This window comes from Miniopterus natalensis, chromosome 1, assembly GCF_054644295.1.
Source record: "Miniopterus natalensis isolate mMinNat1 chromosome 1, mMinNat1.hap1, whole genome shotgun sequence".
In the NCBI taxonomy this organism is placed as follows: Eukaryota; Metazoa; Chordata; class Mammalia; order Chiroptera; family Miniopteridae; genus Miniopterus; species Miniopterus natalensis.
The window spans coordinates 48,188,025-48,444,524 of NC_142081.1; the positions used below are offsets into that span (position 1 = coordinate 48,188,025).

General features: G+C 38.1%; 3 protein-coding genes and 2 pseudogenes across 3 annotated transcripts; 2 read left to right on the plus strand and 3 right to left on the minus strand.

Annotated features, from left to right (window-relative positions):
• Window positions 1-603: 603 nt before the first annotated feature.
• Window positions 604-21,758, minus strand: TEX9 (testis expressed 9). Its single transcript, XM_016224970.2, has 6 exons — window positions 21,732-21,758; window positions 19,840-19,922; window positions 19,291-19,464; window positions 7,549-7,683; window positions 2,099-2,233; window positions 604-1,452 (listed from the first exon to the last, which is right to left on the minus strand). The coding sequence occupies exons 2-6, from the start codon at window positions 19,882-19,884 to the stop codon at window positions 1,375-1,377; spliced, it is 567 nt and encodes a 188-aa protein (XP_016080456.2). The 5' UTR covers window positions 19,885-19,922; window positions 21,732-21,758; the 3' UTR covers window positions 604-1,374.
• LOC148094125 (testis-expressed protein 9-like) lies at window positions 20,526-47,961 on the minus strand. Its single transcript, XM_087813728.1, has 10 exons — window positions 47,948-47,961; window positions 43,715-43,890; window positions 43,333-43,619; window positions 43,142-43,227; window positions 31,195-31,258; window positions 28,958-29,037; window positions 24,133-24,175; window positions 23,291-23,373; window positions 21,732-21,910; window positions 20,526-20,575 (listed from the first exon to the last, which is right to left on the minus strand). The coding sequence occupies exons 1-10, from the start codon at window positions 47,959-47,961 to the stop codon at window positions 20,526-20,528; spliced, it is 1,062 nt and encodes a 353-aa protein (XP_087669854.1).
• Window positions 38,581-39,192, plus strand: LOC107546537 (small ribosomal subunit protein eS4, X isoform-like; annotated as a pseudogene).
• Window positions 47,962-93,522: 45,561 nt separating the features above from the next.
• On the minus strand, window positions 93,523-95,035 carry LOC107546558 (uncharacterized; annotated as a pseudogene).
• Window positions 95,036-105,380: 10,345 nt separating this feature from the next.
• On the plus strand, window positions 105,381-211,485 carry RFX7 (regulatory factor X7). The gene is made up of 9 exons (XM_016224960.2): window positions 105,381-105,546; window positions 163,335-163,368; window positions 184,795-184,877; window positions 186,298-186,420; window positions 197,939-198,055; window positions 199,339-199,423; window positions 200,066-200,273; window positions 203,643-203,938; window positions 205,361-211,485. The coding sequence occupies exons 1-9, from the start codon at window positions 105,386-105,388 to the stop codon at window positions 208,628-208,630; spliced, it is 4,377 nt and encodes a 1,458-aa protein (XP_016080446.2). The 5' UTR covers window positions 105,381-105,385; the 3' UTR covers window positions 208,631-211,485.
• Window positions 211,486-256,500: the final 45,015 nt, after the last annotated feature.

The window sequence follows — 256,500 nt, forward strand, 5'->3', positions numbered from 1 at the left end:
TTTCGAAGTTTTTTTTTCTACATCTGTGAAATATGCTGTTGGTATTTTAATATGGATTGCATTGAATTTATAGATTGCTTTGGGTAATATGGACATTTTAATGATGTTAATTCTTCCAATCCATGAACATGGTATATTTTTCTATTTGTTTATATCTTCCTCTATTTTTTTGAGTGTCCTGTAGTTTTCTGAGTAAAGGTCTTTTACATCTTTAGTTAAGTTTATTCCTAGGTATCTTACTTTTTAAGTTTCAGTAGTAAATGGGATTGTATTTTAGTTTCTCTTTCTGAGAGTTCATTATTGGTGTATAAAAATTCCACCAGTTTCTGGGTGTTAATTTTGTATACTGCTACCTTGCTGAATTCATTTATTAAATCTAGTAGTTTTTTGGTGGAGTCTTTAGGATTCTGTATGTATAATATCATGTCATCTGCAAATAATGACAGTTTTGTTTCCTCCTTTCCAATTTGGATGCCTTTTATGTTTTCTTCTTGTCTGATTGCTGTGGCTAGGACTTCCAGTACTAGGTTGAATAAGAGTGGTGAAAGTGTACACCCGTGTTGTTAGTCAAACTGTTTTTGTACTGAATTTGAAGACCTAAGTTCTACACCACCACCTCATTACAATATTCCATGTACATAAATATGGAGACTAACTTTTCTACACTATTACTGTTCAGAGCTTTTTCTGCATCCCTATTTAGGCTACAGTTCTCTTTCTATGTTTGCGTTTAGGAACTTTACTTGCCTGATTTGGCCAGGGAAATAAGCACTTATAATTAATTGGGTCTCAAGCATGTTTTTCTGAGCATGTGACATCATGGGGAGCAGACAGCCCTCAGAAGAAGCCAACCACTGACCTCAGAATTCCTGCCTCCAGAACTGTGAGACTGTCTCTGCTGTTTAAGCCATCAAGTCTTTGGCACTTATGGAAACCTTAGCAAACTAACCCAATGTTAATATTTATGTGTTTTTAAACATTAATTTTTAATGTAAAAAAGACTTTTTTAAAGCATCTTTTTCTGTCTACTGTAAAGGGTGAGGAATTTCAAAGTATCTAATTTGTCAGTAAGAATTTAAAAACAGAATTTCTCTCATGAACTCATTTATAAACTACAGCTAAATCTCCAGAACGTAAAGTCATTTCTATTCAAGTGCAGCTGAGAAAGGGCTATTAGAACATAAGAAAGATAGCAGAATCAAAGTTAAATTCTTATTTTCTAAAATATTTCCCTTTTCTAATAATTACATGTCAATGTTATATTCCCCCAAACAGGGAATTCTTTTGATTTCATTATCAATTCCAACCATTATAACTTAAGTAAAATGTATATCCATCACACACTGTTGGTTAGAGAGACTAAAGTATTTAGAATTAAGAATTTCCCCAGTCAAGGGCCTTCATAAATTCCTCTTCAGTGAAAGACAGCATCTTGGCAGCTTCAATATGCATCTGTGTTTTTAAAAAAAAAATCAATGTTGTCTAATTTAGTATTAAGAATAAACCACACAACAGGAAATGTGTAAAAGTGTGTATAATATGCTATGTAATTATAAGCTCTGTTTCAGGAATAACAGTAATTACATTCAAGGGTCAGCCTATAGAAGCCTATTTGTCCAATGGTATTGTACCAACCAACCGTTGAGAGACAATATTTTAATACCTAACCTTTGCAAAATGGAAAAGAGGCAGAACCATGAATTCATATCTTCTCACTACCAGCTAACTCATGTAGAGAAGGAAACAATAGTGGTTTGGAATAAATTTTCACTCTTCAGGATTCCGAGAGGCAAACCAATCCTCTAAAATAATTTATTCTTGTTAAATGGTATGTTCTTTAGTTAGGGAGTACCCATACTGTATTTACCAGTCCCATTTTCCACATTACTAATTTACTTGCATGCAAATATCCACTTCCTTGAATGACACATTTATATAAATCTTACATATATTTAATATGTTTAGTACATTTTATGTAGATAAAATTTGGTGCCTAAGCATGTCAAGACAAACATACCTAAAGTAAAAATACTAATAAATATTTTAGTAGAGTGGCCAAATAATATCTATGGTGGTTTTTTTTTTAGGATAGACTCACCTTCTGTCTTTTTAAAACATCAATTAATTTTAATTGTTTCTTGAATCCTATCATTAATTCTCCTTTTTGTTTTTCTAGCTTCCTGTTTTCGGATTTTAATGCTTCAATTTTTTTGTGTTCTTCACTTACTATATCCTACAAAAGGAAAAAAGGAAAAAACTTATAAAAACTATCATCACATCAGTAATAAAAATTACTTTTTACTGAAATATAAAATTTTTGGTAAAGTTTTCTTTGCATTACTAAATTACTGTAACTTTGATAACTTTTAATGATGTTCAAGTCTCTCACATTTTTAAAAAAGTTTTTGAAATAACTCTATTCTAATTCCAGTAATCAACTCTCCAGACAGTAGCAGCTATAAACTCTGGACACAATTTTAAAAGCATTTAATAAGCAGACAGTGGAGGGGATATGGAAGCATACTGATTGAGAGCACTTTCCAGTTCATGTGTCCACAGGGGATAGCCCTCAAGCCAAAACTAACAGTCTTATTGGTGAGGAGTCCTCAAAATCTGCCTGTATATTCCCTTCAAATCTTTGGCAGACACCTAAATACCATGTGCAGGGTGAGAGTCCTAGGAACCCATGAAAAGCAACAGCTATGGTGAAAGAGCTGAGTTAGAGAATTCAGCCACTGCCCATGATAAGGAAGAACGAGTTTGTAATCTTGGTAAAAATTAAATGGATGAGCTCTGAAGCAATGTGGACAATGTGGGAAAAGGATCAGTGAACTTTAAGACAGGTCAGAAGTTATTAAGTACTGGAAGATGTTATACAGTAAGTCCTCACTTAACATTGTAGATAGTTTCTCTGACATTAGGCAAAAAAGAGTAACGTGGTAAAATAGTAAATATTAGACTTAAAAAAACTTCTTTAAAAGATGATTGAGAGTGATGTCAACAAGATGGCAAAGTAGGAAGCTCCAGGCCCTTGTTCCCCCAAGGAACACCCATGGAAACACTGAATATACAATATACAGATTAATGTAGTATTGTGAGCACTCTAGAAGCCAATTCAGCAGCAGCAACCAAGCAAGAACCACATTCAAAATACTAGGAATGTTCTGTAAATGTCAATTAAATCCATCTAATCTAGGGAGTCATTTAGGGTCACTGCTTCCTTGTTGATTTTTTGTCTGGAAGACCTATCCAGTGAAACCAGTGGGGTGTTCAAGTCCCCTACTAGGACTGTCTTGCTGTCGATCTCTCCCTTAAAGTCCTCTAGAAGTGTTTTTTTTAAAATAAATTTAGGTGCTCCTATACTGGGTATATATATGTTTATCAGGGTTATATCCTCTTTTTGGATCAGTCCCTTTAGTATTATGTAGTGACCTTTCTTGTCTCTCGTTATGGTCTTCATTTTAAAGTCTATTTTGTCCAATATGAGTATTGCTACCCCAGCTTTTTTTTTTCATTTCCATTTGCATGGAAAAACTTTTTCCATCCCTTCACTCTCATCTTGTGTGAGTCTTTTGTTTTGAGGTGGGTCTCTAGTAGACAGCCTATATTTCAGTCATGTATCCATTCAGCCACCCTATGTCTCTTTATTGGAGCATTTAATCCGTTTACATTTAAGGTTATTATTGATACTTACCTATTGCCATTTTAATTCTTTATGCCTATGTTTCTCTTTCTCTCTATTTCTACTTCTAATTATAGCAGTTCCTTTAACATTTCCTGCAATGCTGGTTTGGTGGTGATAAACTCCTTTAGCCTTTTTTTGTCTGGTTTAACGGATATTTACAGAACATTCCACCCCAAAGCTGCACCTCAGGTGCACATCAGTAGATGAGTGGATAAAAAAGCCGTGGGACATTTATACCATGGAATACTATGCAGCTGTTAGAAAGGATCTCTTATCCTTTGGGACAGCATGGAGGGAACTGGAGAGTATTATGCTTAGTGAAATAAGCCAGTCAGAGAAAGACAAGTACCACATGCTCTCACTCATATGTGGAATGTAATGAACAAAATAGATCCAGAGACATAGAAGCATGGAACAGACTGAGGGATCTCAGAGGGAAGGCGGGGTTGGAGGAGGGGAGAGGAGAGGTTAATCAAAGAACTTATATGTCTATAAGCATAACCCATGGACACAGACATTATTATGGGGAAGGCCTGGGAGTGGGGTGGATGTGGGGTAGAGGAGGTCAATGGGGGGGGGGGGGGGCATCTGTGTTATCTTTATTGTACAAATTAAAAAAAAATACTAGGAAATTTCATTGCATTTATGCTCACCCTCCTGGGCACAGTGAAAGAAGCCTCTCAATTCCCAGCTCCTCCCTTGGGATGGAAAGAAAAGAGTAGAACTTGGTTGTGATGTTTTGACATATGGGGCTGCCCTGAGGGACTGTTTTCTGTCTCACTTGATGGAATTGTGGCATAGTTTGAATATCAGGTTGGAGGCTGCTGAAAGCTGTGGTGGGCACTACTGGACATGAGGGCTGCAGGGTGTCTGCAGAACCATGGGTGCCTAGGGCCAAGAGACTATAGGCAGAGCAATAAAATACATCATCTAAGGCCCAAGATGCTTAGGAAATGAAGACATTTAAAAGAGAGCTTTAAGACAGAAAAAAAGGAATGGCAACAGAAGTTCTTCCTTATTAGTAATAACTTGAAATATAAATGGATTAAAGTCCCCATATACTAGAATTGATTTAAAAAACAGGACCAACTATATGCTGTCTATAATTCACTTTCAGTCTAAGGACATGTATAGATTGAAAATGAAATGATAAAGATATTCAAAGCAACTAGTAACCAAATGAGAATATGTGTGGCTCTAATAGTATCAAACAAGACAGACTAAGTAAAACAGTTATGAGACAAAGGAGATTATATAATGATAAAAGGGTTAATTCATTAGGGCGCTATAACAATTATAAATATATCTGCACATACATCAGAGCTCCTAAGTATATGAAGCAAACGTCAACAGAACTGGTAGGAGAAACAGCTCTGTAGTAATAGACTTCAATACCCAACTTTCAATAATGGATAGAACAATCAGAGTAAGGGAACAGTAACTGAACACTATAAACCACCTAGACCTAATAGACATCTTCAGAACATTCTCCAATTATATTAGGCCACTAAACAAATCTTAGTAAATTTAAAAAAAATTGAAATTATACAGAGTATCTTTCCTGTTCATAGTATAATGAAATAGAATCAATAGCAGAAGGAAAACTAATATTCACAAATATGTGGAATTAAACAACATACTCTTAAACCAATGGGTCAAAGAAACCAAGGGAATTTACAAAATATCTTCAGGAAAATTATAATGAAAATACAACATACCAAAACTTATAGGATACAGTGAAAAAGTTCTAGGGAGGGAAATTTATAGCTGTAAATGCTTACAGTAAAAAGGAAGAAAGATCTTATATAACTAGAAAAAACTAAACCCAAAGTTAGTTGAACACAGGAAATAATAAACATTAGAGCAGAGTTAATGAATACATAATAGAGAAACTGTGTAGAAAAATCAATGATATCAAGAATTGGTTCTTTGAGAAAAATCAACAAAACTGACAAACCTTTACCTAGACTAAGACAAAAGAGAAGGCTCAAATAACTAATATCAGAAATACAAGAAGGGCATTACAGCTGATACCCCAGAAATACAAAGGACTGTAAGAGAATGCTATGAACACCAACAGGATTGCTTTGTCTCCTTGGTATCTTTTGTAATTCCCTATAAATTTTCCTACATCTGTAAAAAATGCCATTGGAATCTTGATAGAGATTTGCATTGAATCGATAGATGGCTTTGGTAGTATGGACATTTTAACAATATTAATTCTTCCCATGCATACATGGTCAACTAATATTTGAGAAGGGAGCCAAGAATACACAATGGGAAAAGAGTCCCTTCAATAAATGGTACTAGAAAAATTGGATATTCACATGTAAAAGAATGAAACTAGGCTCCTATCTTATACACCCACAAACATGAACTCAAAATGGATTAAAGACTTAAATCTAAGACCAAAACCCATGAAACGCCTAGAAGAAAACTTGATAGTAAATAGAAATATATACACAAAACGTCATCCCACTTTGTTTAAATCGATCATCCATAGTGCAGTCCTGGGGTGGGAAGTTTGTCTTGAACACATTGAAGCTGTTTACATAAAGTTGATGGTTTTATACTGAGTTGTTCACATATGGAGTTACTACTTGAATTTGCAAAATGTCTGGCTAGAATTAGGAGACTCATCTGTCGTCATGGAAACAAGTTTTACTTTCTACTTCTCTAATGTGTGTGCTAAAATAGAGATCAAATCTACAATCAGAATTAGCAAATCCTGACATAATTGGTTATTCCACTTCATTTTCTTCAGACTCCCTTTAGAATGTACCAAATTAAAAATAATACTGTAATAACATGCTAATGACTGGCAAGTTTGTAAAGACTTCCTAACTTGTTCACTTAATGACTTCTATTAATAAATCTCCATCATCATGCCATCATTGATGGCTCTTAAATATGAACATAGTAATACCATACAGTATAAACTATCTCAGAAGATATCTTAAAATGCTACAGCCACTGCAACGTATTTGTCACTGTTAAACTTGTCGGAGGGCTTATCAAGATCAGTTTTGTTCAATGTCCTGTTGTGCTAATTTAATCCAAAATGTACTGTTTTACGTAACAAGGGTGGCTCCTAATTTCATCATCCAAGTCATTGTTAAATTATTAAATATGGTGCTAAGGGGGAAATTCCAATGGAGCATCACTTTCAGCTTGACACAGAACCTAAAACTAATAGCCAATATTTATAATGTATAAAATGTTTTCACACACATCGATATTTGAACAGATATTTTAGGAATTGAGTGGTAATTCTGTCAGTCATTTGCTAGATACTAGGAATACTACAGTGATTCTCACAATGGTTATCAAAATGTTATCTCAGAACCAGTGGCATCAGCCATCATCTGGGAGCTTGTTAAAACTGCCCTCTAGGCCTTACCCCAGACCTACTGAAGCAGAAACTCTGGGGGTGGGGCCCTGCAATCTATATTTAACAAGCCCTCCAGGTGAACCAATGACCTGTAAAATAACCTCTTGTATTATATATTAGAAAATTGAGGCCAAAAAGGATAAAACAAACAAGATTTTTTTAAAAAGACTTCATTTATCCCAAGATTAGAAAAGTGTCTGGCATATAATATGGGCACAAAATAAAGATACTTTGGATGAAAAAACTGAATGAATCCTTCAAAGAGTTGCACTATCACCCACTTATAGCAATTGCCCAAGCAATATAATCCTACCTACTGAAAATGTACATACTGATACTGAATGTATTTCTTCTGAAAAGAGAAATTTTTACCATTACAAGAATTATAATTTAAAAACTATTTAGTTTTGACTCTTGCATAAAAGAAGTTACCAAAGGTGATCACTATCAAAACCATTCAATTTTTCCATACCTTGTTATTTTGCCTTAATTTACTTAGCTCTAATTTATACTTTTCTGCTTCTTCTAGAGCTCTATTCAAGCGAACCTCTGTAGCACTCTGGGTAGTTGCAGCTTGTTTTTGTAGTCGTCTTTTATTTTCTAATTCCTGTACAGTAAAAGAAATATACATTTATAAATACATCGTAAGTTCCCACTATTGGTTTGCAACATTTTCCATTTCCATATTCCTTGCTTTCTCTGAAATTTTACACACACACACACACACACCACCACCACCACCACGAGGCTGAACACTGAGTGATATAGGTCTCAGAGAATTCTTACCCTGAGTTGGCATTAGAAAAATATATCTTTAAAGATATAGTTGCAAATTAAGCTTTCAAATTACTTTTGTTTTGAATTTTCTGCCTCTATTATTGACCCCAATATACAATATACATGCTCTTTATATTTATTTTTATTAGTCACTCCTTTGGGAACCACCCAAAACACCAATGTAAGACACAGACTCATAAAATACTGTGTTTGTGTAAACCTGACAAAATATATCATTTAAAAAAATATTTTTTAAATACAAAGCATTCATCATTAGCCTTACAAGGAAGTCCCAATTCTGAGCAAAAAACAGCTCTTCTGGGTTATTTTCCATTAATTGGAGTGGGTTTAGACCTGCATTTCTGCAAATATTCTAAGAGATGCTGTTGCAGAGAATCTATAGGTCACACTTGAAGAAATATGAACAGAGGATAAACTCCCAAACTCCACCATAATCTGGCACCATCATCTCATCTCCTGCCACAGATGTTACCTTTGGCTCTATCAGCAGTACTTGGATCTCTCCCAAACCACCATATTTCTTGCCTCTGAGCGTTTGCTCATGCTCTTCCTCCTGCCCTGATCCCTTCCTACTCCTCATTTTTACCTGGCTGGTACTCATCCTTTAAGACAGCTAGGGCCATATACTACGGTTTTACCTCCTCCCAGAAGCCTTTCCTCACTATGTTCCTCACTATCCTCCCAGGTTAGATTAGGTAGCCTTTCTTCAGAGCTTCTATAGCATCTTGATGTAAATATATCATAGTACCTTTGTGTGAAACAATCTTTCCATTTTGTTTGTTCCCCCCGCTATAGTGTAAGCTCCTTCAGGCTAGGAACTGCCTTTATTTCTATATTCCCAGCACTTTAGTGCCAAAAGGCACTAATGACATGTTTACTGAATGGAATTTATTTTGTAATACTTAATCTTCTTTGCATCACTTACAATGCCTAGTACAGAGCCTTTTACAAAGAACATAATAAATATGGAATTGAAGTTATGCAGTTAAAAATGCAGTTGTCTGTTTTCTTCTTTTGTAAGTTTTTCTCCTGGCTGTATCAGTATGCTTTATTTGAAAACTGATCTCCCTGGCTCTGAGTAATTAAAGGGAAAACAAAACAAAACACATGCTGCTCTTTATGTAGGTTTCTAAACAAATCAAACTGTGTATGGATACCATCTGCTATCACCAGCCTTCTTCACAGCTTTCTGGGTAGTAGCTTACACTAAAAGCAAGTCTCATTTATCTCACTGTTCACACGGAAAAGGCAGAGATTCTCATTAACTACAATGTTCACAATTCTTGGTGACTATAACCTACTTCACAGAAAAATGAAAACCATCCTTCATCACATGATGTCCTCCCTATCCCTGAATCAATAATGCCCACCCCCTTTCTTAGGAGAAGTTAAAAAGAAAAAGGATAGTCAGAAGAACAGTAAAGTAGGAAATTAGGTTTTCCCAAATAAGTAAATCCACTACAGAAAGGAAAATACTTATCAAAACTTGAAAACATTTCTGTTTTCAATCATACACAAGTACTTTTTACAAAATGCAGACAGGATACCAGTACTGTTATGAGAGAGCTCGCATCCTGAAAATACTCAATGAAGTAAATCTATTGTTACAAAAATTTAGTTTTCATATTGCTAGAAAAAAATTTTAAGAAAATCTTAAGCCCTGAGTTTTGTATTAGTTTTAAAAGAAAAAGCTGTATAGCTTAAAGAAAATCAAGTCTAACTTTAAAACTCAAATACTATGAGATACAGGAAGAAATAATTTGTCATTCTCTCAATTTTTAAAGCATAATGCACTACAAGAGGACAAGAAGAAAAAACGGTATGTATCAGGAGCACAAGACAAAATGTTGTAAATATGAGTAACACAGATTGCCACAGAATTCAGAAGAGGAACAATCAGATGTGGACAAATAAGTAATCAGATAAGGTTCTAGAAACAAGTGGCTAAGGAACAAAACGCAATAAACTTGGCATCTGAAAACCTGCCAGCTATGGTAGACTCAGTTTCTACATCTGAAATTGGGAGTAATAATATATTTACTTACTCAACACATTTATCAAGCACTGACTATGTCCTAAGTACTATTCTACACAACAGGCACATGATAATTAACCAAAGTTCCTCCTCTTATAAAACTTGAATTCTAAAGGAAGAGACAGATGATAAGCACATACATACATACATACACACACACATATGTAATATCTGGGATAAGGGCTATGAAGAAAAATAACGAATGGGAAAGAGCAGTGAAGAAGGGGCATAATTATTAAAGATAAAGTGGTTAGGGTAAGGCTTCCAAATGAAGGAAAGATTCATGTAAAGATCTGGTGGAAAGAATTACAGACTGGAGGAGCAATGAAGACAAAGAGGCAGAAATTCATTTAGTACATTAAAAGATCACCTAGTCAGGGGTGGAGAACCTTTTTTCTGCCAAGGGCCGTTTGGATATTTATAACATTCATGGGCCATACAAAATTATCAACTTAAAAGTTAGCCTGCTATATTTGGTCAAACATTTAACTCACCACTAATGTGATGGCTAGAACTGCTTCTCTTTGGCGAGGACTTGGCAGGGCCAGACCAAATGATTTCGCAGATCTAGGTGGTTAGTGTGGCTTCAGCTGAGTGACATAGGCACAGTGTTGGATTTTGAGAAAGTAGAAACAGGCAGGGGGAGCTTAGGTGGACCTTGTAATCCCTTCCTAGGAGCTTGGATTTCATTCTGAATGATATGGGAAGCTTTTGGAGGGTTCTGAGTGTGTGTGTGTGAGTGTGCACACGTGCATGCGTGCGCGTGGGGCGTGTATGTATGCGTGTCATGACTTAAGTTTGTTAAGGATTACTATACTACTGTGGTATTGCTACTGAGTGTAGGAATACCAATCTATGAGGTCACTGCAATGGTATAAATGAAAGTAGCTTAGCCTAGAGTAGAAGTAATGAGTTTTTGAGAAGTGGTTAATTCTACATATTTAGAAGACAGAATTGGCAGGACTTGATGGATTAGATATAGGTGCAAGGAAAGAGAAGGATCAAGATGAAATGTAGAGAGTCCCAGACAAGATGAACCCAAAAGAGGCCCATACCAACACATAATTAAAATGCCAAAGGTTAAAGACAAAGAGAGAATCTTAAAAGTACCAAGAGGAAGGCACTTAATGATGCACGAGGTAGCTCCCATAAGACTGTCAGAAGATTTCTCAACAAAAACTTTGCAAGCCAGAAGGGATTATCAAGAAATATTCAAAGTGATGAAAAGCAAGGACCTACAACCAAGATTACTATACCTAGCAAGACTATCATTTAGAATCAAAAAGAGACATAAAAGACTTTCCCATACAAGAAAAAATTAAAGTAGTTCATCACTACTAAACAAGTATTTTTTTTAATATTTTTTATTAACTTTAGAGAGACAGGAAGGGAGAGGGGGAGAGAGATAGAAATATCAATGAGAGGGAAACATCAACATTGATCAGTTCCTTCCTGCACAACCCCTGCTGGGGATCAAGCCCACAACCCGGGGAAGTGCCCTGACCAGGAATTGAACTGGCGACCTCCTGGTACATAATGGGTCAATGCTCAACCACTGAACCATGTTGTACACATAATAACTAAACTAGTATTATAAGAAATGTTAAAGGGGCTTATTCAAGAAGAAAAGATCAAAAACATGAATATTAAAATATAGGAAAGAAAAGAACTCTCACTGACAAAGTCAAACACATAATAAAAGTAGTGGACCAATTAACTATAAAAGCTAGTACAAAGGTTAAAAAGCAAAAGAAGGAAATTATGCATAATTACCAAAAGTAGTAAAAAAATGACAAAAACAAACGTAGAGGGGCTGAGTAAAAATTGAAGTGACATCAGAATGTGTTCAAACTTAATGGACCAACAACTTGAAACACACTGCTATCAACATAGCTTGGTATACAGGAAGCAGATGGTAACCACAAACCAAAAATCTACAAGAGATATACAAGAAATGAAAGGAATCTAAACATAACACTACAGAAAGTCATCAACATACAAGAAACAAGAACAAGAGAATAAGAAAGGAACAGAGAAGAAATACAAACACAAAAGAAAACATAATATAGTAATAACTACATACCTACCAATAATCACTTTAAATGTAAATGACCTAAATGCTCCAATCAAAATACACATGGTGGCTGAATGGATTAAAAAAAAGCAACAACACAAGACCCATACATATGCTGCCTACAAGAGATCCACTTCAGATAAAAAGAAACACACAGACTGAAAGTAAAGGAATGGAAAATGATAGTTCATGCAAATGGAAACCAAAAAAACCTAGGGTACCAATACATATATCAGACAAAATAGACTTTAAAATAAAGGCTGTAACAAGAGACAAAAAAAGGGCATTTCATAATGATGAAGGGATCAATACAACCAGACGATATAACTCATATAGAAGCACCTAAATATATATAGTGAATAATGATGGGCATAAAGGCAGAGATGAGTAGTATTATAGTCATAGTAGAGGACTTGAACACACCAACGACATCAATGGATCTATCATCCAGACAGAAAATCAACAAGGAAACAGTGGCCTTAAATGACACATAGAGCAGGTGGGCTTAATAGGTATTTTTTAGGATATTTCACCCAAAAGCAGCAGAATATGTATTTTTCTCAAGTACACTTAGAACATTTTCCAGAATAGACCAAATGTTAGGATACAAAACAAGTCTCAATAAATTTTAGAAGATTCAAATCATATCAAGATCTGATAACATGGTATAAAACTAGAACTCAATTACAGGAAAAAACTCAAAAACATCTGGAGGCCAAATAGCATGCTACTAAGTAACGAATGGGTTAATAAGGAGAGCAAATGAAAACGAAAACACCATGACCCAAATCTATGGGACACAGAAAAGTAGTTCTAAGAGGAAAATTCATAGCAATACAGGCCTACTTCAAAAAATAAGAAAAATATCAAACAATCTAACTTCACAACTAAAGGAACTAGAAAAAACAACCACAAAGCCCAAAGTGAGTAGAAGGAAAAAAATAATAAAGATCAGAGAGGAAATAAATAAGAGAGAGTCTAAAAAAGCAACAGAAAAGACCAATGAAACTATGAGCTGTTTTTTGAAAACATAAGAATTCAGTCAGACTCATCAAGAAAAAGGACCCAAAATACATAAAATCAGACATGAAAGAGAAGTGACAAATGACACCACAGAAATACAAAAGATTATTAAAAAATAATATGCCAAGGAATTGGACAACCTGGAAGAAACAGAGAAATCCCTAGAAACATGTAATCTTCTAAGGTTAAATCAGGAAGAAACAGAACTGAAACTGATAACTACTAACAAAATTCAACCAGTAATCAAAAAACCTCAAACAAAAGCCCTGGGCCAGATGGCTTCACAGATGAATTTTTACCAAACATTCAAATTGTGTTCCACAGTGATTGTACCATATTTTATTCCCACTAGCAATATATGAGTTCCAATTATTCTATAGCCTCAACACTTGATATTGTCAGTCTTTTAAATTTTAGCCATTCTAGAAGGCAGAAGTAGTATCTTACAACAGTTTCGTTTGTATTTTCTTTGTAACTATTGAACTTGAGCATCTTTTCATGTATTTTTTTTTGCCATTTGTATATCTTTTGTGATGTGTCAGTTCAAACCCCTTATTTTTGTTTTTTCTAATACAGGCATTTAAAGCTGCTTAACTGCATCCCACAAATTTCAATAGTCCTTTTATTTTCATTAAGTTCAAAATATTTTCTTTCTGATTTTTCTGGATTATTGGAAGTGTATGGTTTAATTTCTAAATAATTATGGATTTTTCATCTTTCTGTCAATTGATTTCTAATTTAATTATGTGTTGGAGAACCCACTCTGTATGATTTCATTCTTCTAAAATATGTTTTATTTTTATGGACCAGCATTTGGCCACTCTTGGCGACTGCTTCATGTGTACTTGAAAAGAATATACTATACTGTGTTGAGTGTTCTATAAATATGAATGAGGTGAAATTTGGTGATAGTGTTGTTCAAGAATTCTATATCCTTATTGATTTTCTAGTTGTAATATCAATTATTGAGAGATGGGTGCTACTGCTGAATTCTCTGGCTAGAATTGTGGATTTGTGTTTCACCTTTCATTTTATCAGTTTGGCTTCATTTATTTCCAGTCTGTTTTGTTGTTCATACATTTAGGATTATAATAGTGTGTTTATTTTATTTCTCAATTACAGTTGGCATTCACTATTATTTTATATTAGTTCAGGTATACAGCATAGTGGTTAGACAATTATATATTTTACAAAATGCTCACCCCAATATTTCAAGTACCCACCTGGCACCACACATAGTATTGACTACACTCCTTTTTAACAAATATATATTTTTTTGACTACAATAATATTGACTATACTCCTTTTTAAAATATATATATTTTTATTGATTTCAGAGAGAGAGGAAGGGAGAGGAAGAGAGAGACAGAAACATCAATGATGAGTCATTGACTGGGTGCCTCCTGCATGCCCCCTGCTGGGGGATCAAGCCCAAAACCTGGGTATGTGCCCTGATAGGGAATCAAACCTCAATCTCCTGGATCATAGGTCATTGCTCAACGGTTGAGCCACGCCAGTTGGGCTACATTCCCTTTTTCACCCAGCCCCCCCAACCTTTCTCCAATCAGCAACCATCAGTTTGTTCTCTCCATCTATGAGTCTGTTTTGTTCATTCATTTTTAGTTCTTTAGATTTCACTTAGCATAACAGGTCCATCCGCATTGTCACAGATGGTAAGATTTCATTCTTTTTTTATGGCCGAGTAATATTTCATTACACGTATGTACTACATCTTCTTTATACACTTATCTGTTGATGGACACTTGGTTTGCTTCCATATCGTGGCTATTGTAAATAACTCTGCAATGAAAATAGGGGTACATGTATCTTTTCTAATTAGTGTTTTTGGTTTCTTCAGATATGTAGGAGTGTAATTGCTCGATCATAAGGTAGTTCTGTTTTTAATTTTTTGAGGAACCTCCATGCTGCTTTCCATAGTTGCTGCAACAATCTGCATTCTCACCAACAGTGCACTTTTTATCCACATCTTTGCCAACACTTGTTTTTGCTGATTCTGTTGATAGACATTCTCACAGGTGTGAGGTGATATCTCACTGTGGTTTTAATTTGCGTTTCTCTGATGATTAGTGATGCTGAGCATCTTTTCATGTCTATTGGCCACCTATATGTCCTCCTTGGAGAAGTGCTTATTCAGGTCCTCAGCCCATATTTTAATAGTACTGTTTGTTTGTTTTCGTGTTGAGTTATCTGAGTTAATATACATAATTGTTTAAATAGTTAGCTTTTGCAGGTTTATAGAAGGATCTTCACCAAACACAAGCTGTTTTTCATTTCTGTGAACTGTACATTGAGATCTTTTTCTAGAAATATATAAAATAAATGGAATTAACAAAGAAAGATTCAATCTTGAGTTCCATATAACCTAGGAGAGTTATTATGCTTCTCTGGCTCCTAGGTAGATAAGGATTCAAGCTGGGATGTTTAGAGCAAATGAAAGTTTTGCAAAAATCTTCAGATAGTCGTGGCCAGCGTGGCTCAGTGGTTAGAGCGTCAGCCCGTGCACCTAAGAGTCATGGGTTCAGTTCTGATCAAGGGCACGTACCTGGGTTGCAGGTTCGATCCCCAGCCCCAGTTGGGGCACGTGCAGGAGGCAACTAATTCATGTGTCTCTCTCACATGGATCTTTCTCTCTCTCTCCCCCTCCCCCATTCCTTTCCACCCTCTGTAAAGCAATGGAAAAAATATCCTCCAGTGAGGGTGAACAACAATAAAAAAATCTTCAGATAGCCAGTGTATCATAATGACTTAGTACAGTCACTGTGCACCAAAAGTTTCACATATTTAACTCTAAACAGCAATGAGATTTTGGAATAGCTGTGTGTTTAAGTCCATTTAATTTGGTGGGAGTGGGCAGTTGGAAAAAAATCTACATGATTTGAAGAAAAAACAGAGACTTTGGAGTCAAACACTGTTTGAATCCTGCTCTGCTACTCCTATACGACCTTGGGCAATCTCCTTAACCTCTCAGGCTCAGTTTCCTTTTTATAACACGTGTTTTGCCTGGCACATAGCACTCAAAAAATGTTAGATACTTTTCTGCCCATACAAAGGTAGAGTTATAACCAATGTAGTCCTTTGGGAATATTAATCTATTGCTACAGTACAGGATACAATGGATAAGAAAAAGAGAAAGGACATAAAATAAGCAGTAAGGAGGGTCAGAAATAAGCTAATAGTAGCCTGAACCAAGTAGTGAATGGCAATGGGAATTGGAAAGAAGAGATGAATGAAAAACATGAGGAAGAAAGAATGCACAGGATTAAGTATGAGGGCGAAGAACAAGAAAAGAATTAAAGACATAAACAAGATTTCAAGATTATGTGAGACTAGAGCAGTGATACAACCAGAGCTTGGTTGTGTAACAACAAATGATAAAGTATCAATACAAATTAAAACAGTTGTTTCCCAGATACAACAGCATTTTTTCCTTAGACCACTTGTCCAGATTTCTTAGACCAATAGAAATATAATATGAACCATAAATTTAATTTTAAATTTTCTAGTAGCCACTTTAATAAGTAAATTTAAAAAATATATATATCTTTATTGATTTCAGAGAGAGGAAAGGAGAGGGAGAGAGATAGAAACATCAATGATGAGAGAGTCATTGATCGGCTGCCCCCTGCACGCCCCCTACTGGGGATCAAGCCTGCAACTGGGGCATGTGCCCTGACCAGGAATCGAGCCCTGATCGCCTGGATCCTGGGTTGATGCTCAACCGCTGAGCCACGCCCGGCTGGGCAGTAAAATTAATTTTAATACTATATTTCATTTATCCCAATATATCCAAAATATTATTTCAACACGTAACCAATAGAAAAAATACTGAGATTTTATATTCTTTATTCTCTTTTATGTTTAGTCTTCAAAATCTGATGTTTATTTTAAACTTACAACATGTCACAATTTGGACTACTCACATATAGTGAATGGCTACCATATTGGACAGCACAGGCTTAGAGTATTAGATACTATAATCAATTTTTATTTCCAGATGAGTAGGTAAACAAAATTTGGTAATGTTACACTACTCAGCAACAAAAATGAACATACTACTGCAACATGGATGAATCTAAAATGCTTTATGCTAAGTGAAAAAAATAGATTCAAAAGGCTACTATGTAATTCTATTCTATATGACATTATGGAAAGAGCCAAAAAATAAGAACCAAAAACAGGTGAGTGGTTGCTTGAGGCTGGGAGAAAAGGAAGGACTTGACTATGTTCGCAAGGGAATTTTGTGGGATGATGGACCCCGTTTTATATCTCATAATTATGGTGATGGTTACATGACTCTGCATTTGTCAAAACTTACAGAACTGTATAATAAAGGAGGTGATCTGTTGTAAATAAATTATATTTCAATAAATCTGTTGCTAAAAAATATATTACAGCCCGGCTGGTGTGGCTCCGCGGATAAGCATGGACCTATGATCCAGGAGATCTCAGTTAGTCCTGGTCCCGGCTCGGTCCCCAGCAGGGGGCATGCAGGAGGAAGCTGATCAATGACTCTCATCATTGATGTTTCTCTCTCTGCCCCTCTCCCCCTTCCTCTCTCTGAAGTCAATAAAGACATTTTTTTTTTTTTAAATGTATTACCTGCCCAGCCGGGCATGGCTTAGTGGTTGAGCATCGACCTAGGATCCAGGTGATCGGGATCTGATTCCCAGTCAGGGCACATGCACGGGTTGCAGGCTTGATCCCCAGTTGGGGGTGTGCAGGAGGCAGCCGATCAATGACTCTCTCATCATTGATGTTTCTATCTCCCTCTCCCTTCCTCTCTCTGAAATCAATAAAGATATATTAAAAAAAAGTATTACCAGAAGATAATGCTAATTATACAAGACCAAAATATTTTAAAACAGACACTTTTATATGAACACCCTAAAGAGAAGTATGACAGTCATGAAGAATGCATATTTTCTTACTACTAAAATCTCAATACATGTTATGTTACATAAATTTTACCATCACTCAGTCTTACAAAGTAACACTGTATAGTTTATTTTTATTAACACAATGGTATGTAATATAAAAATTCTTAAGTAGGATAATTTACTTAAAATATATTCTCCCCATAGATATGACATCAGAAGCACAAGCAACCAAATAAATTGAACTTCAAAATTTAAAACTTTTGTGCTTTAAAGGACACCATAAAGAAAGTGAAAAAACAACCCAATGAATGGGAGAAATATTTGCAAATCATATATCTGATGAGAGACTGTATCTAGAATATGTAATGATATCTTACTACTCAATAATTTTAAAATTCCATTTCAAAAATGGGCAAAGGACCTGAACAGACATGTCTCCAACGAAGGTATACAAATGGCCAATACACATATGAAAAGATCCTCAACATCATTAGTTATCAGGGAAATGCACCTCAAAACCACAATGAGATAACCACTTCAAACCAACAGGATGGCTATTGGAAAAAGGTAATTAACATGTGTTGGTGAGGATGCAGAGAAAAACTGGAACCCTTATACACTGCTGATGGAAATGTAAAAATGGTACAGCTGGTTTGGAAAAAGTTGGCAGTTCCTCAAAAGGTTAAATAAAGGGTGAACCTATGATCCAGCAATTCCACTCCTAGGAATGTACCCAAGAGAAATGAAAACATCCACGCAAAACCTGGACATCAATGTTCATAGCAGCATTATTCACAATAGCCAAAAACTGGAAACAACTCAAATGCCCAACAACTGATAAACCGATAAATGTGTCACAGTTATACACTCCATGAAAAGGACTAAAGTAACGGTATGGGCTACAGTGTGGATAAACCTTGAAAACATGTTAAGCTGAAGACGTCAATCTCAAAATACCACACATTGTATGATGCTATGTATATGAAATGTCCAGAATAGGCAAATCTATTGAGATAAAAAGTACATTAGATGTTGCTAGGGCTGGAAGGGTTTGGGGGAAGAGGAATGGGGTACTTGGCTAAAGGGTGTGGGTGTCCTTTTGGAGTGATGAAATGTTCTAAAATTGATAGTGGTGATAGTTGCACAACTCTGTGAATACAATAAAAGCCAATGAATTGTACCCTTTAAAAGGGTGAGATGTGTTATATGTGAGCTATAGCTCAATAAAACTATTTAAAAAAATACTCTCCTATATATGGAGAAAGAGTTTTTAGTCAATACTGACAAAATAACTAAACACTCAAAAGTGGTGTCTATACGAATGTGTAACTTTACTGTTTGAGTGCATCTTTGGCATTAGGTCAGGAAAAATAGCAAAATAATTACCCTTTCTACTGAAGACAGCTGTTGCTGTAATCCATCATATTTTTTGTTTGCTTCTTCAAAAAGAGTTTTATATTTTTCTGCTTGAGACTGTTGTAAATTAATTGTTCGCTGCTGCCTCACACAATCTTCCTCAAAATTTTTTACTTGAGACTTTAAATCCTGAATTTCAGCCTCCTATAGTTATGAAATTATAGATTATGTGAAAAACGCACATGATTTGGATTAAAATATAAAGCAGAAAACAAAAAGGAACGTCATATAATCTTTGATTTTCATCTTCAAAACTGGAAGTCAGATATTTTACTTGTGCTTAATAGCTTACACTTTTAAATCTACTATAGAGAATTATAATTGCAAACAAGTATTTAAAATTCTTTAGCTCTGAAAATTCAACATCTTGGAATAAAGTTCAGTATTCATATATAATTTCTGAATTCAAAATTTAACTGAATTATATTTCAATGAAGCTATTTTAAAAATTTAATCATAATTGCTCCTAAAATGTCTTCTAATATTAGGCATGTATATTGAGAGGTTTTAAAAACTAACCTTTTTATTGCATTCACATACAACATTATCCAATTCCTGCTGCATAACACGGAGTTTGGCCTTCAGAAATCTGATCTGTGCTTCTGTGGATTTAAATAATTATATGTATTGCCTTTCACTGAATCGAAGACATCATCATTTGTAAGAGAGACCATTATATTATGAAAGAACAAAAATGCTCAAGATAGGAATCCAACAGGAGATCCCTGTTTGGGAAGACTAAATACCCCTAATATAAAGGTAAATGAACAAATCCACCCAACAGAAATAAACTTCACATCTCAACAGTGGAAACAAGTAAAGAAAGTGGGGGGGAAAACAAAACCACTCCTGAGAATTTGAGCCACAGGCAGTATTCACATAAGTTTGCATACACACTTCCTGTTCCAAAGCTCTTCCGAAGTGTGCCCAGTGTTACGGAGCTGATGAACTATGGTTGGCTCTAACCCACCTAGATCTGTCTAGCCTCAACTCTCCTTCTAGCTTCACATAACTTCAGGCTAACAACAATAGAAGGGGAATGATAAATTCAAAACTGTGGCTTCTGCAGTAGTTGGTCTCTAGGGGAAAAGAAGGAAGAAAGAGAGAGCATGATTTTTCCTACTATCTCTTTCCCCAACTTTAGGTCCACAGCACTAACCTCCCCATCCCATTCCAACTTTTGTCTTACAAAGCAATCTATGCTGCTAAACTACTTTTTGATCTTTTCCTCCCCCAGGTAACCCTAGGCAATCACCTGGAATAAAAGAATACAAGAGGAGACACCTAGGCTAAAAATTCTCAAGAGAGAGGTAAAAGTGGCGGAGAGGTGATTTAGCAATGAGAAAAAGTAGCAATTTAAGGTAGTCTGTTTGTGCTGGTTCCCTGTATTTGGAAGGAGGAACCCTGTAACAGGGTCATGGTTCACTGTGTACAAGGAACAGCTAACATCAGACCACTGTGTCCTTGAAGGTATCTTAACAGAGACACAAAGGCAACTTCCTGCTTCATTTAACTTCCCTCCTGCAACTAACCCCATAAAGCTTGGATAGGTCAATGAACGTAATAGATGCATAAATGTATTGCTCTTCACTTAGGACTAACTAGCATGCATCACAACAATCATTATACATATAATTGTTGTGATTTTCACAGAATCAGAGAATTTTAAAGCTTATAATCATCTAATACAAACTGCTAAATTTTTAAACTCAGATAATGCTATTATAGAGGGGCTAAGTAACTTGCCTGAACTCACAATTAATTATAGCTCAGCATTAACTATGTACACACATACACTCAACTGTCTTACCTTTTGTTTACAATAGCATTTGTGACTCCTCATAAACATAACAATTTTAGAGGCATTATTAGTAACTAACAATGTTTTTAGATTATCTAAACTTAGTATTATTTTTCTCATTAGAAAAATATGAAGAAAATGAGTTTATAAGAAAAAAAACTATATTAGAAAATTCATTTGATCATTTTACCTGATGTTAGTTATATCTATAATTCATTTATCCTTTTGCCTGTGTTAATTTAATATGCAATAAGTAGAATACAATAATGGTAAGTGAAAAAAATTCAAAGAACCATGTGTTGTTGTCTTTAATTTTAATGTTTTAATGATTAGCTTTGGAGCATTTTAACATTAGTTGAAGAGTGGTCAATGAAACCAACACCATAAAAGTAGAGACTAATTCAATGAAACCCTACTTACCCATGACCCATTTTCAGTAATTACTGACTCATAACCAATTACTTTACTTATAATTCCACTCATTCCTTCCACCACCATGTCCCATTAGATGATTTTGAAACAAACATATCACAATACATTTTTAAATGCAAGAAAAAGTTCCTACATATGTTTTTCTAAGTAATTGTGATATAAAAAAAAGAAAACCTACCTGTTCCAATGTCTTTACTAACACCACAAAAAATATCATCATCTATATAATCAGGTAAGCCTGCTTCTTCTAGTTGCCCTTCAATTTTGCTAACTGTTTTTGCAAGAGAAAAGTCTGAGAAATCCTCTGGAATGGCAACATCATTGGCAGTTTGTACATCAGAGTGTTTCAATTTTATACTAAAAAAGAAAATTACACATATAAATGTACATTATATATACTTTATATATATTAAAAGAAGGTAAGACTCAGAGATATGACTTTTATCCAAATAACAAAGCATATCAAAGTTACTATAAATTTTAAATGTGATGAAATCTATAATTGATACTTTCAAAGACTATACTATAACAGACTTAGTAGACTTTCAATCTTTATAAATCACACAACCACAGAGCTAGAGAAGGCTTTGTGAGGCTAGTTTGTTTGAACACTGCCTCCAAACAAGTGAACATCAAAAATAAGAGTTCTAAACTTGGCTTCCTAGGTCAAATCTAGACTGGCTTTTAATTTTACGTGCTGCTGGAAAAGAACTGTAAAACTGATAGCACTCTAGCCATAATTCTGCAAACACTAAAGACTAATACCTCGAGAAAGAATCACAGAATGAACAGTTATTAACTCAAACAATATTTTTTTCAACCTAAAAAAATACATTGTAACCAGGATCAAAGTCGACCAAAAGGTTGGATTTACTTTTGACACATAAGCAAAGGCTTCTGAATTCTATTTAGGAAAACCTTTTCTTTCCAAAGTAAGCATGAAGTCTAAAAATAAGATAATCCTCTACAGTTATGTATGTAGTATATGTTCTTTTTCTTCAGTTAATCCATTTTAGATTTTCTCTTCCTATCCTTTCATTCTATTTTTTCTTTTATTGGAAAAAAAAGTTATTTAGCCAATTAAAAGACAAGAATTAAAGATTTCTCCCAAATTATAATGCAATTAGGAGTTTGGGTAAGAAATAGATATATAAATTTAATAACTTACTGTGAATAAGAAGCTGATTGGTACAACCCACATACCCTCTTTTTCCAGAAAGTCTCCAGCCCAAAGAGCCTCGTGAGTCCCATTTTATGCTTAAAATACTAAGATCAGTCTTGAATTCTTTCTTATCAAAAGCAATAGAATGTAAATTATAATTACATTATAGTCTTATTTACAGCAAGCCAAATAATTCTATATCTGAATATATACAATAAAGTATGGTGCCCTGTTAAATGCTCAAAAAGTATATAACTATTTAGTCTACTTGAGAGAACTAGGCAGAATATAACACCTAGGTTCTAATCACAGTTCTAAAAAAATATATCACCAAAAATAACATTTAAAATTTCGAAATGTACTTTGTTTAAGAAAATATAAAAATTAACTGCTGTGAGACATTTCTGAGTAGAAAATGTTTTAAATTATTGAATGTGAATAGATATAGACAGCGTAGTTTTGTATACTTGGAGATAAAAAAAATGGGAGAAATAGAAAGACCTTAATAATTAAGAATGATGATACTGTAAATTACAAAATTTAGAAAAAAGTATACTTTTAAAACTGTACTATACCTTGAATTTGTTTTCCTTCCTTTATTTGCAGAGTATAGGTTTCTTTTAACTTTGTTTACTGGATCAACATGTTTGGTCTTTGGCTACATAAAAAGAATTTAAATTATTGATTAGATTCTAACCATTTGCCAAAGAAAGCAATTTCATAATACACAGACTTGCTAGTTTGCTATATAAAGAATTGCTATTTTTATGAAATTAATCAAACAGTTTTTTTAAAATTCCAGAATTGTATGGATGGAAAAGACCTAGATATCATTAGGACCAAGAGATTTCAAGATAAGGCTATGAGGCTCAAAGATTCAAGGACATTTAGCTAGCTGGTGAAATGTTAAATTGGATGTTCTGACTCACAGAATTTAGTTCCCCTTACTGATTACTCCCCGGACAGCGTTCGTGTATACTGTTACCTCGGCCTAGATCCCTATGGGTGGGGAAGTTATAGACCACAGTAAGCTCAGTACCTACAAAGTGATCTCTACATGTAAATATTTAAATGAATGAATAAACCTTTTAAATCACATTCTTTGTAAGTGAATAATTTTCTTTTTCAGATCATCTATCTAGTAAATTTGGGCTTCAGAGAGAGAAAATATCCTTAGGGTTCAGATTCATTTCATTTAGAATTTTTTCTAATGAAGCTCCAAATTGTTCAGTGAAATTATGAGACAAAACCAAATTCATTTTATGAGCAAAATTTCATGAAGACATCTCTTCCGAGTATCAAGGCTTATATTCTATTTCTAGAGTCATACGCCTTCTCTGTTTTGTCTAAGAAAAGCTTTTTAAAAATCTAAATTTTACAGAATGTAATTACATTCACAAAAAGGTTGATTTTATACCTGAGTTTCTGAATATAGATGAACTGTCCCTTCGAACAGACCTCTATAGACCAAAAATAAACATACATTAATAATAGATGATACTAAGCTGAGACACAATAAAATTCAACAGCAACTATATTTGAAAGGAAAAATATACATCAAGTAGACTTTGCTATAATTCTAGGTATGCATATGTTGATTTATTTAACATGAGTAGTGTCACAAACAAGAGAAGTGCTTTGGTTAAATAATTCACCTTAAAAAGGTGGTACTCAAATCCTCCGACAAGCACATCAAAAATACAACTAAACTCCCGAACAACCATCATGTAGAACTGCCTGAAATCTAGCTGAATGTAAATCCTACAACTAGAGATTTAAAGAAGGCGGAAAATCGAGACTAGTGGGGGGGGGGGGGGAGAGGGGGAGAGGCGGAGATGTGGAACAAGCTGGTCCCACACCCTCCTTTGGTGGATAAAAGTTGGGAGGGATATCACAGCTAGGGAGGTCGCTCCTGAGGAGTGAGGGGCCCCAGACCCACACCAGGTCCCCGAGCCCAGGGTTCCAGGGCTAGAAAAAGAAGTCTCCATAACTTCTGGCTTTAAACACCAGCAGGGAGTCCTGGCCGACGTGGCTCAGTAGTTCGGGTGTCATCCTGTGCACCTAAAGACTGCTTGCTCGATTCCTGGTCAGTGTACAAGCCCAGGTTGTGACCTTAATCCCCAGGAAGGGGCCTGCGGGAAGCAGCCAGTCAGTTTTGCTCTCAAAGTGATGTTTCCTTCTCTCTCTCTCTTCTGTTCTAAAAATCAATTAAAAATTAAAAACAAAACAAAACCCAGCAGGGATTGTGGCTGAGTAAGACCAAGGCTGCTGGAGTCCCAGGCAGTTCCCCTTAAAGGGCTGGACTTACTCGGACTCACTTCCTCTGAGCTCCAGAGCTCGGGCAACAGCTTGAAAGGAACCAGCCATATGGGGAGGAACTAAATTATCTAGCATCAGGGCAAAAGCTTGGCTGAGGGGCAGTGTTCTGTCAGATAAAAATGCAGGCAGAGCCCTGGCTGGGTAGCTCAGTTGCTTAGACCTCATCCTGATTCACCAAGGTTCCATCCCCAGTCAGGGCACATACAAAAATCAACCAATGAATGCATAAATAAGTAGAACAACAAATTGATGTTACTCTCTCCCTTTCCCCTCTCTCTAAAATCAATGAATAAATTTTTTTTAAAAATTTAAGTGCTGGCAGAGGCCACTGTTACTTTTCTGAGACCCCCACCATAGAACTGGCAGGTGGGTGCCATATCTGAGTTTCTATGCTCACACTGTTTGTCCCACCCTGGTCATTCCCTGAAACCCTGTCCCACCCAACTTGTGAGCCCATTCAAGCTGTTTCCAGTGGCTTTTCCATATGAATAGCCTATCTTGGCCCATGCTTCGGACTTTCATAAAATGTCTCCAACAAGCAACATATGGCCTCAGTATGCCCCATACCTCTAGCTGAGGGACCCCTGGCCCGGAACTAGCAGCAGCCAGCTTTGGTTCACAGCTTAGTCTTGCCAGGGCACCTCCAAGCCCAGCACAAGTAGCAGCCATCTACAGATCACTTTGTAGCTCATGCTGGGTGGCCCCGGGAAGAACACAGGTGGAAGCTGACCTTAGCCTGCACCTCTTGGGAGGCCTGAGCCAGTGTACCCAGTGGACAGCTTCAGACCACATCAAAGCACCACCCAACCACCTCCACAAGTGACACACTCAAGGGGCAGACTCAGTAAGTCTTCTCTGTGGGGTGGGCCCCAGCACAGCTATCCTCCATGGTGGTCAGTGGTCAAAGCCAGTCCTTGCAGTCAACTGGCCTGGGGGGTAAATCCCTTCCATTGACATGCCAACAGCAATCAAGGCTCAACAACAACAGAAGGGTGGACACAGCCCACACAGGGGGGTTGCACCTGAAGTGCCCACCTCAAGTAAATGGGGAGGCAATACCACTGGACACCCACTACATAAGGCCACTCTACCAAGCCCAGGGGACATAGCAGCTCTACCTAATACATAGAAACAAATACAGGGAGGCAGCCAAAATGAGGAGACAAAGAAACATGTCCCAAACGAAAAACAGAACCACCCTCCAGAAAAAGAACTAAACAAAATGGAGACAAGTAATCTATCAGATGTAGAGTTCAAAACACTGGTTGTAAGTATGTTCAATGAACTCAGTAAGACCTTCAACAAAGAGGAAACATAAAAAAAGAGATAGAAAACATTAAAAAAAAAAACCTAAATGAAGAATACATTAACTGAAAGGAAGAATACATTACAAGGAATCAACAGTGGAGTAGATAAAGCAGAGGATCAAATCAGAGATTTGGAATATAAGGAAGCAAAACCCCTCAATCAGAACAGCAAAAAGAAAAGAATCCAAAAAACTGAAAATAGTGTAAGGAGCCTCTGGAACAACTTCAGTGTACCAACATTCGAATCACGGGGATTCCAGAAGGAGAAGAAATAGAGCAAGAAATTGAAAACCTATTTGGAAAAAAATGACAGAAAATTTCCCTAACCTGGTGAAGGAAATAGAGATTCAAGTCCAGGAATCCTTTGTGCCCCTTTGCAATTAATGCCCTCCCCTCCCTTGAACCCCACACAACCACTTATCTGATTTCTGTCCCTGTAATTTTAACTTTTCCAGAACATCAACTAAATGGAATCATACAGTATGTACAATTTTTTGGTCTGGTTTCTTCGACTTAGCATCTATATTGATGCTTTATCAGTAGTTCATTGCTATTTATTCCCAAATAGTATTCCATTGCATGGATATACCATGATTTGTTTATACATTCACCACTTGATGGATATTGAGTTGTTCCCAAGTTCTAGCAATTATGAATAAGACTGCTATAAACATTTGCATGCAAGTCTTTGCTTAGAAATATATCCTCATTTTTCTTGATTAAATAGCTAGAGGAGAATTGCTGGATCATATGCAATAATTATTTCTGAGTACCTGAATAATGTCCCAATATCTCAAGTCTGAGCCACATATACTGCCACTTAAGTACATTTCTTTTTTGTTTCTAAGCTCTCTAATGTGTTTAAATATTATACCCTAAATTAGTGCTGTGTTAACTCTCACAGCCTGCTGCTTCATCTTAGAAGACTGGGAGGATCGACAGCTATTTTAATATTTAAACAGTAACAATTTAGATCCATCACTCTTAAAGTTTCTTTGCTGGTATAACTCTCAAAAACTAGTGAGTTTCTGACTTATTTGATTCCAGTTGGTTCCATGTGCCATTAGCACACCCACAATGCTTTCCAAGACTCTATGTCTTTACCCTGAACACCTCCTCCTCCTCTCCCCGCCCTCCTCCCGATCCCAATTAAAAAATGGGTTGTTTGAAGTTGTCACACTTCTATGGGGAGACTATACCTACAGTTAGATCTTTGCCATTTTATCCAATTGGAAAATTTCACTAGGTGCCATTTAGTATGATCCTTGCCTGGAAGAACCTTAATCCACTGGAAAATGTTATCCATAGTTGGGAAGACCACACTTTTAGTCTGACCTTTGCCTCAAGGTTGGGCTTTAATAGGCTTTTGCTCCTCGAAGATTTTCTAAATTTTATCTCAATTTTTGAGGTCCAAAAACAACTAACTCTACAAAGCAAGGATAATCAAAACAGTGTAGTCCAATTAAAAAATGGGCAGAGGCTCTGAACAGACATTTTCCAAAGCAGACATACAGATGGCCAACAGGTACATGAAAAGATGCTCAACATCACTAATCATAAAGGGAATGGAAATCAAAACCACAATGAGCCCAGCTGGAGTGGCTCAGAGGTTGAGCATCAACCTAGGATCCAGGAGATTGAGGTTTGATTCCTGATCAGGGCACATGCCTGGGTTGCAGGCTTGATCCCCAGTAGGAGGTGTGCGGGAGGCAAGCAATCAATGACTCATCATTGATGTTTCTCTCTCTCTCTCCCACTCCCCTCCTCTCTCTGAAATCAATAAAGATATATATATTTTTTAAAAACAGAACACAGTGAGATAACACTTCACACCTGTTAGAATGATTATTATCAAAAAGATAAGAGATAAATGCTGGTGAGGATGTGGAAAAAAGGAACCTTGTGCACTGTTGGTGGGAATGCAAATTGGTGCAGCCACTATGGAAAACAGTGTGGAGGTTCCTCAAAAAATTGAAAAGATAACTACCATATGATCCAGCAATTCCACTTCTGAGTACTAATTTGAAGAAAACAAAAACACACATGAAAATACGTATGCAGCGCCCTATGTTCACTGCAGCATTATTTACAATAGCGAAGATGTAGAAACAACCTGAATGTCCATTGACAGATGAATGAATGAAGATGTGGTATATAAATACAATGGAATATTATTCAGTCATAAAGAAGACCCATTTGTGATAACATGGATGGACCTTGAAGCCATTATGCTAAATTAATAAGTCAGACAGAAAAAGACAAATATCATATGATATCATTTATATGTGGAACCAAAAAAAAAGGCTCATAGATACAGAGAGCAGGCTGGTAGTTGCCAGAAGATGAGGATGGGGGGGGGGAGGAAATAGATGAAGGGAGTCAAAAGGTACAAAATTCCAGTTATAAAGTAAATAAGTCATGGGGATGTAATATCCAGCATAGTGACTATTTAGACTTATTGTGGTGACCATTTCACAATACATAACTATCAAATAATTGTTGTATATCTGAAACTAATATGTTATATGTTGATTAGATCTTAATTAAAAATAAAAACAGTATTAAAGCATTTACTCAGTTTAACAAAAAAGGCATTTGAGAGTTTAAGTCACTTACCTTAAACTGTAATCATCTTCCTCTTCATATGATTTAATTTGTGTTGAAATAGGCCGAGATCGTACTTCTTGCTGATCTCTCTAGTTAAATGAGTAAAGATAAGTCATATAGGAAGAAAACCCCACAAAAGTAGGATTTATTCAAGTGCCTTTCTGATCCTTAATCATTTCAGAGTTGTTCACAGCTTCCATTAAATGAAGGCACAGGATTTTAAACACCATAGTATGAAAATAAGGTCTGTAACAATGTAGTTTCACCTTTCATCCATTCTGGGTTAAGAAAGTCAATTCTAAGGGGGAAATGTTAGTGTGTCAATGCCTTTATATGATCTTATCCAACTCCTGCTTCTACACTATGTTAGAGTCTTCCATCTTGTGTAACATGCAAAGGAAATTAGACTCACAAGAAATGAAAACATAAATGCATTTAATGGATAGAAAAACTTGTCACAAATCACATGAAGCTTCAATGTTAAGAATACCATGAAAATGCTAAAAGAGAACTAAGTAAAATCTTTCGGCAAAGATATATCAAGGAATGAAAGTGAATAAAGAAATATTCAGTGTGGAAAAAAATTATATCCATTAGCTTCTGTGGAGGCAGGAATGCCCTCTCCCCTTTCCTACCCTTTCCCAGTTTTCTACTCTACTCATCTTTGAATAAAATAAATAAAAAAATAAACAGGTCCTTATTAGAGGGCTCTTAGAGCAGAATACATAATGAATCCCTCATTCTATTATAACTTTGGATTTCTTTGTTCAAGTATTTTCTGGCTTTTCAGACACTGGTAAAAACTAAACAATGTAATATAAATATTTATTTTTTTAGTGAAATATTTAATTACACATGCAACTAACAAATCTGCATCCATTATCTAAATATATTACCTGAAATGTTATATATGTATTTACGTTTCTTATTCTAAACTAACAAATAATGATGGATATGTATAAGGCCTTAAATTAAAATATTGCCTCTTCTTTCCTGCCCCCATCAGCTCCAAGATGGGGTGGAGGGTGGGGTTTAAAAGAATTATGATTAAATTGGAGTAAGAACTTTAAAAAAATAAGGTTGAAAGCAGCCACTTTATTACTCGAAGGCAGGGGTAAGGAATGTCTGGCCCTCGGGCCACATACAGCCCATGAAATCATTTGGTCTGGCCCTGCCAAGGCAACCACAGGCAGGACTTGAAATTCAATAAATCTAGGAGCTTTTTTCATAGCTAATTTTTAAGTTGATAATTTTGTATGGCCCTCAAATGATGTTATAAATATCTAAATGGCCCTTGGCAGAAAAAAGGTTGCCCACCCCTGCTCTATGGAATGCTATTATGTAATTAATTAATAATGGGAATTATTACTATTAATTACTATCAATTAATAATGGGAATGCTGATGCTTGAGGATGGATGTTTAAAGCAGGCAAAGCCAATTGGTACCCAGAATGGGGCAAAATATGCTTACATTGTCTAGTGTTATAACCTCACACTATATTTTTCCTAACTATAAATCTGATTATGGTCTAGCCCTAAGAATTTAAGTTATTGCCAACTGCAGAATTTAAGAAACAAATGACCATTCGAGTAAGAAGCAAATTACTATCTGATGATTGTTATCCTTTATACAGCTTTTGCCCAGAGATCATTTTGTTTCTTTCCTTATTGAATTGCCAGTGTTAATTCTACATAGCTACTCTCAAATATTAATCTTAAAACAGTGGGACAATTCATTAAATATTAATGTTCTTTTAGATGACTGGACATCTAAATAGAAAACACTTTCAGTGGCTTTTAGAAAATGTGTGCTTATCAAAAACACACTGGTGTTGCTCAGTGGTTAGAATTTCAGCCTGCGCGGAGAGGGTCCAGGTTTAATTCCAGTCAAGGGCACATACCTGGGCTGCAGGTCTGATCCTAGCCCCAGGTTAGGGTGCATGTGGGAGGCAACCAATCTATGTCTGTCACATCGACGTTTCTTTCTCTCTCCTCCCCTCTTCCATACTCTAAAAATCAATGGAAAAAATATCCTCACTCCTCAGGTGAAGATTGAAAAAAACAACACACAAACGTGCATGCAAATATACACCTACCTACCTATACATATATTCATGTCCAATTTGTGATAATTCATTGAGCTGAAAATTTATGCTTTGAGTACTTTTTTGTATATATGTTATAAATCAAATTAAAAAGTTAAAAAACTAGCACTTACATGGAATTACTAATAACATTTACTTACTATTGCTTCCTCAGCTTGTCGAACCAGATCAGCTGTTTTTGCCTCCAATTCTGCATTTAAACGCCTAAAAGCAGAAAATAATTTACTAATTGGAATATACTGAAGATTCTAACAAAAATAAAAATAAATTTCAGTAACTACACTTTAGCTAATCAACAAATTCCAAAACAAACACAACTTTTTATTCTAAAATTAACATGATATTAGAACACTTATCTCCAACTCTCCATGATTCCTCCTTTTTTGTGGTAGAAATTCAAACAGTGTAACTCCTATCCTCTCGCTGACCCTCACTTCAGGTGGAAAAACTTACTTGAGAATACTAAACTGGTGGGTTCAACTCAATGCCACTCTTCATCTTCTTGGGGATGACCTCCAACTGGGGACAGGAGTGGGGCAGGGTGGAAGAGAAGCCTGCTTTGATTTTGGGTGTTGATGTGACATTTTTATTATATTCCCTTCTATTTTTCACTTACAGCATATACACAATTTTGTACTGTGTTTTCCCATAATAAACAGAAGGAATATGCTTATCTCTTTATAATTAGTGCCTTAAATGGATATAAAATACTCTAATGAGTTGAAGTTAACATAATGTACTAATCTATTCCTATTGTTAGTTCAAGCCCCTTTTTTACTTTTAAGGGTAACACTATAATTAACATATTCAAAAGCATGTAACTTTTTAAATTCTATTCATAGAATAAAAAACTTTCTAGACCATCTAGGATCTTTTGAAGTTATATGAAGAAAACATGTTGATTTCATTTTAAAAATGAGATCTTTTGCTGTTTTGTTCCCCACCCCCTTATGTGATTCTGAAGTAACACAAACCACTTATAACACCAACCCCCCACCCCAGCCAAAGAAAAAATAAAAATGCAGTAACATATCCCTTCTTAAAACAGTCCAATGTTTTAGAAAATATTTTTACATCTTACGATGAATTAATTCAAAGAAAAATATCTAATAAAGACAACGTTCCATTTATGATAGCATTATCTGAGTTTTCACATTTCCCTAACAAGAACAATCAGAAGCTTCTGGTGAATATAGTAGACCAAGATGACTCAGAAGGCTTTTCTTCTGCTCAAAACCCATGGAAATGCTGGATATAAGGTAATGAAGGCTATATTGCTAAGCTCAAACTTAGGCAAGGGAAATAACCTGGCACCAAAAATAAAGCACCAACTAAAAGTGAGAACAGTTAACAGAACAGAAGACAAAACAGCTTAACAGCTAAAAAATGATGCATGTGTGGGAGTCATGAAGAGCTATACCTATTAAACACAAACAAAAACACTACCCATAACCTTAAGTGAATGAAAATTAAACTACAGCCACTTGTAGAAAAGAATCTCTTGTGAGTAGTGAGAGCATACAGGAATGTGGTTCAAGTTTTTCTTACCCAGATGGTATAGGGACTCTAAGCCAAAACTTTAACATAGACAGTTGGCCTAGAACCAGTGAAAACTCTGATAAACCAAATGCAAACAATCTTTAGGGACATTTACTCATCTACAACATACAGAACTCTCTCAGAAAGTAAACCCTGCTAAAGATGACAAATTGCCTAAAGAAACAAGTCACCAAGAGGGACAGTAAGATGCAACGAAATTTGTACAAGAACTGAAGATAAAAGAATAATTAAATAAACATTTTCATTTAAGAAAAAAACACCAAAGAATAGAAACCATTAGGCAAGAACTAGACATTACAAAAGAACATTGAATATGAAAAAGAACCAAACAAATTACATAAATGAAAACACAGTCATTGAAATACAAAACTGACTCAATGGATAAATTAAACAGAGTGCACTGAGGAGAGAATGAGTGAATGAATTAATAGACAGATATGAGGAAATCACCTACAAGGAGGTACAAAGAAACAGAAAGAGCCCAGCCAGGCGTGGCTCAGCGGTTGAGCATCGACCTAGGATCCAGGCGATCTGGGTTTGATTCCTGGTCAGGGCACATGCCTGGTTGCGGGCTCGATCAATGACTCTCTCATCATTGATGTTTCTATATCTCTCTCTCCATCTCCTTTCCTCTCTCTGAAATCAATAAAGATATATTTAAAAAAAAAAAGAAACAGAAAGATAAAAATACAGGAGACAGATTAACATCCACTAAAGACAGACTATATGACAGAGACAGATTTATATCTACCTAATAGAAAGTGCAGAAGGAAATCCCAGATACGGAGGGAATGTCGATATTTGAAGAGATAATGCTGAGAATTTTCTACAAACGAACAAGATATGGATCTTAAGCAGAATTAAGAAAACAAATCCACACCTGTATACATCATAGTGAAACTGCAGTACTTCAAAGATCAAGAGAATATTCTTTAAAATACCAAAGCAAATATTTAATAAGAACACAGTCTACCAGCAAGATTATCGAAAAAGCTGAGAGAGATGGCTCATCAACAACTCTATATTCCAATGGACAATGAAATAATATCTTTAATGAACTGTGTGTGGGGGGGGGGGGTGTAAAAAAACTGGCCATCTAGAATTCTATGCTCAACTAAACTGTCTAGAATAAGTGCAAAGTAAGAAAATTTTCAGAAAAGACTGGAGAATTTAAGACTCAAACTTTCACAGAGACAAATAATAAAGGGTCTACATTTCAGGAAGAAAATTGAACCTGGAAAAAAAAAAAGTCATGATGAGCAGAGAAATGAGAAAACATAGTAATAAATCTAAATTAGTACAGGCTATAAAAATAACAGGCAGGGGTATTCAAAACAAAGAGGAAGTAAAGTAGTATCTAATATCTAACTTGACAGGGAGGAGGAAACCAAGTTAAAGTAGTCTAAGGTCTTACCAAACCAGCAAAAGAAAAATGAAGACAATATAAACTCAAGAAAGAAGAACAAAGAAAAGGGACAGTAAATACAAAACACAAAAAATAAGATGGCCAAAACAACTTCAAATTAGAAGCAAAACAATATAAATAAATTCACTTATTAGAAGGCAGGAATTATCAGATGTGATATAAAACAAATAGTCTTTAAAGGTAAATGACATAAAACGTTTGACTATAAAGGAATGAAAAAAGATATTAACAGACAAGAAGAAAACATAAAAGGCATCCAAATTGGAAAGGAGGAAACAAAACTGTCATTATTTGCAGATGACATGATATTGCAAAGAGAAAATCCTAAAGACTCCACCAAAAAGCTACTAGATTTAATAAATGAATTCAGCAAGGTAGCAGTATACAAAATTAACACCCAGAAATCGATGGCATTTTTATACACCAATAACGAACTCTCAGAAAGAGACACTAGGAAAAAAAAAAAAAAATTCCATTTACCGTTGCAACTAAAAAAATAAGATACCTAGGAATAAACTTAACTAAAGATGTAAAAGACCTTTACTCAGAAAACTACAGGACACTCAAAAAAGAAATAGAGGAAGATATAAACAAATGGGAAAATATACCATGTTCATGGATTGGAAAAATTAACATCATTAAAATGTCCATATTACCCAAAGCAATCTATAAATTCAATGCAATCCATATTAAAATACCAACAGCATATTTCACAGATGTAGAAAAAAAAACTTCGAAAATTTATATGGAACCAAAAAACACCCTGAATAGCCACGGCAATCCTGAGAAAGAACAAAGTTGGAGGGATCACAATACCAGATATCAAGTTATACTACAAAGCCACTGTAATCAAAACAGCCTGGTACTGGCACAAGAACAGACATACTGATCAGTGGAACAGAACAAAGAGTCCAGAAATTGACCCATGCCATTATGGTCAATTAATATTTGATGACGGAGGCAGGAACATACAATGGAGTAAAGACAGTTTTTTCAATAAATGGTGTTGGAAAAATTGGACAGATACATGCAAAAAAATGAAACCAGACCACCAACTTACACCATACACAAAAGTAAATTAAAAATGGATAAAAGACTTAAATGTAAGACATGAAACCATAAAAATCCTGGAGGAAAACATAGGCAGAGACATCTCTCATAGCAATATGTTTGCTGATACATCTCCTAGGGCAAGAAAAACTAAGGGGAAAATGAATGGGACTGCATCAAAATAAAAAGCTTCTGCACAGCAAAAGAAACCATCAACAAAACAAAAAGGGAGCCCACTATGGGAGAACATATTTGCCAATGACTCATCGGATAAAGGGTTAATATCCAAAATATATAAGGAACTTATACAACTTAACAAAAGGAAGATGAACAATCCAATTAAAGAAAGGGCAAAGGACCTTAATACACACTTCTCCAAAGAGGACATACAAATGGCTAAGACACATATGAACAAATGCTCAGCGTCATTAATCATCAGAGAGATGCAAATTAAAACCACAATGAGGTATCACTTCACACCTGTCAGAATGGCTACCATCAACGAGTCAACCAACTACAAGTGCTGGCGAGGATGTGGAGAAAGGGGCACCCTAGTACACGGCTGGTGGGAATGCAGACTGGTGCTGCCACTATGGAAAGCCGTATGGAGTTTTCTCAAAAGATTAAAAATTGACCTGCGATTTGATCCAGTGATCCCACTTCTAGGATTATATCCTAAGGAACCTGAAACATCATTCACAAAGAACTTATGCACCCCTATGTTCATAGCAGGACAAACTGCAGTAGCTAAGATCTGGAAACAGCCCAAGTGCCCATCAGTAGATGAGTGGATAAAAAAGCTGTGGTACATTTGCACCATGGAATACTATGCAGCTGTAAAGAGGAAGGACCTTTTATCCTTTGGCACAGCATGCAGGGACCTAGAAAGTATTATGCTAAGTGAAATAAGCCAGTCAGAGAAAGACAAGTACCACACGATCTCACTTACATGTGGAATATGATGAGCAAAATGAACTGATGAACAAAGTGGATCCAGAGACATAGAAGCTTGGAACAAACTGAGGGATCTCAGAAGAAAGGTGGGGAGGGGGGTATGGGTGGAGAGAGATTAATCAGAGAACTTCTATGTTTATGGGCATTGCCCATGGATGCGGACATTGGTGAGGGGGGGACTTGGGAGTGGGATGGATGTGGGGTGGAGGGGATCAGTGGGGTTAAAAGGGGGGACATCTGTAATGGTCCCAACAATAAAGATAAAGAAACATAAAAATAAATAAAATAAAATTACTGTGAAAATGTAGTTGTGCTAAAAGGACGAAGAAAAACCTAAGTATATTTTGGAACAACACATGAAAAAAAGAACATGAAGCAAAATTAAAAAAAATTAAATCAACAAAAATAATTCTTCAAAAAAAAAAGATATTAACAAACACTACATAATAATGAAAGGAATCATTTATCTAGAGGATTTAAATAAACAATATATCCCCCAAACAAAAATGCACACAATTACATGAATATTTTTCAATTATAGTTATATTTGATTTTAGTACCTCTCTAAGAAACCAATGCAGCTAGTAGAAAAAAATGGTGATATACTGATGTTATGGACATGAAAATTAATTAGCTTGACCTAACAGTCAACAAATAATACACTTTCAATCAAAGAGTTTTTAAAAGTGAGCATGTACTTGATCACAACTAAGTTTCAAAAGTTTTGAAAATCAATGTTATATACTTTCTGATTACAGTGCAATTAAAATAAATTTTAAAATAACAAAAATAAAACAAGAAAACAAACATGTTTAGAAACTAAAAAACATACTCTTTAAATAATCAATATGTAAGTCATATTTAAAACTTTAAATTACCACAATAGAAATACATATCAAAACAGGTCCTGCAATACATATAAGCAATAGTTTGAGAGAAATCTCCAGAAATTAAATTTATTAAAAAATAAGAACAAAACCAAAAATAAATCCACCACAATTAGAAGAGATAAAAACAATAAAGAGAAGACTAGTAAATTTTTTTTAAAACATAGATTAGCAATAAAACCAAAAGCTAATTCTCTGAAAAGACCAATAAAATATATAAACAATATTGGAATGTCCCCAAAGTGTGTATTGGATTACAGACACGGTCAAGATTTAATACATAAGAGATAATTAGAATAAATTTACTCTAATATATTTTAAAACATATTAAATGGACACTTTTCTAGAAAACCATCAAACCAAAATTTATTCTAGAAGCAACAATTAATAAAGAAACTAAATTGACAAACAAAAAAAGCCCACACCACACTGATTCACAATTTTAATCAAAGAGCAGATGGTCCCTGACAACAAAAAGCTTTCAGAACAAAATGAAAAAGGAAAACTATTCAGCTTATTTCATGTGACAAGGATAATACTGGTATCAAAACCAGAAAGGAAAAGAACTAGGAAAAAAGTGAAAGGCCAATTTTACTTTTGTTCAAAAACCTACATAAAATGAAAGCAATCAAATTTAGTAGTCTTTATTTTATTTTATTTTATTTTATTTTATTTTATTTTATTTTATTTTATTTTATTTTAAATATATCTTTATTGATTTCAGAGAGAGGAAAAGAGAGTGAGAGAGAGAGATAGAAACATCAATGATGAGAGAGTCATTGATGGAGCCCACAACCTGGGCATGTGCCCTGACCGGGAATCGAACCCCGATCACCTGGATCCTAGGTCGACACTCAACCGCTGAGCCACACCTGGCCAGGCAAAATTTAGTAGTCTTTAAAAGAAAATAAGAAATCTGTCTTTGTAGTGCAGTATGTTAAAACATTAAACAAGGGGGATAAAAAAAAAAACCCACATACTTCATCACCTAAATTAATTTGGGGAGGGGGAGAATGTTGATAAGATTTAACATTCATTCAAAGTAGGAATTAAGGGAAACAGCATCCTTAAGCCTGATAAAGGAAATCTACCAAGACTCTACAGCAAATCTTAAACACAATAAGTTACTAAAAGTGGAGCTCCTTAAAAATCATAACCAAGATAAAGATATTCACCACCAGGTTTTCGATTCCACATTGAACTGGAGGTTCTAGCCAGATCAAGATAAAAAAACAAGATGCATGAGAAATTGTAAGGAACAAAACAAACATAATTTGCATATGATATAACTGTGTTTATCAAAAATCCAAGGACTCTAAAGAATGAATGACAGTTAAGCAGAGAGGTTGATGGAGACTCAAATATGGCACCTGCCTGCTGGCTCAGTGGGGGAAGGGCTGAGCAAAGGAACACGCCTCTGCCAGCACTTCTGTCTGGGAAAACGCTGCCTCTCCAGCTCTCACCCTGATGCCAGACACCAGTTCCTCCCCTTATGTCCCTGATGCCTTTCAGAGCTGCTCTGCTAGCACTGGCACTCAGAGGGAGTGGATGTTACACTCCCAAGAAGCATCCACAGTCTGTATCAACTCGGAAGCGCTGAACACTGTAAAATCTGACTGGTGTGTCTGCTCCTTGCCCACTGATCCCACAAACTGAGAGAATGTCTCCCTTTCAGCCTTTTCCTGAGGTACAGACTTATGTATGCCCAGGCAGAAGATGAAGTAAAGGAGATGGCATGCAGGTGTTCATTAAGATTGTTAGCGAGGTCTGAACTGATACAATCTACTCTGCTGGTTTTATGGATATCAGCAGCATCAACAGAATTTCTACTGTTCTATGACACCAAGGGTTGCTTTGCTGTTCACTGTATTGTACCTGAGGAGGCCACATACAAGTTGTGAGAATGAGAAAAATCTTTGTGGGCACAAAAGGAATCCCTCATCTGGTTACTCATGACACTCACACCATCTGCCACCCTGATTTCCTCACCCAGGTGAATAACAGTTCAGACTGATTTGGAAATTGTGTATGGTGATGGCCAGAGACGCTAACTTGGGAAGAATTGGTGTGATCACCAACAGAGAGAGACATCCCAATGTGGTTCATGTGAAAGATATCAAAGGCAATAGCTTTGCCACCCAGCCCTCCAACATCTTTATTATTGGCAAAGACAGTTTCTCTTCACCATGGAAAAAGATATCTGCCTCACTACTGCTGAAGATAGATTCAAGAGACTGGCAGCCAAAAAGAGCAGTGGATAAAATAATCTATAGGTGATATAAGTGAAAAAGTTTTTTAACTTAAAGAAAATATGGCATGAAAATGTAATAAAACACTCCATCTAACAACCACAGAGTACACATCCTTCTCAAGCTCACATGTAACATTCACTAGGAGTGCCCACACTGTTCATAAAATACACCTTACAATTTTAAAAGAGTAGAAATCATATAAATTACTATGTTCACATAACATAACTGAATTTAATTAGAAATAAAAAAAGGTAGATAGGAAATTGCTAAATATTTGGAGATTAAACAAAAAAACATATAAGTAACACATGGGTCAAAGGAGAAAGATAAAGAAAATCTAAAAATATTTTTAACTAAATGAAAATAAAAATACAATTTGTCAAAATCTATGGGATGCAGCAAAAGCAAAGCTTAGAGGGAAATTTACAACATTAAATGCATATATTAGAAAAGAAGAAAGATCTAAAATCAATAATTTAAACTTCTGTAGTAGGAAACCAGGAAATGAAGAAAAATTTAAGCCTAATAGAAGTAATAAAAATTGGAGCAGAAATCAATGAAATTTAGGACAGAAAAACAATAGAGAAAAATCAATGAAACCAAAGGCTAATTCTTTGAAAAGATCAATAAAATTGATAAAAGCCAGGCTAACCAAGAAAAAAGAGAGAAGACACGAATTATTAGTATTACAATTGAAAGAAAAATCATCACTACTGATCCCATGGACTATAGGATAATGAAGGAATACTACGAACAACTTTATGACCACAAATGTGATAACTTAGATGAAATGGATCAATTCCTTGAAAGACACAAACTATCAAACTCACACATGAAGAAATAGGTAATACGAGGAGGCCTATATCTATTGAATTAATTCAATAATTATAAAACATACAAAGCAGAAAGCATGAGGCACAGATGCTCTAACTGGTGAACTGTACGAAATATTTAAGGAGGAAATGATACCAATACTCTACAATATCTCCCAGAAACCAGGAGCAGAGGGAATATTTGCTAATTCTATGAGGCTAGAATAAAGGTAATACCAAAACCAGACAAAGACATTACAAGAAAGGAAAACTACAGAGCAATACCTCTCATGAACACAGATGCAAGGATACTTAACAAAATATTAGTAAACAAAACCAACAATATATAAAAAGAATTAAAAAATAATTATATACCATGACCAAGCAGTATTTATTCCAGGTATGCAAGGCTGGTTCAACATTCAAAATCAATTAATGTAATCACCACATTAACTAAAGAAAAAAATATATAAATTGATGCAGAAATAGCATTTGACAAAGTACAATATTTATTCATGATTTTTAAAAAAACTCTGAGAGAGAACTTTAAGAAGGTTTTGCCTGGTTTTTCTCCAGACTTCATGCACCTTTTCCCACTGCTTATTTTGCTTTGTATCCTTTACTGTAATAAGTCATAGCCATGATACAACTAAACAAAAAAATAAAAATAAAAATGGTAAGCAGAGCTGATGATCTATATCTATATAACATAGTGTTAGGATCAACATACAAAAATCAATGTTCCTACATATCTAACCAATTAGAAAATGTAGTAGGAAAAAAGAGCCATTCATTAAAGTAACAAAAACTATAAAGAACTTTGAAACAATGATATATGCAAGACTTTTATGTAGTAATATGATAAAATATTATTAAAGGACACCAAAACACCCATGTTTAACTGGAGGTATACCATATTTGTGGAAGGAAAGATTCAATAGCATAAAGATGACAGTTCTCTGCAAATTCATCTATAAATACAATGTAATTGGCATTTACAGGCAGGGGGTTAGGCAGGTGCGGGGTGTGTGTGGAGACTTGCCCTACCAGTTATCAAGACCAATTGAAACAGATATCACATTATCTTACTGTTTAGCTCTCTGGTTTTATGATAAACACATGAAGCTCAGAAAATCTATGGACTTCATTGATAAGTATGTTCCTTAGTCTATCCTCTCATTGATTATTTCCTCCATTTCTGTATTGAAATCCTGGAAAGTCCTGTGCTCAGGTGATTGAAAAGGCATCACAACATGCATAACACCAAGACAACATGTGGCCAAAATACTGTGTTATGAACTCATATTCTTGCCTATAAGGATGGCCAAAGACAAATGCCATATGATTTCATTTAGATGTGGAATCTAAAACAAAACAACAACAAACAAAATGAAAACAAACTCATAGATGCAACCAACAGATTGGCAGGTAGCAGAGGGACAGGGGTTGGGGGAGGGAGTAATTAAAACTTACAGTGGTGATCACTATGTAGTATATACAGATAATGAATTATAATGTTGGACACCTGAAATACATATAACGTTGCATACTAATTTTACAACAATTTAAAATAAAAGAATGGCCAGACACTTTACTCTTTCTCCATTGCACAGAAGTGATCTACGAGCTTCAGTCAGAGCTCAGGAACTACTCTGTTGAAATGCCTCAGATCTGCACACTGCAGAGTACAGGCAACAGAACTAGTAACACCTGGGCGCCTTTACCACAAAACAACTTTTGCTAAAAGAGAACAGCTCCTGTAGATGTCTGCCTTTAAGCAGGACCATATCCCTAATCACAGCCCACGCCAGATGCAAATAATACCCTTAAATAAACAAAATTAACCTAATCAAATCAGGTATTCAGTGCTATCTGGTACGTGATGAAAATAACTGTTTTGGGCTGAGCATAACTGATTCAGAATGTACATGGACAACAGATCCATTGCTTAAGTACACTCTTAAACTGGAATAACAAACCCATTTCATCAAATAGAGAGGGATGACTATGTTCCTACATGCTATATGGCAAGTTAGCATGTGTTTCGTTCATCTAAAGAGGGTACACATCAGTTTTAACTTTAAATATGCTTTAAATTAAAGTACAAATTACATGGTAACTCTGTTTAACTGTTTAAAGAACTGCCAGAATGTGTTCCAAATTTCAAATGGAAGTAGTTACTTTAAAAAGAAAGTGAACTAACTGTTCAAATATAATTTTTTTTGTAAGGGTATATACAATGGTAAATAAAAGACATGGTCTCAGACCTTGTGGAACTCATCATCCAAAGGAGGAAAAAGACAAAAAGTAAACTAACAAATGAATATATTGGAACGTTATGCTAAATGCCAAGAAAAATTAGTAAGACAGTAAAAAAAAAAAAAAAGAATGGGAGGCTACTTAGCATAGTCAAGAAAGGCCACTCAGCATTACAGGTAGAAGGCATGTGTGACTGCCCTCAAGGAAAAAGCTGGAGGAACTAAGAGAGTGGAGAGTGGTAAGCAAACAGGAGAGAGCACACGGTCCAACAAGAGGCAGGAGCCAGATCTGACAGAGCTTTCGAAGCGCAACATGATACCACTGCAAAGTTTCAGGCAAGGGAGTGATTCACATGATCAAATTAAAAGATTACTCTTGGTATCTGTGTGAAAACTGGGGGATGAAGAGTGAAATTGTCCAAGAATGAAGACACGTGTTGTGAGGACAGTTCGTAATTACGCTGAACAGATAAGGAATGAAATCCTTCTCCCAACTCCACCAAACCTGGACAAGAATAGTAATTCCACATGCCCTGAGAAACAGGCTTTCAATTTAGACACCAAGCCGAAAAGAAATCTACACACGTAAACGCGAGGAATTTGGAGTTAAATGGAATTCCTTAAACTAGAAACTGAACTGTTCGTGGCAATTCCGACTATCCAAACCACGTCTAGCAGTAAATCTGATTGACGGACATGCTCGCTCGGGTTAAATTAAATTTTCGCTCACTTCAAACACCTAGGACGCAGACGCGCTCAAGTTAAAAAGATGGAAGAGAACGCTGGGCAGTGAGCGGTCCCAAAGACCCAGTCACCAGCAAAAGTACTTGTAAGCAGCCTCACTTAGGTGAAAGAAAAAAGGAAAAGCCGAATCGCCAAATTTCATACTTATATTCTTCCTCCTTGGCGAGGAAGTCCCGTCGAGGAGTGGCAGGTTGCTGAACGCGTGGCGGGAGTGGAGTCCCAGTCCTTCTCTGTAAAAGACACGGAGACTTTCAGACCCAGAGTTAAAAGAGGTTCGGGGTCCTTGGCCTGCCCGGAACCTAGTCTCTCCCCCTGGAGCCTGGGGTTTCACTGACCCTGACGCCAAGACTGCGCCCCGCCATCTTCCACGACCACGACGCCGTTACCGAGGCAACGATGTAACTTCCCGCGAGAGTTAGTTCGTCTCGGGCTTCCTCACGCCCAGGGCGCCGACTCCGTTCCCTCCGGCGCTCAGTCTGAGAGCCGCTGGAGGCGGGGCGGAGCCGGAGGGCGGGGGAGGGGCGGGGACCTGGGCTCCTGGGCCGCTCGGGCCGTCCGCGTGGCCAAATTAGCGCGGAGCTACGCTGCCCCGGGAACCTAAGGCACCGCTGTGCTGCGTGGACTTATCAATAATTAAGCTGGCATGGAGGGGTTTCAAACAAAGAAGGCAGGTCCGTTTCTAATACTCGGTGGGAAGCCGGGTAGTGAAGCCCCTACTCTGCTGTGCAGTCAGTCGGCTGGAGTTTAAGTCCTGGTTGCGCCGCTTACTAGCCTTGTAGTTAGTCTTGGACAAAGCCCTGTACCGCGAGTGCTTCGTCTCTAAAAGGGGAGTAAGAATAGTGCCCGGCTCACAGCTAGTACGAGGAGTGAATGAATTGTGCCTAGGAATGTGCCTGGAACACGGTGAACAGTCAAAAACGCCAGTTCACTCCAGAGTCCAGAGTCCACCTTCGCATTTAGGGTCACCGAATCTTCCTCAGGGTGCTAGAACCATTCAGTGGGGGAAATCATAGTCTTTTCAACAAATGCTACTACGGTAAGTGGGTGTCCACATGTAAAAGAATGAAGTTGGACCCTTATCTCACACCATGTACAAAAATTAACTCAAAATGGATCAAAGACCTAACTCTAAGAGCCAAAACTATTAAGCGCTTCCAAGAAAACACAGGTGTAAATTTTCACCACCTTGAATGAGGTAATGATTGATTCACGATGACACGGAAAAACAAGCAACAAAAGAAAAATCAATAGACTGGACATCAAAGTTAAAAGCATTCTGTGTTAAAGGATATCAGAAATAAAGTGAAACGACAGACCACAGATGGGAAGAAAAATTTGCAAATCTTTTATTTGTTGAGAGACCTGTGTGTAAAATATATAAAGAGCCACTAAAACTCAAAAATAAAAAGATAATCCAAGTAAAAAATGGGCAAGTATCCTGAATGGGCATTACTACAAAGAAGATATTACAGATAGCCAAAAACAGGTGGAAAGTTGCTCAATATCATTAGTCTTCAAGGAAATAAAAATCAAAATTACAGTGAGATACCACTTCACACCCACTAGGATGACTATGCAGTAATAAAAAAGATAGACAATAACAAGTGTTGGGGAAAATATGGAGAAATTCAAACTTTCATATACTGTTGGTGGGAATATAAAATTGCAGCCACTGTGGAGAACAGTCTGGTAATTTCTCAAAAGTTTAAACATAGAGTTACAATATGACCCAGCAGCCCACCCCTAGGTGTATACCTAAGAAAAATGAAAACTTATACCCCACACACAAAAAGTTGTACACAAATGTTTATAGCAGCATTGTTCAGAATAACCACAATGTGAAAATAACTGATCATAAACAGCAATGGGTAAGTAAAAAGTGGTATATTCATACAATGGAACATTGTTTGTGCAAGAGGCAGCAGGAGGTAGCTGATTGATGTTTCTCTTTCTCCCTCTCGCTTCCTCTCTCTAAAAAAAATCAATAAAAAATATTTTTTAAAAACAAAAACATATTTGTTGAAATGGAAACACTCAGTGGATGGCAGATTAGACACAGATAATTTTTAAATTGTAAACTATCTCTGAAAATTATCCAGAATGAACAGAGAATGATAAGAATATAAAAAATATGAAAGAAATGTCAAACAATTATAGAAATTATAGAAAAAGATCTAACATAGAAAATAATCAGATTTCAAGAAATGAGGAGCAATATTTCAAAAGTTAAATGCTTAGAATTTTCCAGAATTTAGAAAAGACATGAATGCACAAATTCAAGAAGCACAAAGTATCACAAAGAGAATAAATTTTAAAAGCTATTCTGAGACCTGTCGTAAAATTCAACACACACACACACACACACACACACACACACACACGAGATCTTTAAAGCAGCCAGAGAGAAAAAAGACAACCTACCAAGAAATAGACTAAAAGCAAATGTTTTAATAGCAACAATGGAAGCCAGACCAGTAAAATAACGAGCGAAATCCCAGGATAATAAGCCCCATTATAATGAGAATTTGGATCAAGTATTATTGACAATTAATCACCAATTAATCATTAATGATTGGCTGCCTTCTGTCTAGCCCTCATTTCATATTGGGTGGGATACATTTTTATCTTCTGAGTGGATGGATTAGAGGACATGGAGGAAAGGGTAAGGCTGGGTGAGGAAAAAGCACCCTATATCAGAAAACAGGGAGAGTCCTTTATTGCCAGTATTTTTCCAGCCTTATCTTCTTTGATTAGACTGCCTAAATGGGCCCAAGCTTAATTAGATTACTATAAATGCTGCCAGTATTCTGGAAGTTCTAGCCAGTGAGACAGGATCCAGAATTGGCACCAGCCAAGACATTTATTTTGAAGCAGACAGCCACCACCAAGTGGTGCCAAACCACAACCAGGATGAGCAAAGGTTTTAATTATAGAGTCAGACCACTAGAACTACTAGCCAATCAGCTAGACACACTCAGATGACTCATTTCTTTAATTTTCACAATAAGCCCACTTTTCTCTTTATGCAATTGAAAATTTTCATCTTAATTAATCTTATAATGAGGGGAATTTATTATATCTTCAAAGTGATTAAAGAAAACTTCATTTGGAACGGTGCACTCACTAATTCTATATTGCAAGAGCGAGAGTGAAATAAAGATATCTTCACATACATACAACCTTAAGATTTACCACCCACATACTCATACTAAAGGAACTTCTAAAATATGTACTTCAGGAAGAAATAAAGAAATACCAGAGGAACACTTTGAGATACCAGAAGAATGGTAAACAAATAAAATGGGAAACATGTATGTAGGTCTAAATAAATCATTTCTCTAAAGTTCCTATTAATAATAATATCTACTTTGTAAAGTTTTTTAAAAGAAGGATTGGATTCTTATCAAACTGGGAATAAAAGAGAACTTCTTCAACCTGATAAAGGACATCTCAAAAAACATACATCTAACATATTTAATGATTTTAAAAAATCAAATGCTTTCCCCCTAACATGAGGAAAAAGACAAGGATTTCTACTCTCACCACTCCTATTCATAATCATACCGAAAAACTGATGATTTTATCCTGTGCAATAGATAATCAATCAATCTTGGAAAGGAAGAAATAAAATGGTCTCTATTCACAGATGACATGATTGCCTGTTTGGAAAATTCCAAAGAATCTACCAAAAAAATCCATGGGACTATTTAGTGAGTTTAGCAAAAAATAATTTTTTAATTAATAGTAGTTCTATATGATAGTAATAAATAATTGGAAATTAAAATTTTAAATGCAGCACTATTTACAATAGCATCAAAAGAACATGAAATGCTTAGGTATAAATGCACCAAAATATGTGCAAAATCTATATGCCGAAACAGCAAAACACTGATGAAAGATACAAAGACCAAATAAATGGAAAGATATTCTATGTTCATGGATTAGGAGAATATATTGTGAAGATGTCAATTCCCTCTATTCAACATCCCAGCAGGATTTTTGTAAAAATTGACAAGCTGATTCTAAAATTTATATGGAACAACAAAGGAACTAGGCTAGCCAAAACAATTTTAAGAAAGAATACCAATGTCACAATACTTGATTTTAAGACTACAGTAATCAAGACAGTGTAGTACTGACAAAAAATGTAGACACATGGATCAATGGGAAAAAAAGGAGTCCAGAAGTAGACCCACACACTTTTAAAAAGGTATAGAGGTGCAAAGACATTCAATGAAGCCAAAGAATAGGTTGTTAAACAAATATTGCTGGAACAATTATAAATCCATCTGAAAGAATTTAACCTTGATCCATATTTCATACCACATAAAAACCAATTTGGCAGTGTCTTATAAAGTTAGACAGACATATAGCTGCCATACAACACAGCAAGCTAGGTAATTACCCAAGACAAATCAAGACATGTCAAACACAAAAGGCTACATACTATATGATTCATTAATATTAAATTCTGCAAAAGGCAAACCATAGTGACTGAAAGCAGATTGACGGTTGTCTGGAATTGGAGGAGGAAGGAAGGCCTTGACTGGAAAGGGCCATGAGGAACTTTTAGTTGTTGGAAGTGTTCTATGTCTTCATTGTGGTTTTATCTAAATGCCAAAATTCATTACGCTATGCATTTAAAATAGGTGCGTTTCATTGTAAGTGATTCCTCACTAAAGCTGGGGAAAAATAAATTGGTTAAAATGTCACTAAAAATTCCTCATATTCAACTTGACTTGTTTGAATCACTTTTCATCTAAGAGTCATAGATGTCCATCCCTCTCCATGCGGTATTATCTTTTGTACTGTCAAGTGTTGGTTGTGCAGCACTTACTAAGAGTGCTCTACTACTTTCTCCAGAATTTACTTTCATGCTTCTGACACCCATTCTGCAAGTTTTGATGTGAATGTTCAAGCAATGATAATCCCATTGCTTCTGCCACTTACCTAACTGTGACCATAAGTGCCTTCTGACTTCAGATATTTTAAAATGTAAAGAAAAATAAGGACATCTTAGTATTGAAATGTGATAGAAGCAAATAATATTTAAATACTGGTGAAATGAAACCTTTTATTATTATGCAATAATCTGTCTATCTTCAATAATGAATGTGGTTTGTCAGTTTTATCTGATATAAATATAACTAACTTAGAATTTTTAAAAATATACATATATCTTTATTGATTTCAGAGAGAGGAAGGGAGAGAGATAGAAACATCAATGATGAGAGAGTCACCATTGATGGGCTGCCTCCTGCACACCCCTACTGGGGATCAAGCCTCAATCTGGGCATGTGCCCTGACCGGGAATCGAACTTCGATCTACCAGATCCTAGGTTGATGCTCAACTGCTGAGCCACACCCGGCCACGCCTAGCTTAGAATTTTTTTGATTCATTTTCTTGGTCTATCTTTTTTCCCATCTCTTTACTTTTGGAGATTGGCCCTGCTTTGACAATTCAAGGGCTCTAAAGAGCCAATGTCGGTGTTCAGCAGAGCCAATAAATGCCTGGTGGGTGAGAGGGAGGTTACCTCACAGAGCAGCAGCAGTACCTTTAAGGTAAGACTTGTTTGTAAATACCAGAGAGACAGCTCTAGGGACTCCCAGAAATATCTGAAGGACACTGCAGAAGTGGGTAATGTCCTCTGTAAGCAGGCATTGCAAAAGCAAGCAACATCTGAGTATTAATGTAAGAATGATTCCTATCTCCAACCCCTACTGATATAACTCAGGATAAAAATGTGTGAAGTATAGAAGTGTGTTTAAAAGCCAGGAAAGATACCACTAAAATGTTACCTTTGGTTATCACAAATGATTTTTTAAACCTGTATGCTCTAATTCACTGCAAAGAATACATACATACTACTTTTGGAATGCTTAGAATGCAAAAAATAAAACAAATATAAGGCTACCCATCTAAAATACAATGGAAAGATTAAGCAATAGGCAGACTGAGAAAAGGCCTCTGGATTTGGCAAGAAAGAAGTTCCTGTTGGCTTCAGAAAGGATATTTGTTGTAAAGAAGGAGAATTAGAAGCAATGTTACAAAGGAATGAATGGAAGTCAGTTACTACAACAATATGTTTGAGGAATCTGGTGCCAAATTATGGTTGCATATTGCTTTTGAATTGGTCCATACCCAAAAATCTGAGGCTGAGGCCGGACCAACTGAATTGCCTCCTGTGTCATGTGGCTTCTTTATGTGTCACTTTAAACTTTTACCACATTATCTCTTTTTGTTAGATTCTATTTTCAATAAGTCATTTAAAATGACTATTTTAATCATGGTCAATAATTTCCTTTAATAATTACTTGATTCCTTTTACATTAATTAACCTTAAGAAGCTGTTAGTCACAACTCAGAAAGCCGTAAGTTGTAATTTTCAAAAGTGCTTCTTTATTAGGGTACTGGGATGATTTTATATTTCCCCCAATAGTTTCACAGAGATATCAGAAATTAAGTAATGATTGCTATTTTCATTTTTTTTTACTTAAAAAATATCCAAAGCTAAACATTTCTTTGAGGCATCCATATGAGAAGTGACTATTCATTTTTCACCATGGCTGTCATGAAGGGTAATAGCCAGAACCAAAACCAACAGCATATGCATTAATATAATGAAAACAAGCAAATGCAAACAATATAATAAATCAAATGTACATTAAAATGTACAAAGTGGTTATAAGTGGATAAAAAAAAACAAGGCCAGTCTAGTCAGGGCAACAGAAGAAGGATTATGGAACCAACTCAATTTATCTCTTCTTGGTTATAAATTTGGTTAAAAACAAACAAACAAAAAAAACTTTAAATTTATTTTCAGCTTCAGTTATCAAAGAACTTTGTAACAAATTCATTTAGAGAAAGTTCTCACTTTCTCTTCACCTATAGAAAAAGCTACTGTTATTAAAATACGGGTTATCTCGTGAATAATTTTTTATAAATGTAGATGCCTAAGTAAAACCCATTCCTTTATTGAAATGAATTGCTTTAGAATTATTACCAGAAAAAAAATTTTAAGTTTTAAGAAACAGACTAATCCAATGCTATAGAAAATTCAACTTCCTGTAAAAGTCATGATGAATACATAAAATGAATAGTTAAGAAAAAAAGTTTCCATCTCACTGCTGTCCCTAAACATGTTTAGACAATCTATTTTGGGAGGGAGAGATGATTTCTGGATGTTCTTCTTCAGCAGATTGACAATTGGCAGCAAACAGCAAGACACATTCACACCCCTTATTCTTTGCTATGTATTTTTCAGCAGCTGTTCCCTACCTTCAAACATTGTGTAATTAATGTCAGATGAGGTCAGGCAAGAGTGTGTTAAATCCTTCCTGAGCAAAAGCAGAGTATTAGCTGTAATTATTCAAAATCTTCTGTCTATGCCAATGTTTATGGGCAATAATTATTAGATCTGGTTGCAAAGCTCCACCATACTTTGATCTGTCATCCCCCAAATGACAAAGGTCTCCTCAAGTCCTGCCATGATAATACCAATTTTCTGCTGTTTTTCAGATAATCCTTGTCTGCCTACTAAATGACTAAAAGAATTGGCTGTAAGTCAAGCCATAGATGACACACATCTCTCACAGTGCCTTTCTTGAATAAGGAAGTACTTTGTGATAACAATGCTTTTGATTACTTCTACTATAAATGGAAATTGCAAATTCAAAACTAGTTTTCCATAATTGAATTCTACAAATATTTGAACTTTTTATATAAATTTATATAAAATGCAGAATCTCAGGCAACACCCCAAACGTACTGAATTAGAATCTGCATTTTAACAAGGTCCTCAGGAGATATGTATACATGTTAACATTTGAGGAGCACTGTTCTGGGCTTTTTAAGATTGTAAGGAACATTCTCATGTTATTTCAATTAACAAGGATCTATTGTTAATATACAGATGGCAGGTCAATAGAAGAAATGCAAATAGTCTTAATAGCCATACAGCCAGGCAATAGAGAACTGGAGTATCATTATGGAAACAACATAACTCTAGCAATCTGCTTACTTTATTTTATCAGCAATAGTAGACTCTCATTGCTTCCAATTCTAATGCTCTGCTACTCAGTTACTATCTTTACTGCTACTGTTCCTGTCTATCAATAATAATGAAATAGCCCTTTCATAGCAGGTGTCTCATTCAAACTCCTTAAAAGAAGTCTCTCTTGGTATTGGCCAGTTATTAGGCATAATGACACCACCCTTAGCCAAAGATAGGCTCACTCACCTGCTTGCCAGGCTGTTTGCTACCTTTGGGCCTAATTGACTATAGTTATTGTATTGAGATCCTATAAACCTAAGCATGGGACACAGCAAAAGAAGTTCTGAGAAGGAAGTTAATAGCATTAAAAGCCTACCTCAAGGAACAAGAAAAAGCTCAAATAAGTAATTTAACCCCACAACTAAAACAATTAGAAAGAGAACAACAAGAAAAGCCCAGAGTAAGTAGAAGGAAGGAAACAATAAGGATCAGAGCAGAAATAAATGACATAGAGAATTAAAAAACAATACTAAAGATTAATGAAACCAAGAGCTGGTTCTGTGAAAAGATAAACAAGATTGATAGACCTTTAGCCAGGCTTATCAAGAAACAGAGAGGACCCAAATAAATAAAATCAGAAATGAAAGAGGCAAAGTAACAATTGGCATCACAAAAATACAAAGGATTGTAAGAAAATACTTTGAACATCTATATGCCAACAAACTGGACAACCTGGGCGAAATGGACAAATTTCTAGAAACATACAATCTGCCAAAATTCAATCAGGAAGAATCAGAAAACCTGAATAGGTCGATAACAACTAATGAAATTGAAGCAGAAATTAAAAAAACTCCCAGCAAACAAAAGCCCTGGACCAGATGGCTTCACAGGTGAGTTTTACCAAACATTCAAAGAAGAATTAATACCAGTCCTCCTTAAACTATTCCAAAAATTCTAATAGGAGGGAAGGCTTCCAAGCTCATTTTACATGGCCAGCATTATCCTAATTCCAAAACCAGATAGAGACACTACAAAGAAAGAGAATTACAGGCCAATATCCCTGATGAACATAGATGCTAAAATCCTCAACAAAATATTAGCAAATCAGATACAGCAATATATTAAAAAGGTCATACACCATGATCAAGTGGGATTTATTCTGGGGACACAAGGATGGTTCAATATTCACAAATCAATAAATGTGATACACCACATAAACAAAATAAAGGATAAAAATCATATGATCATATCAATAGATACAGAAAAAGCATTCGACAAAATCCAGCACCCATTTTTAATAAAAACTCAGCATAGTGGGAAGAAAGGGATCATACCACAATGTAACAAAGGCCATATATGACAAACCTACAGCAAACATCATACTCAATGGGCAAAAAGTAAAAGCCTTTCCCCTAAGAACAGGAACAAGACAGGGTTGTCCACTCTCACCACTCTTATTCAGCATAGTACTGGAAGTCCTAGACACAGCAATCAGACAGGAAGAAAACATAAAAGGCATCCAAATTGGAAAGGAAGAAGTAAAACTGTTATTATTCACAGGTGACATGATATTGTACATAGAAAACCCTAAAGACTCCACCAAAAACTGCTAAATTTAATAAATAAATTCAGCAAAGTAGCAGGATACAAAATCAACACCCAGAAATTGATAGCATTTTAATACACCAATAATGAACCCTTAGAAGGAGAAACTTTTAAAAAATCCCATTTACCCTTGCAACAAAAAACATAAGATACCTGAGAATAAGTTTAACCAAGTAGGTTAAAGACCCATACTCAGAAAACTATAGGACATTGAAAAAGGAAATAAAGGAAGATACAAACAAGTGGAAGAATATACCACATTCATGGATTGAAAGAATTAACATCATTAAAATGTCCGTACTACCCAGAGCAATCTACAGATTCAACCCAATCCCTATTACAGTACCAATGGCATTTTTCACAGATCTAGAACAAATATTCCAAAAAGTTATATGGAACCAACAAAAGAACCTGAATAGCCACAGCAATCTTGAGAAAGAAGAAAGTTGAAGGGATTACAAATACTGATGTCAAACTATACTACAAAGCCATTTTAATCAACACAGGTTGGTGTTGGCACAAGAACAGGCATATAGACGAATGGAAAAGAACAGAGACCCCAGAAATCTACCCATGCCAATATGGTCAATTAATATTTGACAGTGGAGGTAAGAGCATACAATGAAATAAAGATAGTCTCTTCAATAAATAGTGCTGGGAAAATTGGACAGGTACATGCAAAAAAATGAAACTAGACCACTAACTTATACCATACACAAGAATAAACTCAAAATGGATAAAAGACTTAAATGTAAGTTGCAAAACCATAAAAATCCTAGAAGAAAATATAAGCAGTAAAATCTCAGACATTGCACATAGTAGTATTGTCACTGTATACATTGCCTAGGGCAAGAGAAACAAAGGAAAAAATAAACAAATGGGACTACATCGAACTAAAAAGCTTCTGCACAGCAAAAGAAACCATCAACAAAATGAATAGGGAACCTACTGTATGGCAAAACATATTCACCAATGATATATCTGATAAGGGTTTTATTTCCAAAATATACAAAGAACTCATACAACTCAACACCAGGAAGACAAACAATCCAATTAAAAAATGGACAAAGGACCTGAATAAAGACTTCTCCAAACAGGACATATGAATGGCCAATAGGCATATGGAAAAATGCTCAATGTCATTAATCATCAGAGAGATGCAAATTAAAACTACGCACAACAAAGTTATTATGCCCTATATCACAAGGATCCAAATATTTGTTCATCAGTCTTATGTAAGCATAAGGAAGAACTTACCTTAGGTGGTTGGAGAAACTGAATCAAAGATACTTACGGAGGTATTTTTTCAAGCACTCTTATGCAGTATGAAGTTACAACACAGAGCTCTATCTTCAGAGACTGACTGAATATCTTATTTCAAATTTTGGATGGAGTAACTAAAATGTTTCTGCATGAAAATCTTACTTTTTCATTTTAAAGCGATGTATTTCCAATGTGACAAATATATTTGCCACTTTGGGGTAACCCAATATAAAGCCTCACATGGAGAGAATACTGAAAACAGAGATAATAAACAAGAATAGAAGTGCTATCAGCCACCGCATTGTCAAAAGAATAAATTATTTAAATAGGTTTATACTAATGAAAGGCACATGACAAAGCTTGGAGTATAAATGCAGCAATTAACATCTGGGTGTGCCTTTAACACCTCATTACTCAGCACTTTCCAACTCACCCCGGCCTGGGGTTCCCTTTAAACCTGCACATGCTAACTTCCTGGAAATGAAGTTTATTCCCCCAAGTATTGAAATGGCTTCTTTTCCAATCTCGTTCACCCTTAGAATAGCTTTAAGCTCCTTTATAAGGATAACTTCAGACCTAGAGCTTCAGTATGTACTTACCATGCATCCTGTCCCACTCGTCTAAGTACTGAGGCTGAGAACAGTATCAAAGTGCCTTGTTAACAAAGCTACATACTGGGACCAAAAGAAACCTAAAGGAAGCATTTTGTATAACTGATCTTGGTACTTTAGTTGAAATACTATTTTGAATGAAAGAAATACACAATGCCAAATAAAACAGCAGTTCTCTCTTTCACTCATAGGATAATATTAATCCAAGCTTTGTGACTACATTTAAAATGATTTCAGGAAACCAGAAACTTTTTGAGTTCAGTATTTTGTCAGCTGCTAAGTCTGATTGCTTAAGACATTTCACGAAACTAAAGTTGATAACCTCTAGCTAGGTCTAATTTTTCGCCTAAAGACCCATCTTCTGGAGACCTAAAGATCCATCAAGGGTTACCCTGCTCTCCCTTCATTCTTCTCCAGTCAAAACAATATTAACGTAATATGCAGACACCACCACTCTGGCTGCATTCCAACTTTTGTGCACTTTTAGTCCTCTGCTTGTGACAATTTTTTTTTTTTTTATGTTCAAGTAGAACTACACACTTGAACTGGGGGCAAATCCAGACTCTTTTGCCTACAGTCGGATATCTTCTCTACATGTGGATGGAGTTCTAAGCCTCTTTTAGTAGCTTTTTGGGCTGAAATGTTCAGCAGTGATGGTGTCCTATCATCACTCCATTATCTCATTTGAGAGAGGCTTTTCTTTGCCTTTTATCGCAGACAATAAACAGCAACCTGGCATGCATTTTAGATAAAGTCACTTTGGATCCATGATGTCCTGCTTGTTACTATAATGTGAAATTTATCTTTCTTAGAAAGGTACACAAAATGTGAATAAGACTGACTCAGAAATCATGGTTAACGACCACAAATCGTTTTCATCTTCTTTTCAAGAGAGAGGGAAAATATTGTGTCCTAAGTGTCTGGGACTTGTTAGCGTATGAAGGGAAAATTGACCAAGGGTCTCCTGAAACAGTGACCCTCAATGAGGCTATGGAAATGTTTTATAGTTGCTGTTCTTACATTTTACCCACTCTACTGCCACATGTGCCACCAAGACTTTCTTTAAATGCTCATCATGTATCAATAGTAGCCTGGTCCTGACTTCAGCTATCTGTTAGTTAATTGACTACCATCTAAACACTTACCCCTTCCATAGGTATTCTCATTTTAGCTAGGGGCCTTTTAAGGACCAGTACAAGCTCAAGGAGATCTTGTGTAATAAATATATATATATATATATATATATATATATATATATACACACACACACATACATACATATATATGTATATATATATATGTATAACAAAGTATTTAGCCTATATACTGATCTTGTAGTAGACACCAGGGATTTAAGGATAAACTAGGGTACCTGAGCTCAAATTCTTATAGTCAGTTGGAAAAGAAATATGCACAATAAACAGATTTGACACGATATCCTATGAAAGCCCAGAGGAGAAACACCTAACCAACACCTTGGGTAGCTAACTAACTTTCAACACTGTTTGAGAAAGTAGTGTCTTAACTCACTCTTGACAAATGAACAGATGTTCTTTTGGCTAAAAAGAGAAAAAGGGGGCTCAGATTCTGGTATGGCTGAGTCATCTATTGGACTAACACCTTTGCACTTAAGTTCAAATTCTGGACACAATACCAAAAAAAAAAGACACTGGAGGGAACCAAAAGAAGATAATTTATGATAGGAAAATTATACTTTGGTGAAGGTAATGACGTGGAATAATTTCCCCATCTTTATAGCTTTTAACCTGAGGGCAAACTGTAGTTGGCACAACACAGGGTAGCTAAGACTCTGATAAAAAAAAAAAAAAAAAAATCCATAGTCTTCCAGGAAGGAAGAACCAGAGAGCAGCTTTGGGGGCAACTGCAAAAGACCACAAGAGAGGGAGAGCCCAAAATTCTGTGTATAAACACTGCCTGAATCTCTGACTGACCACTGAATTGCACGTGCATGGATAGGTTTCAAACTGATTGGCTATTGTTGGATGGGATAATAAATAAAGTAATAAATGAATGAGGATGATTTTCCAGTGCCAGTTTCTGTAAAGCAGTTTCTTACTGCCTAGCTTTCTACTTCCTCAAAAATCCCTATACTCCGTCTTGTCCCATTTCTAGTCCTGTATTACACTGAACTCCATTGCATCACATTTAGGAAATTCCTCGAACATCTGTGTTCTTTCCAACAAAAAGCTGAGCTTAATGATTGCCAAGTTTGGTGCAATCATTTTCAGTATCTCTGGTCTCCAGAAGGTCTGAAATTATCAGAATGTTGCCATACCAGCGATGGATACATTTTTGGATTTTGGAAATCAAGCAGCCTCTACAAGTATTAACAGCTTTATAGCTTGAAGACCTCCTGCTGCATTGACTACTCAAACTTTGGAGGCTACACTCCTTTTGGAATCACTCTTTTCCTCCTAGAAGCATCTGTGTTCCCCTAGGTATCAATTCTTTGAAGGCTTCTTTGGGTAGCTCTTCAGGGGCTACTTTTTTATACCTTCTCTAGCTCATTGTGCTCTATTTGGATCACAGCCCAGGTAAAATGAGTAATGAGGATAGTGCCCGATAATTACTACAGAAAGGCTCCCTGGGCTCCAGCTCTGAAGCACTGCCACATTTGTTTCGGAATAACACAGCCAAGTGTCTGAGCCAGGAGCACAGATCTCTAGCACAGAGACCTCAAACTAGACTAGAAAAGTATTCCCCTTCTGCATCTGCACCATGGAGTTAATGGAGGGATAAAGTAAGATTTTTCTTTAAATTCTTTTAAATGCTTAGAATTGCAAACTGCTGCGCATTTTTCTTCAAGGAAGAAATTAAATAGATGAAGCAGGAAACAGAGGTGATTAGCCTGTCAATGGAAATATTAAAAGATGAGAAAACAGAACAAATTTGTCAGTTCCTTAAATAACCAGATGAAATAATTAGAGCTAATTGTTCCTGAATTATCTAGGTATGACATACACTCAAATCCTTTACTTCTGGCTTTTTTCCTTCCTTCAATTTTACCTAAGGCATAAAATCTGAATTTCATATGTCCCTTTGACAAGCATTATCTCCTTCGCCGCTTCACCTATGGTATGTTGAACATAGCCTACACAAATTATGACAATTAGCATTTGCTTAAGAGCATGAAAAAGTAAATATATCCATGGACTAAAGCAAACTATAGTAAAACCTCGATATAGTATAGTAATTCAGGCAAAGAGGTGCCCATTAAAGCCAAAAGTTCATTATATAATAAAGTAGGTTTTCTGAATGTGTATGTTAAAAAACTGACAAATTAATTTACCTGTTTTTACTTATGTAGACATGCTTGTGTGATTAAAATTAAGTATGTATGAAAAGTTTAATTTCATGAAAAGTTTTCTATATGTATTACAGAAATTTAAAATTTATATCGAATAGGTCTGGTAAAAGTGTGCATTCACCAGTCACAGAGAGTGAACAAATGCACACGGCTGGGGCGTGGCTTAGCGCTGCAGGAACATCTGCTGCAGGTGTTAAAACTGCTGCAGCAAGTCATGCATGACCACAGAACCAATCACCGAGAGCAATGCAGTGTAATCACGTGTTAATCATTTGCCGAACATTGTTTACCAGCTTTGACTCTGGGATTTAAATATGCATTTGTAGATATGTAATATTTATGTCGGCAAAAGTATTACAGTGTTTTTTCCAAAATATGGCCTAGTCACTACAATTTGTTTAAAATAACAGTGAATTAATAACAAAAAAATAATCTGTTAATTTAATTATAAGCAATTACTATCTCCACATGCATTGCAGACATCCTAGAGAAGAATATCTGGTTGGGCCATAAAGCATATCCCAAATGAGTTATCAATCAATATGGTCAGTATGAGGAATACTGGGACTAAGGTAGGAGAGAAATGGGTTGGGGAACTTGAGATCCTAGACAGCAATCCAGAGTAGCAAATACGGAGTAGGATGGTTTAATTTTGGAGATAAAAGAGAGGCTTTTAGGGGTTTCAAGTGCTCCTTTCATGGATAGGCTACAATCATTTTAAAAATTTAGAAAGGAATAAATACTAGCCTGGGTTCCAGGAACCACCATTTACAACCCTGCCTTCATCCATCCCTGACAAGAGGCAGACACACATCTTAGCCTAGTCACTGTCCAATTCTGGCAAACTCCTACAACCCACGTGTCCCAAAGAATGAAATCAGATGCCCCAGTCCGCACTTGGGCTACACCTCCCTGCTGCCCTCTCAGCTCTCCCAGGCACCTTCTGCCGTCCTCAGTTTCATTTGGACCCCTTCTTTTGAATTGAGGTCCCTCACTAAATTTGTTTCCCTAGAGAAACCCTGAGAATGTGTTAGTATCTGTTAGATATCAAGATACAGAAAACTCTATGAGAGGGCAAGTAGGTAATGTTATGTTAGGGAGCCTTCATTTTGTATTTGGCACCGTCATACATCCTGATTCCCACTTATGGCGGGCATGCCACTCAGACTAAGTTACCCGTTTCCCCTCCCAGGTTAACCCTGTGGCCTTTTCACATCGTGAGTCAGAAGGACAAGGCCCCAAAGCCAGCACAAACATAGAGCGATGCCGCAACAACATGCTGTGCAGCTGAATGTCTTTAGAGTAGCACTTGTGACTCCAAGTTTTCCTTACTCCAAAGCTATTATTGGTTTATCCACTGTCTTTTCTGAGTCTGCCTCCTTCATAATATTGCCATAATCTGGATCATGTTATCTCAGCCTTTGCCGTATCTTGGTGGTTCCTTTGTACAAGTTTTCCTGCTACTCACAACCAGGCAGCTCTTTGTCTTTAAACCACCACTGAAGGGATGGGGCCGGCTGACACATATGCCGCGCATGTGCTGCCACTTCTCCGGTAATAAACCAGGAAAACTCTGACTCTAAGATACAGGCTCAGAATCTTTCTTAACACAATTCTCCAGGCACACATTACAAGTTGATTGGCATAGCAAATCCTGCCCCTGCTTTTTAACCCTCACCTGACGATATGTTTGTTGTTTTTTATTGATTTTAGAGAGAAGAAGAAGAGAGAGGAGGGAGAGAGAGAGAAACATCGATGTGAGAGAGAAATATGGATCAGTTGCCTCCCCTCTGTGCCTCAACTGGGGACTGAACCCGCAATCCAGTTATGTGCTCTGACCGGGAAGTAAATCCACAATCTTCCAGTGTTTGGGATGACTCTCCAACCGACTGAGTGACACTGGCCAGGGCCAAATCCTGCCCATTTACCCTGATGTGTATGATCACAGCCTTCTTCCTCAACTATGTCATAGAAAACTGCCCTAGCCATTGGCGTCTATGCTTCCAAAATATCTGCTCTTTCACCACTCACTCCTTTTCCCATGACCAAGTTCTCCTAGGAGTGTCTGCATTTACAAGATTACCACTGATGTGAGGAAGAAAGTAAAGAATTCCTATAGATGAATAGATAAAGTAACTAAGCAAATCAATAAACAAAGAAATAAACAAGATGAAGACATTTTCTTTAAATTACATGAGGCTGCCATCTACCCTGCTTACTGAGTAAACTGAATTGGAGTAATGTATAATAGTGGCAATTATGGATGGAATGAATAGTTTATTGAAGAAGAATCTAACTTTCCTGTATTCTTCCAAGTTTCAAGTATATTCTTAATTTAAAAAAAGGAACAAATATTTTCTTATTAGGCTTTGCATACCCTGTATAATAGAAGCAAATGTTTACCTATTACTTTAGTTCAGGATGAATAATATTTCACTATATGGATATACCACAGTTTGTGTATCCATTCATCAACTAATGGGCATTTGGGTTGTTTCCACTCTTGGGCTATTATAAATGATGCCGCTATGAACATTCATGTATAAGGTTTTGTACATGAATATTTTCAGCTCTCTTCAGCACATACTTAGGATGGAATTGCTGTGTCATGAGGTAACTCTATGTCTAACCATTTGAAGAAGTATCAAACTGTTTCCCAAAGTGGTTGCACCACCTTACATTCCTACCAGGAGTGTATGAGCATTCCAGTTTCTCCACATCACCACCAATACTTGTCATTCTCTGTCTTTTTGTTTATAGCCATCCTAGTGTGTGTGAAGTGGTATGTCAAAGTGGTTTTGATTTGCATTTCTTTGATGGCTAATGATGTTGAGCATCTTTTTATGTGTTTATTGGCCTTTTGTATATTTTCTTTGGAGAAATGTCTATTCAGATAATTTTTCATTCTTAAAATTGGATCATTTTTTCTTATTATTGAGTTTTAGGTGTTCTGTCTATATTTGATACTCAAGTTCCTTATCAGATATATGATTTACAACAATTTTCTCCCATTATAAGTTGTCTGTTTGCTTTCTTTATTGTAAGATGTGTTTCTAGGATAACTATCCAGTTCATCCAAATTTTTATTTATTATTTAATAAATTAAAACTTATTGGCACAAACTTTTTCATAATATCCTTTTATTATCTTCTTAATATGTAGTCTGTGAAGTCCTCTCTTTCTGCCTTATACTGGTAATTTTTGCCATCTCTCTTTTTTTATTTGGTTAGTCTTACTACGGATTTATCAATTTTATTAATCTTTTCAAAGAATCAGTGTTTAGTGTTGTTGATTTTTCTCTATAGTATATTGTTTTCTATTGATTTCTGCTCTTAGCTTTATTTTCTTTCTTCTAGTCCCTTTAGTTTGCTTTGATTTTTTTTTTTTTTGTAGTTGCTTGGAAAATTGATGTTTATCCTGTCTTCTTTTTTGATATATGCATTTAAAGCTATGAATTTCCCCTATGCACTGCATTAGCTGCATCCAACAATTTTTATAAGTCACATGTTCAAAATATTTTCTAATTTATGCAGCAGTTTCTTCTTTGATCTGTGAATTTTTTTAAATTAGTTTTATAAACATCTTTGGGTGTTTTTTTCTCTTTTTGGGAGACATTATTTATTTAGAGGTTTTTTTTTACTTTTTCAGCTTACAAGTTGTACTGATATTTTGTGTCATTTTTTTCTGCCAACTATATGCCTACACATGGGAGGCCATGATGGCTCTGAGCTGTAATACTGAGCTAAATCCAAATCAATTTTCATAAATATAAAGAAATGGATCCTAAGTTCTGGTAGTGGTGGTAAATGAAACAATCAAGTTGAATCTCTGTAACCTTATCATATCACAAGATATAATATAGTATTTTGAATTCAAAATTATCTGTATTAAGACATTTTTATTTTTTTTTAATTGAATTGAGGTGACATTGGTTATTAAAATTATATAGGTTTCAGGTATATGATTCTATAATACATCATATGTATATTATATTGTGTGTTCACCACCCCAAATCAGTCTCCTTCCATCACCATTTATCCTTCCTATACCCTCCTCTACCTCCTCCCACCCCCACTTCCCTCTGGCAATCACTATGCTGTTGTCTGTGTTTATGAGTTGTTGGGTTTGGGTTTTTTTGCATAACCCCTTCACCTTTTTAAAAATATATATATATATCTTTATTGATTTCAGAGAGAAGAAGGGAGAGGGAGAGAGAGAGATAGAAACATCAATGATGGGAGAGTTGTCATTGATTGGCTGCCTTCTGCACCCCCCTGACTGGGAATCGAGCCCACAAGCCAGGCATGTGCCCTGACCAGAAATCGAACCTCGATCTCCTTTATCCTAGGTCAGTGCTCAACCACTGAGCCATGCCTGGCAGGCATCCCTTCCCCGAAACATGTATTAAGTAATATTTCTAAACTGCAAAGCAGCTGTGAATCATTGGCCTTTGAATAAGTACTGTTCTTTCCCACAGTATTTATAGCTTAGGCTAGTAGTACCATTGACCTGGTTTGCGAGGTCAGTGCTGGATGTCCAGGTGCAATTATTGGTTGTACCTTTTTACTCTTAAAGTGTACCAATTTTTATTATAAATTATATGGCTACTCTAATTATATACAGCACACATACACAACATATAACTTACCCCTCCCTATCTTGAGGAAATATGAAGCCATTAGAAACTAGACAGACAAGAAAAGGGGTATAGTGTCAAAGAAAGGACCAAAGTCATTCCTACTATTGACAAGTAAAATTGGCAGCCAGAGTCTTGTAATGCCTTTTGGAGTGGAAACAACATACCCATAAAGGCAGTTCTCAGGGTGGAATTTGACTTTTCACAAATACAGGGACTAATGGAAGGCAGTGGCATCCTCAAGAAGTATGGCTGATCAGGAAGGAGATGCAGGAAGCCATGCAGAATGGACCACAACAGAGACGAATCCCTTAGCCAAAATGACTGAAAGAGGAACACAATGATAATATATGTCATTATATGGCAAAGGCCCTTATCTCCAGCTCTGTGGATAGACTTGGGGTCTATGTCACTTTTGCGAATATTAACTAAAACTTCTCATGTATATAAAAATTTCTGGAAGATCTATCCATGACTTTTAGCAGATTCTTAAAAAGTTCCCAAAAGTTAAGAACCATTGTTTTATGTTTTTAGTTTTGGTATATATTAAAATATACATTAAAAGTTATCTAGTTCTTATGTCAGTCTTTGGGTTTAATCATTTTCAGTACTTCTACCACTAGTTTCATAAAATCTTGAGTTAAATAAGCCTTAACTCAGCTAGAAGGGCCCTACCTGAGTTTTACAATAACAATTCCAATACCCAGAGTGGAGAAAATCAAATAAAAGCATTGTTAACAAAATGTTCTCTTAACATAGCTTATTTCTGCCTAGATGCTTTGCACATTACAGAAGCCCTTGGTAATTCTATACTTTGTAGGATGACAGAGACCATTTTGCAAATAAAATACCATATCAGATAAAGATGAGAGAGATATGTCATGTGTAAGAAAATAGACTGGTTCTGCAATGCCGTCTGAGGACACCTGTTTCCGTTTGACTTTTGGTTTAATTTATTGCTTCTGGGTACTGCATTTTTGTGCTAATTAAACTAGGATGTGCTTGGTTTATATGTTTCTTTCTTATAATAAAATACTAAATTGTAGGCAGCTCTACCTCTACCATTAAGTATCTGGGTGCCCTTTTGAAAATCATTTAACTTCTCTCAGCCTGAGGTTCCTTATCTCCAGATGTGAATGAGAACATTGGATTTTATTAGATGTTATTGAAGGTTCCTTCCAGCGTGGTGATTTTATGGCTTTGTATTTCTAGGAATTCATCTGTGTTTATCATTAGCAAGTTGATGCAACAAACTCTTGAGGAGGAGAGGCACTTTATGCTCATTCATGATGACAAAAAGTGAATAAAAGAAAAAACATTGATTGAACACTTTAGGAAGCTGGGAAGAAGTCCTCTCAGGGAAGCCTTCCTTCTCCCAACTCTTCTCCCTCGTCCTGAAAAATACTGATTGGCCAGATTCCAGGTGTCTGTTTGGACCACCTGCCATAGTAGAAGGGATCGTCATGTGCTAAAGATCTCTCTCTGTCTCTCTGTGTCACACACACACACACACAAAAGCGGGGCATGAATTCTCTATTCCTTCTTATACCTACCAGGTTTATCCTAGCTTGCTCTTTTGTTTCATCTTTCCTGCCACGCAGAAACAAATAAAAACCAAATTCCACTTCTCAGTGAAAGGAGTCTTGGCCTTCCTGGCTTTTATTCTCTCCTGGGCAATGGAGTGCTTCTTGCAGGTCTCCCATTCAGCTGGCCTCCTCTTTCTGGAACATGAAAAGGTCCTGATATTCAGAGGTATGACACGTGCCCCTATCAAGAGCACCAGAACATGGCATATGGCAAGGGGAGGGGCATGTGGGGTTGGAGGCCCAAGTAGGGTTACTATATAATACTTGGTAATCCTACCCTAGTTATATACAATATTCCCCTGAGACAAAAGCAATCACTTCCTGGTTACTGTCAGAATTGAAAATGGGTCTCCCTATTGAACAAAATTATGAGGACTTCATGTCATCCCCAGCCCTATCCCAGCAATAGCCATGCTATAAGCATTATTATTACACGTGAGCTGTTCTCATTCTGACATTTGTGATGGCCCTGAAGAAAATTACCCTGAAGAATGATTACCCCCTTTACTTCATGGCTCTTATATCATCTTATGTGATGTCACTGGAAGTTCAAAATCCAATATATTTCACCCTAGAAATATAAAATCTCTTGTATTTTATTCTAGAAAAGTAACTTTCGGTATGTGTCCTGCCACACAGCATCCAGATCCAAATAAAACCATTGCTATAACCTTTGTCTTAATGAGTTACTATAGAAATATAATTCTTCTTTCTACTGACTTAGGCTGGGCTGCAGCAGTGTTCTGTTCTTATGTAACAGCGATTATTTAAATGCTTAACTATGTAGCTTGCAATCTGAATTCTTATTGCTAAGAACCCAGAGCTTTGTATCTGCTCTTCTCTTGCTTCTATAATGTTCTTAGAGGCCCATACTAATCAAGGCACAAACTACATTAAACCTGCTACAGCCTTATGCACGTTGGCTTAGGAATCTCTTCGTTTACCCTGAAGGTGTTTGCCCAACATCAGCTTCCTCTGGGCTTCACCTCATTCAGTTTCAGGCCTTGCTGGCTTTCCTCATTAGGCTCCATTTAGACATGTGACCAGTTTCTAGCCATTCACGAGACCTCTTTTAGAACCTCAATCTAGGGTAATTGTCTTTAGATAAAAGCCAAAAGGGCAAGTTCAGATAGGTCAGATATCTGGGGGGTGGGGACAGGGTAGAAGAGGGTGAAGGAGAGGAAAGAAATCCAACACAATAGCACCTTGAATGTCAGGCATTTTGCTCTTGAGTTTTTCCTTCAGTCTGACCTTGAAGCGTTGTTCTTTCATCAAGCAAACAGATCCTCAGCGACTTCATTCTGTAGGTCCTCCAGCCACATTCAGACAGATTGAAGTCCTAAGATGAACACAGCTGAGGATACTAAGGTGGGACACCTAACAAAACAGTAGTACTCAAAAGTGTCTTTCTCTGAGCAAATTTTTAAAAAAACCTCCATCGCCATGATCACTGAAATTCTGAACTTCATTTATATTTTAAGCTTCTCCACACATCTGACCCAGAGAAGCCAGAAGTCAGGAAAGGGAGTATGACTCACTTCTCTTCCCTTTCATTGCATTTCTGCTGCTTTCCCCACAGTTTTATAAATTTCTAAGGCTAGAGTGCAGAGAGGAGAGGAAGGTAGGGCTGGAAAATTCTTACTATCTGATGCCACTATTGGCTGCTATTGGCTCCTTTAGACTTGGCAGATGTTTACATCAGGCTTTTTCTCTCCTAGAGGATGTTTGGGTTATTCTGCAAACCCGACCATCATTGTCACCACTGCTGGGTATCTTAAATTCATCTCTACCCCAGCTAGCCATTTGTGATTTGTTTCACACTCTGAGGTATACACGGGTCCATTTTTGGCCTCCTTCTACTGAGGATTCCTCTCGGGCAGGAACTTAGACAAGCCCAGGCTGACTTTCTCTCACGTTATCTACCCAGATCTGATCCTTGGGGAACATCACAACTCTTACTGTGACAGACTGAAAGGGCAGCTACTTCCCAAATTATAGCCATTGGTCAATTCCTCTAAGCTCTCACCCTTTAGATTTTTCTGGTATAATTCTGACAACAGTCTTCTGTGTCCCATAGACTGCAGGGAACACATGTGAAGCTCTTTAAGTGGTTTCCCTAAATTCCTCTTTCTTGCCTTAAGGTAAGAGGGAAGCACACACAACCTCATATTCTTGCCACCATTGTGGTATAATCATTCTTATAAATTTATATCAAAGTATATGTGCATAATCAAAATTTTTAAATAAATAAAATAAGGCACTTAAGGAGCCAAGCACAGTGCTGGGAAGATGTTAAGTACTAAATGAATGCTAGCTATTATTGCTAAATATTAGTTTTCCTGAAAAGGTCATCTATATGATTGTTAAGAAATAGGAAAAAGATAAGTCATTTTTAAAAAGCCTAGCTAGCTACACACCAGTAAATCCATTCCCTTTATTATATTATGTTTAAAAATATTCAGGGCTGTCTCCTGTGTCTTATATTTTTACAACAAAGATGGTATGACGTAGTTAAGGGAGATCAGTACATCTGCAGAGGCAAAGAAAGTTTTACCAAAACATGAACCACTATTAAAGAAAAATTAACCTTACATGGCACAGCATTTTAAAAACGGTTTGCATTAAAAACAAAACAAAGCAAAAACTAAAAAACACCAAGGTGGCAAGTCAATAGAGCAATTTTGGTGCCATCTAAATACTTTTCTGTAAACAAGGTAGAGTATAAATAAAATAAATTGCAATAGCCCTAATTGTTCCCTGCAGATCACACAATCAGCATAGAAGAGACAATTTGGTGGGGATTAAAATGGCTGAAATGATCAGATTGCTGTGTTGTTGTTCATGGCATTCAGGCCCAATCAGAGGTATTCATGCATTTAGTATATCCATACCGTCATTCATTCAAAAAATATGTACCTACTATGTGCAAAATGTTTTCCTAGATCCTGTGATGAATATTAAGAACTATGACACAATAATTGGCCTCAAGACGTGCCAGTCTAGTTGTAAAAGGTAAACAAAGCATGCCGTCTTTCAATTTAGAAATTTTGTGCAAAACTAAGCTAGGTAGAGTGTTAGGTCCTTGTCATTAGTAGTAGCATCTGCTGTTACTGTTAAACTCTATATATTTTCAAATCCAAGATGTCTATTTTCAAGTTTGTTGCTGTTGGGTAGTAGATAAAAGATGCAAATGTTAAAAAATTATTCAAATGATACAAAAGAGTATTTGTTTTTATTTATTTTTACTTATTTATGTTTAATATATCTTTGTTGACTTCAGAGAAAGGAAGGGAGAGGGAGGGAGAGAGAGAGATAGAAACATCAGTGATGAGAGAGAGTCGTTGATCGGCTGCCTCCTGCACACCTCCCCCCACTGGGGATCAAGCCCGCAACCCGGGCATGTGCCCTGACTGGGAATTGAACAGCGATCTCCTAGATCATAGGTCATGCTCAACCACTGAGCCACACCAGCCAGGCAAGAGTATTTGTTTTTAAATACCATGTATATATGCATTTCTTACATACCAGGACACAAGAAATGCCCAATTTTCAAAGACACTAATTTTTACTTCATTAGCTTATTATTTTATTTCCTTCTCCAGTTTACTTCTCCCCACATGGCATGCAATATGCAGAACTTGATAGGTATATTCTAAGCCAGCATAATGGTTGGCCAGATGTCATTCCCTGTTCTCTTTACAGAATTTCTGCAGGATTTTCTGTAAATGTTTCTTCCGTGATATATCTTCCTTTTTGTTTTCTCCATTTCTTACTTTTTTGAAAAAAAAAAAAAAAAGCCTAATCACATAACCCAATAGGAATCTAAAAATCCTTATTTCAGCAACTTCTAATCTGCTACTGAGTTCTTCCCAGACCCATGATTTAACATCTGTGTTCAATATTCTAATCTACTAAAGAGGAAGGGAGCTCAGCTTAACTTGGTTCTTTCAACCTGGGAGAGCAATTAAGGAACAAAAAGAAAAATTGAACTTGTCAGCTTTCTGATTTAAGATCTTTATAATATAGCTTCATTATTTTGACATGAATTCCCTAGATATCGGACTCACCCATATTCAAATTTAAAGGCAAAATCATCCCAAAGACAAATATAAATTACTGGTGGGTTACTCAACCTCTGCTTCTCCTGATACAGACAATTGAGTTGACATTATATTTTACACAGTGAAAAGTGGCTAACAATTAGCTTTTTATGTAGCTTTGAGATAGTGTAGCCCAAAGAGACAGAGTACAGACTTGTTAATAATTCTTTTAAATGTTATATTTAAAATAACTTTAAAATTGGGTCATAATGAGTGATTCTTGAAAAATCCCCAGCTAATTTTAATACCCCAGCTTTAAATAATGCTAAAACACAATGGCTTCATCTTGAAAACCTGACAACCAAATTGATACTAATTAAAGCAATGTGTGCAATTTTCCTGGGGCTCTAAAACAAAATGGAATTTGAAACTCAGCTACAAACTAGAAAGATTGTCACAAAATTAGATAATTAGAAGATTTTAAAAGAAGCACACATGTAATACAGTAGAGAGCAGGTAAATCTACAAAGTATTATATGAAACATCATTTATGTGAATGTTTTAAAACATATAATACCTGAGTGCACTTAGCAGTGATGATGAGCTTCACCCTTAGATATACTGGGGCCTGAATCCAGGATGGGGTTGGAGGAGAAACTGATCCAGTTAGAGGGTTGGGTCATGGGAGCAGCAAGCTAGTGTCCAAATAGCAAATTCACCAGTGACTCAAACTGACATTGAAATGTAGTCCATTCCAGTGGGAAAAGGTATAGAGACTAGAAAATAATGAAATCAGGAGAGGCAATGGTTTTGGATTTCAGGAGCAGAAGTAACAAAGCTTTGGGTTTATGGGGCACAGGATTCAGCTCCTCAATTCACATGAATTTGGCTCAGTGCTCCCGTTCCAAAAGAGTAGCTTGAACTCTGAACAGTTGACTGAGAGAGAAACCCGTTCCAAATAGCCTGGGACAACACAGGGGGAGGAACAAAGGCTATGGCTTTGGGGCATATGAGAAGCCAGGGCATTCCCCAGGCACACAAAACCCAGGCTTAAAGCAGTCAGACTAATCTCACAGTCCAATAGCTCCTGTTAGAATCTGATAAAATATTACCTCTTAGGTACAAAGATAAAAGCAAGGGCTGCAAGATGGTCAGGACCCCGATGAGGCTGAATGTCAGTGCCTTCAAAAGAGCAGGGCCAGAGAAGGCAGAAACCTATGAGTCCAGTCCTCAAAAAGTTATTCATGATGTAGAAAGAACTGAGTGCCCAAAAAGAAATGGTTTGTACTTGGATACATTCAAAAAAGGGTGCTGCTTAATCGGTACATCCAGTTAAGACACTAGAGTGGTGCCTCCCTAAGGATACTTGGTGAATTAATTTTTTAAACCCAAAATGTTATGAAAGCTAGTAGTAATAGCTACATTTACTGAGCACCTCTACTGAACCAAGAACTTATCATAAATTACCTATAATGCTCTCAACAACTTACAAAGTAATTAGATTTATGGCTATTTTACAGGTGGAGAAACAAAGACTCAGAGAGGTACAGTAAATGGTCCCAGGCACTCAGCTAATAAAGTGCTGAACTGGGGCTGCTTCCAGTAAAGCAGCTGAGAAGAAATAGACTTACATTATAGTATAAAATATGTACAGTTTATCACCAGTTAGTTTAAGCCAAAAACTCATTTACATTTATATTTAAACTTACTCTAATAGATGTATATATAGTAAAATGAAAATGAAATCTAGGCTTCACTACTGTGATGTTTTAATGTCGACTGGTCCTTTCTCATTCAGACATTAATGAAATCTTTAGACAATGTCTACCCTGTTCAATCTCTGCCTTGGTTTCTTTTTATCCAGCTTTTTACTCCCACAACTGGTCTACAAACATATTACTCCAGTTCCTACACTAATCTTTAGTGAAATAGAACTTGTGTTTAAACTCTGCTGGTATTCAAATTTCAACCTACATTTCCTGCATGTCTTTGGGTGACACCCAAGCAGGCCATGGAGCCTCCTCCCAGCTATTCTCAAGTATGTGACTGCAACTAATACCCAATGACAGGAAAAGCTAAGGAATGAGGTAATATCGTTAGCTAGAATAATAAGAATTTAGATGGAAATGACTATAGACTCCTTAAAATAATAAAGAAGATGCTATGGATGTCACACTACATCTATTTACAGAGAAGTTTTATTACAAAGGAACATTTATAATTAAAATCTACTATTAACTAGAAACTCAATTTCCAGAGAGAAAAATAGTATAGGCGTTGTAATAAGTAAATACGTGCATCAGATAAAGAAGGCTGCAACTCTAAGGTATCACTGATTTCCAAGCAAAATAACACCAGGTGTGTCAATAAACAAGCAGCACACATGGGATACCTGAAGGGCTAAGGAAGGTCAAAATTAGGGATGAAAGAGAACTGTCTCTCTTTGGTGCAGGTAAAAAGGAGGAAAGGAAAAGCAGCAGCAGCAATATCTGAATGAAGAAGCTGACTTTTGTCAGGGCAGCTCAGATCCCAGGGCCTAGAAAATGCTGGTGAAAATTAAACATTTTTTGTCAGTCCCTTCCACCAGGCCCCCTCCCTTCCAACTCGAGTCAAACGCACTGACAGGCCCTGGCAGGTTTGGCTCAGCGATTAGAGCGTCAGCCTTTGGGCTGAAGGGTCCCGGGTTTGATCCCAGCCAAGGGCGTCTGCCTCCATTGCAGGCTCGATCCCCAGCCCCTGTCGGGGCAAATAAGGGAGGCAACCAATCAATGTCTCTCACTCACATTGATGTTTCTTCTCTCTTTCTCTTTCTCTCTCACTTTCTCTGAAAAGCAATGGAAAAAACATCCTCATGTGAGGATTAAGAAATATACATATTTTTAATTGATTTTAGAGAGAGAGGAAGGAAGAGGGATAGAGATAGAAACATCAATAAGAGAGAAACATCAATCTGCCTCCTGCACGCCCCCTACCTGGGATCGAGCCCGCAATCCTGGCATGTGCCCTGACCTGGAATCGAACCTGGGATCTCTTGGTTCATGGGTCAATGCTCAACCACTAAGCCACAGTGGCTAAGCTGTTTTTGCCTCTTTATAGTTAAACTCAGTCAGAGGAATAAGAAATATCAAAGTAGCCCTGGCGGATATTGCTCAGTGGTTGGAGCATCGGCCTGAGCGCCAAAGGGTTGCAGGTTTGATTTGCGGTCAAGAGCGGGTACCTGGGTTGTAGGTTTGATCCCTGGCCCCAGTAGGGGTGCATGCTGGCGGCAACCAATCAATGTGCCTCTCTCACACTGATGTGTGTCTCTCTCTCTTTCTCTCTCTCCCCCCCTTCCTTCCACTCTCTCTGAAAAGCAATGGAAAAAATACCCTCAGGGGAGGATTGACAAAAAAAAAAGTCAAAGTAGATCACCTGAATACCAAACCCATTTCTCCTGGCTCCTTTATGTATCAACAGTTCTGCCTCTTCATAATGATGGTCAGTTACCAATGCCTGTGTGGTCATTACTTTCTTTGCCTACCAGCTGCTGTAAAGGGACAAGAAACCCAAATGACCAGCCAGCAGCTATAGCTTTAAGTTTAGAGGTATTCTGTGTTCTTTGGTGGAAGAACCCCAACCCCCTGGGAATACAGACCTTTCAACTCACAGATCCTGAAACTTCAAAGACAAGAAGACACATTCTCCAAAGGGTCATTGGGAGTGATGCTGAGCGGGGGCCTTCTGAAGAACAGTGCCTCTTCCACATGGAGTCATCGTTGAGCTAGCACCTCAGTGGAAGCTTTAAGAAGCCATTCTGCCGTGTCATCAGGCTGGGAGCACTGGGTTGTGCTGAATGTGGTGGGACCAGCAGATTCCATAGTCATATGCAGACTGCTTCATCTCTTTTGCTATAACGGTGGATCCTTTGTTCTAAGGAGATACTGTGTGGGATCTCATGTCAGAAAATCAAACACTGTGTGTCCTCAATGAGTAGAGTTAGATTAGACTCTGCGAATAAGAAAGAGGCACTCGTACCCAGGATAGTCATAGTTAAACTGAATCTTTGCTTTGTCAAGGTGAATGCTATCCCATGAAATCAACCTGCCACCAAATCATTGCTAGGAAATGAAATGGTTTCCTCAGGGAAGTTTAATGCTCCTCACAACTATCCCAGGCAAAGACGAGCTTCGTTGGCCGTTCAGCTCCATGCCACACTCCTTGGTCAACAGTATCCCTCTTCTCCTGCTCAGATTTGCAACATCTGTGACCCAGAAGATCTCTCACATATGAATTTAGAAAACTGTTTCAATTTGCACTGCAGTCTATATAAATAATTCTAAATTTATCTAAAGCATATATGTGTATTAAGATCTTTTTAAAAAATTTATTTGGGGCTTCTATTCTCTTTCTACTTTAAATTAGTTCTACCTTTGAATTCTGTTTGCTGGAGAAAAGAAAAGAAAAATAGTAGCCACAGGGTCCTGTCTCCTGTAGTAAACATTGCTTAACCTGCCAAAAACAGTGAAAGTGTGCCATTTCAATTCTTTTTAATAGAATAATTAAAATATCTTAAAAAGTGGGAGAAGGGGCACTTTTCCTAACTTTATCATTTCTTATCCATTGGAACGCCAGCCTTCCAGTCTTAAAGATTCATGCCACATTTCACTGCTGGGCTTTTCATTATGCCTCTAAATTTTTTTAGATTTTTTAAAAGTCTGATTGCAAAGCTCCCTATATAGCTAATTTTATTTCTCTATAAAAGTGTTGGTTACTTCATTTTCCCAATGAAATAATTAATGACTACAGTGATAATTTCATATTTCTAAGAATTGCATATATTTTGAACTATATTCCTTTATAGATATCCTAGTCCTAGTACCAAACTCATTTTCCTGTATTTAAAGTAAAATAAGTTTCTGACTTTGACAACCCCATGTCTGACTCCGTCAAAGCCAGAGGAACCTGAGAAGGCATGGTCTCTCTTTTCAGATTCCAATCTCATATTATCCTCAGCTCGCTCTTGGTCAGATTTAGGTCCACAGTTGCATTTCCCATTATTGTATTATCTACCTTATCAGAGGAGAATTTTTCCTCAGGGCTGGCATGCATCTTCAGAAATCTCTTTCTTTTTTATTATATTCCACAAAAAAGTCCAAACTCGAGTCATTGTAACCCCTAGCATTAATTTGATTTTCCGGTTTTCTTTATACTTTCCACAGAAAATTATTTCCCCCTCAGAAATCTTGTCTTCTTTAAAATTGTATAATATTTTCTGAAGAATCGGTTCCAAAGAAGTTTTGGAGTTTTGCAACATTCTCTAATCAAATGCTAAATAATTCCAACATGATCTAAATGCCCTGTAAGTTCAGAGGTGGGACTGACTGGGATCCATGCTTGTGATGAAATGAAGACAGTATTTCAAGAAAGCAAGAAGAACTGGAAAAACACAAGATGTGTCCAGAGGACTAGTGAACTAGTGTACATGGAGGGTTTGGAGAATGAGACGTGAGAGTTAAATCTGAAATGGCAATGTGGAGGGTTTACATCAGAGCTAAGAATTAGATTATTATTCTGTAATTAAACAGAAGTCTTAGGTGGCGTTTAGGAAGGGAATTGATGTTATTGAAGCTTTATTTCAGAAAGATGTGTGATGGCAATAAGCAGAACTATTAGAAGGAAAACTAATGACAGCAAAAATTTTGAAGTAATTCAAGCATGAGAAAATAAGGTCTTATGCTGACCGGAGCAAAAATGGAAATAATAGATAGATGGGGAACCCATTTCAAAACACAGGGCTTGTTTGGGTATCCCTGAAAAAGGTAAACACAGAATTGCCAGTAATTCCACTCCAAGGTATATACTCAAAAGAATCGAAAACAGTTGTTCAAACAAAATCTTGTACACAGATGTTCATAGAAGCATTATTCACATTAACCAAAAGGTAGAACAGACTCAACTCTTCAAACAATGAATGGGTAAACAAAATGTGGCATAGGCATATGATGGGATATTATTTGGCAAATAAAAGGAATGAAGTACTGATACGTACTTCACGGGTAACCTGGAAGATATTATGCTAAGTAAAATAAGCCATACACAAAATGACCAGGATTGTATGATTTCATATATTTGAAATATCCAGGATAGCCAAATCCATAGAAATGCAAAGCAAATTAGTGGCTGCTAAGGACTGGGGAAAGGAGAGGAGGAGGAGTGACTAATGGCTACAGGGTTTCGCTTCAGGATGACGAAAACCTTTGGGAACTAGATAGCAATCGTGGCTGCACATCATTGTGAATGTACTTAATGCCACTGAATTGTATATTTTAAGATGGTTAAAATGATAAATTTTATGTTATGTGTATTTTACCACACACCCAGAAAAAAACAAAACCAAAAAACAGGGCTTGCTGCTGATTGGAAATGTTAGGGAGGAGAAGGAGTCAAGATATTAGCATTTAAAGTATGGTTGGTTAGAAGACTGATGACACCATAAATGGAAAGAAGGAAATTAATTAGGGAGCTTATTTAGGTGGAAACTATGTGGCAGTCCCCTCCCTACATGGCAAGAGGGGCGGCCGTAGGGGTCAGCATTAGTCTTCTTCTGGCTGGCTTGTTTAATGTGGGTGTTTAACTGTTTCACCCAGTAGTACACGAGGAAGATGGAGCTGATGCCTATTGCTAATCACGAAGGAGGGGACTTCACCTAAATGCTTTAGATACTGCCCCACCCACTGTGAAGGGTGCACCATCCAGATCCCCCTTCATGGAAGGAGTTTTTGCTCCAGCTGGTGAAAGTGCTGTCAGCAGGCAGGCGTTAGCTGTCAGCACTTATGGGGTGTGCCTCAGCTACAGATAACACCTAGTCCAAGGTTATGGGGTTTCTAGAGCAGCCTATAGCCAATGACTCATTACAGGGGTGTATAAAGGCCCTGTTGTTTGGGCTATTGAGCTCCAGAGCTCCTCCATGGGGTTCATCGGGACTGTTGTTTGTGCCTGCAACAATGCGCAACTTCTCCCTCAGCCTAATCCTGCTTCTTACCCCTTCCTTCCACAAGTATTGATCATAATAGCATTCCCTAATAAACACCCTGCACCCTAAACTCCAATTCAGTGTGCTTCCGAGAAAGTCCAGCCTGCAACATTTGGTGCCAGTAGTGGCCTAAGAAAACAGATAAGATGGGGATTTAAAGCTAGTTCATTCACTACCTTCTTGGTACAGATGTCATCACTGGTGGTAAATGAAGCACAGACAGCCTGTGGCAGCAGGAAGCCATGCATTTGTTCAAATTTCCACTAGTGGTGAAGTGGGGTGACATACCAGTGGAAAGAAGTACCCTAGTTTGTTTGATATATCAGACATTAGAGAAATATAGATATAATAGTAACTTCAAGCACAATGGAATTCCATAGCTAATGCTAAACTGGATTGATGCTCTAGAAAAAGGTAAAGGCTGAGAGCAATTAACAGGCAATTGAAAGTCAAGTGGAAAATAGGGGCCCTTAACAGCATATAAAGTGCTTCTCATTTGCTATAGAAGGAGGGCAGAGAAAACTTAGGACCAGGCCTAGGACTTGTCAGGGAAGGTACTTTCCCCAAAAAGTTCAACTTTCAATCAAGACAGGTGTGCTAAGCCTGCAAAGTAGCCCAAACCTCCCTATTCAAAGCTACTACTTTTCTATTGCTTTAAGAATATGCAGATTTCTGCCCCCTGCCAGACATTATGCATCCCTCACAGCATCTGTGAGGTAGGCAGTTGGGACAATATTCTGATGAGGGTCACAGCATAACCCAGCTGGAGACGTGCTGGGCCCAATAAAGACCAAAAGGAGATGCAGGATCCAGCCAACATGTGCAGGAAAGAGCTAGAGAAGTATGCCTGGGGCTGTATTCTGGAGTGGTTGATCAAGGGGATTCGAACAAAAGATTGCGAAAGGGTTTGTATTAAATCCTGAGATATAGGATCTAACACATATAACAAGGATCCCAAGAGAGGGTGAGAACTCACTAATTGGATAGCACCTAGAATCATGGGAAAAATTAGGACCCATAATAAGGGAGGTCAAATGCCAGCATTCTGTAGCAGATGGAAAAAGGGATTGAAAGGCACCAGAAAAGGGGCAGGCTGGTGCAGATATACTGTATCAGACCAAAAAAAAAAAAAAAATCCCTCTAAGTGATTATGTTCCATGGGAAGATCTGAAGGATACACACAATTTTGCAAAACCATGTGGGCTGTGTTGATGAGAGGAAGACAAACATCAGTAAAAAATTCAATGTTGGTTCTGCTTTGTATGCCAGGGCTGATGATGGCAGAGACTATTACACTAGCAGGCTCACTCATGGCAATGGTGATGATAAGACCCCAAAAAGACCGAGGCCAGGTGGTAGTGCTTAATTATCAGAGGCCAGGTAGATACAATTGCTGTAATGGAGGGTGAGTTCAGACTGGCAGCCAAGCGGGGCTGACCCAAGAGTTATGGAGATGGCTGGCAGAATGCAGCATCCCTGGGAGCAAAACAGATGTACAAAGTCAAAGGCACTACTCAACTTGTACCATCAGAAGAAATCAAGGATGCTAATCAGGACGCTGAAGGCAGCTGTCCCAATAAAACTTTCTGATGTTTTGCCCAGTTTTCAAAATTGAGTCGTTCCCCACCACCACCTTTTTTTTTTGGACCCGGAGGATTCCAGCTTCTCAGAAGGAAACATACAACAGCAGAGGAAATGTAAAATCTTCCCCCAGGGGACCTATGGCCATTTACACAGATGCGTGTATACTGGGAAAACAGGACTGTCCAAACATTTCTGGGACTGTTGGATGTTGCTTTAAGATTAGTACAACATCCTGAAGATTAGTGTCCCTGTCTCACATGGGAATCATGTCCAAAAACAGCAGAGGTGCCAGCTGACGAGGAGAGGCATCTAAACTGAGATAAACTGAAATTATGGAGCCACAGTGCATTTCACTAACATTGCTCTCCTAAGTTTTCCCAGTAGTAAATGTCCACCAGAATCCTAGAAGAGCGTCCCTTTGAACAAATTTTAAAAAGTGGATGTGAACAGTGCAGAGGATAGATAGTGATGGACACAAAATTATGATGCCCAGATGCTGTTCAAAGAAGGGCTGGCACCCAGTTACTATTTTGGGGGGGGGGGTTTGGACCCAGCCCTCAGCTCCTTCCAAAATTACCTCAGGTACAGAGAGGTCCTTCACCCAAGGTCATATCCCTTCCCAATGGCATATATCCAAGGACTAATTGACGTTAAGATAAAAGGCCTCACCATTTCCACCCAGAATGAGAACCCTGACAGGCCAATTTACCTCCAGAATTCTCCTGGCATTGACAAAAGCTGCCATCAGGCCTGCGCTGCAGCTTGACTTTGCTCTCTGTGGCAACCTGCTTCTTTTCTTTCCCCCATAGGCGTTAATCACAATGGTATTCTATAATAAACATTTTTCACTCTAAACTCTCACTCAAATTCTGCTTCCTGGAGAACCCAACCTGTAACACCTACCTTCCCCAGATAAAATGGAAGAGTATAGCTATTTTACTGAGATGGGAGTGGAGTGGTTGGTGGTAGTAGAAAATGGAACATTGTTTCCTGGTCTTTACATTTGCTCTTTTTCATATAAGGCTTCACTCTCTAGACCTTCAGGTGATAGTTAGAAGCTCCCCTTCTCTCCCTCACTTTGAAATTTTCCTGTCTTCAACCTACTCTATTTCCTTCTGCACATTCTGCCTCCGCATTTCCTTGGAGTCTGCCATCTATCCCTACAGAACTCACCAAGCCCCTTGTAACTAATGTACATCCATTGCATGACCAAAATTTACCTGATCCCACCTCTATATCACTCTCATGGGACTTAGGGGACAAAGGGAACCACTGGAAACGTGAAGTTCATGCTGTCTTCTGCACCATGAGTAAAAAGTTTTTTTGTCTCTGACCCAGGAGTTTGTGTCTTCTGCCAGCATCCTGGAAACTGTGTCCGGCTGACTTTTAGCATGTGAGTAAGGTTCAGTCAGATCCTTTACTGCTCTTGACAGTTTTGTTTTGTCCCATGGAAAGTGGAGGCAAGAATAAGAGTGGGAAGTGTCCACTCTTGCTGTAGTGGAGATTCTTCAAAGTAACCATAATTAGGCACCCATTTTCCTTGAAGTTTAACTTTAACACAATCTCTCTACACAAAGATTTGTAATTCTATTGGAATTACTTTGATTTTATATATTGCAAACCTAGGCTTTAAGTTAAAAGAACATAACATCCTTGACTTGGGCTAAATTACAAAGCATTCAGACATTAAGTAACAATAAGGGAAACTGCTCATATTGCTTTTCCTGGTCCTCGAGTTTCTCCCTTGATTAAAGGAAGGAGAGTATAGAGGTCATTGTCTCCACTGGCTCTGCCCCAGTGGGAACACTAGTAGTATAGTAAAAATTATGCCAAATTTTAGGTGATAGTTGACAAATACCCAACCAGAAATTTCCAGTAAGCACTTGGATGGAACTTGAGAAAAATGGCAGATACTAGAGATAAAGATGTAGTAGTTTGAATGTCAGTCACAAGCTTGGCTAAGATACACTACTTTCCCCTGCCCTACATTTCAACTTACTTTCTGACTCCATCCTACTGGGCTAGGGGAAAACTGGCCTCTGCCATTCTTGGGGACCCTCTTCTCTCTCAGTTGTACCACATTTTTAGGGTCTTATACAGTGCCGGGGCAAGGAGGGGAACTTACACAGTCCCCACCGGGAGTCCATTGTCCTATCTCCATGGTCCCTTCAATTCTAGAAGCTCTCCGCTGCTTTTGTGTCACTGTAGTGTCTGGGAATCCGTGTTCCATCTGTCTAGGTGCTCCAACAGCCATTCCTCTCTAGCTGCTTTTTTCTCTCTGCTGTCTCCCTGGTGCACTAGCTGAAAGAAGTACCCCAATTTCCAAGCACTGGGCCCCACAGATCTTGTCATTCCTGCCCTCAATCCAACAGAATATCCTTTTAGTCTGAGGTAGATCTTTGTTCCTTCCTGTTCCTTCTGAGACATACCATTTATGCCTGGGAATTTTATTCTTCCTTCCTTTCAACTTCCCCTTTAACTTTTCCTAAGGGCTTATATTTTGGGAATGCAAACACCAAGGAGACTTGTGGGCTATTTCTTCTAGGCTTTCCCTCCTGCTGCATACCTCCTTCGAGGCAATGATCACAAAGCTCCATGCTTGTGTGGGAAGATGAGGGGAAATACAGAGATGAAAACCCCATAGATTCATATCTCAAAATAGCTTCCAGGCACATAGATTTGATCATGAGCTGAATAAAGGTGAAGCCATGAAAATTAATGCAGTATTTTTTACTTTATGAAGTCAAATCCATTGGTCTATCTTGCACTTTAAATCACACTCTGCCATTAAACTTGTTAAACTATTTCAGACTATGATGAATTCACTTTCTTCTGAACTCACAAAAAGATAATTATCACTATTTTCATTCTTTTGATAATAATCATGGACAATCTTGGGACTAACTTTGCTCTACAAATATTCTGAGGTTTTTGCCCATATTTTTTTAATTGCAAAACTAATATGTGTTCATTATATAAAGAATGCATTTGGGAACCTAATTTTGTATCATGTCAGGTAAGTATTTGAATTACTGCTCTTACTGAAAACACAAAAAAAATGCTGAATAAAATACATATGTTTCCATTAAAAGCACTAAAGAACTGACAAGATCACAAAAAACCACCATGCAGCCCAGCCGAGCGAGGCTCAGCGGTTGAGCGTCGACCTAGGATCCAGGCGATCAGGGTTCAATTCCCCGTCAGGGCATGTGCCTGGGTTGCGGGCTCCATCCCCAGTCGGGGGCATGCAGTAGGCAGCCGATCAACGACTCTCTCATCATTGATGTTTCTCTCTCTCCTTCTCCTTTCCTCTCTCTGAAATAAAAAAAGATATATTTTTTAAAAAAAACCCCACCAAGCCAAAATCCAAGGGAAAGCCAAAATCCAGAAGAAGTTACAACAGCAAGGTCACTTTTGGCCTGAGGGTTCTCATTCCTGGAAATCTTGAATTTGGTTTTGGCAAGCTTGTGAGGTGGTGGGAACACATGTCAAGTCCCAAGTGGGAGGTGGGGAGTCTCACAGAAGATTTCCCCAAAAGGCTATAATCTCAGGGTACATATAAAACAAGGAAATCTGCTCTAACTCCCACTTGCAGGGGCCTGCAAGAAACATTGCTTTGGTGCTGAGGAGGAGGAGAAGAAATTAAAACCTTCTCTGAGGATTTGTGATCACACAGCATATCCTTCCATGAATGTGAGCCTGGGCTGTTTTTTTGAACCCTCACTGGAGGATATATATATATTTTTAACTGATTTTTAGAGAGAGAGGAAGGGTGAGAGAGAGAGAAAAAACCCCACATTAATATGAGAGAGAAACATCGATTGCTTGCCTCCCGTACACGCCTCGACAGGGGATTGAACCAGCAACCTAGGTGTGCGTCCTGACTGGGAATGAACCCGCAACCTTTGGGTGCACTTGGTGTAGGGGACAACACTTCAACCAACTGAGCCGCCTGACCAGGATGAGCCTGGATTTATATCACCTGCTGGTCCAGAAATCCTCAAGCCCTGAACTTGTTTTGCGATAGTCACGGACCGGAGCCTGGCAGAAGCAAACACAAGTGCTCTCCGGAGAAGGTACTGTGGTAGGCTGACTAATGCCTCCTCCCCCCAACACAAAAGGTGTCCATGTTCAAATCCCTGTCACTCGTAAATATGTTGTCTTACTTGGCAAAAGGGACCCTGCAGATGTAATTAAGAATCCTAAGACCGGGAGATCATCCCAGATTATCCAGGGAGGCAGAAGGATCAAAGGTGGAAGTCAGAGTCATGGTAACTGAAACAGAGATCGAAGTGATGCAAAGAAACCGTCTTGAGCCAAAGAATGCACGCAGCCTCTAGAAACTAAAAAATAAAGGAAATGGATTCTTCCCTAGAATCTCCAGAAGAAACGCAGCCCTGCTGACAACTTGACATTAGACTTCAGAACTACAAGAAAATGAGATGTGTTGTTGTAAGCCACCAAGTGTGTGGTTATTTGTTATAGCAGCAATAGGAAACATATACAGGTACCTTTATTATAGGCCTTAAAGAATCCCCACCAATAATTTTTGAGAACAATGAGCAATACACAATCAAAATACCAAGCATAGAAAAATAGTGTATAAAAATTGAAAACCAGCAGAAACAACAGAATAAATAAATGTACCAAGTAGTCAGACATTAGAATTATCAAATATAAGTTTTAAAACCCTCTATGTCTATTATGTTTATTTTATTTATTTTTTTGAATACTTGCCCAAGGGTATGTTTTTATTTTTAGAGAGAGAGGAAGGGAGAGGGAGAGAGAGAGAGAAACATCAATTGGTTGCTTCTGGTTGCCTCCTGTATGCTCCCCTATTGGGGATCGAAACCACAACCTGGTTAAGTGCCCTGACCAGGAATTGAACCTACAACCTTTTGGTGTAAGTACAGGATGACATTCTCCAACCAACTGAGCCATACTAGCCAGGGCACTTTTCAGTTATTTTGGCTACTGAGTATTTGAACTTATATGCTAACCTCTGTTAACCAATATCTTCTTGGGAATTTTCTTTCTTTCTTTTTTTTAAATTTATCTTTACTGTTGAAAATATTACATATGTCCCCCTTTATCATCGCAATTGCCCCTCCCGCTCCCCCCCAGGCCTTCACCACACTATTGTCTGTGTCCATGGGATACACATCTATACATATAAATTCTTTGGTTAATCTCTTACAGCCAGCACCCCTCTTCAGGAACTGTCTTCTCATTTGCCTTAAAAGGATTCTATTTTTCCCTTTCCCATTTTGTGACACAAATATTTTTTAAGGCATGCCAGGCATTTAGGAGCCCAGATATTTAGAAATAGCAGCACTTTTACCATGCTCAAGGTAATATGCAAGCAACTCAGATGTCACTCAATCTCTTCAATACCAGGTTTCTATCACACACACAATAACTTTCTTACCAATAACTGAAAAAATGAAAAAAATCCGAAAACCACACCTGGAGTACCTCTCAATTCAAAAAGAAGGATCTTAAACTCATTAAGTCCCTCTCTGAAGCTATAAAGACCAACTTGGCTTGGGGTTCTGGTTTAATTCACTTACTGATGCCCCAACACAAATCCTTGATTGAAATTACTTTAGTAGATCTATGCCAGGCATTAGCTATTCATCTGGTTTTGAAATAACATTGGCTTTTCTAATTAATGCTCACTCTTAGGCATAAAATCAGGGTTGAGAATTTAAATGATTCAACCAAGGACTGACAGGTGTGGAAATTATTTCCAACTCCAATGATTCTGTGATGTCCCTCTTCAGGTAACTTTCTTCAAGACGTCAATTCTCTGAAATTAAAAATATCCTGTTGGAGATATGTTCTTCTATATCTTTGTTGTGTATGAGCTCTCCTTTTCTTATAAATCTGTTTGAAAATAGACAGAATAGGCAGAACAGGCATAAGTTTGCCTTATTTGTAGCAACCACATCCATACATTATTTTACTTGCCTTGTGTAATTTATTCCTTATGCACAGAAATTACATCACTATTTCCCCTCCAATCTTTGCCTTTAGGTAGAATGTTCAGAAGATAGGAGGAGAGTTATCCCTCTGGTAAAATTACTCCTGCATGACATATATATTTTTCAAGGCTTACACAATGTGAGAGTTTAACAACAAAATAAATAACATTTGTCATTTCCCTACCACCAAAGGTTCTTCCTACAAGGTCAGCTAAAGTTAGCAAGAATCATAGGGGGGAAAATGTCTCCAAATTGTCTCTCAAGACTTACAGTCATACTGCATCTACTAATTTGCTGTATACAAACTTAATATTTCTGAGATGTTTGCTTAATATAATTCTGTTAAGAAAAATGTAAAATTTGAAACTAAGGCAACAAAATAAGTATATATCTTTTAAATGTAACACCAAAGCACAAATGGCTCTATCCAAAAATTATTTAACTAAGCAGGGGATTTTGCTTATGCTTGACTATTTATTCTTGATTAGGTGCTAGATTCTGTGAAATTCGGTTTTAAATTTAGATTTCTCTCTAGAAGCAAAGGTAAAGCCAATTGTTATAGTAATCTCTGTCAATGCTAAGTACATGTACAAGTTTTTTTCCACTTGAAAATATATATATATATATACGTATATATATACACACACACACATATATATATGTATAGAAGTTATGGGTAGACTTTAATAGGTTGCACCACGCCAATGTTCCAAATGAAACAATCAGAAAAAAAAGAATAAATGACAAAAATCACATTTTTATAGGCATCAGAGTGATGTGGAAGCAAAAAGGACTGGAAAAATATTCCAGAGAGAAGAGAACCCTTTCTAATAAGTTTATGCCAGCCAGCAATTTTCTTCCCTGAGAAAATTGGCTAGTTCTGGGCTTGGATTAAGGATTGGACTTGGTGCAGATAAAGGGACTAACGTGGGTGAAAGAAAACTGGTGGATCTTTGGGTAGTTGCAGAGGCTGGCATGACAGATTGGAAATTTGAAGAGCCCATACGAATACTAATCAAAAGAAGTGGCAATAGCTGGAGTGGCAATATTAATATCAGAAAATTGAACTTGAGAGCAGGCGTATTTCCTGGGATAAAGAGAAAAATTACATGATGACAAAGGGATCAAATTCACCAAGAATACACAAAAAATACTAAGTGCACATGTGCCTAACAACAGATCTTCAGAAGACATGAAGCAAAATCTGGTAGAATTGGCCCTGACTGGTTTTGCCCAGTGGTTAGAGCTTCGGCGCTCAGACTGAAGAGTCCCAGTTTTGATTCTGGCCAAGAGCATGTACTTCAGTTGCAGGCTCGATCAGTCTCACATTGATGTTTCTCTCTCTCTTTTTCTTTCTCTCTCTCCCTTCCACTCTTTCTGAGAAGCAATGGGAAAAATATCCTCGGGTGAGAATTTAAAAATTTTTTCAATTCTGGTAGAATTGAAAAAATATAGACAAATACAAAATTATGGCTGGCAATTTTAACACTTTTCTATCTATGGTCAATAAAACAATTAGTCTAAGCCCTGGCCAGGTAACTCAGTTGGTTGGAGCATCGCACCAATATGCCAAGGTTTCGGGTTTGGTCCCTGTCAGGGCATATACAAGGATCAACCAATGAATGCATAAATAAGTGGAACAATAAATCAATGTTTCTCTCTCTCCCTCTCTCCTTTCCTTTCTCTCTCTAAAATCAATAAATAAAAATTTTAAAATATACAATTAGACTGAAAAATCAATAAGGAATTAGAAGACCTGAACAAAATTGTTAACCAACTTTACCTAATTAATATTCATAGAATTCCACCCAACACAGCAGATTAGCAAGAATCATTATTTCAAGAAAACATAAAAATTTCATCAAGATAATATTCTGGGTCATAAAACAAATAACAACACATTTAAAATAATTAAAGTCATACAAAGTATGTTTTCTGGTCATAATAGAATTAAAGTACAAAAAAAGATTTCTGAAAAAACCTCCTATTTGGTAATTGAAAAAACTCTTCTAAATACCAATGGGTAAAAGAACATCTTGCAAAGAAAATTAGAAATATTTGGAATTAAATGAAAGTAAAACTACGACATATTAAAATTATTGGATTCAGTCCTGGCTAGGTAGCTCAGTTGGTTAGAGCATCCTCTGGATATGCCAGGGTTGTGGGTTTGATCCCCAGTCAGGGCACATACGTGAATCAGCCAATGAATGCATAAGTAAGCCAAACAACAAAAAAATTGGTGTTTCTCTTTCTCTCTCTCTCTTTCTCTCTCAAAGAAAAACAATCAATAAAAAAATTAAATTAAAAGAAACTATTGGGATGTAGACAAAGCTGTCCTCAGAGGGACCTCTTTAGTATTAATGCTTATATTAGACAATTAGAAAGGTCTCACATCAATGATCTAAGATTTTATCTTAAGAAAGTAGAAAATTTACCTAAAGGCAAAGGAGCTAGTACCAAAAAAAATTGAAAAGAAGAACAAAGTTGGAGGACTCTTCCTACATGGTTTCCAGATTTACTATAATCAAATAATTAAAACAGTATGATATTGGTAAAAGGATAGACGTATAGATCAATGGAATGAGCTGGTCCAAAACTAGACTCTTACATATATAGCTGGTTGATTTTCAACAAAATTACAAAGGCAATTCAATAAAGAATCAGTTGTCTTTTCAACAAATATAGTGTAGAAAAGTTGGACATCCATTTGCAAAACAAAATAAAACAAAACTTCAATCTACAACATAGACCATACACAAAAAATTAATTATAGATATATGAAAAACTAAAGCTATAAAACTATTATAATAAAATACAGGATAAAGTCTTTGTGTCCTTAAGTCATGCAAATCTCATTGATAGATTTCTTAGTTGATAATTTCATGAACCATAAAAGAAAAAATTGAAGCTTTTCCCATAAAATTAAAAACTTAAGCTTTATGAAAGACCACTATAAGAAAATAAAAAGATAAGTGATAGGCTGAGAGAAAAATAAGCCCATAAAAAAGATGACTTACATCAGTAACCTTTAGGAAATTCCAAATTAAAACCACAATAAGATTCCACTACACATTTTTTAAAATGACGAACAAAAAACTTGACAATACAAAAGGCTGATGAAGATATGGAATTTTTTATATTGTCGGTGGGAATTTAAAAATGGTGCCCTAGCTGTTTTTGCTCAGTGGTTAGAGCACTGGCACTCAGACTGAAGGGTTGAGGGTTCAATTCCATTCAAGCTCACGTACCTCGGTTGCAGGCTCGATCCCCACCCCAGTCTCTCTCTCTGTCTCTCCCCCCCTTCCACTCTCTCTAAAAAATCAATGGAAAAAATATCTTTCGGTGAGGATTGTTTCCAAACTCTTTTTATGAGGCCAACATAACCCTGATATAAAAATATGACAAGAAAATTACTAGAAAATTACAGAACAATACTTCTTGTTAACAGATACACAAATTAGAAAAAAATATTAGAAAATAAAATCCAGGGAATATACAAAAGGATAATATATGTCATAACCAAATTGGATTATTTTAGGAATAAAATTTTGAAAGTTAATATAATTCACCTCATTAGCATAATGAAAGTGAAAAACCATATGATTACCTCAACAGATACAAAAAGTCATCCAATTTAATTAACCACCAGTGTATGATAAAAACTCTTAGCAAACTAGGAATAGAGAGAAGTTCTTCAATGTAATTAAGTTTATATACATATAGCCTACTGCTAACATATGAATGGTGAAATGTTTTCCTTTTTAAATTTTTATTTATTGATTTTGGAGAGAGAGAGGAAAGGAGACAGACAGACAGACAGACAGACAGGCAAAGAGAGAAACATCAATTTGTTGTTCTACTTAGTTATGCATTCATTGGTTGAAACTTGTATGTGCCCTGACCGGGGACTAAACCTGCAACCTTAGTGTAATTGGGATGATGCTCTAACCAATTGAACTACCTGGCCAGGGAAACCCATTTGTTTTATTACTTCTATTAATCTTTAGACTCTATGTCCTAATTAGTGCAACAAGGCATTAAACAAGAATTATAAGGTATGAATATTGGAAAGAAGTAAAACTGTCATTCTAGGTGATGTGGTTGTAAACATAGAAAAACTCAAAAGAATATATACAGTGTTAGAATTAATAAGTGAATTTAGCTAGGTCACTAAAAATAAAGTCAACATATAAAATATATTTTATATGTACTTGCTAAAACAATTAGTAAATAAAAATTTAGAAACAATGCTATTAACAATAGCTTTGAGAAACCTCAAATATATAGGAACAAATCTGATGAAAGTAATGCAAGTTCACTAAACTGGAAATTACAAAGCATTTTAGGAAAAAATGTTAAAGATCTAAACAAATAGATATACCATGTTCATGAATTTGGAGACTCAATATTGTAAAGATGTCAATTCTCCCAAAATTAACTTATTGACTCAGTGCAATACCAATCAAGATCTCAGCAGGTTTTTCTGGGGAAATTTATTACTGAATGCTAAAATTTATATGGGAATACAAACAACATATGATAACCAAGAAATCAAGAAGAAGAAATTGTTGGAGGATTTACAATATCAGATATCAAGACTTAGCATAAAGCTTGCTGCAATAATAGATAATAGAACAGTGGAACAGAAGAGAGTACAGAAATAAGCCTCCACAAACAGGCCGGGGTGGGACAAAAGTAGGTTTACAGTTGTTCATATGGAAAATAATGCAATAATTAATAAATAATACGAGAATTAACTGTCTTTAGTTTACCCACAACTGTAAACCTACTTTGCCTAGCCTGTACTGTAACCTGATGCACAACAAAAGTGCCACTGCAATGTTGTGGCAATAAGATCCTTTTTTTTTTTTTTTTTTTTTTAATAAATGGTGCTGGAGCAATTGAATAATTCATATTGGACAAACAGACTTTAACCCTATTTCATACCATTTACAAAAATTAATTCCAACTAGATAATAGACCATATATAATAGTTTCCTGACCCTTATTTTAGAAGATAACAGAAAAATAAGTTTATGACCTTGGGTTAGGCTGTGGTTTCTTAAATAAGTTCCTAAAAAACATGAACCATAAAAGAAAAAATTGATACATTATAGTCCTAAAATTATATTATCAAAAGACACCATGAAGAGGGTGAAACAACAAGACACAGCCTACAAGGAGATATTTGTTGGAAGAAACAAGATGGCATGTAGGTAACAGCTGCACTCACCGCCTCCCACAACCACATCAAAATTACAACTAAAATACGGAACAAACATCACTCGGAACCTCCTGAGATGTGGCTGAACAGAAGCCCCACAACCAGGGAACTGAGGGAGCATCGAGACCGGTAGGAGGGGCGGAGACGCGGGCGGATCGGGGCTGAATCCCAGAGACATGGCCGCGGGCCCACACCCAGTGCCGCGGTTTAAACCCGGGAGGGAATCTCAGCAGTGGGGGTTACCTGGAGGAGTGAGGGGTCCCAGCCCCACAGCAGGCCCCCAGCTCAGGACTCCAGGGCCGGGAAGAGACATCCCCACACCTTCGGGCTGTGAAACCAACGGGGACTGTGGCTGAGGGTCGCAGAGGCTTCAGGAGTCCCAGCAGCTCCTCTTAAAGGGCCCGCGCACGGACTCACTCAGACGCGCTCCCTCTGAGCCCAGCGCTGGGGAGCAGCCGGAAATAAACCTGGGACATTCGGGGAGGAACTAACCTGCCTGAAATCCGGGCGAGAGGTGGAGGGGAAGCTTTCTCCCAGGCAGAAGGGCTGGCAGAGGCCGTTGCTCCTTTGGCGAGTCCTCCCCGCACACAGCCGGCAGGCAGGCACTGTGTTTGAATCGCCAGCACCTGACTCACACCTTTGGCCCCGCCCCGTGATCCTGGAGGCCCCGCCCCTCCCCACCTGCAGGCTCATCCAGGCCATTTCCAGGGGCTTTTCTGTGCAAGTGGCCTCTCAAGCCTCATGCTTAGGACTTTCCTAAAATCTCTCAAACAAGCAGCAGCGGGCTCCATACGGCTTGATAAGCGGCCCCAGGCATGACACTAGTGGCAGCCTGCACTGGCTCATAGCTTGGTCTCTCCTGGACACCTCCAAGTCCAGCACAAGTAGCAGCCAACTATGGTTTGCTGTGCAGCTCATGCTGGGTGGCCCTGGGCAAGGCACTGGCACAGGCTGACTTTGCACCTCCCGGGAGGCCCCAGAGACAGTGCACCTGGTGGTCAGACTCGACCACGCTGGATTACAACCCTACCACATCCAAGAGTGACACACTCAGGGGGTGCACTTGGTGAACACAAAAGCTCCACTGAAGTAAATCCTGCTCCATAGGAGTGTCTCCAGCACAGCAGCTCTTTGGCTGTAGTTGCAGCTGGTCCTCACAGCTGATTGGCCTGGGGGTCAATTCTTCCCAGTGACGGCAACAGCAACCAAGGCTCAACTACAACAAGACAGTGCACACAGCCCACACAGGGGAGCATCTAGAAGGCCCAGCTCAGGTGACTGGGGAGGCTGAGCCACTGGACCCTACAGAACACCTACTACACAAAGCCACTCTACCAATTCCAGGAGACACAGCAGCTCTACCTAATACATAGAAACAAACACCTGGAAGCAGCCAAAATGGAGAGGCAAAGAAACATGTCACAAAGGAAAGAACAGAAGAAATCTCTAGAAGAGGAACTAAATGAAATAGATCCAAGCGAGCTAACAGATACAGAGTTCAGAATTTTGTTTATAAGGATATTTAAGCAGACTATTAGGGAACTAACTGAGAAAATCGATAACATAATAAACTACCAATTTAAAATGAAGGCTACAGGAACTGAAATGAAGAATAATTTACATGGAATCAACAGTAGAGTAGAGGACTCTGAGAATCAAATCAGCAATTTGGAACATGAGGAAACAAAAACATCCAACCAGAAAAGCAAAAAGAAAAAAGAATCCAGAAATATGAAAATAGTATAAGGAGCCTCTGGGACAACTTCAAGAGGCCCAACATTCATATTACTGGGGTGCCAGAAAGAGAGGAAAGAGACCAAGAAATTGAAAACCTATTTGAAAAAATAATGACCGAAAACTTCCCCTACCTGGGGAAAGAAATCAACTTACAAGTCCAGGAAGCACAGAGGGTCCCAAACAAGAGGAACCCAAAGAGGCCCACAGGAAGACACATCATCATTAAAATGCCAAAGCTTAAAGACAAAGAGAGAATCTTAAAAGCAGCAAGAGAAAAGCAGTTAGTTACCTACAAGGGAGCACCCATACGACTGACAGCTGATTTCTCAACTGAAACTTTGCAGGCCAGAAGGGAGTGGCAAGAAATATTCAAAGTGATGAAAAACATGGAACTACAACCAAGATTGCTCTACCCAGCAAAGCTATCATTTAGAATTGAAGGTCAGATAAAGAGCTTCACAGATAAGAAAAAGCTGAAGGAGTTCACCACCACCAGGCCAGCACTACAGGAAATGTTGAAGGGTCTTCTTTAAGAAGAAGCTAATGAACAAAAGAATCTGATGAACTAAATAGATCCATAGACACTGATGTATGCAACAGATGATCATATTTCAGAGAAAAGAGGGAAGGGGGGTGGAGGGTGGGAAGAGATTAACCAAAGAAGTTATATGCATATATGCATAACCCATGGACACAATTAATAACAAGGTGAAGGCCTGGGGAGGGGGGTGGAAGGGAAGTGGAAGGAGCCAATTGGGGGGGGAAATGGGACACCTGTAATACTCTCAACAATGAAGATAAATTTAAAAAAGATATTTGTAATAAATATATATTTGTAATAAATAAAATATATTTGTAATGTATATATACATACATAGATATATACTGCATATATATCCAACAAATAACTCACATCCACGATATCTAAGAAATGCCAACAAATCAATAAGAAAAAGATAAACAATGAAGAAAAACAGCTCAGACAAAAAAAACAAAAAATATGAGTAGGCATTTTATAACAGGGAATATCACTCTGGACATAAGTATATGAAAAGATGTTTCATATGACTGGTAATCTGGGAAATGCAAATAAAAATAAAACCATAATGAAATACCAGTGCACACTCATCAGAATGACTAAAATGAAAAAGACTGACAATATGAAGTGGTGGCACGGATACAGAGCAACCAGAACTGGAACTTCCATACATTAACAATGAGAGTATAAATGTTACAACTGCTTTGACTCACTGGAGTCTACTAAAGTCCAGCAGTTCCAATACTAGGTAATAACAGAAATACCTGAATATGCCACTCAAAAGGCATTTACAAGGCTGCTCATAGCAGTTTAGTTCATAATAGACCAAAACTGGAAATTAACTCAAATGTTTATCAACATAAGAATGCATAAATAGTGATACATTTCTACAATGGAATACTATAAACAATAAAAAAGGAGTGATAACATAAATGAGCAGACATGATATTAAACTAAAAAAGCCAGACATAATAATATGATTCCATTTCTATGAAATTCACAAACAAAATAATCTATGGTGGTGGATACAAAGGAAGAGCATAATGAAGCATTCTGGGGAGCAGAAATAGTCAACATCTTGATCTGGGTAGTGGTTACATAAGTAATAAAGATTTAAAAATTCATTGGGCTGTGTACTTATAATTTGTGTACTTCAGTCTCTGTTAAACTAAAAAAAAGTTTTAAAAATTATAGAAGTTTACATGAATATTTTTTCACTGAAAGATTGAAACACTGAAACAGAGTAAAATATTAATTATACCTTCATTTCCTGCCCCCCATTCCTACTGTCCTTCCTAAAGAAAACCAGTAAGTAAGCTCACTTCCAAATTATTTTGTATGCATTTACATGCATATATACATGCATGTGTATGTATAACATTAAAAACATACACATTCATGCATTATAATTCTATAATTTTATTTTTACACCCTCCAAATACATCTTGCAGCTCTTTCTATGTCTACTGCAAATAAGCATCATTTTTTTACAGATGCATAATATTCCATAGTATCAGTGTAACATAATTGTCAGTCATTTCTCTACTAGTGGCTATTTAGATTATTCCTAATTTTTCACTATTCAAAACAATGCTGCAACAAATATTCTTAAATTTTCTTGTGCACACAAATAAGTATTTTGTTTTGCACTATGAACAATTACTTTCTATTGACTAAAATTGTAGAAACAAAATTGTTGAGTAAAGAAAATTGTAGAGTAAAAAATTTTATAAATTCTGCCAAATTGCTTTATAAGAAGGCCTTACAAATTATTCTAACCAACTGTACATGAAAATGCCTAATTTTTCACACTTTTATAAACACTAGATATTAACCTTTTAAAATTTTGCCAGTTCCAAGGGTAAAAAATGCAATTTGCTGTTATTTAAAAATATATTTCTATTCATCATTGATAATTTTTCTTATTGAAGTGATTATTTATCTTTTGCACACATTTCTATTAGGTTGTTTGTATTTTTCTTATTAGTTTTTGGTTATTAAATATTATGTATATTTCTGCATATAGAAAAAAATATATATATAAAATAAAATATTTTCTCCTGGTTTGCCATCTTTAATTTAATTTTATTTTATCACATGGCATTGGTTAGGACTCTCAATATACAATGATCTTAGAGATTAAAAACATGATTTTAAAAATAAATAACTCAGATGTGTATCACCAATACAGTCTCTTTGAAAAGGTGACTATAGGATGAACTTTAACAAAATAAATAATGACTCAAAGAAGGATGAAAATGTTCCAGAAACAGTGGAGAGGAAAGAAACAAGTTAACTTGTAGTTGTCTAATATGGAATATGCTGAAAAATTTGTAACGAACTTAAACTCTAGATTAGATGTTGGCAAACTTTCTGTAAAAGGCCAGAGAGTAAATATTTTCTGCTTTGTGGTCCAGTTTCTGCCACAACTACTCAGCTCTGCTGCTGTAGTGTGAAAGCAGCCATACTCCAACAATATCTCTGAGAAGATTCAAAATGATAAAATGACTTTCACCAACTGTAGTGTAAAGGGGTATTTGGTCATGAGTCACTAGCCTTCAAAAATAGATTGGGCCTGGCCGGCGTGGTTCAGTGGTTGAGCATCAACCTATGATCCAGGAGATCACAGTTTGATCCCCTGTCAGGGCACCCAGGTTTCAGGCTCCATCCCCAGAAGGGGGCATGCAGAAGGCAGCCGATCAAAGACTCTCTCATCATAGATGTTTCTCTCTCTTTCTCTCCCTCTCCCTTCCTCTCTCTGAAATCAATAAAGGACATATTTTTTAAAAATAGATTGGGTAATATATTCAATTAAAATAATTTTTTCATGGGGGTGGGAGACACTGGTTGCAGAAAAGCTGTAATTATTTAGCCACTTTTTCCACCTGATAATAAATGTGACCCATTAGGCAGTGATCAGTGACAGTTGTGATATTTTCAGTCAGAAAAATTTGGCTAACAAACTCATCCTGTTTTGGAATTCTACCTCCATCCTGTCATACCTCACCCCCTGCCTGCCAAGTTGCCTGTTCAGAGTACATCATGAGCTAACTAACTTTATCAGTTGTTATTTTTCTTCAAAGGGTATTTATTTAACTCAGGGCTGAATTATAATTGTGCAGTAAAATATAGAAACCTTCTCTTGAGACCTAGCTCCTCCCCCAGAACTGTTCTAGCTCAGAGTCACTTGTCCAGTCATGTGACTTTCTCCAGGACACTTGTTCCTAGCTGAAGAGTCCAGCACTGCTGCAAAGCAGTAGGTGGTAGCCCATTCCTAAAGCAGCCCCATCTGTTACTTTGGGAAATGCTGACGTATCCAAAGACACATGAATTAGGGCCATGCCATGCACTTCCAAATATCACTGAGTTGGAGAATCATTATTTTATAAATTATCTGTATGTTCCCCCTAACTTACAGACTTCTCACCCAAATGTATGGGGGTCTTACTTAAGGGAAGTCCCTCTTGGTGAACGCCTTGATTATTTTTAAAGTTTGGGGTACAGTTGAAAGCTTTCCCATATTCACTACATTCATAGAGTTTCTCTTCAATGTGAATTATCTGGTGTTGAAGGAAGTTTGACCTCTGAATAAACCCTGTCCCACAATAACTACACACACAGGGCTTTTCTCCAGTATGAATGATCTGATGGAGAAGAAGCTTGGAGCTCTGAATGAAAGCTTTCCCACAGTCCTTACATTCATATCCCTTCTCTCTACTATGCATTTTCTGCTGTCAAATAAGGTATAAACTCAGAGAAAAAGCGTTCCCACATTCATGACATTCAGAGAGTTTCTCCTGAGTGTGAATTCTCTGATGCTGAGTAAAGTTTGATGTCTGGCTGAAACGCTTCCCACACTCATTGCAAACATAAAGCCTCTCCAATATGGATCCTCTGATACTGCATAAGCTTTGATATCTGAACAAAGGCTTTCCCACATTCATTCTATTCAAAGGGCTTCTCTCCAATGTGAATTCTCTGAAGTTTGATGAGGTCTGAGAAATGAGAAAAGGCCTTCCTACATTCCTTACATCGTACTGTTTCACTTCTGTGTGGATCTGATAATGTTGAATAAAGTTTGAGCTCCTGGTGAAGGATTTTCCGCATTCATTACATTCATAGGGTCTTTCTCCTGTGTGAGTTATCTGATGTCAAATGAGTAACAAACTCTGACTGAAGTTTTTCTCACATTCTTTGCATTGAAAAGGTCTCTCCTGGGTATGAACTCACTGGTATTGAATCAGGTCTGAGCTGTGACAGGACACTTCCCTACATTGAGTGCATTTGAATATCATTTCTCCTGCATGTGCTTTCTGCTGCTCAATGAGATCTGCCTAGTGAATAAAATCTTTCCCACAAGCATTATACACAGAGAGTCTTTCTTTGGTGTGAACTCTCAGGTGCTCAGCAAGGTGGGAGCTCTGGCTGAAGTCTTTCCCACACTGATCACATTTTTAAGGTTTCTCCCCAGTATGAGAAACCTGACATCTAATTAGGTCTAAATTAAATGGGAAGCGTTTGCTGCAAGTCTTACATAGGTGAGCTTCCCCTTCTATAAGCTCTCTCTTAAGTATGAGGTTTGTGCTCAGAACTGGGCTTTCTGCTGATTCACCACCCACCTCAGCTGCCTCTCCTGTTTGGGTCTTTCAGCAAGTAACTGTTACCTGCTTGTAACCTCCCTCCTGAGACAAGAAATTCAGAAGGCTCTGCCCTTCCAGGTTTCCCCAAAGCCCCCCTAATCTGGGTTCAGAGACCCCACTCAGGCTCAGGGGTGGGGTGGGGGTGGGGGTTTCATCATTGTGAGCGTTTCTGACATTGTCTTATGTGGATTTCCATCCTCATAAATTTGCAGTTCCAAGTCACCTTCTTGTCACTAGTTCCTACATCAGAATCCAGCATCCAGCAGTGAGAAGACAGTGCATGATCTGCATGCAGACTTCTATACCTGTCCCACAAGCTTCCCTGCACTGCCACCCTCACACTGTGGCTAGAAGTCAGCTCCAGGCCCTGTCCCACTTTATCAGTTTTTAATACCGATTTAAGGGAACTCTTCCTAGAGCCAGCTAGAAAGCATAAACACTGAACCACCACATTATTTGGCTTTTAAGTCCCTGAAAATAAGAGTAGCTGGTCTCATATGGCTTCCTTTAGGGGCCTCAAAAGGGATGGATATGTGTTTGAAATTCCTATGAATACTTTGAGGCTTCCCAATTGATTATTAACATCTTCCCCGCTCTTTCCTTTTTTCAGTCCTGGGGTTGTGATTTGCAGGGGTTTGCTGTCACACACCTCTGTACAGTCCGAGAGCTCTCTGAGAAAGCATTTGATGAATCAGTTTTCTTTGCTGGGAGTAGGCAAACATTGTTTTCCTTGCCATCAATGGTGCCTATTTCACTATTTGCTGTGCACTAACTTCAGCCTTGCAGGTTTGAATAGCCTTATGCTCTGATCAAAGAATCTCCCAGGACTGCTGCCTCAGGTGAAGTGTGGCTTTGGGTGACCACATCCTGTGCTTTATCAGATTTTAAAGAGGTGGCACATGGTCCCTAGGCTGCTGGCACTTTGGGTTTTCAGGGATCCTGTTGTTGTCAGGGCCCTTGTCCACCATCACCCTATGACTTTCCTGCTCCTCTCTACCTCCCAAGGAATAGAAAGGGAAACTCACATTTATTTGGCACTTACTGTGTGCATTGTGCTAGATATTTTCACAAATATTTTTCATCAAATCCTTAGTATAACTGGGTGAGGTTGTTGTTATCTCCATTTATACCAATTAAGAAACTGAGGCTCAGAGAGGGAAGAATTTGCCCAAGACTACAAATGTGGCAAGTAGTAGAGCTTGGATTTGGATCCTGGACTCAAAGGTCCAAAGCCCAGGGTGTCTCCCTGAGAGTGAGCCTCAAGCCTTGCCCACCCAAGAGTGTGGATCTGAATTCAGATGAGAAACTGGAGGCTAATTGGAGAACATGGCTGACTCTTCTCCTTAAAAGGAATGGGGCTGGCTAAAAGACCTTTAAAACTGGAGAATCGTAGCACCAGAGGTCAAGCTGAATAGACAAAATCTGCTGCTTGGGAAATTTTTGTAGAATCATGGAGATATGTATTTTAACTGAATTAACTAAGTTCTCGGCTTCTGTAGTATTATTATGGATAAGCTATTGAATTTTCTTATTAGCCCCTTCTGCTTTTTCTGGCATTTTGCTTCCCCCCCCACCCCCCCCCCCCCAGCCTAAATAATTCAGTAACTCCATTCAACAAACAGTTATTGTTTGACAACTTTATGGCAGGGACTATGCTATATGTTGGAAATATAGAAGGCAGTACTGGGAGCCAGGGGTGGGGAGGGTAGATACAAAAATCTACAACAAAACCTACAATTACCATATAATGATATAGTGTCTGACATAAGGCAGTGGAAGGTACTATAGGACCACAGAAAGAAGACAGGTAACTCAACCAGGTAAGTGTGAGGTGGGGAAAGAATAAGGGAAGACTTCAGAGAGGATGCAATTCTTGACCTGTGATTGAGGACCATAACTATATGTGTAAGACTCTTCTGGAGGAAGAGAGATTTGTGCCAAAGTAAGGGAGCAATGAAAGCCTCCTCCTGGAGGACTGAGAAGATATATCAGCTGATAGAACTGCATTGGAACCTAAATGAACTTTTAGTTCCTGAGTTCTCTTCAAGCCTCTATGAAGTCACTTGTATGCATGTTCCTGGGTTTCTGGGTAGTTATTCTGGATGTTTCAGAATAAGACCTGGCCAATTATCAGTTCTTCCTTATTTGTGCCCCCTCTCTGAAGCTCCATCAGAAATCTATTCGGTTCCTATGAACCTCTGGGCCTATTGCTCCTACCATTACTAAGCAACCATCTTGCCTTCTGGAAGCCTTTTCAGCTTGTCTTCTCACAGTTTCTGCTTACTTATTGCCACTACTGGATGCTGTTGTTTAATGGTTTCTGAGACCTGCCTTCTCTTATGTGTCTTTCAGCTATTGTTATTACCTCCAACTGCCTAACCCTCTCTTTTTATCATATTCATATTCTCCAAGAAAGAAATCAGTTTGTTAACTAATTACTAACCTATTCTTTGGGCAAAGCACTTACATTCAGCCAGTTCACAGGTCACGGTCTAGCCAGCAGATGGGTTGTCCATGTGTCAGAGCCTGAGCCCTGATCCAACCAGGGGCCCAGAGATGCAGGTAACAAGGATGGAGGTTTACATCAATAGAGCCCATAAAAGGCAGTCTTAGAAGGGGACTGTGGATATGGCAGACAACCAGAGGCTTGGCCAACTCAGGAGAATCACACTAACAGATATACCAGAGGTGCTATAAATGGAAAACAAAATCAAAACCATACCAGTGTTGCCACAATACTCCCTTGGCATAGCTTCAGGTGATGGTAGGGGGAACAAAGGATAAAGAAAAATAGAAAGATGCTGGCAATAAACAAGAAAAAAGCATAAAAAAGACATATCCAAGGAAAGGAGACAAATTGGCCTATTTCATAGGAAATTATCTTTCCTGAGGTCCATAAAAAAAGCCTGGAGACTTCATACTCTTCTCAAATACACGAGGGATGAAATAAAGAGTGTAGTCAATGTGATGGTACCTTCATGAGTCAACTTGGCTAGGCTATGTCACCCAGTTTTTCAATCAAACACTAAGCTAGGTGTTGCTGTGAAGGTGTTCTGTAGATGTGGTTAACATCTACAATCAGTTGACTTTAAGTAAAGGAGATTATTCTTCATAATCTGGGTGGGCTCCACCCAATCAGGTGAAAGACCTTAAGAGCAAAACAGATTTTCCCGAGGAAGAAGAAATCCTACCTGTAGACTGCAGCACCCCCTCCTCCTTAGTTTCCCACCTGCTGGCCTGCCTTATAGATCTCAGACTTGTCAATCGCCACAATCATTTAAGCTGATTCCTTTCAATTATATAATAAAATCATTATAACAAATATTATAGTAAACATATAATCACAATAAACATTCTAATAAATTATTCCATCATAATAGAATCTATATGCATGTACCTCCTACTGATTGTTCTCTGATACAACCCTGCTTTATATAGTGAGTATGGAATCTCAGACTTGGAGTCTGATACCCCAAATTACCTTTAGCATCAACTGTTTACTCCAATTAGGCCAGTTTCCTGTGAGTCTCTTCATGTGCTTGCTCATTTCCTGCTTCTGTTCACACTGCTTTTCCCTTCTGACTTGTCTCCACTCTTTTCCACTTTTATAAACTCCCTTTCCTTAAGCTTTAGCTCTGTCCCATGCTCTCTATGAAGCCATAGCTCCTTTTGCTCTTTTCTTTCTTTAAACTCTCTTAGCAGTCATTAGCTGTGCCAATAACTGCAGTTATTAGTCTTACATACCTCACCTAACACTGTTTTGCATATCGTATCCACAACTAGTAGGTATTAATTTGCAAGTACAAGTTTGGATGTACAAGAAATACCACATTTCTTTATTTTGTTTAAATTAAATTAATTTCACTGCAGATTTAAGTAATCCCAGTTTTAATTCTGCTGGAGTAGAAGGATATCCAATCCCAGTTATTATTGGCCTTCCCTCCCTTCCTTCCTCGGGGAGCACTAGAGTCTTGGAAGATTTATGTTGAGCCTGGAAAATGGGGGAAGATGGACTTTGGCACACTCATTGTTCTGGGATATATGGTCCCTAGAAGCCAGGCAAAACTCTGCTCATGGACCAAGAGTGGCAGGGCACCCAGACCCTCTAGGGCCATCATGCATCCATCTGAGGTTTGGATATCTCTTGGGGGTCCCTCTAAGACAGGGGTGGGGAACCATTTTTCTGCCAAGGGCCATTTGGATATTTACAACATCATTTGTGGGCCATAAAAAATTATCAACTTAAAAATTAGCTATGAAAAAAGCTCCTAGATTTAAAAGCTCCTAGATTTATTAAATTTTGAGTCCCACCTGCGGTTGCCTTGGCAGAGCCAGAGGGCCAGATATTCCCCACCCCTGCTCTAAGAATCAAGGCTGGTGTCCTCACTACTGGAATCCTGACCTTTTACTCCTTTCCAGTTTGGGGAATTTTTTATTTTTAATCCTCACCTGAGGACATGTTCATTAATTTTTAGAGAAAAGAAGGGGAGGGGGAGAGAGAGAAATATCTTTTGTCTGCCTCCTCTACGCACCCCGATGGGGGATCAAACCCACTACCTGGACATGTGCCCTGACCAGAAATCGAACCTGCGACCTTTTGGTGTAAGGGACAATACCCCAATTAACTGAGCCACACTGGCCAGGGCTACAGTTTGGGGAATGTTTTTTTCTTTTCCTGCAATTCCATCTACACAAAACCCTTCCTTCCTTCTCTCTTTTTTTCTTTCACTTGCTCCCCAGATGCTCTTACCTCCTTAATCCCCTAGTAAAATCTCAAGGAGCAAGGAACCAGGAAGGCAGATCACAGGGCACAACTCCAGGGATAATACTGACATTGCATTCTAAGGAGCAGTGGTCCAGGAGGTTTTATTTTAAGTGTGAGTGGTGCATGTTGGAGTTGTCTAAGAGAGAGAGATCCTGTCAGACAACTTCTTTATGCCTGGGAATACTCCCTTGAAACCTGTTTGAAATGGATGGGAGGGAGAATATAAGAACATAAACCAAATTAATGCCCCAATAAATTATCCTGTCACACACTTATTATTTTTATTTGTTTGTCCCCTGTATTTTTATACTTCACTTTAAAACAGATATATGAGCTGATATGTCTAGTGTTCCAATTAGATTATGAACTTCTTAAGTGTTTACCACTTATTTTTAAAATCTTTCTGAAGTCCCAGCATAATAATTTGTACATAATAGGTACTTATAAGTGCCTTGAAATGAAAAGAGTTTGTGGATTACTGACCAGGCTCCACCAGCTCAGGCTGCACAGGGCTGACTTCCTCATTGTAGGGGCTCTAGGATCTTTCCATGGTCACTTTTAGGGTTAGGCAAATATGCTTTTTCTTTACCTGCTTCTGTTCACAGCTGCTGCTGGCCTGAATTTCTGAGATATCAAATTTGTATTTGGGATCTTTCTAGCCTTAAGTAAAAGTAAACACTTCTTTTAAAATTCAGACAGATGATATTAACTTGAACCTTCTTTCATTACTATAAAGAGAATTGCAGGTCACAACAAAAACATGTATGTGGTTCTAACAACAGTGGAAAATTTCTAAGTGAAATCAAAGCAGTACCTGGCATTTATTTTCATAATACCTTTCACTTGAAGCGCCAAGTACATTATGAGAACTTTATCCCATTAATCCTTAGAGATAAGTAAAGGGACCTGAATGAATGGCTTGTACAGATAAGGTCACATAGCCAGGTAGTGACAGTGTTGTTAACAGCCTGCTGCCTTGCCCAGTATTTGAACAGTTAGGCTACTTTGCCTTAACGTACCATTGTTTTAATGACATAATGGAATGTTTGTGCTCTAGCAGGATAATTCATACTTTCACATTATACTTATGTTAGTAAGTATGGCATGGAGATTATTTATCCAAATTTGCCAATATGCATTTGGTTTTGAATTCAGCAGCTTCTCTCTTCTGCAATCTTGCTTTCTCTTTTATTTGCCCCTACTTCTAATGCTATTAAAAATAAGAATGAAGACCCAATCATATTACGGCATTAGAACTTAATATATCATTTCCTCTAGGACTACGTGTATTTTGAAAGACATCCGCTTAGACCAAAGAAATTAACCATTACTTTCTGATACGAAGAGAGATTTTTTGGAGGTGGAAAGACTTCCTTCCTTGTTCCCTCAAGTAATAATAACATGCCCACCCCCCACCCCCCGCTTCATTTCCCTATCCTATACACTTTATTAAGGATCTGAGCACAGAGCTAACACTGGGCTATGCATTATTCACACATCCCACGTGACCTGTCATGACTTCACACCAATATTCATGCTGCTCTTGACCTGAAATTCTCTTCCCTCAGTTCTCTGCCTATTGAACTTCTGTTCATCCAATGAGATCCAGTTCAAATGCTAGCCAAGAGGCCTTCTCCAAACAGCTCTTTTACTCTGAGCAGGACCAATGTTTCCCTCCACTATGTCTCCATAGCAATAGACATGATTCTATTTTAGAGCTCATCATCTTTATAATTAATATATATTAACATCTCTCTGCTCCAAAGAATGTAACCTACATCAAGTTGGGACCAGATCTCTCTCTCTTTCTTTCTTTATATTTTCTGTGCCCAATACTATTATGTATCAATCATGTTAAATATACGATAAATGTATATGCCACAGTCTGGACAGTATAAGAGGTTTACAGTTTCATAAAGGAGACAAGGTTTATAGACATAAGAGAGGAAGACCGCATAATGTATTGGGCTAAGAAAAGTAGATAACTACTAAATTCAACAAACATTTACTAAACGCCTAGGAGTAAAGAATTATGTACCAGGGCTACTAGGATAAGTACATAGTTACTACCTTTGAGGCGCTCACAATCCATCCACCTTGTAGATAGTCTTTGTATGTATGTGTACAGCATTCCTGTGGTTTAGATATCACGTTCCATGTTGTTCCTCAAAACAACCCTGTGAGGTAGGTCATTATTTTCATTTTTATAGAGATGGAAAGAGAGGGTTTGAATTCCCAAGTCTTCTGACTCCAAGACTAAAGTCTTTCTTCCCTACTATATCAGTGTTTCTCAAAGTTTCCCACTTCTGAGTACACTTTTACAGGAAGAATAGACATATTCCCCAGGGTTGGGAAATATAAGCTAGAAATCTAGTGTATAATCTTAAAATTCACGCTTACTCTAATGTTTTCCATTACTTCTCACTGAGTCAAACTGAAGGTCTAAGAAAATAAGCCTCATTGATTCTGGGTCCTTAAGGGACCTTAGTACAGGGTTTCAACACCAGAGGGGCACCCATACAATTTCAGAAGCACATGGCTACACTGCTACCTTGGCTTGGGGTGTCTGGGTTTGGCTTGAGTCCCAACCCAAGATCTGGGGTAACTCCATTGTGTTTTCTTTGAGGTTTTCTCTGGCGTAATTGTATTTACAGCCATCTCTGAAGACTGTATCAAAATTTATACTCTACTCCCAGGTTTTAAGTGAGCAGTAGGGGCTGTCCCTTTCCTCCCTGCAAAGATTCTCATTCTGGCAATAAAATCTCTTCAGTCCAGTACTAACCGCCACCCCTCTCACTGCCAAATGAACCTAAAAGAGTGCCAGATGTCTCCTTCAACCACTTGCTGGTTCTTGAAGGCCCCAAATGCTAAACAATGCCCTCTCTTCAGAATCGCCGCTAGAGGGCCGCTCAAGGAAGCAGTTTTGCTAAGCCCTCTAGTGGCAGCTGGGGTGACATGGCTCTTTTATGGAACCCAGAAAAAACTCAGAAGTTGCATTTGGGAAGCCAGCCTACGTTACACTCGGTAACTAACTTTTTAAAAAACATCTTGGTTCTCAGCTTCCTTTTCTTAAGGCCTTTGCCAGGTCTCAGATACATTACCTTTCTTGGATGAATATCCCACTCCCTAGGCTCTCCCCCTCCAGGGTATGGCAATGTGGAGCCATCATTCTCTCTTTACCAGGTAAAAAGTTAGAATCTGGGGGACTTGCAATTTTCCCCACTGCCTTTTTACTTCTTTCATCTTCCCCATGAATACAGAGCTTATATATACATTCAAGATTTTTTTAGTATAATCTCATTTTCAGTATGGCTTGCAGGTTCTGGAATTAGACTTTCAGGATTCAACTCCTGGCTCTTTTGTTTATAACCGGGTAACTAAGAATGTTATTTAACCTCTCTAAGCTTCTGTTTCATCTGTAAAATATGGAGATTAGTACCTACAATATACAGTTTGGGGAGGAAGAACTATGATAATGTATGGAAAGTGCTAGGTCTGGCACACTGAAAGTGTTCAACAAACATTAGCTATTTTTATTCTTCAAAGCTCCTGTCTAGTGCACAGCATGTCTATTAATCTGGTACAGAAAAATACCATCTTTACATAGGACTCAGGGTACATATGCAAATGAACTCATAAAGAACCTGTATTTCCCTAATGGCTAAGCTGGCAGTTATTTTAGGTTACGGAAAAAGGGGCCTGGCTGTGTGAAACAATCAATGCAAAGGGTATTCAGGGTGCAAAGGAACCCAACAGGCCTGGAATCTGCATGGAGGAGCTATGTTTTGCACACAGGTGTACTTCCTCCCTCCCCCTAAACCCACCATGTATCAGTATTCAGGATGAATCTGGGAGTAGAGTCTGTGGGCCAGGCCTGAGGACACAGTGGTGCAAATGCAAGAGGGTTCCAGGCCAAGGAAGGGAACTGAGCACTCCAAAGGCCAGGAAGCCAAGCCAATCAGATTCCCCACCCACCAGGAGTCTAAAAGGTGGCAGAGCCTCATGGCCCAAAGTCCAAGCACAGCAGGAAAGTGGCCAGAGACTCTTGTCAGGTAGAGATCTGATAGAAACCGTCAAAAAAGTTAAAGCTGAAGAGCTCATAACACCCACGGGCCCACAGAAAGGTCAGTGTGAGCCGAGCAGCTGTTCCATCTGGTGCCAGGGGCCTTGGCTCTTGTCTTCTACACCCCAGCAGTTCAGGCCTCCCTGATGAGCCCCACCTAGAAAAGCCAATTCTGTTCTTAAAGGGAACTTGCTTGTTTCTGGCAGGGAGTCTTCCTCTTAGCGGGCCAAGCTATCTTTTACGTATGAATGGGGGAAAGGCGCAGACAGCGCGTCCAGGGGCTCCACTGGCTCCAAAGGAAGGAGCTTGCGGCCGGAGCCTGAGTCTCCATGTTGCGAGAACTCCACGGGTTTCTTTCAGAGGCAGGCAAGGGCCTTGGCTGCCAGGGACCCTGACAAGCCGCGACTTGAGCTGTGCCTTCGAGCCTGGGTTGGCTTGACAGAGGCACAGAGGAGGGCGGGCATTCCTGGAAAGGGGGTGAGGTGGGGAGGTGAGGGGAACAGCATGAGCAAAGGCACGAAGGAAGAATGAATCTGCTGCGCGTCGAGAATGGCATGGAGACTTCCCTGATTGGAGCCGGGAGTTCTGGCAGGGGGATGGCGGCGGCTATGATTGGCTGGCTGAAGTGGGGCCAGATTTGGAGGGCTTTGAATGCCCGACTGAGGAGCACTCAGCCCAGCTCCTGACTCGCGATTTCCGTTCAAGACCGAATTACCTATAGGGTGGTTAATTCCAACGGGTGTTTTTCTTTGGGGGCTTCTGAAAAGTCAGTTTATCCTCTTACCTGCTTCGGTTCCCTTCCTTTACCCCGGGAGAAAGTAATCCTCGCTTGTGGAGGGGAGGGGGGGATAATGCTGATTAATTTTACTTTTCCTTGCTTTGAAGATGGAAAAAAAAATAATCCCATTTCCACGCCAAATATTAAATTTGGTTTCTCCTCCGCCTCCTCCCGCAAGTCCTCTGGCTCTCGCCAGCACCTCCCCCACGTTTTCCTGCTCTCTGCCACCAGCCCCGCCAGTTGCCTCCCCGCCCGGGCGGCGCGCGTTCCGGGCCCGGCTGGCCCGCGCCCACCCTCCGCACCCGTGCGCCCCCCTCCCAGCCCCCCGCGCCCGCGCTGGGTCACCCGCACACGCCGGTCCACGCCCCCCCCAGCCCCCGCCCGGCCGAGCGGTAGGTGTTTTGCCGTCTCCGCCGGGCCGCAGTGCGGCTGCGCGCACTGGCTGCCTCCGGGCTGGCAGGGCAGCGGCGGCCGCGGCGGCGGCGGGGCCGGGAGCGAGCGGCGGCGGCTTGGGGAGTGGTGTGGAGCTGAGCCTGGGGCTGCAGCGGCGCGGGGCTCCCGGAGGAGGAAGCCCCGAGGGCAAGAAACGAAGGCCAGGCCGTGAAGTCCCCGAGCAGCCATTCTCCTTGGATTGGGGGGAGCCTTGCCCCCCCACCTCGTCTTCAGACGCCCCCTCCTCACCCCCCAGTCCCGGCCGCTGACGGGAGGAGGCGGCGGCGGGGGGCTGAGGGGCGCCGCCATGCCTCTCCCGCGGTGAAGCGCCCCGGCCGTAAGGAGCTTCTCGGTCTCCCCGGTGATGTCCCCCAGGCGGCAGGCGAAAGCGACTCACTCGAGCCCTGGGGTAAAGGCCTAGCTTATCCAGCTTCCTTCCTCCTCCTCCTCCTCCTCTTCCCCTCCCCCCTCCTCCTTCTCTCCCCCTTCGACCTCCCCTCCCCGTCTCTTCCCTCACCCTTCCCCGCGCCCCCATCTTCCCTCCCTCCCTCCCACCCCTCCAGCAACGATGGCAGAGGAACAACAACAGCCGCCACCACAGCAGCCTGATGCCCATCAGCAGCTTCCCCCCAGCACCCCCAACCCCGGGGTGGCTCTGCCAGCCCTTGTGCCTGGGCTGCCAGGGACAGAGGCCAGCGCGCTGCAACACGAGATCAAGAACTCCATCTGGTAAGAGGATCCACCATCGCTGGGGTAAAAAAGCCCAGGCACATTTCTGCTGCAAAGGGGGTGGGGGGCGGCGGGCGGGGAGCGGAGGAGCAGGCTGATGCATTCATTGAATGTGGGTATCCAGGGTCAGATGCATATTTATAGGGCGCCTGGAGGTGTGGGAAATTTGCACCAGCCCTTGGTCTTCTTAGCCCCAAAATGCTTTTACCCCCCTCCTCAATTGTGAGTGCAGATAAACAAGTTATTTGTGGTTTTCACTTTGTTGTAAGAGGAATATAGGTCGAAATTAAGTCATCTTGCGTGAGGATAGCATGAATTTGGGACTGAGGAATGTGAAATGTGTTTACTCCTTTTTGCAATCATACAGGGAGGAAGAAGTGTATTGTGCATTTTCACCAAACAGACATTGTGCGTAGGAATATTAATAGGCAGCACAAAACCTGTCTCTTCCTTTCGGTTGGTTTAGCTGTTTCTGAATGTTTTTGCCTTCTTTATTCTGAGACTAAATTTCTGTTCCAGAAGAGTTCATTCTTTGCATTGATTGTGAAGAAAGGGCTTTTTTAGTATAAGATATTTTAAGGTGGTAGTTAACACTGTAAAGTGACTTTTTAATTTAAAAAGATATCTTTAATTTCAGTGTTGTACCATTTTGTGTGTCTTTTTTACAAACCAGAGATGAAATATCTTTTCCTATTCCTGTACTTTTTTGTGTGAGAATTTCCAATATTTCTGCATTAGATTAAACTCTGTAAGACTGGTGGCAGTCTTTTAATAATTAAATACACTGAGTTAAGTCTATTCTTTTAGAGCCATTGCAAATATTCTTCGAACATGAACTTGCCTGCCTTCTTTTTGTAGGATTCTTCATTAACTGACATCTTTTAAAAACTGTAGTGCTATTTTAAAAATGGAAAGCAATATTTGGAATTTGGTCTAAGAGACTACTTTTAATAGAAGTTTAAAAATAGAATTAAATGTGGTATAAAAAAGCTCTGATTTTAAAAATGAAATCTCGCATGTCCATCATTGAATATGACTACTAAAACATCAACCCTCCTTTTATATTGCAATTTAAAAATAAATGTATCATAAAATAACTTACATTGCAGTACAATATTTACACATTTAAAAACAGTGACAATTTTTAAAATATAAAATTATGGTTTGTTATGTAGTGATTTTCATTATTTTCCTGGTGTGCATCCATATTGTCATGATGCTAATATGAAGTAGGTCAGTGCAGGCTTTAATAGTTTTATAGTACTAACAGTAGTTGGCAGCTGAGTATCTTGCTTTCAGTTTTAATTTGAAAATGAAGTTTAAATATTTTAAAGGTAATTTTTTTTACTTTTGTCAATAGTCATGTTGTGGCAACTTGAATAGGTCAGGAAAATTGTGTGTGTGTGTGTGTGTGTGTGTGTGTGTGTGTGTGAGTATGAGTATGTGACTGTGTGACAGAGAAAGAGGCTTTATTCTTCAATGGCTACCCTCACCCCCTTTTTAAAGCTGTAATTTAAAGGAAGAGATGGTTAAGCTCTTGCTTACCAGAAACCAGAGTGTTTTTACCCCCTATTAACTTGAAGTAACCTAAGTGTCCGTGAAATCATCATTAAATTGAATTTAAGCACTTTGGTTTTTACATGCAGGTAAGGGACATCCACATTAAAAGTGATACTGTTGTAATTTCTCTGATAACAAAAGCACTAAAATCTTTTAAGAAAGACATATTTAAAAAGTTGAATTAGTAATGTATATTTTAATTTATTATGAGGACAGTAGGGGGAAAGGAACCTTTATTTTATGTTTTTAAAATAAGAGTAAGTTGTATAGGCAACTGACTGAAGTGTTTGAATAATAATGATAGTGGAGTGCTCTTTTTGGTAAATCATGTGATTTAGTTATTCTTTCATTGATAATTTATGTTTACACATCCATTACTACTGAACTGCATTGACTTTAATGTGAGAAAACTTATCCTGAAGCAGAGTGTACTTTAGTTTTAGGTACTTGCTCTGAAAAAATAATAGGCAACAAACACCTTAATTCCCAAATGTACAATTTTAATCTTTATTTTTAAATTATAATGGCACATTTACTGGCATTTAATTTTCAACTTTAGCAATCCTACTCGCAAAAATTGTTTCTTGTATTTAAAACCTCAGAAAAACATTAGTGATCATAAACAACATTAGTGGATATACTTAATATACAGTCTCATATCCGATGCTCCACAAGACTGGATTTATAGTATTCATCAAGTAACTATATAAAATAAAGACATTAAACGTGAAGTACTTTCAATACCATCTTCCAAGAAATAGGATGTCCCGAAAAATGTAAATACACTTTAACAGCTGATAGCTCAGTTTTGAAAATGAAATGTATTTTAATAAACACTGCCTTTATGATTATTCAATGTGTGTGTATACATTTTTTGGAACACCCAATATATATGTTAAAATCATTTTTAATAGATAAGATTGCAGTTCTTTAGGTGTCTCATTTTACATTGCTTGAGGCAACAATGCCTTCTTACCAATTTTTTTTTTAGTCACCTGATAATATTCTGAGAGATTATCAGTTTTATTACTTCCTATATCAATCTTTGGTAACATTATTAATGAGAATTTAAAATTACATTAAACAGGAATGTGGCATTTAAAAATTATTAAATGGGTTTTGCATTTAGGTTGATCCCGGAGTATACTGGATTTGCAGATCACAAACATGCCTGTACTTGTTCTTCTATTCTGCAAATATAAATATAGTATGTGATGTAGGCCTTTAGCTGAACAATGAGTTATTTGTTATCTCAGTTCATAATTATTTATTTTTTGTTAAACTAAAATGCTGTTTGATAAAAGCATGCCCATGATAATTTCAAGCATCAGATGAGTCTTTGAAAAAAAAAAAGATTATTCAAACTTGAAATTATGGTACTTAATGAGATCAGAAACTGTATTTCTCAAGAACTGGAAATACGTCTTTTTAAGATAGCTCTAGAAAATGAAGATGCTGCTAACTCGATAGTGGTGTAATATTTGTATAACATATGTGTGAGTACCTTCAACTGACGTCCTAACAAGCCTGCATGCACCTTTCTTGACCTTCCTCATTCCTACTCCATAGACAAAGGGTCCAGATCACTTACACTACTCGCTTGAAAGGAGATTTATTTGCAGAGGTGTGTTTAATACTGAATATGCTGTAAGAATGTTATGTGTATTTTCTAAACAATAGAATTATAATATAAACTTTTCATTTAAAAAAACAACTAGTAACCCATGTCTTTTTTGTAAATGAAGACTCACAGTGACAACCTAAAACAAAGCCACAACCTAATCTCACTGTTAACTAACTTTTCTAACTTACCTTGCACCCCTCTTTGGTTACCCAAAAAAAGAATACCAAGGCAAGTTTTTCTTTCCTCTTCTCTCCAAGTGTCATCACAGCATTTTTAAAAATGCTGTATTTAGTTTAAACAAAACAAAATTTTGAAGAGCTTCTTTTTCTCTTTGAAGCAGTTTTACTTGAAATCCTGATAGAATAAAATTGCTGTGGAAAAAATAGAATAGAAAAAACTGTATTTGCATTCTCTTCTGCCTGTTTGTGATTAGTTATTTTTAAGAATAATCATGCCTACATGGGTGGGAGCAATTAACATATCTTTAATTAGGATATAAGGAATAGACTACAAACCTTTTCCTAGAAATTCAAAAGAAACCCTGATGTTTTATTATAGATAATGTTCTAATACTGTATTTACTCAACAAACACATTCAGGGATTCTTAAAAGAATTAGTGGTTATTAATCATTTTCATTTATGTGACTCTTTTCAAGTAAGACCTTGTAAACCATTTCTTAAAACAGTCTTATAAGATGTGTCATTGTTCTATCCACTTTGTGGAAACAGGTAAATAGAATGACAGGTAAACTATAGGATTCCTCTGATTCATTATTAGACCCTGGAAGCAGTACAGAGACCAGAGCTCCTTGTCTTTATTTAGTCTGTAAGTCATACAGACTTCTGAATCTGGTAGATTTTAGATTTACAATTATAATCAAAGTAGAATTACATATGTGGACCATTTTGGATGCTATCTAAATTCTAATTTAATCCCAAATTGAGCACTTTTGTTTAACTGTCTTATTTCTCATTTACAATGAGCAAAGTATGATTATCCTAAGGTTTACGTAGTGATTCCATATTAGTCCTAATCTTTGTCCCCTGTCCAAGAACTTAGTAGTTTTGTCCTTGGTTCTGGGTGAGGCAGTTTATTAGCTCTGTTTGAGAAAGTTATTGTTTCTTCAACTGCAGTGGGAAACATTTACTATAAAGCTCCTAACTGTAGTTTACTTTAACGGTAGCCCATGGTCTTTATTTTGCTTTAAAGTTTGAGACTGACTGGTACATCAACTGGCTTTCATATATTTTCCATTCGTTGATTGACATGCTATCTGCCCTGAATTGAGTCTTACATACCAAGCACACCAAAGACTTAGGGTGCTTTTTGCTTGTCTATATTGAGGCCAGCTGTGATGGTTGCATCCCAACACTAAGTGTTTCTGATTCCAGAAAGAAGGCAGTGCCTTGTTCTCCTCTATGATATGAAACTGATGAAATCGTCTTCTCTATTGATCAGAAAAGCAAGTTAAGCAATTTCAAGCCCCTTGACTTTATGGTCTTGTTTAGCTTAGGCAACAGGTGTGTGCTTGTAAATAATGGACCAATTTGCTCTCCCCATTGGGAGTTGTCTTTAATGATGTTATGTACAGAACTGATTTAGTTTCTGTATCACTATTAGTTTTTGGTCTTACTGGGGAAAATGAGCTTCACAGTGGTAGAAAAGACAGAAGTGTCTCATTTGTTACGGAACATGCTTTGAATAAAAACTTATGTCTAATCACTTTTCATATTAGACAAATAATGTACATTAAAAGTGTACAAATGAAAATAATTCAAATGAACATTGACAGTTACTCTAATATGAGCACTTTTTGCAAGATCATTGTGTAAGTGTTCGCCTGAGTACCTGCTATATGTGAAGTACTATGCTAGCGACTGGCATTTGAGGAATGTTCTTCACTTGTAATATCAACCTAGGCAAAAATGTGCAATAAAACATCTCTCTTATTCGGTTAGGGGACCAGGGAACGAGGTGACAAGTGCCAGAGTGTTAATTGCGGGAAAAGTAGACCTTAGTTTCCTTGTCTAGAAAATGAAAGGTTTATGTTAGTAGTGGACCTTACAAGTTCCTTTAGGTTAAATTATAACTCTTGTTACTAAATTAATATTGACAGCAATAATAAAGTATACCATAAGCACAGTGAAAACTAACAGCATTAACTAATCACAGGCAATCACTAGAACATTTTCAATGGACCGATTATTAGCATTTGTCAGTCTTCCCTTGGGAAGCCCTGGAAGACTACCTGAAGGTGTTACTCATTTATTGTTACCTTGTGTAAGAGCTCTTTTATGTGAAATTCAGTCTGCAAATATTTATTGGGCATGTATTACATTTAAAGTATCCTAAGAGGAGTTGTTGATTATGCAAAAATATATGTAAGGCTATGCAGTAATCCTTGTTGTTGGGAAGTTTACTAGCTGCTAGTTGAGAGATTGCACTGGGGGTTATTTGTGTGCTTGCTTTGTTTATAAACAGGTGCTCAATTCTTATAAGCACCTCACAGAGGAACTTTTTCCTATAGTAATAACTTATATTTTAAGGCAGGTGAATGTTATGTTGTAAATTTAGTTATATAAATAAGAAAGATGTGTATCCTTTTCAGAATAATTTAGGGCAGGATTGAGCTTCACAACTTTTGTTCATCTAGGGTAGATGTTTTAATGTGTAGTTGTGACAGAGTGTTCTTTGTAAGTACACTCAAGACAAGACAATAAGATGGTTACTACTCCATATCTCTGACCAAACTAGACCACTCTTACCCAGTGCCTCCTTTTCCTCCATCACTTCCTATCCCCATGTCCTTGGTAAGCATCACTAATAAATCAGATTTAGCATTCTCTCTGTATCCAGTCTCTCTGTATCTAGTTGCTTTCTCTTCTTACTCAAGGGTCCTGAGAGTTCAGGTTCAAGATGAGCAGCATGGACCAGTAGGAAGAAGAATCTTCCTGCGCTGGGCAGCATAGTAAACATGGAACAATAAACTCTGAATCCTTAATGCACTTGATTGCTGACTATGAGATTAAGATAGTTAACACTTACCTTTAACCCGCATGAATAAAAAACTAAAACATTTAATTTTTTTCTTGAGACATTCACTTTTTTCTGCTTAATGGCTTATGTGCCTCCAGTGTATAAGAGGAAAACAACGAGGTTTGGTTAATTATGTACAGAGTACCTCTTTCAGGCATCTATTATGGTAGCTTCTATGTATATTATAAAAAGTTGTGTGGGAGGTGAGGTTTTGTATTTGTCATATCATAGAACAAATTGAAAACACAGATATCCCTTGCTTCTTGAATCTTTATTTGGTTTCTGAATTCAAAGAGTGAGAGGTCACAGTGACAGATTGCAATCTGTTATGTCTTGGAATTTTGGGAGACAAGGATCCATATGGTATGAAATACCATCTCCTCCAAATAGCCTTAATTTTTTTTTTTAATTTTAATTTTTTTTTACCTGAATCCATTCATATTCTGGGTTTGGATAGCAAGGGTTCATGTGGCAAAAGGTACTTTCTTACTCATTCAACACAAGATTAACAAATTCACTTGAATTTGAATGCTAAATCTGCTTCATTAGTGGTGCTTACCAAGGGTGTGGGGATAGGAAGCGATGGTAGTACATGATTAACTCCCCCTTTCTTTCTGAAATCTGTAATTTTTAGAATTTGAGCTGTATTATAGGTAAAGCATCAGAACTATTGGTTATCTTAGAGGGTATTAGTCCCTAGGGCTATGGCATTTACATTTATGATATCTAAATTTAAGATACAGGCCTTTTTCTACTTATATTCTTTTTTTTCTTTTTTTTAATTACTTTCATACTTTGATCACCTGGTATTGTCAAGTAGCTATAAGATGAGAATAGGGGATTACTGTATTAAGTGGCTACTTCAGTTTGCACTATCATAACCCTTTTTCTTTGCTTTCATTATCTTGTTTCTCTAATTATGCCTGTGCTGGTTTTTTTACCTGCTACCTTAAAAACCTTTTTCTTTTTTCTACTGATACAAGTGTCTAACTTTAAGACCCAGCTCATGTGCCACTGCTTGAGTGAAACTTGCCCAACTACCAGGGAACAATGATCTGAGTTGTGTAAATTAATTTTTTTCTTCAGTAATGTAGACTGGCCTTATCTGAGATAAGTCTACTTTAGTGAATTTTTACTGAATTAATGAAACATTCCCTATGTAAACATTTCTAATATGTAAAGTTCATAGGAATTCAGAGACGGAATATGCCAGAAATAAAACAGTCACTACATAATAAGTAATTTACAATATGAAAATAAAATATTATGGCATAACCAAGAACTTGCCATTGTTTTTACAGTAGGTATGAAATTTAAAAAATTTAATTGGATAAGAGTGACATCTGGCTTGCAGTAAAGTTGGTGCTTCTGGGAGCTTGGGAAATTTATTTGAACAAGATAAATTTAAGTTAATGTAAGTGAATAACTTCCCTTTGATTGCAGTCATTAAATCTATTAAATGCACATATATGTATATATAAAAAATATAAATATATATCTAAAATTTAACTGTCAGATTAGTAAATGCATGATCCCTTTTTCTGAAAGAAGATATTAGCAAGAAGTGTTTGGCCAAATCCTGTACCCACACGTTTTAAAGAATGAGAAAGTAAAGACTAATCCTGAATTTACAGAATATAATGGTCATTGGAAACTGAATTTAGTACATTTGTATTTTAATGTCTACTACATAGAGGCATAGGAAAATTAAAAAGACACTCACCCAGCTGGCGTGGCTCAGCTGTTGAGCATCACCCTATGATGTAGGAGACTGAGGTTCGATTCTGGTTCAGGGCACATGCCCAGCTTGTGGGCTTGATCCCCAGCAGGATGTGTGCAGGAGGCAGCCAATCAATGACTCTCATCCTTGATATTTCTATCTCTCTTTCCCTCTCTCTGAAATCAATAAAAAAATTTTTTTAAAAAAAGGTAGTGAGACACTTTCTCTACCTTTAAAGCAGTTATCCCTTCTGTGGTAGTTGTATGCATCATCAATTGAATCTAACAAAAGAAGGATTTTATTAAATGCATTGATGGTGCAATCAGTGGTATAAACAAGTACAGAATTAGAAGAGAGAGGGATTCGGTTGAGGACATAATATTTTTATTGGCAAAATTCAAGATGGTGGCCTTAACAAAAAATTGGGATGGGCTGTGGATCCAAGTACATTAATCAGTTTGCTTACTGAAAAGTCTTTATTCCCTCTAGCAGGAATGATATTGAGAATTGTTGATAACAGTAAACCTTGTTAGTAATGAGAATAATTAGAGAAAAATAGCTTAGGGCAAAATTTGCCTGAGGAGTGGGGTTTCTCCTATTTACAGTCCTCTTACCTACATTTTAATGTACAAAGGTGGGTGGGAACTGGGACAGAGGACCAGGAGCTGCTGCTACAGCAGTCTTGGAAGAGGGCTAGGTACCCTGAATTGACTCTTAGTGAAGGACGGCCACTTCATGAAGGGGATCAGAATATTTGGTGTGGGGTCCCTCATGGATCTCATTCAGCCCATATCTCCACTCCTGTATTTCGGCACCTGTGGCTCCTATCTATGTACTTTTCTATTATCAGAGGCAGTTAGTTTTCCCCTTTTGAATTCATCTCTTTTCATGTGTTTGTGGAACTTGTTCTAACACATACTCTGTTTCTGTCAGCGTCATCAAACAGTCCTTTTCCACCAGCTGCTTTTCCTGTGACTTTATACATTCTTATGACGTCCTTAAAGCAGCAGGAAACAACCTTGGAGGCAAAAGTTTTTGCGGTAAAACAGAGTTGATCTCTCAATGACCTAAAGAGCTCATTCATAGTGCTGAGAAAAAAATGTCATTAGGTAAATGACTGAATATTGTAAATATTCATTTTATAAGATGAAATATAAATAGTTAACAGATGTGCAAAAATCTTTACTGTCAATAATAAAAAATAAATGAAGCAGAAAAGTACTACTTTTTTGACTGCTAAGAAAAAGATTGAAGAACCATAGTAGCCATTGCTAGCTGATCTTGTCCTGGGTTTTGCTGTTTTCTTTGTTCCTTTCCCTCCCCTCCAGTCTCTCATTCTATCCTGTTGTACCTTATGTAACCCCACTCATATTTTTGGTGGAGTAGGTTTGAACATACATCTTAAAAGTGTTAACTGTGTTTGCACTTAGATGATAGAACAAGGTATGATATTTTTTACCCTACTTTATTATGTTCTTCAAATTTTTGTGAACGAGCAAGTGTTATTTTTAGTTTGGAAAAATATCCATACAAGTAAAATAATGACCTCGTCTACCCTGCTGCTCTTTTAGCTGACGTCTGTCCACCAGCCTTCCACCCACACACTCTGGTAGATCTTCTCTCTGCTCTTGTCTTTTTTAACTCTTGCAGTCTTGCTTCCTGCTTTTCTTGCCAACTCAGTGGCCCCTTTTCAGTCTTTATCTTTCGTTGTGTCTCTAACGTTTCTTCTTGTCACTATGATTCCTTCGCACTTTTGAAAAATCTCATTCATTCCTTTTTGAGAGCTGCCTTTGTATCAGCTACTCTGCTTGGCATTGGGGATTTCATGAGCAAGGATGAGAACCTCTTTCTGATTAACATTTTATTTTTCCTGCTCCCTTTCATTGTGAATATCCAGACACTTATTTCTTAGCCACCTATTGTTTTTCTCTTTTCACTTCTTGGCTAAAGTAAAAAAAATAGATGGGCTGGCCTTGGCTGGTGTGGCTCAGTTGGATGGAGCATTGTTCCGTACACTGAAAGGCCTCGGGTTCGATTCCGCATCAGGAGGGCACATACCCAGGTTGCAGGTTCACTCCCCAGTTGGGGCACACGTGGGAGACAATTGATCAATGTTTAACTCTTACATCAGTATTTCTCCCCCCCCCATCTAAAATCAATAAAAGCACATGCTCAGATGAGGTTTTAAAAAAAAGAAGAAATAGATGGGCTGAAGAGACAGATCTAACTATATTTACTCATTCTTTCACCAGAATACAAGGAGCTACTGCTGTTATCTTAAACTTGGCATTTTCACAATAAGCCTTCTGCGCCGTGGTGCCTTGTTACCTCAATTTGCTTTCATTTCCAGTTCTACTTTTGGTAGTAGATATCACTGTTCCTTCATTCTCTCAGGCTAGCAATATTGATTTCATGTTTGATTTTTCTCTCATCCCCATGCCCAGTACTTTATTTATTTATTTTTTATTTTTTAAAATATATCTTTATTGATTTCAGAGAGAGGAAGGGAGAGAGAGAGAGAAAGAAACATCAATGATGAGAGAGTCGTCATTGATCAGCTGCCTCTGCACACCCCCAGCTTGGGATCGAGCCTACAACCTGGGCACGTGCCCTTACTGGGGATAGAACTGTGATCTCCTGGATCCTAGGCTGACGCTCAACCGCTGAGCCATGGCTGGCCAGGCCCTATGCCTAGTATTTTAACAAGTTGTCAAGTTTGCATTGTCATTTAAGTTTCTCCTTATTTTTGTATTTACACTCCAGGACCATAATTCAGTGCTTTACCATCTCATTCCTGAATTATTACAGCAGCAACATTGCTGCTCTCTGCCCCAGCCTTCCTGCCCCCCACCTCTACCCACCATTGAACTATGCTGTACATTGCTGCCAAAGTAAGTCTTCTAAAATATCCTATTTCATGTAGTCCCCTTCTAAAAACCTACAACTGTTTCACCTTGTCCACCATGTCACGTCTAAAGATTTCCATCAGGTTTCAATGTCCTGTGTAATCTAGCCCGATATAATCAATCCAAACCCTATTTCTTGCTGTTGACCACCATTTAACTCCACTTTAGTCCAGCAGGCACTTCACTGTCTGCCTTATATTTTGTGGTTCTGCTTTTATTCCTACTTCATACTTTTGTGGAATCTCTACTTCCCTGTCTCCAAATCCTACTTAATCATGTTTTAACCGTTTTTTAAGTCATAGCTCAAATGATGGTACTTTGAAACATTCTTTAGCTGCTCTAGTCCAAATTGGCCTTTTCCTGACCTTATGTATAGTGAGTTCTGTACAGTTAAGCACTTAAACACTCTTAATATTTTTCACTGTGCTGTTTTTTAAATCATTTTTATTTTTCAATTACAGTTGACATACAAGATTATATTAGTTTCAGGCGTACACCCCAGTGATTAGACATTATATAGCATAGGAAGTGATCATCCTAATAGATCTCATACCCATCTGACACCATACATAGTTATTAGAATATTATTGACTATATTCCCTATGCTGTACCTTACATCCACATGACTATTCTGTTACTACGAATTTGTACTTCTTAATCCCTTCATCTTTTTCACCCAACCCTCACACCACCTCCCATCTGGCAACCATCAAAATGTTCTCAGTATCTATGAGTCTGTTTCTGTTCTGCTTGTTTGTTTATCTTTTTTTTTAGATTAAATTGTTGACACGTATGTATTTATTGCCATTTTATTGTTCATATTTTTTACCCTTTTTTTTCTTAAAGAAGACCCTTTAACATTTCATGTAAACACTGGTTTTGTGGTGATGAACTCGTTTAGGTTTTTCTTGTCTGAGAAGCTTTTTATATGTCCTTTGATTCTAAATGATAGCTTTGCTGAGTAAGGTAATCTTGGTTGTAGGTCCTTGCTTTTCATCACTTTGAATACTTCTTGCCCATCCCTTTTGGCCTGCAAAGTTTTGCCCTACTTTATTATGTTCTCCAGTCTTATGGGAGCTGACAGTCTTATGGGAGCTCCCTTGTAGTTAACTAACAGCTTTTCTCTTGCTGCTTTTAAGATTCTTTGTCTTTAACCTTTTGCATTTTAATTTGATGTGTCTTGGTGTGGGCCTCTTTGAGTTCATCCTGTTTGGGGCCCTCTGTGCTTCCTGGACTTGTATGTCTATTTTCTTCACCAGGTTAGGGAAGTTTTCAGTCATTATTTTTGTAATAGGTTTTCAATTTCTTGCTCTCTTCTCCTTTTGGGACCCCCATGATGCGAATATTGGAAGCTTGAAGTGTCCCATACACTCCTGCACTATCCTCATTTTTTAAATTCTTTTTTCTTTTTGCTGTTCTGATTGGGTGTTTTTTTTTTGCTTCTTTATATTCCAAATTGCTATTTTGATTTTCAGCTTCACCTACTTTACTGTTGATTCCCTGTAAGTTATTCTCATTTTATTGTTTGTTTTTTTAATCCTCACCCGAGGATATGTGCATTTTTAAAAATTGATTTTAGAAAAAGAGGAAGGAAGAAGGAGAGAGAAACGCCACTGTGAGAGAAAGACATTGACTGGTTGCCTCCCGTATTCACCCTGACCAGGGATCAAACCCACAGCCTTTTTGGTGTGCAGGGTAACACTCAGATCAACTGAGCTACCCAGCCAGGTTCCCTGTAAATTATTCATCATTTCAGCTAGTTGAACTTCTCACTAAGTTCAGCTATTCTTCCCCTAAGTTCATTGAGCATCCTTATAACCAGTGTTTTGAACTCTGCATCTAGTAGATCACTTGTCTCCATTTTGTTTAGTTCTTTTTCTGGAGTTTTGTTTTATTTTTTCATTTAGGACATGTTTCTTTGCCTCCTCCTTTTGGCAGCCTCCCTGTGTTTGTTTCTGTGTGTTAGGTAGAGCTGCTATGTCTCCTGGGCTTAGTAGAGTGGCCTAATGTAGTAGATGTTCTGTAGGGTCCAGTAGCACAGCCTCCCTGTTCACCTGAGTGGGGCACTCCAGGTGCGCACTCCCCTCCCCCAATCAGGGCTTGTCCACCTTCCTGTTGTAGTTGAGACTTCATTGCTGTTGACATGTCAGTGGAAGCAATTTGTCCCCAAGCAGATTCGCTGCAAGGACTGGCTGCCACCACTATGGAGGATCAGCTGTGCAGAGGCCCGCCCCACAGTGCAGGACTTACTTCAGGGGGCTCTGGTGCCTGCTGAGAGTCCACCCGTTGTGTGTGTCATTTGTGGAGGTGGTTGGGTGGGACCTTAAGTGGTCTGAAGCTGTTCACTGGGTGCACTAGCTCTGGGGCCTTCTAGGAGGTGCTCAAGAGAGGTCAAGCTACGAACCAAGGCCAGCTGCCGGCTACTGCTAGTAGCAGGGCTGGGGCAGCTGATCAGTGACTCTCTCGTTATTGATGTTTCTGTCTCTCTCTCTCTCTCTCTCTTCCTTTCTCTGAAATCAATAAAGATATATTAAAAAACAAAAAAGAAAGGAAAATCAGGCCATTCGTATGGAAAAGCCACTGGAAACAGTTTGGGTGGGCCTCCAAGTTGGTGGGGTGTGATCTCAGGGAATCACATGGAGACTCAGATATGGCTTCTGCCTATCTGCTCTGTTGCAGAAGGGCTCAGAAAAGGAACAATGCCCTCTGCCAGCACTTCTGTCTGGGAGAAGGTAGCCCCTATAGCTCTGTCCTTCATGCCAGACACTTTAGTTTCTCCCCTCAGAGCAAGTGTGTCTGAGTAAGTCCATGCATGCAGGGCTTTTAAGAGGAACTGCCTAGGACTCCAGCAGCCCTCTGTCTCACTCAGCCATGATCCCCACTGATTTTCACAGCTAGAAGTTATGGAGACTTTTCTCCCTGGCACTGGAACCCTGGGCTGGGGGCCCTGGTGTGGGCCTGGGACTGCTTGCTCCTCTTGAGTGACCTCCACAGCTGAAATATCCCTTCCTGTTTTTATCCACCACGGTGGGTGTGGACCAGCCCATTCTGTGTCTTCGCCCCTCCTACCAGTCTCAGTGTGGCTTCTTCTTTATATCCTTAGTTGTAGGACTTTTGTTTAGCTAGATTTCAGGCAGTTCTCAATGATGATTGTTCAGTTTGGTTGTATTTTTGATGTGGTTTTAGGAGGATGCCGGCACCACATTTACCTGGTGGTACTGCTGCCATCTTGACTGGAAGCTTTCCAATGCTGTTTTAATAAACAAGTTCTTTGAGGCTAGGGGCAACACCTTATAAATCTTTCTATTTCTCATCCAGCACTGGTACTAGTATCATTTTTGTCTGCCACATTCTTAGGGGCACTTAATTTTTTTTTACATATTAATGTTTTTACATTTGATATTTTTAATGCACTAATTTTCTCCCAAAACAAATTTTAAACTCATACTGTGTTTTACAGAATAGAGGACTTATAGCAGTTGATATTTTTTTTAATTGCATTGGTAAAACGGAAGTAATCATTTATTTATTTATTTATTTATTCATTATTTTTAGATAGGAAGGGAGAGAAAGAAAGAGATAGAAAGACCAATGATGAGAGAGAATCATTGATCTGCTGCCTCCTGCACACCCCCCCACTAGGGATCAAGCTCGCAACCCGGGCCTGTGCCCTGACTGGCAATCGAACCAGGATCTGCTGGATCTCAGCTGCTCAACTGCTGAGCCACACTGGCTGGGCAAAGTAATCATTTATTTAGAGTTCCAGTTCTAGTCAGATATCTTTCACTGTATATCTAAATTTAAAAATAATGCATGTATCAAGTAAGAGCCATGGTGTCCCTTATTTTAAAAATACTGAGCAGACCACGACTACATAGTTCATGAATAAGTATATAGTAGCATTTAGTTAGGGTTTTATGGACTGGTCAACTGTCTGTGTCCCATCCTATTTCCCGGGATAAACTTGGAATTTTGAAGACTCCCCCCCCTTAACATTGAACTGGAGGTAGCTCCTTTTTCAGGTGGAGGGTTTGACCTGTTCATTTTAGGAGCCAAGACATAAGGCTGAGGTAACTTGCTGAGTCATGACCAAAGCCTGAAGCCAGATGGCAAAGGAAACTTGTGTGCTAAGGACAAATAACGGAGGGAGGTGAATGATTTATCTAGGAAATGAGAAGGGAGTGACTTAAATAGGAAACAATTCTGAGGTTCGGAAGTATTTCAAGTTCATAAAACAGGCAAGTCTGCTGGGGCTTTCTATCTGACATAGAGCCTTTTTGTTTGTTTGGATTTTGGTCTGGTTATCTTTCTTTCAGAGAGGTGCAACACCTTGATAGATTCTCTTTAAAAGATGCCCGGCCAGGCATGGCTCAGTGGTTGAACATTGACCCAGGATCCAGGAGATCGAGGTTCAGTTCCCGGTCAGGGCACATGCCCGGGTTGTGGGCTCGATCCCCAGTCGGGGGCATGCAGGAGGCAGCTGATGAATGACTGTCTCATCATTGATGTTTCTATCTCTCTTTCCCTTTCCTTTCCTCTCTTTGAAATCAATAAAGATATATTAAAAAAAAAAAAAAAATTATTTAAAAAAATAAAAGACCCTATTAGCTTAAAATTGTATTTATATGATACATCACCCAGGAGTTTATTAGAATGTAAATTGGGGGGCTCAACCTCAGGTTTCTGTAACGGGAACTCTGGGGGTGTGACCAGCAGTCCTTGTTTTATTAGCCCTCCAGACGGGTGATTCTGATAGTGAAGTTCGAGAACCACTGGCTTAAAGGATATATCTTCTAATAAACAAATATTAAGCCAAAGAACTTTATGGCGAAATTTTTGTATTCTTAATTCTTGAGTACCTCAGGTAGAGTTAATTAACTCCTTTATTTTAATTTTAATTTGAATATAAATTCTGCTATAGCGTCATTTACACTGCGTTTTACAGGATTTCCTCTAAACCAGAATCGTTAGTCTCAGTGTTTGTATATTAAATGAGTCGATGCATGAATTGATTAATAAAAATTAAAGACATGGTGCATAGTCATTTTGCACTCAGCCATAGTCAGCAATTGAAAGACATCTCACACACACACACACACACACAATACCAGTGATCATGTGTTCAAGGAAGTATGGGATGTATAATCAGAAGTCAGCAAGCTCTTTCTGCAAAGGGCCAGATAGTAAATATTTTTGGCTTAAATATTTTTGGTTTTGTAGGTTATAGGGTCTCTGTTACAACTACTTTACCCTGCCATTATATCAGGAAAGAAGCCAGAGACAATATATAAATAAATGGATCTGGTGAGATTTGTTCCACTACTTTCACGATTTGGCCCTTGGGCAGCAGTTTGTGGACTCCCGTATCCCACTGCTGGGAAAACTACTCAAAGAGTACAGATAACGGTTCTCAATCTTCACTCCCTTTTATTGACAAACAGTGGATGATAATCACCTGCTTAATATTAATTATCTTGTAATTCTCCTTTGGGTAAACCCAGGATTATGTGTAAAGCATATTAGAATGCAAACTGATTGAGAGTTGTATTTCAGGGATACTCCTAACTCACCTCCCAGAGATGATGATAAAGTATATTGACTTTTGGTTTCTAGTCTGACACATAAAGAGTTAGGGAGGCCTCACTCCTGTCATCACAAGGAAAAAATGCTGAACAAAGTGAAAATCAACAACTCTTCTTAAATCCATCAGAGAATTGAGGTCACAGGGCAAAACTGTTGCCTGGAAAACTGGAAACAGACTGGCAGATACAGAGAATCATAGCTTACAAATACGACTAAAGCCCAGGAGCAGAAGCCCAAAGCTAAAGCCACTATAGGCTGTAGTACTTTAAACTATAATTGATGAATTGCTGAAGGCTCAGTGTGGGCTAGCTTGAGCATGTCCCCAGTCTTAGAGAAATCCCCACACTTTCCTGAGTTTTACCTCCAGGAGCCCTACCAGGTTATCCCTCTGAGATGAGAGAAAAATCTATTTCCTGCATGGGGGGAGGAAGAGTGAGGGGCAACGGGAGGAGGAGAAAAGTAACCATTTTGAAATAACCCAGAGCTTTCTCTTCTCTTCAACAAGGCCTGCTTTAAGGGAAACGGTTTTCCCAGAGCCTCACCAACTGGGGAAAGGGAAATACCCAACTCCATCCCTCTCTAGTCTTCCATGTGAGGGAAGGGAAATATCTAATTCTGGCTTACTAAAGGACTAAAACCTAATCACAGGACAGTAGCATCCCTCCGGCCCCCACTTTATCACCACATCAGTAGGGCGCCTGTAATACTAATAGGATTATTGATAAAAACAACCATAGACTCAGACTTTAAGAAGTCTTTGGGGACTCCCAAAGAGAACTTGGGAGACAAAAACAAGGACATTAAAGCCCTGTCTGGGTGGCTCAGTTGCTTGGGGCATCCTCCCATACTCCAAAAGGTGGCAGGTTCGATTTCCAGTCAGGGCACATACTTAGGTTGTGGTTTTGATTCCCAGTCACAGCACATATGAGAGGCAACCAATTGATGTTTCTCTCTCCCTCTCCCTCTCTCTCTCTCTCTCTCTCTCTCTCTCTCCCTCCCTCTCCCCCTCTCTCTCCCCCCCCCCTCTTTGCCTCCCCCCCCCGCCCCTTTTTTCTCCCCCTAAAATCAATACAAAATATATATATCCTTGGGTGAGGATTAATACAAAAGAACAAGACCATTGAAGAAAATTTTAGCCTCAGACACCACAGCTATGGCAAACAGTAAACAGTCTAACTCCTAGCCAGATAAACATAAAACCTCACCCTAAAGGCCTGACTACCTCAGATACTTTTACCCAACGTTTTCTGGCTTTTAATAAAAAAATCACAAGGCATGCTAAAAGGCAAAAGACACTATCAGAAGAGGTAAACCAAATATTGGAACCAGACCCAGATATGACACAGATATTGGAATTATCAGACTGAATTTAAAATCACTATGATTGATATGCTAAGGGCTCTAATGAAAAAAGTAGACAACATGCAAGAACAGATGGGTAGTGTAAGCAGAGAGTTTGAAACTCTAATAAGTCCAAAGGAAATGCTAGGAATCAAAAATACTGTAACAGAAATGAACAACACCTTTGATGGCTCATCAGTAGACTGGATGGACATGACTGAGGAAAGATTCAGTGAGCGTAAAGGTATGTCAAGAGAAACTTTCTAAGACAAACAAAAATTGAGGCAATTTGTTCCTGTTAGCGTAGGTAGCTAGATATTGATAAAAGGAGGGAACAAAGGGAGTCAGACATTATTAAGCTGTCAGACGTATAATAAAACTGGGGAGCATGAGCCTGTTTGCCTCACCAGGAAGCTACAGCTTCACACACACACTCTAGAGGATCACAGTATTACCCTACTAAGGATTATCACCCCTCCGTGTTTTGCCCTATGGTTACTGGATTCTGGGGGCATGGGAAGGTAAGTACATGCACAGTAGAAGTCAGAATGGCACAAGGGGACATCCTTGACCAAAGAGGCCTGTCTAACCTAGGAAAGGGATCATGGGCTAGGGGGTGGACCCATCAGAAGCCCGCCAAAGCTTGGGAAGCTGATTGGGTATTTTGAAAATACTCCTGGTTCTTCCCAAACCTGAAATGATATAATCCCCAGGGAATAAAGAAGGGCTCTCTTTCTCTCCTCTCTGGTAACACTTAACCATGCGGTTCTAGCAGCCAACCAACCTGCAGCAGACCATGCGGGCTCAGTAGGACTAAGCTTTAATATGAAACAGAAACTCTGGACATTGGCCTTTGTTTTGGCCTTGATGAAGACAAGATTGGACTTTTTCCGTGGCAGGAAGGATGGAAATGGAAAATTGGAAACCCAGGAGGGGCAGCCTTTTATTTCTACTCAAATAAATCTTGCCACACCATCTCCCATGCCTGGGTCTTTGAAATGCTTTTCTTGTGATCCTGTGGAAGAACATGATTTCCACCAACAACATTACTAGTATACTTGCTTTGCAAGAAATGTTACAAGTTCTATAAAGAGAAGGAAACTGATATAGGTTAGGACTCATATATATAAAGAGGAGTGAGAAGGAATAGATGAAGATAAAATCTTATATTTAATTGACCTAACAGATAAGTTTGTTGAAAATAATGCTTTTGGTGATTATAGCTTATGGATAAGTGAAATGAATGACAGCCATGCTATAAGGGATGGGGGAAGGAATTGAGCATACATTGCACTAACTGTGTAGCAGTACAGTGTTTGACAGTAGACTTTGATTAGTCATAAAAGAACATTGAAAACCCTAGAATAACCACTAAAGCAATTTTATTTTATTTTTAAAAATATATATTTTTATTGATTTCAGAGAGAGGAAAGGAGAGGGAGAGAGAGAGGTGGAAACATCAGTGATGAGAGAGTCACTGATCAGCTGCCTCCTGTATGCCCCCAACTGGGGATTGAGCCTGCAACCCGGGCATGTGCCCTGACCGGGAATCAAACCCCAATCGCCTGGATCCTAGGTTGACGCTCAGCCACTCCCGGCTGGGCTAAAAGCAATTTTAAAAGGAAGTATAATTGTTATGTTAAGAGAGTAGGAAAAAAGGAATCATAAAATGTCAAGTAAAACCAGAGAAGGCAGAAATAAAAGACCAAAAAAAGAATAAAAGGACATCGAATAGTAAATAGTTAAAAATATAGTACATACTAATCATATCAATAATCACTTTAAATGTGAATGCTCTAAATATACCAAATGACATTTACTGTCAAAATAGATTTAAACAAACAAGACCCACTTGGCTGGTGCTGCTCAGTGGCTGAGCATCAATCCCTGAACCTGGAGGTCAAGGTTTGATTCCCTGTCAGGTCATATGCCTGGGTTGTGGGCTCCATCCCCAATAAGGGGCATATAGGAGGCAACTGATCAGTGATTCTCTCTCATCATTGATGTTTCTATCTCTCTCCCTCCCTCTCCCTTCCTCTCTCTGAAATCGATAAAACATATTTAAAAAACAACACAAAAAACAAGACCCAACTATATGTTGTCTGCAAGTATGTAATTCACAGACTTTGGTACTTCATCATTTAGTAACCAATTACTTGTAACATACTTCAGAACCTTTGCAAATAAATGATGAGGTACTTAAATTATAAAGAACTCAAGGGAAAATGACCCAGTTTTGTGTATAAACTATGTAATTTCCTCTTTTTAGAATTAATTTTATAAGTAATTATTTAGCATTTCTTATGTAGATTCTGATTTTTTTTTAATGGCTTGAATGATTTACATACCATTAAATTCACCTGTTTTAAGCATGCAGTTCAATAGTTTTCAATATATTTACAAAGTTAGGCAATCATCACCATGATCTAGTTTTAGAATGTTTTGATTTCTTTTTAAAGCAGTTGAAAAGTGAATTATATTGACTGGATTAATTAGAAATGGAAAAGTTATTTAATTATATCTTTCTGAAGGTTCAAAGGCAGCAAGAGAGAGAGTTTTTGTTTTACATGTTGATGAGACTTAACAATAATAGGACATGGGTTTCTAGAAACTTAAAAGATGAAGTTGCTCCCAGCTCTTTTTTCTTTTGTTTCTCTAAGGTCTTTCATGTAGTCTTTATCCTCTGTGGACCAGGCTTTCATTACTGTAGATGTGACAAAAAATATTCTTCTATTTAGATACTTACTGCCAAAAAACTTAATTATCGCCTGAATATTGCCTTGAGCTTCATCATAACTGGTCGAGTACTTGTGTGTGTCTTCCTATGATACACATTATTTTCAGACATTTCTATTTCACGTATTTGTAATTATAGAGCACAATGTGAACTGTCATTTTTCTGTAACATTTTTATACAGTGAGTTGATTTCTTAAATTTTCTCTTTAAGATGGTTAGAAAATTTCTCTGCGAAGCATGAACACTTAACAAAATAGAGTTACTTTATTTTAGAAACCTTGTGTATATGACAGTTTTAAAGTAAAAATAATCAGAACCACAAAGAGACCGTCCAGTGGGGTGGTATAAGTCATTATAGTGCATTCTGAAATTGCCTGGGTTTGCCATCCAAGTCACACAACCTTTTGAAGTTGTTTCCTTTTTCAGTAAAATGGAAATAGTAATAGTGCCTACCTCATAAGATTGTAGTGAAGATTAAATGAGATAATTCATATAAAACATCTAGTATAGAATGTGGCATAGGGTAAGTATTCAATAACTGTTGGTTGATATTTTTTAACCACAATGAAATTCAAAGAACTTTAACACACCATCCGTTTGTAAGATTATATGATTACTTCTGATTCTTATTACTGTCTTGCTGTACTGTAATAGAGGGAACCAGGATGATATTTGAAGGAAGAGTTTTCCAGGCTGAAGATACAGCAAATGCAAAGGTTGTGAGAAGGCCACCCCAGGAGACCAAGTGGCAAAAGTATGGTGGAGTGTGACAGTGATCCCAGAGGTAGTGGAGGGGCAGATTTCTGTAGGGCCTTGCAGGTCTTGTAAGCTCTGAGACTTAGGCTTTCATTCTGAGATGGGAGCCACTGGAAGGCTTTTGAACATAGGAGTAACATGACCCAACTGGTGGTTTAAAAGGCTCACTATGCTGCTGCTATGTTGAAAAGAGACTGTAGAGGGGCCAGGGCGGAAACAGGGAGAACAGATTGTGATGCGTTACTGACATTTTATACTAGGGGTGTGTGTGTGTGTGTGTAGAAGATGAAGTAAATACTTCTAAATAGTTAAGTGGTGGTCTCAGGATGTTGCAGTGAGCTATGAGTGATTTCATTTCCTTACACTGTTCTCTATTTTCTAAAAATTTTAAATAAGTATTTTAAAAATCATAAACAACTTGCCATTTTCTTTAAATAGACCTGCTATAAAAAATTATGCAACATATTAGATTCTGATTAGAGGGACATACTTGCATATTAAGTACAGTATCATAAGTGCTATTACTACACTTGAAAGATTTACCATCAAAGAGACTAAATGTTCATAATCTGTTTATTGAAGTATAATAAAGTATCAGCAATTTGGAATAAATGACCTAACTAAATTAGTAAAAAGTGAGAATTAGAATATAAAATATTTTATATATAATGCAATTATTTTAAATAACTGGAATGAAACTATGGATTAGCAATAGAGGTTCTATTTTAAAGACATGCAAATAATTATCATTATAACAACCCAGTAGCCTTACTACTAATGGTTTCCTCTTGCAGTGCAGTTTTGTAAATAACTGTTTTTGAACTCTCAAACTCTTGTTTAAGTAATTGCATTTAGATAATGGTTTCAGTACTCTAGGATTCTGGGATCTCTAATTGGCCTTGTTCCTGCCTTCCTTTACCTCCTGTCCTTTAGCCTGATCCACACTCTGCCAACACTGACACCCACCCCCACCCCCAGTAAATTTCTACTATTCTTCAGAACAGCTCTAAACTGCAAAAGGAAGGAGTCTTTCCTGAATCTTTAAGGTAAGTTAGGTCCTTAATCACTCTCCTCCTAGGCTCTAATTCGTTACCATGCATTACAATTGTAGTAAATTGTTTGCATAATTTCTTAGTCTTTTCTGTTAGAATGTCAGAACCATAAAGACAGGGATTGTATCTCTCATAGACATTTTCCCCAGTGCCGAATGAATGTGTGCTAACTCAGTAACTAGTGTACTTTTAGACTTCATTTGAGGATCTGGTACAATTTTCCTTCTATTCTTCCTCCCACTTTCCACTGTCCACCCCCTCATGTAGTGTTTTAAGTTATAAGTTACTAAGCGTAGAAGTTATAAAGAAAAATAGCAAACTTGTTTTTAACTTTTAAAAATCTTAAGTTTTCTTGATATGTACCATTTTCAACAGGATAAATCTGTTGCTTATTGTAAGTTTTAGTTTACAGATAGCCTTTTCCAGTGTTTAATTTAGTGGTAATATAGACAGTATTACCAAAAATAAACCATTTTATCAGAATTCAAATTAGTATGCATAATTTCAAATTGTTTTGTTTTTGTTTTGAAGTATGAAACATTTTCCTGAAACTCAACTACATATTCCCTTTTTCCCTAGTATGTAGACTTTACTAGTATGTGTTGTTTGTGTACTTGCCTTATAATATAATACTTTATTGTAAAGAAGTGTTCGGTGCTCTTAATAGAGAGTTGTTAAATTTCTTTATAATTTCTCACTGGGGATACAGAAGAGGAGAAAAAACAACTATGTGGTGTCACTGCCACACTTTTTTATTTTTAACCTCTGGAAATTATGACATGTCAGATTAGTGCAGCTGGACTTCTTAATAAAAACCAAGTATGAGGGAAAGTCTGACATATTGACAACCTATGGACTTAGCTGTGATCCTTAAGGCTAAATTTTGGGGTCATCTGGTTTCATTCTTAAAGGTCATTCCTAGAGAATTCAAGATTTAACTATACATTTAAGCTTTTATGTCTATTTCAATTCTTTAAAAGAATCTTTCTTGCCACTTTTTTCCCTGCCTTGGAGAGGGGAAAAAATCCCAGGGATTTTCAGAGTTCTTTTTTTAAACACACACACACACACAGAACTGCAATAAGTTTCTCCTATATAAAACAGATATGAGGAACCTCCAAACAGAAAGAAATCTTCCGTCTGTTCTTTGGTGGTTTGCCACTCTTGCTGCCATCCCACTTCTGGGTGCCACTTTTCTTTGGGGCTGCAGTTTTGTTTTTCTGCTCTTCCTCTTTGGAGGGTATCATATGGTACGTGCACGATTATTTGTTGTTTTTCATTCTGTGTATCACATATATCATGATAAGGAAATCTTTGGGTACAGACTTGAATACTAGTAGATAATTTACATCAAGGTCACACATTTGCACAAAATAGCAAGTCTTAACCCAATGCGCAGGCACTTACAGTTTTTTCTCTGTATTTCTTTCTTGTTCTATCTTTGCTTCTAGCACATTTAAGCCCGGGTTTTCTTTCTCAGTTCCTTTCATCTGTCTTTTTTTCTCTAGTTCTGCCTCGGAAGTTGACATGCATCTGTTTGTCACCCTACCCTAAGCTATTCCTTGCTTTCAGATTCTAGGTGACTTCCCTCTGGATAATTAATTTTGAAGGCCTACATCTGTACTTCCTCTTAATTTTTATAGTTAATCACCAGTTCCTCACCATTCCTTCTAGTCATTACTTTAGGCAGATTCTCTTGGGCCCCAAAATATCTGCATTGGTCTATTACATCCACTTATTTAAATTTGTATTTTATATATGTGGATCATCTAGTCTAAAACAGGACACGAGGCCATTTCCAGTAAATTGTGAAGGGAAGTATTTCCTCACAGACAGCGCTCATGTTAATATAGTATAAGGTGTTTATAGTGGATAATTCAGAACCTCCTAGTTTGTCTCCCTGAATTTTTCTCCATTCCTTTTTATTGTCTTGTCCTTTCTTGTTCTTATCCTCCCTCTTCTTTTGCCTTTCTTGTTCTTATCCTCCCTCTTCTTATCCTCCCTCTTCTTTTAATAAATTATATAATTTATTAAAATGTTATGTCTGCTTTTCTTACATTTACAATATGAGAAGTTGATAGTTTACATTTTTTTAAAATTTATCTTTCTTATAGGTGTCCCATTCCCCCCCTCCCATTGACCCCCTCCACCTAGCTCCCACCCCATCCCCAGGCCTTCACCCATTATTGTCTGTGTCCATGGCTTATGCATATAAGTTCTTTGGTTAATCTCTTCCCACCCCACTCCCACTTCCCTTCCCTCTTTCCTCTTTGATACGACAGTCTATTGCACGCTTCAATGCCTCTGGTTCTATTTGGTTTGTCAGGTTCTTTTGTTCATTAGCTTCTTCTTAAAGAAGACCCTTCAACATTTCATGTAATACTGGTTTGGTGGTGATGAACTCCTTTAGCTTTTTATCTGTGAAGCTCTTTATCTGACCTTCAATTCTAAATGATAGCTTTGCTGGGTAGAGTAATCTTGGTTGTATGTTCCTGCTTTTCATGTCTTTGATTATTTCTTGCCACTCCCTTCTGGCCTGCAAAGTTTCAGTTGAGAAATCAGCTGTCAGTCGTATGGGTGCTCCCTTGTAGGTAACTAACTGCTTTTCTCTTGCTTCTTTTAAGATTCTCTCTTTGCCTTTAACCTTTGGCATTTTAATTATGATACATCTTGGTGTGGGCCTCTTTGGGTTCCTCTTGGGACTCTCTGTGCTTCCTAGACTTGTAAGTCTATTTCTTTCTCCAGGTAGGGGAAGTTTCTGTCATTAATTTTTCAAATAGGTTTTCAATTTTTTGCTCTCTTTCTTTTTCTGGCATCCCCATAATGTGATTGTTGGTCCGCTTGAAGTTGTCCCAGAGACTCCTTACACTATTTTCATATTTCTGGATTCTTTTTTCTTTTTGCTTTTCTGGTTGGGTGTTTTTTGTTTCCTCATATCCCAAATTACTGATTTGATTCTCACTGTCCTCTACTCTACTGTTGATCCCCTGTAAATTATTCTTCCTTTCAGTTACTGTAGCTTTCATTTCTGATTGGTACTTTATTATCTCATTGATGATCTCTCTAGTTTCCTTAATAGTCTTACTAAGATCCTTGAGCATTCTTATAACCATTATTTTGAACTCTGTATCTAGGAGCTTGCTTGGCTCTGTTTCATTTAGCTCTTTTTCTGGAGATTTCTTCTATTCTTTCATTTGTGACATGCTTCTTTGCCTCCACATTTTGGCTGCTTCCTGGTGTTTGTTTCTATGTATTAGGAAGAGTTGCTTTGTCTCCTGGAATTGGTAGAGTGGCTTTGTGTAGTAGGTGTCCTTTAGGGTCCAGTGGCTGAGCCTCCCCAGTCACTTGAGCTGGGCCTCCTAGGTACTCCCCTGTGTGTGCTGTGTGCACTAGCCTTGGTTGCTATTGGCATCACTGGGAGGAATTGACCCCCAGACCAATCGGCTGTGAGGACCAGCTACAGCTACAGCCAAAGAGGTGCTGTGCTGGAGACACCCCCATGGAGCAGGATTTACTTCAGTGGAGCTCTGGTGTTCACCAAGTGTGCCCTTGAGTGTGTCACTCATGGATGTGGTAGGGTTGTAATCCAGCGTGGTCAAAGCTGACCACCAGGTGCACTGTCTTTGGGGCCTCCCGAGAGGTGCAGAGTCAGCCTCTGCCTGTACCCTGCCCACAGCCACCCAGCATGAGCTACACAGCAAACCATAGATGGATGCTACTTGTGCTGGGCTTGGAGGTGTCCAGGAGAGGCCAAGCTATGAACCAATGCAGGCTGCCGCTAGTGCCAGGCCTGGGGCCACTTATCGAGAGGTGTGGGTTATGCTGAGGCCAGCTGCTGCTTGTTTGAGAGATTTTAGGAAAGTCCTAAGCCTGAGGTAAGAGAGGCCATTTGCATAGAAAAGCCACTGGAAACAGTTTGGATGAGCTTGCATGTAGGGAGGGGTAGGGGTCTCTGAAAATCACCAGGGCAGGACAGAAGGTATGGGGTTGCTGTAGATTCAAATATGGCCCCTGCCTGCTGGCTCTGTGGGGGGAGGGCTCATCAAAGGAGCAGTGGCCTCTGCCAGCTCTTCTGTCTGGGAGAAAGCTGCCCATTCATGTCCTACCCTGATTCTAGGCAAATTCGTTCCTCCCCGAATGTCCCATGTTCCTTTGAAGCTGCTGCGCAGCGCTGGAGCCCACAGGGAGGACGTCTGAGTAAGTCCATGTGCCGGCCCTTTAAGAGAAGCTGCCTGGGACTCCAGCAGCCTCCACCTCACTCAGCCACAATCCTCACTGGTTTCCACAGCCCGAAGTTATGGGACTTCTCTTCCCAGCACTGGAACCCTGGGCTGGAGGGCCTGATGTGAGGCTGGGACCCCTGGTTCCTGTGGGAAACCTTCACTGACCAAGATATCCCTCCTAGTTTTAAACCGTGGCCCCTGGAATTCAGCCCAGATTCAGCTCTGAGTCTGTGCCCCTCCTACGGGTCTCAATGTGCTTCTTCAGTTCCCTGGTTGTAGGACTTCTGTTCAGCTAGATTTCAGGAGGTTCTGAATGATGATGGTTCTGTATTTTAGTTGTAATTTTGATGTGGTTGAGGGAGGCAGCGGGTACTGCTGTTACCTATGCCATCATGTGCCCCCGCCCACACACAGTTTTACATTTCTTTATCAGGTTGTTTCAAAGTCTAATCAGGTTATTTAAGAAAAGATGTGATGCACCTTTGATATGAAAATATTATGCAAAGTCACTTAGTAGTGTAGTAGTGTGAGTCAGCCGGCAAGTTTAACAGAGGTGTTCTAGGTAATTGCTTGCTTTAGTCTCCAGATATAAGGCTATCAAATTACAACCAGTTGAAGACAGAGAGGAGTTAAGCAATAAGGACACTTTGGGATTCCTAACCCCTGAAGTGAGATGTGAAATGTTGTGATTTCTTGATGAAAGTTTCAACCTATTTGGATAGAGGTACAACTTATATCTTGCTATATTTAAATAATAGAATAAGTCTCTATAGTTGTTGAAATTCAGTTATTTTAAGGGAATTGGAATGTGTAGTCCATTATTGGTGGTGCAATGTGATGAACTCAGGCAGCTGCTCTCCTGGATGTAGACAATGAACTGTGAGGGACTATAACCAAAATCCAGATAGAGAAATCCAGATTTTTAGGAAATCATTCTGGGTTGTCAGTGCTACAGTATATTTGCTACTTGATTATGTAGTTGAGGTTACATGTGTTTAATCATTGTGATAATTTAAGAGATGAATTACCTTGGCAGATTGAAAACAAAACAGTATATTTCGGACCTGCATAATTTGGCTGTTTTGGATTGCAGTTGTTTTATTCCTTGAGTTCCAAATATATATACACACACTGTGAATAATTATAAAGGCAGTGTTTATTAAAATACATTTTGTTTTCAAAATTGAGCTGTCAGCTGTTAAAGTGTATATACACTTTCTTGGGACACCCTGTATAAAACTGTTACATTCAGTAATATTTAATAATGAAATCTTGTTGGTTACTGTCATTCTTTTTTTTTTATAATTTAGAATCATGAACAAGTGGAATTTCAATTATAAATATGTGGTGAGGGGGCATCACAAATCAGCAGGAGGATTATTTAAAAAATGATATTGCCCTGGCCAGGTGGTTCAGTTGATTGGAGCATTGTTCTGGACACCAAGAGGTGGCGGGTTGGGTTCCTGGTGAGGGCACATATCCTGGTTGCGGGTTCAATCCCTGATTGGAGCACATACAGGAGGCAATCAATTAATGTTTCTCTCTCACATTGATGTTTCTCTCCTCCCTCCCTCTTTCTGTAAAAATCAATAGAAACATATCCCGGGGTGAGGATTAAATAAAATAATAAAAGAAAAAAATGATATTTATGCAATTGATTAAAATTAGAGCCTCAACTCACAGCAGTCCCCAACACAGATTCCATATGAATAAATAGTTAAATGGAAGAAAAAACCTGGGGTGATTAAAAAAAGCCAACCTAGAACAAAATAGCAATGGATTTTTGGTGGAGTGAAAGATTCTTTTTCTATTAGAAATAGTAGAAGACATCACGGAACAAACCAAAAAAAATCTTCGTACTTAAAGTGAAAAACAAAAACTTAGGCATTACATTTTTTTAACCTTCTATTCCAAATTAGAAGACAAATCAGAACAGAATAAAATCTGAATGATTATGCTACCATTAAAAATTGTTCAAGGAGAATAAATGAGTAAGTTCTTTTGGTAGAATATCAGTGGGCTAAAAAACAGCATAGCTACACAATTTCACACACAACCAAAAATATACACATGTGTGTAAACATGCTCATACACACAGTCACACACACATATACATACAACTATAATCATAGAAAAAGAGAATGGGAGAAAAATACACCTAAATATTACATTTCAGTAATGTTGGGAGTAGTGATATGGATGATTTTCAAAGTAATTTATTTTATTTTTTGTATATATTTCTCATGCTTTCTGAAAAAAGCAATTTAATTTAAATATATATTACATATATAACTTAAATTGCTTATAGGATCAAATCCAGACACTTCATAAGTTATTTCCGGCTTTACTTTCGAGCTTATCTTCTCTGTCCTCTTTTCTCATACACAGTGTCTCTACACTAGCACAGTGTTTTTTACACATTTTACAAACATTTTAATGTAAATACCTTTAACTTCTTTCATTTCACTACATGGCTCACCATATCTTAATTGTATTTGGTCTGGCTCTATCATATGTTTAGGTTATATGTCTATCCCTGAAGAATATTCTTGCCTTGTGCCCCATGCCTGAGAGGTGCTTTGGAGTTTGCTGTTCTCTGAAAGGTCTGTCCTATAGGCTTCCATCTCTTTTCCTGGCTTTGGCTTTACCCTTTAGCAATAATGCTTCCCTTTTCCCTCTGCATATTCATAGGCGGCTTTCAGGACCATAATTGGGCCACCTCAGTTGACTGTATTCTTCGCAGTGTTTGCTTTGTTGTTTTTTGCCCCCATTTTACCTTGTGCTTCCAGTACAGTACAGCACTTACCACAGTTTGCATGTACTGTATTTTTTACTGTGTATGTCTGTCTTTCCCAGTAGATGTTGAGCCCCTGATAGGCAACCACCATATCTTATTCATCTTAGTGTCTCCCACAGTGCTATGTTTGCAAATATTTATGGTTTTAAGTTTATTTAAATAATGATTTTTCACAGTTTGAATCACTAGTTAGAAAGATGTTTAGTCCATTTTTACCCATATGCATTTCTTTTTATTTGATATTTAATCTTAGTGCACTATCTTTTTTTAAAAAGAACATTTTTATATCTTAAGTGCAAACCATATTAGTTCTAGAAAACTGCAAAAAGTAATTTATTTCCACTATGTATAAAACATGTCTGTTTTATTTTTTCCTATGAATAACTTTTTTGTTTTTCTATTTTAAATCATTGTTAGTGAATCCTTTCTTAATATTTATCTAATCATTCATTCAACAGATATAAGTATATGCTATTAGGCAGGACTTCTGGGGTTATAACAGTGAAAAAAATAGTCAGAAATATCTGCTTTCATAAAGCTCACATTGTAATGGAAGGAGAAATAATAAACAATAAATATGCTATGTCATATGATGGTAAATTCTCTAAAGAAAAGCAAAGCTAGAAAAGAGGGAGTATGTATGTCAGGGAGAGAATAACAGTTTTAAATATGTTGGTCAGGGAACCCTCACCAAGGTAACATTTGAATGAAGACCTGAATTATGGAGTAAGCCATGTGGTCATCTATAAAGCATTTATTTATAATGATGGGGCCTACATATCCAATAAAAAGAGAATGCTTATTATTTTAATATTACTATCAAGATTCTTTTGTATAGCCATAAAGAGATTCTGTGCCATTTAACATATCATGACTTGAGAGAATGCCTATAATGCAGTATTAAATGGGAAAAGCAAAATATAAAACTAATTTAACCCTAATTTTTAAAAAGCTAGAGGGAAAACTCCAGAAGTTAGCAGAAGTTCTATGTGGGATGGGGGTCTTGGTTTAATTTTTTTAATTGTTTTTTTTTTAATGAGTATAAAGATAGTTTTCAAGAGTACTTAAAATTAATTTTTATATATCTTAACTTCTAGGTTCTGCCTTAATGGAGTAATGGATATTGAGCTTATCCTTTCTCCATAATCAACTATAAAACTGGATAAAATATATGAAGCAACTGGAATTTTTCTTAGCATTAGAGAGCAAAGAAAATTGAGCTGCGATCTTTTGTTGTTGTTATACATTTTGTTTAGTGTTAAACAAATAGATTTCATGTGTTACTTTTGCAGCATGTGGTTTCTACTTTCCATGTTTATTTTTTTTATTTTTTCTTAAATATATCTTTGTTGGTTTCAGAGAGGGGAAAGAAGAGGGAGAGAGATAGAAACATCAATGATGAGAGAGTCATTGATTGAGCCCACAACTTGGGCATGTGCCCTGACCAGGAATCAAACCCCGATTGTCTGGATCCTAGGTCGATGCTCAACCGCTGAGCCATGCCTGGCCGGGCTACTTTCCATGTTTAATATAAAGTATAGAATAGAGGAGTTTTTGTATTTATAGAAGGATATTTTATATATATAATAGAGGTTTTTAAACAAGAGTTGACTAGATAATTCATTCAGCAAATATTGTTTGCTCACTTACTATGAAAAGCACAATTTAGTTCTGACAACCACCAATCTGTTCTCTCTGGGTTTTTTTTTAAAAGATTGCACCTATAAGAGAGATCATAACATTTTTTGCTTTCTCTGACTTATCTCATAGCATAATACCCTCAAGGTTCATCCATGTTGTTGCAAATAGCAAGATTTCATTCTTTTTTATGGCTGAAAAGTATTCCATGTTACAATTTTTTTATCCATTCATCCATTGATGGATATTTAGATTGTTTCTGTATCTTGGCTATTGTAAATAATGCTACAGTGAACATGGGGGTGCAACTATATTTTCGAGCTAGTTTTTTTGTTTTCTGTGGATAAATACCCAGAAGTGAGATTGCTGGGTCATATGGTAGTTCTATTTAAAAAATTTTGAGAAACCTCCATACTGTTTTCCATAGTTGCTGCACCAGGTTGCATAAGGGTTCCCTTTTCTTTACGTACTTGCCAGCATTTGTTATCTTTCTTTTTTATAACAGCCATTCCAACAGGTGTGAAATGCTATCTAATTGTGGTTTTGATTTATATTTCTCTGAGGATTAATGACATTGAGCATCTTTTCATATACCTGTTGGCTACTTGTATGTCTTCTTTGAAAAAATGTTTGTCTAGATTTTGGTCTGTTTTTTAATTGGATTTTTTTGTGTTTTTTGTAAGGGCTCTGATCCCCAAGCAAGAGAAAACTCAAGAGGTGAATATCCTCCGGCTTTCTAAACTGCAGCTCAGGGCTGTAGAACCCAAACAGAGACCAGAAATCTAGCAGGATGGAGGAAATAGTGATTGGAGTACATGGCTGCTGAAGCAAGGGGAATTTGGGATACTAGAAAGGAGGGAGATGCTTAGAGAAGGAACTTCAGAAATCTCCACAGGGGTGCTTGATTCTTTGGCTGAATACTGAACTCCACATTTGCAGAGCAGGTCTCTTTTCAGGAACAACTTACTGGGGTGAAAGTCAACAGGAGATTCTGAAGGTTATGCAGTGCTAAGGACAGAATTTCAGCCAACCAGATTAGAAAGACCGTGCTGAGCACCTTGAGCATTAGCTAAGACCCCAGAAAGTCATATTTTAGGACTAAGGTTAATCTACCCATAGAGTAAGAGCTATTCTAGACTCATTCTAACAAAGCCAAAAACTAGCCTTTAGATGTCTTAGTTGAGCAGCCAGTGAATTAACTTGATGTCAGAACAAAACCTACTTTGAAGGACCTCCAGACCTTCAACAACTAGTACCTATAATGTTCAGCTGAAAAATTATTAGACATATTAGGAAGCAAGAAAATGCAACTCCTCTAGGGGAAAAAAAAATCAATTGGAACAGACCCAGTGATGACAAAGGTGTGGAATTAACAGGCAGATATTTACATTTTTCTCTGGTAAATATGTTCAGGGATTTAAAGGAAAAGCTGGGCATGATTGCTTACTGATAGGGAAATCTCAATAGAAGTGGAAATTTAGATAAGAATCAAATGGAAAATATAGAACAAAAATTCATTATCTGAATGTATAATTCACTGGATACATTTAATGGAAAATTGAAAACTATAAAAGAAAACTTCAGTGACATGAAGAACAAAGAAAAAAAGGAGAGGAATAAAAAATGAACAAAGCCCAGTAACCAATGGTCAGTATTAAAGTGGTAGAACATGTGTGTAAATGGATTCCCAGAAAGAGAAGAATGATTGAAGCAGAAGAATATTTAAAGACACAGCCTTGGCCAGTGTGGTTCAGGGATTAGAGTGTTGGCCCACACACTGAAGGGTCAAGGGTTTGATTCCCGGTCAAGGGCACATAACTGGGTTGCAGGTTTGATCTCTGGCCCCAGTCAGGGCACATGTAGGAGGCAACCAATAGATGTGTCTCTCTCACATCAATATTTCTCTCTCTCTCCCCCTCCCTCCATCTCTCCCTCCCTCCCTTCCACTTTCTCTAAGAATCAACGGGGAAAAATATCCTTGGGTGAGGATTAACAACAACAATAAAAAGAATATTTAAAGATACAATAGTTGAAAGACTTTCAGATTTGATGACCACCAACAGACCTGTGGAGGTCAACAAATGCAAAGCACAGTAAACGCAAAGAAGGGCTTCAGGTTAAATTGGCAGAGTGAGTGAACACTGTGCTTGCTTCCTTTATGACCACATCAAAATTAGAACTAAAGTACAAAACCACCATCGTAGAGAACCGCTTGAAGTCTAGCTGAACAGAAGTCCTATAACTAATGATATACAGAAGAAGCAATGTTGAGACTGGTAGGAGTTGTGGATACACAAATGTGCTGGTTCCACACCCACATGCCGTGGTTAAAAATTGAGAGGGCTATCTGAGCTGCAGAGGTCCCTCCTGAGGAGCAAAAGGACCAGCCCCATATCAGACTCCTCAGCCCAGAGTTTCAGTGCTGGGAAGAGAATCCCTATAACTTCTGGCTGTGAAAACCAGCAGAGATTGTGGCTGAGTGAGACAGGGTGCTGCTGGAGTCCCAGGCATTATTTTTTTAAATGGCAAAGGTTATAGACAGAGAGTCTTAAAAGCCGCAAGAGAAGGCAGTTACCTACAAGGGGGCTCCCATAAGACTGTCAGCTGATTTCTCAACAGAAATTTTGCAAGCCAAAAGGGATGGGCAAGAAATATTCAAAGTGATGAAAAGCAAGGACCTACAACCAAGAATATTCTACCTAGCAAAGCTATCATTTGGAATCGAAGGACAGAAAAAGAACTTCCCAAACAAGATAAAGCTAAAGGAGTTCACCACCACCAAACCAGCATTAAAGGAATGTTCAAGGGACTTGAAGAAGAGAAAGAAGGAGGGGAATTAAAAATATGAATAAAATATAATAACTGCATACCTATCAACAATTACTTTAAATGTAAATGGAATAAATACTCCAATCAAAAGACCAGGGCGGTTGAATGGATAAGAAAACAAGACCCTTAAGTATACTGTCTACAGGAGACTTCAGATCGAAAGACAAACACAGACTGAAAGTAAAGGGATGGAAACACATTTCATGAAAGTAGAAACAAAAGAAAAGAAGAAAAAGCTGGGGTACCAATACTTATACCAGAAAAAAGAGACTTTAAAACAAAGACTTTAATAAGAGACAAAGAACAACCTAACAATTCTACTTCTGGGTATTTATCTGAAGAAACCCAAACCACTAATTTGAGCCCTAGCCGGTTTTGCTCAGTTCTTAGAGCATCGGCCCATGAACTGAAGGGCCCTGGCTTCTATTCCAGCCAAGGGCACATACCTCGGTTGCAGGCTGGATCCCTGGCCCCAGTTGGCGCACAAGCAGAAGGTGACCAATCGATGTTTCTTTCTCTCTCTCTCTCTCCTCTCCCCCCCCTCCTGCCTTCCTTTCCACTCTCTGTGAAAAGCAATGGAAAAAATATATCCTTGGGTGAGAATTTAAAAACAGCAACAACAAAACAACACACTAATTCGAAAAGACATGCATCTTTGTGTTCATTGAAACATTATTTACAATAGCCAAGATATAGAAGCAACTTAAGTGTCCATCAATAGATGAATAGATAAAGAAGAAGTGGTGTGTGTGTGTATAAAATGGAATATGACTCAGCCAGAAAAAAGAATGAAATCTTGTCATCTGCAGCTACCTAGATTGGCCTAGAGAGTATTTTGATAAGTGAAATAAGTCAGACAAAGACCAATATCATATGCCTTCACTTATATGTGGAATCTAAAAAACAAAATAAATGAACAAACAAAACAGAAACAAACTCATAGATACAGAGAACAGAATGATGGTTTCCAGGTGGAATGGGGCTTGTGGGGCGGGGGAGCCTGGCGGTAAAGGTGAAGCAATTAAGAAGTATAATTGAAACAGTCATGGGAATGTAAAGTACAGGAAAGGGAATATAGTTAATAATATCAAAATAACTGTGCATGGCGTCAGGTTGGTATTAGACTTATCAGGGGGATAACTTTGTAAGTTACATAAATGTCTAACCACTGTGCTGTACACCTGAAACTAATATAATATTGAATGTCAACTGTAATTGAAAAAAATGTTTTTAATTGGTAAAAAATTAAAAATTAGAAAATAAACACGGCAGAAGCTTATACTAATGCATCTCAAGTCAAACTGCTGGAAAAAAATCTTAAAAGTAGCCAAAAGTAGAGGAAAGACATTGCATTATACACAGGGGAACAGTAGTAGGAATGAACATGGACTTTTCATCAAAAAGAGAGACTGCAGATGATGGAATATATTCTTCAAAGTGCTGAAAAAAATAACCTGGAATTATAAACCTAGCAAAATGTTTTTCAGCATTATAGGCAAAATAAGATGTTTTCAGATGAGCAAAAGCTAAGAATTCATCGCTAGAAATAATACTAAAGAAGTCCTCAGGCTAAAGGAAACACCTGTCAGAAACAGCTCTAAATGAAATGAAGAGGGCCAGAATTGGTCTTCTGTTAGTAAATAAAAATATTTTTTCTTGTTCCTTATTTTCTATAAAAATTCTATAAAATACTGCCTTCTTAAAACAAAAATCTATTGTGCATTTATCATACATAAAAGGAAAAAAAACATGGCACAATAGCACAGAGGATAGTAGGAAGGCAGGTTGAATTGCATTGTTGTAATATGAAACCATATAATATTTGAAGATAGACTGTGATAGGTTAAGGGTATACATTGCAAGTCCCTAAAGCAATCACTAAACAAAGTAGTGTGGCTAACAAGCCAATAGAGGTGGTAAAACTGAATACTAAAAAATACCAGATGAAGCAAAGCCAACCATGTTAATATTTACCTTAAATGTAAATGTATTAAACACTACAGTTATCAGGCAGAGATTTTCATACTGGATAAAAACCCAAGGCCCAGTTATATACTATTTATAGGAGATGTACTTTAAAGATAGACTGAATGTAAAAGGAAGGAAAAAAAGACATACTATGCAAACATTAATTATGAGAAAACTGGAATGACTCTATTTATGTCAAACAAAGTAGTCTTCAAGACCAAGAGTATTACCAGTAATAAAGAGGGACATTTCATGATGATAAAAGCCAATTCATCAAAAAGACAAAATCTTGAAAATGTGTTTATGCTATATAATGGAGCTTCAATATACATCACACAAGAACTGATTAAACTGAAGGAAGAAATAAAAGTAAATATTGTAGTCTTCCCAGCTAATAACTGAAGTATTATTACATTTTAGCTTTTTATAATAAACTGCAGTATGTTGTCAACCTCTTTTTCTCTGTCATTTATCTTGGTCGCTAATTTTTTATGAGAACTGAGTTTCTTCACTCATTTACATCTGTTTATTCACTGTTTTAATATACATTTTAGGTCTTTTTGTTATCTGGTAGTGGTAAATAGTGAGAATATAGGGTTTTCATAAGACAGATCTAGATTTGAATTCTAGTTCCTCTTCTAGATTTGTATTTCTTTGTACCTCATTTTATAATTAATGTATATAAAATACTATGTATTGGCACTCAATATATGATAGCATTATTATCTGGGAGAGTTTTTTGTTTTATTATTTTTTGGTTTGTTTCTTTTAGAAAGAGGTGAATAGATATTGCCTTCTTGTTGCTCACTGCACATACTATTAAAGTTGGGTCTCTACTTCCTTCCCAAATGGAGAATATCTGTACTTTATTTTGTTATCCCTCCTTCCTTCTAGATGCAGTAGATCTATACACCAGGCTTGCTGTGTTTTCTCGAGTCTCCCAGTTCATGAGCCTGGTAGTACATTGCCCCAGCTGTGGTTTTCCAAATAGGCTATTCATAGCCTAGAGACACTATGTTTCTTCTGTTTTGGATTTAAGACCTAAGAGACTAGTGATATGAACAATAGAAATTGGTCAGTGAATTGTTGAAGGACTGATACCTTAGGACTCCCCTTTTAGGGAAAGTATAGGGAAAGATTAGATTAAGCCTCAGTCATAACTGTACAAGGGAGGAAGGAGGAACAAGGAATTTAGACCTCTTTTAATACGTGAATAATTGAATCTGAGGATTAAACTTTGTGCTATTGCTCAATAGACACTGGTGCTCCTACATTGCTGGAGAAATAATAAAAATGAAAAAACTATGACAAATTGGTTTGGCCTGATAAAAGAATATTGATTACTTCATTTACATGAGCTATTTAGCATTCATGCCTGAATACTTTGCCACAAAAAACAATTGTACATATCATTAAATTTGTGTCAAATTAGTTATAATCAAATAAATTTTATGTATCATCTAATTTAGTTAATGTGTACTCAGACATCCTAACTGGTACTCAAAATTATATGGACATATGGACATTGACACATAACTCAAAATATTTAGTGTAAAAAAATAAAGCATTTGTTTTAAAATAGTCTCTGGATCATTTACTTACACCATCAAGAGAAAGCAATCACACAAATCCAGCGTATGTGACATTCTGAGCTCAACTGTCCTGGATTCTTCAGAAAGTAAACAACATTGGGGAAAACGGTGGATGGACTGTTATAGCCAAAAGATACAAGAGCCATGTACCATGATCTGTTTTGGGATAAAAGCTCTATAAGGCATTCTTGAGATAATTAGGAAAAATGTAAATGACATGCTATATTGTGGAATCATTGTTAATTTTCTTAGATGACAGGATTTTGGTTATTTAGGAGATTTTGCTTATTCTTAGGAAGTGAATGTCAAGCTATTTAGTGATCACGTGTCTTTAAATTATTTATTCAATTACAGTGTACATGCAATATTATTTTGTATTAGTTTCAGGTGTACAGCATAGCAGTTAGACAATCATATACTTTACAAAGTGATCCCCCCACATATTTCCAGTACCCACCTGGCACCATACATAGCTTTTGCAGTATTATTGACTGTATTTCCTATGCTGTGCTTTACATCCCCATGACTCTTTGTAACTACAAATCTGTACTTCTCAATCCCTTCACCTTTTTCACCCAGTACCCCAACCCTGCTCCCCTCTGGCAACCATAAGTCTGTTCTCTGTATCTATGAGTCTGTTTCTATTTTGTTTGTTCATTTATATTGTTCTTTAGATTCCACATATAAGCGAAATCATATGGTACTTGTCTTTCTCTGACTGACTGACTTCACTTAACATGATACCCTCTAGGCCCTTCCATGCTGTTGTAAATAATAAGATTTTATTCTTTTTTATGGCTGAGTAATATTCCATTGTATATGTGTACTGCAGCTTCTTTAAGTGATCAGGTGTCTTAATGTGTATAACTTTTAAGTGGTATAGCAAAATACGTGTGTTAGATATGCTATATATGTGTGTTTGTAGAAAGAGGAAATAAATTTGGCAAATTATTGAATCTAGGTGATTATACAGTTCATTGTACTGTTCTTTCAAAAAAATTTTATGTAACTATTTTTGTAATAAAAAATCGGAGAACACCTCTATACGTTTGGCAATTTAAAAAACACCTTCAGCCCAGCTGGGCGTGGCTCAGTGGTTGAGCATCAACCTAGGATCCAGGAGATCGTGGTTCGATTCCCAGTTGGGGCACATGCCCCGGTTGTGGGCTCCATCCCCACCCAGTCCAGGGCATACAGGAGGCAGCTGATCAGTGACTACTCTCTCATCAGTGATGTTTCTCTGTCACTGTCTCTCCCTCTCCCTTCCTCTCTCTGAAATCAATGAAGATGTATTTTTTTAAAATACCTTCAACAAAGAAATCATGATAAAAATTAGAAAATATTGAGAATTGGTTGATAATGCAAAGATCCCCTATCACAATTTATATGTGTAGCTAACTGGTACTTAATAGAGAAATTTGTATCTTTACTGGCTTATACTAGGGGGAAAAAATTAATAAGCTAAGCTTTCAGTTTAAGGTGAAAAAATGAACTAGAATTAACCCAAAGAAAATAGAAGGAAGTGATAAAGGTAAGAATAGAAATTGATTGAATGAAAAGTAAAATATGATAGGATCAACAACATCTGAGTTAGTCTGTTTGCAAAATCCTGTTAAATGAGCAAGACTCAGGAATGACATATCAAGAAAAAAGTAGATGCAAATAATATTAGGGGTGAAAAATGAGGCATAATTATAGATGCAACAGAGATTAAAATAAGAGAATTTGTAAGCACCATTGAAGCCAGTAAGTTTTAAAAATTCAGTGCCATGGATAAATTCCAAGAAAACTCTAAATTATCTTAATAACAGAAAAACGGATACTCCTTTTATTCATTAAGGAAGTTGAATCAGTTCTTTAAAAACTGCCTACAAAGACAAGACCAAGTCCTAGTAGTTTTATAAGTGAAATCTACCAAATATTCAAGGAAAAGATGATTCCAATCTTTTTTCCCCCCATTGCTTTTCAGAGAGTCGGGGGGGAGGGGAGAAAAGGGGGGGGGGAGAGACATTAATGTGAGAGACATATCTATTGGTTGCCTCCCACAAGCGCCCCAACCCAGGCCAGGGATTGAGCCTGCAACCGAGGTAGGTACATGCACTTGGCTGGAATCAAACCCAGGACCCTTCAGTCTCCAGGCCGACGCTCTAGCCACTGAACCAAACCAGCTAGGGCCAGATGATTCCAATCTGTAAAAAATTAGAAAAAGGGAATACTCTGGTCGTTATAAAATATGATAAACTTTTGATCCTGTTCCTTTCAAGAGTTTCCTAATTCCGTCCCCTTGAGTGTGGGCCCAACCTAATGATATGACGCAGTACTAACAGGAAAAAAAAAAGCAGAAATGACAATGTGGGCCTTCAGAGCAGCGATCTTCAACCAGTGTGCCGCAAGAATTTTTAAAACATGCGATACCTGATTATTTAGTAAAGGGCACTAACCTCTTTTCCCTTACATTGTCAGATTTTAAAAAGTGACGACAACCAGCACAATAGCTGTCCGGGGTGAATGAATCGAAACTATACCTTTTTGTTGTTGTTGTTAGAGCGGCAAAGGTCATAATATATTTTTTGATGTGCCATGGAATTTTAGTAATTAGTTTATGTGTCCCATGGGATGAAAAATGGTTGAAAACCGCTACTTTAGAGAATAGTTCATAAAAGGCACTGTGGCTTCTCCTTCTTCCTGTTGGATTACTTATTCCTGGGGAAGCCAGCTGTTTATCGTGAGGACACTCAAGCCCATGCTGAGACCTAGGGATGAGGAACAGCGGGAGTGGCCCATCTTGAGGCGATACTGCAGCCCCCGCCAACATCCTCACTAAACCTCATGAGAAACCCACTTAGGCAGAACCGCCCACTAAGCCACTGCCAAGTTTCTGACACACAGAAACTGTTAGATAACAAACGTTTGTTTAAACCACTAAGTTTTTATGTAATTTATTACACAGCAATAACTAATACACACTCATCATTTTATGAAGCTAGTGTAATCTTGGCAACCAAACCAGATAGAATGTAAAAATGGCCTTTAATTCTACTATCTCACTCAAGCATAGGAACAGGAAAGTCCAAAACAAAAATTAGAAAATTGAAGACAAAAATGTATAAAGAGGATAATAAATCTTAGCCAGCTTGAGTTTATTACTGATTAATGCATTAGAAAGTTTATTCATATAATTTACTACATTAACAAGTGAAAGATGACAAATTATTTGATTATCTGAATTGATGCAGTAAAAGAATTTTAATAACATTCAAGATTTATGATAAAACTCTTAACAAGCTAGTAACAGAACTTCCTTGTTAAAGGTACATACCTATTGTGAAAAAGATTTAAAACACCCTTGTAAAATTAGAAACATAATGGGGGTGCCTCTTATCACTATATTCACATTTTACAGAGTTCTAAGCACATTCAGAAATAAGGGGAAAAATAAAATGAGTAAAAGGAATAATTAAAAGGAAGAAACAAGCTTATCATAGCCTAATAGGTTTGGTAAACTCAATCTGCATAAAAATTATTGAAGTTAAGATGGTCTGGCAAAAGTCACTTGCATTTGTATATACAATGATAATTTACATAAATATGAAATGTAATTTTTAAAATATTCAATTAAAATATTTTTGTAAATCTTTTTAAAATTTTATTTATGAGTGAGAGAGAGAAAAATCAATTTGTTGTTCCACTTATTTATGCATTCATTGATTGTTTCTTGGATGCATCCTGACTGGAGATCGAGCCCACAAGTTTGGTGTATCAGGACGATGCTCTAACCAACTGAGCTACCCAGCCAGGGCTTATAAATAAATGTTAAACAGAGATATGCAAGCCTTTAGAACCTTTTATTTTAGAACCCTTTATTTTAGGTTCTAGGGCCTTATTGAATGATATAAAATTAAACCTAAATAAATGGAGAAACATACTATGTTCGTTGAAATAAAGACTACCATAAGGAATTCTAAATTTCTTAACAAGGTGGTCTACAGAGTCAGTGCAGTTTTAATCAAAATAGTGTTTTTTAGTATACCACAAAATCTGATTTTAAGCTTTTTGTAGAAGAGAAAATGGCCTAGAATAGCCAAGGCATTCTTTTTTTCTTTTAAGGGAAAGCAAATTTATTGAAGGAGAGATGAAAACTTCCACTGCAGCAAGAGGGGTTCTGAACAGGTAGCCCACCAAGGTATTCTTAAAAGAAGAAAGACAAAGTTAAAAGACTTGTATGCCAAATCCAAGAATAATTACAATTATGACTATAGATTTAATGGCACAAGTGTTTCAGTTTCTCCATATACTTATACTTGTTTTGTTTTTTGTTGGTAGCCTTTCTAATGACTTGAGGTGGTATCTCATTTTTTAATCTGTGGATATCAATTGCTGCTCCAGCACCATTTGTTGAAAATCTACCTTTCCTCCATTAAATTGCTTTTGCACCTTTATCAAAAGTCAGTTGGTGCTCTGTACCTTTCCATTGATCTATAGATCTATCCCTCTGCCAATTCCATGATGATAATCAGCTTCATAACATGAAGTGGGAAGTTTTCCCTCCTCTTATTTTCTGGAAAAGATTGTGTAGAATTGGTGTTAGTTCTTAAACATTTTGTAGAATTCTTTAGCATTTCTGGGCATTTATATTTCATCCTAAAGTTTTCTTAACCTTATGCCAACATAATGAAGGAAAGGATAAGTCACAATCTGAGAGAAGATAATTGAAACACAACTGAAAGAAGGCTGGTATTTGAAGTATATAAAGAAATCCTAAAAATTACTAAGAAAGAGAAACAAGCAAATAAATTTGGGCAAAAAGAATAATCAGGCATTTCATGCAAAGGAAACATGGTTTAAAAAAATGATAATAAAGCAGCACTTGAGCTTGGATTGTTAGTGCTCAGGGAAAGACAAATCAAGACTTTTGCATACATCCCAGATTGGCAAAAAGTAAATGTCTCCTGCTATTGGCAATTACAACGATCTGTCCTGAATATTTTGTTAAGTGTTGCCTTCATTTTATGTTTTCTCTCCTTTGATCATGTAGGGGGAGCATTTAATCTAGATTAGGGATTTGGAGAGATCAAAGAATAGTTTTCGGTGTGTATTCTTTGTTTTACCAATGATACCCTCTCTCCACAAGCCATAGAAAAATCTCCCTCCTTTGGGGAAATAAATTTTCACTTGTACTGTCTTAATTGATAATCTTACAGGTCTTTTTATCCCTTTTGTTTCTGGACCATGGCTGTTTTAGATGTTTCTATGTACATTAATTATTCTCGTTGCTTGGTTACTTATTTAACTTTGTGCTGTGAAGTTCACTAAGTTTGTAAACTAGTTTGACTAGTTCCAACTGCAGCAGCTTTGGAATCAAATTAACCACTCCCATTTGATTTTATAAAGTTTCTTTTTTGTTCTGTAGGAGCATAGGGCTAAAATAGGATGTTTTTTATGGGATTTTAATTAAATTAATTTTTCTTTTTATAGCCATTATCACTTGAATGTTGGAATAGGATGGGTATGATAGCTCTACACACAGACCTTTTATATTTGACCAAATTAAAAAGGTGTTCCTGATCATTTAGTCCTTAGAATTTGTTTTAGAATGTTAGGAACTAGACCCTCAAAGCTAGCCCACCAATATACTCTTTTTTTTTTTTTTTTAAGTTTTATTATTGTTTAAAATATTACAGATGTCCCTTTTTCTCCCCAATGACCCGTTATACCCAGTTCCTTCCCTCTCCCCAGTCCCTCTCCCCACCATTGTCCATGTCCTTGGGTTGTGCATATATGCACATAAATTCTTTGGTTACTCCCTCCCCCTCCACCCACCCGCCCTCCTCCATCCCTCTGACATTCGTCAGTCTCATCTGTGCTTCCATGTCATTGAATCCATTCTGTTCATCAGTTTATTAAGTTCTTGAGATTCCACGTATAAGCGAGATCATGTGATATTTGTCTTTCGCTGCCTGGCTTATTTCACTTAGCATAATATTCTCCAGGTCCATCCATGCTGTCCCAAAGGGTACGAGATTCTTCTTCTTTACAGCTGAGTAGTGTTCCATAGTGTAAATGTCCCACAGCTTTTTTATCCACTCATCTACTGATGGGCACTTGGGCTGTTTCCAGATCTTAGCTATTGTAAACTGTGCTGCTATGAACACGGGGTACATATATCCTTTCTGATGAATGTTTCAGGATTCTTAGGATACATTCCTAGGAGTGGAATCACTGGGTCGAATGGCAGCTCCATTTTTAATTTTTTGAGGAACCTCCATACTGTTTTCCATAGTGGCTGCACCAGTCTGCATTCCCACCAGCAGTGTACTAGGGTTGCCCTTTCTCCACACCCTCGCCAGCACATGTCGTTTGTTGATTTGTTGATGGTAGCCATTCTGACAGGTGTGAAGTGATACCTCGTGGTTTTAATTTGCATCTCTCTGATGATTAACGACATCGAGCATTTTCTCATGTGTCTCTTGGCCATCCATATGTCCTCTTTGGAGAAGTGTCTATTTAAGTCCTTTGCCCATTTCTTAATTGGGTTGTTTGTCTTCCTCTTGCTGAGAAATATGAGTTCTTTGTACACTTTGGAGATTAGCCCCTTATCAGATTCATCCTTGGCAAATATGTTTTCCCAGACCGTGGGATTCCTTTGTATTTTGAGGCTGTTTTCTTTTGCTGTGCAGAAGTTTTTAGTTTGATGTAGTCCCATATGTTTATTTTTTCCTTTGTTTCTCTTGCCCTAGGAGATGTATCAGTGAAAAGTCCACTACGTGGGATGTCTGCGACTTTACTGCCTATGTTTTCTTCCAGGATTTTTATGGTTTCGTGACTTACATTTAAGTCTTTTATCCATTTTGAGTTTATTTTTGTGTATGGTGAAATTTGGTGGTCTAGTTTCATTCTTTTGCATGTATCTGTCCAATTTTCCCAGCCCCACTTATTGAAGAGACTGTCTTTACTCCATTGGATACTCTTGCCTCACCAATATACTCTTTTCTTTTAAATATATCTTTATTGATTTCAGAGAGTGGGAAGGAGAGGGAGAGAGAGATAGAAACAGCAATGATGAAAGAGTCATTGATCGAGCCTGCAATCCCGGCATGTGCCCTGGCCGGGAATCGAACCCCAATCGCCTGGATCCCAGGTCGATGCTCAACCGCTGAGCCACGCCCGGCCGGGCCCAATATACTCTTTTCTTAAAGCCCTTACCAGTACTCTAGCACTGATTCTACCTGGGGTTATGGGAGTAGTCTTATGTATGCTTCTAGATCATTATTTTCCAACTTGGGATACTAGTTCCTCAAGATGATGCGTGAAAACAGTTTCTGAACTAAATTAGTTGAGAAATGCTGCATACTATAGCACTCTTTTTAACCCATTCTAAAATGGACACAGCACCTGATAGCACATTAAGGCCTATAAATAGTTCTATATTATAGGGATGGGGGAACCTAGAATATGTTTAATTTTATTTCATGCCACAATTCCTAAATATACTTGAATATCGGCTACTTTTCCCATGGGATACCTATTTATGTTGGGAGGAACTGTCCTCACAAAATGAACTCTAGTCACTAATATATACATACTAACTTCACAGTTCTCTGTTCCAGATGGTCTTTTGTTCCAGATGTTCCAGGTGGCTGGCTTCTAACATTTTCATACTCCTTTATACTTGACAACTGTCTTCTGCCTGTGTTATAATAAGATCCCTTACTGACTACAGCATATAAATGCTTTATCATTTTGACTGTGATTCAAATGCTTTATCATTTTGACTGTGATTCTTGGCTTTCAATGGAGGACACTAGGATGTTAACTTAGTTACTTTTTGTGGGGGAAGGGAGGGAGATACCAGGGTACTGATCACTTTACTGTCCTAGTAAAATCTAGAAAGGACTTACTCTGCATGTATCATGATTGAAGGCAGTCTACCCAAGAGATTTTTTTAAGTATAGCCCATGAGACGTACTGTGCCATAGACATATATTGTCAGTATACTAGCCACTAGCTACTTGTGGCTGTGACTAAATCATATTGAGATGTGTGCTTAAGTATAAAATACATACTGGATTTTAAAGACTTAGAATGAAAAAAGGATCTAAAATATTTCAATGTTATGTTGATTACATAGTGAAGTAGTAATATTTTTGATGTATTAATAAAATATTTTATTATAATCTCATTTTTTACTACTTAATGTGACTACTAGCTAATTTAAGATTACTTATGTGGCTTACATTACATTTCTGTTGGATGGTGAGACTATAGACACTTTTTCCATAAATTGACATTTCTCGGAGACTGAACCTCATTATAGGTTTTTGTAAAGCTTTGCTCCCCAAAGAAGATCTCTATTTTTGAAAACTGTTGTTTTGAAAACTTTTGGCCTGAGATCAAATGATCTTTTATCCCATAAGGGTCTTTGAAGTCTCCCAAGAAGAGATTACTACCAGACCTTCCTGTGTGGCACAGAGAGAAAAATGAAAAATCTAGACTTTTCAAACTATATCGTTAATAAATTATTTTACCTATTTCCCTTGATAACTGTTTTACCTTTAAAATATATCAGTCTTGGTATCTTCCTCTCTATAGCATCATTTGAACATTGAGTAGTCTTTGATTTCCTTAGATAGCCTTCTACTCTATCAATTGAAATAACATTTTTAGATGAGGCTCTCTGCTTTGGGTTATTTTAGTGCTTTGGGGGAGAGAATTTTAATATTGACTATGACATTGGTTTTCATGTTTGTTGCCTTATATTATGACAAAAGTCCTATGATTCTTGGGATTAAACGGAGGACGATAGGACATCAAAGTTGGTGGCTTTGTTTTTTTGAGAACAGATATTGGGATACTGAACCTTCCCTATACTGTCAGAATAAAATCTAGAAAAAAAAGTAAAGGCAATATACACAAGGGTCATTTCAACTTCAAATTGTTCTTGTAGCAGTTTACATGAGACATTAACATGGTTTCCAATCCACACATCAAGCATCATTGCCTGAGTCTGCCAAAAAGGAAATTTCATTTTAACTTTGGTCCTCTACAGCCATTCCCACTTTGGTTTCTTCCTTTAGAATCTCAGTTAAGCATCTAATAATAAACACCATAGGTTGGTTGAATGCTTTTCAGTTTAAAAAGAAAATATATATTGCTGCAAGTATATGGTGACACATAAGGTACATCCAAAGAAAATGAAGTCACTTACATTTATTCCCATGTTTTGGTTTTGGTTTTTCGTTGTAAAGATCTGCCTTATCTCTGACCCAGCTTTCTCATAACATACATAAGAAGATACTAAGCTGCATACCTGTATGACTTTTTCTGAAGCTATGCAGTAGGGGAAGAAGAGTAATTTTCCCCTTTCGGCTATCCACATGATTCTCTCCTGCTCTGTGTTTTAGTTTGTTGTTAAAAGTTTTATATGTTCATTACAAAAATTCAAACAAGAACAAAGCGTTTTTTAAAGTTTGAAAAGAAAGTAAAACCTCAAAAGCTCATCTCCCAAAGAAAAGAGTCATCCTTATAGATGGGTCTCTATGTGCATACACCTACCTTATTTTTCATTTCATTGCTTTTATGATCATCGTGATCTGTTTTTTGTACCAGGTAAATCTGTGTGTATTGGGAACCCGAGGCTGCCTCTGCGGATTAGCACTAGAGGGCATTGAAGCCCAGGAAAGAGTGTATGACTTGGGAACTAGCCAAAACCTTTATCTAGCTCACTCACTGGCAATATCTAATGTTTTTTGGAAAGGGAAGTTCCTAAGTAATGAGACTAAGGCACAATATTTTATTTTTTTTAGTTAAAAACCCAGTGTAAAATAGAGGCATTAGTATCAGGTGTAATAGTAGCATTGTTATTAGATAATGGGGCCAAATAATCAATGTATGACCTTGCACACATTTAACCTCTTGGATTCTAAGTTTCCTTACTGTAAATGAAAAGGTTAGACTTGATTTAGTTTCACTTAACATTTACTAAGAATCTATTACTTGCTTGTTATTGCCATATTGCCGTTATATAAACCATCTTGTTTAATTTTCACAAAAACTTTGTAGCAGGTATCGTATACCTGAAGAAGAAAACAGTTCATCTAAGTAACAGGCATATAGCTAGCAGTGGCAAATTTGGAATTCTTTCTTTCAAAAGCAGTGTTTGTTTCTTGCTATATATACTATGGTGTTTCTTACTAGGTAAATTTATTTAAAGGGTTTTTTGAACTTTCAAAAGTTTATATGAGAAAATGCCTTCCTAGTATTTGCACATTTGAATCTTATTGACTCTTTGAATTTTTATTATCAACCTGAAAATCTGTTTGCATTGAAAAAAAGTTGGACAAGTAGATTGAGACTTAAAACAGTGAAATTTGTTTAGTACCCTGCCTCCCCAAAGTACAGATTTTTACAGTCCTTTTAGAGGAAATTTTAATGGCAAGATTCAGTATTTGGAGCAACCAGCAATCATATAATGAAAGATGTTTATATGTGAAAGAACAGCCCCCCCCCTAAAAAATTGAGTCATTATAGTCTAAGCTTTCTAATACTAACATACTCTTTCAGTATCACTCAGTGGCTGTTTAGTAAACATTGGTTAACAGTAACTCAGTAGACATTGGTTATAGTGGATGAGTCTGTAATTCTTAGTTTCCTGTATAGTTTTATAGAGTTTAAGTCCTTCATATTTTAAATCAACATCAGGTTTTTAGGTCTCAAACTAGTCTCTTAACTGTAGGACCTACATGGTTGACGTGCTCTTTTATAAAGGATCTGTTTCCCTTATTTCTCAACTTTGTATTTTGAAAATTTTAATTGTATATAAAGGGGAGAAAATACAGTGAACCCCATGTCCTTATTATTCAGCTTCAACAACTAGTCTCTTAGCTAATCTTACTCATGTATAACCCCATATATAACCCCCCATTGATTATTTTGAAGGAGATCCCAGACATATGATTTCACATGTAAATAAATAGTTATATATTTCTTAATCTAGAGGTCTTTTAATTATTTTCTTGTACTTATTTTTATTTCTTTATTGTTTGTTTTTTGAGAGAGAGAGAGGGAGGGAGAGAGAAAAGGAAAGAAACCGATTTGTTGTTCCACTTCTTTATGCATTCATTGGTTGGTTCTTTTATGTGCCCTGACTGGAGATCGAACCAGCAACCTTGACATATCAGAATGATACTCCAGCCAACTTAGCTACTCAGCCAGAGGTCTTGTAGTTTTTGTAATTGTTGAAGAAACTGGATCGTTTATTCTCTGGAGTTTCTTACAGTCTGAGTCTTGTTGATTTCCTTCTAGTGGTGCTATCTTATTTTTTTTGCCCTCTATTTCCTATATATTGGAAGTTAGATGTAGATATGGTTCAATATGTAGACATGGTGTATAAAAGAAGGATCCCTTACACCCTTTGAGACAGCATGGTGGGAGTGGGACCTGGAGAGTATTATGTTAAGTGAAATAAGCCAGTCAGAGAAAGACAAGTATCATGTGATCTTACTCATATATGGGATCTAATGAATAAAATTGATCTAGAGACATAGAAGCATGGAACAGACTGATGAATCTCAGAGGGAAGGCGTGGGTGGGGAGAGATTAACCTAAGAACTTATATGCATATATGCATAACCCACAGACACAGACAATAGTATGGTGAAGGCCTGGAGGTGGGGGGGGATGCAGGGTGGAGGGGATCAATGAAGGAAGAGGGAGGCACTGGCAGTACTTTCAACAATAAAGATAAAACATTAAAAAAATATGTAGACATAGTTCAGTATTTTGGCAACAATACTTCATAGGTTGTTGTGTATGTCTAGGATGCTAAGCCTTTTACTCTTATGGAACATACTTCCTCAACTGTACTACTGTACTGATATAATGTTGCTCTACGGAGCTATTTCTTTTGAGGGCAACTGAGGCAAGAGTCATTCTAGGTCCCACTCTTCTTTTGCATGTTTTCTATTTTGTGTACCGCACCCCACCACCACCACCACCCACACATACATTTACTTGGCCTTTAGGTTAGAGATTGTTGGAAGAGACTACTCACCCACCTGTTGTATGTTCCTGGATTGTTTAGTTAAGGATATATTAGATGGCTATTCTGAACAGTAATAAATGCAGCTCGTCTTTAAACAGCTTTTTTGGTTATTCTAGACTTCCTGTGGTACATATAACACCTTTCCTGCAGGGAAAATTCAGCTAGAGTTGCTATATCAAATTCTTGGTATATCTTGGCTTAACATATTAATCAAGTGATACTTACCAAAAAAGTCCCAGGTTTTGAACCAATGACCAAAAGTCATTGGTTTTGAACCAGTTCAGCACCAGCAAGGCATATTCTCACCCTGAGAGAGAGAAAGCAGACTCAGTACCCAGTTGTGCATGAACAATATCTTTGCCTCCAGCATTCCAGAATTCTGGAAAGCCCATTTCCTTCAGTCGGCCCCTTGAATCTGATTAACATCCTTTGTCTTATATGATTCTAATAGTTTACATGAAGGACCATAATCCAATTACTTTTTCCCACACTCCCCCATTTCTACTTTGCCTCCCTTTCTCTCCCTTCTCTTCCCTCTCTATCCCTCCTTTTATTGATCACAAATTTTATTGCCTAACGTGTACCAGAAAAAGTGCTAGACATGGGAATCAGATCAACAAGACGTAGGCCTTGTCTACAAGGGAAAGTATGGATCTCTGGCTCCTTTAGTTATCTGTATGAAAAAGGGAAACAACTTCGCATCACACAGAATCTAGGGAAATTCAACCTCAGATGTGAAAAGTGCACATTTAGAAGAAAATAAATCTCTTGTCAACCTCATGATAAGGAAGAATTTTTAAAAACAAGACACCAGCCCGGCCGGGCGTGGCTCAGCGGTTGAGCGTTGACCTAGGATCCTAGGCGATCAGGGTTCGATTCCCGGTCAGGGCACATGCCCGGGTTGCGGGCTAGGCGGCCGATCAATGACACTCTCATCATTGATGTTTCTATCTCTCCCTCTCCCTCTCCCTCTCCCTCTCCCTCTCCCTCTTCCTCTCCCTCTCCCTCCTTCTCTCTGAAATCAATAAAGATATATTTAAAAAAACAAACAAACAAAAAAGACACCAAAAACAATTCTCATGAAGAAGATATTAATAAATTTAACTATATTAAAATAAAAGTTTTCTATAAAACAATACCATGAAAAGAAAAACGATGCAGATGGGGAGATGTTTGTAATTCTAATAACTGGCAAATAATTAGTATTCACAGTGTAACGAGCACTCCTATAAATAAATAAAATAATAATAGTAGTAATAATAGTAATAATGGCAACAACCAAGTAGAAAAATGGGTAAAGATATGAGTAGGCAGTTCACAGAAGAAAGTTTAATGGTTAATAAACATGTAAATATGTTCACTAATAGAAGAATGCATATTAAAACAAAATATTTCACATGCATCAGGTTAGCAAAAGTCTGTCATTACCATGTTTTGAAGAGAATGAAAAGAAATCATTCTTATATATAGCTGATAGGGCATACTTTAAAAAGCAATTTAGCAATAATAGGAAGTTGAAGATCAATATGCCAGAATTCCCCTACAAGGCTTGTGTATGTAGGTTTGTGTATGTAGAGAAAAAATCTTGCAGTGGTATATAGCAAGATCTATATGCCAAATGTTTGTTGCAATAGTGTGTATTACAGTGTAGAGCTGGAAACACCATAAGAGTCCTTCGGTGAAATAATGTATAAATAAAAGGTGGTATGTTCAAACAGTAGAATACTATATGTATTACTTGCTAAGGCTGTCCTAACAAAGTACCACAGACAAGATGGCTTAAACAACAGAAATGTATTTTTTCACAGTTCTGGAGGCTGGAAGTCCATGATCAAGGTAATGGCAGGGTTGAGTCCTTCTGAGGAGTATGAGGGAAGAGTCTTCCAGGTTGGTCTCCTTGGCTTGTAGATGGCCTTCTTCCTCTGCTCTGCTCTGCTCGCTCTTCTCCACTATGGTCCATGGAAATGTCTTTGGAGTTCCAACTTACGTGTTTCAGCTCCAGCCAGGGAAATGCAGTCTTCAGTGGAAAGGGAAAGTGTTTTCCCTAAGCCAGAGGGGAGCTGACTTATTTAGACAGTTCCCCACCCCTGGTCCCTGATTGGTCTGTCCTTATGCAAGGAGGACTCCAAATCCTTGCATTTTGATTGGTCCAAAAAGCACTGTTCTGATTGGTCAGAATGGAGCCTCTCTGATTGGTTGGAGAATATGTTGATGGGGAAAATAGCTATGCAGCTCTGATTGGATGGGGAAAGCCTCTGTTGGTTGAAATACTATTCCAGTAACTCCCTTATAAGGGCTGGCTCAGATGGCAGGAACACCCTGTGGAAGGCAGGCAGCTTAGTGCATGCTTCTCCCTAAAGTGTGGTTTGCATGAGAGGCCCCTGTTTAGAAAAGGCTCCTAGGCTCTCTTAAATATGAGCCCAATTAGCCACCAGTAGTCCTTATTGGTAGGTTATCTTCTTGGGATCCACATTATCTTGTAGGAATTCATTATATATTCTAGGCATAAGTCTTTTATCAGATACATGTTTTGCAAATATTTTCTTTTGGTTGGTGGCTTTTCTTATGCTGTCTTGATGAATAGAAGTTGATTTTCATTTTGATGGAGGATAATTTATTTTTATTTTTTAAATGGTGTTGCTTCTGTACCCTAAGACACTTGTATATTCTCAAGTCATGATATTCTCCAGAGTTCTTTTAAGCACTTTATAGTTTAAGCTTTTATGGTTAATTTTATGCTCCAACTCAAAATTTTTTGTAGACTAAGGTATGTTCATCTGTTTATAGATAAAGCCAGCTATTCCATCAGCCTTTGTTGAAAGGATTTTCCTTTATGTCCTGAACTGCTTTGGTACCTCTTTTGCAAATCACTTGACTAAATAGAAGTCAGCTGCCATTCATATCACCTTTTAACTGCATGTAATGTCACTTTACTCTGGCTGCCTTAAGATTTGCTTTTCATCTTTTTGTTTTCATCTCTTTAACTGTGATGCAACATTGTGTGATTTTCTTTTTTTAAAATATATCTTTATTGATTTCAGAGAGAGGGAGGGAGAGGGGGAGAGAGATAGAAACATCAATGATGAGAGTCATTGATCAGCTGCCTCCTGCACACAGCCTGCTGGGGATTGAGCCTGAAACTCAGGCATGTGCCCTGAATGGGAATTGAACTGCAATCTCCTGGATCCTAGGTCCATGCTCAACCACTGAGCCACGCCTGGCCGGGCGATTTTCTTTATTATTATCCTGCTTGGAGTTTGCTGAGCTTTTTGGATATTTAAGTTAGTGTGTTTCATAAAACTTGGGGAAATTTTGGCTGTTTACCAGATATTTTTCTGTCTAATTTCTCTCCACTTGTACATAAGTGACCGACCACTTGATGTTGTACTATGAATCTCTGAAGCTCTGTTTATTATTTTGAAAATCTTTCTTTCTTCTTTAGATTCAATAAGATGTATTGATTTATTTTCAGTTTAGTGACCTTTTTTCTGCTGTATCTGATTTTCTGTTAAGGTAACTCAATGTATTTTTTTCATTTCAGATATACTTTTTAGTTCTAGAATTTCCGTTTGTTTTTTTCATAGCTTCAATTTCTGAGCTGAGATTTCTCCCATGCATATGTTTAACATGATTATGATTTCCTTTAAGTACTTGAACATATTTATAATACCTCCTTTGAAGTCCTTGTCTGTTAATTCTGATATCTAGATCATTTAGGGTTTGGAGTCTATGAGGTGGTTTTCTTTGTTTTTTTAATTGACTTTGGGTCCCTTTTTTCTGTTTATTCATTCTCGTAGATTTTGTTTGTGTAATGGGCATTGTGGGAAATATATTGTAGACTTTGGATTCTGTTATTTTTCTCTGAGGAGTGTTGTGGGAGTTTTTTTGTTGTTGTTCTGGTAGACAGTTAACATGGCTGGATTCAAACTCCCAACATTGTATCTCCTATGATAGCCAGCAACAAAAGGCTTAGATCCTAAACTAGATCTTTCCACCTTCCTGCTGTTGCTTTTTGCTGGATACCTTGGAGTCTTCTCCAAACAAATGTCATTCAAATATTTGGGCATAGTTTATACAGAAATTTTGTGGCACGAACTTTCTTCTTGGGATTTCATCTTTCACTTCACAGTGGCTCTGGCAGCCCCAGACTTTGTCCTCTGGCTCCTCCACTGGCAGCAAATTTCTGCTTCAGTCCTGAGCGATCACTGCTGTGTGGGCAGATAAGTACCCTCAGACAACAGCATTATAAATACAAATCTTACCCATTAGACTAGGGATTGTAGATAAGAAAAAGGGGTAGGGGAAGAGGTATAAAGATCGGAAAGGAAGGGAAATATTTTCATTAATTTTTAAGTGAAATTATCACCTACGAGAAACTCTACATACTAGTAGAACTAATAAGAGTTTAGGAAGACTGTGGATATAAAGTCTTTTTCTGCACATCAGTACAAACCAATTTGAATTATAATAAGAAAAAAGATACAATTTACAATACCACTTATAAGCTATCTAGGACTCTTTATAACAAAAGGTAGAGAGAAAATTACAAGACATTTAAGGACAGACAAAAATAAATCCAAATTATTAATCAACTCCTCCAGTTCAATCTATAACATTAGTGCAGTTCAATATAAATCTTAGCAGGACATTTGTGGATTTGGAACAACTGAAAAACTCACCTGGAAAATTAAAAGGTCCAAGAATTATCAAGACTGTTCTGAAAGTCATGCATGCAAATAATTAGACCTAATTTTTAAAGCACTAATAAATTCCAAGTGTCATGTTGGCTCAGGGATAGACAAACAGATTAATAATAAAATAAAATGAAAAGCCAGAAACACATTCAAGTATATAGGGAACTCAGTATAATAAAATAGGAAACAATTGGCTTATCAGATAGGAAAATATATTTTTTATATATGTAAAAATATATTTATATATCGCCATACCATACACAAGAATAAATTCTAACTAGAAAGATGAAAATTGAAAATGCTAACTTCAAAATTTTTATGATGAAATATAGAATGTCTTACATCTTAGCTAGATAGGATGTCTTAAGACAAAAAACAAGTCTTAAACAAAAAAAATTAATAAATTTGACTATCAAAAATTTAAACTTTAGTAAATATCATTTCTACTTTCACTTCATAAGATACTAAAATATATCATTGACAAAGTTAAGTATATATAACATGATTACTATTAAGAATATATAAAGAACTACTACAATTTAATAAGAAATAGTTAACTCCCCTTAAAAATGGGCAAAAAGGCCAGGTGGGATTGACTCGGTGGTTGAGCATCAACCTAGGATCCGGGCAATCTCTATTTGATTCCCAGTCAGGGCACATGCCCGGGTTGCAGGCTTGATCCCCAGTTGGGGGCGTGCAGGATGCAGCCAATGATGATTCTCTCATCATCATTGATGTTTCTATCTCTCTCTCTCCCTCTCCCTTCTTCTCTCTGAAATCAATAAAGATACACATATTTTTTAAAAATGGCAAAAAGTATGAACCATCAGTTTATGGAGGAGAAAACCCATATGGCCAATAAGTAGGTGAAAAGGTACACAGCATTGCTAGTAATTGGGGAAATGACAAATTAAAATTTTCACATTAGAATGGCAAGTTGTTGTCTGTATTTTATATATCATGTATAAATGGCATTTATGTATATTTGCTCAGGTTGTAGGGAAATAGGAACTATCATATATTGCTGATGAAAGTATAAATGGATACAAATTCTTGGGAGAGAAATTTGGTAATATATAATAAAATTGAAAAGATACACTATGAGCCCCAGAAAATCAACTTCTAGATTTATAAATGAGAAATTTTTCCATGTGTATACCAGGAGTCATGTACAAAGACATGTACAAAAACAAACGGCATTGTTTGTAGAAAAACTGGAGTACATAATTGGCTTTCATTAGAGAAATGGATGAATAAATTTAATATATGCATTCAGTGGAATACTTTTTAGCAGTTAAAGTGAATGAACTTCATTTAAGTGTGTCAACATGAATAAATCTGAAAAGCAGTGTTGAATGAAAAAAAAACACAATTGCATAATATACATATGGTAATGGAATTTATATAAACATTTAAAAGCTTCACTGAACAACACGATGCTTATAGATATTTGTATATACAAGTATTGAATACAAGCATTGAAATATCAGCTGTGAAGGTTACATATCAGATGGTCATCTAGGAAGGTAGGGGGGTCTGAGACTAGTCAGAAGAACAAAGGGGACTTAAATTTCATCTATATCCTTTTATTATGCTTGTATTAAGTTTGAAGTAAGAATAATCAAAGGGATAGATTAAGTGATTGCCAAAGTTCTTATCTAACTCAGAAGTACTTTACTTTTTAAACTCATTCTTTAAAAGGTGTGTTTTACATATACTTTTTAGGGATTTACCAAGTTGTGTGTGATAGGAAGACACAGTCATCCTCTTTAGATATCCCATAGAGAAGTCTTGTTTCTGGTAGGAGAATATATTTAGATCTGTGGTTTAAAAATAATCACATTTTAAATTTCATATAATTTCTCTAAAAACTTTTTCTTACATGGTCTCAGTCTTCCCAGAGTTTTCTTCGTATGTGGGACTGAATATGGGTTTTTTTTGACACTTTTTCATTCAACAGATTTTATTGAATACCTAACATATGCCAGGTGATAATACAGCAGTGAGCAAAACAGAGCCTTCTCTCATGGAGTTTAAATTCTAGTCAAGGAAGATAGCCAGTATACATATAAATTAATGAAAATATAAAATGACTGGTGATAAGTGTAGAAATGAAAAGTAAAGCAGGGGACGAGGGATAAGAGTGATGGAGAGTATTTTATATGGGAAGAACTGTCTGTAAAAACTAACATCAAGCAAAGTCACAAAGAAAGTGAACAGATGAGTTATGTGGGAGAAGAATGTCAGCAGCTGACCAAAAAAGCAAAGGCCCTGCTCCTGCCTTGGGAAGTGTAGTGTGGAGGAGGCCAGTGTGGCAGGAGCTGAATGAGTGAGTAGTAAACTAGTAGGAAATGAAGTTAGATAGCAGAGGGATGAACCGCGCAGAGCTTTGTTGGCCATGCCATTTAGAAGATTTAGGCAGGAAATAATGGTAGTTTATACCCAGGTGGTGAGAATGGTTGGATTCTTGATATGTTACTTTTTAGCACAAATTCTAAATCTGTAGATTATTATCTCAGGGAAACTGTGGGAGTTCGTAAGAAGAGAGGAAAATAGCACACTTTAATTGTTATTAAGCTATACAAACAATCCCAAAAGATTTAATGACTTCTAAGAATATTCTTTGGGATTGTAGGAAGGGGATTTCAGTTCCTCTTACCTAGAGGTATCGTTTATTTTCTTGTTCATTTTAGTCATTCTGAACTTTGCAATTGAACCTAATTCAGTCATACCTTGTTTTTCAAAAATGAAATTTGAAATCTGAGTACAGGTGTAAAGTTTTGAGGTTATCGATTGCATTAAGTGAAATAGGATTTAAATGCTGATTTTTATTTACTCTATAGCTACATACAAAGGCAAATAACCACTTTTTTGACATTTATTTGGCTCTAAATATTCATGGAAGATAATTTGGTTTGTAACATCTTTTTAAAATTATATAGACTACTGCATATCTAGACTTTTGCATGATTTCATTGCATTTTTACTTTAATTTGTTATAACAAAATCCAAATGACTTTGTTTATTTTATACACGCTCCATTTGTATTATATATTAATAGTTCACTTATATTTAGTAGCTCACTTAAATTTATATATACTGGCTTTATTTGTGTTTATTTCTAAATATATTTTTCCTTCCAATTTATTACCATATTAGTTAATCTTTGTTATTACTTTTCTGCCCAGGGAATCCTTTCCTGGTGTGTGTGTGTGTATGTGTGTGTGTATGTATATACACATGAGACGGGGTGAGAGAGAGAATCTACTTTATAACGAGTCTTTAGAACTACCGATTAATATTATACCATTATGGCTTTTGAATGCTAAGCAAATCATTGTCCAGAGTAGCAGGCATACAGCAAAAGTCATAATTCATTGTAAACTATGCCCTGTATCTAAGTATAATACAGTATCTGCACTTTTATATATCATTAAAAACTTGTTTAAATGATATTGTGTAGTAACAACAGGTTTACTGTAGCACCAAATTCAGAAAACATTCTGGTCATGCTTTGGGATTCAATATGGTACAGTGAATGGGAAATAGATTTTTTTTTTTTACTTGTGAAAAATGGAGTTTTAGGATGCAATGCCTGATCTTAATAAGGAGTTTTTACTTATTTTGTTCATAGTAGGGGAGACTAATTACTGTATCATTCTTATTAACCTAACTTTCTTTTTCTTTCAGCAAAACTGTACAATCTAAAGTGGACTGCATTTTGGTAAGTAAAATAACTAATCTTAAAAATATATTTTTTAATAAGGCTTTTACCATTATATAAAATATATTGTTCCTGAGTCAATATTTATTTTAAATCTAACCCAATTTTAGTGAATACAACTTGACATTTAATTACAATGCTAGGGGTGAACTGGCTATAAGCTATCTACTTTCCTATATTTCATCAGTAATGAAATCAAAATCTGAGGTAATTGTATGTTTTGAAACTTATCCTAAAGATCACTTAAACATTTAATAAAGCAGATGTTTATTTTTATGTACTAATAACTCTAAAGAATTTGTTTAAAGGTAAAATTTAAGATGTTTGATAGATTAGTTTTGTTGTGATAACATATTCTGTCATATTTGGGTTGCTAGATTTTGGGAATTAACCCCACAATAATAGTTTAAATTTAGGTTGTAGTTACAGAACTCTAAAAACTTGTTTAAATGAAAGGTTTTTAAAATACTTCATGGGGCTTAGTTGGTTGGAGCATAATCCCACACACCAGAAGGTTGTTGGTTTGATCCCTGGTCAGGGCACATACCTAGGTTGCTGGTTCAGTCCCTCATCGGGGCATGTATGGAAGGCAACCAACTGATGTTTCTCTTTCTCTCTAAATCAATAAAGCATATCCTTGGGTGAGGATTAAATAAAATAAAATGCTTCATGGGCTAGTTTTTTGTTGCTATAATATACTTTTCATGTTTGAGTTGCTGGCCTTCAGGAATTAAAGCCACCATAATATGCTTAAATTTAGATTGTAGTTTCTTAGAACTTCTCGTAAACATGCCAGGGAAGAAGCATGTAGCTACTAGGGCTACTGGAATAGAACTGACTTTTTTCATGAAATTCTGCTAATGGCATACTCCCTAGGTTCTAGAATATTCAATGCACTGTTAGATTCCCCTAACTGTCATTATAGTAAGTCCTCTTTCTCTACTTGTGACAGCAGAACTTTCTTATTCAGGTTTGGGTCTTCCTTATAAGCTAACTTTTTTTCGTATGGAGAAGGGAGAGTGTTTAGTGTCTGGGGTTGGAATAGTAATTGATATCTTATTGTGATATTATTAGCTGATTAGCTTCTAGGTAGGTGAATGATTAGAAAGTTCAGAGAAGAGGTAACTTGATCAGCTCTGTACTTTTCTAGCCTAATAGTTGAGAAAGTGGACTTTATGGGGATGTGTTCCCCTTTCACTTACTCTTTTTTATCTTTATTTTTTTGCCTCACAGTAACCCTCTGAAGTAGGTAATCTTGTTACATCCCTTTTACAAATGAAGAAACTTTTGCATTTACTTAAAAAAAAGTATTATTGAATACCATTTGTCTGCCAATGCTAGATATAAGTGATACAAAATAAGATATTCCCTTGCCCTCAAAAATTCAGTCTGGCCCTGGCTAGGTGGCTCAGTTGGTTGGAGCATTGGCCTGTGCACTAAAAGGTTGCGGGTTCGATTCCCTGTTGGAGCACATACCTAGGTTGTGGGCAACCGATTGATGTTTCTCTCTCACATCGATATTCCTTTCTCTCTCCTGTCCTGTCCTGTCTCTCTAAAATCAATAAAAACATATCCTCAGGTGAGGATAAAAAAAGGAAAAGGAAAGAAATTCAGTCTCTTGTCAAAATATATATTCAAGAGTGCTATTAAGACCTAGGAAGGTGGTGACTGGGATTTTGATTGGGATTATAGTGAATTTATAGATCAATTTGGGGGCAGTTGACATTTTAATGACAAGTCTTCTAATCCATGAACATGGTATATCTCCATATTAGTTGGTTCTTGTATAATTTCAGCAGTGTTTTGTAATTTTCTCTGTCTAGGTTTTATGTATATTTTGCTTAAATTATTTTGCTTAAAATAAATATTTCAAGATTTTGGATGCTATTACAAATGGCATTTAAAAATGTTTTGTTGCCGGGCTGGCATGGCTCAGTGGTTGAGCCTCGACCTATGAGTCAGGAGATCATGGTTCGATTCCCAGTCAGGGCACATGCCCCGGTTGCGGGCTCAATCCTGGCGGGTGGGAAGGGGGTGTTGTACAGGGGCCAGCTGATCAGTGACTCATCATTGATGTTTCTGTCTCTTTCTCCCCTCTCCCTTCCTCTCTGAAATCAATAAACATATAAAAAATTAAAAATGAATGTCCATTGTATGGAACCACTGAGGGGAGAGTATTGAATCCCTCAAACATAGGAAGTAGAAGATGGTGAAGGTTGGGAATCACCTGGCTAAAGCCATCCAGGAAGCCAGAGGTACATACTGTAGAGCAGATGCCAGTATCAACACTCCATGCTGCCTCCCCCTCCAGGCCTTTGTGGATGCTATGCCAGCTGTGCCCTTCTCAGGTTTCTTCACTTGGATAATTCCTAACTTTTTCTTTTGGACTTAGCTGAAAAACCTTTCAGAAAGCTTCATTTATCTACTAGGAATGCAGATAAAACTCCACCTATCAGTAACTTAAAGAAATAAGAGTTTGTTTCATCCAGTAAGTCCAGAGTTAGGCATTCTGGAAGTGGTGCGAGAACTAAGCAATGACACCAGAGTCCTATGCTCTTTCTTTCTGGCTGTGTCATCTTTTTTCCTGTTATGTCAATCGTGGCTGCTGCACTTCCATGTCTTCTGTCCAAGTGTTGAGGCAGGAAGAAGGAAGGAAGGGCAAAGGGCCTTCTTCTAGGAAAGCTGTGTCTCTATTTTCAGGACACCTGCTTTTATTTGGAAAACCCACTTCAGGAATTTCAGAATAATAACCTCTACAGTAGTGATTTTCAACCAGTGAGCCGCAAGAATTTTTAAAACATGCAATACCTGACTATTTAGTCAGGGACGTGGACCTCTTTTCCCTTAGACTGTCAAATAAAAAAATGACAACAGCCAACGCAACAATAGCCATTCTGTGTGAATGAATCAAAATTATACCTATTTTCTTTGTCAGATCAGCAAAAATTCTTTTTTGTGTGCCACAGAATTTTAGTAATTAGTTTGTGTGCCATTGGATGAAAAGGTTAAAAATCGCTGCTCTAGAGTAATGTCACTTGGGTACCCCTAGCTGCAAGGGAAACAAGGACAGAAAGTATTTTGTTTTCTAGCCTCTATACCAGAGGGAGACAAAGAAGGTGGTTAGCAGTATGTATGAGTCCAACCTATATGTCATACCTGCTTTCATGCCTCTGCTTTTATATACCCTGTAAAAAGCTCTATACTCCTATTAAAGCTTTTACGATATAGTATGCTAATCACCACATTAATTTTTCTTCTCCAAAAATCTTTTGGAAGTAAGGACAGTGCTTTATGACTTTGTGTCTCCAATGCTTAGCATAGCGTCAGGTACATAGAAGACACTCAGTAAATAATTGCTGAATTATTATTTATGAATAGTAATTATCAAAAAGAATGTATAATCACATAATATCCCCTAAACAAAGAGTGTCTTTGTACTTGTTGTTGTTGTTAGTAGCATTTATTGAGTATTTACTACCATGCGCCAAACAAGTACATTATGTATTTCACCATTCGGTTCTCATAATTTGCCTATGAGGTTAATCTGTTATCATCCTCATTTTATAGATGAAGAAACAGACTCAGACAAGTTAAGAAACTTACCCAAGGTCATAAAACTTACTAATTGGCAGAATTAGGCTTTTAATCCAGATAGTTCACTCCAGAGCCCAGGTTTCTAAAAACTATTATACACTATATCATTTCTTTTAAGTATCTGAAATATGAGCTTACGTATAAATTTTTAAAATTCTACTTTATTTTATAATCAAGAAAATGTTTCTGAGATTAATTTTTCATCTTTAAAATTGATTTGAAATGAGAAAATTAAAAGTTAGGCTTATCTTACTGAATTTTACTAATCAGTAATTCTAACTGCAGTCTGTTTTTTGCAGGCAGGTTGTTTGAATGCCATTTTTAAAACTTGTGTGCTCATTAAAACAAAATAGCTCAAATAATTTTAGTTATTTAAATAGATTACAATTGTGAAGACTATGACACAATGAAATGTGCTAAAAATGAAAAATATAAAATTGTATCTATGATATTTTTAAAATCTAGCACTTTGCCTGCTTATCAGTAAAGACAAATGAAAATATTTGTGGTATTATAATTGTAAATAAAGTTTTTGTTAAATTTGTAATGCTTTTGCAATAAAAACAGTTGATTTTTAATTAATTTTAATAATAACCAACATGTCTTAAATTTCTTGAGTTGTGACAATTTTAGATCTATAATGTCATTATACACTTGTAAAGCCAATCCAATTATATGTTTTATAACCAGTGTAATAGACAAGGCAAAAACCTTACCCTTGACATAGTCAACACTAGAGGATTAGCTAGACCCTAGCAGAGTTTGAAAGCTGCTCAGTCCATATTAACTAGTCTCTGTATCTTAGTTGTTAAGTTGATCTTACCTGATAGCTAGCTGTAGGAAGGCCTAAGATGTGAGAGAAATAATAATGTTTGGCGTAGAATAGAAAAGGCCTAATATAGCTCTAGCCAGTTTGGCTCAGTGGTTAGAGCATTAGTCTACAGACTAAAGAGTTCCGGGTTTGATTCTGGCCAAGGGCATGTACCTCAGTTACAGGCTTGATCCCTGGCCCCGGTCGAGGCATATGGAAGGCAACCAACCGATGTGTCTCTCTCACATTGATGTTTCTCTCTCTTTCTCTCTCTCTCTCCCTTCTACTCTCTCTGAAAAGCAATGGAAAAAATATCCTCAGGTGAGGATTAAAAAAGGAAAAGACAAAAGGCCTGGTATAGTGAGAGTCAGCCACAGGAGGATGGGAAATAATAGTTCATGTTTCCCAAAGTGTGGTGCTTGGAAGAGTAATTCCATAGGATGTTAATGTTACCCAAAAAAGGTTCCAAAAGTCGAATGTTTCATGAACTCTGGCATAAAAGGTGTCTTTAAAGCTATTGTTACTATGCTGCTGTATATTATGAATCTTTAAAAGTATTCAATGTGTTCCATACTTTTTTCCCTCATAAAACTTCTCATAAAATTGGTTATCTAGGGCATACTGTTTGGGAAGTGGCTGGTTAAGTCCATAGGGCAAGTTTCTAGAATAGAGAAATTATTTCCCACATGGTACCATTCAGAACTATTAGGATATTGTGAAGTTCCGGTTTCTGTTACTGTGTTTTAGGTGTGTATACCACCATGAAGCAATCTTCCCACCAGTATCAATATCCAGATCCCCTAAATTTAATTAGTTCTGCTTTGGGATAATTAGAAGTTATAGTTAAAAGGAGTAGGGAAATGACCATATATTTTGATTCCCATTAGGAAAGGCTAATGTAAACAGTAAATAACATTCAGCTTGTCAGGAAATTAGCTGAAAGCAAGCTGAAAAATATTTCTGTCTGATGGACTAGGCAATTCAACAACAATCCTAGTAAGGTTGTAAAAGTAAAAGTAGACAGTCTTTGTTTACTTTTATCCCATCAACTGGAGAAATAAAAGGCTTAAAACCAGGAATAAGGGAGGTTGAGTAATTTCAGTCCATTTAAGTTCATATTTTAAACCTCCCAGAAGTATATTCTGCCTTATTTTTAGGGCTCTGTAAGTGACCAATGTTCTAAGATGACTCTTATGTATTACCAGTTATTTCTGGGTTTTAAAAAATGCACTATTGACCTTTTTTTGGTGACTTGGCATAGCCTAATAAAACTACTGCTTTGCAGAGAATGCTATGTTCTGCATGTGGAAAGTGAAGTAAACTCACCTGAGCAAAAATTGAACATGTGCTTTGAGTTCCTTGTCACAGATGAGTATATGGGCTTCCTGACCTAAGTCAGCTCTGCTGAGATAGGGTTTATTCGTGAGAGCTGACCAAAGGAAGACTTTCTTGGATTATCATTAGGAGAGAGCAGCTGAAAGTGATGTGAGGGCCTGGCCAGCTTGGCTCAGCATTTGAGCATCGACCTATGGTCCAGGAGATTGTGGTTCGATTCCCCATCATGGCACATGCCTGGGTTGAGGCCTCTATCCCCAGCAGGGGGCATGCAGGAGGCAGCCGATCAGTGACTCTCTCATCATTAATGTTTCTGTCTCTCTCCCCACCTCTCCCTTCCTCTCTCTGAAATCAATAAAGACACATTTTTTAAAAGAAAGAAAGTAATGTGAGGTTGCCAGAATGCCTGTTCCTTCTGGAGGGCTAAAGAAAACTGAAACTAGGTGACAGATGCCATCATAAGATTATTCAATAGTGAGGTAGGTTCCCTCCAAGGGAAAACTCTCGATTGGTTCTCTTGCAAAGGAATACAGTAGAAAACTCGAAAGGTTGAAATTGTGTTCAATCCGTAGTCAGGGTATGTGATAGGTCCTGAATAACAGTTAAGTAATCCGTTAGCACCTCAGCTTTCTACCTCCTACCCCGGTTGGAACAGCGTTTTTCCTCCCTAGGGAAATAAAAACCAAAATTAATAGCCTAAGCTATGTTCTATAAAATTTTTCTTCTTTAGAGGGCATCAAAGTCTGTTTATTAGATAAATATTAAGAACCAACCCTCTGGGCACACAAGTTGTCCATTACAAAATGTAAAGCCTGAAAAGGGAATCACAACAGAGGTATTAGCCACTCCCTCTTAAAATCCTATTTAGCATAGTAATAAGCTGATTAGAAACAGGTAGGGGAAAGGAGGGCAAGCAATCTGTCTATAGATAGTCTATAGACAGGTAGACTTTATCTTGGATATCTATGTGGAAGTTCAGCAGTACCTGGATTCTCACCAGGGTCATATCTGGAACACTGCAATAGAGAATATTCCCTGGATATAACCTTTCTAGTATCATTTCATCTTGGTTTATGTCATCTTACTCATATAGCTTGCTCTTGAATCTAATATATATTTCAGAGATCCTGGATTTTATGCTTGTTCAAATATGGACTGAATGGTAACAAGCAAGCCTAGTCCAACAAATCAAACATTCTAGTGCTTATGGCCCTGGAAGAACTCATCCCCCTGACCCTGTAGACCAGAGAAGCCAGACTGGATATCCACAAACTAGATTTAAAATTTCAAATTGGTTGCCATATTTCAGAAGTGAAATTTCAAAAGTGGGAGAGTTCACAGAAAAAAATTAGGTATCTGGTTTCTCTTGAAAACTTAGGACACAGAGTTCTTATTTCTACATGACAACAGTTGTGTACTCTTTCAAACATGTTATGTACTCTCCAATCATCTCAGTCCCTGACATGTGTTTAGCTCCTCAACATAGATATTTTTGTTACATATAGTCAACTTAGAAAAGTTTTTTTAATATGTTTTTATTGATTTCAGAGAGAGGAAGGGAGAAGGAGAGAGAGATATAAAAACATTGATGTGAGAATGAAACATTGATCGGCTGCCTCCTGCACGCCCCCTACAGAGGAGAGAGCCTGCAACTTGGGCATGTGCCCTGACTGGGAATGGAACCCGCCACCTCCTAGTGCACGAGACGACGCCCAACCAGCCGAGCAACACTGGCACCTATAGTCTAATCATTTGCATTACCTTCCTGTCATTTGATTTTATGATCTCTGTGTTAGATTCTTTTGGGGCAAGGTTCTTCTAAGAGCCATTCTTTACAGGGTTGGGGAGCTATCACAGTATTCATGAGGACAGAGAGCGAGAAGGCAGCTTCTATTTTTGTCTCTTAGTTATGTGACCTCTTTTTACTATCAGTTCTTGCCCTGGCTGGCCATTACTACAGCCAGTCCCTCGGAGGCCAAAGTAAGGTAGAAGAAAGAATAACAACTCTCTTGAGAGTCTTTCATGGTACAAACATATTTTCTTACTTCCATGGAACCTCCTCTGACCATTCTAGTTTAAATTGTACCTTCTTCCAACACTTTTTCTTCATAGCATTTACTATCATCATGTAGCATCTTTTATATTTTAATTTTGTTTATTTTCTGTCTCTCTGGTACTAAAATGAAAGGGCATGCCTAAAACATAGTAGGCACTCAGTGCTGGATGGGGAGATGGATGAATGAATAATCTCATTTAATTTTTTTTCTTAATCCTTACCCCAGGATATTTTTTCCCATTGCTTTTCAGAGAGAGTGGAAGGGAGAGAGAGAAACATCAATGTGAGAGGGGCACATCTGTTGGTTGCCTCCTGCATCTGCCCTGATGGGGCCAGGGTTGGAGCCTACAACCCAGGTACGTGCCCTTGGCTGGAATCGAACCCAGGACCCTTAAGTCCACAGGCCGATGCTCTAACCACTGAGCCAAACCACCTAGGGCTCATTTAATTTTTAAACTTTTTAAATCTATCCCATGGTTAATGTTTGAAGTTAGAAGCCAGTTCCTTTAATGTGCCTATTGCTGAACTGATTGGATGGGAACAAAAGATATGCAAAACATTTGGGTATAGAATATCTGCTACCCGAGAACCAGACTGGTATTATTAGAATGGGACTTTCTAAGATAGATGACATACTCTCAGAAAAAAATGTGAGTAACTTACTCAAGGAATAATTTGTTGTTGTTGTTAATCCTCACCAGATATTTTTCCCATTGATTTTTTTAGGGAGGGAGGGAGGGAGGGGGAGGAAGGGGAGAGAGGGAGAGACACTGATTGGTTGCCTCCCTCACATGCCCCAACCAGGGTTGGGGATTGAACCTGCAACCCAGGTACATGCCCTTGACCAGGAATCCAACCCATGACCCTTTGGTGATTGGGCCAATACTCTAACCTCTGAGCAGCACTGGCCAGGGCTCAGAGAATAATTCTTAACGAGAGGCACCCCCCCTCTCCTGCCCTCCAGAGGTCTGTAATGTGTCATTGAAGCTTATATAAGGTGTATACAACTTGAAGAGACTTCCTCCCTTTTCTCCTTTATGGGAGAAAGCATGCTTTCTCACCTCAGATACTTGCTGTAATGAGTGCTAAGTGATGACCAGGGCCAACTTCCTGACTTAGACTTAATTGAAACTAAAAATTTGGGGTGTCTAAATAAAATTTATTATGGCTTGAAAAGGGCTTATTGTTTAATAGAAGGTGGGGTGTATCTTGTGTTGGGGCACAGGGGTTACTGTTAGTAAAGACCTGTCAGAATCTCACGTCTTCCTTTCAGTCACTTGGTGGAGAAGAAATGGCTACCTTTCAAAAGAAAGAGGCGTAGAATTTACTTGGAGGTGATGGGACTTGATGAATGGGCCAAATTTAAATAGCTGGTTTTGTTTTGTTTTTTGAGTATCACAAAAGGAAATAATCTGTAGAAGTCCATTCCATTTGGATGGGTTTTTTTTTAAACTTCTTTTATAATGCATTAAACCCCTGAGTTATTTTATCTTTAGTATAAGAAGACAGTATAGGGTGTGGCAAAAGTAGGTTTACAGTTTTGAGTACATGAAACAGTTTATTCTTGAATAATTATTATGTATTAATTATTGTATTATTTTTCGTATGACCAACTATAAACCTACTTTTGCCCCACCCTATATAGATGTTTTTGTTTGTTTTGTTTTGTTTTGTTTTTTCTTCTGTTAGGAACTGAAGTGAACTAAGTTATAAATTGCCGCTAGGCCCATATCATGAGTTTTGGCAACAGTTCTGCTTCATAATTATAAAAAATGCTGTAACCATTGTCAGCTAACTTTCAAATTCACTTTTAGTGTCTCAAAGAGGAGTAGGAAAGAATACAATGGCAATCTCTCACCATTACCTGAAAGAAACTCAAGTTTCATTAATATTATATTCTAAGAATGGCATAATACACTAACAAGTTCTCTGATAGACGACAAATAAATTCTTATAGTGTTCTGGATTTTCTATCTACATTTTAATTCATTTCAAACTTATAGAAAAGTAGAGTAAGAGAGAAAAAAGGAAAGGTTACTAGGAGCAGAGACAGGAATTAAAGAACTGACTTTTCTTCTCCATGGCCTACACCTTTTTGAGGTTTTAGCTTTGCAATTCTGAAGAATCAATTAGGAATCCAGTTTTATGGAAGCATAATAGTAGCTGGGCTCTCAGAGACCATCCTGTCTTCCCATGTTGAAAAGTTAAAAACAGTGACTAGAATGATCCAAACCTTACTCTTCTGTCTAGGGCCCCCATCCCTGTCCCCAACCACCAGTACACAGGGGTCTTTTCAGACAGCATACAGAAACATTGATGTAACCTGAATGATCCAGAGAAATATTACATGATCATCCCATCATGGTCACTTTTTGTAGAATTTAACTGTGGACAGAATCTTTTCCGTTTCACAGGGACTCAAATCTATGGGTTCATGTACCCTCTGCCTATTCAAACCCTAGTACCTTGCTGTAAGTACTTTAGCAATATTCTCGTCTCAGCATTTTATTTCTTTAGTCATTATTTCTTTTATGTAGCCATGAAACTTGCTACCTTGTTATTTCTGTTTCAGATATTTAGCTTCCTTTTTTATTAGTAAGCCCTAGAAAAAAAATCAAAGTATATTTTGAAGCACATTCATAAAAATGACCACTGTTTAAATACAATTAATGTCCTTGGCAATCTCTTCACCTTTTTAAAATATAATTTAATCTATTCTCAATTTTATGTGCAGAACCTTTCTAATATACATAGAAATTTACTCAGAAATATCTTACATGTCTACCTTGGAGTGTGAATTTTTCAGTGCTTACATTGCAATCCCTTAGGGCTTCTTGAAGTCAGAATTCCTCTAGGCATGATTGTAGTTCAGGAAAGTTGAAAGGGAGTTTTTGTTTGTTAGGGTTTTTTTTTCAGATGGTCATGAATCCTGTAGGTTACCCAACAGAATTAGTAAGAAGAAAGTGAGAAACAGATTTTTGCTTGAACTTTGCTTCCATCAGCCTTGCTTCTGTTTTTCTTAGATGTGCCCTAGTGATGAATGTCTTTCAGATGGACTCAGCTTACATTCCTTGTCTCAGAACAGAACATTTTGAACAGAAAATTAAAACCATTTTCATTTTACATCTAATTAATTTAGTAGGTTTATAAATAGAGTAAACCCTCACAATAATACAAGTATAATAAAAGTTACTCTTCATGTTTGATTTATATTTTTTAGAACTGATAATAGAAAAACAGTTTCCCCTTACATTGTTTATAGTAGGTAGCTCTCAAAAGAACACCACACACACGCACACACACACTATGGTTCTCATAGCAAGTTAGGAAACTGAAAATTAAGAATTCTCAACAAAAGTCTTTGACAGAGTCCTCGTACTATGGCCTTTTCTCTCTTTTTATTCAATCCTATGGGAGGACAGCTTTCATACTGCCGGGGCCTGAGAGAATATAGTATCAGGCATGCTGATTGTTTCTGTAAATTTAAAAAAAAAAAAAAAAGGCTATAGAATAAGGTTATTAGACTTTCCCCTTTTGGTCCTTCTGTTGGTGCCACTGGTGAAGAAAGGCCTTTTAGTAACTATAGCTATGCTCCTGAATTAGTGTCACCTGAGGGGTAAGCTCATTAGCACTTTTCACTTTGGTTTGGTTTGGTTTGGTTTGGTTTGGTTTGGTTTGGTTTGGTTTGGTTTGGTTTTTTTTAGCTCACAAAATCAAGGGCAGACAAAGTCAGATGTGATTATCCTGTCAGTGTGTATTTTTTTCCCCCACACTTGGTAGCTTAACTGAAGAGATAGTCAAGCTGGAGAATTTCGGTTTCTGGATTTTAAGCTGACTGTTCTAAATATAAATTTTTAAAAAGATGTATCTTTATTGTTGAAAGTATTACAGATGTCCCTTTTTCCCCCATTGACCCCCTATACCCTGCTTTCACCCCCTCCCCAGGCCTTCCCCGAACTATTGTCTGTCCATGGGCTATGCATGTATGCATATAAGTTCATTGGCTAATCTCTTCCTGCTCCACCCTCACCTTCCCTCTGAAATATGTCAGTCTGTTGTCTGTTGCATGCTTTCAGTGTCTCTGGATCTTTTTTGTTTGTCACTTTATTTTGTTCATTAGATTCCACATATAAGTGAGCTTATATGATACTTGTCTTTCTCTGACTAGCTTATTGAAATTAGAACTTTTTAAAATACCTTTTTTTAATACCAGTTTGAAAAGTAAAATTTAAAGAACTAATTATGATACCCCGTTGGTCATGTTTCATCGGAACTTATTCATTGTCAACCTGGACAGTTCTTTGAAAGGTGTGTATGCACCTCCACAAGGCAGTGTCTGCTTCTTCAGCAAATAAAACCAATATACCTTGAATGTATTTCACCATCAAGGATTTGCGTGGAAACTTCTCAATTAAGTCTTTGATTGTTATAGTCTTTATAAGCATCAGCCCTTCCCCAGTTTTATGAGCTTGGGGGAAAAAAACACCTTGAGAGGGAAGTGTCATAGCAGGAAATACATCACTGCAGAGAAATTTATGTCAGACAGGAGAAATCCTTTTTTATTAACATTTGAGAAATTGTAGAGTCAACCTGATTCAAGATGGTCCCGAAAAACGGGCAGATCGACACACAGACTACCTTATACTGTTCTATGCTAGTAAATAGTGGGAACATATTTCCTTACCATCTGCTTGAAGGTCTTCAAATTTTAGTAATAAGACATTCAAAATTCTCACTGGCTTTCTGCAGTCCATCTGGTGTGTATTGACAGTTCAGAGACAGATGTCCTAAGCAGACAAACAGAAACACTAAAAATTAACTCTGTTTTTGAAATATAGAATATTGTTGTAGGTATTTTTTATGACAGAAGACAAGAAGAGGAAAGTTACACATTTTGTTCCCAGTCCAACCTGGGGAGAGCTTTTATTTCTGACTTATTCTCTGCTTAGATTGATTCCTTTTCTCTCTCATAGCCCAACTATCAAATATTTCCTAACTTCAATTTAATTTTAATGGCTCAGGAGGAAATTTGAATATTTTTACACTCACCCCAAGGAAAGTCAGTACTGATGGGACATTGTCTATAATAACTGTGGCCAAGTCTGACGCTCACGTAAAATCTAGGAGCCTTGCTCTTACGGTGTAGCTCCCAAGTTAGTGGAGGCCACCAGGCTAAGTATTTCCTAAGTTTCTTTAAGTGCCTTGCATTTTCAAATAAAAGATTCCATACTTGGTGGAATTTGAATTATAAACTCTCCTGCCAAATCTGATTTTAAGCAATCCTATATTTCAGATTATTTATGTAATAAGAATAATACCTAACGTGCATATATTTTAGAAATTTATTTTAACACCAAAAAATTGAACATTTTACCACTGTTTTACATATTTGAAAATTAATACTCAGTTTCAATGGCTTGTTTAATATCACAAAGCTAGTGACTGGCAAATCTGGGATTAGATCCAGGCCTTCTGATTCTGTATCCTGTACTTTACCAGTATGTCCTACTGCTTTGGGTAGATTAGATTTGAAGGGTCAGTCAGTCAAGCTCAAGTAACAGCTGCTTCATTCATCTATAATATATAATGTAGGTCTTACATTTTTATTAGCTATTACTTTATCAATAGGATACATGCCTATTAACCTCAGATTTATAAAAGCTCCATCAAAGCTGCTTTATTACTCTACTAACCAGTTACTGGGTGATATTCTTATATGAAAAGTTTCTGTGACATAAGTTCAAGAAATATCAGTGAGCCTGGCCAGGCATGGCTCAGCGGTTGAGTGTAGACCTAGGATCCAGGAGATCACGGTTCGATTCCCGGTCAAGGCACATGCCCAGGTTGTGGGCTCGATCCCCAGTTGGGGGTGTGCAGGAGGCAGCCCATCAATGACTCTCTCATCATTGATGCTTCTCTCTCTCTCTCCCTCTCTCTGAAATCAATAAAGATATATTAAAAAAAAGAAAGAAAAAGAAAATATTAAAAAAGAAATACCAGTGAATAATACATTTTGTTATATAACCCTCAAGAATAAATTATTGTCTTTTTTCTAAATTAAATTCCAACTCTGAAAAATACATTTTTAAATACTGAAAATAAAAGTGGGATTGTTTTTAACCTATTATAAACAAGAATCCCATAACAGATGTGGCATGAAAAATTAGAAGGGTATCTGTGAATTATTCAATAAATTGTACTGGATCAATTAAGCTAGCCTTGTGGAACACTTTTAATTAGATTCCCTCCCTACTTTATATTTTATAGAAAAATGAATTCCAGAGAAATTAAAGATCGAAACACCTAAATGTGAAGACCAAAACTTTAAAAAGAAAACATGAGATATCTTTATTACATTGGGATAGGGAAGGATTTCAAAACAAGATGCAAAAAGCACAGATTATAAGTGAAAATATTGATACATTTGCCAGGAAATTATCACACAAGTCAAAAACAAAGTGAAAAGATAAGCTACAACTAGGGGAAGATAATAGCACTTATAACTAGTAGAGGATTAGTATACAGACTACATAATAAGTATCCTCATTTTTTGTGTGTCCCCATTTTTAAATGTGCAGTTCCTCGAGCAGTGATTCTTCACATGTGGTCCTGTGACCAACAGTATTGGCATCACCCTGAACTTTTTAGAAATCCAGGTTCTCGGGCCCTCACTCCTGACCTACTGAATCAGAAACTCTGGAACTCCGGAGATGGGGTTTTATAATCATTAAACAAGCTCCCCGGGTGTTTCTCATGCATGCTAAAATTTGATAGCCATTGTATTAGAGTAAACTCAAATGATAATGTGGAAAGATACTCAGTCTAATCATCAATCAGAAAATGTAAAATAAAACAATGAGATACTTTGGGTAATCATATACATGAGATTAGCTAAAATTTACATCTTAAGTTTTTTCACAAGGATGTAGAGAAATTGTAGTACTATTGCTGTGGGAAATATAAATTGACATAATAGTTTGGAGGAGGAATTTGGAAATACCCAATAAAAGTGATGATATACATCCTTTATGACCAAGTACTTCTACTTCTAGGTACGTACCATAGAAAAAACTCTTGTACAGAGACACAGCAGTCACACATAAGGATTTTCATAGTAATACTATTTGAAATAGTGAGATTTATAATTAATTACAACACTATTGTATAAATCTGTTTAAAAATAAAAGAATTCTGAACCAAATGTGACAAAAGTTAGCATCTTTTAAATATGGACTTTACTTGAAACACTTTATAATTTTAAATTTAAGTGGGGTATTAAAATACTAAAAGCATTTCCATCTGGCTCTGTTTCATCTTTCAGGATTTTCAGTCTAGTTGAGGAGAGAAGGTAAAACCAGACACTGGAAAACATTTTTAAAACAAATCAGTAAATGTGAGTTTTTTTAGTATAAATTCCTAGGTAATTGTTGTGGCCCAAAGTAGAGAGATAAACAGGACTATTGGAGGATGGTGTGTATAAATTATTAGAGTTTAATTTTTAACTAGGTTTATTATTATTATTAAAGTAAAAGTTAAGTGGAAGAGAGCATGAAGCCTGTGTATTCTAAACTGGTGCTTTTCAACCTTTTTTTTAGCTCATGCCCCATTTCGATAAACATGGATATCATATATATATATATATATTTTTTTTTTTTTTTTTAATATATCTTTGTTGATTTCAGAGAGAGGAAGGGAGAGGGAGAGAGAGAGCTAGAAACATCAACGATGAGAGAGTCATTGATCAGCTGCCCTGCACAGCCCCCACTGGGAATCAAGCCCGCAACCCGGGCATGTGCCCTGAGGGAATCAAACCTCAGTCTCCTAGATTAAGGTCAATGCTCAACCACTGAGCCATGCCAGCTGGACTCATATATTCTTGTTTAATATAATTTCAAAATAAGTTAAATATTCTTAAAATAAATGAATAAAATCTTTTTTGATTACAGAAAGGAGCCCTTTTCTTCTTCCTACATTTTTATCTATGTATGTAAAAGGGATCTTTAGTTCTCTTAGAAGTGCTAGAGGGAAAAGTCTAACTTTCTGTATTAATCAGGATGGGCTAGACTATGCTGCTATAACAAAGCCAGCCTGAAATACCAGTGGTCTGCCCACAAAAGTGTATTTTCATTCACATATGTGTACTGCACAAATCATTGGAGACCTCTCCTCCACATAGTCCCTTGGGAACTCCATTGATAAACACAGTTATGTTATAGTGAAACACATGACTTATAAGAAAGGGGGGTAAAAGATAAGAGGTGACACATTGATTCTCAACTATGTGAGCTGAGAAACTATATACATCACTTTTGCTCAGTTCATGGCCCTAAGCTAACTGCAAAGCAGGCTGAGAAAAGCAGATGAGCAGATGGTGTTATTGGTGTTCGTGAAGTTCTTGCAATGTCGAGAGGAGAAGAATTTCCTCAGACTTGCACAGGAGGATGAGTAATATTTATTTGAGTGGAAATAAACCCCTGGGTTTCCAGTGTCCCATTTCCATCCATCTCACCATGGAAGAAATCCAATCGTGTCTTCAGCAGGGCCAGAATAAAGGCCACTGCCTGTAATTTCTGCTCCACATTAAAGCACAGTCTGGTATAGCATCCTGCCTATGGAGTTGGGCCATGCGGTTGCTAAGGCCACATGGCTACGTGAGAGATGGTACAAATGCACAGGCTAGTGTGGGTCACAGAGCAAGAGAGAACAAGAGAGCGGGAACTCTGTCTGGGGATTTTAACCAGGAGATTCTTCAAACTAGCAAATTAACTTTCCAGAGTTTGCCCGCACTTCTAATGGGGTCCATCCCCTAGCCAATCTATTGTTCCCCAGGCTTCACTGACAGACAAGCACCTCCCCTGTCCCTCCTTCCTCCCCCATTTCTCCTGCACATGTGCCTATCTCCCCTTTCTCCTCCCAACAATCCAGTATTGGATGGAGGAAGAGAGGCGTGTTAATCCCCTTAGAGGAACAATGCTGTGTGAAGCTGTAGCTTCCTGGTGAAGCTTCCCAGGTGACCATGCTTCCCTTTGCTTTCTTTCCTTTATTAATATTAACTAGCTAATTACAATGGTAACTGGGATATTTGATGAACACTGTGTCCCAGATAGCTCCATGCTACTAGTCCCTGTGTGAATATTCTTCATCAGCCAAAACTTCAGAAGAGAGGTTGAGTGGTAGGATTCAAACTCCAAACTTTGAACCTCCAAAAGTAACTTGATTTTGCATATCTTGTATTACACCTTTATTTTCCTCTGGATCACATAATATCTAAGTGAATGTTGAATCTGATTGTTAGCCACAAGCTTTTCTGTTCAGGGTATGAAAGATTAAAGTATATCTAGGTCATTAGCAACATTAAGTCCGTAGCATTGCTTTGTTTTTATAGGCAAAGTTTTGAAAAAAGTTTCATAAATATGCTTATGTGAATGCTATGATGACATACGGTCTGCTTGCTTATTTGGAGTAAACAGAGATTTTTACCAAAATTCTCAAAAGCGGTTTACTGGAATGTCTTTGACATATAAATCAAACTTTAGTTCAAAGATTCCTTTTGGATATCTTGGAAAGATTGAACTGTGTGAGAGAGAACTCATTAGCTTTTGGGCAAGATTTTAAACCACAGTAGTAGGAAATTATCACCTAGTTCATTCAACAGACTAGATAATATTTAAGGTTCCCCCTAAACTTGAAACCATTTTCAATAACTTTGCTTTGAGAGCTTAACTTCTTCAATTCAAGAAAATGAAGATTTTCAACTCTAATGAATAGGGATGTTGATATTTGTCATTTGAAGTGTTAGGTCAAATATGTCAGATATGTCTGCCAAATACGCCAAGCTATATTAAAAATTGTAATGTTTATTGTAAAATACACATAATATAAAATTTACCATTAGTGATATTTAGTATGTTCACCACTAATTCTATCCAGTTCCAAAACATTTTCATCACCCCCAAAGAAAATGCTTTAAGCAGTCAGTCCTCCTACTTCCCTCCCCCCAATCCTTCTGTCTCTCTCTCTCTGTCTCTGTCTCTCTCTCTCTCTGGATTTGCCTATTCTGGATATTTCATAGAAATGGAATCATACAATATGTGGCCTTTTGTGTCTGGCCTTTTCACTTAGTATGTTTTCAAAGTTCATCCATGTTGCAGCATGTATCAGTACTTCATTCCTTTTTATGGCTGAATTTAAAAGTTACAATTTTTAGAACAGACAAATCTCAGAGGGCAGGCGGGGGTGGAGGAATGGGTTGGGAGAGAGTAATCAAAGAACTTATATGCGTAAATGCATAACCCACAGACAATAGTATGGGGAAGGCCTGGGGTGGGGCAGTTGTGGGGTGGAGGGGATCAGTGGGGGGGCAAAAAAGGGGGACATCTGTAATACTTTCAACAATAAAGATAAATTTTTTTTAAAGTTACCGTTTTTAAAAGTTTATGCAGTTGGTCTTTTTTTCCAATGCTCTAAAAATTGAACAACTTTGTCCTTTATTTCATAAGTCCAGCCCACATATTTCTTTTTGACAACCAGTGAATCATAACATGGAACAAACTGCTATTCTTGACATTTAAATCTTTACAAAGCATATCAAATAATCTGATGTTTAACATGTTTGTCACCTGATGTTCTTGCCTTGATAAACAAGGTTAAGGTCTCTACTACACCACCGGTCATTGTTTTGGAAGCAAATAGATAACCGTAAATAGATAACCGTAGATATCCAGAACCAAAACTGCCACGGTGAACTCCACCTTGCTGGGGTAGAATGCTGTCACACACATTTCAGTCATTTTGTTCACAGTTGCATCGTAGAATTTTGATATTATCAGCGTCAGTAAACTCTCCAAATTTTTTTCTTCTGTGTGTTGAGTCCCACATAACAAATGAAATAGTAATTGACAGCAGTAAGTTTTCATTGTTTGAAAGGCACAAACAAACAAATCAGGACAGTTTGGTCCTTTTCAGAACTACTTTTCTGACATTGCCTTTAAATCATCTGGGCACTTTATTGAATTCCTTCTGGAATTTCTTCTCCGTTCTTTTCTCTGGCATATGTAAAATTTGAAAACTATAGAATCCAAGGTTTCTCCAATAGTATGAATTTTTTTTTCATTCTTAGTCATCGAAAAATGTTTTTTTCTTTGATTTTTTTTTTAATTGAGATACAAATGACGTAAAATTATTTTGCTTTCAGTTGTACAGCATAGTGATTCAATATTTGTATATATTGCAAAATGATCACCGTACTAAGTCCAGTTAACATCCATCACAGTACATAGCTACAAATGAAATATTTTTCTTGTGATGAGATACTCTCCTAGCTACTTTCACATATGAAATACAGTATTATTAATTATTGTCATCATACTGTGCATTATATCCCCATGACTTATTCATTTTATAACTGGAAATTTGTACCTTTTGTGCTATTTCACCTATTTCAGCACCCCTCACCTCAGGCAATCACCAGTCTGTTCTCTATATCCATTTAGCTCATTGCAGGGGGGCTTGTTTGTTTTCTTTGGTGGTGTGGTGGTTTAGAGTCCACATGTAAGTGAGGTCACACAATATTTATCTATATCTGTGATTTTTTTCACTTGGCATAATGCCCCCAAAGTCCATCATGTTGTCATACATGGAACGATTTTGTTCTTTTTTATGGCTGAATGATACTCCATTGTGTATATATGCCACATTTTCTTGGACTTGGGTCATAATGATACTTAAAGGTTTTTTGGGTAGCATAACCTACTTTGGATTTAATATGATAGGCATTGTCGGCGTTAAGTGATTGATGTTAATAATATTCAATAAAAAGTATCTAGGAACTATATTTAAGACAGATTGAAGTGGGAGCGGTAGGTGGCAGGGAAACCAGATAGTCACTTTAATAACTTGAGAAGCACTGTAAGTTCCTTAAGGGCAAGGACAGTTGTTGTGTTGTTCATCTATATATTTCCAGCCTTTGTATATGTTGTGATGTGCCATATAAGTTTATAGTTACTATAAATCATTTGTGGAACATGGCAGAAACTGAAACAGAATAAATAAATGAATAAATGAGTTCTCCTTTATTGTTAAAAGAAAGACAGCTAAAGACCTAGACTAGCCCTGCCAGCATGGCCTCAGCAGTTGAGCATTGGCCTATGAATCCAGGAAATCATGGTTTAGAAGATCCTGGTCAGGGCACATGCCCAGGTTGTGGGCTCAATCTCCTGTGGGGGGCATCCAGGAGGCAGCCACTCAGTGACTCTGCCATCACTGATGTTTCTATCTCTCTCCCTCTCCCTTCCTCTCTCTGAAATCAATAAGGATATATTAAAAAGAAAAAAAAACAAAACACCTAGACTAATATGGTGGCTGGGAAAATAAAGAGACTGGGAGAATATGGGGGAAGGAGTTAAGAGGGATAAATAAAGGATTAAAGTGGAATGCGCCAAGGGGGACAAAATTAAGCGGAGTTCATAACTGAACACTGGGGAACTGGAGAAAAGAAGGTGTTAAATAACAATTGAGAAAGGAAATGTCTGTGTTTTTCCTTTTTTTTGAAGGGGAGAGTTATAAGCATATTGCTGATAAATCTATTAGAGTGAGAGCTAATTGGAAAATACCCCATAGACAGTGGAATGGGGGGAAAAAGTGAATTTAGGAGTTATTTACATGTAATTGATAGATTAAATCATTCTTTGGACAAATTCTAAAATTAAGCTCTTGTGGATGAATTCTGATGAGAATAAGAATAGACTAAGTTACATCATTTTAAGCAGTTTTTAAAAAATTGGATCTATGTTTAAGCTGTGCTTTATTATGTAAGAAGAAATGAGTTTAATGTGTCCACATTTTCCATTGCAATGCAATTAATTAGGCCACTAAAATTTTACTATGATATTTTTATTGTATTAGGATTTGTGGCACATTTAAAGCTATTATTCTGTGGCAAACTCAGCTGGGAAAGAAAGCTATACAATACTGTGTGTAGCAGAAATTATTTTAAAGGGTACATTTATAAACAAAATGACATAGTTGCAGAGCAGTAGCATAGAAAATCATGTAAGTCTGTTCTCCAAATAGCAGCCACTATTGCAAGTCAAAGAATAATTAACTTCTGCATAGTGCAGAAAGAGTTGTTGGTTGCACTTAAGTATTTTTAAACCTCACTTCTGTCCACAGGTGACAGCATCATTAGTCACATGTTTTGGGTTTTTGAGAAGTAGGAAAGGATCCTAGAAATCATCTCATCCATTTTACAGTTGTAAGGTTAGGCAAAGACTAATAATAAATATTCTCTTGACTCCCAGTCTAATACTTTTCTACTACTTTTCGTTCTTTAAGTGTGATTAAAAGTGGTCAACTTTTGTCTGTGACTTTATTTAGACGTAGAATATAAGCATTTAAGAAAGTTCCATTTTTCTCTTGTTTTTTACATGCAATAAACTTATCAAACAACTTGACTGTATTATTTTAATGATGAGAAAAAAGAAAAAGCCTAGATTTTGTTTTCTTTGGCAGGTGATTCATTCAATCTGGTTTAAATTGAGACAGTATTTTATTTTTAAAGAGATGTTAGTAAGTTTTAAGGGAGAAAAGGTGTTCTTAAAAATGATCTTTCTTTTTAATCTTCTGTAAACAGCAAGAAGTTGACAAGTTTACAGACCTAGAGAAACTCTACCTCTACCTTCAGCTGCCTTCTGGTCTCAGCAATGGGGAGAAAAGGTATGTCTGTTTGTCTTTGCCTTAATTTCAGTGTTTATAGGACATCCCTAGGATGTAAGTGTGCTGTGGGGGGGTTGGTTGTTATTGTTTACACTGTTCCTAAAATCATCAGAAAACAGTGGCAAACAGTAGCTCTTTTTAGTCTTGGGTCATATTTGGTTAACTATTTACTTACAGTTTTTGCTAATTCATTTTGTGCACCTGGGTAAATGCTGTGAAATGCAATTTGGGTTATATTTTATAAACAGATTAATACATGTATGTAGTACATAGGGACTGGGAAAATTGAACAGAAAACAAAAGAATAAATACATAAGCTTGTGAGCAATCAAGTAACTGCAAGAGTCTTTTTAAGTACTGTCAGTTGAGCATACCACAGAATACTAAAAAGTTGCCTGTATGAAGAATGAACTTCTGATAAATGTAAGATGTTTTAAGTGCTTGGGGGTATTACTACATTTTCATTATTAAAATATTTATTTCTCATCTAGAATATTTAGAACGCTGGTGGTTCATGCATTCTGTTCTTAAAGTTTCTAATGCCCTTTCAAGTATTTCTCAGAATTAATTTCATTCACATAATTTATACCAAAAAAATTTTGTTACTTTAAAATTGTGTGTAACAATAAATGGAATGAAAGTTTTGTTGCTTGTACTTTTTTTACCCCTGTACCAAATTTTATAACTATTTTAATCATTTTCTGTCCTAGAAAAGTGCTCAGTATCTTCTTTGGAATTAAATAAATTATTGTTATAGTTAGCTGAGATGAATGTCAGAATCAATAGAGGAGCTTCCTCAATCTATCTTGGGTGTCCATTTCATGAAATTAGTTTGTAAATGCACTGCTGCAGCTACTTAGTGGTGGTGCTGGCCTGGAGAGGGGACCCAGCTACAGGACCTAATAGAGGGGATATTTGTCCTTTTAAGAACTCTCTGGTGTGAGATACATTCTGGAGCATAGAGTGCTTTAGTAAGACTTCAAGGTAGTTACTTGAGAATGCTAAGCAAATAGAAAATAAAAAATTGCTTCTATAACTTTTATTTTAAAAGTTTGATGATTTGGTAAATTTAGGCAAATGAACAGGCAAGTAAGTGAGCAAATATCCAATTAGAGATAATTTTGGCCAAAACAAATAACTCATGTTGTTAGTGTCCATCATCTATGCCACTTTAGAGACCATGGGGCTGCTGGAACAGGGCATTAACTTTAGTCCGACACCAGCTGTAGAAAATGGCCTACAACCATTGGTAGATGACTTGTATATAGATAACTGGGCATCTTCTGTATGTCCTGAATTTGGTTTGGTCATTTATAGTTGTTAACACACAATTATTTAGTGGAACATTTAGGCCTACCTCAGAAATTGTCCATGAATTGCTGTCTAGTTCAGCTAAAACATGTTTTTGTTTTATGATTAGTGATCAGAATGCCATGTCATCTAGTCGGGCACAACAAAAGCATGCCTTTTTCTGGATTCGGAATACTCTAGAGGAACATCCTGAGACTTCACTGCCCAAACAGGAAGTCTATGATGAGTACAAGTAAGTATTACGTATATACATCAGGCATGCTGATGTACTGAAGAGCTTAAGTATTGTACTTAACAGCAATGATTTAGCATTGGTGAATATCACAGTGGTATATAGGAGTTTAACTTAGAAATCTCTGATATTCCTTCCATCTCTAAATTTCTCTGGTAGCATATATAAAAAAAGGGCAGGATTACTGAATAAAAGGATTTCTCTAGAGTTCACCTGGATGACTGGAGGGCTATCTGAGGGTAAGGGACAGTGGTATAGGATTGCTGAATAAAAGGGTTCCTGTAGAGTTCTTAGGGTAACAGGAAGGGTATGTCTAGGGTTAGAAGGAAAGTTGAAGGCAGTAGTAAGTCAGTGCATTTGGAAAAACTAAAACATGCTTTTTTATTTAGACTTTTTAAAGGCCTTTTTATGAATCCAAAACTTTTTAAATCCATCTCTGTACCAACCAAAGAAAAAGATAGGTTTCTGGAGTGTTGTGAATTACTTATTCATGGACAAGTAAGCATTATGTATATAATACTTAATATACATAAGTATTATGTATAAGTTCAGTGGCTTGCACATATTAGACACTCAAATAATTTTGATTATATAGATAATTTAAACATAGGAAACAAAAGTATAGAGGGAAATGTTTGTTAGTAATGAGACTAGGAAGGAGATATCAGTTCTGTCCATGAAATTTGAAAGAATTATGCTAATGATTATTCCTGTCTTTATAGTCGGTATAGTACTATATATACTGTAGCACTATACCTGAGTCTGGGTATTTTAGTTCAAAAAATATTTCATTAAGAACATACTTTATTTACTGTTGTTTCCCCACAGTGTTTTCACATAGTAGTTACTAATTTAATATGAAGAGTAATTAGAACGGAATCTGATCCCTGATATTGATAATAAAATGTATGTTATGAAAGACTTCATCCCCATTGCGTAGATGAAAACATTAAAGCCCAGAGAAGTTAGGTAACTCTTCCAGTGTCACAAAATTAGGTAGGAGTGACTATAAGCCTGAACTAGTTTATTGATTCTAATGACAGCTTTTTAGTACATTCCTTAGGGTTGTCTATATATAATATATCATCCGAAAATGAAGATAGTTTTACCTCTTCCTTCCTAATCTGGCTTTTATTCCATTTTCTTGCCTAATTCCTCTGGCTGGATTCTTCCAGTACAATGTTAAATAGAAATGTTGAGGCAGACATTCTTGTCTTTTGCCTGATTTGAAGGAGGAAACTTTAAATTTTTCAGCATTAAATATGATATTAGCTGTGGGTTTTCCATAGATGACCTTTATCAGGTTTAGGAACTTGCATTCTATTCCCAGATTGTTGGTTGTTGAAGTTTCTTAAATGCCTTTTCTGCATCTATTGAGATAGTTGTATCAGATTTTTTTCCTTATGCGGAAAATATTGTGAACTACAATATTGATTTTTGTATGTTGAACCCCTCGTGTATTCCTGGGGTAAATCATGTTTGATCATGATGTATAATCTTTTATATATGGTGATAAATTCTGTTTGCTAGTATTGTGTTAAAGATTTTTACATATATATTCATAAGGATATGGTATGTATTTTTCTTTCCTGTGATGTCTTTGGTTTTGGAGGTCAGGGTAATGTTGACCTTATACAATGAGTTTGGAAGTATTTCCTCTTCTATTTTTATGAAAGAGCTCATGAAGGATTGGTATTAATCTTTAACTGTTTGGTAGAATTCGCCTATGAAGTTATCTAGGCCTGGGCTTTTCTTTGTGGGTGTTTTTAAATTTTGTAACTCAGTCACTTTTTATAGGTCAGAGTGTCTTATTTTTTAGTCCATTTTGGTAGTTTGTGTCATTCTAGGAATTTGTCTATTTCATGTGGGTATCCAGATTGTTGGCACACAGTTTTTCGTAGTATTCTCTTATAGCCCTTTTATTTCTATAACATTGGCAGTGATGCCCTGCTTCCATTCATGATTTAGTTTTTTGAGTGTTTTCCATCTTGGTCAGTTTAGCTAAAGGTTTATCAGCTTCATTGATCTTTTCAAAGAAACAACTTTTGGATTTGTTAATTTTTTTCTATTTCCTATTTCACTTATTTCCACTCTAATTCTTATTCTTTCTCTTCTGTCTGCTTTGGATCTGGTTTCCTCTTATTTGTCTAAGATTAGGTTATTCATTTGAGACCTTTCTTCTTTTTTGATGTAGGCGTAAGCAGCTATAAATTTCCCTCTAAGCACTGCTTTCACTACATTCCATAAGCTTTCGTATGTTGTACTTGCATTTTTATTCATCTCAAAGTATTTTTTAATTTCTCTTACAATTTCTTGACCCATTTATAACTTCCACATATGTGTGAATTTCCCATTTTTTCAGTTTTTAATTTCTAATTCCATTCCATTATAGTTGAAGAAAATATTTTGTATAATTTTATTGCTTTTAAATGTACTGTGAGTTGTGTTTATAGCCTAACATACCATCTATCCTGGAGAATATTCCATGTGTACTTGAGAAGAATGTGTATTCTGCTGTTGCTAGGTGGTGGGGTGTTCTATAGATATATTTTAGGTATAGTTGATTTATACTGTTGTTTTATGTCTTCTATTTCCTTGTTTATCTTCTTAGTTCTATCTGTTATTGAAAATGAAGTATTATTATTATTGTTGAATTATCTGTTTCTTCCTCCAATATGTCCATTTTTGTGTTATGTCTTTTGGGGCTCTGTTGTTTAGTACGTAATAGGTTATATTTGTTATCTTTTTGATGGACTGACTCTTTTATCATGAAATAATGTCTTTTTTTGTCTCTAGTAACAACTTTTGTCTTAAAGTCTTTTTCTATAAGTATTTATGCTGTATCTTTTTCTTTTCTTATACTTTCAACCTATTTGTGTCTTTGAATCTAAAATATAGAGGGTGAGGCAAAAGTAGGTTTACAGTTGTTCCTATGGAAAATAATATATAATAATCAGTAAATAATAATACAAGAATAAACTCTGTTTTGCATACTCACAACTCTAAACCTACTTTTGTCCCACCTTGTATATGTAATACGTAGATGACATAGAATTTGATCATATTTTATTCTAAATCTGTTCTGCATGTCCTTGTTTTTTAATTGGGGAGTTTAATCCATTTACATTTGCCTTTATGCTATTTGTTTTCTTTAAAATGTCTTATGTCTCTTTTGTGTTACATAGGTATTTTCTATTGAACCATTTTAATTCCCTTCTTTTTTTTTTTCTTTCTTTTTTTTTTTTCCTTTATGCCGCCCCTACTGGGGATCAAGCCCACGACTCAGGCATGTGCCCTTACCGGGACTTGAACCGTGACCTCCATGTCCATGGGTCGACGTTCAGCCACTGAGCCACACCAGCCGGGCTCCCTTGTTTTTTTAAAAATTATTTTCTTTGATTGTCCTGGAGATCACAGTTAATACCTTAATTTATAAAAACAAACAAACAGAAAACAATAACAAAGATAAACTAGTTTGGATTATACCAACTTAACTTTAAAAATATCTATATATCTGTTTAAAATGTGTGTGTGTGTGTGTGTATCTGTTCTCTTTCCATCCCTATTCTTTTTTATGCATTGTGTACTCATTAACAAAGCTTTACATTTGATGCTTTATACAGCCGTTTTTTAGATCAGGTAGGTATAAAGGAGTTACAATAAAAAAATATATTTAGACTGTATTTTATATTTACCTATGAAGTTACCATTACTGGTGTTTTTTATTTGTTCATAGGAGTTTGAGTTACTGTTTAGTGTCCTGTCATTTAAGTCTGACTGACTGCCTCTAGTATTTCCTGTAGGCCAGATTTGCCAATGATGAATTCTCTCATTTTTTTGTCTGGCCATTGAAGTGTCTACTTGGTTAGCTTAGTGGTCAGCTATTGATTGGACAGAGATTTTCTTAAACACCTTGAACCAATTAAATCTCCCAGTCTTTGTCAGAGGTCTGGGGGTGGGGTTGAGGGTGAGGGTGGACGCCATAAACACTCAGTTAATCAGTTGAAAACCCTTCCTTTGCCGTCACTTCCTGCTCAAACTAGAGCCTCAGGTTTAGCCAGAGGTGAGAACTTAGCGCTTTCTGGAGTCTTGAAATGCAAGACTGATGACATGTGCATGGCCTCTATATTCCCAATAATATGTTGAAGTTTTTCAAAGCTTCAGTGGAAATCTTATTTTCCAGCTTTTTAAGTTTTTGTTTGCCCCAACTGTTATTCACCGTCACGTAATTCTTTTTAACAACTTCTCTACCCCATCCTTCCACCCCTGCAAGGGACAAAGCATCTTAGAGTGGGTCAGCTCCAAGACAAGTCAGATAACCTATAGGTGGAGTCTTCTATAGAATCCATCTCTCAAGACAAGTAATGACAATTCTTTGGCATGAGGCTTTGAGAACACTCCAGCTGTGTTATGTTTATTCTACTGGCTACCATGCTGAACCAAGAATATGAGCTATTTTCAATGCTACTGTTAGAGAATGGGGGATCCCTAGGGCAGGGTAAAAATGATACAAAGCTGTTCTTATTGAAAACGAGCTATTTTTCTTAGATAAGTGCTCCCCAGTTTTCTGCAAGCCTTGGGTTAATTGTCAGAGTTCTTAAAAGTTAATATTTTAATATTCTTAAAAGAATATTAATATTTTAATATTCTTAAAAGTTAATAGCATTTTTCAGTTTTTCCATTGTTTTATAGAGAACAATAAAGCATGGGGAAAGAGGGTCAAAATGTTGAGCTTTAGATTGTAGTCAAACTAAAGTTGTTATCAACTTAAAATAGACTGTTACGATATAAGTTGCTATATGTAAGCCTTTTGGTAATCTCAAAGCACAAACCTATAATAAATACACAAAAGATATAGAGAAAGCAATCTAAGTATACCACTAAAGAAAGTCATTAAATCACAAAGGAAGGGAACAAGAGGAGGAAAAACAGAGAGGAACTACAAAAACACCAGAAAAAAATTACAATGGCAATAAGTACATATCTAGCAATAATTGCTTTAAAGGTAGATGGATTAAATTCTCCAATATGATGACATAAAGTAGCTGAAATTCTTTTAAAAATACAAAACATTTATATACTGTCTACAAGAGACTCACTTTAGATGTAAGGACATACACAGACTGAAAATGAAGGAGTAGAAAAAAAGATCTCATGCAACAGGAAACCGAAAGGAAGTTGGGGTAGCTATACTTGTATCAGACAAAATCAGCTTTAAAACAAAACCTAGAGGGATTCTAAGATGGTGGAGGATTGAGTGGAAGGTACGCTGACACTCTCCCAGGACCAAACTGGAATTACAACTAAAATATAGAAAAATCACCCTGAATAATCAACTGCAAGTGAAGACTAGCTGGAGAGCACCCTCATAACCAGGACCTAAAGTGGAGGCGTTATAGGGACTGGTAGGAAGTGCAGAGGCACAAGAGGGCTGGCCGGGCTCCCACAGGCAGCAGCTGAAGGTCCAGAGGGATATCTCAGCTGTGGGGGGTTCCCACTGAGAACTCTGGGGTCTCAACCCCAAGCTGGGTTTCCCAGCCCAGAGCACCAGAACTGAGAAAGGCGCCCACATAACATCTGGCTGTGAAAAGCAGCAGGGTTTCTGTCTGCCTGGGAGAAATGGCTGTAAATGCAGGCACCCTCTTAAAGGGCCAACACAAAGTTTCATGTGCGGCCACTCACCTTGGGCTCTGGTGAAAGAAGGGCAGAGTGAACTAGAGCTATGTAAGGAGTTTCTGGATTGCTGGCTTGGGAGAGTGGAGCTCAGAGGGCAGTCATCTGGATTCCTGTGCTGAGTCATGTCATTCTCCCCATGCTGCAGAGGACATTTTTTTCAGGTAGCTTTGGGGGGGGATACCCCTGCCCCTCCCCCTCCCCACCCTGTGGAGTTTCTATAGCCTGAGGCTCTTTAAGAGACTGTTAATAATCAGCTGCCCCACCCTTTGGAGTTTCTACAGCCTGAAGCTCATTAAGAGACTGAATAACAGCCTCTGGGTGCTTTGAGTCTGCCTGATTTGCTTCTGAACCCAGGCAGGGCTTGGAAAAGTAGACCTTGGTGCACATCTTGGTCCTGTTCAAACACAACCAGCCCCAGAAGAGGAAACCAGAAGCTGTGGAGTGTGGAAAACTTCAAACAGGGTGCTCAGGGCCAGTCACAAACAGCGTCTGACATTGGCCTGCACCAGAGACCATCCAAAAGACTGGAAGTCCTAGCAAACCTAACTAATACATAGAAACAAATCCAAACAGGTGGCCAAAATGGAGAGACAAAAAAACAAGCCCTAAATGAAAGAACAAAAGAATTCTCCAGAAGAAGAACTAAATAAAATGGAGATAAGCAATCTATCAGAGAGTTCAGAATACTGATCATAAGGATGCTCAACAGCATGAGAAAAGAAATGGAAACTATGAAGGAAATTAAGAATGACAGTAGAAATTTAAAAACACTGGAAGGAATAAACAGCAGATTAGAGGAAGCTGAGGATTGGATCAGTGAATTAGAAGACAGGGTAGAAAAAATACTCAGAGAACCAAAAAGAAAAAACAATTAAGAAACAGGAGGACAGTTTAAGGGAGATGTAGGACAACATGAAATGTAACAGTATTTGCATTACAGGAATACCAGAAGATGTACAAAGTAAGCAAGGGTTAGAGAACCTGTTTGAAGAAATAATGGCAGAAAACTTCCCTAACCTGGTCAAGGAAAGCGTCACACAAGTTCAGGAGGCACAGAGAGTCCCCAGCAAGAAGAACCCAAAGAGGCCCACGCCCAGACACATCATAATTAAAATGCCAAAAATTCAAGACAAAGAGAGAATCTTAAAGGCAGCAAGAGACAAGAAACCTGTTTCCTTCAAAGGAGCTCCCATAAGGCTGTCAGCTGATTCTCATCAGAAACTCTACAGGCCAGAAGGGAATGGCATGAACTAGTCAACGTAATGAAAAGCAAGGATCTGAAACCAAGAACACTCTATCCATCAAGACTCATTCAAAATAGATGGTGAAATAAAGAGCTTCCTCCATGGGGAGGGCAGGGGGCTAAAGGAGTTTATCACCACCAAACCAGCAGTGCAGGAAATGTTAAAGGGACTGCTGTAATAAGTAGGAGAGAAAGAGAAACATAGGTTTAAAGAAATAAAATGGCAATAGATAAGTACTTATCAATAATAACCTTAAGTATAAATGGATTAAATACTCCAATCGAAACATAGGGTAGCTGAATGGATAAGAAAACATGACCTAAATATATGCTGTCTATAAGAAACCCACCTCAAAACAAAAGACTCACACAGGCTAGGAGAGATCGACAGCAATACAGTCATATTAGGGGACTTTAACACCCCACTGACTTTACTGGATAAATCTTCCAGACAAAAAAATCAACAAGGAAACAGTAATTCTAAACAGCACACTAGAGCAGATGGATTTAATTGACATTTACAGAACATTTCACCCCAAAGCTGCAGAAGAGGCATTCTCCTCAAGTGCACATGGGACATTCTCAAAGATAGACCACAAAACAAGTCTTTACAAGTTCAAGAAGATTGAAATCATATTTAGCATCTATCTTCTCAGACATTTACACCATGGAATACTATACAGCTGTAAAAACAAAGGATCCCTTACCCTTTGAGACAGCATGGTGGAACCTGGAGAGTGTTATACTAAGCCAAATAAGGCAGTCAGAGAAAGACAAGTATCACATGATCTTATGAACAAAATAGATCCAGAGACATAGAAGCATGGAACAGACTGATGTGTCTCAGAGGGAAAGTAGGGGTGGATGCGTGGGTGGGGAGAGATTAACCTAAGAACTTATATGCATATATGCATAACCCATGGACACAGACAATAGTCTGGTGAAGCCTGGGGGGAGGGATATAGAGTAAAGTGGATCAGTGGGTGAAAAAAAAAGGGGGGCATTTGTAACACTTTCAACAATAAAGATTAAAAAGAAAAGTTTAAACCAGAAAATAAAAAATAAAACAAAACCTGTAATAAGAAACAAAGAAGGGTGTTAATATAATGATAAAGAGGTCTATGCAACAAGAGGATATAGCACTTGTAAACGTTTATATACTCAACATAGGTGCATTTAAATATATAAAGCAAATACTAACAGACCTAAAGGAAGAAATGGACAGCAATACAGTAATAGTAGGGCACTGTGATACCCACTTACGTCAATGGATTGATCATTTATACAGAAAATCAATGAGGAAACATTGCCTTAAACAACATGTTAGATCACATGAACTTAACTGATATATACAGATCATTCTATCCAAAAGCAACAGAATATATGTTCTTGTCAAGTGCACATGGAACATTTTTCTGGATAGATTATATGTTAGACGACAGAACAAGTCTTAATAAATTTAATAAAATTGAAATTATATCAAGCATCTTTTCTGACCACGTTGGCATGAAACTAGAAATCAGTAACAAAAGAAAAACTGGAAAATTCATAAGTATGTGGAGGTTAAACAACATGCTGCTGAATAACTAATGGGTCAAAGATGAAATCAACAGAGAAATCAAAAATCACCTTGAGACAAACAAAAATGGAAACATGACATACCAAAATTTATGGGATGCGGCAAAAGCACAATTCCAAGAAAGAAGTTTATAGTGATAAATACCTATCTCAAGAGACAAGAATATGCAATGGAGTAAGAACAGTCTCTTCAATAAACGGTATTGGGGAAATGACTACCACAGGCAAAAGAATGAAACTTGACCAGTCTCCTACACAATACACAAAATCAACTCAAAATGGATTAAAGACCTGAACATACAAGAATATCACAGTATAGAATTGTGAATCATAAGAAGTTTTATTCTTAAACTTTGCCTACTTTTTAATTCAGGAGGAATAATTTGAGCTGTTTATATGTCTACAAGATATTTTTTATATTTATCCACTAAAATAAGGTCATTGTAAAAAAATAAATTATTCCAAAGGTAAATTCATCTATTTTTGTGAAATAATTAAGAATCAAAATCCAAATAAAATCAGATGGTCAGCATCTGAAATCACACTCTGGATTAGTTCTGTTTGACAAGCAAATTGGTCATCTTTATACTTAACTTTGCCAACCTTATACCTACCACATCTACCAAATTTAAAAATTTTGGTATACTAATATAATGAAAAACCAACAGAATCAAGTCACAAAGAGAGAGTAAGAATGAGTATACTCTCTCTCTCATTAGGCTCATTGCCCTGCTTCTCTGTATTTGGTATCAGTTTGTTTAGGCCCATCTGCCCATGCTGTCATAGGAGCCAGTGGGCATTGGTCTTTTTGGGTTTGGTGGTTTTTGTTTTGGGGGAGGTGTTTTTGATCTTATTGTGTGTTTCTTGTCATTTTAAATATGACATAGTTAATGTCATATTAAAGTTTAATGTGACTCTCAAATCTTGTTCCTAGTGCTGAGCATAAAATGGTGAACCAGACATACAGGGTGGACAAAAGCAGGTTTAGAGTTGTGAGTACACGAAGCAGAGGTATTCTTGTATTATTATTTATTAATTATTGTATTATTTATTTGTTACAACTATAAACCTACTTTTGCCCACCCCTATATGTGGTCACTGCCCTGACTGAGGAGACAAGTAAATTGGCTGTTCGATAGTTTTAAGTCTTGAGAATAAGAGAAAGAGTACACTGATGGGAAGTGTGGTTAGGGTGTGGCAGGAGGGCGTTGCTTTAGATAGGGTAGTAGGAAGAGATCCTTTCACAATCATAACATTTATGTGGGGCTCAGAGGGTAAGAAAAATAATGACCCAGGTAGGGGACATAGAATGTGTCCGTTTCCTTAGGTACGAAGGAGCCTCCCTCACATTTTCTGTGCTGGTTTAAGCCATAAAGATGACTGACTGAACTTGCTATCATAATGGTTATGACTTAATACAATTCGCTTAAATTCTCAGCACCCAAAAATCGTCACCCCTTCAGGTTATAACGTAAAGTTTGATCAGTGAATCAGAGTATTGCGTTTTGTCTCAATTATATGATGTATCTTAAATACTTCTGTAGAGGGAACTCTCAATATGTATTAGCTCCTCTCCCTCCTCCCTACTCTTCAGCATTGTTGGGAATGTATTTGCTGGGCATCACTTCCCCTCTCCACCACCACCAGAGGGGAATGGGTTTTGGTGTAGAGATAGATAGGACATGATCAAGAAAAATGCCATTGTCTCCAGACCTACCCCTTTTCTCTCCAGTAAGACTCCAGAGGGCCCTACCTCCTCCTGAGTATATCCCAACTCAACTTCCTGTGTTCAGGTCACTTCAAGAATGTCGCCAGGATATTTATTCAGCAGAACTCAAGTCCCAGTGACAGTTGTACCCTGCCCATCAGGCCTTCCAGTTGTTTTCCTTTGTTTCTTCATCCTAAATCTCTTTGGCTCTCTACCACATATCTTCATCTAGAAGCTGTTCTAGTTCATGCTAAAATGGGGAAAGGGGAGCTTGATGCTTGATTGAAGTACTTGGGAATTCCTCTCACTTCCTCTTATTTTTCTCAGGTAGTGATTTTCCCAAAGGTTGTGAGGAAGGTCTTGGTATCCAGAACAAGATGTGGCCTTGGCCTGCTGCTGCACTGGTAGAGGAGGGGGTGTCCTTTTACCTGTGACTGGCACCTCTAGAGCATAGCAGAACCCCTGATTCCAGCAGTGATTAAGACTTAGTTTGGCCCGGCCAGGCGTGGCTCAGCGGTTGAGCATCTACCTAGGATCCAGGCGATCGGGGTTCGATTCCCGGTCAGGGCACATGCTCCGGTTGTGGGCTCAATCAATGACTCTCTCATCATTGATATTTCTGTCTCTCTCTCCCTCTCCTTTCCTCTCTCTGAAATCAATAAAGATATATTAAAAAAAAAAAAAAAAAAGACTTAGTTTGTTTCCGTGGTCTCACTTGAAGTTACTGCCTTACAAAGTCCTTTTTTCGTGGCCATAATAAGGATGGTAGGGGTGAGGAAAGAACACTGGACCTTTGGAACTTCTCTCCATGGCTTTGTTTTTTCTCTTATGGGTAAAATGAGAGTGTTGGTATAGATGATCTCTGAGGTCCCTTTTAGTTCTAATATATCATGTTTCTATTTTAAACCAAGTGGTAGTTTTGTCTCTAATATCTGACATACATATGTTTATATTGGAGATTATCCCAGTATGTGAGCTTGATATATGTGTAGAAATGTATAGCAAAAAAACCTCTACCATTTGGGCTGGACATACTCATTTCAGAATGCAGGGTTAAACCACCAGTATGTTTTATTGGAAGCTTCTTGAATGCTATTGAAAGCAGCAGTACTGTCTACCCTGAGGATAAATTAAGCTGACTAAACCTGAGTTATTCTCCAGAGAATGACGACCATATATCGGTGAAAATTGTGGTGAATGACCTGAAGATGTGTTTTTCACTTTGTCAGAGGGTTGCATTGTTTTGAAATAGCACTGTGCTGTGTAATTCTGAGTTCTGTTGCTCTCTAAATTGGTCCCTTCTTCTTTTGCAGGAGTTACTGTGACAATCTTGGTTACCATCCACTAAGTGCTGCTGACTTTGGAAAGATCATGAAAAATGTCTTTCCAAACATGAAGGCACGTCGCCTGGGCACGAGAGGCAAATCGAAATATCCTTTATCAGAATGGTTTTCAGTAATCTCTCTTAAGTTTTCACTTTTGCAGAACATCTGCTGTCCTATTTCAACCAGCAACTGTATTTGGAAATGAATTGAAATCGATAAATATATTCAACTCAAAAGTACTTAGTAGAATAATTGCAGATGTTATGTTCCCAGCTACTTCTCAAACTGCAGGAGAAATAACAAATCGTGGTTGTTAAGATTGTGGTAGCTTTCACCTTATTCTGTCACTGTAATGTGTTCTTAATGGTCTGACCTCCTTTAACAGTAAGACTGACCGAGGCGTGCCATAGGACAGCAGTTGTAAATTATCAGTAAAAGTGGAGAAAGATGTTAGCTCACTTTCTTTCCTTCCTTTAATTTAGAAACATAGGATCGCCTTTGCAAAATATATAACATTCAAAAAATTTTCTTGTGGAATTTGTACTGGAAGATTAGTGCTCTCCGTAAAGTATTTCTCAGCCAACCGTTTAAAGCCTATATTAAAACTAAAGCCAGGTCCCTCTTGTGATGGAGAAATACTTAGGAGCAAACAGAATAAGGAAATGAAAATTCAGAATTTACTAAAGTTCTTCCTACTCTTGGAGGAAGATAGAGGGTCTGTGCATCATATGAGAAGTGCTTCAGCTCTCTCTCTCTGCTTAGCTCCAGGCCTTTCTCACAGCATAAAAATTCACTACTATGGAGAGCAGAGGACAGGAAGGGGAAGGTGGAGGCTGCTTTTCTAAAATGGTTCCAGGTGTTCTTTAACCACCTGTTACACGACCTGCCCTTGTTTTCTAAGTACAAACAAAAATGTCTTGATGTGTCTTTGGCATGTTGCAGGTGATAATCCTGTGCGTTTCAGTGGAAAAAGAGAAATGAAAAGGTTAAAGCCCTTGTGACACTCTTAAGAGTTGTTTTTGTCCCAGTGCCCTGGGCTAAAGTTTCCCTTCTCTGTTCCAGGTTTCCATCTGGATATTTCTTTCCTTCTGACCTGTTTGTTACTGGTGGCTGGCACAGCTTATTAGAAACATTTATTCATTAAATTTATAACAGATGAGAACTATTTTGTTTCATTTAAGACAGTGACATTCTACAAAGACTGTTCCCATTTCAAAGGAGTGAAAATCCTGAGTTTATAATATTAAGGTTTCTCTTACTGAAGAACTCAGAAAAGTAGATATTTCATTCTGATTTTACTTTCATTTCATATGTGATTCCTTCTCAAGTGCTGATTATAAAAGCAGTTCATTTAATTTAAAATACTTTAGACCTTAACTGTGTGTTACATATTGCTACAGTGGACTAAGGAAAAAAGCTTTTGTTCATATGCCAACATTGCCCAATCTTGACTTTCACAAAACTGGAGATGGGGTAAGAATTCTGCCTTTTCTTTTTAATAAGTTGAATTGTATCTTAATATCGACATTGAAATGCATGCTTCATAGTCTCATTTGAATACACCCAGGGACCAGGAACTCTGCCTTTCACAAAATAAATGAGGAAAAAAATTCAACAGTGGCTGAAAAATGTTAGTGTATATGACTTAAATCAACATGACTTCTGAAATTAGGGGAAACAAGGTAGATCTAAACTTACTGATGTGTAAATATATCTGTTAGATTTATTGACAATATATATGTTGTCAGGAGGAAAAATTAAGTTGTAGAGTAATATGTATATTATAAATGTTTTCAGAAGAGAAAGTACGACTAGTAGTATAGTTTTGGTGATGTCAGAAAAGCCTTTAGAAACATTCAAAATATGTCATATATTCTTACCAAGCATTTAAATGCTGTATTCACAGTGCTGCTGATGGCTGTGTACCGGTGGCGATAGACATAGGCCCTTTCCTTGCAAGGCTCTCACATGCCTGCCAGCAGATCACCTCATGATACTTTGACCTGAAAGATTTAGTTATATTTTCTAATTAAGAATACTTATCTTGAATGTGCTTCAGTTTAATTTCTCTGAACTTTTTTTAAAAAGTTAACATTTTGTCTTTATTTTGTTTAGTTGGAAGGAGCTGAACCTTCTGGGCAGCTTCAGAACATCGATGAAGAAGTCATTTCTTCTGCGTGCCGTCTCGTGTGTGAGTGGGCCCAGAAGGTGTTAAGCCAGCCTTTTGACACAGTCTTGGAATTAGCCCGCTTCCTGGTAAAAAGTCATTATATTGGCACCAAGTCCATGGCAGCTCTGACTGTAATGGCAGCGGCACCGCCAGGTACAGAATTACCGTCGACAAGCTGACGCTGAGGGGGTGGCACGGTCTTTAGCGCTGGTAGCAGAAGAAGGGTTTAGCCAAAGAACTTTTTTGTCTTTTGAGTGTTTGTATGAGTTCACTCCTAAGTACCTTAACACTAAGTTCATACAGATTTGTGAGCCCACAGAAGTAGTAATAACAACAGTCCTTTCATTTTAAAGCTTAAAGCTATAGTTATGTGTATTGCTCTGCTGAGATATGAAACTTAAGATTCCCACTTGATACTAACTTTTAAAATTTAAAGAATACATGTATATATGGGTATCTAAATTAACAAATATTAGCTAAGATTAAATGTTTAAATTACTTGAAAGACTCCTATCCCAGAAAGTAATGCTTATAAATAAAATGATCTCTGGACAGTATGAGAGGTGCCTTAGTCTCACAAAAAATAAACTGTATTTCTTTTTAAAAAATTTATCTTTATTGTTGAAAGTATTACAGTTGTCCCCCTTTTTCCCCCCATTGACCCCCTCTACCCCGCTTCTGTCCTGCCCACCCCAGGCACTGTATTTCTGATCATAAATTTCTAATTGGGAAGGTCATGAGTGGGTAGTCATGCCTCAAGCCTATAACTTCTTTAATAAAGGGTTTTAAGCCAGACCTAGGTTATCCAGGTTAACACACCTTTGAGATACCAGAAATAATACCCCTGGAAGGGGGTAAACAGAGCACATAATCTTGTTAATGATCCTGTAATTCATTCCCTGCCTTGCCTTCTCCCACCTCGATGTAGTTCCATCCTTAACTTCAAATGCATAAAAGAAGCTGCAAAGCTGTTATTCCCCTGGAGTATTTCACTCTCCTGCATATGTGGTCAGTTTGGCTCAAATAAACTCGTGAAAATAAAAATATATTAAAAAATTGTATGAAACATTACTATAAAATAAGAGGGATTTTAATATGCAAATGAGTATTTTTATTCAAATAGGAATTTTAGAATTGATAGTTTTAGGAATTGACAGTATTGTTGGAATAAATTACTTCTTCCTAAATTAATGGTTGTGCAAAGTATCAAAAGAAATTTTTAAATGTCTCATTTCGGTCCTACCTTGTAAACCTAAAAAAGAGTGTGTAACTTGGGTAATTACTCTAGGAAATTATAATTTCCATGAAAAAATGTGTCAACATGAAACTTGTTTTCCAGAGATGATTCTTCTGATTGTTAATTGTAAATATTTTAAACTTACAAAAGACTTATCTCAGCCAGAATTTATAGTCTCTGAAATAACTTCACTTTTTTATCTTAATCATTTTAATAATATTTTTTCATTCAGTTCATACTTATCAGAAGCTTTAAACTTTTATGATGTGTGTGTTTGTGATTGTTTTGTCCTTTATTTTATGGTCAATCGAGGACCCACTCCAGCAAAATAATCTCTTACTAGAGCCTTGTCATAATTTTCCTGTCTAGATGTAAACTGTGTGACCCAGATTTGTTTGCATGTACTTACACGTGAGCAGGAGAGTGCTTGGGCAGCCTTACCTAGCTAGATAGCTTGCGTATGTCACCTCATGTATTCCCCCAGCTTTCTGTGAGGTAGGTGGTATTCAGTCCCATCTTACAGATCAGGAAACGACTTGGGAGCGTTAAGTAATTTGTCCTTAGGCAGATAAGTAGTGGGGCCAGGATTTTAAATCTGATCCGCCTGTCTCAAAAGCCCAGGTTAACTCCAAGACACCATGGTTACCTTCTGGCAAAATGAGGTTTTAAAAGATAGGAGCCCTTCAACTCCCTGTGTTCTGTTTCTCCTCTCCCTGTTCACACCTAGAAGGGAACTTCAGCAAGTTGAGGACTGAGGAGGTATGGGGGAAATCTGTCTGTCTTGTGTGCCACATTGCTCATAAAGTCTGAAAGAAATATTAAATGAATTTTTAAAGCATAAAATGTAAAGAGAAGTGTGTGTTTTTAAACAAAAATACTAAAAATGACAAATGTTAACATGTGTTTTCCCTTTGTGAAAGTAGTCAGCTTGGGAATTTGACTAAAAATTGCGTCATTACTCAAAACATTTTTAGAATCTCTCTTGAAATTTTGTTCTCAGTCATTGCTGCATTTTTTTGAATACCTTCGGTAGTAATCTTCATCCTTTGAAGGTGAATATGTGGGTGGGGGTTTTTTTGTAAATTTAGTCTCCATAGTATATAGAACAGGCTGTGTTACAAATGTTCTTTTATAAGTCAGCTGCTTGGAACTCATTCCTGTCAGAAAGCCTGGCAGGAGGGGTAAGACAGCTTTGAGCCTTTGGCAGGGACTCTCAGGGGTGCAGGTGCCCAGAAGCCGGAGCTGAGGCTGGGGGCCAGGAGGGAGCCGTGCCATTTGAGTTGGATTTGAAGAGAGAGAAAAAGAATACTTAGGAGATAAAAGGTGTTGAGGGGTCAGAAGATGAGTAATTATTGAGAAGTGGGAGAGAGCTTACAGTCACTTCTTTCTCTCCTTCCTGTCTCCCCCTCCTCAAGTGGTCGTTGTTAACAATGAAAAGCAGAAATAGGGCTGGGGAAAGGAATGGCAAGGTGTACCAGAAGGATGGTGTTTCCGCTCACTTCCTCTCCCCACTGTTTTTACCAACCACAGCTTACTTTCTGATGACCCTAATGCCACACCCTAAATTTTAAAATTGTTATGATCAATTTTCCTTAAATTAAAATTTATCTCTTGCTTATTTTATAATTCTTTTTTCTCAGTGTTGATCTTACTACTTCAGTAAAAAGTTTTCTCAGCAACAGTTTTTCAGGATACCTTGACCTCAGTCTTATTAAGAACCTGCTTAATTTCTCATAGGTTGTGCTGGCATAATTATACAGTAGCAGTTAAAATAGTACCTATTTTCATGAATTTCTGGGAGAACTAAATACTTCCATATCGATTTTTTTTTCTAAGATATGTATAGTTTCAGCAAATACTTATTGAATGCCCCTCATGGGCTGAATATTAAAATCATAGAAATTCATGAATTTCTATTAGAGAAGGAGGGAGGGATATCTGCCAATAAAATGTGAAACATGCTCTCTTGGCGTTTGTTTATCTTACTTAGCTTGAGCACATTTATGACACAGCTCCTTCTCTTCAAAATCTTCTGTTGTTGGTTTAACTGAAACTGTCACCAGAGTTAAATCATATTTTTTAAGGTTTCCCCCTAAAGTCGTATTGACAAATGTATTTAAACTGGAAGCCTTAATACTTCTGCTTTATAAAGAAATTGTGAGTTAAAATCTGTTGGTTTGGGTTGCTTTGTCCAGTAGAGGGGCACATACGCAAAGAAATTGAGCCTTAGCCACCTTTTAGGAAGGAGAGTATTTACTTCACCTCTCCTTTCTGTTTATTTTCAGGAATTAAAGGAATTACCCAGCCTTCTGCTTTTATACCTACAGCTGAAAGTAATTCCTTTCAGCCTCAAGTGAAGACTTTGCCGTCGCCTATTGATGCTAAGCAGCAGTTGCAACGGAAAATCCAGAAGAAGCAGCAAGAACAGAAACTACAATCCCCTTTGCCAGGAGAATCCTCAGCAAAGAAATCGGAAGGCACCGCAGCCAGTGGGGTGACCAGTCTCTCCAATGGAAATCCCGCGATCCTCTCCCCTCAGCCTATTGGTATCGTTGTGGCAGCTGTCCCTAGTCCCATCCCGGTAATGTCATTGAACAGTGTTTGGCCTTCTCGGGATGGCGGGAAATCGATCATTTAATTAAAAGTAGCACACAAGAAGGAGGAAAATACAGGAGTAGATTCATTATAAACTGATTTTGTGACCACGGATAAATTTAGTTTTGTCTGGTTGCCTTTTATCCAGAATACTTCATTGATTACGAAATGAACTATAAAATGTAAGTGAGAGTACAAAGGTCCAGGATGTGTAAAATAAGCATGTTGCCAGTCAGAGCTTTGTGTAAGAGAGGAGTCACTTTCAGAGTGGTCTTATCTCTGGCTAAGCCAGGGCAATGCAGTTATAAGCTTTTCGGGGGTTTAAACTTTTTTTCTTTTTAACATTCAGATGGAGCAAAATTGTAATGTGTACTGATGATGCTTTCACATAGACCTAGCTCTGTGGCTTGCTAGATGTAGGACCTTGGGCAAGTCCCTTAGCTACCCCGAGTCTTATTTCCTTATCAACAAATAGAGGTTGCAGTCTTCTCCTTTCCTATCTCACACAACTCAACTTATGATGAAAGGGGCTTTTAAAATAAGAGTGCATTGCCCTGCTGGGTGTGGCTTAGCAGTTGAGCATCGACCTAGGATCCAGGAGATCGCAGTTCCATTCCCAGTCAGGGCACATGCCCGGGTTGTGGGCTCGATCCCCAGTTAGGTGGCGCGCAGGAGGCAGTTGGTCAGTGATGACTCTCCCATCATTGTTGTTTCTCTCTCTCTCCCCCTCTCCCTTCCTCTCTCTGAAATCAATAAAGATATATTTTTAAAAAAATAAAAAATAAAATAAGAGTGCATCATGCTAATAAAACAAGGTGGTATTTTATGTTATTATAGATGATATCATTAAGGAGATATCTTATTGTTGTTTTGTTGTTGTTCTTATCATTGTTATCATGTCATTAAAACTACCTGGTAACCATACTCTTGCACTATTCACGATAGAGCAAACTTGGAGACAGTAGTTTTATATGAGACCCGCCCACTGTGGTTTAGTTACTAATGTCCAAGGCAGACCATTTATAAGACAGTCTCCCCATGAGTGAGTCATCTTGGCACAGACTCCTGGTAGATACCCTTACAGTTGTGTGTTTCTTCAGGATTTTATCTCCTCTTCCTATAATCTCCTTAAAAATCATTGTTTTAACAAATATTCATTATCTTAGTAGTGTTCTTATATATCATATTTTGTAACTATATTGCACTTATGTTGCATTTATTATAATATTAATATATGTCTGTATAGAACTCAATGTAGAAGAACTCTCATCTAACATAGGAACTGTCTTTTTTGTTTCTTTTTAGCATAACATTTATGAAAATGCCTTAATACTATATATATATGTGATTACTGTTAATATCCTAGACTTGTTAAACCTGATTTTTTTTGTTTTTCTCTTTCTAATAGGTCCAGCGGACCAGGCAATTGGTAACATCACCAAGTCCAATGAGTTCTTCTGATGGCAAAGTTCTTCCCCTCAATGTACAAGTGGTCACTCAGCACATGCAGTCTGTGAAACAGGCACCAAAGACTCCTCAGAACGTCCCAGCCAGTCCTGGTGGGGACCGTTCTGCCCGGAACCGCTACCCTCAGATCTTACCTAAACCAGCCAACACCAGTGCACTCACCATCCGCTCTCCAACTACTGTCCTTTTTACTAGCAGTCCCATCAAAACTGCTGTTGTACCCACTTCCCACATGAGTTCTCTAAACGTGGTGAAAATGACAGCAATATCCCTCACGCCCAGCAACAGTAGTGCCCCCCTGAAACATTCTGCCTCAGTAAACAGTGCTACAGGAACAACAGAGGAATCAAGGACCTTCCCACAGATCAAGAATGGTTCTGTTGTTTCACTTCAGTCTCCTGGATCCAAGACCAGTGGTGCCGCTGGAGCATCTGCCGTGGAAGTCAAAATGGAACCGGAAATGTCATCAGATGAGCACCCCGTGCAGTGCCAAGAGAACGCTGATGGTACTAAAGCTCCTAAAACGCCTAGCGCCCTTTTGGGACAGAAAAGTCATACAGATGGAGTAGTGCAAAAACCTTCAAATGAAGGTGTCACCGAAATAAAAGCAACTAAGGTCTGTGACCAGAGGACCAAATGTAAGAGTCGCTGTAATGAGATTCCACCAGGCACTTCGACAGGCAATAATCAAAGCACTATCACTCTCTCAGTTGCCACTCAGAACTTAACATTCACCAGCACCAGCTCACCATCTAATGGTGACTCAATAAATAAAGACCCTAAATTATGCACTAAAAGTCCAAGAAAGCGACCGTCTTCTGCATTGCAAGAGTCCCAGGTGCCTCCGGTAAAGAAACCCATTGTGGAACAGCTTTCTGCAGCCATCCTAGAAGGTCAGAAACCAGGCAGTGTTAAGAAGGACCAAAAGGCTCCACATTCAGGGAAAGCAGAAAGTTCAGCAGCAGGTGCTCCTCTTCCTAGCAAGATGTCAATAAATGTCAACTCACACGTAATGGCAAGCCAGCCGTTGAGTTCAGCCCTTATTACCAGTGATTCAGCTTTGGAGCAGCAAACACCGTCGTCATCTCCAGATATAAAAGTAAAACTTGAAGGGAGTGTCTTTCTCTTGGACAGCGATTCAAAAACAGGTGGCAGCTTTAATCCAAACGAATGGCAGCAGATGACTAAGGACTCTGAGTTTGTCTCCGCCGCCTGTGAACAACAGCAAGATGTCAGTGTTATGACGATTCCTGAGCACTCTGATATCAGTGACTTAGAGAAATCTGTCTGGGAATTGGAAGGAATGCCGCAGGACACATATACCCAGCAGCTACATAGCCAGATGCAGGAGTCGTCTTTGAATCAAATACAAGCACAGTCTTCAGATCAGTTACCTCTACAGTCCGAGCTGAAAGAGTTTGAGCCTTCTGTTTCCCAAACAAATGAAAGCTACTTTCCTTTTGATGATGAACTCACACAAGATAGTATCGTGGAAGAGCTGGTGCTTATGGAGCAGCAAATGTCAATGAACAATTCTCATTCTTATGGTAACTGTTTGGGAATGACCCTTCAGAATCAGTCCGTAACTCCAGGAGCTCCCATGTCATCTCATGCCTCCAGCACCCACTTCTACCATCCAATCCATAGCAATGGCACTCCGATCCACACCCCCACTCCCACGCCTACTCCTACTCCAACCCCAACCCCAACCCCAACCCCAACATCTGAAATGATTGCTGGGTCTCAGAGTCTGTCACGGGAGAGCCCTTGCTCCAGGCTAGCCCAGACCACACCTGTGGATAGTGCTTTAGGAAGTAGCCGACATACACCCATCGGTACTCCACACTCTAACTGCAGCAGTAGTGTTCCTCCCAGCCCTGTTGAATGCAGGAATCCATTTGCATTTACCCCTATAAGCTCCAGTATGGCATATCATGATGCCAGCATTGTCTCAAGTAGTCCTGTGAAACCGATGCAAAGACCCATGGCCACACACCCTGACAAAACCAAGCTTGAATGGATGAATAATGGGTACAGTGGGGTTGGCAGTTCATCAGTTTCTGGCCACGGCATTCTCCCAAGCTATCAGGAACTGGTGGAAGACCGTTTCAGGAAACCTCATGCTTTTGCTGTGCCTGGACAGTCTTATCAGTCCCAGTCCAGACATCATGACACTCATTTTGGTCGTTTGACTCCTGTCTCTCCTGTGCAGCATCAAGGTGCCACTGTAAATAACAGCAACAAACAGGAGGGTTTTGCCGTCCCTGCCCCTCTCGATAATAAAGGAACTAATTCATCTGCCAGCAGCAACTTCAGATGCCGGAGTGTGAGCCCTGCTGTTCATCGCCAACGTAATCTTAGTGGAAGCACCCTCTATCCAGTATCTAATATCCCCCGATCTAATGTGACCCCCTTTGGAAGTCCAGTAACCCCAGAAGTTCATGTTTTTACAAATGTTCACACAGACGCATGTGCCAACAACATAGCTCAAAGAAGTCAGTCAGTCCCATTGACGGTCATGATGCAGACAGCCTTCCCGAACGCTCTTCAGAAGCAAACAAACAGTAAAAAAATAACCAATGTTTTGTTGAGTAAACTCGATTCTGACAATGATGATGCAGTGAGAGGTTTGGGCATGAACAACCTGCCCTCCAATTACACAGCTCGGATGAATCTCACTCAGATTTTGGAAACTTCCACTGTTTTTCCTAGTGCCAATCCTCAGAATATGATCGATTCCAGCACTTCTGTGTATGAATTCCAAACACCATCTTACCTCACCAAAAGTAATAGCACCGATCAGATCAGTTTTTCTCCTGGAGATAATCAAGCACAATCAGAAATTGGAGAGCAACAATTAGATTTCAGTAGCACTGTTAAAGACCTGTTGAGTGGAGACAGCTTGCAAACCAACCAGCAGCTGGTAGGTCAGGTAGCACCTGACCTCACTAACACTGCGGCTGATTTCTCAAGCGATATCAGGTTGTCTTCTGAGCTCTCAGGCAGCATCAATGATTTGAACACTTTAGACCCGAATCTACTGTTTGATCCAGGTCGTCAGCAGGGACAAGATGATGAAGCTACACTGGAAGAATTAAAGAATGACCCATTATTTCAACAAATCTGCAATGAGTCTATGAGCTCTATGACTTCGTCAGGTTTTGAATGGATAGAAAGCAAGGACCATCCTACTGTTGAAATGTTGGGTTAAATTGTGTTTTATAACATGTAGCACACTGTATCTAAAGACATATGTATTGTATTTGTCTTAATGGAAGTGCCTCCCGCAGCAGAAACACTTACTATTAATTGTGACATTTTAAAAAAGAGTTTGCTGCAGAAGTGGTTTTCTTCAATAGGAAATGGTTAGACTCGCCTCAGTTCTTAAAAAGTTTCTGAAAAGACAGTAGGCTGTAGAAGAACGAGTATTAGGTTTTAAATTTCATAATGTTCCCCATTTTAATCACATTGTTTGCTAGTAAACAGTTGACTAACCAGCTTTTACAAGAGCAGTCTAGATCTTTATTTTGTGTAAGTTCATTTTAATTCATTGGTTGGTCTGCACAGAATTTAGAGGAAACCATTGATTGTAGGCATAGGCTTTCTGTTGTTGTTGGCATTATCTTTTAGCTATGAAATCATAGATAAGGTGAATTGTAGGCAAGAAGTTCTTCCTCGAAACAGGGATAATATTCAGGTTATTATAAGTATTTAGGCTTGAAGCATAGAGCTACTGTAGAACGAAAATTCTCTCTAGGACATTCTGGGACTTCAGTACCACTTGCACCTGCGATGAAGGGCTTAAATAGGAAAAAATAATGAAAAATTAAATATTAAGGAAAGCAAAAGCTGCGCTATAACTGTTAAAAGGAAAAACTAGTAGCCATTTATATTTGTGACCTTGCATTAATCTTCTTTCAAAATTTTGATTTTAATAGGGAGCTGGCACACACACACACACGGAAGCCCACAAAACAAGTAACTACAAACATGATGATTTAGTGGAATGAAACAGGCATGTTAGAAAAAAATATTTTATGTTTTATCATTTGGTAACTGAGACAGGGGAATTGAGAAGGACAATAAGTGCATTTTTTTCTTTGTTTCCTCACAGTGACTGCCTGCACATACTAAAGTTCTATTTAAGGTTTATTTTGAAGCTTTTTTATAATATTCATCAGTCCTCCGTTTTGTAACTGACCCCGTCACTCCTCCCAAACGTGGTAATTCAGTCTGAGCATGGGGCCTCTTTGAGAGACAAGCAGGAGGGAGGTCACGTGAAAAACTAAGGAAAAACATTTCACCACCTGAGGTCTGAAGCCACCAACCTTTATGTCTCTGATAAAACAAAGGGGGATATCGATAGTACTTGAAGAAGAGGAGCATTTTATTACATGCTTAATTTATTTATTGTGATAATCACAATTGCAAAATAAGCACTCAGGATTTGTTTTAAAATGTTTCTCTCAATGGCTCCCATTTTGTTTTATGAATAATTATTTATGAATTTCATGTTGACACAAGTCCACTCACTAGTTGACCGCTCCATTAAGCTGTTTTCAAGATTACTTTGAGATGATTTAAAAATTGCCATTAGACTCCTAAAGCTGGCATTTAAACCGTTGCTCTGCTACCTTGAACCTAGCTGTAAGTTTTCCTTTACCTCAATTAGTAAGCCAATCAGAAGACTACAATCAATGAATATTTAACAGTTGTGATGAAGGGTTTAATTTAATAAGGTTTCACTGTTCACTAAATTTGCAAGGTAGGGTATTAACATATTTTGATAAATAAATGGTGCTAGGGTTGGCTCAGAGGTTTATATATCGATATGTCCTAGTTATTGGCAATTTGTGTATGTTTGCTGTTATCTTGATTTAATGACCTGTTAGATATTTTTTCTTGATGCTAGTTATTTCTTCACTGTACATTGAGACACAGCACTACTGCACACCAAAGTATGCAATACCCAAAGGAAACTGTGCGACTTCTGTAACAGATGATGGGAGCCTTTCTATACGAGATACTCTGAAGAGGTTTTGAGGCCATTCTAATCCCATGTTTACATTATTAGCTTCCTACTAATATAAAAATAATGGAAATCTTTTTTGATAAAAAATAATAATAAAATAAAAACTGGAGGATTTTTAACCCCTGTACAGTATTGCAGCAAACACTTTAAATTTGGTTGAATTCGTCCAGCAAACTTTCTGGGGTTCATATATTGCACTAAATTTGTTGAACCTGTGGTAGGCACATCTCTTAGGATAAATGCAACCAATACAGTCCACAGATTAAACTTTTTAAATGTGTTTCATTATGAAAAGACAAAAAATGTCATCAAAGTGACAGATAAAATTGTCTTATGTAGCAATGTGCATTGATCTCAATGAGATATTTCTATTTCTTATTCTCTTACATGAGAATATTACAGCAGGAAGAATTAAGTTTAGTTTGCTTCACCATGTTAATACATGATCACAAAATGTGCATGAGTGTTATTGACTTATCTTGTACAGTACTAGGTATTCCTGTAACCACTTTTTTTTTTCCCTTGGCTGTATTGAAACTGGTTCCGTGTCAACCAGACAAGCATAGTTATTCACAAGTTATTTACTTTTTTTATGTTTACTAACTCGGCTTAGTTATTGTTGAATATGTTCTTTTCTCGGATTATTTTCATTGTTTTGATGTTTAAAACATTTTGCATACTGTTTATCATGATAAGACTTCATGAAGTAAATAATTTTGCATATAATTGCAATAAGCACTGACTTTTGAACTGAAAAGAAGGAAAGTGTTTTGTGCAGTGCATCTGAGGTTCATATAAGAGTCTTGTACTATAATGTGCTTACCTACACCATAAATGACAAAAACAAGCCCTGTTTCATGTTTTCATTTAGTGCAAAAAGTCAGATTTCCCCAATGTTTTGTTGTCTGTTGTACCTGCTAAAACTACAGTAGTTGGATATTGCAGTAGCATTTCAGTTCTCCTTTTTTATTGAAAGTGCTCAAAAATTGTTTTTTAAATGTTTTCAAAATCAATTAAAAACATTTTATATTAAACTGACTGGATCTTAAGGTGATTTATGGGATCTGTTTATAAACAGACTTGATGCCGTTCTTCTTTGAGCTCATGAAATATGGGGAAATGGGTAAGAATCAGTACAGGGCACAACAGGGCTGCTGACCTGCTCCCTGCTCTTCACCCAGAAGGGTGCAGCGCCCTGACTCCCCCGAACTCTGCTGTTCACTTAGGATCTGTCACCAGCAGGTGGCACGTGGCATAGAGTTTTATGTTATCCAAAAAAACCCATCTTTTGCTTATTCATATAATGTTGGCTTTACAGTGTTAACCTGTGGAGTACCTAGATATGTAAATTTTTGGAGCTTCGAAAAGAAAAATAATAGAAAAAATGGAGAAGATTTTTAAAGCACAGCTGTATTTGAAAGCAGTTTAGGCAAACCAGAACTACGAAGTGGCAAGCGTACCGAACTTGTAAATCAGAACCCGAGTTGTACGCCTGGAAGCAGGAAAGAGCAGCCAGAAATTTCAACTCCTGCAGAGTAATGAAAAACAAGGGTCTGAGGTGGAGCCGCCTCGCTCTGGGAACTGAGGCGAAGCAGCATAACGTACATTGTAGGGACTATACCATTGTCGCCGGGGCCGGGGCCAAACCGCCTACTCGTCTGTGTAGGCCTGTGATAGCCCTGCGTGTGGACAGGTGTGGAGGCAGTTACAGAAGGAAAGGAGAGTAGGGGTTCGGAAGGGAGGAGGGGAAGGTCAGGAAGACTCCCACGCAAGACGGGCCTCAAGCCCTGGCCGGTGCTGCTCAGCGCTTAGAGCATCAGCCCGAGCACCACAGGGTTGCGGGTTTGATTCCCCGTCAAGGGCATGTACCCGGCTTGCGGGTTCGCTCCTGGCCCCCAGTCGGGGCGCGTGCAGGAGACATCCAGCCGATGTGTCTCTCTCACATCAGTGCTTCTTTCTCTCTCTCTTCCCCTCTTTTCCTCTCTCTCTGAAAAGCAGTGGGAAAATATCCTCTGGTGAGGATTAACAACAACAACGATGAGCTTCAAACCAAAATCCTAAAGTACTTGAAGAAAATGAAACCAATCCTAAGAATGACAATCAGCAATCACTCAAGATAAAAGTAATGAACTACCTAGACGTTCATTTAAAGTAAGTATTTTAGGGTTATCAGTGACAGAAGGAAAAGGAAAATTTAAATAATCAAGAACAAATAAAGCAAGAACCAGGGGATATAATAAACCAGTATGAAAGTCTGGGGGGGAAATTGTATAATTCCTGAGGTGCTTTTGGTTGCAAGTAAAAGAAAACCTAACACCGGCTAAAACCGTAAGGACACTTACTTTTAGGTTAAGAATTTTGGAGACGGCAGGGTTCATTTAGTGTAGTATCAAGTGTCCAGTGCAAGGAAATTACATACACACACACACATATATATATACTTACATTATCAAGTACTGTGTTTCTGTTCCATCATCAACATTGCTTTTCTGTGTCTGTTGCCTCACAGTCAGGATGGCTGCCACAGCTCCAAATATATGTTTAATACATTCCAAAGAAGATGCTAAAGGCAGCTCTCAAGCTTTTATCAGAGAAAAAAAATCCCAGAGTCTCCCATTAGGCACTTGTGTCTCACTCTCCAGCCCCCACTTAGTCTCATTGGACAAAACAAGGTCAGAGGCCTACCCTAAAGCCAATTAGCTTAGATTCCTGATTCATCCTCTGTAGCTTTGGGGAGGGCCCATTTCCTTGAGTTCCAGGGTGCAACATTGCGGTGATGGCTGGGGCTGCAGGGGGTCGGGTGGAGGAGGGTTTAGGGATAAGTGGTGATAGAGACACAACTTGGGGGGGGAGGGGTGAACACACTACAATCTACAGGTGATGTATTATGGAACTGTGCACCTGGAACCTGTATAATTTTATTAGCCAGTGTCATCCAATAAATTCAATTAAATAATAAAAATAAAATGAGTTCTATAACCTAGGAAAGATACTAGAGACTTAAATCTTGTGCCTGCCTGTAAAGGGGCACTCAGTCCTATAAAAAACTAATTACATGTTCTTTAAGAAGTGCCCATTGGAGGTATATATAATATGCTATGTAGTAAAAAAAGTGAGAATTCACACTGAGGAGCCAAGGACAGGTCAAAAGAAGGTTCTTCGAAAGGACTACATTTAGAAGTAGACCACTGGTGTAAACTGTGAGCTGGTGCAATGCCTTCCTCCTCGGAGCTGAAAAACCAGGTGTTACCATAAACACAAATTGCCTCAGCACCTGTCACCATAACAGAAGAGCAAAATTTTGATTTTGTTAAATCTATAGAGGTTGATTTTGATGTGCGTTGCTGCTATAAATGAGGTTTTTAATAATTAGAATTACAAATTTGTGGTTGGGCTTATTTATCAATAGTATATCATCTGAAATTTTTAAAAACGTATATGACCAGCTCCGGAACTATGAGGGTAGAAAGGGGAAAACATATACATACACACACACACACACTTTTTTTTTTCAAAATAGGTTTTATTTCTAAGTAATTTTCAAGAGAAGGGAAAATAATTTTATAAATATCATGAGAATGGCATTACTATATATAGAATATTTCTTTTCACTAGACACTTAAATGCTTTGCATATATTCTCATTTCCTCATTGTAATAATTCTGAAAGAATATTACTTTTCAGGTGAGAAAATTTTAGCTCAGAAATTAACTGGTAGGAGTAAAAGCTAATAACAGGAAGAGCTGTGGTTAATTTGGTCCCAAGCCTCGTTCTTACCCATTATGCTATACTTCAGATACTTGTTCAGACTATCTACTGTAATTTGAATTGGTGACTTTTTTGAAATTTCCATTCTGGTTAGAACTTATGATTAAGTTTTATTGTTATCCGGGTTTTATTTTTCTTTAACCTCTAATTCTGACATCTCTTATGCTTCCTTTTCATTTTCATTGCTTTTGGATTTTACCTGTGTTTCATAACTTTCCTCTAAATTACTCAAGCTCGCCCGGCCGGACGTGGCTCAGCGGTGGAGCATTGGCCTAGGATCCAGGCGATTGGGGTTCGATTCCCGGTCAGGGCACAAGCCTGGGTTGCGGGCTCGATCAATGACTCTCTTATCATTGATGTTTCTATCTCTCTCTCTCCCCCTCCTTTCCTCTCTATGAAATCAATAAAGATATATTTTTTTAAAAAATAAAATTAAAAAAATAAAATAAATAAATTATTCAAGCTCTTTTCCTCCCACTGCCCCCCCCCCCCCCCATGGAAGTACATGACTTAACATACTGGAAGTCAAGGGAGAAATAAGATTTAAATACAGAATTTTGTTTTACAGCTTTTTAAGCACATTTGTTAGATGCATATTTAATATTTTTATTGACTTTATGGGGGTTACATTGGATGATAAAATTATATAGGTTTCAGGTGGACAATTCTATAATGCATCATCTGTACACTGCACTGTGCGCACCACCCCAAGTCAAGTCTCCTTCCATCACCATTCATGCCGTCTGGACCCTCTCCTGCCTCTCCGCACCCCACTTCCCGCTGGTAATGACCATCCTGGTGTCTGTGAGGGGGGTTGTTTTTTGGTGTGTCTTTTTTGTAATTCCTTCAACTTTTTCACCCAGCCCCCATACTCTCTCCCTTCTGATAGCGGTGAGTCTGTTTCTGTTTTGTTCGTTTATTTTGTTCATTAGGTTCCACATATAAGTGAAATCATATTTTTAAACCACTTTTACAGGTTTCACCAGGAAATAAAAGCTAGGCTGTTCATTGAACAAATGATAAAGCGCCTAATATATGTCAGGCTCTGTGCCGGGTGCTAGGGAAGACAGCTGCCCTTTGAAATTCTGCAAGATAACTAGGGAGACGCACAGGAGCAGGGTGGCAGGCTGCCGGCCACCACGGGCGGGGCGCCGGCCCAGCCACCGCAGGGAGACTGCAGCCACCGGCCTCCCTCGCAGCCAGGCTGAGCCAGTGCCCGAGCCCTCAGCCCCGAGAAGGCAATCAGAGGGTTTGGAGGGTGCACGGCGTTCTCTGAACCGTCCCTCCCCCCTCCCCTGGCTGGGATGCCCGGGCGACTAGACCCCCCAGCTGCCTGGGGCTGCGAGGTAAGGCCAGGCGCGCAGGCCGATGGGGGAACCACACAGAGCCCGAGGTGACTGGGGACGCTGCCCTGCTAGTCCCAACGCCTTCCCTCTGCATGTGTTTTACAGGAGAGGAATTAATCTCTGGTTTCCGTCATAATTAACACAAACTCAGATTCTTTTTTAGCATTTAAAATCTATTTTAGTGAGAACACTTTCTCACCATCTTTAAATAAAGATGATCTGAAACAGCTCTGGCGCCAGGACTCGATTGCTCCTGGTCCACGGGCCTGAGACGTCACCGCGCTGCTAACGCCCCAGTGCTCTTGGGGCAGCCGAGAGCCATGGCCTCTGTCGGGAGTCTGTGGCAACCCCAGTGCTCTTGGGGCAGCCGAGAGCCGTGGCCTCTGTCGGGAGTCTGTGGCAACCTCAGTGCTCTTGGGGCAGCCGAGAGCCATGGCCTCTGTCGGGAGTCTGTGGCAACCTCAGTGCTCTTGGGGCAGCCGAGAGCCGTGGCCTCTGTCGGGAGTCTTTGTGGCAACCCCAGTGCCCTTGGGGCAGCCGAGAGCCGTGGCCTCTGTCGGGAGTCTGTGGCAACCCCAGTGCTCTTGGGGCAGCCGAGAGCCATGGCCTCTGTCGGGAGTCTGTGGCAGCCTCGGGGGCTGATTCTTAGCAGCTGTTTAACCACTTTCAGTTTTTGCACACAGCGAAGGGATGCTCTTGTGAGCTTGAGGAGTGTGAGCTGTTGCTAATCCGAGCACCTTTATTACATCTTTTCCACCATATGGGTGCCTTCGTGTGCTTTTCATTCTGGTAACAGAATATGAGGGTGCTACGGATCCCCACCATATTTTTCATGATCTGCAGGTGGAAGCTGAAGCACTTTATCCGGAATTCTTGACTTGGTAGGGTTTATGATGAATCCAGCGGACAAATGAGAGACTCATACCTTTTGTCACACTCTGTAGCCTGCCCGGGGGCCTCTGAACCCTTGAGCGCCAAACCCTGGCGGTGAGTGTGGTGACTGTCCCCTGTAGAGGCAGGTGTTGCTAAATGCTGTTCAGTCTGAACTGATCAACCGACAGGAAGCTGGGCAGGGGAGAGACCACCAAGTGCTACACACAAACTCCGCCCACAGAGTCAGACTCTAGCCAACCTGGCCTCCAGAAGGTTGTAAGCAGCTATGAGGAATGTTAGATTAGCATGAGGACCATGAAACAATCATGGGGTCCCCATCATGGGAAAGGGCATCTCTTTTTTCATTGGAATTGGTAAGCCAGGAGAGCATCTGAGAATGCCCTGAGTTTAGCACAGCATTTGAATACTGTTTTGTAGTTGTCCCAAAAAAAGATAAAATTGGGTGGAATTTAAGCTGCTTAAACAAGTAAACGGAATTAATGAATAAAATTGGAAGGCAATATAAGCATTCTAGTTACTGGTGTCAGACCTGGGTTTAAGTCTCAGCTCTGCCAATTATAACCATGACCCTGGGAAAGTTAGAGTAATGATATCCATCTGATCCATCTGGAAAACATTTTCTAGGGGTGGGCCACATGGTTCAGACCCTTATTTTCGCCAACATCTTGAATGAAGAAGACACAAAAATTGCTGTAGCAAATATTGTGGATTGGCCTGCTCAATTTTGTTCCAGCCTCTTCCTGGTATGCAGATCCTGGGAAGCCAAAACTACATTTTTTAGACTTCCTCACAGCTTGGGTACTGGATATGAGTTACATTCCCTCTATTAGAGGCATTTTTTGGAAAGATTTGGAGGAGGGAAATGAAGCAGAAGCGATCCTCCCACCCCCTTTGGTGACTTTCTCACAAAGCAAGGTCGTAGCGACAAAAGTTTTTCAGCAGCAGTGTTCTAGAGCCTGTTCTTAAGATTCCTAGGTATCAAGAGTCCGTGTGCCTGTACCAAGCCACCAGTTCTGACTGACAGTGCCGTCAGGTGGTGGCAGTGATGGGAGCAGCAACAGGATCAGGCACTTCCTGGCCTGGCTCCCTGATCTCCAGTGATTCCAGGTAAGAACTCGCTCCCCTGATGGTCCAGGTCTGAACTCTGCCATGTTCTGGGAGTCATTACTAGAGGCACAGTCTAAGTCTTGTTCCTCCGTTTAAGTATCAGCACCTGACTCCCTGCATTGAGTCTTTTTCTGCTTAAAATACCTAGGAAAAAACCTTTCCTATATTTAACCCTGATTCATAACATATGCCTGGAGGCTAGGAGTCAAGAACATCTGAGGCCTAGACCTGGTTCTGTCACCCTTTTCCCCTTTCTGCTCTTGATGAAGAATAATGATGCATGTCCTTGGTTACTTCCCAGAATCTTGTGAAGTTACATGGGATATGGTGATATTTTGTAAAGCCTGACTATACACTGTTATGGTTGTTATAAATGCCTACATAAAAGGACATTTATTTAGGAGTAGGAAAAGCTCTTATTCTCTTCAGCATATAAATGTGGCTTTTGACTTGCAGCCACACACATCTGTCTAGAGGTAAAGTAAGAATGTATATTTAGGCAAAGGGCCGAACTTTGAATTTGGGTTATGTGGTCATAACAAGAAATACGTTATTAATAAAATTTAATTTAGGCCAAACCATTGTCATTTGAGCATGTTTGTTTAACTGATACCTACATAGATTATTTACATCATGAGACCTCCTGTATTTGCATTTCACATGTTTGAAATACACACTGTTTAAAATTTCCTACACAAATCCACCCCTAGTCAATATGATCTTTAATCTTTCACAATCTTATCTCACTCCGATAACAGTTTCGAAATGGCTGTTTCAAAAATTACTGGTGATTTTGCCCGGCCAGAGTGGCTCAGCGGTTGAGCAACAACCTAGGATCCAGGCGATCTCAGTTCAATTCCTGGTGGGGGCACATGCCCAGGTTGTGGGCTCGATCCTCAGTAGGGGGCGTGCAGGAGGCAACCGATCAATGACTCTCATCATCGATGTTTCAACTCTCTCTCTCCCTTCCTGTCTCTGGGATCGATAAAGATATATTTTTAAAAAAACACAAAACCTAGAGAACAAACTTCAGATGTCCAAATGACTACAGAGATGTTGCCCCAAAGACTGGTGGTGAGCATGAAATACCGATATACTTGTAAAACCAGGACTACATCAGGGTCAAAGAGGAGAGCATGTACTATGTATAGAATATATGCTCTGAAAACGTAGATAAAATACAGCTATAGGAAATGGAGAGAGTATATGCAACAATTTTTAAAATTTTATTTTATATTTTTTGTCATTTTTTAATGCAAACAATTTTTGAACTTTTTCAATAATATTGGTGGTGGTAGGATGGGTGATTTGGGTGAGACTATTGTGTGTATAATGCAAGACAATGCAGATGGTAACTGTGTGGTATTCTAATCCTATGGTTCCCTGATTCCTGCCTTTTATATGTGAGCTGTGTCCATGGATAACCAAATAAGATATGAGGGGTGTTCTATATAGGAATATTCTAGCTAATAAATGAGGAAGGAGTGATAAAATGTGCCTCATAACAAACACAACTCATAGTGAAGGAGTCTTGCCTCCATAAAATTATACTGAAATATAATCGAGGCTATATCCAATTACCAATTTACACAAAGTACACAGATCATGAAACTGTGTCATAGGGGTGCAATCAGTAAAATCCAGAGTCTGGGTAACTCTATAGCTCAAACAGTCCAGTTTCATTAAAAATAAATTTACAGGGGGAGGAGGTTGAAGCAATGGAAGGGGAACCTGTAGAGTAAAAGAGACTTTGTAAAAAGCCATATTAAAATTCATGTTAAATTTTAGAAATATACATAAAGAAACTCAAGTATAATGTTTAGGGATGCACACTGAGTGATAAAATATAAAGAAATGCAAAAAAATTACAGTAAGTGAACACACAGAGGGTTTCTCAGGTGGCTGCCAAAGTTCTAATTCCCCACCTAGGTGGTGGTTACAGAGGTGTTTGCTTACAATGATTTATTAAGGTATTAATTTATTTTATGTGGCTTTCTGTATCTTATATTTTTCAGTTTTAAAGATTTTTAAAGTACTATGTTGAAGACTGACAATTATACTAAGAAAATTTGCTTTTTCTATATCAACTATATTTAGGATAACCAAATAGCCACACTTGACACAGAAAATTTTCTTTAGGGAAAAATTCCAGGTAATAAGTGTTGAAAGAGGGATAAAATTACAAAGTCAATACTTTACAATCCCTAGTGAAATAGAACTCAGGCAAAAGTCATCAATGGATGAAATCAATAGGTAGTAGATGAATAAGAAATTTTATAGTGGAAGAATCAGGCCATTGCCACCTTAACCCACTGATCCGGTTAGCATTATTATTAATAAATGTGAGACAAGCAGACATTGGGTAATTTCCATTTACAAGGAATACAGGAGATAGAGGAGCAAGTTAAATAACACCACAAGGACACAACCGGACCAATCTGGAATTGGGAACGTTCTCAAGGACAACAGGCATGGTTTTCTCATCAAGTCAATGGCGTAAAGAAAAAAGAAGTGGGGCAAGGAGGGCTGCTTTAGGTTAAAATAGACTTAAGAGCCATGAAAACCGCAGGCCGTGTGTGGACCTTGTTTAGAGCATAATTCAAACGAATCAGCAGAAAAAGATATTTTTGAGATAATTGGGGAAATTCGAATATGGACTGGGTATTAGTCAATCACAATGAATCATTAGTTATAATAATGGCATTTCATTTGTAAGAAAATGCCCATACTTTTTTAGAGATGCTTACTAAAATATGTAGGAGTGAAAACACAGGATGTCCGGGATTTACTCTCAAATACTTTGGTAAAAGACAAAGGAAGAGCGATAACATCATGGTAATTGTTTAGTCTGGGTATTGGTTTATATAGGTTTTTAAAACATCTGTATATGTTTGAACATTTTTTATTTAACATAGTTTTTGTGACTCCCTGTTCTATTAAATACGATGCTTAAAATACATTACTTAAATTCCAGGCTCCTTCGGATGGTATTCATGGCATTGCACAATCAGCTTCAGGTAGCATGAGCTGAAAAAAGGGCAGGAATACTTTCCCTAAGGAAAATCAGGGGGCTGTTTCCAAAAGAAGAGAATCGAAGCCAGGCAGAAAAACATAACAGATGTCCACTATTGTTCGAACCCATACAACTTTCGGAGCTTCATTTTACAAAATGTATCAAGACAGACAGAACCACTTGCTGTTTCCTGAACAAAGCACACACTCCCATGCTTCTAAGTCTTGCTCAGAAGACTTTTTTTTTTTTTTTAATGAATCATACTTCCCTTCAAAATCCACCTCAGCTGCCACCTGAGGGAGAAGAATTTGCCACCCCTGCCTGTAAAATAAGAAGACCCCTGTGGCCTCTGTGATAGTATTCTTTCTGCCTTGTATGGGCAAACATGTATGCGTCCATATGCCTACTAAGTTGGAAGCTCCTTAAAGGCCCTGCCCCTTTCATTGTAAGCCTCAAAGCACTGAGCCCAGCGACTTGTCTATAGCAGGGGCACTATCCTCGTTTGCTGAATTGAATTGCCACTAGTGTTTTCAAATAGTTTCTCAAGAGGGCACAAAGTATTAAGCTAAGAAATTGTCATCCTTCATAATAGCAAATAAATAGAATGTTTTATTATCTGATATATCTTGCCTATTTAAAAACATTGGATTATATCTTAGATCTAAATTGTTTATAGCCAAGATGCCTGCTTTGAGATCTGTAGGGGGAGACTGAGATATGTTTGCATTTTTAAATATGTTAATTTCTTTGCCACCCACAGCAGATGGCCTCCCTTATTGCTCCTAACAGAAATTTAACTGATTTGACAATAGCCTTATGGTCTTTCTGGTAGGATGCCAAATATTTGCATTAAACAAATCTTTGATTAAGCTACTATTTTATTGTGTGGGTCTGTAAATGGGAACATTCTCAGATCCAACTGAATTCCAATAAAAATAGTATATTTTTATATTTTTATTTTTAATTTGGTGACTGGTGTCTACAGCGGTCTTTGCAAAATTATGCTACATTGATATATTTTGTTTTTAAAGGAAGTCTTGAGGTAAGCGTATATTTGCATTTGCAAATCAGAAGTGCTTCTCTTTCTTGTCTGGGTGAGGTGGTCCTACTTAGGGGAGGTGGCCTTTACCTATAGGAAGGGAGGGAGCAGAAGACTAACATTTATTGAGCACTCTGGTAGATATTTTCATTTAACTTATCCCAAAAAGCCAAGGTCAATTCGGAGCTTTGAACATAATCACAAAGTGAGGACAAGTTCCTCCTACTTCTCAAAGATCTGCTACCCACCCACAGGAAGCCCCAGTTCTCCCGAAGCCCTCACTATCAACCCCTCTGAAATTTGCCCCTCTCCAGTGGTCTACAAGTTTTTATCTCATCACCTATTTACTGATTCCTGGATTTTTCGAACTGATGTCTTAGAGAAGTTAGATAACCCTCCCCCCTTGTTCAGATAGAAAAACGGGATTCGAAAGGTGAGGCAAGTAATGAGTCAAGGCCAGTACTCATGCTGCCTGGCCCATGGCCCAGTACTTTTTCCACTACGAATTCAGGGCCTCCCTCAGAAGGTGCAGCTAGCTGCCCGGGGAGGTGAGATTAGATGGACCAACCCATACTCACAGTTTAGCGTGACTTGTCACTACAAGCCCCCTAAACAGCTATGCCTCTCTTCCTGCAGGTTTCTCCCCTCCACACCGCCATTTCTCCAGCCACCTTTGTAAGCAGACAGCATTGCATGAAGTGTGTGGGTGCGTTGTGGGTGAGGACAATCCCAGTGAAGAGACTTCCATTAAAACAAGTTCACATTTGGTTCCTTTTCTCTATGCCAGAGGCAGCGATGCGCAAGCAAAATGGTCTTCCTGACTAGATTGCCTGGTTATAAACCTGGCGCCTTTAGGACTACAGGAGCAATGCCCCGCTCTGCCTGGAAACCGGCCACCGGTCTTCTGCCCACACAACTACATCATCAATTCCATGGCTCATTTCACGAGTAGGTTTTGTCACTGGATGATTTTGGCACCATGGTCCCGATTCCTTAAATGAATGCCCAGGATATGGCAGCCTTCAACCTTGTAATGGTTTTCTTCTAATTCTGGGTGGAAAATATCAGATAATGTATTAAGGCTGACTTGTTCCTGAGCCTTTTAAGTCTTCAGGCTACTTGATACCAGGGACAAAGCCATATATATTTTTTTCTATTCCCTCAAATTAACACTCACATGGAAGATATATAATAATTAAAAATCCCTTATTAATTGAATTCTGCCAAGAGATGAGCAACTCCCCAGGCTGATATCAGAGCCAAGCAAAGCGGCTGTCAGCTTGAGGATGGCATCTGTTGGAGCAAACTCCTGCTCTCCCTGGCTTCTTGATCCAGGCAGAAAACACAAAAATTTGTTGCATCAGATACCTGCCTTGAGCTCCAGATGGAGGCAAAATGCCAGTGCTTCCATGAGCTCCCGCACTTCCTGTCGCCTGCCTTGAGCTATTCTTAGCGGACAGGGAAATCAACAGGAGGTAGGATAGCATGCTTTCAAAACTGAATGGAAGTCAATGGGGGAATGATTTGCTTTACAGAAATGTGTTCTGCGTGCAAAGTTCCAGGAATATCTTAAAATGAGGTCCATTACAAGTTAAACGCAGCATTTAAATTGGCCTCAGACCATCCAGCCAATGTTGTTTCTAGATGATCTTTAAAAATGCTTCCCTTCCATCATATAGGTATAGAATTCTCTTTCTAAAAGAAGTAGGAAAAATGGGACTACTAATAAATTAGTTCCTAGTTGTGAAAATTTTTCACAATCTTTCTAATGCTTTTCAATCTCTTATTAATCTACATATAACTTTAAAACTTTTTATTACAGAAATTTTAAACAAATATATAAGTTTAGAGAACAGTAAAATGTACCCTCATGTACCCTTAACCCAACTTAAATAAATACCCATTCACAGTTGATCTCATTGCATCTGTGCCCCAACCTATTTCCCCGTGTTCTCCAGATTATTTCGAGGCAAATCTCAGATACACCATTTATTTTAAATATTTCAACAAGCTATAACCAATGTGAAGTCTAGTCCTCAAAAAAGACTGTTTGAATAGTCAACTGTTGCTTAAAACTTTGATATAGTTTTTGTAAAAATAAACACATGTATTATAAATTTCTTTACACTAAGATTTAGGTACTTCATTCGGCCATCCATTGTTCATTCATCATACATTCAGAACAATTTATTAAGTACTTACTGTGCATTCAGCCCATTTGGAGTGCTGGGAATACAGCTGTGAACAGAGGAGAAAAGGCCCCCTGGCCTTATATTTTGGTGGCAGAAGAAAATAAACAAGTTAGACAATTCATACATAAGATCATTGCAGATGGCAAGAAAGAAAGGAACATGATGATGTGATCATAATGGGGGGAGGGTCACATTTCAGCTGATACTGGAAGAAAATAAAAGAAACAGCAGTGTGAAGACTAGAGATAGAGTGATCTGAATAAAAAACACGGACTGAGGCAAGGAAGAGACTTGTGTCAAGGAACATGGTGTATGTTCAGCGTAGTGAATAAGGGAGAAAAAGTAAGACGGAAAGTTGGAGAATTCGGTAGACAGTGACCCAATAAATCACACCTTCCATTGTTCATGCCCTTGGTGTCTCCTCCCACACTGACTCTGGACTTTATCATGTAACTTGCTTTGGCCAATGGGGCATTAGCAAGCACGACAGACATTTGCACATTGGTATTTGTCCTTTTGGAATGCTGTCTCTGGAAACTATGGAACCTGACTTAGGCTAGACGGCTATGATGAGAGGCCACATGGAGACAGTCTGGAGGATGAGTACATTTTGGACAGTTCAGCCCCAGCGAGCTCCTACATGAATGTGGCCACATTACTGCAGTCAACCCACTAAATCATTGTTTTTAGCCACTGCATTTTGGTGTGGTTTATTACGTAGCAACAGATAACTGAAACAGAAAGTAGTACCTGGAAGTGGTGTGCTGCTGTAACAATGTGGTTTGAGACTGAGCCTTGGGGGAAGCTGGAAGGGTGATAAAGGGAAGGAGGAAATCTGATTAGAGGCCAGAAAGATGGTCATTGGTGTTTTTAAGTAGCAGAACAATTAGTGAAGATGATGACTATAGTAACTTGAAAGATAGAATATGTACTTAATGAAATTATGGATCTGGCCAAAGGGAAGTTTCCAAGTAGAATGCTGAAGGGGCTAATTTGCATTTGTTTTTGTTTTTGGTTTTTTGCTACCTGAGATAAAATATAGAAAGGAAACATGAACTAAAGGAGGAGTTCAGTTTTCAAGCAGAATTTAGAGACAATATTTGCAACCTCAGGCTTGCTGGGATGAAAATTAAAACTCTCCTTTCCAGACTCTCCTGCCCCCGAGGGTTTTCAAAGTAAGAAATAGCCTGAGGATGCTACCAGAAAAACATGACCTTAGACAAGATCAAGTTGGGGTTGTGGCTGTAAGACCTATTTTAAAACTTTACAGCTCAAAGAAGAGAGGGCCTGTCTCCAAGAGATATGTGGATGACTTTTGTCTAATTGAATATACAGAAAACCCACAATATTTTTAAAGGGATAGTACAGCCCGGCTGGGCGTGGCTCAGTGGTTGAGCGTCGACCTAGGATCCAGGTGATCGGGGTTTGATTCCCGCTCAGGGCACATGCCCGGGTTGTGGGCTCCATCAATGACTCTCTCACCATTGATGTTTCTATCTCTCTCTCTCTCCCTCTCCTTTCCTCTCTCTGAAATCAATAAAGATATATTTAAAAAAAAAAAAAAAGGGATAGTACATGCTCAGACGAAAAGAACAAAGACAATTCAAAATGAAGAGAACTCTGGGCCTGCTTTCTGTAAGCAAGAAGCAGTTTGAGAAATTACTCAGCTGCAAACATGAACCATTTTTCACGGAAAAAGAAAAAGATGTCTGAGGATCAGCCAACAGCTGGATTAAGGAACTATTTATTTCTAGGGAGCAGAAACAGACCCTAACTGACTAACAGTTCCTGCCTCTGGATCAGGGGAACGGGCACCATGTGCAGAGCTGAATTTCAGACTTGTTAAGGACCTGTGCCTACTATGTGTCTTCAGTTTCCTCCCCCTGGAAATGGGAGTGTCTCTTGCTGTTATCCCTCCTTCTCTACTATATATGGGGCTCAGTTGGAGGGGAATAGTGATGGTGACAGATAGCTTGAATTTTTAGATCATAGGTTTCCAGGTTGAGAAAAGCTGCACCCAAGCAACCTCATTTACATCCAGACTTGGTCCAGATGATCATATTCTGAACATTGAGTTGCTGCCATATTGGATGAGACTTTTGGAGGTCTTGAGAGGAAAAGAATATTTTGCATTTGGGAGAAATGCAAATAATTTATGGACAGAAGATAGACGTGGTAGATTAAAGATGGCCACCAAATCTTTTCTGTTCCTCGTTGCATGGAGACATGGAGTCTTCTTCCCCTTCTTTGAATCTGGATGAGCTTTGTGACTTGTTTTGACCAATAGAATGCAGTAGAGGTGACACTGTGCCAGGTCTTTCAAGACTGTGCAGCTTCCGCTTTTGCCCTCTTGGATGCCCAAGCTACATGGAAAGAGGCTGAGCTACTCAGGGAAAGAGCTGAAAGATGCCTGGCAAAAGGAAAACCTTCTCTACTCACAGCCCTTCTAACACCAGGTGTGTAGGTTTTCCACACCAAGCAGTTCTCCAACTCTCTGTGGACCTGTGGACACCACTGGGTCCTACAATTCAATTCTTACAGCTTACTCACAGTTAGCACAGATCCCACAGGTTAAGGGCTCAGTCCCACAAGACTGTCCCCACCTTCAGATGTCAGTCACATGTAATGGGTTCCAGGTTACCCACACTTCCACCCAACTTTGCTACAGATCAGGAGTCCCCAAGAACCCAGCCAGTCCTCCCAGCCAACTGCCCTGGGGGTAAATCCCTCCCATTGACATGCCAACAGCAATCAAGGCTCAGCTACAACAGGAGGATGTACAGCCCAGATGGTTGAGGGACACACCTGGAGTGCCCAGCTTGGGGAATGGGGCAGCTGTGCCACTGTACCCTACAGGGCGCCTACTACATTAAGCCATTCTGCCAAGCCCAGGAGACATAGCAGCTCTACCTATTACAAACACAAGGAGGTTGCCAAAATGAGGAGACAAAGACATGTGCCCCAAATGAAAAACAGAACAAAGCTCCAGAAAAAGAACTGAACAAAATGGAGAAAAGCAATCTACTAGATGCAGAGTTCAAAACACTGGTTATAAGGATGCTCAATGAACTTAGTGAGAATCTCAACAACATAAAAAAGACATGGAAACTGTAAAAAAGAACCAGTCATAAGTGAAGGATATACTAACTGAAACGAAGAATAATTTACAGGGAATCAACAGTAGAAAAGATGAAGCCGAAAATCAGTTCAGTGATTTGGAAGATAAGGAAGCAAAAAACACCCAATCAGAATAGCAAAAAGAAAAAAGAATCCAAAACAATAAAATAATGTAAGGAGCCTCTGGGATAACTTCAAGTGTACCAATATTAGCATCATGGGGATACCAGAAGAGAGAGCAAGAAAATGAAAACCTATTTGAAAAATAATGACAGAAAACTTCCCTAACCTGGTAAAGTAAATAGACATACAAGTCCAGGAAGCACAGAGAGTCCCAAACAAGATGAACCTTTGGATTCAAGACACAACACAATTAAAATGCAAAAGGTTAAAGACAGATAATTTTTAAAGCAGCAAGAGAAAAGCACAGTTAGTTACTCACAAGGGAGATGACATAAGGCCATCATCTGATTTCTCAACAGAAACTGCAGGCCAGAAGGGATTGGCAAGAAATATTTAAAGTGATGAAAAACCAAGACCTACAACCAAGATTACTCTACCCAGCAAAGCTATCATTTAGAATTGAAGGTCAGATAAAGAACTTCCCAGACAAGAGAAAGCTAAAGGAGCTCATCACCACCAAGCCAGTATTACATGAAACGTTAAAAAGTCTTCTTTAAGATGAAGAAGAGCCCGGCCAGGTGTGGCTCAGCGGTTGAGCGTCGACCTGGGATCCAGGAAATCGGTGTTCGATTCCTGGTCAGGGCACATGCCTGGGTTGTGGGCTTGATCAATGACTCTCTCATCATTGATGTTTCTATCTCTCTCTCTCTCGTCTCCTTTCCTCTCTCTGAAATCAATAAAGATATATTTAAAAAAAAAAAAGATGAAGAAGAAAATAAAGATAAAAAATATAAACAATAAAATGACAATAATGCATATTTAGATTACAATTGAATCTAAAAAACAAAATAAATAAGCAAGCAGAACAGAAACAGACTCATAGATACAGAGAGCATTTTGACAGTTGCCAGATGGGAAGGTGGTTGGGGGTTGGGTGAAAAAGGTGAAGGGATTAAATAGTACAAATTGGTAGTTACAGAATAGTCATGGGGATGTAAAGTACAACATAGGGAAAATAGTAATATTCTAATAACTATGTATGGTGTCAGGTGGCTAAGAGATTTATTGGAATGATCACTTAGTAAGTTATATAATGATGTCTAATCACTGGGGTGTTCACCTGAAACTAATATAATATTGTATGTCAATTGTAATTGAAAAATTAAAAATGATTTTAAACTGAAAAAAAGTCATAAGAGAAATTTATGTCACCTTGAGAAGTAACACAGTGCATTCCTCAATATAAAGTTGAAGAAATCTAGCATCAATGAGGTACTTTAGGGGAAGGGTCCCAGCCTACAATCTATATTGCATGCAACTTTTGCTTTAACACTTTTGCATGCTTTAAAAACTTGCATGCAAGTTTTCAGTTTTACCACTAGATGGAGAACTCATCTTCTCACCAATAAGAGCGAGACAAATCTCAGGTGCCTACCTTGTGCAAAGCTTCATGCGGATGATCAAAACAAAGATGCAGATGATGCCTTAAATGTTCCTGTCATCCAGTGGGGATAATACAAGACCTCAAGAATCTATATTTCAAAGCAGAATATAAATATCAAAATACAGACAAGAAGTTCATGGAAAATGAAAGAATAACTCCAAAAAGTTAGAAGATTTTTGGAAGAGGTGGTACAGTATTTGAATTTTGAAGTTCAAGTAACATTTCAACAGGCTGGGGTGAAGAGCGCTCCATAAACACACACAGAGGCAGAAAAGCATGGTAATGTATTCATGGAACACCAAACAGTACAGCTTTCTTAGCAGAGATAAGACAATATGTAGGTTAGGACTATTTTGCTTTAAATGTGGGTATAACAAGATTATAATTAATTTAATCTGTGATGGGGGTATTGGGAGGGAGAAGTTGGGGGAGAAGCCTGGGTTTCTTTGAGGCTCCAGTCAATGAACCACATCCCTTTCTTCAGGGAGAGTCGGGACTCCCTCCTCCCCATAGGCACAGCCCAGGTACCTACTAGCAGGTCTAGAATGTGAATTTCTTGAGGGCAGAGATTTTTTCCCAGGTTATCTTTGAGTCCCTGGCATTCTGCTGGGTACATGTCAACTGCTCCATAATAACATGCATACAGGGTAGTTTGGGATCCCAGAGTAATGGAAAATTATTGGAATTGTTTACTAGAGGGAATCATTACTTGAACTAGGATTGTAGCAATGAGAATATCAGAGATATTTTTAAAACTCAAAGCTGTAAAAAATTAATTGGGGGGCAGCTGGAGGTGATGAAAGTGAAAGATAAACAAACCCAAATTTATTTTCCCCACTTTTTTTTTGTTTTATAAAAGGTATTCATGTGCCCTGGCTGGTGTTGCTCAGTGGTTAGAGTGTCAGCCTGCACACCGAAAGGATCGTGGGTTTGCTCTCCCCCCTTGTTGGGGAGAGTGCAGGAGGCGACCAGTTGATGTGTCTCTCTCACACCGATGTTTCTTTCTCTCCCTCTCTTTCTCTCTCTCTCTTCCCTCCTCCCTCCTTCCCTTACACTCTCTCTGAAAAGCAATGGGGAAAATATCTTCAGGTGAGGATTTAAAAAAAACATTCATATTATTATTTGACTCTCTTCAAATATTTGGCCTCCCATTAAAGAATGTATATTTCATACAAATGAGAATATTACTTGAACACATAATGGATATTGGTCGAAAGTATAATGTGTAACCAAGACACAGATTGCAAACCGGGGTCCTATCTAGCATAAGAAGACATACCTATTAGCTTTATACAACATTTTAAAATTTTTTCTGAATGAGTTGATATTACTGTACAAATCAAATCATGAGATTTTCTCATGCAATCTAGATTTCTGGCTTCTCTTCAAATATTGTAAAAATTTTGTTCTTGTTGTTGCATTTATTTTTATTATTAGTATTTTTTTAATTTATCCTCATTGTTGAGAGTATTACAGGCATCCCATTTTCCCCCCCAAACTGACCCTCTCCACTTCACTCCCACCCCCTCCCCAGGCCTTTACCCCGTTATTAACTGTGTCCATGGGATATGCATATATGCATATAACTTCCTTGGTTAATCTCTTCCCACCCTCCACCCCCCTTCCCTCTTTCTTCTGAAATATGATCATCTGTTGCATGTGTCAATGTCTCTGGATCTATTTAGTTCATCAGATTCTTTTGTTCATTAGCTTCTTCTTAAAGAAGACTCTTCAACTTTTCCTGTAGTGCTGGTCTGGTGGTGATGAACTCCTTTAGCTTTTTCTTATCTGTGAAGCTCTTTATCTGACCTTCAATTCTAAATGATAGCTTTGCTGGGTAGAGCAGTCTTGGTTGTAGTTCCTTGTTTTTCATCATTTTGAATATTTCTTGCCACTCCCTTCTGGCCTGCAAAGTTTCTGTTGAGAAATCAGCTGACAGTCATATAGGTGCTCCCTTGTAGGTAACTAATTGCTTTTCTCTTGCTGCTTTTAAGATTCTCTCTTTGTCTTTAACCTTTGGCATTTTAATGATGATGTGTCTTGCTGTGGGCCTCTTTGGGTTGCTCTTGTTTGGGACCCTCTGTGCTTCCTGGACTTGTAAGTTGATTTCTTTCCCCAGGTAGGGGAGGTTTTCTGTAATTATTTTTCAAATCAGTTTTCAATTTCTTGGCCTCTTTCTTCCCCTTCTGGCACCCCAGTAATATGAATGTTGGGTGTCTTGAAGTTGTCCCAGAGGCTCCTTATACTATCTTCATATTTCTGGATTCTTTTTTCTTTTTGCTCTTCTGGTTGGGTGTTTTTTGTTTCCTCATGTTCCAAATTGCTGATTTGATTCTCAGTGTCCTCTACTCTACTGTTGATTTCCTGTAAATTATTCTTCATTTCAGTTCCTGTAGCTTTCATTTCAAATTGGTACTTTATGTTATCGATTTTCTCAGTTATTTCCCTAATAGTCTGCTTAAATATCCTTATAAACAAAATTCTGTATCTGTTAGCTTGCTTGGATCTATTTCATTTAGTTCCTCTTCTAGAGATTTCTTCTGTTCTTTTCCTTGTGACATCTTTCTTTGCCTCCACATTTTGGCTGCTTCCTGATGTTTGTTTCCATGTATTAGGTAGAGCTGCTGTGTCTCCTGGAATTTGTAGAATGGCTTTGTGTAGTAGGTGTTCTGTAGGGTCCAGTAGCTCAGCCTCCCCAGTCACCTGAGTTGGGCCTTCTAGGTGCTCCCCTGTGTGAGCTGTGTGCACTATCCTGTTGTAGTTGAGCCTTGGTTGCTGTCGGTGTCACTGGGAAGAATTGACCCCCAGGCCAATCAGCTGTGAGGACCAGCTGCAACTACAGCCAAAGAGCTGCTGTGCTGGAGACACCCCTATGGAGCAGGATTTACTTCAGTGGAGCTTTGGTGTTCACCAAGTGCACCCCTTGAGTGTGTCACTCGTGGATGCGGTAGGGTTGTAATCCAGCGTGGTCGAGTCTGACCACCAGGTGCAGTCTCTGGGGCCTCCGGGGAGGTGCAAAGTCAGCCTCTGGCACTGCCTTGCCCAGGGCCACCCAGCATGAGCCACTCATCAAACTGTAGTTGGCTGCTCCTTGTGCTGGGCTTGGAGGAGTCCAGGAGAGGCCAAGCTATGAGCCAGTGCAGGCTGCCGCTAGTGCCAGGTCTGAGGCCGCTTATCAAGCTGTATGGGGCCCTCTGCTGCTTGTTTGAGAGATTTTAGGAAAGTCCTAAGCATGAGGCTCGAGAGGCCACCTGCACAGAAAAGCCCCTGGAAATGGCCTGGATGAGCTGCAGGTGGGGAGGGGCGGGGCCTCCGGGAATCACGGGGCGGGGCCAAAGGTGTGAGTCAGGTGCTGGCGATTCAAACATGGCGCCTGCCTGCCGGCTGTGTGCGGGGAGGACTCGCCGAAGGAGCAATGGCCTCCGCCAGCCCTTCTGCCTGGGAGGAAGCCGCCCTCCACCTCTCGCCCGGATTTCAGGCAGGTTAGTTCCTCCCCGAGTGTCCCGGGTCCTTTCAGGCCGCTGCCCGGCGCTGGGCTCAGAGGGAGCATCCGGGTGAGTCCGTGCGGGGCCCTTTAGGAGGAGCTGCTGGGGCTCCCGCAGCCTCCGCGACCCTCAGGGACAGTCCCCGCTGGTTTCACAGCCCGGAGTTGTGGGGACATCTCTTCCCAGCCCTGGAGCCCTGAGCTGGGGGCCTGCTGTGGGCTGGGACCCCTCCCTCCTCTGGGAAACCCCCACCGCTGAGATTCCCTCCCGGGTTTAACCCGTGGCACCAGGTGTCAGCCCACGGCACCGTCTCCGATTCAGCCCCGATCTGCCCTCATCTGCGCCCCTCCTACCGTTCTCAGTGCTTTTTCAGTTCCCTGGTTGTGGGGCTTCTGTTCAGCCACATTTCAGGAGGCTCTGAGTGATGGTGGTTCTGTATTTTAGTTGTAATTTTGATGTGGTTGCGGGAGGCGGCGGGTGCAGCTGTTACCTACGCGCCATCTTGTTTCTCTCTCCTCAAATATTGTAAAATTTCTTAACAAGAGGCCCTCATTCTCACACGGCATAATTGGCTGGAGCTGGGAAAAGACCGCCGCCCTGTGCAATGACATGCCAACTCTCCAGGCTCCACAATGCTGCTGCTCCCCTTTGTAACACACGGGGTCTACTTTCTCATTCACGTCAACCCTCTGGCCCCACAGGCATTTGGTTTGGGTGGTCTCTGTGTCTACCTGTTTGGATCTACGGATTTTTGTATCTTTGTTGGACTGGTTGTTACCAGTCATTACACCCTAATGTTCTAACACTCTTTCCTGCATTCACATTTTGGTCAGTGTGAAATACTGATTTTGTTACACCTGAGCATATATGTCATTACTTCACTAAGCTGAGTGGGTTGTGTTACTTACTATTAAATGGGGTACAATCTTCTGTAAGTGAGAGGTAAGACACGTAGTGTGGGACCCAAGAAAGATCACATGATTATTGGAACACCTGAGAAATGTGTCCATAAGTATATAAGGGCAACAAAAATGTCTATTGAAGTAACAATACAATGAGTGCAATAATTGTGGATGCTTTGGTGGTGAGATATTTTATAATTTTTATTTTGTAATTTTTATTTTTATTTTTTAGAGAGAGGGAGAAAGAGAGAGAAACATCAATCAATTGCCTCCCACATGTGCTGCAACCTGGGTATGCCCTGACCAGGAATCAAACCCTCCACCTTCTGGTGCACAGGAGGACTCTCCAACCGAGCCGCTCTGCCCAGGCAGTGGTGAGATATTTTGAAGTATATTAATGTGTTTTTGGTTTTGTACTTCTTTGAACAAGACTTTCTCCTAATTTTTAGCCTGTTTGCCTTAAGAAGGATTAGGACTTTAGCAACAGGAGTGCACAGAGGCATTATTTAACTCTTGAAGCTCCATTTCAAAAGCAAGAGTCTTGAAAGCCAGGGCTATAATTAGGGTCTAACCAGGAAAACAGAAACCCCTTTAAGAATTTAAAATAGAGGAAACTTAGTGTAGGTCATTGGATTTGCAAGATATGGAGGAGGTGAGAAACCAGAGTGGATTGTGAAGTCACCCAGAGATGAGCACCAGAAAGGCTGGAGGGACAAAGGGAGGGGACTGTTAGTGCAGGAAGCTGGGTCCACAGTGGAATAAAGCAGCTCCTGCCAGAGATACAACTGAGACAGAAATGCTCAGACTTCTCCCTTCACACCTCTGGTCCTATATCCTGCTAGTGGCTGAACCCAGCCAGGGTGAGCTACCATGGGGCCCTGCAAGCATCAGCCACAAACCAAAGAGTTGGCAGGGGCGGGGCAGGGCAGGAAAGGACTGAAGGCCAAACATGTCAGAGCTGCACACCAATGACAAAGGCCAGCCATTTGAGATAGAGCAGGGTTTTGTTCTGTTTTGTTTAGTTTTCGACTTCTAAAACATTCTCTTTAAATCTCTAGATCCAAAGCATGGAAAGCTAAGTTTAGAGTTTTTAATATAAACCATAGGGTATAGGACATGAGTTCATGGCAATTTCCCATTACACAAAAAGGCGATCACGACCCTTCCTGGTTTGGAAGGAGAAGCTTGGAGAAAAGGCTGAGGAGGGCAGGATTCTCAAGCTGCGTGAATGGGGACAGGTGGGGATAAAGGACCTCAGGCCCGAGATTCCTAGAGAAGGGGGGCTTCTGCACTATTTTTGGTCTGGGAATTTGGAATGCTGTGCACCAGCAAGAGAGAGTAGCAATGGTGGGGCAGGATATTGAGGCACAGAAACAGCCTGTGATTATAGTTTTCTGGGGTTTTCTGGGGTTACATGATTCCTGGACCAGATCCAGAGGGCACGTGACTCCCTATGGGACGCACGACTGCTAAAAGCATGTTACTAGGGAAGGACTGGATTCCAGTTGAACAGAGCATACACCTTGAGCAGAAGGCCAAGGCAAGCACCCTATGCATCCAAGCTGGTGAGGCCTAGTGGTGTACACAGCAGAGACTAAGATGCCTTAGCTGAACGTTAGGCCAGCAAGGTGCAGAGGTCAGCAAATCTGCAGGTGGGCCGGACACTCCTCTCCATGGCACTATGCTGGCTTCGTGCCACCTGCCACCTGTACTCAGAGCACACCCTGGGGTCAAAGGGTAGGAAGAGCTAGAAAGGTCTACACAGGGAGTTTGACTTTGAATTAACTACATTTGAATCCTGAATTGGTTAGTAGGGGAGAAAAAAATAATTATCCTCTACCCTTTTAAATTCTCTGCTGAGGCCCCTATAACAGAAAACAGATTAACAAGAAAAAATAAACAGAAGTTTATTAACATGTGTATCACACATGTAACACATGGGAGACCCCAGAGCGAATAACAAAGTCTTGGTTAAAACTTTAGTTTATATAGTATCTTAGCAAAGGAACAAGACATTTTAGAGAAGTAACAAGACAAAGGAAAAGGAGCTTAAGTCTCCAGGGGTGGTGGGAAACTAATGGGAGATAAAGACTAGATAGTAAAGGTTGTTAGGTAGATTCTACTGGTGCCATCTCTGGGTTCATGGGTCTAAAGTCTCTCATGATTAACTTCTGTCCTTCCTGGTAGAGAGGGGAGTAGGACATCTTTGTAAACTTATGTCCTGCTTTTAGGCAAATAGCGGGAGTGTAGGGAGCTTTTCTTTTTTTCTTTGCTCTTTAAGGAAACTGTTTCATAGACAAATAGCATTTTAAAATATTTTTATTGAGGTATAATTGACATAACATATTAGTTTCAGGTGTACAACATAATGATTTGATATTTGTGTGATTTTTAAAATTTACCTTTAGTGTTGAAAGTATTACAGATATCGCCTCCTTGCCCCCATTGATCCCCTCCACCCCGCATCTGCACTCCCCCCCACCAGGCCTTCACTACACTATTGTCTGTGTCCATGGGTTATGCATATATGCATATAAGGTCTTAGGTTATCCTCTCCCCACCCTCACCCCACCCCTGCCTTCCCTCTGAGATTTATCGATCTGTTCCATGTTTCTGTGTCTCTGGATCTATTTTGTTCATCAGTCTATTTTGCTTATCAGATTCCACATATGAGTGAGATCATGTAAAACCGAATCAGGAAGAATCAGAAAACCTGAATAGGCTAATAACAACTGATGAAATAGAAGCAGTAATCAAAAAACTTCCAGCAAACAAAAGCTCTGGTCGGGACAGCTTCACAGGGAGCTTTCTAATTCTTTAAGTAGTAGGGTTAGATAGTTTATTTAAAAATGTTCTTGCTTTCTGAGGTAGGCCTGTAGTGCTATGAACTTCCCTCTGAGGGCTGCTTTTGCTGTGTCCCATAGATTTTGGGTTGTTGTGTGTTCATTTTCATTTGTTTCCAGCAAGTTTTTGATTTCTTCCTTGATTTTATTGGTAACCCATTCATTGTTAATAACATGCTATCTAGTCTCCATGCGTTTTAATGTTTTTGAGTGTTTTTACTGTCGTTGATTTCTAATTTCATGCCATTGTGATCTGAGATGCTTGATATAATTTCAGTCTTCTTGGACTTGTAGAGACTTGTTTTGTGTCTTAACATGTGGTCTGTCTTTCAGAATGACCCATGTACACTTGAGAGGAATGTATATTCTGCAGCTTTGGGGTGAAATGTTCTGTAAATGTCAATAAAATCCATCTGATCTAGTGTGCCATTTAGAGTCACTGTTTCTGTGTTGCTTTTTGTCTGGAAGATCTATCCAGTGAAGTCAGTGGGGTGTTAAAGTCCACGACTATGACTGTATTGCTGTTGATCTCTCCCTTAAAATCCTTAAGGTTATTATTGATAGGTCCTTATTTATTGCCATTTTAATTCTTTATGCCTATGTTTCTCTCTCTATTTCTTCTTATTATTACTACAGCAATTCTTTTAACATTTCTTGCGATATTGGTTTTGTGATGATAAACTCGTTTAGCCTTTTTTTGTCTGAGAAGCTCTTTATTTCACCACCTATTTTGAATGATAGCCTTGCTGGTTTCAGATCCTTGTTTTGCATTACCTTGAATACTTCGTGCCATTCCGTTCTGGCCTGTAGAGATGAAAAATTAGCTGACAGCCTTATGGGAGCTCCTTTGTAGGTAACAGCTTGCTTTTCTCTTGCTACCTTTAATATTCTCTCTCTGTCTTGAATTTTTGGCATTTTAATTATGATGTGTCTGGGCGTGGGTCTCTTTGGATTCTTCTTGCTTGGGACTCTCTGTGCCTCCAGAACTTGTGTGGCTTTTTTCTTGACCAGGTTAGGGAAGTTTTCTGCCATTATTTCTTCAAACAAATTCTCTATCCCTTGCTCACTTTCTACATCTTCTGGCATTCCTGTAATGCTAATGTTGTTAGCTTTCATGTTCTCTCACAGCTCCCTTAAACTGTCCTCCTGTTTCTTAATTGTTTTTTCTTTTTGGATCTCTGGTTGAGTGATTCTTTTTCTACCCTGTCTTCTAATTCACTGATCCGATCCTCAGCTTCCTCTAATCTGCTGTTTATTCCTTCCAAAGTATTCTTTATTTCTGCTATGTCATTCTTCATTTCTAACTGGTAATTTTTCATAGTTTCTATATCTTTTCTCATGCTGTTGAGCATACTTACAATCAGTATTCTGAACTCTATATCTGATAGATTGCTTATCTCTATATCATTTAGCTCTTTTTCTGGAGACTTCTTTTGTTCTTTCATTTGGAGCTTGTTTTTTTGTCTCCCCATTTTGGCTGCCTACTTGGGTTGTTTCTATATACTAGGTGGATATGCTAGGACTGTCAGTCTTTTTGGAGAGTCTCTGGTACAGGCCACTGTCAGATGCTTATTGTGACTGGACTTGAGTACCCTGTTTGGTGCTACCAACAACCCACAGCTTGTGGTTCCCTCTGCTGGGACTGGGTGTGTTTGGACAGGACCAAGATGCACACCAAAGTCTGCTTTTCCAAGGCCCGTGTCCAGAAGCAGATCAGGCAAAGACTCAAGATCCCAGAGGTCCAATCTGCCTGCAGGCTGATTGATCTTATTCTTTTAATGAGCCTCAGGTTGTAAACCACAGCAAGGTGAAAACTCCACAGGATGGGGAAAGAGGTTTTCCAGTGGGTGGGGCAGTTGCTTCCCCTTTAGGCAAAAGCTACCTGACTGAGAAAGATGTCCTCTGCAGTATGGGGGAATGACTCAGAACAGGAATCTGGATGGCTGCCCTCTGAGCTCCGTCTCCAAAGCCTGAAATCCCAGATTCTTGTCACACCACTGTAGTCACTCTGCCCTCCCTCTCCCGGAGCCCAAGGTGAATGGCTGCACACGAAACTTTGTGTGTTTGGCCCTTTAAGAGAGTTCCCGCATTTCCAGCCATCTCTCCCTGGCAGACAGAAACCCTATTGCTTTCACAGCCAGATGTTATGTGGGTGCCTTTCTCAGTTCTGGTGCTCTGGGCTGGGAAGCCCAGCTTGGGGTTGAGACCCCAGAGTTCTCAGTGGGAACCCCCCACAGCTGAGGTATACCTCTGGACCTTCAGTTGCTGCCTGTGGGAGCCCAGCCAGCCCTCTCATGCTTCTGTACTCCCTACCAGTCTCTGTGTGGTCTCCACTTTAGGTCCTTGGTTATGAGGGTGCCCTCCAGATAGTCTTCACTTGCAGTTGATTATTCAGGATGGTTTTTCTATATTCTAGTTGTAATTCCAGTTTGGTCCTGGGAGAGTGTCAGTGTAGTTTCCACTCAATCTGCCACCATGTTGGAATGATCATGATTTGGTATTTGTATAGATTGCAAGGTGATCATCACACTTGGTCCAGTTAACATCCATTGTCATACATGGTTACAAAATTTTTTTCTTGTGATGAGAACTTTCAAGATCCACTCTTCTAGCAACTTTCAAATATGCAGTACAGTATTATTATAGTCACCATACTGTACATTGCATTCCTGTGATTTTTTTCATATCTGTTTCTTCTCAATTGCCTTGAGCTCAGAGTAATCCCTATCCCAAAACGGCATATTTGGAGGTGGCATATTCTGCCACTCTTTACTTATTTTTCTGAAAGAGATGAGGTTTTAAATTAGAGACATCTGAATTACCCTGAAGGGGTAGGATGAAATGCTGAATTTGTAGAAATGAAAGGTTGTTTCCATTTTTATTGAAAAATAAAAAAACTTACATTTCTTTCCATCTGAGCCATTATGATCATAAACTTTTAACCTACTTCATGCATATGGTTTCAGGCAATCGTGTCTGCCCTGAGTTTAAACACAGACCACACACACACACACACACACACACACACACACACACACACACACACTACTTTTCAGCTTTTCAATGGCCTTTGTTGTAGTTAAATAAGCTTTTCCCTGAAGCAATGAATTCCATTCTAATGGGTGAAGAATCATTGTGCAACAAGTATCATTTTTGGAAAGAAAACAACTCTTGGTTAAAAATTTTCAAGTATCAGTGAAAATTCCAAATTCATTTCTTCTCCAAATGAATTTTCCATAGTCACCACAAAGACATTTACTCTCATCTAGATGTTCCCACTTCTAAGAGGCCCTCTGTGTAGAATCTGTTTTCTATCTCTCTTTGCAAGACCTCTAGCTTTACCTAGGTGGCCTTGGTCTTAAGCAAAATCCTTACATCCATCCCTTAATCAGGCTTTCCTTCAGTCTCCCACTGACCCCACCTTTTCTGAAGCTTCTGCCATGATATAGACAGAGCCTCCCTTGATGGGGGATAAGCTTCAGGCAGACATTAGAGGGGACCCTCAAGTGCAGGAGTGCAGGTTGTGCATTGCTCAGCCCTAAGGCACCACTTTTATCCTAGTCTGTATACATAACACCCTCACCCACATGTAGGGTTGTACATGGTGACTCTTATTTCACATCAACAAAGTGGTCAACTGTCTTTCCTGAAGAGCAACAGAAAGTTTCTCTTCTCTCTGCTAGAGGCAGTGTCTTCTCTGGCCTGTGGTTGAGAAAGGGCTGTGAACGCTGCCTGGGCTGAGGTTCCCCCACTAGGGTGGCCCCTCATTTCCTCTCTGCCTCTTCAGCACTTAGGTCTGCTCAGCTTCTGCATCACCAGCAGATCTCTTTCAGGCTGAGCTATGAAATCTTGCCTCTTTCTCCAAGACCCTAACAGAGCGTAATGCTCCCTTCTCCCTGACTCTATCCTAATTCTACCCTACACTTCTCCCTTGGCCTTCAGGGGAATGTCTCCTGCTTTAGCTAGGTTGATTCTGAGAGAAGTTCTGCTTGAGGCTTGAATTTCTGGCAAACATTTGCCAACAGAACCACCTCAGCAGGGGTCAATGACCTGACTAGGAAAGAGAGATTTAGAGATTCTGTGTTCTTTCCTAGATCCCCGTTGACCCTAGGCATCACATGCCTCTTACCAGGCCCCTCCTCCCTTCCCTTGACATAAAAGATGCCTGAATTCTGGGCTCTATTAAGATACATTTGCAAAAGCTATAGGCCCCCATCTTTTTGAGTTGGTGCCTTTTCAATCAATAAACCTTTCCTCACTCCAAACTTGGATATTTTGGGTGCTGGCCTTTTTCTAAAATGTTACACACATGAACCTGGAGTCAGTAACAACTCCAGCCCTTCCAAATATCCTCTAAGTCTCTACACTTGTTTCATTGTCTTAAGTATATTTTTGGTGCAGCCAATAAATTCTTGCTTTATTTTCTACACTTTGTCTCCTGACTGAAATCTTTCCCTTAAGAAAACAAGGACTGAGGTCTCCTCGTTGTCTCCTCAGTAACACAGCCAGGGCTAAATCTCACTCTTTAAATCCTGAAAAGGTTGGGGGAAATCTTAGGTGTCGACCCTTTTCTGGTGAAACACTAAAGATAATCTTAAAATACTGAGCAATCTGAAACAATCGTAGGAAAATAAAATTCTAATGTAATTAAACAAAAGCTCAAATTTCAAGGTTAAAAATGGATTAACAGAGAGCACTGAGTTTGCTGAGGTGGCAAAGTCCTCTTTGTCATAGCTCACGGTGACTGTGGTCTTTCCAAGAGTGAGGCTTCCTGGAAGAGAGTCACAACCTGAGTAGTGAAGGCAGAGATCCTCAGATGTAAGTCGCCAAGAGAACAGTCTTGCCCTTTCTCCTGTGTGACCTAAAGCAATTACATACGATTTTTTGCATATCAGTTATTTTATCTGTAAAATGGGATGCCTACCTCATAGGAATTCTGTGAAGGTTAAAAGAGTAAAACATTTAGATGAGTGTCTGGCACAATGTAATAGTTAGCAATTATCACCTTATCACATCAGAGAAGAAGGAAACAAATGCTTAAAAAAGAGGGTGGGGGGCAGAATTAGCTGAAGGCCAGGCAGCCAACGGCCTCTTCCTTTCCTATGATTCTAAATTGTATTTCATTCAGGAAATTCCAGGATTGCTTCTGCCCAATGAGATAACTGACCTGTCATCTCACACTGTTTGCCAACACGCGATGCCCTTTTTACATTCATCCACTGTTCCAACGTGAGTCACTCCTGGGAGGTACAGCTACTTCTGCAGATAGAATAAAGTGTTTCATCAAGGTACAGGAATTGACCTTTCCCCTTTTTTCTCACCTTTAACCTGAAAAAGCATGTGGGATTTATTCCCTAAGTATTAGCTCTACAGTTAACTCCAAATTATTTGTTCTAATAAAAGGTAAGAAAGACAGAGATGGTTATGAAGAATGACTGTTTCAAAAATCACTTAAAATTTATGATTTATGTTTAGAATTTTATATTTGAGAATTGGTGTCTATTTGTTCTGAAAACAGCCCTGGCTGGTGTGGCTCACTTGGTTGGAGCATCGTTTGTCACACCAGAGGTGGCAGTTTGATTCCCGGTCAGGGCACATGCCTGGGTTGTGGGATCAATCTCCAGTCAGGACGCTTGTGGGAGGCAACTGATCTCTCTCTCTCTTTCTCTTTCTCTCTCCTCTCCTCTCTCTAAAATCAATTTTTAAAAATTGTTCTGGAAACAAAACTCCAAGCAAAATAATTCTTGTTGGAAGACTGACCTCAGAGAAGCCAGAAATTTTATCCCATTCTCCATCCCATAATCTTAGTACAAAACTATGCTCTTTTCCTCTTCTGAGCTGGGATGCACCATAGATCAGAGTGGGACTACATCAAACTAAAAATCTTCTGCACAATAACAACAAAAAATGATCAGCAGAATAAAAGGCAACCTACAGAATGGGAGAAAATATTTGCAACCATCTATCTGATAAAAGGTTAATACCCAAAACATATAAGAAACTCATACAACTCAATAGCAAAAACAAAACAAAACAACACCAACAAAAAAACCCAAAACCCATTAAAAACAAATGGGCAAAGGACTTAAACAGACATTTTTTCCAAAGAAAACATACATATGGCCAACGGGTACATGAAAAGATGCTCAGCATCACTAATCATCAGGGAAATGCACATCAAAACCATAGTGAGATACCACCTCACACCTGTTAGAATGGCTTTTATCTAAAAAACAAGAGATAAGTGTTGGAGGAGCTGTGAGAAAAGGCAATCCTTGTCCATTGTTGTTGGGAATGTAAAACAAAGGTTTTCCACTCCCTTTTTGGTTCCTATGGAGGTTTCTATTCTCTTTTTGCTTAAATTGGTTGGAGTTGGAAGCAGAATCTCGTGAGCTAGTGTAAGGCTGTGGGAAGGCTTTACCAAAGGAGTGACTTTTAAGTGGAATTCAGACAGATGAGTAGTATTAAACCAGGAAAGGGGGGGGGGAGGGAAGAATAGCATTCTAGGGTAAGGAAATAGCCTGACCAAAGACCTTAGAGTGAGAAGGAACAAAAGGCATGTTGACAATCTCAAAGAAGGCCAATGTGGTTTGATTATAAGAAGCAAGGGTTAAGAGTAGTGCAAGACTTTGAAGAAGGTAGAAAATACACGTAGTAAATATTTTTGGTGCCTACCCCACGATCCATTTGCCAAACCTTCTTTCTCACTGACCTCCAATTTTGTTCAGGTATAGTCTTTATCCTACACAGGCTTTGTGTCTCAGAGAAAGATCGCTCCATCACTGGCTCACAGAGTAAAGACTGGGTAAGGTAAGCGAATTATGGTAATCCTGCCCCTGGCCAGCAAATGGTTTAGGAATGGGAGCATGCCCCAATATTGGCAAATGAAATTTGAGTTACCGGAAGTTTTTAGGAAAGTTCTTCCTTTTATATGAGTGATAGTGATGGAGTCAATCTCACTCATCCATATTGAATGTAGGCAAAGAAGCCTGTTGCCTCGTTTGCCACTGGCAGCCACTTTGTGACTTTGAGGGAAGTCAGCCTGAGAACAGAACCTAAGTATTGGAAGAGAATGGAACTAAGGGAACTGTAAGAAAATAGGGCAAGAGCCTTGATCATATTATACCTGAAGCCTGAATAAGCCTAGACTTCTAGGTACATGAGCCAAATTCATTGTTTAAGCCTTGGAGTTGGTTTTCTGTTGTATGGAGTAGAAAGCCTCTTAACTGAAACAGTAGATGTCCAGGTGTGGTCCCCTGAAAGATAAGTCTACTATGGAGTCAACCGGGCAGAGGACTGGGAGTTCTGGTGAGCAAATCATGAGAAAACAATCCAGTTTGGTGTTGTATGGTGCTGACGTAAGAAACGTCCAAACCTGTAGAGAATTTCTATCTGTGGAGTTTATTTGAGCCAAACTGATGCCATATGCCAGGGATCAAGATCTCAAATGTTCCAGAGGTTAACAGTTTTGCAGCTTTTTTTAAGCATTTGAAATTGAGGGAATGTACATGGAGGTGGGAGAAAGCAAGGCAGGAATTGAATTACAGGATAGTTAACAAGGTTATGTGCTCTCTTGAGGGTTAATACCCCCTAAGAGAGGTGTTGCTTCTGGTATTTCAAAGGTGCGTTAACCTAGATGCACAAAGCAATGGACAGGGCTGGCATAAAACCTTTCGCTAAAGAAGCTATAGGCCTGGGGCAAGACTACCCACCATGACCTGCCCATTTAGGAATTTATGATCAGATTGCCCTGAGGGGTTACTTTCCATAGACCCCCCTCTCCTTTTTTTCAGTCCACAATGGTGTGTTTACTACTCTTTTTTGTTGCCCACCTTTAGTAAGGTCTTGTGTAAACCATATGCTAGTTGGATTTTCAATGCCCGTGAGATTGTGCTCAGAGTACCTTGAACCCAGATTCCAGGCTCCTTGAGATACCTCTGAATTCTAGATGTACTCATGTTCAAACGTCCATCGCTGGCAATGGTTCAGTTTATGGGGCATCTCACTCTCTACTGTATGTTGAGCTATATGTTGTTTGTTAAACATCATACCAACTTTTATGTGAAACACTTCTTTTTAAAAAATATATATATATCTTTATTGACTTCAGAGGGAGGGAGGGAGAGGGAGAGAGAGATAGAAACATCAATGATGAGAGTCACTGATTGGCTGCCTCCTGCATACCCCCCACTGGGGACTGAGCCCACAACCTGGGCATGTGCCCTGACCGGGAATCGAGAGTGACCTCCTGGTTCATGGTCAACCACTGAGCCACGCCAGCTGGGCAAACACAACTTCTTTATCTGAAACATACACACACACACACACACACACACACACACACACGAGACATTTATGTGTTTATTACCCTTTATTGAATATTTTTGGGGCACAGACAGGGGGCTTACACTGTAAAAATGCAAGCAGTTCCAAGGAATGTTAAACACTCTTAACGGGTGTGTGGCCCATGGGAATCCCCCCTGCCCACTTCTCCCCCAGTTCTCGCCATCCTTTCCTTTCTTTCCTCAGCCCCCCTGCACTTACTGAGTATACCAGTAACTCCAATTTTTTTCTGCCTCTAAAATGCAGAACAATTCACCTCTTCTATCCCAAATTTAGCTCCAGGCTCACTTTGCATATCCAAAGCTATCCAGGTATTCAGCAGAACAAAAGGGACTTTCTTGTAATGTGATCCACCCTCTTTAGAAGAGAGTTGTGCTTATGAATTAGCAATTTTAAACATTGCTGTTGGAACGTTCCTTTGCACTAAGGAATATTAAGGATCAGTTAATGGCGTTTAGGTCTGTGTGCTAATGAGTAGTAATTGGCAGGAGACCCCCCACTCTAGCTGTTCTTGCTTTTATGGGAGTTTCTCTTTTACGTCTGGTGCTAGATCTGGAGTTCATTGCTATTAAGTTAGGTGGCATTCCCTCACAGCACGGATGCCAGTTATATAAAGTTCTCGTTCGTAGCCAAACATTCCAGGGCATTCGATTAGGCATCTATCATTTATACAAAGATTTTTTTTGGCCACATTACCTGTAAGGAATTGCCTTTAAAAAAAAATTTACCTCAAAAATAAAACCAACTTTTTCCCTGGCAACTCACGTTGGATCTCAGTAAGAAATCAAGTGTTTGGGGGGAAAAGGGGAAAGAAATTTATTACAAGAATCCGGAGAATAAAAGCAAAACCAAGAACTTAACCCGCCTGTTCTTGGGAAGGAGAGAAACTAGAACAGCTCTGGAGCTCTGGGGACCTTCGGGGTGGGAACTCATTGGCCATCTTAGGGGCCAGCCTTGGAATAACTTGGCTGTCACTGCCTCCCGTTTCTGTTTGTCTCTGCTAGAGATTTTATTTTATAAACCTTTTAAATAGAAGTATAACCTATATAAAGTGCACAGATCTTCAGTGTACAGCTCAATGAATTTTCACCAAGTGAACACACTCATTTAACTAACATGCAGATCAAGACACAGGATCTTATCGGTGCCCCAGAAATCTCCCTCATGCCCCTCCCAGTTATTACCCCTTAAAGACATCCATATTCTGATTTTATAACACAAAAGTTTTACCTACGTGGAACTTTATTTAAATGGAATCATTTAATGTCTGGCTTCTTTTGTTCCAGATTATGCCTGTGAGATGTATCCTTATTGTTGCATGTAACAGTAGCTTGTTCTGATTGCTATATAGTTTTCCACACTATGAGTATTATTTTCTTGATGGACCTTTGAATTGTTTCCAATCTGAATATTGTAAACAAACCTATAAACAAATGCTCTTTCACATGTCTTTGGTCCACATATGTTTTCATTCTTAAGAGCGGAATTCCTGGGTAATAACATAGGCATATACTCAGAGTTAGTAAATATTGCCCAACAGCTTTTCAAAGAAGCTGTGTCAATTTACATTCCCACCAGTAAAGAATTGGCATTCCAATCACTCCACATTCTTGCCCATGTTTGGTGGTGTCATTTTAAAATGTTTATCCTTTCTGATGTGTGAATGGTGTTATCTCATTGTGTGCATCTCCTTGTTGACTAATAATATTGAGCACCTTCTTTTCACATGTTCATTAAATAATTAGATATCCTCCTTTGTGAAGTGCCTGTTTAAGTGTTTTAAGTACTTTGTGAAGTATTTAAGTATTTTATTGGATTGTCTGTCCTATTTTTTTATTGAGGCCTTTGTTAGATTCCCCACCTAAAGCTTAAATTCCCAGGAGAGAGTTTGACTGGCCTAGCTTGGAGCTCATTCTCACCCTATTGGTCAGGGGTGTGGGAACTTATGGTTGGCATTCTTTGCAAAGGAAGAGCCATTGCAGTCAAAAGCAAATGATATATAATTTACAATAGTTTTCATTTAAATGCTCATCCCTTGCCCAGGCTGGTGTGGCTCAGTTGGCTGAGCATCGTCCTGTGCACGGATGGAAAGGTTGCTGGTTCGTTTCCTGGTCAAGGTACATGCCCAGATTGTGGGCTCCATCCTGGGTAGGGGGCATGCAGGAGGCAGCTGATCTCTGTTTCTCTCTCACATCAATGTTTCCATCTCTCCTCTCTCTCTCTCTCTCTCCCCCTCTCCCTCTCCCTTCCTCTCTCTAAAAATCAATTTTTAAAAAAATTTTTTTATTTAAACATATCTTTATTGATTTCAGAGAGAGGAAAGGAGGGGGAGAGAGAGAGATAGAAACATCAATGATGAGAGAGTCATTGATCGGCTGTAGCCCGCAACCCAGGCATGTGCCCTGACCGGGAATCGAACCCCGATCTCCTGGATCCTAGGTCGATGCTCAACCGCTGAGCTCTAAAAATCAATTTTTAAAAAATCTTTAAAAATAAATAAATACTCATCCCTTGCTTCCTTCTTTTTAAATGACAGTGTCTTGGAGCCATCATGAGCCAGTAGCATTTTGGTTCCTAATTTGACCAGAAATGTTAAGCTCTCCTAAAAAGTCCTCTGGTTCTTAGTAATTCTAAAATTACTTCCTTGCAATATTATCATCACATAAGAATCAGGAGTGATTTTGGTTATTTTATCTTTTCTTTCTTATACCAAATCTTATATAATATTTTTATATTTCTCATTAAAACCTTATATTAATGTAGCACTGTATAGTAACAATATTTTCATTCATTGTCTCACTTAATTATGTTTCACTAATTCTATATAGTACAAAAAGTAGATTAAATTTTCTTCTTCAAAAAAATTAACAAATTATAGACAAGGCTAAAGTCTCTTTTGGACAAATCGCCAAATTCCAGTTACACGTCCCCCCTCCCAAGTAACCATTGTTATAAATTTGATGTGCACAGTTCCACATGGACAGGAAAAACTAGACATTGTTCTGTGACTTGTTTTTATACCTTCAACATTTTGACTTATCTATGGTGGTGCATACTCACCTAACTTATACATTTATATTTATGGAAATATAGGAAATTAATATGCCCTAATTTATTTAAGCTATCCCCCTATTGATGTTAATTTGATTTAGATTTCACATTATTTTCTATGAATTTTTCACATAATAGGAAAAATATTCCTATACATAAGACTAACCCAAAAAGCTCAATGTGGAATGGGGGGGGGGGGGGGGCATTACTTTGCCATCAGTATTTTTACATTTATTCTTCAATAAACATGTTTGTCCTACAACATCAGTTAACACATGCAGTGAGGGATGTGCCCTGGGGTTCTAAAATTCTGTGATTCTATAAGTATTCCCAGTAAAAGGTGCCAAGTTGTTTTTTGTACTTTCACTGTACACTAGACAGGTATAGTGTTTTAACCTCAAAAATATCTCCTTAGGGTCTCCCTAAGCACATGGAGTCTCCCCCCGCCCCCAGGCTGGCTACCATTAGCTTCCTCACTCCCAAGCTCCAAGGGCCCTTCCTTTACCCCTATAACTTGTTTCCTAAGCCCATTTCTTGTAGGAATTACTTTTTTTACCTCTGTGATTTACCAAATAAATGTTCTCATAATATATGTGTGTGTGTGTGTGTGTGTGTGTGTGTGTATCTTTAGAAGTGACTTTATTTTTGGCCTCAGACGTAAGTCAAGGGAAGAAGGAAGGCTTCAAACACAACAAATTTATGTAGCAAATTATTTGTAAATTACCTACCTGCACTTGAGTCTCTTCAACCAAAAGCTAAACAGGTTTGTGCAGGTAGACGAAGACCTTTAGCTTAATTTGTAAGTGGTTACCTGCAAAACCCTCAGGCTGTTTTATCACTCACCATCTTTTGATAACAAAACTGGAATGTTCCCAAGTTTGGGAAATTTTCAGCCATGACTGCTTTAAAAATACTTTCTGTTCCCTTTTCTTTCTCTTCCCCTCTGGAATTACCATAATATGAATATTGTTTCTTTTGATTGTTTCCCTTAAGTCCCAGAGGCTTGTTTCACTCATTTATTCTCTTCTCCTTTTGTTTCTCTGAATGTTACTACGTATTCACTAAGAAAATCTGAAGACAGAAAAGTTTTCTCAGTGGCTTAGACATTTGAGGCCACCTGTAACTTAGAAATGGTGTCTTTGCCTCAGAAATGTGGCATGTAGAGAAAGAAGACAAAATTACACCCACATGCACACATACACAAACTGCACAAACCGCGTTACCTATAGGGCAATTTTCACTTTTTAAATAAAATATCAAGTTTGTAATTGCCAACTTGTCTTCTTGGTCTTATCTAAAGACAATGTTACTTTTATTCATACTTTTGAGTCATTTCAAGTAACAGTGTAGAAGTCCTCATTTGTAATACCTTTACTCTACATATTATAATAAAATAGATGCAATTTCTTAAATGTTTAACTCAAATTCTCTTTTACAGATAGATTCTCTAATTCAGATTTAAGAACAGTTGTAAAAGAACCCACAAATACAATGTCTTTCACTCTTTCAGGAAATAATACAAAACATTTTGCAATGCAAATTGTTACTGTTCTGTCTTTTTTATAATTCAGACAAATATTTAAAATCCTAAATGCTATTAATTTTAGGTAGAAGTTCAACAAGTCGTTGTAAAAAAACCATACAATTGTAGTAATTATTAATATGTTTTCTAAACCTTTCTTTTTAATTTTATCATTCAAAAATGGTTAATAACTAAAATTGAATGTACTTTTGAAGTTTATTTTATATTTGGGAGTGAAAACACACAACATCATTTGCTTGAAATTTTGAGCCACAGAGTATTAATGATGCAGATATGGTTTATCTATTATATAATTGAGTAGTCATGAGCAATAAGAAAACAACAAAAAACCCATAAATATAAAAATTTTACCAGGTAAAAGTATGAGTGTTACATTTCCCCCCATTGCTGGGAAATATCATCTTTCATTCATTTAACACGTAACTGGGTACTATGGTGAGCTAATACACACAATCTCTATATTCAAGGAAGCCAATGACTAATTCAGGAAGTGCTATCAGACAATTTATAAGACAATGTGTTGTATGAATAATTTTTTTAAAGACTAAAACCTGATTAGTTGTATGTTGTTTTTTTAAAATTTATTTTAAGGTAAGAATAGAGGGCTGTGAAGCAGAATAACTAAGTCTGTCTGGGGGAATTGTGAGAAACTTCAGGGAGCAGATGGCATCGGAGCCGGATCTTAAAAAATGAGTAACCAGGCCTTGGCCGGGTAGCTCCGTTGGTTAGAGCGTCATCCTCACATGCTACAGTTGAAGGTTTGATCCCCAGTCAGGGCACATACAAGAAGCAACCAATGAATGCATAAATGAGTGGAACAACAAATTGATGTCTCCTCCTCTGTCTCTATCTCTCTTTCTTTCAAATAAGTAAATTTTTATTTTTTTATTTTTATTTTTTTAAAATATATCTTTATTGATTTCAGAGAGAGGAAAGGAGAGGGAGAGAGAGAGAGACAGAAACATCAATGATGAGAGAGTCATTGATCGAGCCCACAACCTGGGCATGTGCCCTGACCGGGAATCGAACCCGGATCTCCTAGATCCCAGGTCGACGCTCAACCGCTGAGCCACGCCTGGCCGGGCCTCAAATAAGTAAATTTTTTAAAAAATTAACAAAAAATGAGTAACTGCCTTCTAGTCAAAACAACAAAAAGTAAGGCAGAGGGATGGCATGGGCAAAGTGGTAGAATAGTGAGTCAGATCTTCCATGGCAGCATTTAAAGAGTCCTGTCTCCTGCAGTTCTAGGCAGACTGTTCTGAAAACAAGGCTCAAGCTTTAGCGGTGATGTTGGCAAACCTTACACAGAAGACTGAATACATGGCTTCAACAGGGTGGTCATGCCAAAGATAGGGAGAGTGCTGGTGGGGAAAATACGAGACCCCGAAACCTCAGAGGGGAACATTTGGTTGGAAGAGCCTGAGAATCTTGAAACCCCACTCATGGTAAATTGAGTAATGGCCACCAAACATGTATCAAGTCCTGACCTTGGAACTTGTTTGGAAAAGGGTCTTTGCAGACATGATTAACTTAAGGCTCTCGAGATAAGTTAACTCCTGTGGATTATCCAGGTGGGCCCTAAATACCATCACAAGTGTTCTTATAAAAGAGAGGCAGAGGGATATAACACAGAGAAGGCCATGGGAATGACGGAGCACAGAGAGGTGAGGCCATGAGCCAAGGAATGCCAACAGCTGCCAGGGCTGGAAGAGGCAAGACAAAGATTCTCCTCTAGAGCCTCCAGAGGGAGATCAGTCCTACCAACACATAGATTTTTGGACTTCTGGCCTCCAGAACTGTGAGAAAATGAATTTATGTTGTTTAAACCAGCCAGTTTGTGGTAATGTTATGGCAGCTCTAGGAAACAAAAACTCCAAGATTTTCCATAACTCTCTGGACTGGCCTAAGCAGTTGCCTTGACCCTCCTAGAGTTGAGCAGTCCCCTCACCTGGAGACCCTGCGTAGATGTTACCACAAGGCAGGTGCCTCCCAAGATGATGCTGGCCCTCTTCAAGATCCTGTCCCATCAATTCCTCCGGATAAATAATGGATGCATTTTGGGGTCAGGTCACAGCACAGCCTAAACCAGGAAATACAGTCCTTGTTCTGGGAAGAAGTACGAGACACGTCTAAGAATTGCCATACCTGACAGAAACCAGGAGAGCGCAAGCAGGAGCAGCCCTTGAAGGTGTTGACTACAAAGGGCAGACTATGAAGGCTGGATTAGGAGAATTTATCTACATAGCGTTCTCCCCTGACTCAGGGTTTAAAGTCCTGGCGAGGACACCTGGATCCAGTCTTAATACACTGCTGGAATTGTTCCTTGAGGTTTGGGCATGACTGTGGCATCCAGCAAATGAGGTAGAGATGCCTGAACTGACTTGGCAAGATCATTGAGGGGAAAAAACCAGAAGGCTCAGGGAGGGAAGAATATTAGATTCATTTATAATGTGGGGCCAGAGAATTCATCACCCAACTCGGTTTCCTAAGAGGACATTTCTCTAAGGTAATAAGCAATGCATGGTTGGGGGCTACCGACAACTTTGCACTCATTGGCTATCCTCTGTAGGGCAGGGGTGGAAACAGTAGATAGTATCATGAAACTATATTTATAAGGATGTCACGTTTCTGGAAGAGCAGAGGCCTGTGGACATTGCTACAGTGGACAGTAAGTCGGCTGACATATGGTGTTGTCTCTAATAGCTGGACTCTCAGATCTATGGCCCAAAGGGTGGAAGTAGGCTAGACTCTTCTCACAGTCATCTCAGTGATTTATTTGTGGAATTTGTGTCCTGCTCCTACAATTTAGGCTTTCCTGGATTAGAAGTCTCTTCTGTTTTATTCTTCTCAGGCCCTCACTCATGTTCCTATGATCATTAATATGCTAGTAAATGTTTAATAACTATCTCTCCAGTATAAAAAATTACCCTGGTTTGTAGTGTTTGCCAATTTCTGTGGTGTAGATACTCTGTGGGTAATTTTAAGCCACCAACAGAACATCACCAAATCTACAGCTGGCTAGAGATGTGCACAGTTGGTCTTTGGGCGCCAGTTGGAGCTGAGACCAGGACACCGCTTCTTGGGAGCATGTCTCCAAATAAATTACCTGCACAGGGTGGCTCAAGGAAGACAAAGTGTTACCTACTTGTCTGGGCCAATAACCAGAGAATGGTGGGTGCACTGACATTAGCCATGGACCCAATAAGATGAAAGAAAAAAACCAAAACACTAACATTCTGAGCTTGGAAGGAGAATCTCTCATGTATAACAAACTGTCGATGGGAGTTAGGGACCTGAGAATACTCAGAAGTTTCTACCCTTTGAGGCTGCATAGATAGTAACACCATTTCCAGGGACAGAGGATAGGGGACAAGGGTGAGCTCAGCTTGGGATCTATCAAGTTTGAGGTTTCTGCATGACATTCAGGCAGTCAGCTCATGAGAAATACACGTGGGAAGCTTGGGGAAGAGCTGAGGGTGTGGAAACTGTGCACAATATTATTGTGTAATTTTACTGTTGATAATACTTATGACTCCTGGAATATCCCACCTCACTTCCTCTCCCCTCACCCAGGCTGAAGGGAGTGCTTTCTTTATAAACTGCCCTCAGGGGAGGGTTGTTAATACCGAAATGAAAAGAGAAAGATGAGTCAATGCTCAGTTTGTAAGTTTCCAAATAGAACTTTGAATCTACTCATTGAAAAAAGCCTGGATTTTGAATACAGTGGCAATAGCTGTAGTAGAAACGACAAAATGGGTGATTTGACAGTGTCCAGGCCCTAAGATTTCTGTCTCCAAAGTAGGGGATTGCATGTGGAAGTTTCCAAAATCCTAAAAAAAGGGTGGAAAATGGTTGAGAGAGGGCCAGTGAGCCAGAAGAGCCCTTAGAGCTGGGACAGCAACCAGAGAGTGATGGGTAAAGTGACACCAGCTATAGGCTCCAGTACAGAGGGACAACGGGGAAAAACACCCTCCTCCATCACCACCATGGCCATACGTAAACTCCTGGTATTTTAGAGACCACTCATAAGACTACGGGGACGGGGGATAATTTGATAAGTTAAAACCCGAAAAGACTGGGAAGACCTGGAATGACTACCTCATTGCACATAAAATTTACCATGACTAATTACCATAACTTACCATCCTAAAAGATTGAAAGAAAAAAGATCATCTCAAGAGATACAGAAACATTGTTAATTAAAATTCAGTGTCCACTTATGATCAATAATCTTAGTGAACTAGGAATAGAAGTGAACTTCTTAATCAAATGAAGGATAGGAAAAAACAAAAATGAAAACAAAACCAAAACCCTAGAGCAAATATTCTCTTTAAAGCCAGGAACATGACAGTTATATAAGTTATCAACATATCTATTTACGTATTAGACAGGACACCAAGATAAGAAAAATAAGTGCAAGTTGAGAGGATTGGAAGACACAAAATTACCATTCAAACATGTTAATGTCTACATGAAAGTGAAAAGAATTATTTTAGACATAATAAAGTTCAGTAAGTTTGTTGAATACCAAAATAAATACAAAACTTCAGTTGTATTTCTGAACGCAGGCAATAAGCTGTTAGGATATATAAAATTTAAAAGATACATTTATAATAGCAAAAAAAAGTATGTTGGAATAAATGTAGCAAAATATGTTTAAGACCATAGTGGAGAAAATTGTAACATTTTTGAAAGACATTTAGATCTATGTATTTGTTCATTTATTTTTAAAATAAACTTTATTTTTAAAAACAGTTTAGATTTACAGAAAAATTATGAAGCCAGTACAGACAAATCCTATGTACCTCAGACCAAGTTCCCCCTGTTATTAACATCTTATATTAGTATGGACATTTGTTACAATTAATAAACAAATGTTGATGTGTTATTAACTACACTTTGTATTTATTCAGATTTTCTTAGTTTTTACCCAATGTTCTCTTCTGTTCCAGCTTCCCACTCAGGATGCCACGTTACATTTAGTCATCAGGTCTCTTTAGGTTCCCACGGCTTGTTTTTGATGGAGCTTGACAGTTTTGAGAAATACTGATCAGGTGTTTTGTAGACTGTCTCTCTACTGGGATTTGTCTGATGTTTTTCTCATGATTAGATGGGTTTATAGGTTTTTGCCTGACATAAGAAAAGTGTCACATTCATCATGTCATATCAAGGGTACACAAGTGTCATGACTTATGGCTGTTGAGGTTGACCTCCATCACCTGGCAGAAGCGATGGTTCTCAGGTTTCCATTTCCATATTGTCCTCTTTGGGAGAGAGTCACTATGCTCAGCCCAAGAGATAATGGGGAGTTGTGCTCCTTGAGGGTAGAGTTATCTACATAAATGATCTGGAATTCTGCGCAAAGATGTGTTTCTTCTCCCCACTTATTTAGTCATTAATTTATATCAGTATGACTCATATCTACTCATTTGGGTTATAATCCAATACTACTTTATTTTGTTGCTCAAATTGTTCCAGCTTTGCTACTGGGAGATTTTTGACATAACCTCATCATGTGGGTTCAATTTTTAAAAAACTTCTTTACTTTCTGGCACTAAAAGATGCTCCAGGCTCATCTTGTGCATTTCCTGCCACAGTCCTAGAACCAGCCATTTCTCCAAGGAGCCCTGATTCCTTTTACTGGAAACATTTATTTTTAACAAGCACAATTTCATTTTTTATTTTAAAATTTGAAACAATTTCAAACTTACAGAAAAGTTGAAGGTATAGTTAAAAAAATTTTTTTTTTCTCATACCATTTGAGAGCACTTTGTTGACTTGCTGTCCCTTCACTTTGTAATACTTTAGTGTATACTTCTTACAAACAAGGTCATAGTCATCTACATAACCATAATATAATCATCAAAACCTGGCAATTAACATTGATACATTACATCTGTCTAATCCTCAGACACATTCATGTTTCAGCAAATGCCCCAATGTCTTTCATAGCAATAAGGTTCAGTATTATCAGGTGCTTTTATATGTCATGTCTCTGAGATGGTTAATTTTATGTGTCAGTTTGGAGGGTATTTTTTTTTTAAGATTTTTTTATTTGTTATTGATTTTTTAGAGAGACAGGAAGGGAAAGGGAGAGAGAAACATCGATGTGACAGTGAAACATCAAATCAGCTGCCTCCTACACGCCAAAGCCGGGCATGTGCCCTGACTAGGAATTGAACTGGCAGCCTTTTGGTGCATGAGATGACACTCAACCAGTTGAGCCACACCCGCCAGCACAACAAAGCGTTTCTTAAAAAGACTTTATAAACAAGGCTCTTTTTAGTAGCACTAGTTGCAATAAGATAACAAAATAATAATAGAAAAAAATTGTCCAAAAAGAAAAAAGGAAGCCTTGTCTCTCATCATTGAAATGTAAAATCTAAACTTCTTAACATGGCACGGAGAAAAAAGTTAAAACAAGAAGCACAATGTTTTATTTGGGTTACAGTGGGGAAAAACTTTTAGAATTTACTTTGTTTTTTTAAAAAAAGTATAATGGATCAGTCTCTTAATGCCGTAATTGCAAACTGATATTTGTCTTTGAATATAATGCACCTTTGGGTAAAGCTTAGTAATCTCACTAGTCCCTCATTTATCTCAGTTGGTACAAATTCTGAACAATCATCAAATTGCAGAGACACCACTGTTATTTATCTAAACAACGTGCCCCAAACATTTGAAAGAGCTAAATCATATAATAAAAGGTCTTAAAAACAAAACAAAACAACAAACAAAAAAACCCCACAAAACCCTGGAAACACCCTCATGGCCAACAACAGAAACGTGATTCCCTGTGGTAGAGTCGTTCCATGGATTATTACAGAGCAGTGAAAATAAGTTGACTACAACCATGTCAACACGAATCAATCTCACACATCGAGTGGTGAGTAAAACATGCAAGTCACTTTCGGATTCCATTTACATAAAGTTCCAAGAGGCAAAAATGAACAATATATTATTTAGAATACATATGTCAGATGAAACAATAAAAAAAACCAAGAAAATGGTAAGCATCAAATTCAGAATATAGATATTTTTGGTGGGGAGGAAAGGGGATGGAATAGGAGGGCAGGAAGGGAGCACATCAGTTGTTGGTAATATTCTTCTCTGTATAGTGGGTGTTGGATACGTAGTGTTCATTTCATTGTTAGACACAGTTTCTGTGTTGTCTAATGTGGTAGTCACTAACCACAGTGACTATTTACATTTAAATTTCTTCTTTGCAGTGCAAATAAGGAATTTTATAGTGCTCAATGGCTATGTGAGCTAGTGGCTGCCATACTGACAGTGGAGATATATGATTTTCCTCGTTGCAGAAAGTTTTATTGGACAGTGCTGAACTCAGCGACTATCCCCAGGAAGAGGGTCTGAGCCTCTTAGAGCACCTGAGTTTTCCCTCAAGGTTGGAGAATGACAGAACCCCCAGTTAGACTTGTGGAATTCAAGCGCAGAGGTGACCTATGTCCTGGGTAGGCTTCTGTGGAAAGCTCTGCAAAAGTACCCACAGTCTCCACCACATACTGAGTGGAATGGCAGCAAAGTGATGCAAAGCTGAAGTACCCAGGGCCTGCTGGAGACAGGCCCTAAGCCTCTGCGACCGACAGAATGGTGCCGAAGGGCTAAGAGCAGAAAAGAGAGGTCATTGTGTATCAGTGGCTGCCTGCTTAATTCGTTATGATTTTAGGTTCAGACAGAAGGCATAAGAAGTCATGAGTAAAATCAGTGGCATTGGAAATTATCCTCAGTTCTATATCAGCTGATGCTTTTTTATAAACCCCTGATTCTGGTTATTTTATTGCATGCTTTTTCCTAGCACTACTGCAAGTGTTTCTATAC

What these genes read in the sequence shown, in the direction of transcription:
- TEX9 (XM_016224970.2), bottom strand. Translation starts at nt 19,884, where the DNA reads ATGCAGCAGGAATTGGATAATGTTGTATGTGAATGCAATAAAAAG. An exon ending in AGCTGTCTTCAGTAGAAAGG is followed by an intron (nt 7,684 to 19,290) that starts GTAATTATTTTG and finishes TTTACTGTACAG; the next exon opens with GAATTAGAAAATAAAAGACG. An exon ending in AATTAAGGCAAAATAACAAG is followed by an intron (nt 2,234 to 7,548) that starts GTATGGAAAAAT and finishes TTCCTTTTGTAG; the next exon opens with GATATAGTAAGTGAAGAACA.
- RFX7 (XM_016224960.2), top strand. Translation starts at nt 105,386, where the DNA reads ATGGCAGAGGAACAACAACAGCCGCCACCACAGCAGCCTGATGCCCAT. An exon ending in GAAGTCTATGATGAGTACAA is followed by an intron (nt 186,421 to 197,938) that starts GTAAGTATTACG and finishes CTTCTTTTGCAG; the next exon opens with GAGTTACTGTGACAATCTTG. An exon ending in CTGTCCCTAGTCCCATCCCG is followed by an intron (nt 203,939 to 205,360) that starts GTAATGTCATTG and finishes TCTTTCTAATAG; the next exon opens with GTCCAGCGGACCAGGCAATT.
- LOC148094125 (XM_087813728.1), bottom strand. An exon ending in GAAGATGATTACAGTTTAAG is followed by an intron (nt 24,176 to 28,957) that starts GTAAGTGACTTA and finishes TTTGGTCTATAG; the next exon opens with AGGTCTGTTCGAAGGGACAG. An exon ending in ATCTATATTCAGAAACTCAG is followed by an intron (nt 23,374 to 24,132) that starts GTATAAAATCAA and finishes CTTTTTATGTAG; the next exon opens with CCAAAGACCAAACATGTTGA.